The following is a 288,358-nucleotide window of genomic DNA, read 5'->3' as shown; positions in this document are numbered from 1 at the left end:
TATTTTATTATTCCTGGGCAATCTTTTACAATTTCTCATTCACAATGAAAAACCACATCGTCCGAAGCTTATCGCATTTATGAATGATCGTCCTATCTGAATAAAACAATTTTAAATTTCTTATCAAAGGACATTCCATTCGGAAAGGCAAACAAATTCTGAACAAGACCTTCTGCGCGCAACAGATTTCCTGCGATTCCGCGATCGGTATTATTGATTATTTGTTTCGTGAAAATCAGGTCGTGACGATCAATTAGTTCACGGTTCTACATTTCGAAATATTTCCACCAAAGGAAAACATCAATAGCGAGAACTCAAGTATAAATGCCTTACGCAACATTTTCATCATTTAGTTGTCATTTTTATTTTAATATGACAACAAATGAAATCGGATATTCGAGACAAAGTAATGACAATAACTAAAACGGAAACGCTAATAATCAAGTAATAGTGATTGGAACATATTAATTTGAATGGAAACAGTTATAATAATTAAATAATAACAACTAAACAGCAACAAGTTTATGGTCAAAAAATAAGCAAAGAAAGGCTTTGTATGTTTAGCGAAAATTTTCGAGATTTTGAAAAATGCTAGAATAAATTCTTTGTTGCACTATTCCGACGCAATTTTACAAGAAATCGACTGGGTGCAGTTCGAATACGCTGCGAGCAACAAATCAAAAGTTACAGCCAGAAAACCAGAACCTGTGTTTTTAACATTTTTTAGCTGTGTGTTCGCTGCGCTTTCTTACTCGTTATCAGTGTTTTACCAATTGATACGAAATGAATGAGATACTTCACGCCTTCACTGCCCACTGCACTGAGCAGGAACTACGGAGCACTCGTCCTGGAGGTCGAAATTCACCAGGTAGAGGACTTGGAGGTCGTAATTCGTCAGGTAAATCACCTGGGGCGCAGGAACTACGGTGCGCTTATCCTGGAGGTCGAAATTTACCAGATAGAGGACCTGGAAGTCGCAATTCATCAGGTAAATCACCTGGAGCGCAGAAACTATGAGGAACTACGGAGTTCTGGCCCTGAAGGTCAAATATCACCAGGTAGCGTACCTAGAGCGCAGAAACTACGGAGCGCTTGTCCTGGAAGTCGAGTTTCACCAAGTAGGGGACCTGGCGCACAGAAACCACGGAGCGCTTGTCCTGGAAGTCGAGTTTCACCACGTAGCGGATCTGGAACGCCGGATCCAGGAGGTAGAGAACCTGGTACTTGAAATCAGCTCAGTGCGATTCTCATACGTCTTCTCTACTGCGCGGTTGTTCCCGGACTGAGGAATTTGGCTAGCTGATTTTCGTCGTCGACGATTACTATAGATCGATGACGTCAGGTGAGAAAAAATTTTGGGTGACGTCACTCTCTGAACATCCGAACATCCGAACATCCAAAATTTGGTTTCGAACCTTAGTACTATGTATGATGTATGATGTATGATGATTATCAAAAAAAAACAAACAAATTTTATTGAATAACATTACTTGTATTCATTTAACCCGGATTGATTTGTGTAAATAATTGGATATTTTTTGGGCAGATCGTTCGAAAATAACTAATTTGCATTCTACTTGATCATACAATCGTTTGCATATTTTGCATTGAATAACCGTCGTTAATTCTAATCTTTGGTGTATTTTTCCAGCAACGATTGTAAAATAATATAATTCATGAATATAACACAATATCACACCCCTGCATAGGTGGTAATCCGCGTGACCGTTGATAAAACTACCAATTTGACCTCAAAATGAGTGTCACACCTACTACCGACAAGTTAGGGTCATTTTCAGACCTGTAAACAAGACGGTGGTGGTGCGAATACAGCATCAGTCAAGGCGACCATGAAGTAACCATAACCTACTAAAGGGAGCCACCTGGGTAAATATTTTGTGCAGTTCCAAGGGGACGAAGTGAACTAATCGTAAGTTTTGGTTGACAATTTATGCTTGTTTTCGAGTATGCGAGCTATAGAACTTTCAATACAGTACGTAATATTGGGGTTAGATAAATTATGGTCTTGATCATCAAACTTAATTGTAGTTGAATGAAAAAAATTTTCTTCCCACCCTTCTTATTAAATTCTTTACAATATAATCAATTTTATTCAATTGGATGTAATATATACTAGAAATGTATGTTTATAGGTAATAAATAAATGTGTGGTATAGAAAGAAAAAATTTGTTTTGTCCTGATTTCGTTTGGTAGCTCACAGTAAGATTTACGAATATTATGATTGCTTGGTGGCTTAAAAGTTAGGCGACCACTGTCCCAGTGTAAAATATAGCACTTAAGTTGTGCGCATGCGCCAACCTTGTTTGACCTCACTGTTCGGAAACAGAGCAGTATACCCACATTCCACAGGCTTTGGAAATATCCAACTTGCGGAGCAGGTATTGGAAAAAGTATATCTGAATCTATTACATTGCGTCACTTAAGTTACAGAAATTGATTCATTCGTCTATCATATAAATCCACACACGCAACTACACTCGCAGTGAGTGTACACGATAAATTACAAATGACTAGGATATAGATGCGTTCGTACCTGCGTAAGTATATCTTGGCCTGAGATTTAACTGCCGATAGCGTGTACCGATAATGAATAGCTAAGTCGATTGCATGTTGAAATACCATGGTTTTCACTCGTGATTCTCACGTTTGACCTGATCGACGTACAATATTGCAGGCGAAAGGGTTAAATTCGGAGATAAACTCGAAGAAACCTCGATGTTAGCAATTAGTATTCTATCATGCAACACATTTTGACGCAGGTGAATATACGTATTTGTGAAATTTTTTTTAAAACCGGGATTAAAGTATAAGGTGTCGATAAAAATATGTTGTATAAAATTTTTTTACAATCCTGTTGTTAATACTCCACTTAAACTTGATTGGTTGGTTGCAGCTTGGCTGTATTCACATTCACTTCTGCATGTATACAAGGTACGGGTTAGCATTAACAGGTACTTCCGCTGGTACCGGCGCTGATTCTTCCGGTTTCTGGCAAGCCATTGCTCCACATCGGTTCCTGCAGCATTTTCGAGCTCCTGGACAGTCGGCATCGGAGGAACAAGTGGGAGTGCAGACCCATCTTCCAGTTGGAGTCGATGGGCAAAATCCGGGTTTTTCTGTCACACGTAAATTTAAGTCACATTAACGCGGATGTCGATGGATGTGTAAAAAATATATCGTTCATATCATAATTTTTGTGGTCCTGAGAACACTTGTCGATGTATAAGCATTTAGAACTACATTAAATTTTGAAGTTATGTGAATGTAATCAGCATTATTCAAAGTTTCTCTTAGTGTAATTGCTCATGTAGTACATCTGTATGAGATAATTCTCACGAAGCAATTCATTTTATTTTGAACTCTCATAAATTTTTCTGTCAATAGACCAAATTTTAGTACTATTTGAGATTACATTCTGTCACTTTTTTATTGAGAAATTGCTTATTCTTATTGCAATAAAAAATTGCTTATTATTGCTTATGATAAAATAGAAAACGAGCTCTACGTGCACAGCTATCCCCAACGAGCTATAGCGACTGATGGTTCCAAAGCTAGTAATAAAAATAATACATTCAAGATATAATTCTTGAAAATATCTTAGAAAACTTTACTAAGATCAATTCGCTATCGCAAAGAGTCGAAATGTGCGTATATACAGAGCGACTCAGGACCGTATATAATAGTGATAGTGATCCAATGATATATTAGTGATATAGTGATATAGTGACATACTGATATACTAATATAATGATACACTGTTAGAAATTCGGTGTTAAATTTAATACTGAAAATATTCTATAGAAGTTCACGCTATTTTGGTGTTGATTTTAACACCACGTAGTGTCAAGAATCGAACGATTTACACCGATGATGTTTAATTTTACACTACTCGGTGTGTAATGAAATTTCACCATGAATTTTCTGACAATGTATAGTGATAGTGATAGTGACAGTGATGAAACAATGTACGACGATTATTATTGAACTTAATGATTGACGACATGACGACGTTGAACTTTGACCTGCACAGCAATGTTTTCAACCTACCAGCTGGACGGGCTCGCATCGTCACGGGCCTGGAGCAAACTGTGCCGCCGCAGGTGGTCGCGCAACATTTTCCTATCCCTTGGCAATGCGCGTCTACGTAGCAGCCTCTGCTACATATTTGTACCGGAAGTGCGGGCGGACACGAGCCTGGCTTCTCAGAATAATAATTATAGTTTTCTTGTGCAGTTGTGGTTGAGATCGTTATCGAAACAATCGCAGTGGCGAGGATGGTGGCCACTAAGTACTTCTTACCAGTAGCCATTTTTAGAACCGATAAGAGCCTCTGTGTTATTTGCCTCCCTGTAAAGTGAAAAGAAAAATTTATTATTCCTCTGATGGTCCGAATAAGATGTTGTTTACTAAGTTCATTTAGATCCTTAACGATGCAGAGCGGTAAAAAAGATTTTTTTCTGATTTGGCTTATGAAGAATTTTATAAACTACAACGTTGATGATGATAGCCAATCATCTTGAAGTCTAACTAATGATGTATTTGTAACGCTTCGTTAGAGTTATTATTTTACGATTTGAGGCTTAGTGAATGGAATATTATTGTAATTATTGTTGCGGAATGTGATAAGAATAAATTTCTTGTACATGCAATTGTAATTACTGACTGAAAGATTCGGGTCCAGAATAGCATACGTATGAACAGCATTATAATGATTGGACACATATGATCAGACTTTGAATTCACGTAACATGTCTACAAGGGTGAACTTGTTGAAAGATGTATGGATGACTATTTTCTATAATTTGCATACAAAATTCTTAAATTTTGAAAAAACCGAAAGAATCGGAAAATTGAAGATTGCAATTTTTTCTTTTTATTAGAAAACGTAAAGGTTCTATGAAAAGATATGATAATTTTTATCATTGTGTGATTGTCGAAGTGGCATGAGTTAATTTCTAGACGAAATTATCGAATACACGAATCGGGTATTTTATATAACAAGCAAAACTTGTCACCTGGAAGTCAAGACAAGTTTGAAAGTATGACGAGTAATCTTATTTGCATGATTTTCTTGTTTACAGGTATTATCGTATACGTACTTCCAAGTTTTCCACTAATATCTCGCAAACTGCAAGTCATTCTGCCTCTTGCTACGTTATAATTTGAATACCTTGCACTAATAAATATCATTTAAATTTCAATTATAATATTCACTAACATTCATATCAAACTTGGGAAATTTTCATTTTTTCCAATCAGCTTTAGTGAAATAGTAGGTACGAGTGACAAATACGACTTTTCATCAGTAACTTTTGCAAATCCTGTGTCAACCTTCCAAATTAATAATAATGATGATGGAGCTTTACGGTAAAATGTATAAAGCTGCAAACTTGACGCGCAAAATTACATCACAGTTTAATTTAAAATATATTGCATACAACTGAAATTTTCCAGATATCTTATGCATAGATTTATGCCGGTGAATCACTATTTTGAATACATTATGCTTGCAAGGACGGGACGAAACTTGCTCTCTGCTGCTTAGCAAATAATGGTCGTAAGATGTTAATCAACAAAAAAAAAATTAACAGCAGGTATTGTGTGAAAATACAGGAAATTGTTAACGTCATTTCTGTAATTTTTATTGCAAAAATATCTCTTTTATTTGTTTGAATATTGCGTTTGCATATTGTTCACTGCGTTCTGTTTCGCTTAATAAATCGTCTGACAAGTTATCCAAAATGTCCCCACGAAAATCCATCGAATGTAAAAGATATTTTTTTAATACAAATATGTACCAGGAAATTCGTTAACAATTCCCTGTATTTTTAATAAATGCCTTCCGTTCTTTTTGTTAATTAATATAAATATATATTAAATCGAATATTTCAAATACCAAATCGAATTGTGATATAATTTTGCGCGTAAGATTTCCTACTCACATATGTGGGGCATTCCGTGCGAACTCGACTAGGTTCGGATCCTGTTATTTTTATTATTTTTGAAATTTTTAGTAGACGTTAGTCGGACCTCAAAAACATCTGATTTAATTTCTTCTTGCCATTTATCTGAAAATTCCCAACGAGCAATGACTGACGAAACTCGTGAAAAAACACACAATTATGAAATCTGAATGAATAGCAGAAATACTCCATCTTATACCGATTATTTTGGCATAACACGCATGATGGCAATCGATATCCTGCCAAGTGTTCAGAAACCTAGAACATTTTTCTCTTCATTAGATCAGAGCAAGGAAAAGTGTGATTTATTTCACGCTTTGGTGAATTTATTATTTTTCTGATAATTTAAGACAGTTAGAAAAGTCGATAAGCTGTTCTTGAAAACTCGAAAGAAAATGTATCTTCGCCGACCAAAAAATATTGCAGCCTTAATTTGAATGCTTAACCATAGTAGGTCACACCTCAGTTTAATCGCTTAACGGTCACAAGGGGGTGAAATTCACCCCAAACGTGATATTTTGCTTCAAAAATGAGTTCTAAAAATCTAAATAAAATGTCTGGGTATCGTTTAAGGAACGCAGAAAAAGCTCTCTCAGTTTTTCCAACCACAATTGATTGCTTAAATATTGTAAAACATCGGCAAAGTTGAAAAAAAGTGCCAAAAATGTATGAAAAAGGTTCTTATTTCGCATGAAGAATGGCGCCACGACGCCCATTTACACGACCAAGGAACTCTACGAGGAGTTTGAAAAATGTTTGGGGTGAAATTCACCCCTAGTGACCTATTAGGGTTAATACAAAAAGAAGATATTTCCACGCGATGGTCGAATAAAAAAATTATTAGGTGTCTGTACAGCTGGAAGGTAATCGTCTGCCATCATGAGCTTTGTCCCGAAATGATCGTAATAAAATGCAGCGATTTTGGTATTTTTTCAGATTTTGAAATTTTGGCGTGTTCCACGACTTTTGACAGTTGATGCGCGTAGGGTATATTTCAGAAAACTGTTAAAAAAATTAACTGGGGCGTTTTTATGGGTCGACTACACCTACAAAAATTTTTATGGAAACCAAAATATAAGGTTACGGTTATGGTCGAGTTGTCATGGAATGCCCCGTATATATGTTGCTGGTTCGATTTTTCTCTTAATCGAATGAATTGTGTCATGATATAAAAAATGGATTTAAAAATAAAAGTAAAACAAAAATCATTTTCCATGATTTATTTCCGATCTTGATAAATGTAAATTATTGCTCAATATTTATTTACGCGAAATTGCCCCTAATTTCAATAATTTGAACCGTAAAAATTAAACGTTTAAAATCTTGACACTGTACAACTTATTTGATTAACGAAACAGGTATGAAATTAAAAAAATAAATTTGTAGACAGCCTTAATTTTTCACAAAGATAACAGGCATATATTATCTTTAGAAATTAGGAGTTTAATTTGGTTTAAAAATAATTTTCAAATAAATGGAAGAGTAAAGACGTATAACATAGATTAGGGAAAATTTTTGTTCTTTTATTTTACATTTAAATAAATAAATTTTCATTCTATATATCGAACAATAAACTTCTTACGTCGATAATTAAGTTTTGAAATTTTTGGTCATACCTATCAACCAAAAACTTCAAGACTCATTTATCAACGCAAAAAAGACAAAAGCAAATTTTGTAAGTAAGAAATGAAATCGGTTATTGTTCAATGCATAGAATCAAAATTTATTTATTTAAATGTAAGAACGAAAAAAAAAAAAAAAAATTTCTGTTGACCTGTGATTAATTATTAGTTTTGAATAAAACTGATTTAAATATGAAACTGAAATTTGTTTAATTGTTATTTGCAACAAATGTTTGAGAAGATAGGTGATTTTTTTTTTAAACACGAAATATCGTTCGTCACGTGCAAGAAATGAAAATCTGACATCTAGAACCGAGACAAAAAATTCGTGCTGACCTGTGTAACAGATGCGTTCGAAAATAGTTGCCTGCCCAATGATATGAAGAAAAAATAAATGTGGAATAATAAAATTATTACCTGTATATTCGATGCGTAAATTGCAGAGGTGCGTATTTCTAGTTGATTACGTGTGTTCACGATGAGTGAGGTAAAGCCTGTGACGAATGGCCTCGCGATGCAGAGTCCGAAACCTGTACTGGCATTAAGAGCCATACGACCTTCTGTATATATAGAGGCGTTCGAGTCTTTATTTATCGGTTGAATCCCTACTTTAACCGTCGTTAACAGCAGAGGATATTCGCTACAGCTATAGGAAACCGCAAGCCAAGTAATTATTAGTACGACGAATTGTGGCGAACCGCGCTCCATTACAGGAAGGACGTGGTTTTAGGAATCGAGCGAAGGCTTCCCGATAAACTTCGGCTCATATCTGGACCGACTTGTTTTTCTTTTTAAATTTTTTCTGCGGTTCTCACATTTCGATAATTTCTTGCAAATTTTATTCCACTATCAAGGATAAAATCTTCATAAACGGTATAATTTACAGATCGCGATAGTGAAGATTTTATTTTTTAAATCTCACGAAAACACTGAATGTTTTGCCTGAAAATTCCCTTTGTATCACGCAAAGAAAGAATTTGATAAATCAACCACACTGAAACTATTTTTCTGAAACATATTTCTATCGGTCAAACATATTTTATTTGACTCAAGAATCGTACATTTGGCTCGCTAATTTCAGCTTAATTAAATTGACGGTATAATTTTTCCGATAAATTTTCTAGAATGATAAGAAAGCGAAAATTTCAATCTTAGAAAATGAAATACAATAAAAATTAAACTAACTAAAATACAGTAAAAGTGAGAGGAACTGAAAAACAATAAATTTAAGTATACGGGAACAAACTAGAAGTACAGAGAAGTATAGTAAAAGTACAAAAATAATGTTTAAACTCGATAAAAGAAAATAAGAATAGCCACACAACTGAAAACTGAAATTAAATTACCATCGGGGACTACAATGAAAGAGAAATAACACAGCGCAGCGAATTTCGAAATATTACTATTATTATTATTATTATTATTATTATTATTATTATTGTGCAGCTGGGAGCACTGAGAAAAATTTCATTTGTTATAGTAACTAGAAAAATTCAGTAAAAGTGGTACCGTTAGAAAAAATTGTAACCATTTTGCGCTATTGTCGATCCTTTTTTGGTAATTGCAACGCAAAATCAGTTTGTGAGGTTCCCTGTACTTTTTTAGTTAAATAAGGCTTTAACGTCAATTTATTGTTGCACGAGCATTAAATTTTCGCAACAGTTACAAGAAAATATAGTAACAGTGATGGTAATGAGAAGGAATAGTAAGAGATACTAGACTTTCTGGTAACAGCTAGAAAACCAATTTTCATTTCGTACCTAGAACTATATTTTTCGATTGTGGTAAAAAATGAAAATAGTTAAGAGCTGAGCGGTGACCGGAACTAAAAATATCTCTCAGTGAGGGATTCCCATAAATGCAAACCTGTAACCGTGTAGGCTGTTCTTTAGGCTTGGGGAAAATTGAGAAATCGCAAAATACAAGAAACTTTAGGACTAAAATTAAGTATTGTTCGAAGCATAACTTGAAAATTACACGGAGAGAAATTTTAATTTGCAGTAACTACACAATCCTTGACTATTTTCAATTTATATCGTAACCGAATAATATAGTTTCGGGTACAAAATCAAAATTAGTTTTCCAGCTGTAACCAGAAAAGTAAGTATGTAAGTATGGCAAGTTTGATTGCACAAAATAGTTACTTTCACTTCAATTTATTGTAATTCTGGCCATATCCAAATAGTTTTCGTACCTATACGAATTTAAGGCAGAATTTTTTAGTGATTATAACAAACGAAAATTTCACCCTTGTACAAAATAAATCGAGAGAACCATCATTTTACTGAAAAACCCTGAATATTATTTTGTCTTAATGACTGTCGCTTTTAATGGGATTCTATAAAAAATTCTGTGAAATGAGGTTTTTTGGAATTTTGTATGGAATATTCGGTTTCACAGTGTTTCGGCAATTGTGTGTTCAGTAAAATTTCTTTACCAAGGTGATCAAGTAAGATATGAATCATAAATACTTTGCAGTCGACTATTCGCCACGAGAATTTCAAATACTTTAGTCGCACTTAATAAGTTGCACGACGAGTCACCTTGCCAAAACTATATTTATACTAATTTTTTCACTTACCGGTATCGTTTTTATTTTTATCGACGTATATACCGCGGTAAAGTTGAAACTTTGGTTCTTACAAGCCTTTAAAAATCCCAGCTTGCCCAAAAAATCAGGTCGAATCAAGGTTGCAATAATTATTGGTAGCAACTCTTAATCACGTTACCTTTCTCTTTTTCTCGTCAACCAAGAACGGACTACCTTTGAAGATTGCAAATCGATCAGCAGAAATATGTCATCATAATTGTCGTCAGCTGATGAATTTCGTTGGAACTTAATGACTCATGCGTAAACATAAATCGTACAGAGTCTAACTTCAGCTCCGTGTCAAGTATAAATCTGTCCAGGTGAAGTTAATAGTGCCTCAGTCAGAGGGCGTAATTGGATCTTGGCGTGAAAAATTTTTTTTATGCGTTCATAGGTGAAAGAACGAAAAATCATCGGATTTTACTTACATTTTTCAATTATTTCAGAATTGAATTGAATACCGCAAACTGTAAATAACAATATTACACCGTCACCCGTGTTAGGAAATATCTATAAAAATATGAGGCATTCCCCGTCAGTCAGCCGCTTTTTTCGGACCCTCGAGAATATCGCATGTAATTTGCCAGTTTTTAGAATCAATTGAAAGTAGTCTCTGTGATTTTTTTTAGGTCTATGAGTGATTTTGTTTAGCTGTTCAATTTTTTTATGTTTATTCAAATTATGAATAAAAAAAAATAAAAATAAACGATTACAAAATATAACATGTGTTTGCCTTTAATCAGTCGTAAATCCTGATAAGAAAAAAAAAATGTTGGCACGAACGAGTATGTAATTTGTTTTTGTCTTGAATCTCATATTAAATTCAAAACTTTAACGTTTAGCTTGCGAAACGGTCGGATAGTCAGAAAAGGTTGAGTGAGTGAAAGATTTGCGTCTTGGAATATGGTTCGAACAGTTTAAACCGCTTTAGCGTCCTTAAGAATGTACTAACTATACATTTGCAACCAAAAGTGAGTCTTGTCGGCAATATGAAACATGCCGATAATGATAATAATGTCCAAAAGTTATCAATAAACTGGTTAAAGAAAAAATTGATCAACAAAATTTTAGGAAATATTTTTTTTTTTGTCGTGTGAGACGAATTCGTTGATTTTTCGGATTACACATGAATTTTTAAAGAATTCTTTCATTATTTTGAAATTTCCATTTTCGAAAATTTGTAAAGGCTATATTTACGAAAGTATTCGTTCAATGCCCCGGAAAATTCTTACTTGTAATAGACAACGTTTTTACGAAAGTGTATTCAAAATTGGTGATTTTGGCTCCATTTTTCAAACTTTAAAATTTTTAAAAACGGCTAAACTGAATAATCAGAAAATTCTTTAAAAATGAACGTGTATTCGTAAAAATCAACGAATTCATTTCACATGAAAAAAAAAAAACATTACCTAATAACATGTTAAACAACGTTTTGTTTAATCAATTTATCGATAACTTTTGCTCATTATTACGGTTAAGATTTATTTTCTTATAGTCTTTAATGTGGTTGATTTCTTTACGATTTTTATCTTGTCTTAAAATATTCATTATTGTCGACGAGACTTACTTTTGGTTGAAAATGTATAATCAGTACATCCTTAATAGTCACAGAGTGCCATCGTAACGGGAAAAAGAAGAAAAAAACATGGTTGTGTTACGAGCGGTTATCAAATGTAGCTTTATACCCACCCAAGTTATTAATTCGAGTACTTTTGGATTTGATCTCGTCGCTACTCTAAAATCAGGGAATGGAGGAAGGGGAAAGAATTGATGTGAGAAAAATGTATGTTTGAATGTATAACAATTGATTGCAACAATAAGGAAAGTAAATACGTTAGTAATCATGCTGGGTGTTTGAATTGATATTACTTGGAGAATGATAAAAGTGTTGGTTTTTTCTGATTTGGAATTCAAAGTTGAAATAGAAGTTGACTGGTTAATTGACGTATAAATAAAAAAAATATTCAATTGTCAAACGTATAAAGAAAGATTTACAATGTAATTTATTTCAAAGAAGTAAACGTTTTTAATCTTTTAACTCGACACCTCTAAGAAGTTGTACACGCCAAAAGTCTCATTTTTATGAGATTGGCAAAATGTAAGAACTTTTTATGAACACATTTTTTAAAGCAAATCACTATTATTGTCAAATGTTAACATAACCAGCCATTTGTCAAGAAATCTCGACCTGTGAAATATTTAAGAATTGGATAAACCTTTTATTACATCGAAATTTTACAGTAGTTTGAACATTCGGAATAGCAATTTGCATCAGTGTGGAATTTACGTGTAAAGATGAGTTACCAAAGTGTAAATTAGAGAGTTGAATATTTACTGCCCGGTTCTGCAAGCCGGATTATCAAACCCAAATGAGTTTTGAATAATTCTAAACATAAAAATAATGATCCAGAAAGCTAAGAACAAGATATTGTAAAAAAAATGTATCGGGATGCTGAATCTGAAATTGGTATTTGGTTGTTTTCAGAAGTTTATAAAGCAACCGATCTTATACCTTGGTATCGTTAGGGTATAGGTACAAAATCGAAAACCTTGACATTCAAACCTGACATTTCGAAACTTAAAACTGGCACTGATTAATGTTTAAAAAGACACACGTCTCGCGCGACTTGAAAAACGCGAGAGTTTTATAAATTGTATATATTGTGTCATGGGTTTATAACTTTACGAGAAAGATATAAAGGTATAGCGCTTGTTCTATGCAGGCATTTGCATACATACATTATGTATGTGTTTGCGTCTGCTATAGGCAGCATTAAATATAAATATTATTCTCGATGCCGTAGAGATATTTACATGAATAAACACGAACTTGAAGTATTGGGGGAAAATTTTTCGCATCTTTGTATTTTCAGTTAACGTATATACGACAATAAATTTTACACATACATAATATATATAGTATATTATGTACTTAAAAATATAAATATAAATTAGCGCTGTATAATATAGAGCGCGAAGGCATATATCTATATAGAGACATTTTTTTCTCTTACATTAATAAGAAATAGCTATAATAATTATCGTGGCTCAAGTTTATGGCTAAAGAATCCGTAGATATAAATGCATCGTTGGTACTAGGGCACGAATATTATCATGATGTATACCTAAAGCGTACTAACTAGAACGAAGTGCTGGTGAATAATTACGATTTACAATAATTATATCGCGTACAACAATGTTCATGAGTTGTATAGCGCAAGGCATATTTTTTCATACGAAACTAAAATTGCGTAATTAGAATAAAATTTGACAGTGATTAGATTACCCGTCGATCGTTAATTCTGTTCAACAAATTTCAAATATAGGCGCATTGTTTTCGCCAAACGCTTTACATAATAGCAGTTGTTTGGAAGATGCATCTACAGGTATGAAATAAAATACACTATACAAAAATACTAAATAACTATGTAATCGGTATTACAACCGGGGTACTATTAGAATCGTGCTGAAGTATGCAGAGGCTTTGTGTTCGCCGAATGAAATTTCATGAAAGGAAACGAGCTTAAAAAAAAAATTTTACAATATTGATGTAAGAAAACGTCCGAAAAATTATTGCAATTAATTATACAAATTTCTAATCACTAACGTCCCATTCCAGGACGTCCTAAAACGGAACAATTTTCATATTTCGATCCCCAGCGGTTGCAGGAGTAGTAGAAATATGTCATTTAGTTCGTAAGTTAACTAATTATGCATGCTCTAAATACGCATAGGACTCGGTATAGGATGAGCCGTAGTAAGTTAACAAATCAATGAGTCTTTTCTCATTATTATTTACTAAAAAAATTTATGAAGACTACGTTAAACTATTTACAATATTTGGCAAATCCTTCTTTCCGCCTCTCTCTCTCTCTCTCTCTCTTTCTCTCTATACATACAAAATCTGTATATTTTTATGTAGGTATGCCAAGAGTCAAAAGATTTGATTTGGTGCTCACTAGCATTGTATTTATCTATTTGGACACGCGCCCAAGTATTTGGTAATTTACATGTTCTCAACTTTACTACGTATTCATTAGGGTGATTCAAAAAAAAAAAATTAATTTTTTTTTTCTTCCAAACAGGCTCAAAAGTTTCTTTTGGATGTAAAAAAATTATTGTGAAAATATGAGCCCTTAATATTAATATTAAGATAGTCCTCATCGCATTTTTGTAATTCCCATAAGAATAACATGGGAAAAATTATTTTTGCTTCTTCTGATTTTTATACCGTTCATACAACTGATTGACTCATAAATCGCTGTTATAATCTTTATAGAGAATTGAACGCTCTACAAAAAAGGTTTGATAACATTTTTTTATTAGTCCACGCGTTCAAAAGTTATTGAAGATCGAAGTTCAATTTTTTAAAAATTTGATCGAATTTAGTGAATTACACCGAAACTGTTGGTTTTGGTGACAAGTTAAGGATCAAATATTTCGTCAAACATAAATTGGAGTTCTAATAAATGTTGACCATTGATTTTTTTTTGTTCAATTCAATAGATATGATGCTTTTAAAGAATTTTTTTGCAGAATTAGAGCTAAAAATTTATATTAGGTTCAAAAATCATGTTGATTTCAATTTAAGTAGACATTAAAGACAGGTATTCTCAATTTTAATCTTATTTTTAATTATAAAATTAATTTTGTGAGTTTCCGTCTCAAAAATTTCAGTATTTCATCTTCAATATTTTTAAACAAATTTTCATAATTTCAGATACAAATGGCGAAATTCTTCTTTTGAATTTTCACAGTGGCTATCCCCCTTAATGTTCGACGAAATATTTGATCCTTAACTTGTCACCAAAACCAACAGTTTCGGTGTAATTCACTAAATTCGATCAAATTTTTAAAAAATTGAACTTCGATCTTCAATAACTTTTGAACGCGTGGACTAATAAAAAAATGTTATCAAACCTTTTTTGTAGAGCGTTCAATTCTCTAGAAAGATTATAACAGCAATTTATGAGTCAATCAGTTGTATGAACGGTATAAAAATCAGAAGAAGCAAAAATAATTTTTCCCATGTTATTCTTATGGGAATTACAAAAATGCGATGAGGACTATCTTAATATTAATATTAAGGGCTCATATTCTCACAATAATTTTTTTACATCCAAAAGAAACTTTTGAGCCTGTTTGGAAGAAAAAAAAAATTAATTTTTTTTTTTTGAATCACCCTAGTATTCATTGAATATTTTTATGAGAAAATCAGCCATCCGTACCGAAATTACACCATATTTACCGGACATGGCTATTCCTTTTATGTGGTCTCATTTTTCTTCGTGGTATATTATTTCAAAAGAGCGACAATTTACGAATAAAAATTTAGTTTCTATCGGGCTACGAATTTAATTCTTTTCGACGTATTTCGACCGAAAATTTAACACGAATTCTTTGGTAATTTTCGCTTCGATTTATGTCCAGTAAAAAATTTGCTTTCGCATTTCTGTAAATCATTTGAATGAGCTGCTGAATACCCAAATTTCACTAATGTCTGGTTATTTATGAATTATTATTTATCCTTGATTAAAGAAATTGAAATACTTGAAGAACGAGCCACTCCGCTAACGGAATAATTACGTCACTATGGCGAAATGTGTAACATGTAATACGAGTATAATATTAATCTAATATAAGTGTAATGTAATATAATATTCTATATTTATGTACTAATAGAATGCAAATCAGATATTTTTTTAATACTAGATCGGTGCAGAACGGTTTACGAGGTGCATTAAATCAATCGATTTCGTTGCAGCACCGTAATCCGAATTACCACATTGACGTGATCCCATTACATTTCGCGATGAAAAAGTTTTCTCGATCGAACCCGTAATCTTTGCAATATCTATCCGTTTCTTTCTTATAATAATTTTACTTTCATTTTATTAATAACTGTGATTATACTGAAACGGAAAACTGAATTACGATCTGAAATCGTTCATGAAGATTAAATATTTTTTTATATTTTTGTATGGCTACAGAAATACCACTTTCAAAGACTTATTACACGTTACAAAGACGTTGCATTTCGAGCGGAATTATATAATGTATTTTAAAAGGTATGTAACATGCGTGCAAAATTGATTTCTAGAATTAAATTCACAAGCAAAACCATAAGAGTTAAATTTCAACTCGAGATACGTGTTTGGTTTTTCTTGCAATTAAATTATTCTGAATCAAAACATAAATAGTTATGTACATACATATAGGTGTATAATCACTTTAGATGCTATGAAAATATATTTACACTTACACATTGCGAGATGCCTTCTTTGTCAAACTTTACATACTTCATTTCTCAACGAACACTAAAACACAAAAACATATTATTGCGAATTAGAAAACGTATGTCATTTAAAAAATACAAACTAAGCTTTTAGTTTTCCATTGCAAATGTGCAATCTTAATATGATTAAAAACGTGTTAATGCAATAATTACGATCAACTACGGTACTTATGAGTCAGTCTAAGCAAGAAGTTAGTGACTAACGTGTATTTAATTCACTGCAAAGGAATTTTGTTCGATTCTCATTCTAAGTATTGCATTAATTACCGCGAGTGACGTCGTGTTCGTTTATATTTGGGTACAATTCGTTACAGTACCAATTGGCAGCAGGAAAAAAAACCATCGTGTTTCGCCAACCCAAACGTAATCGAACGCGATATAAATATTTTCAAATATGTTATGAATGACAAAGTAACGTAATGTATTTTTTATGTGAAACAGTGTGATATTTTCGAATTTGAAGACCGTTTCGAGCCAGCTCTTCGGAAAGTTGCAAAATGCGAAGGCCCGGAAAATGAAAGATTTTCATTTCTCTATTTCAAAAAGTGAATAATTTAATATAAAATACAAATATTGGAGTGTATGTTTAAGTTTTTAGAGTGGGACGAATATGAGATGATAATTAAAATCGTAACATAAAAAAGGTAAATTAAAGAAATTACAAACGTCAATTGCTTTTATCGAAAAGAGAAGACATTTAGGACTGAATCCTGAAACTTTTAGAGTAGATAAATAATGGAATATTTATTAACGATGAATTTTATGAGTATATATAAAACATATTCTATGCCCCTGAAATATTTATAGCGATTTCATTGTAATATCATTTTCATTGCTCCGTGAAAAGTTTAGGATATACTTATAAATGTGCACCTTATAACATGAAACAATAAGATAAATTTACGTTTGTATTGGAACAAAATTATTCCGAAAATTCGAAATCTCTGAATATATATACAAAATTTATAAATGTCCAAATTCAATCAACCCACTCTGAACATTTTTGAATATAATAAATTATGTCCGCTTTTTAAAGCAAAACAAGAGCAATTTATTTTTCGGACCTTACCGAAATCACGTGATCTAAGAGTGCATCTTACGAAATTCATTGTTGACAGCGACTGATGGTTTGCACGGTATGGATAGAGATTTAGTTATTGCTGTCCACGTTTATTATTCATACTGTTTGCATTTATATGAAAGAAATGCTACAGTAATACGGAAAATATACGATAAGAGAAACATTTCGGATCCTATTTGGACATTTGACAGTTTTCCTCTAATCTCGGGAATGTGTAAACCAAGATTTGGAATAATCTCTTTCATATTCAAATGGAAAGTATTCCCAATTAACACTTTTCGTCATACTGATCAGAGTCGATACAGTTGATTCAGCGTAAATGGAGGATAATTATTTTCAATGCGAAATGTCAGTGTTCTATGGGGTTTAAGCTCTTCCGTTCAAGCGAGGGTAAATAGTTTCAGAATTAGAAATCAATGGTACCAGTTACGAAGAGTGGATAGCATAGTGGAACAATATTATTGTACGTACTTTGAATTCAGTGATTACCGCTCTAACGGTTTCCAGAATCAAGAGCAGCCAAAGATAAGGAGTTGTGTAATGAGAGAGGTTTGTCGATAAGGGTTCCGGCAGTACAAGAATTTCAGAGTGCGGTTACAGTAGCCTACAGTATTCATAATTTATGTACAGCTCAAAAGCAATTGGAGATCACAGCAAAAAACAAGGAATTACGAAGCACATAAAATTTCTGATAAAGCAGCCGATAATAAAATTGACTTCCGTGACGAAACAATGTCTCTAAACTACTATACGAAATAACATAAAAAACTGCGGTATTAAATCAGTTCTTGAGAGATTACATTTTTCTTATAACATTGTTTAAACGAACAGAAGTTATAGCGTTCCAGAAGATATTGTAATGTAGGCAATTTGATCTATTACTTGATTTTCAGCTTATCGATCAGGGATTCAATTTTATCGTGATATTATTATACCTTTTACTGGAGCATAGATTAATTTTTGAAAACCTATAAACTTCGCGTTACGCAATGATTTTGCCACTAATTTCAACGGGCTGAATATAAATTTGAACCTAAGTCATCCGCGTAGGGCAGATTTCATCTACAATTGAAGCGGGCAGAGAGTCAGATGTTTTTTTTTTTTCATGGAACCGACTCTAAAATGTTAAATTTCTGATATCCTTAGAAACTAGATAAGTTTATTCTAGGAATTAGCAGTTCGACGCGTTAAGTATACTTTTTTTCCGCTAATACGGACGTTGGGGCTTGATCAAATTCAACGAGCCTAAAACCAGCTGCATGTTCGATCATGCACTTGATGGCAGAGCAGGTTTCGCTATATTCTTATTTTTTTCTTCTTCTAATTTCATATCGCTATAGTGTATTTAAAAAAAAGTTACAACAGTTGATAACTCATCAAGTTTCGAAATATTTTATTTCAAATATTCGATAAATTTGGTTTGCGCGTGAAACCCTGAACAAAACGTCACTGAATCGAATAAATCCTTCCCCACTGCTTACTTTTGGTAGTAAAAAATACTTGAATTGTAAACGTAGAATAATTAAAAAATAAAAATAACTCTTGCAAACAATATCGAAACTCACGTCTTAACACGAGGAGGTATCGGAGGTGCAGGTAACTTTTTCACCTCGGACGGCAAAGTCGTCGTCGCAGGCACTTCGACGTTGACGTACTCCGGAAGGTCCGACGTGTCCGAGAGTCCTGTATCACCGGTCAAAGCTTCCGTGACTACATCCGACTCGACGTATTCTTCGTCACCTCCGACAATTGTTTTTTCGGAGTTACTACCTTGTTCAGGTTGCCCAAAAGTCGGTTGTTCTCGAGTGATCTGCCTCTGTTGTTGATTGCTAACGTACTCTGTAGGAATGCACATCCCTGGTGGAGGAGTTACCGTGTTGCCGAAAACAGGTTTTGCGTTCAAATTACCATTGGTAGATTCTCTCGTTGGAAGATCAAGGTAATCAGGCTGGTCGGTTGGCGAGATGGGAGTTTTTGGCTCTCTGGGTGTCCCGTCTGCTTTGAAGGCTGAAATAGACATAAATATTTGTAAGAAACATCCAACGCATTTATTGCATAATTATTTCTCCAGCCTCGAAATTCTACGTCAATTTGACGACAGTCATCTTTTTATACCTGTTGTTCGAAAAATTTAATGCCTTGTACTCTTCGCAAAGGTGCGTATTCCTTTCTTTATAAGCACGAAAAGTAGCAATAAAAATTCATCGCAAATTTATGATTGTAAAAATGTAGATTTAGAAATAACCAATAAAGAAAAAATATCACTCACACATGTATCACTGACGAACACTACGTCGGTAGCATCATGAATAGTCATGTCATTTCAATTACGCAGCAAGAATTTAACTTGCACGTGCGCACTTTACGTGGAAAAACTTTGCCTGAATAATTACTTAAGAGGTGTTTTTTTTCCTCTCTCTCTTCTCATGGTACCTGCACGCTAATGTACGCGTATAAAGTATTCAGGAATAAAATCTGTATCCATGGAATCCCATGTCACCGTACTCTATAGGCCACGACACGCAAGATTGCGAATAAAGAAATTACTTCTTATGGGTAGACCAGAATACACGACGGTAAAAGAATACAATGCGTAGTTACGTAGTTATGTCATAATTAATTGAAGGTTCTGCAGACGATCGCTATAAAATGGTAAAGCAAAACTTGAAGGATCGACTGTGTGTCACGTTGATTTCGTCCAATATTTATGTAACCGCTGGTTGGAAGGAGAAAGTGATAACAGTGTGACATAAAAGACAGAGACTAAAACAGCCTCGAACCAATCACGCTTCTACTGTTTCTAATCAACAGTTACACTTTTTCGCCTCTCAACCGCGATCCATGCTTCAGATCTAATTGTGATGACATAAATCTGATAAGGTAAAGTACACACAGTGAATTGGTAATCCGGATGGAGTGCAGGTCATGTAGAACGCTTCCGGCGATGGCTTCGCGGCAGTTTGTGGTGGTCTTCGGCCCAAGCTGTTTGTACCGATTGAATTGATTGATGTTGGGCCGCAACGAACCGGAGAATACCTTTGCGGGTATGGACGCGGTGCTGGAGGGACTTCGTAGTATATTGATTCTTCTTTGTCCGTGCTAGAACGCTACACAAATTTTTAATTGATTGATTAACGATGACTATTTGGCTTTCATTTAAATCACAAGCGACATAGATATGGGGAATTTAACACCAAAAGGAGCAAGAATTGAAAATGTAATTTAATCGATTTTTTTAACGAAAATTACGTACATGTAAAAAGAGAAGACCTGTATTTTTTATGCGGCTGAGGTATTTTTTTTTATCAGAATTACGAAATATTCAATTTCTTTGAAAAGTTAACGCGCCGTCTACTAACTCAATAAGTAATATCTTCGGTCCCATCTATAATGGAATATTCAACGAGGACGTATTTTAAGGCAGGAGGAGTCACTTTCATAAGGAAAAAATGTGGATTGCAGAAAATGTGAAAAATTCAAAATTTTATAAATATATTGTTATCAAGAACAGTGAAAAAACTTATTTTTTTCCACACCGTCCTTCAAAAAGTGCTTTTCGTACATGTGAAGCGTGCGTGAATTGGTCGTTTAGATGAACCCGCGTCTCATGTACGAAAGGCGAATTTTCAAAAGGACTAGGATAAGAAAAATCGTCTACATGTCGGATAGAAGGCGATTCTACGTGTGATTACCACTCTCGTTTCGGTCTAGCGGAAAGCATCACACTCATGATCGTGTTGTTTCCGCCCTTGATACATAATATCCTACCTTTGTCATTTTCAATTTTCAAGTTAATCATTATTATTTGTCTTTCACTGAACTCGGGTAAATGTGACCGAGTTGACGTATAAATTTTGAGTAGATATTATACAAGATTAGACGTGCGCGTGCGCAACGTAGCTAGACAGAGAAAAACACTATCAGCCGTAATTGCCAAGTTATCTCTTTCGGCTCGCTTGATCTATACGCCAAAGTATAGCAGGAACGAATTCCAGTACTGTTAGAGTTCAGTGTTTGAAAAGCAACGAAGAAGCCACTGACAGTGCGTAAAATCAAGATTAGGTACCAATTACGCTCAATGCTACACTGCGTAAGATCGAGTTGTTCAAAAGTACGCACGCGCCAAGGAAAGCTCTAGTGTATAAAATATAACATTTTAATTGCGCGCATGCGCCAACGTGTGTTTTCCGCACTATGTGGAAATGGGACGCTTTACGCACACGCCACAGGATTCGAAAATTGCACTTTCCAATCAGGTATTGGACATTTTTCTTTTTAAGTGATCCAATCGTATACGGGATTGCCGACACACGTGGGGTCTTTTTACTTACTTTTCGATCCTCGGGATCAGAATGAGTTCCACTATCACCGAGGCTCGTTCCACTGCATTCACTAACCATACTCATGCGTCCCGATGAAGATGAACCTGCGGAACAAGAGAAACGTTGTGAGGTTTGATAAAACTCTTGAATGCTCACATTGGTGTCATAAATTCTCCAGTAATTGTGAAACGCTTAGTACATAGATAATCTTAAGATGAAATTTTGTAATAATGTAATTGAATGTTACCGTGAAGCGACATTATTAGACATTATATTGCGTGATATGTAAGTGGTTTACTGAGACTGGTTAGCTAAGATAGCATTGTGTTCCTGATCAAGGAATTGTAGTCACATGAATTATAGTTGCACTTAAAGCGTCTTTGGTGGATAGTTTGGAGGATAAATATTATCTTACAGAATAAATAAAGCTACATACGGATATACACTATTATACAATCAGTTTTATTGGTCAAATACAATAAGTTTTTGCCAATCTGAGAGTGAACTTTACTTCAGTTGGCATATTGCTGTTTAGTTACTGTCAATTTTAATTTTTGAAAGGACATGCTGACGTATTTCTGATGTTGCTCGCACCGCAATGAATTTAGAATTTTGTTCTCTGGGAGAGTTTGCACTCGTCAATAAGATTAATAAATATTATATAAAGAAAATGTTCTTTTGAGCTAGAGATGCATCTAAGCTGTAAGGTCGTTAGCTGGCCGTGGGCCGATTGAGGTCAGGCGAATTAACCATTTGTTGCGCTGATATAGGTGTTAGTTTTATAATTTATAATTTGCAATTTGAAGATTACCCAATTACCATTACTTTTGGAGTATATATACAAAGCTTTTTTCATTCGTACGAAAGTTGTTCATTATTATTAAGCTCAGTTTGTGCATTGAATACTCATATGTAATTAAAAGATCGACTCAGATTGAAGAAACTTTGCGACATGCTGTCGGGAAATAAAGATATCTGAATCATTGGTCTAAAAAACAAGTCATCATGGAGTGAGTTTCGGAAAACATGTGATTGAACATGAGAAAATAGACTAAATGTAAAGAATCTGACATCACAAATCAGGTCTATTTTTCGAAAATATTGCATTGGTCATATTTAAAGATGTATTTGAAACCGGTATTATTTTCATCACATGAAGAACAATACCACAGTTTTCTCATAGTCAGACTGCTGCTTATGCGGGAGTGTGCTTTTTGGCATAGGTTTTACTTACTCGATACGCTGTGAAGACTTAAACTGCTGACTGGTCGGCGGGTATTAGTAGTTACGTTCTTATTTTGTATCGGTATTTCTTCTCCACTAGAGGTGTCCTTTGTATCTGTGAACGAATATACAAAAAAGTAGGAAAAGTTGATACATTTCCCAAATTAAGATGCAGAAAGTTCATTGCAAACTGACCTTTCTTCGAAATACCGAACAGCTTTCGTACTCTATCGAATGGTGTGGGCCTTTTCATTTTTTCCCTCAATAGTTTCTGCATAATTTCGTACTCGTCTCGCATCGCCATTAACTGCCTGTCTTTCTCTTTGAAATTCTGTTGTACGTCGTTACGTTTCTTCCAAGAATCTACCAGCTTTTCAACCTCCGAAATCGTGAACACGTTGTTTTTGAAGTCGTGTATAATTTCAAGGAGCTCATCTTGTGGTCCCGCATGTTCACGTGGTTTGGCAAAGTTTGATTTCCCTGATAAGCTTGGCGTCGGTGTTGATTCGTCCCGATTTTGTTCCGTAACTGTTTCACAGGTCCCTGAGTTACCGGATGCAAAGTTGGACCGAGAAAGTGTTGGTGTAGCCGGAGTTTTGAAGCCTGTAAATTACCCTTATCGTTAGACTCATAGAAAAAGAATATCCTTTCACATATGTCGATTGAGTATTGTCCAATCATGAAATAATAATTCAACTTACTGGCAGGGTGCATTTCCATATAACCATGAAATGGAAGATCGAGTCCATTTGTCGACGTGCTTGTCGGAGGAGGTATGATTTGCACTGGTGTCGGTGCCGGTGCTATAGCGTAGTCGCCCATATTTGAATCCGCTACAGTGCTTGAAGAAGGGCATGAAGATGAGTGAGTGACTATGGAAGTCAACGGTCTAGCTGTTGGGGGTACCATATACACGTCGTTCAAAGCTCTGGGTTGGCTGTATTCATCCTCGTTGTCTTGAATTGGGGTGTGGTTGCCTGACGGAGTGAAATTACAATTGGATTGTTGTTACCTACTTCAAGGGTTAGCTGAGGGTTCTGTTAGCAGCAGCGTGTATTACTTTTCACTGATGATTGGGATCAATTATCCAAAATGACCAAGAATCTTTAAACTTTTACGAGCTACTCATCTGACTATACTTCCCACTTCGATCCGATTTATTCAATCTTAAAATATTTCTTAAAGTTTGGATGAAATAAGAATACTTTTCAAATAAAACCAGAGTTACTTCAATTGTTTACCTGGCGTTGGTGTCGATGTTGACTCACTCATGACTTTCAGGTAAGTGTACATGTTAGTGAACTCGTTCATTTGCTGCGAGGTGGATGAAGCGGATGAAGAGATGGCATGATGTCCAAAACATGCAATGAAAAATGAGAAGTTCTTTCGTTAGTGCTGCAACGTCACGTTTATAGATATGCGCTCACTTTCACACTCATAATTATCATTGTCGTGTGGTTTTGTTCAACGAGAGAAAATGATTACTCTGAGTAACACCGAATGGCATGAACAAGAACGTCAGTAAGGAACAATTTTATGTTTTTAAAACCGAAGCAATTCAGTCCAAGTCAGAGACGGACGGCCAGGTTCCTGATGATCACTGGGGAAACCAGCACTCTAAATTTTGTCGTTAAGAATGTTTTTAGCTTCCTTCCAATGGCCATGAAATAAGGAACGTGCGACATAGAGTGACTGAATAGTAGGAAAAAGGTTAAATGTGCAGGCACACAGGAAGGGAGATGTTGTATTTACGTAGATGTTGGGTATAGAGTCAGCCTACCACGTAGCCACGAAGAGTTTGTGCTAGTTTCGTATGGCCAGCTTGTTCCGCAAGATCGGCTGGTGTCAACTCCGACACGTTTCTAAGGTCACATGCTAGGTCACCGCCCGGGCAATCTAGAAGTTGCCAAGCCAATTTCTCCAGACCAAAACGTGCTGCGAAATGAAGAAGCGTCGGGGTCTCTTCAGGACCTGAAAATTTCAATTTTTTATTATTAAATTTTCTAACGTCGTACAAACATGCATTTATTCATTTATGACGGCGGTGAAAGAATTGCAAATGAATTGCAGAGCGATTGGTGAACTAACAATTGAAAGAAAAAGGGAAAAGAAACTGCAATATTTATCAAAAAATCAGTAGCACTTTGTATTTGTACTTACAAGGGGAGTGTCAAACTTGGGAATCACAGATTTCCATCACTTTTATATATATTGTAGGGCAGGGTCCCCTCAATAAATATATAAAGCGGCAAGACACCATTCGTTTTTATTATTGAGAAATTTCAACTCAAAGTTCTATATGTAACTTAAGTAGAAGGAACCTTTTTACCGGTTGCAGCAATAGTTCCGTGGCGTAGCGGTAACGCTCTTGCTTACTGAGCGACTTTATTTTTGATAATATTGATTACTTTGTTATTATAATTATTACAAATCCTATTTTTATCATTTTTTGTATTTTTTCCTAACTTAAAAATAAAAAAATAATTTATAGAAATATTAATTATTAATTATTTATTTTTGTATTAAATAATTTATAAAAAAAAAAAAAAAAGTAACTCCAACGGAACTTGAACAGCCGTTCGGTCCCTCAGTAAGCAAGAGCGTTACCGCTACGCCACGGAACTATTGCTGCAACCGGTAAAAAGGTTCCTTCTACTTAAGTTACATGTAGAACTTTGAGTTGAAATTTCTCAATAACAAAAACGAATGGCGTTTTGCCGCTTTACATATTTATTGAGGGGACCCTGCCCTACAATATATATAAAAGTTATGGAAATCTGTGATTCCCAAGTTTGACACTCCCCTTGTTAGATGTGACAGATTTTCGTTAAAATAATGCTTTATTTTTTGAATATTTCACGAAAAAATGTATAACAACCGCTAATTTTTCGAAAGGAAGATGGTAAGCATACAACTTTATATATAAATTCGGAAAGTTATATTCATTAATGACTGTATACTAGATGAAAATCATACTTGAGAGTTAACCTCGGAAAAATCGTAACGAGTACTCGAAGTAAGTACTTCAGCAAGAAAATAGATTCTATAAACAATCCATGCCTGAACCATAAAGGAGTTATCTTACCGACTATGCATTCTAGGTAGATTTCGATCAGACATGTCCGAAAATGAAAAAAAGATTTGGTTTTGTATTACATGCGATGAATCCCGTGCAAAATAGAATGGGCCGAGACAAATCCATACTTTTTTATTACACTAATAGTAGTTAAGAAAATCCATTCCAATTATTTTTCACAATGTCATAAAATTTCGACAACTTCAATGTTTCAATTCGAAGAGAGCTTTATCCTTGGAAATATATTTCACATGCGAAAGAAAATATCAAAACAGTTTCCAACAAAGCTCATTATTTGTTTAAGTACTGTATAGCACTTTTCTTCAGAAACTTGAAACACCAAGTTCCCTAAGAATCAATACAAGTTTCTGGCAACATGAGAGTGAATTTTGCTTTGGTTAGAATTTTGCTATCTAGCTACCATCAATTTCAACTGATCTCAATTGCTGAAAGCACATGTTGCCATCTAATTTTCTGCAATGCGCTATTCTTGTTGTTCATCAGGAACAAAAGCCGGTATTTGATCAGGCAAAAGCAGAAGCCGCAAAAAATTGCGGTATTTGGTTACATGGGGGATATTGCTGTAGATTTAGAGGACAAAAATTACTATCAACAAACATTCCGCGAAAAGGAGGCAAGAATTTCAGATAGCGCGATAAATTTTTTTGCACATACACACTTGATTAGTTATCGGTGTTGGAAATGGAAAGATATTTGAAATAGGGTCAAGCCACTTCGTAGCTAGCTTTCATTGAGAATGGTAGAGGTGGATTTCACTGCTGTTTTCTGATCAACTAATTTCCCTGAAGTGAGTAAACTTACTCGTCTGATTTTTGTGAGCTGGCACAGTTCCAGCGGGACTTGACAGAAGATTAAAATGAGGTGGTAAGTTTCGCTGAAAAGCGTGCACCATCCAATTATCCAGCTGTTCGCGGTCTCCCGAATTAAAGCCCAGAGTCTGAAATTTAAGAAGATGAATAAAGTAACAAGGACGTAAATCATTAAGAGAATCAAGAATAGTTCGATACAGTCAAGGGGAAGTGACACTGCGCGCAATTTTTATTCTCAGTACAATCCGAAAAAACCGATTTTCAGATTAGCCAAAGTCGTTTTTCGAATAAACGGAAAAATTCGTGTTTTCGAAATTTTAAACATCGATGGGTTCAAAGACGTATTTTTGTTTTTCCAGCCCAATAATCACATAATTTCGAAATGCAGATACGAACAGTTGATACTGAAGGATGAAAAAACGTAGTTTCGCACATATTTCTAGGACAAACAAGATTGATGTTTCTTTCATAGGTTTTTTTTTAGGCTGCCTCCGTAATGTGGAAAAAAACAGAGAGGTGAATATAACTTTTGACATTTACATAATTTTCTTGGCGATTTGCTAGCGAACAACGTGTTATTGTTGGAGGATTTGCAGGTGCACACATACCTGGCACATGAATTCGAGAGGATTGTCATTGGCCCTTAAAATTTGATCCAACTCCCGCAGGCGACTTTCGCATTTGACTTGTCGGACGCCCAGAGCTTCACCGTTCTTGGAAATCCTAACGCCGACGAGCATGGAAACTTCGAGGCATCTGTCAGGTATAGAGAATTGGAGGGTATAGGGATTTCTTTTTTTCATATGCGACACGACTATGGCTTCTCCGCATCTGTCAACTACCACTGTAACCACGTCCTCTGGCTGGAGAGGGTCGTTCAGTAAGGCGATCACTCTGCTCTGGCCCTGTGCACAAATTTTAAACACTTGACTCAGGCGCCAACCAATTCATGATATCGTGAAGAATCAAATCGTAGTGCAGTTGTGCATAAATTTCGTCCCAACGCAATTCACAGTCCAATCGCAGAATTTTTTTCACTCGCTTTACAGTTAATTAATTTATCACTTTACCTGTATGCTAATCGAAGTAATCTTTATTTTTGATCGTCGAATGACGCATGAATAATTGAATTCTTTGATAATCGGGTAAACTAAATTTTCGGTGTCGCAAATGCGAACACAATATTTTTATCTTCTTTACATCGTGAAAGGGACCGGCAAAAGTGCATTAAATTTTATTAGATGTAACGTATGTCGTGTAAATAAGCATATTGGGAAGAGAACGACTTCTCAAATTTTCAAGTCGGTCAGTCGACTACCTCAAGTACTTATCTACGTTCAGAAAAAAATTGTAAAGTCGAAAAATCGATGCCGGCAACTAACCATTTTGACTTTCTTTGGTAGAATGGAGAAGGACGTTTGATCGGTCTTCGAAGTTTGATACGCCGAAGTTCCCAGAACTGTTACTGCCGCCCTCATAAGATCGCCTACAAAATCTTCATCTTTATCTTTGACGAAGAACTTTCTCCACTCGTTATAGGAGACCAGGGCGGCCTTATGATTTTCAGTAATGTGGGTGTCGTCAACCCCGAGCATCATAGCCAGGACCTTATCCGAAACCAAGTGCCTCGAGAGGCTAGCTGCTTGCGCAGGATTCGAGGTTGCGTACTCCAAAAGGCTCGGGCACAAGACGATTATCCGAAGACGAGCCGCGCTTATTTTCTCCTCTGCTTCTGGGGTCCTCGTTTCCTCGACGGTCACGTGCTGTACTCTGAAAAAATTACAAATATAAGTACGACAATAATTTACTATCGCATTTCAGTGAAAGAGGTGAGCTGATAGGAAAAATTATTAATCGGCATGATAAAAGATAGAAGTGAAACGACGGTGTTTTTTGTAACGGAAAATGAATAAGAGCGTTTGGTATTTTGGGAGGAAACTCGAATCAATCTTTCACAGCCGTTAAAAGTTGGAACTATACTGAAAAATATAATGAATCTGTGCTTGTGTCGATGTAATCATTTACGCCAATTTGTCAAGTACATGGTTTACTGGAAGTTATACTACCACCAAGAATGCAAGCCTTCATCACGTCCGAGATGTCTGTAGTGATCTACGTGTGTTCCGATCTTCTATGATTCAGCAACATGCCCGAATGTGTTTTAACGTGGTTTAATTTGTATTGCAACAATTAGGTTACCCAAATTTGTCGAACCATTATTACATGTTTGAAATTTTACAGCATTAATTTTTGCGCAATCGACTTGCATGATTTTGAAGTCAAAGATCCACTCTTTGAAATAATATAAACTATTTTATTTTTGTTATCCCACTCGGAGATCGTAGGCTTAATCATGTGCTTTTTTTTACGAATTTTCATGATTGAATCACTGTCTGCCTGATGTTTCATTTTGTTTTCGTGATTACTTTTTATTTTTGAAGTTTGCAACGGAGTCTCTCAATAGCTTCTTTTGTGGTTTACTCACAATTGCATTAAAAAGATGTTTATTTTATCATCATTTGATTTAGAATTAACAGACGGATTTGCTATTTGTAAGAGTTTAATTTTTTTTTTTTGTGATGTCGATTATCTATTATGGTTGAAAGACGATAGACAACGTAGAAAAAGTAAACAATTTACATATTGTTTCATTGTCCACAGGCATGGAGAATCAAAGAATTTTATGTTTTATTTTGTCTGTGATATTTCAGTAAAGAGGAGCAGGTGCATTAAAAAAATTTTTGATCTACTTTCTACTAACTTTTTATATATTTAAATCAGATGGATCGTCTTGTTTCGCGAAGAACTGTGTAATGAAAAACAAAAAATATTTGCTTCTTCTGTAACAGTTTCAAAGTGATAACATTATCCTACGTACTAATGTAAGGGCAATCTTATAACATTTTATAACTTTTAAATATCGATTCATTCTTCATCAACTCACTATCTACGCCTATACATGCGTCATTGAATTGTTTCAAGTTTATTATTTCGATGGTACAGCGAAGAACTGGTTGTTGTATGATTGGACTGTGTGCAAACAGTATGAATCAATTTTGCTGAATCGAAGGTTAACGCTAATGTTTTTCACGTGTAAACTTTTAGTAAAACAGGTTTTAATGAAAACGTCTATTACTTTTGCTTCTCTGACAAAAAATCTAATTTTTATTAACAATCGTTCTCAGTCGGTCCATCGATAGCAGCCTTGACCGACACAATTTTGAATGCTCAAGACGGATGTTCGTGGAATCATCTGTATGACGTATACCCGCATAAATCACAGTCCGAATAATATGAACAATAGGTATCATTTCAAGAAAAGTTGATTATTGAAGAGGAAAAATTTGCTGGGTCAATCTGCGATGTACGTTGTACAAGCACTGTAAGTATGCGAATAATGTCGGTAGTTAATTTTCTTCTTCGCAGTCTCCTCCGTCTTTCTTCGTGCGTGTCCGTTGCAACTTCATTCACTCGTTCATTCATATACTCCCATCTAAAAATATGCGAGTTCGAGCCGCTTCCTCAGCGTGCAGAAATTCTTTCTTGTTGACCGGCATGCACGCTAGGCGTTGGAATCGCTTGCCAAGTACAAGAGATAAAATAAACCTTGTTCCAAGCTCTCCTACATACAGCTATATCATACGCCTACTATACAAGCTCCTCGAACTTGAAACCCTTTGGTTTAAAATATGCTGCATATAATACTGTAAGTGTAGAGTAGGTACCCGTTCAATTCATATTCCAACACTCAAACGATGAAAGCTTTGATACCATTCCTACGCGATTTCACTTCTGAGTGCAGATTATTCGCGTAACATGTTTAGCTACTGAAAAAAATGCTTACATCTTTTTAGCACCGTGACTCAAAATGTGCAAGCGGTTTGTTTGTATCTTGAGTAAAAAGCAGCTAATGCAACGGGTGAGTTTACATACGGGGCATTCTACGTCAAATCGACCCGGGTCAGACCTTTGACCTCGCCGATTTGACTCGCGATTTTTTACATGATTGTTTTGACTCTCGAAAGCACTGATTTTTTTCGAATCTTTTAAAAGCTCCTCGTTACCTTTTCGATGCACACGATTCTTTATATAACAAGAGTATGTTATGCGTTTTTTCACGGAACACGAAATTGAGGTTAGGGTCGCGTAATGTTAGATTTGTTTGCAACAGCGCATGCGCGCAGTACAGAAAATACCACTTTTCACTCCTAGGACGTGGAAAGTGGTTTTTCAACACTTCGCACATGCGCATTGGCAAACTCACTCGACAGTCATAGAAACGGATACTTTGTGTACGGAAAACACGCATGGAAAATGCGTAAAACATTCTCGCGTTACATAAAGCGATATTACGCGTCTTTGTTATTCTACGTCTCGTTACAATTTTGCTTTTGACTTTGTTTCTCTGAAACAGAGGTATAACTTCGTCTATGGTATAAAGAGTAAACTTACTTGAAGGGTGGTCGCCCTTGCTGTTGGCTTATGTGCGCAAAGCATGATACAAGGTAGTTGACCCACAGCACTGCAACCTCGCTCTCCTTACTTGATACGAGAATGACGTCGTCTATCGCGGCCTCTCCAGTAACGAACGGCATCACTGCGGTTCCTGTGATGATGCGAAGAAAAGTCATATATAGAATGTTACAACACGTGTCACGATAATAGACATGTATATATATATATTTAAATATTTATGCGGCATTCCATGATATCTCGATCAAGATTCTAAGTCGTTTTCTCAGATTAGTTTTTAAATTTTTTTGTATGGAAGTACACGATGAAAACCACAATTGCAATTTTTTCAGAAATTGTCGACCCAACATGTCTGAACTATAATTCAAATACTTGAAAAAAAATCCTACTCTTAAAAATCTGAAAATTTTTTGAAAAATCTTATAAAATATAACAAATTTTTTTACACTTGTTAGAAGAAGATTTCGTAACTTCAAAAGATAAATGAGAACAAAATTATTATTGTTCGAGTATATTTTTGACATAAGAATGAACATAAGAGTTTTTTATACAATCGGCTGAAAAATGTCTATTTAGAGGATTATAGAGAATCAAATATATTATGATGATATTTATATTTATATTTTGTTTTAAATAATTTTTGTTTTTATCTTCATTTTTCTTATTCATCTTTTGAAGTTATAAAGTCTCCATCTTCTAATAGGTGTCAGAAATTTGGCTATCTTTTATAACATTTTTTGACATTTCTTCTGATTTTAGAATGTTGGGTTTTTTTTCAAGTCCTTAAATTATACTTCAGGTACGCTGGGTCGAAAAATTCTGAAAAAAATTGGAATTGCGTGTTTCGTCATGTACTTTCATACAAAAAATTATAAAGCTAATCTGATACATCGACGTAGATTTTTGTTCGAGATGTCATGGAATGCCCCATGGAATGTACGTGTATATGTATATTGCAGAAATTTAATGTTGATTTGAGTTTAAAGAAGACAGTGTAAAAGAAAGTACCGTTAACGGCAGCCGCCGGAATTAATTATCATATTGTCACAGTTTTCAAGTTGACAAATCAGCGAGTCTCAAGTTTTTCTTAACATAAACTGTTGTAACCTAAATGTAAAATAGTCATGCTTTAGGTCCGATGAACAAGTTAGACACGTTTATGTATGAGACGTGGTCTCTAAAATATGAAGAAGTATAAAAACCTATTATTCATTCACAGATATTATTCGTTGTAATATGAACTCCTGTCAGATTTTATTTGGGCTAGACGAGCGAGTAACCTCTTAAACACACCACAAATCATCGCAGCTTTTGATTTAATGAGTTTAATTCAATTATTATTATTCATTTATTTTTTTGTTACTTATGAAAATTGATTAACAACTGGGATCTGGAAAGGACATCGATGATTCTTGGGTTCTACACTGATAGATGTAATCGAATGAGACAATCAAACGATTCGCTCAACGTTCCTGATTTTCCCGGCTGGTCGACCACCCAGGATACCAAGTTGTATACTTATTTATACAAGGTTCGAATTATCTTGCGGAAGCATAAATTTGGAGCAATTGCAGCACATGTCTTACTGCACTTGAGTAAAATTGCGTGTGAGGTGGTATTTCCACTCAACTCATCTTCGATTTTTGTTTTCTCTTATTCAGAAACTGGCGAATTGAGAGTAGTTTTTCAAAAAAGCTGAAGTTTCCGAGATTCTGCTTTATCATACGTCGTATCTTAACATAAAGTTCTATCTTCGTACAGTGTTTACTTTGCACAAAAACATGCCGGCTAGGTAAATGAGATCACGAACAGTTTCTCCGCAAAAGCGTCAAGTTTTTGATCTTTCTGCGATTCTAAAATAAAATAGACGATCATACATCGATTTCGGTTTCTCAACAATAAGATGGAGCGTGTATACATTTATATATTATCTTACTTCAATACTTCAAGACTTTGAACTAGTTTAAAAATATTCAAGTGACTCTACGTAATTTCAAATGGTTTGATGTATCTCCATTTAGAAAGATCGATGTGTTCCGCCAGCAAACTTGGAAGCAAAAATTGATAGAAACTTTTTACGCGCAGAAGTTTATTTATAATACCAAACGTAAAAAACCGTTCTCCAATAGAAAAGAACGACGCGAAGGTGCGAAGGTGCGAGTGTCACGTATACAATATCTGTACACGCGTGTTACGTACCAAACCGCAATACATTTAAGACACAGAGGTATTTCCGGTTCCGAGTCCTCGCCTAGCCACGCAATATCGACAAACGACACGCCCGTGCATGCAGTAATATATACTACGAACCCCGTAGAATTATTCGGTTTATGTTTTGCCGGGGCAAAGCCATTAGCCTCAACTCCTGTAGGAATAGCCACGTCTGTTTACATTTTCTCGTTTTAGGTGCATCATGCACACGTGCCATGTGTATCTTATACGTGTAGACACGTGTACATTATATAGGATACGTGGATGTAAATACCTAGGTATACATTTTCAAACGCACGGAGGAAATGACACGACGTGTAATGACGAGGAGTCTAGACGCTAGACAACTGCAGTGGTGGAACAATTTTACCGAAAAACATTTGAAAAGAAAAGCTACTCTTTTTCGAATTTCAATGAAAAAATTCTACGATTACTTCAGCAGCACGTAAAAACGTGTTAAATTTTTTCAGGACGTTAACCCTTGGAGCCCGTATCTATTTTTTCGATCACGAGTCTGTGAGACCGTGTTCAATTTTTCACGGTCTACCATTTCTAAACTTATACTCGTCCGATTAACTTTGAAAAAATCGTTAGATAATTTTTAAACGTTGTAGAATCGATCCCTGAAAAAATACCTAAGACAAAATATTTTTTTTTCACACACAAAATTTTGTGAAAGTATTATAATTTTTAAAAAATTTTCGTAATATTGGCTAAAAGTTTAGCCAATATTTATATTGCCGAATAGGATATTTAGGACGAAATTTGTATCTGCTCCGAGGATTAATTAAAGGGAATTTTGAATTCTCTATAAATCATCTGATACAGGTGACACTGTCATTTTTAACAAAAGTCCGAGTAACTCGGTCGGCACATAATTATACACCGTGTAATTTAGGCATAATTAACGAACCAGTTTAATAACGCGGAATGCACATCATACGCAATTCTCTCGGGACTCGAAGGGAGTTCCGGTAATACATTTTTTTATTTTCGCTTCGCAGACCGTGCGTTTTGATGGTCACGTGTAGGCTGAACGCGCATGCGCGAATACAATCACATCACATGTATTGCGCAGTGAGTCCGAGTTTGTTCGCGCATGCGCGTTTATCCTACCCGTTTCTATGAAACCGCACGGTTTCATATTTATTTCGGAAAATATCTGGAACTGTATTCGCATAAATTCGCGATTACTCCAGCATTTTTCGCCTTAAATAATGAACGAAGCTGTGAATAATAATTTTTGAATCATTACGCACAGTGGTTGAAACCGCAGACGAGAACGTTTACTCATATTTCCGCGCTTCTAGAAACAGTTGCTTAAGAATTTAGATATCAGGGAATATCTTTTATTAGACAACTGTTGTAAGCGAAATTATAATATGCGTAAGCTTATATTCAGAATTTGGGATTTGGTATACAACTTTGCGCTTCTGTTTACTGTAAACTGGTTTTTATGATGAATTTTCAGTTATCATAAGATTATAATCATTTTTTATGATGAAATTTTTTTAGATTTTGCTACAGCCTTTGGGGGACAATTAGTTTCTAAAACTATCTATCGATGAAAAAAAAATGGTATATGATTGAAGGTTCATACTGTGTTTTAGATATTCACTAATCGGTTCATTGATTCATTGTTCAATTTATAGTGGTGAACAAATAATCGTTCTTTCACAAAAAATGCCTTCGTTATGTTAGCGCTCAAGCACATGGTTGGTTCAATTTTAATTTCTCGGGTCTCGAAATCTTCATATGAAAAATGTACGTTATTAGCAAGGGAAACATAACTGAAGTTAAGTTTGCAGCTTTGATTATGATAGAAAACGACACTTTTATTGACAGATTTAAAATTTATCTTCAAAATTCAACTACTTTTGACTGAAAAATTAGGTACCAAATTTTACCCTCCTATTATGCTGTAAAGCAAAAAAGCAAAAAATATTTATATAATTCTATTTTTATACAGTTAAAAGCTTTGGCGTTTCAAACTTTCTAGCAAAGAACCGGATTGTGTTGCCGATAAACTGTAATTGCTTAATTTCCATGCCTGACTATTATTAGTTATTGTTTAGCTGCAAATTCAGATGATAATTACGACATGACCCGTACCGCTCTCTTAATGATTGATTCGTTTTTCAAATGACTGCCTGAAGATATTGATGGTGTGAAACACGCTGTTTCGGTAAAATTCTTTCCAAAGTATAAAATACGGTTGTTGAATCCATGGATGAAGTTTTCTCGATCAATATATATGTAATTCTAAATCGAGTGTGTGGTCTCATCTATGTATTGAGACATTGGATCTGTCTTACAAAGGCTAGTTTTAGCCCTTTGTCGATAAAATTCAGTATACCTGAACAGGTATGTAAGAAGTACTAAGTGTATCCAACGAATTTCCTTGCGCGTGGAAAATTCTTGTAAATTGACGGCCAGGAATAACGATGTATACCTTTTATGTCGGGGTCCCTCTCTGAGCTTAAGTAAGCGTAAGTAAACTGTTCTACGGAACGAAGGTAAGTAAACTAGGCCGGTTTACAGTTGGTGGTGGGTGCACTTGCACGTTGTACGAGCAGAGCGAAGGCAGTAACAAGAATAGAACTTGACTACCGTAACGGAGCAAGGCATGCCCGCGCCAGCTACGAAACAGACTCGTGTTAGATCCATACACATTTCAATAAATTTCACCCCAGCTCCGGGTGATGGGGAGAGCGTTCTCACTCGATTTCTGGATTTTCCCTAAACCCTGGAGGTTCTTCGTTATCCGGTTTCAGCCAGCGATGTACTTTTGGTATCAGTTTTTGTTGAAAACGATAGAAAACTGTTTATCTTATGACGTTGGATCCCTTTGATCACACGGTCGGTAGTTGAGATTGGGGGATTCGTCTCTAAAATTGAAGTTCAATGCCCTCATTGGTGGAGCATCTTTTGAACGTGCTTGAAATTACAACGTAATAATGATGGAAGTTATCGAAATTCAAGTTTTGTTACAGTTGTTGAAAAGCCACGCAAATTAAGCTAACTTATGGGGTTATTTTAAAATAATATTATAAAACCACCTTAATGTACAGTGCGACCAACGATAAGGTCTCTGAGATCACGAAATGTCACTTAAAGTTGAGCAAGAGACGTAAAATCCTTCAAAGAAATTCATTGTTCTTTTAAATCATATCAAGTAATATTTGGATACTCAAAATTATGATATATAATGATTCTGGGTTGTGCGAAGTCTGTGAAGGTAGCACGAAATTGTACATACAGTCACTGTATATTTTAAAACAGTCTAAACATGAAAGAGATCAAAATTGTATGAAGTTTTATGAAATCACTTATGCTGATTATAGGTCTTGACAAGTTACTTCATGTCTTCCGAGATCAGTTCAAGTTATGCGAAATCACTCCAAGTTCTACGAGTCCAATTAAAGTTACACAAGTTCAATCTGAGATATTCTACAAGTCAGTGGAGTGACAATTGGTCGTCAGACGTCTCTTGAATACACAAAAAATGATCCGATGCTCTGCCAGGTCATTGCACGTAACTGCTTCAAGTTCTAAGTCAAGGTAACTTAACCCTTACGCTGCTTATCGCTGGAGACCGCGCATCAAAAATCATTACGCAATTCAAATAACTTGAAAAAAAATCTAGCATACTCTTTAACCATTATGTTTCTAGGAGAATTAGTCATCTTTAGCAAAATGAATTTGTCAATATGATTAAAAAAATAAATAAAAGAAAAGTGGATCGCTCTACTATAAAAATCACGACTCACTGAATTTTTAATATTTCGAGCTGAAAATTTACTGAATAACTTTCAAGATACAGATATGTGAGGAAAAAAATATGAAGATACTGTGCAATGAAAAAAAGGTATTTATCTGAGCAAGTGAAGTTGAATTCTTGAAAAGACAATGGCCGAATGATTTTTACAGCAGCTCATATTATATGGGTTGGATTAAATCAGATAACTTTGGATTTTTTTTCATACAGAATTCACGGTGAAGATGTCGCGGGGTCATTTTGACCCCGGTGTGCAGTTTAAGGATCGAAGTCGTGTTATGTGCGCGAAGTTATGTTTCAGTCTTTGGAAATATTTTAATCTCAAATTTGGATGCCCATCGTATTGGTAAAGTGGTTTCTCGATAAAAAAACAGAGCACTTAGCAATTTTTCACCATTTTTCCCGTAATATTTGAGTTCAGAAGAATGTTTTACAGGACGCTACTCACGCGTGGTAACCATGGACAAGTCTAAGAACGTTGGCCTGTTGCGTCTCTGCAGACGTGGAGTCAGATTTGCCATCTTATCTACACTTGGAGACGAGCGGAGACGCGAATAGCTAATCGCAAGACGATGATGGCGCTTTGTTTGTCGAAGCACTGTCTTGTAGGACGTATTCCGCGCGACTAACCAACCGGCGGTCTTAGCAAGGGGGGAAGTCCATTGTCTTGGTTGGCCAGTTTTCGAATTAGGCGATGGCCATATAATTATTAAGTACGTGTCTTGAAAGGAGAATCGCCATCGACGAAGAAACGCGCCATGTAAGCCGTGCGGTAACCTTTTTCGAACGGGTTGCGAACAGAACCTTGGCCTTTTGCTTCCTTCGATGATGTTGACGGGGCATTAAGGTATTAGATCCGAGGCAAATTCATAAATCAACATCAGACTGCGATAGAATGATAAGTCTAATGAAAAATGTATCAAGGAAATTGCAAATGAATTAGATCCAACACATATGTATATCTACTCCTGCTTCGTTAGACGTTAAAAAAATCAAAAAAACGTGCTTCAGAAAAGTATTTTAAAGAATATTCTTTGAACTTTCTATCATTACGGTTATAAGAGACGAGCAATTCCATAAATACTTGTACGCGTAAAGTACGAGATTTTGCCTGTGCTTTCGGTAAGTAAAGCAGTACTTTTACGCATACCATGAGTAAAGTGAACATACCAACTTTTCGAACGATTTCCAACTTTACGCATACGATATGTAAAGCACTACTGTACGTAGTGAAAAAACGAACAAAATCTCGTACTTTGCGCGTGTTTGTGCGAAAAACGACGTCCTCTACGCAAGCTCAAGATTTTACACACTAGTGTATAAAACGAGTGATGAAAACTGCTATTATCTTTCGAGACAAATTGTAATCTCTGCTGTTTTGGTACAAATCATTAAAATTTATTCTGTTTTTTCAACACAACATCGGATTGTGAGCAATTTATTTACAGTTAGTTTTGACCTTAGATTAAAACTGTGTATATATAATAAAACTGGGTGCAGTTATGGAATAAGAAGTTATTTCGATGTCTTTCACTTTAATCCACTGTACGTGTAAAACTTGAATACTGAACGGAAATTATACGAAATAATGTAGTAGGATATTAGGGAGTTTTTCAAAAGTTAGAAAACATTCATGTTAACGTTTATATAGTAGAAGGCAAGAGTGAGCGGGTGGTCCAAACTGTATCTTATTTTCATCAAGTGCCTGTAGTTAATTGTAAAACAGTCATTTCTTCTTCCGATGCCGCCTTTGCAGCTATACTCAGTTTCTTTCTCACCCATCAAAGTACCTACTCATGTGCGAGGTAGCGGTATGCTCAGAAAAGAGGCATGTGATTAAGCAGCACTTTACATCTGCTTGACATTCTCATCTGAGAACCTCGATGACTGTAGTGGTTAAAACGCGTGTTTCATACATTAGATTCTGTTGGGTTGATTTTCGCGCGTTGAGAATGTAAATCGTAGCGACCAATCACTTTCGTCAAAGAAAGTGCACGTCTCTGTTGAAACCTTGTATATGCTAATACAGTCGTTCAAAAATGATAAACGTTGAGGAACTGACGACGAAAAATTAATTAATGTTGTCGTTAATATCATAGAATTTCGAGACTAAAGTTCTAGTAAATATCTTTGTAAGAAAGTACATCGATCAAAGTTTCCTGCGTTCGAGCGAAAGATTTTTATTTTTTTTTCTAAAGATTTATGGAACTACTATCGACAGTTCTAGACCAGAGAATGATAAGCCGAGTCTTTTTATCAAAAAATAGTAATGTGTTCATTTGATGAGGCTGAAGTTAGTAACGTTGACATGAAAATGTATCCTTGGATCATAATATATATATATTAGAAATTTTGCAACTTCAGAGTGACTAATTTAGGAATCGAATTTTCAACTACAAGTGTGTACTAATTTATTACGGTTTACGAACAATAAGTCAGACAATATTTATTTAACCAGTGGAATAACGATTTTTCCTAAAAATGCATTGGGACATTAACGTGTCGAACTTCAACGGGATTCATTTCGATGCAGTTAACAGGTTGAATAGAATGACTTTCAGTAATCCTGGGTTAGTCTTCATTCATATCTCCGACTATTCACGGTAAGTTTACCAAATAAGTTGTTCGAAAAATAATAAAAATGTGATTGAATTAGGATTTTTTTCATTTATTAAAGGCTGCCTTGCTCACGTGGTTGAAGTTAGTAACGTTATCGTAACGAAATATTGCATGAAAATTCCCTATTTTCTTAATTCTACAGTGATTTTGAAGGAACTAAGATTTCGAAATACGCGTGTATTTTCTCTTATTACGGCTTACTGAATTTCAAACAATTCGAAAATCGCAAAATAACGCTTCTTCCTCAGCACGAATCGTTACGACAACGCGACTAACTTCAATACGATCCATGCTCAAGGTTCCGAGGTGGAGACGGAGACGGAGACGATTCGACTGGCGCCTGTCTTTCGGACTCTAAAATATATTAGCATATTTAGAATTTTTGCTGTCGGGTCGAGAGGACGTGAAGGAATACGTTCCGTTCATACGATATCCTAACTCGTCCGGTTATTTTCACTTTCTTTATGTACCAATGTTAATAAAAGTATGGCTGGCAGATAAGACGCGAGAGACCAGAGGATCGGAAGTTGCATACATCAGACGTACGGGTGTATTATAGAGATGTGCATGCCGCAGTCCGCATACATACAACGACAAATGAGACATTCCCATACAAACGGCTTATCCGACGGACAAGGGTCCGAGGGCCGAAATATTCAATGTAATATTCATGCGAGGCGTTACTGGGCAAGGCGGGGTGAGTCGAGGGTGAAAATTCATCGTTTTATCTCTTTTCATTCTCCTCCATTCTCTCGGCGACGTCGGAAAGTTGAGGCATCGACTCGCTACGCCGTCCGACGTCTGACGCCGACTAGTCGACGACCGTCGCGACGATATTAAGATTTGATCTTCTGTCCACAGCGTAATTTCTAGGAAACTTTTGCCCCGGCCTAGGGCCTGACTTCGAACCTAAATTATATTATTTTCTTACAGTTCGGTTATATCTGTGAATCGTAAGATAAATCTCGCTGTGCACAATGGCCGCATGTGTATACTGGACTGGTCGAAAAAAATCTAATATTTTTATTTTTCAAAGTTACGTGTTTGATAGTTGTCGGAAGAGGAAGGTAAGACGCTTGTTATAACTTGAGCCCCGAGTATTAATATTTAGTGGTTCCTGAACGCAATTTTCCGTTTCTTATTTAATTAACACGAGAAAATAATTTCAGTTATTTCTGAATATTGTAGCTTAGTAACTAGGCAATATATATAAATTTCTGATACATATATTTGTAGGGAATTTAATTCCTGCTGTAATTTATTGATAACTGAACTCTTTTAAATGTTATTCAAGGTTATACCTGAAATAATGGAAAAATTTCATTGTTTTCGAGATTAATAGCGAAAATACTGAACTCATCACAAAATATTGTGGGGTTTTTTTTTTCAAAGCATTTGAACCGATTTAAAATCATTTCATTCAATTAATTTTCAACTCGGGAAAATTTGTTTTGAAATTCTTGATGAGAAAAACCAACAATATTTTGTGATAAGTCTAGTATTTTCGCTGTTAATCTCGAAAAGAAGTAAATTTTTATATGATTTCAACTTTAACATTGAATAATTTTTTAAACAGTTCAGTTATCAAAAAATTATATCCAACCGTTTTTGTAGAGCATTAAATTGCCTACAAAAATATGTATTACATTTACTATGTAAATTGCTTCGTTACTGAGCTACAAAGTTCAGAAATAACTAAAATTATTTTCTCGTGTAAATTAAATGTAAAACGAAAATTTACGGTCAGGAACCACTAAATATTAATATCAAGGGCTGCAATTATAACAATTAGCGTCTTATTTCCTCTTTCTACAACTATGAAACATGTTACTTTGAAAAAAAAATAATCGATCCTTTTCGAGATTTTCCATTAACGAATTACGCGTGTGTTCTTTCTCTACCATACTTCATCAGCATTGCAATTTACAAACGATGCCAAATAAACATTACATATTCCGTAATATCAACGAATTCTTTGATATGGTTTCCTACAATTGAAATAATTACTATAATACACATCTCGACAATTCTTACGACGCATTTTTTCGAAACAAGTAATTTTAACTTATTTCAAAAAAGCAAGCAAAATATTTTTACGTAGTTTATTCCATACCTAAGACCGTCTAACAGGTCTACTACTCCAAAATAACCCAGGGTCTGATTGAGACAAAACCAAAATCAATAGATTCTCTGAAAAAGAAGGCTCTATTATTTACGAGTCCCTGAGTGCGTGAAAACCATCGCCAATTATTCAATTCATTTTCAACGAATGTCTCAACTAATTTTAATTTTTCTTTTCTAATCAAGACTTCAGAATTTAATGCTCGTTTTAAACTCCTTGTACCTGCTATGTGCAAAAAATCAATTACACTTCATATACAAGAAATTATTATTCAGCCTTTAATAAGACGCTTATATTATACGAACAACTTTGAAGAACAGTCTTGAAGATTCTTTGTGCTTCTGTAAGTACGCATTGTGAACTATAATTTTACTTTCATCGACTAGAACGTCCCGAGGGAAGAAGGTTATTGGTGGCGAAAATTTTTATTACAACTAATTCACCCGTTAATTCTTTGAAAAATCTAGTTCTGCTAATGTATGTAGTTCAACGACAGGCGCAAGGCGGATAATTATGAAACATTGTAGAAATAACAACAAAAAAAAAAAAGAAACAAATAAAGATATACTCCACATAAATATACACAGATACAGTTATTATCCTGTCCTGTCTATGCAATGTATGAAAGCAGCATTTGAACGATATGAATCAGACTTTTTCTTTCTGGTTACAGCGAGCAGTTAACTCAATGTGATTTACGTCAATAAACTGCCTCGCGCAAAGAATTTGTTTCAGAATGCCATTTTCTCTGGATGGGTCTTCCAGGCATAACCGATATGGCTATGATTTACAAAAGTAATGGTGTACTACTAGTGCCTACAATTCGATAATATTTATGACATGGTGCAACTGGTCTTGCTGAAGTTTATGCGGTTGAGGAATAAGGAAAAATTAATCGCGGAAAAAATTGTCTGCCTGTCAGATGTCCTTGACAATGTGTTGCCTCGAAGGATTCATTAAGGAAAATTTCAGAAGCAGATTCTACAAGCAATTGGATATTCAAAGGAAAGTTAACCAAATAATCTGAATCTCATTTAATCTTTACGAAGCGCAGTGGCGATAAAAATTGAAACATGATCTAGCTCGTTAAGAGCGAACGTCTGTACATTGAGCCTGACCTACGCACTCACACACTGAATATGTTTGTACGCTATCTACGAGAGGCCCGGTTAGTCAGATTTGATTACTTTCGTTCCTCTCTGACGAGACAGAAAATTGACGTTCGTCAGTTTATCCCGTTCTGTCCGGAGATAGACAGACAGATAAATTTATTATGCCCTAGCTACGCTTTAGGGCAGAATGAGATGATAAATGTGATTTTACACACCTTATAGCAAACGATAACTTAATGATAACGCAGAACAAAGATGCACTAATCGTAGCTTTAAGAAAAGAACTTGAATACGATAGTACGATAGACGCGGGCAACTACACGATGTGGGATCTAACATGACATGATGTAACAGAATAAAGCAGATTTGAGGAATCACAAGAAGTCAGTATAGATACTTAAAGTATAAGAGTAGTTAATAAGAGTTAAGAATGTCCAAAAACAATCGATTTTCGATTGAAGATTATTCTTTCCGATTAATCGAGTATAATCGATTATTATTCAAACTCGGTTTTCGTTTCTTACACTCTTATGACCGACGCATCGCAATATAAATTTATGTAATTGAAGAATCATACAGAGCGATTCTGGAACACATGGAACATTAGAAGGACATGCGAATTGTTCATATTTTCAGGAAGGAGATAACGCAACTTTTGAAATCAATAGTGCAAATTCCGAAGTCAAGTTTTGCTGGACGGTGAATGTGAAAGCGAAACAAACATCTTGATACGTAGTGGCAAGATTGTGTTTCGCCCGTGAGAGAATTTCGCACCTAGCGGCGTGGATTAGAATCCGTACAATAAAGGATATTATATACACGCGGTATCACAAACTTCAAGTATCGTAGAATTGTTATAATAAATTAAGACTCAATCATCAGAATCTTAACGAAATGAGGTACAAATAGTTAAAGACTTCCCGAAAAAAATATTATCGCAACTAATTGCAAGCAATAAATACATTGAATAAATGACACAATATTTGAATTGAATACCCAAAGCAGGTTTGATGCTTGGAAAATATATATATGACAATTTCCTTACCAAGATAAGCAGCGTACTTTCTGGCCTCCCTGACTTCTTTTCTAATGCCCATTATGCGAGTGTAATTCAGCTACAGCCCACGTCTCGGAGATAACTTTGCGAAAAGTTCAATTTAAGCCCGGTACTTCTAATTGATAATTACAGCAATATTGGAGTGGTGACGTTTGTCTTCAACCAGCAGCGAGCGCAGTGCGTTGTATTCCAATATCGGTGCAAGGGAAAAATTTAGGAAACCAAAAAATCCACAGGAAAAATAAAAACTGAACAAATATTTCAAAATTTGAACACTGCGGCTACCGAAAGTGCGGCTGCACTCACCGAGATCGGCGAAAACTGCGGTGTAAACAGTCGGTGGAAAAAAACATATCACCGTGGTAGCATAATCGCAGCGTCGCACTTAATCTCGATGAAAATATACGAATTTCCGTGTTCCTTCTCTCGACGCAAATCAACATCTATCCATCCACCCACAGCCAGGCGAACCAGACTTGTTGCTACTGTAAACTAAATGGAAGCGAGAACTCAGCGAGTTGTTGAGGCGGCGGCCGGCGCATGCGCAGATCAAATCACAAGTGCACGTGGTTGACTCACTGCGCGTCGTCGCCGTATTTCAAGGGGCTTTCTGTCCGACCACAATCTTCGATGAGTAGACCCCCCAATTGTTATCAATGGCGGGTCAAGTACTGTAATAAAATCCTACACGGGTCTTCCTGCGCATCCTCACTCGTTAGCATGAAGTATGTAGAACTACGATAATACCGAACGTCGAAAACTACCGATTCCGTTACGATGCCATTACTTTTTTTTAGAAAAACCCAGTTTGCCTGACTCACGGGAAAAAATCAACCGGCGTCAAGTGAACTGACGACTGTTGTTTTCGGCTGAATCACTCGATCACATTTATAAATTCGTTGGAACCTCATTTTCGGTCGAAGGTGATACAGTACTGAGGTCCCTGATTCTTCAAAAACCATTTCGACGTACACTGGATTAGTAAGGAGTTATTTTTCTGTTTCAATACGCGTAGGGTAATGTTCGTTAATGGGTTCCCAGTGGCTCACTATTTTTTTGGATTCAAAACTAAAATGAGTTTTCTTTCTACGGAAATTTGATCAGTCTATGGTCACGTATCCAGGTATCGTTTGTTTCCCCTGTCACTTGCACCGCTAGTCATTGGCATATAAAATTTGCTTAGAAAGGAAACTCATTCGAGTTGAGTTCCCCCCCCAAAAAAAAAAAAAAAATAGTGAGCCACTGGGAACCCATTAATGAAGCTTACTGCACATAATTCTTTAGACGCATCTTGATCGTCAACGTTGTTTTTATTTCAGTGGATAAAGTTGCCTCCTGTTTCCTCAAGTCAAAGTTAAAAATTCTTTAGATAAGTATTGAACTCCTCGCGTATTCAGATACGTTATTCGACCAGCTGTGGACGGGGCCCCTTTCCTCAGCATCGCGATGAATCAGCTTGACCTCTAGCACCGCGTCCGGAGTCGTAAGATTGGAAAGACTGTTACAACTTTATTAGTAAGTCGAGTACGAGTATAACTATTGTTGTTATGAAGACTCTTTGTGGCTATTTGGGAAAATTCGAATGGAATTAAATTCAGGCTTTGACGTTGTCGAGCTTTGGATTAATTATCTCGTGCGGAGAATTTATTTCTATAATCCTTAAAGACGTATGCTAATCACCGACGATGATCTTGTATCGAAAGGGCGTAAGATGACGGTTCAACTAACAAATCATCACACCTTCAAACACTATTTTTTATCCGACCGCTAATTGTAAGTCTGGATAATCTGACGGCCTCTTCTTATCGTTCGCAATACTGTTGACAGCCAAATTTTGGCATCCACGATGATCCATGATCAGTTGTGAAGTCAAATTCTCGATCAATTTTTTTGTGTGAGACTCATTGCTACACTGATTTCTCTGATAATGTGCTGCTTCCTCTGCCTTCTTCACCACTCACGGTTAGCTGTGTATTGTAAGTAATATTTGAAAAATGAGACAACACGGTTTGGCCAACGACTGGCAAAAATCTCGCTATGAGAGTTCTCAAAATTCTTTCGTGAAAACTGAAGATGTTTACGATTACCAAAAGAACGCGAGTCGGGTCATAATTCAACCACCTCGCAGCCTCGACACTAAAATTTAAACTAAATACAATAAAATAAAACAAATGTTGCAGCTCATGGCTTCTGGTAGCTCTTACGGTCAAGCCAAAAGTAAATCCAAAAAAAAAAAAGAAAAAAAAAATGTCCCAAGAAACCAGAATATGAATTTCAGAATTCTGTGACTTCGCTAAAAATACCTTAACAGTAAGTTAGACCATCCAAGGTTCAGGGAGCTTTGTGTAACGGTGGCATCAAAGTGCCACGTTACAATGTATTCAAGGTAGATGTGATCATACCATACCTGTATTCGTGGTGTTTATTATTATATATTACTGAGTTAAAATTCTGATAGTTTTTTCGGGATCGGCTGGATTGAGATAATTGTATAGTAGGTGAAGTATGGCGCTGAAAATATCTCGCCGTAATCCTGAACGCACATTATACTCGAGACGCCTGCGTCGACGACAGAATACCCGCTTTGTGTTTAGTTAGGACATGTCCTTTGGGATGGTTTATCATTTATTCTCTCGCCCTGTAGCTCTCGCGTGATTGTACATACACCTCAAAGATTTCGACGAAATCCAAACTGCTGCTTTATCTTGCATTTGTACCATTTTAAAAATTATACTTTTGCTTGTTATGCTTGCACGCAATATCTAAATTAAGCCCGACGCTTATTGTGCATGGAAAATTTTACACCGTTTTCAAAACGTTAAGACGAAACCGACTCTTCTGTATTATGTAATCTGAAACATCGAATTGAGGACAGATTAGAAACAACTTCAAATTCAAGTCCGAGGCTTGCCAATGAAATGCGTAATTCATCATCCGTCATTAACATGTCATCGGATGTGACCAAAAGAAGATAGAGCGATGAGAAGCAACAAGGATAATGGTTGTCTGCATTTTTTGATATGGGGAACTTTGACCGTCTCATTAATGGGGCTTGTGTGTTACCCGTTGTATCGATTCTCCCTGTATAAACTCAAAGGACAGCTGGATTTTCCATATGTCTGTTGACAATTTGAGGTAAAATAATTTGCCATTGAGATGGCGATACGCGATGCTTGTTATTTTAAAAAAAAATTTTCATCAACAGATTCAGATAATATATCTTTTCCGAATGAAACTAGTGTTTAGCAATACCTTTATGAAGGTCTTACTGAAAATCATTATTGGATTATATAGCACTGAAAGAAATTACTGACATTCTGAGTTTGGAAAACATGAATTGCTCTGATTTCGGACTTCCTGAGCCAGTTAATAAAATGACGTATTAAAATCCGGATGAAGAAGAGTTGATAATTACAAATCATAGATATCACTATTACGAGAAATTGATAAAAGAATGTAACGATAACCCAATACACAGTTTTGAATATGTCATGAATAATAATAATAAACGCATGAAAAAAATTACTATGTAAAATTTTGATAAATTATTTTATAAGCAATCAAACAGTTATATCTATGACGTGGATATCATGAATATTATTACCGGCTGAGAATTTTTTTGATCTACCTGAGGTTAATTCTTTTCTTTACACGAACGGGAAGCTTCAAGTTCCTTGAAACCCGTATCCTGCAGTTATTACGGTAGCTTAAAACTGTAGACAGATTTTTTTTTTTTTTTGAGTAACGAAAATTTTTTCGACCCCCAAATAAGGATCACCCCAACATCTATGTATAGTTATGTATATTTATGTAAGTTGTATATTGAATATTGAAACATAAACCTAATAAATAAACATACTCGTGTTATAATATATGTATAAGGTATATACACACATAACATCATAATAATAATCGTATATCCTCATTGACGCACTGCCTGCGCACTTGCGTCTACGGAAATTATTTTGTATCCTGGACAGCAGAGATATAATTCAGACCAGCATTGCATTACCACTTCCGTTATGAGTGACGACAATTGACATTTTAAGTAGACGGGTGAACAAAGAAGATTAGCTTTTTACAACAGGCACAACCGGATGATAGCGTTTATTGTTCTCAAAGCACAGCTCAGTTCGTTAGATGTTCAAATAGGGGAGACCGAGGCAATTGATTATTTTTTAAGTTGGAATTGGCACTATTTTGTAAAAAAAAAAAATAAATGGTGTGATTGATTTTGTTCCGGAATTTCAATTGAATCGCTTTGGCTGTTTTTTCAGAATTTAAAATATTATACGTAACCGAAAGTTCCAGAAGTTTCAATAATTTTGTGACAAGTCTCCACCAAGTACTGAACGTATCTATCAACAAAATTTCGTCCAAATCGGTCTAGCCGTTCCTCTGTAACTTGGGAAATCCTAAAAATGGTTAATACAGAGTTCAAAAATGTTCTATTTTGTATCCGGAAACAGAACAAACTTGTATTACGTACGGTGTGTCTCTAATTTAATTAACGCATGTACGAAAACAACGTTGTTCCTTTCAAAATTAAAAACCAACATTATAGCTTGACTTGAGCTTTTTCGTAGCCTGGAAGATTAATATGCAATGACAGCCTGCCAGAGAATATTCCTATACGTCATCTTTTACCCATTTATTTTTTATTCAGTTATGCGATGTTACATATTACGATACGCACGTATTTCTGTATCTGTAACAGCGTCATAGGAAATTTCTGAAAACCTGTGGTCAAGTGTTGCGTATAAACATGACGAGTGATTCAGAATCTGAATGAATCTCGGTCGTTTCACAGACTGACTACGCACGGAAACTTGAATAGCTCTGTTAAATTTTTGATCACGAAAGAAGGGCGATTTAGTTCTTCTTTTCGAAAGGTAAGAGGATCGAGGGTCGCATTTTTGACACCAAAGTTGACTATCGCTGAAGCAATCGGCTCGGGCGGAAGGCGAAAGCCTCTTCATAGACGTGTTCGACCCGGAAAAGATGGCCCAATGTGACCCCAGGGAAGAGCTAAGGCGCCGAGATTATGCCTCGAGATAGAACACGTGTTCGTTCGGTCTTTCTTGGAAAGCTCCTATCTCATGCGCTCGGTATTATCGCCAATATAGTCGTGTCTGATTCATCTACAAGCTCAACAAACCTAAGAACGGTATAATTCATAACGACGGTACATTAAATGGGAACTAACACTGCCAGCAATAAATCGTGTGTAAAATTGAAGCGTGATAAAGTATCAACGTCTCAAGATTTAAAAAAAAACAAATTCTATACATTTATGATGGACTGGTTATACACTTATCGCAAGTGAGCGCTCCCGATGTATTACCGATCTTCACATTACCACTAAATCATCGTAGATACTTACTTTTAGAAATAATTTGTGTAAATCTCATGTCATTTCGAATTTTGGGTTTCTTCTCTTAATGATAAATACTGACTCAACCCTCCCTTACCCCGTATGGAATATCTTATATAATAGCTTGTAGGGTCGAGATGGGTACGGTGGGACAGGAAGCGATTATGAATAATGTATTAAAAATTTTTAATTTATGAAAACTAGCACATATGATTTCTAAGATTCAAGGGTAAAAACTTGTGCCCGAAAGAATTAGAGATATTCAATAAATGATGGCAATCTCGACTATAAAAGTGACAGTTGTTGTGTTATAATAAATTTTCCTTTTCTTTTAATACCTCTCTTTTTGTTCACTTCGGTTCATACTTTTTCTTCATTTCGGTTCATACTTATACACTCGCCTCTGGCCCTGTTGCCACACACAGAGGGTTCTATTGTATGGAAAAATGTACAGTTGATCATAGCGAGAATATTTTTTGACTGCATCAGGGTAGCGTTTCGTCCACTCTTAAAATCAAAGAGGCTTTGTGCGCGTTTTTAGGGTAAATGAAGAATTTTTGCCGTATGGTCTAGCTTCTGGAGGCGAGATCGAGTTATGGAATTACAGATCGCTAGGCTTGAACTCATTGTGTCATCGTTTCGCCTTACTATAGGCAACCCAAGCGTCATTACGCGTTGCCGGTGATACTTGAAACGTATTCTCTTTATTTTTTCTAACGTTGTTGTTGTTGTTCTTTTGAGTGTGTTAAATTTGTCAAAGAAAAAAATCACATTCGGACCATACTCCTAAGTTTGCGATACTTGCTTTTCGTTTCCAAAAGTGCTAAGAACTGACAGGCATCGCTATACGGGAACTTTTCCATGAAACTAGTCACTCTACGCCAGTAGATAGGCAACCGTAGTTTCATTTGCGGTATATACTCTCATTTCTGAAAATATCAGCTGACGCGGATTCCGTCACTCATGTAGGAATATTTTCTCACAAACGTTAGTAAAGGCCTAAAATGTAGCTTCGATTGCCTCTCTTTGACGCTGAACGACAAGTTTCACAGACTACTTTTGGTAAATGAGTTTTAAGTTCTGGGTTTCATTCTTGCTGCAGAAATAATTTACTATATGATAGATGAGGATTGGATTAGATGTCGTTACGGATCTTGTCAACTGGTTAAATTAATAATATAGATACAAGATGTTGTAGATTTCTCCTTTACAACAACGAATTATGTCCTAGGTTCATCTATTTATCCGTATTAACGATATACGAGTCTCTTGACCCCCTCTAATTGATAGCAATCAATCAGTTTGTATCAACTGTCGAGTTGTAGCCAATGAGTATCGAACCATGTACGATCCATTCATCCGGTGTACGTGTGTATTCCGTTTCGCTTATAAAACATGCCGTTCTTATCGACGGTAATTTATTCTTCTTTTGTCCAACGTCAATTTGCTTGAATTGATTATGCATAGGGTGTATTGTTGCTAACTATCCACCATGCCAAAATTTTTTATATGATTGATAATATCACTGGAGATTGATAAGAACACGATTAATATATGCGTGAAAGTGGTAAATGATTTAAAAAAAAGAATCTGTTTTACTGCGAATAATTAAACCACCTTTAACTAGGGCGTTGATTTTGTAGACATTTTTTCATTCGATAGCACACTTTTAATCATCTCGAATATTTAGTAACCAAGGGTTTAATACCGTTTAATGTGTGATTGACAACATGTCTCTAAACTGGTTTGTCACTATGCACTGTCAATGTTTCTGTAATGTCATTTGGTAATGAAATCTCTGACTTGTTCGCAATACGTTTGAAAACGGATCTGTGAACCATTTTGCGTAACATTTACAAAATGTGATTTCAACGTTAATCCACGACTTTGTTTAGGTTGCCGTTACATGTTAAATTATGGTCTCTTCGAAGAAGCTCGAAACATGTCCAACCTGTTTATTATGCGTTTTTAATATTACCTATGGCACCGATTAAAAAATTCATAGATCATTTATCATGTTCGTCGTACTTCTTGATTAGTGGAATAGTTTGGATCGCTAGAGCATTATTGCAAAGCCCCAAGTCAACGATTGACTCGATGTCATACATGCATGGGGTTTCAAGTAGTCAATGACATTTCTGAATTGCTGCTGTAGGTATAAGCAGGGCCTAGCTCAAGATTCCTCTGAAGGGCCTTATCCTGGAAACTGACCTCAATACGTAAGCCGTATTTGTATACTCACTCTAAGCAATAAATCTTCCAAAGTGTTGGACCCTGAGGAGTGACCTGAATATTTCACGCATATTCAAACACCGCACGGTGTCCTCCTATAGCGCTGCGTATACAGGCAAGGCGTATAAAATACAGAACAATCGACTTGCGAGATAATGTCTTTTTGTAAATAGATGCGAAGGGCATGCGCTGAAAAAATAAAACAATTAAATAGCTAGTCGTCACCGCTTTCATAAAATTCATTCTGTAACGTTTTATCTGGCATATTTTTATGAGGAATTAGAAACATTTCAGCTGTTATATAAATTTTCAACGTTACAAAAATGTTTTAATTTCAATACTTTCAAAGCAAGGGAATTAAAACATCTTTGTTATAATTTATAATAATTCTACCATATTATACGTATAATTTTTCTACAAGACGATCTGAATGTTCCGATTGTTTGCTATATTATCAAATATTCTAATTTTAACTTTATAGATGTAATAGAAACATTCTCGGCACGAAATTTTTGTGACATTCCAATGTTTCGAAGTGGACGATGACCAATCACAGTTGTTGTAAAATTATTACTCAAATGTAACCCAACCAATGCAATGATTACATGTGCGACAAGCATTAGCGTCTGATTGTTTTCCTCCGGCCTAGTTACAATTTTTCCTTACGTACCTATAAGATACAACTATTCCTAAACATATACAGTATTTATTTTCAAATCATGAAAATTCATAGGAATTCTACTACGTCCTGAATTCGATCCTGTATCGCTTACTGTTAGTAGCCTCATTTTATGTCGCAGTAAACAAGCGCTTCTTAAAATTAGCCGAGTAGATAGCATACAAGATTTCCAATCAGAGGCCATAGGATTCGAAGTTTAAGCCTCAACATCAAAAAAATCAATCTGATTTTTGCGGTCTAGAACTTGGAGTACCTTGTCGAAAGTCGTGATGAAAATTTCGAAATCAGATTCTCGCTGTCGAATATTTATAAGCATTGTTTTTTTTCCCACCTGAGAAATATCATAGAAATTTTATAAAGGAATATCACACCATCGTTTAATCAAAATGTTACAAAAACATTACGAATATTACTTTTTTAAGTTGACATTATCACGTTTTTGTAACATCACAATAACCGAACTAGAATTGGCACGAAATACAATTAATCTAATCAAACTGCATAGATCTACGTACTATTTAATATTGTCAAAAAAATATTGCATCGAATGAAAACGGAAAAATAGTGTTACGTTTTTTTTTTCATTTTGTTCTTTATTTTCCTTCTTCGTCAGGAGGTAAAATTCCAAAGAGTATTATTTTATTCCACACGTATACGAAGCGTGAAGCGCAAACGTCTCGGAAGATTCTGGCCAGTTTAAGCTGTGCGAGTCACGTTCATAATCACTTGTTACAGAGATGAAAACAATGTGGAGTGATTATGCAAACGGCTTAAAGGAGTTAAGACTCTTTCAATAAGGAAATAACTTGTCTACGTGTACTCAAATTCTGAACTGTACTGTAGGAATTTGCATAATTTTGCATTCTATTATGTAATCCACGTATGACGGAGCTTCTTTCTTATTACAAATTACTGCTAACCCCGATCTCTGAAAATTGGGAATATTTTATCATTCAAAGCATTGTCACTATTTTTCGTTAAGTTCTCGTGTTTTCCTTCTGAGCAGTTTTATTTGTACAGCGTTGTATTAAAATTAGAATTGACTAGTTCGATAGTCTTTTTTTCGTCCAGTTCGTGTTTTTAGATCGGAATATTATTATTATTCACTACATTTCAAGAGTGTTAAACATTTTTTATGCTTGACAATGTTTATTTTAGTTCTTTCCCATGCTTCAACAATTTATGTTTTTCTTACTGTTTGAATGAAGCTATTGTTATTTATTACATTCTCTTCTGTGATATAACACGACCAATAAAAATCGTTATACAGTTATAGACTGTTATGAATGATTTGGAATACAGTTATTTCAGATATTAAGGAGCCTGACTAACCTGGCATTGTGAATATCACTTTCGTGACGTCATAAGCGTTTACAACCCTTCTGGACGTCAACGCTGATCTACGGCCGCTGATTTCATTGGCCAGTTTCGTTAGATCCAACCATTGAAATCACTTACAAGTAGAGACAGATTTCTTGTCGATTATGAACGGGCTCTTGTCACCTGAAAATTTCCTCGTCGAATCGTTCAATATTTACGGAAAGATAACTGCTGGAATAGGTTTTCCCGGATTACATGTATGCTGTTTTACATCTCTATCTCCCCGTGGGAAGTGAAAGAATTTCTGAAATCGTAGAAGCGGTAAATATTTAACAATTCAACACGTCGGTACTTCCGATCGGGCATGTTTGATGTGACGTGATTTTATTCATTTCATCATTATTCGTAATAAGTATTGTCAGCGACCTACGTTGGTAATGACAGAGATACAAACGTACACTTTTATTCAAGCTACGATTTAAAAAAATTTCTAGTCAGATTCGTACCCCCGTTCTCGCAAGATTTGACAAGGAAATTTCCTCGCTTCTGGCGTCACGAAATACGTACATGACACACCGGGTCAGCGGGGCCTTAAGTAAGATCCCTAAAAGTGACAAGTTGTGTCCTAACATTCGCTTGAGTCAATTTAATCTCTGAGGTTCACGGCGCGGTTGAGTTTGTGTTATTATATTATTTTCGCAATTGTTTATTGCATATCAAGAAAGAAAGTAATTAGCAAGAAATGGAGTAATTAGTTGTCAGAAATCCCGTATAGAAACTGATTAAGGAATGCCTTTGCTTAAAGTTTAAGATGTTCCTCGTGCAAACATGTTGCTGTTTGAAACTTTATAACGCAGTCGATTTTTAAATGCACCGGGCCACAATATTAAAGTACAAGATTAAAAATTCGTATAATAGTAATATTGGATAGTAATGAAGTTTGATACAAATTGTAGGTTCACAAATTCGTTGGTTATAGTTCAAAGTTCGGAGCTGCTACACTGAGAGAAGTTTTTAGCTCCGGTTACCGCTCAGTCCTTAACTATTTCCATTTTTTATCACAGTCGAAAAATATAATTCTAGATACAGAATGAAAATTAGTTTTGTTGCTGTTACCAGAAACTTTAGTATCCGTTACTATTCTTTCACATTATCATCACTGTTACTATATTTTCTTGTAACTGTTGCGAAAATTTAATGCTTGTGCAACAATAAATTGACGTTGAAGCCTTGTTTAACTAAAAAAGTAGAGTAAACTTCACAAACTGATTTTGCGTTGCAATTACCAAAAAAGGATCGACGATAGCGCAAAATGGTTACGTGTACCCCGTTTTTCGTAATTCCAACAATATTCAAACAGTTTTTTTAACGGTACCTGTTTTACTGAATTTTTCAAGTTACTATAACAAATGAAATTTTTCTCAGTGTACTTAAATATTGAGGTTAACTCAGAGGCCTTGTGGCCAGACCGACTGTTCGTAAGAATTAAAGTGTCTTCTGAAGGGAAAACGGTTCAAATTTTGGCCATAAATTGATGGAAAGGACACTTTCTTCTTTTTGGAAATCAGCGTGGGCAGCAAATCGTCAACGTCCCTGTTCATGTGGCTTGCATATGAGTCGCAGACCGAGCAAGACTCTTGAAAACTACGGGTACCTAGAATTACGGGTTTTATTTCCACGAGGCTATTCGTTCTTCTCGGCCATTGTCCTGAACGGCTGGAAACTTTCCAATACCACCAATAAATTGAACCCCAGAATCCACTAGCTTTTGTTATACCTATGGTATATTATGCCGGATGCCCTATTATTTACATTTGTATTTGAGTTCTGAACACTTACAGTTTTTTGTCATATACGCTGTCATACATCTCAAGTAACAGAAGTTAAAGTAGTTTTTTGAAAGAGGATTCTAATTCATTTTTGAAAACGTTCGTAAAACTACACAATGATAGAGGTAATCAATGCGCGAACTAGACAGATCCACAACATTTGTGATTTGAAGTTATTGGTGAAATGTAACCACAACTAAACTAACGGTTTAATGTGTAAAGCCCAAAATTTATTTTAGAATGATGTTGTAAAACAGGTACATGTATCCCAGCCTCTTCTATCGGCAGATAATCACTGTGAGCAACTAACAAAATGCAGACAGTGTACGAAAATAAACGACTCTTGCATAAAAATAGTACGGTAGAGGTCTGTGAAAACAAAAATAGTCTCTCACAAGCGGACGATGGGAGGGTTAGATGTGCGTAAGTTGTTCATTGAATTGAGAGAAGCTTCAACGCTGTTCGGTTGTATCTATGCCTGAATTTTCAATAGGGATTTCAAATTCGGTCTATAGCTGCAGGATTTTCCACTCCTCGACGAGGACTTTCATATTGACTTCCATAACCCCAATTGGGCCAAGCAATCGCGATCTAACGCATCGGAAGATGCCGCAGGGATAATGATTCGTTGGATTGACACGTATTCTAAGGTTAGATTCGACGGTCGTGGGTTATGTTATGTTTATTGAGACTGAGTTTGTTTCGCCTTCGGTCCGCTATGGCGGTGTATGTTTCTCTGTGTTGCCAACATAACTGTCTAGTGTAAAAAACTAGCTGTCTCAGATTCATTGTCCCCAAGTGTACTTAACCTCAAAAATTTTAACAGCTGTCGATATTGAGTGCAACCGCCAGCGACAACGCACACGGAACATTTACCTCTAACGGACAGATCATGAACAATATTAGACACTGTTATGTGCACATTTTGTTCTATCCCAGATAAAAAGTCAAAAGCTTAGGCAATATAGACTACAAGAACTGAATTTCTAGGGATTTGTATAATATGGATTTCTCTTTTATGGCTAGAGAGAGGAGAGCGACCTTTGGCCGCCTGGTGGTTGTTTATGCTACCTCCACTTACGTGCACAAATATTTAGAGACAAACAATGGATATCTATCACTGGCTTTAATCTGACCGTATATATTGTGGATTTCTGTAGATATCGATTAGAGATGCATCATGGATATGGATCTTTTATGGAACTGTGGATGAACTTCTAATAGACGGAGTGTTCCGTGCGAGGACTGTTAAAATTTTTGAGGTTACGTTCGTCACGGTTGGTCACCCTGGCAAACGATAGCTCTCGGACTGTAACGCATGCGTATTTAAGTATAGCAGACGACGGAACATCCTGTCGTTAGCCAAGCATACTCTACCTAAATGGTAGCAAAAAGTTGTGTGCTTATTTTGAATGCAGTTAACCTAGTATTCAAAGGGATAGCTAGATACTACCAATTTCTGCAATAAAGGGTGCTTTGACCCGCTTATAGCTAATGCCGGTTTTGTGTTGAACCTAAGATTACCATAAATGCTCAAATCGAAAATCCAGATTTTCTCACCCGACTGTCTATGAAGCTTTCTCACAATCACTCCTCATACGAGTAATTAAGAATCAATTGATCCAAACCATATTAAAATGAATAATCTGGAATAGTCGATTATTTTAGAATGTCGTATAAAGAATAAACTTGAATTATTCCTGCTGAAGTTTCGACTTGACGTGGTTAAATATTATATAAGATAAACGACAGTAGTTACGATCGACTGTATAACATCAAATTTGTTCCGTAACCCTGAAACTGTTTTTCTGCCTGCAATAGCGATAAAAAGAAGAAAAAGATGTAGTACCATTGATTTGTTAGTTTATCTTATCGATGCCGCCAGATTTGTAATGACTTGCAATCCGTCTACTCCTTTGTATGCTGCGTGCGTTGCAAGAATTTGCTGGCGCAATTAAAAATGAAACACATGGAGCACGTGCAGCATTTGATTACGTTTGCCGTGCTGAGACTGAACAGTTTGTTTGAGTTAATTGTTTATGAGGACTGCGGAAGTAGCTAACGCCTTCCTTCGCTTTCAGCACAGCGGCGCTTTATTCCGCTGCATTGCACCGCTGCCTCTACCCCTTTACTTCCGAAATAACTTTGTCATCCTTTTACTCAAGCTATATTGGGAGGATATAAACGGAGACCACTGCGAATTCTTTCAAATTTCAAATTGGAATGATAATGATTGAAATGTTGTTTATCTAGTAAGTGTGGTGCAATCTATATCACAACTTTATTTACTCTAATACATATTGCAGCAGCGACAACCAGATTCCCCGTATTTAATCGAACTGCAATTTTTTACTCACCAAGAACGCAGAGCAAGTGTCTCGATTAGTTGGCTTGATTTTCTTTGGGGAAATTCAATAACTCATGCAGATTGCAGAGGAAAATAATTCAAAATTACCTCATAATTACCCCAAAATTTATACGTATATTTTTAAAAAGAGGATGGGCGTGAGACTCTCTCAAGAACTCTTCTACTATAGTATAAAGGGACGAATGCCTACGTGGGGTGGTTTATTGGTTTCGAGGATCGGTCCTCTGAAGATGAAGTTTCCCCAAAAATTGTTACTGCCATTGAATTCTTCATTTTATTCATAAAAATCAGTACGCAAAACGTGCTTCGCCCACACGTCGGTTTACCCTGTCAGGCGCACGTTTATTGGTACCACGTAGTCTAGTGCCTCATATTCATCTCGAAAAGGGGTATGTGGGATCCGCAGGCTTCTGCAGGGACAGCAAAAAGAGTTTTACGCGGCGTAGAAAAACAGTAGACAAGCGATACATCCGGCTGCTGTACGTTTACCGGCCGGAAGCGAAGTCTGTCGCTGTGGCCTGTAGCTACACACATGTCCGTACGCACATGTGCGTACGTATAGGTATACACGTACCCGTATTTATTTACATAAATTAAAGCAGGCCTAGGTCTATCTGTATTATACATTGCCTTAGGTACGCGTAAGTATTGCGTCGCGGGTATGTGGGATTCATAGATCATGCAACTTCTCGTCCTTATACGACATACGTAAACGGCGCGATCTCTACCTCGGATTCCGTTTATCAAAAATCACCGTTGATCCTGATTGTGTAAGGCATCAAAGATCTAATATTCGAAGTGAGAGCTATTGAACTTACAGGGAGAGTCAGACTTATAGACCACGGATTCTGCTGAAATTTCTACGAGTATTTTTTCCCCCAAAAATCTAGAGCTTCTGATGTGTAGTTTCTAGTTTCATCCATTAGGCCATTTTTCAGCAAAGAGAATTCTACCGAGAAGGGAAGTCAGAAATCATACAGATCACGCACATGCATCGGGACCGTAACTACAAGAATTGCCGTACAAAACAAATGTATAAGTATACTTCAAGAGAATCAGGGCAGAAACATTGAGGAATCCATGAGGAAGGGTAGAGAAGAAAAGGGGGAGCAGAAATTGAAGCAAGTGCGTAACGAAGCTTGATTGTGTTCAATCTATTGTGTCCGGCGTTAGGATTTACGGGGAGACCGGAAGAGTTATTTTCGACTGCCTCCATACGCCTTTTCTCGATATCCATGTACCAATAACGTACCTATATGCACCGAAATCATAACATGCTTCGATTCCGCGAAAATTGAGTGAGCCGGAAATGGATACGGCGTCAAATATGTGGATATCGTTTATTAAGCGGACGCACACAATGGAGAAAGTTTCCCTTCGAGTATGCTGCATCGACAGTGAAACACTTTTAGGGTTCGATTAAACAGTAATAGGGCATCTCACGTAGTGTTCCATGAAGTACGCTGCACGTACGGCTATTAAAATGTTCCGAAACCACGTCGGCTTTAAGAAGTTTGTATGATTGTCGGGCACGCGTAGATTTCGAGATGCGTGCCGGAAGTTGGTATAGCGGAACTGGCGCTTTTCCTGTCAGTGAACATCAGATGCGTACGCATTTATTACACGGTACTTTGTATATGCGTACTGCTGCGGAAGAAATGCACGCACTTTGACCTTGGTTGTTGCACTTTAACGAACAATAAGTTTTGAGAAAATCGACAGAGGCTGAACGTTTTGCTGTGCAAATGATAGCACACTTTTTACATTGTTATAAATACTAGAATTGCATGATTTCCGATGAATGTGAAGTTTGTAGCATGAGCCGTCAAGGCGATCGCTGATCAGGATATCGCCAATCCGCACGTGCGATATACGCTACTTTTTCTAATACCTGCGAAGGAAAGTTTGTTTTTAGAAGTGACAAAAGTGCCACTGAAAGCGCGCAAAATTCAAGTTTGTTAACTTAAGCTTCATGACAGAGTGGGTAAAATTAAGTTGTTCCAAAGTGCGCATGCTCCAAAGATAGCTCCAGTGTATACAATCGAGCATTTCCGTTGTGCGCATGCGCAAACGGTGTCTGACAGCACTGTTCGGAATTGTAGCACTTTTCGCACGCTCCACAGACTTCGAAAATCAAATTTTCTAAGTAGGTGTTGGAGAAAATGCGTATTTCGAAATTTAATTTAATAGAAGTCTTGATAAATTATTGAACGCAGCACTTGCTTCAGCAGCTCACGTTGTCAACTTCACGCTCATCAGAAATCGCTAATTTTCTGCACTCGTAAAGCAATATACTATTTTCATCTATACTTTCTGATCTATCTAAAACGAATGAAAGGAATAGTAAAAAAATTTGAGTAATGCTATTATTTACTTTCATAATGAAAAATGTATTATTTTTAATTTATTATTTTTACAACTCTGTTTCTGATTGTTCTTACCGTTGACACTTCTCAGATATTTATGAATAAATACATACGAAAGCATTTGAACTAAAATTAGAAAGTAGAAAATAAATTGACGCTACTTTTTGGTAACAAATAAATGAAATACGATACAAACAAAGCAATTGCCCTTTTTCCAACCTTAGTACTTTTTGATGTAGAATTTGATAACCTCTCAAATGCCGGTGAAAAGAATATATTATTCCATTTAAAAACATCAAGTTAACCTGCACCTGACCTTGGGAATCAACTTACAAAAAATCAGACACTCTCATCTTCTTTTCCCTGTCGAATCCTAAATATTTTATGTTATTGTATGTTCTTCGTTACATATTCTGGTGACATTCATTTTCCCAATCAATTATACACTGATTTTGAAGTTAAGGTTTCTTTGTCCTCCTCTCCCTACATGAATTTTCATCTTTAATGTCAACCTCTATAATCTCATTGATCTCATGCGCTTCCTTTCGGCATTTTTTGCATGAGGAAAAACGAATTTGACATATGATTTACAATCACCTTACGAGTCAAGAATCCGAGGGTCTGGCTGTTGCGTTGACCAAATTAGGTACTTCTTTAAGGCAACACGTGGTAGGAAACGTGTAGAATATTTCTGGTTGGCATTTTAGTGACCACCTTTGTGGGCCTCCAGATGTCAACAGTGGTAAATACACGACGGCTGATTACAGGATTTGCCTGCTTTTAATCAACTCCATAATCCCACAACGTTACTCAATTCAGAACAGTATCTCATCATTCTCAAACAAATAAACCTTAAATATATTCAAAGAATTATCAACAGTCACCACAATACAGCTTCAGAATATGTCAAAAATATTCTCCAAAATTTACATTATACAATTATCAACATTGGTCAAAAGTGTTGCAGCCTGCGATGATTGTTTGAGAACGAAAGGCTTGAGACCGGTCCTACAAAAACTTGAAAAAATGTTTCAAACATATTTTGCAACTTACATTGAAAAAACCTCATGTTACGTTATTTCCTTAAACATCCAAAGCGGGTATCAGATAGTCAGTAAGAATATGACTTTGTTATTTCATAGTACCTTAAATCTGTGCCTCTAAATTTTCCAGATTTTTTAAATCAGGTTCAATAATTTTCCTCAACTTTTTCCAGCGATTCTGAAACTCTCGGCCTGGTTCCCTGATTCCGCGGCTGGATCCGAGTGCTGTTGCACCAAAAATGGTATAACTCAGTCAGTACCTACTCGTTGGAGTTGGGATGAGTATTGCACGTTATAAACAAGTATAAGGTATTCGTACATGAAAGACGAGAAAACGAGCTGCGAGCAGCTGTTGGGAGGGGATTTCCGGTGTCGCCGGAAGTCGTCAGTCCTCCCGCGCCCTGCCACCACCAGCAGTCCATCTCTCTCTCTCTTCTCTCTCTCTCTCTCTGTTCTCTCTCTCTCTCTCTCTCTCTCACTTTCCTTGGCCCCCCAAGACCCGCCGGTACCGTACGCGCATGCACCGTAGAAGATGCATCTTCGGCTATATTGTAGATGCGAAAGATACCGCCCCGTTACCACGGAAGTCTAATTAGTATTCCAGGAACGAACCCTTGAGGCTTTTCTATCATCGGTCCCGCTTCAGCTATATACGTATAAACGCGGTGTACGCTACTGCAGCGCTGTAATTTGATACGATAAACTTTTTTCATGAATGTATAATGCAACTGTTTATTGCCTTGGGTACCTACGTTTGAAAACCGTTGGATTGCTGGGGTCGAGCTTTTCGATTCTTCGAGCAACTGATCCGAGACGCTTTGAAATTATTAACTATTCTTGGAGCATCGTATAACAACCGAACTCGGTACATTACATCGAAGAGAGGAAAACATACCTATACGCAGTGATTATCTAACGACGGAATGGTCCGTCGTCTGCTACAATTCAATGCGCATGCGCTTAAATTCTAGAGAAGTTGTTCCTCGGCGTGACCAACCGTCATAAAATCAGGTGATAGGTCGCCATGATGTACATAACTTGAAAAATTTTCATAACTATCGGTGTCGAACACAACTGCCAGTGACAACTGTCAAAATTTTTAAGGTACGTTCGTGACGGTTGGTCACCCTGGCCAACAATTGCTCTCTGACAGTAGCGCATGCGCATTAAACTGTAGCAGACGACGGATCATACCGTCGTCAGATAATGTCTGTATGTCTAAACGTACACTTGCTTCAATTCAACATTCAGAAAAATAATTTATATTTATAATAAGTTTGAAACAATAATAAGGGAGGTACAGAAAATACGAATTAATTAGATAGTCACAGGGTTTCGTCAGCCAAAAACGGTATTGTATCTAGTGAAATTATAAGTTTATCAACTCGGATCAATTTGTTGTATTCAAGTGAATTCTATTTCATCCAAAAAAGTATTGCTTACAGTTGGATGAAACAAGTTATGAATAGGAAAATGAGGTAACTTGTTACTAATAATTCTCTTCCGGTGTAAAAGACAATCGAAAATATCTACATGCAATCATATTTTATAACGTGATCACTTTTTACGAAATCTAATTAATCTAGATTTTATATACCTAACCAATTATCGATTCGTTAACTGAATTTATTCGACTGGCTACTTCATATTTTCGATGTGCTGCTGCAGCGTTTCGATCATTAATTTTTTATTTCAACGATTTACCACTGCGCTGTGGTTCAAAATATTTTGAAGTCAAAAACCAATTCGAATTTCGGATAAGTCAGACGTTAACTCGAGTAGTAATTCGATATTCTATGATCGAATATTCTTTATCAAAAACAAAAAGAGATAGAGGAAAAAGTCTGGTACAATATCCGTAGATTTTTAAAGGAAAAAAACGATGCTGATATGGATCAACTTCTGAATTGTGCCATTGTTGAGATTTTGCAAGTGCCACCCAGCTGTTCGTTCTCTATCCAGAATTAGACGTTACTCGTATGACAAAATCTCAAAAATGGCATCATCTTTGTCCCTCACAACCCTACAAGTCTTTGTAGAAGACTTTTTCTAGTCATATAATTACATCCTTTTTCCATAGAAACCGACCACCCTGTACATCACTTATGCCTTTCTACCGACATGCGACAGTAATTGTTGGCGATTCAAAAGAAATAAAATAAAATCATGCATCAAGAGGATCCGACGCTCGCGTTTAATTACTTTATTGAAACTTCATTAGACTCTATAATATTGTGATGGTGGTCCATTCAACGCGCGATCTCCGCAAGGCAGACTACACATAGAGTGCAGTGTGCGGCTATCTCTCAGACCAGTCTCATTGTCAATCAACAAACTCTTCACCGGTCGATTGCAGAGCATACGGGCACAGTGTGCCAAAATATTGTTCATTGGCTGGAAACCGTGAAAACGGATCTGATCAGCGGCCTGTCACTTTATTGCTGCTTGTTTTATATTTTAGTTGCATTGCTATGATCGTTCATCAAAACTACGCAATGATTCCCCGAAGGGGATCTTATCTTTGTTAAGAGATTTATAATTAACAGTAAGAGTAGATACGTATGTACGAAAATTATGGCAGCGAACAGATGTTGATGTTGATCACGGATAAAAGAGAGGTCAAACTAGTTTCGAAGCTAAACGAAAGACTGGAAAATAAAATATAAGCAAAGAAAAATGAATCGATTCTATCATTGTAATCCAATCGAATAAATGTCTAACGTAACATACTGTTACTTTAAACACTTGGTAACAAAAAACTTCAGCTTCAAGGTTTTATACTTTCGCAAATTTGCCATAGACATAGATTAATGAGTATTATCTTTGAATTAGATCTGGAAAACAGCGGTGAAAATGTCAATGTGCAAATTTCTTGAACGTTTCAATTATAGATAACCCTACAAGTTTTATGGCTTCTGATTTTAAAGATCCACCAAAGTTTAAACTACAGGGTGAGGTACGTGAGAACGTATAGAAAAGTGCGACCGAGCTTTTTTCATGCTTGTGTGATTTGTTTATGATCAAGCTGATCAAAATATGAATTTTATTACAGAAGTTGATGGCACTCCGTAAGGAAATTTGTTTAAAATATGTGTTCCCACGCAGAAGTAAGTAATTCACCGAACAACTGTCTATGATGATCAGCACGATAATACGATTTCCAAATCCACGCATTGAACTGTCTTCGAGTGCATTATTGTGGACACTTTAGGAAAAAATATCAAATGTGATGGCTCAGATAGAAAGCGTCCCACCATGTCTTACCTCTTTGGGCGCCAACTTTTATAGCATCTTATGTAATTTCAAAGGTTATGCAGGTAGCATAAGTAGAATAACGCTACAAGACTGGGCGGCGGTGTAGAAAAACTAATTGAAGCAAGACATTCAAACTTTGAAATAATTAAAAAATCGACTCACCCTTGCCGCAAGCGCTCCTGTGACGTCGTCGGCGTGAAACTTTGGCTTCCTGGGGTGGTTGGGGTTCGGTAGTCTCATCATCAACAGTCGGAACTGGAGGCGCCATGGTGTCGGGTTGTCTGAGGGGTTCGATGACCTTCTTCATCGACTGATTCGATCCGTTGGTCTTGTTCAAGAAAGTGCCAATCGAGTGTCGCCTCCGACCAGCAGCAGCTGATCCAGGAACGGGAAGAGTGGCCGACACGTTGTAGTACCTGGCGTCCTCGGCTCCAAGAAAGACCTCCTCGCCAGGATCGGCCGTCGATTGGCCGATGACGACATCCTCGCCAGCGAGTCCGCAGTAAACCATGTCGTTGGACAGAAGTTCGCTCGCTGACTTCAGGATCTTCTTCCTCCCGGGTCGGCGTCTGTCGTTCTCAGAGTGCGAGTGGGACCTATGGGGCAGGTAGGGTGACGGTGGGGCTACGTCAGAGGGCCTGGGGTCGCCGTTGAGGAACTGCTGGGTCTTCTCCGGGTCAGCATTGGCGCTAACGGACCGGAAGAAGTTCTTGAAGCTGCGTCGTTGGGGCGTCGTGCCGCCTGGCTGAAGCGACTGGCCTCCGGTCTGGGCCAGGATCTGATCATCTGGTAGCGTCGATGAGCTCCTCGCCCTGTCGATTATTTGGATCGCGTTGCTGGCGATATTGGTCGAGGTTGTTGAGGTAGGCGCGACGCTCGCCGACGTCGTCGATCTCATCTTGTCCCCCTTTCGGCGGAAGAACGATGCCAGGCTTCTCGGCTGCGACGAGGAAGTCGTGGGGACCCCGCCGGATGAAGAACCGGGTCCCGCCACCGAAAAGTACGTTGGGTTATCTGTGAACATACGTCGGGCTGGGTGATCGAGTTCTTTGCGATCAGATTTCTGCGCAGCTGCGAACCTCGCGGTTGGCGCCACTATCGAGTCTTGCGCATTGCTCAGTACGATCGAAGGATCGACTTCGGAAGCACTCCGATCACTTGATCGACCGCAACTGAATACCGTTTATGAAAAAAAATGGATGAAAATGAAAATCGTCCGTTTCAGATTGGGCTTTTTCGTACTCGTTGAACACAGTGTGGTCTGACGATGCAGCGTATTATCCACACACGTGTACGCTACGTATCGCGCACGGAAGAATTCGACAACTGTCGTATCAGCTGTCAAAACATGGTCGCGATAAGAGAACGATCGCGTCTTAGTTGATATTCCAAGAATACCGGGGGGGTCTAATCGCACTTTCGTTGGTATGTTAGTCGAGAAAAACACGCTGATCTGAATCCACTTCGACTTAGTCCGTAATCTGACCACGTGTACTTCACGTATGTGTATCTACGTGTGAGAACCGTCGCCAAGAGGCGTCTGATTGAGACTAGACAAAACCTGAACCGTCGCAAGTCTCTATACCTGACTCTCTTTCTCTCTCACCCCCACTCTCTCTGTTCCTGTCTCTCTCTCTCTCTCTCTCTCTCTCTCTCTCGATATCTCACTCCGCCGACTTGCGTCAGTCAAGTTAGGCTTCGTTGGCTTAGGCTCTGTCAAGTTGGGTTGGGCTCGGGCTATGCTACCGGGTGGCGGGGCACCGGACGTGATAATAGACTCCTCCCACCCCCATGGGAGTTGAGGACTGGGAATCAAGAGTCCGTCCTACGTTCAGGACCGGAAGTACACTGCCGCCATCTGTATCTCTTTACCCTTTCTGACCCCTTCTTTGGGCCTCTTTTGTTATTGGTGGAAAGAGGTGAAGGGCAGGTTAGCTGGGGTTGGTGGTCGCGGTAGAAATGAAAATCTTGTATACAGAGATGCTTTATACATCTTTTATAAACGGTGAAGATCCCTAACGGTATATTGTCAAACAACGGAAAGTAAAAACCATCATGTCTTGCATAAATAATTTAGTCCAGACGGGCATTTGCCGCCGCTAGAATCAGTTGTGAATTTAAAAGACACTTTCACAGTATCTCACGCAGTGACGTGATTTTCGAGCAATGGGTTTTTTATTCCTATAGTATTTAACAACGCTTCGATAGAAACTTGTAACGGACCTACAGTTTATTAAAAACACTAATGCTGGGGATGAATTAGATTATTTTTATCAAAACAGAATATGCCAAGTGACGCACTTCGAATAATCATGACAATCAGCTGTTGTGGAAAGTTAACCGAAGAAAATCCTGCTGTTTTACGAGAAGAATTTTATGCAAGTCATCTTTTACATTTTTCACCAATTTGTAGGCTCATTTTTCGAGCTACATAATGTAATTGAAAATTGTTGTTCACATCTTATCATAGATAAATGTCATTCTTGAGTTTCTTAAAAGAATAGGTGAGTCAAAGCACATTGTTAGAACGTGTAATAGTTTTTTCAATTCTACCAGATATATACGCTGGTATAAATTTCTCAGTCTAACGGTACGATGTATACTTCCGATAAGCTTTAAAACCAGATAGGTATCTTATATGCAACAAAAATCTCGTCCGCACGCGACAGTTTTTCACAACAAGGTACCGTCTTTACTTTGTCGTTCGTAGACAGGTCTTAATTAATTTAATTTTTCATGATTTGTATAAGAATGAATGATTCTTACAAAATCTCATCTCTCACGGTGAACAGCATATGACCGAAAAGATTAACGTTTGAGGAATCAGATCAAACTCGAAAAAAGTCGAATCTGTTGTTCTTTAATTGGTCGAAATGTATCGCTTAGGGTGTTTGAGATGAAAATAATTTACGATTCTCCGCCATGGCACCCCCTAAAAAGTTTGTTTGGGGTAAAAGAAAAATTCTGTCAAAATATGAGCGTTCTACGGTATGTGGAACGTCGCGCTCATTTGATTTTTCTTTTTTTTCACATTTTTTTAAATTTCTGAAAAACACGTAGCACTTCAATTATTATTTCTTTCCTGACATTTATATTCAACCCAAAGATCACAATTCGTGACACAACAATATATCATCCGGGAATCTTATTTTTCTAAATTAAAAGTTCATATTAAATTATAACTATTTTATGAGAGTGAATATTAATTTTTATTATTAAATGAAAACGTCGTTCGATCCACTTCTCAAACATCAGCTAGAGACTTAACATTACAAGTTTGGGTCTTCTTTGTGACGTAAGTTGATATTATGATTGAAGTAAGCAATAAAAAAAAATTTAATCACGATACTTCATAAATTTTTAAATAATTTATCAAAGTAAAAAATCAACTGGGCGCAATCTTTCACACAACGTAGAACGCCCATGTTTTGACAGAACCTTTCTTTTAACCTGAAGAAACTGTTTAGAGAGTGCCATTGTGGAAAATCACAAAGTATTTTTTTCTAAAACACCCTCGTATCGCTATTTTCTTCGTTGGAAAAATGGCTAATTCTCTGAAACAATTGACACGAACCTACGCAAATAAATGTGAAATAATGTGCCAGCTACAGAAACATTGCTACATAAAATGATTCCAGATTTAGTACAATACTTCCATTCGAACCTATAAATAATATTCGTTAAAAAGCAGTCGACTCAATCTAATTGTAAATTGTACAATAATTTATCATATTTTACCGTAATATTAGAATATTTATCATGGATATTTTATGTGCGGGCGCAACAATTTGTTATCAACCCTGAAGCCATTTGCACGATTATATTTCAAATGATATTTCTATTGCTTGTACCGTAGCGTGATCGAAATTCGATCGATGGTTTGGTTTAGTCGTCTACCTGCTATTAAAAGAACTTTTTTCGTTTGAATGCAGTACGGGAAGAAAGAAGGCGAAAGAAGACGAGACGGATCTATCCCTTGAGCGGCAAATCGTAAGCATTGATGGATAAACGAGGGATAGCTTGCCCTAATTCCCAATATTAAGAAGATTAAACGCGAGACTCGGAATTCACACATTTCGTAAAATGATGCTTGAGTATAGTTGGTGATATCGAGCCCTGTGAAAATTTTCGTATTTTGAGAGTTTGGTTCCTGTGAGATGTCGAGCCACGGTAAATCAGGAGTTTGGTGAGCCAGAAAGCGACACCTTTGATTTGCATTGTTACGCGATAAATGGCATATTGCAAAAAAAAAAAAAAAATTGCAATACCAAATTCATATATTGTTAAGCTGCGATGATTTCTTAAAAAATGGAAGATTAAGAAATACTAAAATTGTTAATAAAAGCTCAGATTTTGATATGTCATTTTCAGAAAGCTTCTAAATTGAGTTAAATCTAGTAGATTCGTTCGATTTCACTCTTACGCGATGGCTCATTTTATTCAGAAACCTACTTTCTACATATTCACTAAAATAGGTTCGATTTTTTCTTAGTACAAGCCAATTGATTATAATCAATATTGGCGCTAGGACGTGAGATAAAATACTTAACCGTACCTACAGATCTAAAAAAAAGTGTTAAAGTGAAATTGTAGCAGGTATTACAACTCCTGAATAAAATGAGCCATCTTAGAGTAAAATCGAACGAATCTGTTGGATTTTTCATAATTTTAAAGCGATTTAAATTGCGAAATTAGTATCTGAGCTTTGATTTATAACTCCGATATTTCATTGTATTATTGTAGTTTCAAAGCAAACATCGTAGCTTACAAATATATCGTTCCAACGAATACTCAATGTTTGGCTATATTACATTACAGTTAATAACAAGTTGGTCTTAGCCTAAAACGTTATCTCGTTTTTGCGCAAGGCACGATATCTTTTTCGATGACGAAATAATCTTACCAAATTAGCCTTTATTATTCTAAAATTTATTAGCGAATCTAAATACGCCCATTTGCTACAGCGGGTTGAAAAAATAATGTCGTATTTTCTCATTTCTGTTGAAAGTGACAACTGCGAGTGTGGCAGGCAATGAAATGTCAGTTTCAGGCACTCCCTTCGATGTATGTAATATACCAGGCGGAAGCCTTATGCATTTGCCTTTCTGTAAACTTTTTTTAATAACTTTTGATACGTTGTACATGAACCCCTCAAAAAAATTTAGTCTATAGTCCCAAGTCGATACTAATACCAAGTCCAGAGAATAATAAATTTTGGAGTCTGGGCCTGCTGCGTAAAAAAATAGATTGTTGTAATTTCAGTTAAATTATAATTGCATTTTTCAAAGCATACTATTGTTGCGTATCAGCACATAATTTTGACAGTAACATAGCGGGAAAATGTCTTGAAACTTGAAAATCAACTGCGCATGCGCCAAATAATTCGATCTCATTGGTCGGCGAAATCTTCCCGCAGCGATATTTTTGTCTGCGATGCAGGCGGGCCAACTAACACAAAATTTGTAAGTTTGAATTTTCAAAGAGTATAAGCATTAAATTCCAACCGTTCTTTGAAGAATCAACTCTCCGACCCAACAACAAATGCTTTTCAAACTTTTCCGAGTCACTAGCTCGATTACTTGAGATTCTAACCTCGAAAATTCGTATCAACTACATCGCCGCCAGAAACAGTTTGACAGCTGAAACTCGGGATGGCCAGCCTGCATGAACAGCCGATAAAACTCGCGCATGCGCGGTTGATTTTCAAGTTTCAAGAGATTGTCCCGGTATATCCGCATATAATTTCCAAACACTTCTGAATTCTATCAAGTAATGACGTCACGTGAATCGACATACATTAAAATTTTTTATCTGACAATTCAGCCATATTCCAGTGTACAAGAGTTTGAAGCAAAGCAGTACACATCTGGCAAGACGATGTTTTCACTCAAAACCTTCCAACTAAACAATAAATAACTTTGTCGACAATGAATCAATACACAAAAATTTCTTACTTGATTTCCAACGCGGAGTTTTCCCACTTTACAACATTCGGTGAACAGATGTGAGGGTCGCGTATTGTTTAACTTTACAAATGTACCCGATCCTTTTCCTACTTTTCGGAAGGAACAGCATCTTCGACCTTTCCGCTACTTCGAATAAACAGTATCGCTAACCAACCCAGTCAACTAAAATCACCTCCGTCACACCTCTTCGCCCTTCCACTTTTCCAAAAAACCTTGAAATTCTTTCTTTTATCAACTAACGACAGCCAGTACACACCGATCTTTCAAACAATCAACAACGATCCAACTAACCGACAAGTGTCAACGATCTAATCGTCAACTATTTAATAATCTTATACCAAATCAAAAAATCTGTTTGAAACTTTACGCAAATTTCGATCAATAGACGATCCAACAAGCATCTCATACTCTGACGAAGTGAAACTGTAACCAATTAGCAATAATAACTCAAATTGTTTATGCATAAAGTATCAGGATGGTTGGTTCTAATCGTCCCAAACGAATATCGCAAGAACGAAAAAATATATATGGAAAAGACTTATAAAAAATTTGAAGGGCTTGAATGGGAAAAGTTGATCCTGATATGGGTCAACTTGTGGAACGTGCTATTATTCAGATCTTACAAGTGACATCCGATTTTAGAACAGAGAACACGTATTTTGGATATGACGTCATCTGATTGCTGCGACAATTCTGCGACAATGACTGCCCGGCCAGGAAACCAGGCGATGAGAAATATACGTATGTCAGTGATTATATGTCGGTTTGCGAATGTAAAGTTCATAACATTCGTGTGATATACGTAGGAACGATGACAATGTGACCTCGATTCCGAACGTGACGATTTTCTTCATATCATTGTTCTATTAACTGAACGATCACCAATAATGTTGAAATGTTGTGTGTTGTGTTATATATTGTGAGAAGAAGAAGAGAGTGAAACGAGGAAAGAGAGAGATGAGCGATCGGAGAATTAGGAGTCCGCTATTGTTGTAGTCCAGTCATTCTGTCCGAAAAAAGACATACAAATGCAAATGAACCGAGAAGGCTAATTTTTACATATTCTGTAGCGAGGGCTTAGAAAAGCTTAACCTTAAATTGTAGACCAAGTCGTTCTATCTTGGAAAACAAGTTTTATCGAATATCTCGTGAACCGTGCATCCTACGACAAAAGCGGTGGACATCTTCCATATTCAATTTTCACCACTTTCTCTTGTTGAATATATTGAAATTGATATTGTAGAATAATTACTTGATTTTAATTTGACGGGAGATTAACTTCACTAGGTTACTTATAGACACATGGTGTACGTAAATCAAAGAAAACTGGTAAATGTAATTTTTTTTAAACAATTAATAAATTTTTTCGTTTTTAATTTAAATTTTTCGATACGACAGTGTTAAGTAACTTTTCGGAACAAAAATAAGAATAATAAAATTAATGCTGATTCTACAATTTTTAACTGGATCATTAAAATATTAAGAAATAAGATTGTGCTTACCAACAGCCATTGCCACTCAGATGACAGAAAATCGGTCATTCTGAAAAAAAGTAACAAAATTAAATCTCATACCTATTGTCACCAATTTAATAATAAAAATTTCCGCAAATCTAAATTAGAGTATATTTATCTGCTACATGCTAAATTCATTTTTAACAAAAGATGCTTAGAAAATTAATGTAATTATCTAGACTCTAGAGAATATGGCTGATTGACACACGTTCAACATGGTTTATAGAATTATGGTAAACAGAGCTGGTACACAAAATTTTTGACACGTAGGGAATATAAACACGTGGCATTCAGTCGCATAGATTATGTCAGACAGGAAATAAAGCATATGATCTCTTATTACGTAGGATTCATGATACACAAGCATATATCCAGGATTAGAAAAAGTTAGGCTTGCGGTGTGCTGTGGCTAAAGGATATTCAAGTCTCATACGAAATGTCAAGAGACGAACAATTGAAAGACAAAAAAATATGCATCATTCTTTGGTAAAGTTTAGAATACCGGTATTTCTTCGTTTTCTCCCAAAAAAATGTTGATTTGCCTGCATGACTATTGCCATTTGTATTTTACAAATACCCGTTTATACAGATTTCTCGGATATACGTTCTTTTTTAAAGCGCTACAACTTTTGCACAAATGTACGAATTTTGTTGATTTTTTTTCTTCAAAATATGCGTATTTTCATAGAATTCTAGAAGATTCAAAGTTTAGGTGGATCGATCCAAAATTATCGAAGTTCAGATCACATTATTGTACAATAATGCGAAGAAATATAAGGACAATTTACGGTAATAGCATCTCGTTTTTTTCTCAAATAATCTTTTGAAGGCTCGCTTGAAACAATTATGAATTTTTTTATATCCCGAACTATCTTCACTTTCAATTGGCTTATGTCTAATAAATCTGAAAAATTATTGATATTTCTTGATTAAAAAGTAAGCTCCTGTTGGGCAATTTGCGTTTCGAATACCATTGAGAAAATTTTTTACGCGCTAGGATTCTTTAGCGTAATGCAACTCGCTAAAAAATAGCCACGAATTAAAAGAGACAAACTAAAACTTTCTATCAGGCCGTACCGCTGACTTACGTAGATGAGGTGGGTACCTAATTTGACTGCAATATTGAATGCGTAGTGATTTTCAATCGAATCTGTGCCTAACGAACTGGGAGAAGATTCTGATCAAACATATTATAAAATATAGTTGCCTGAGGGGACAATCGAGATTTATAGTTAAGATCGCTTGTAAAATCATAGCATGTTTAACTAAAAACTTATCGGCGTGATTGATGATATTTGTATATAGATTTGACACAACAATGCAGAAATTCCACCGTAAGATGTAGTAATTTAAACCAGAGAGAAACTTTAGTCGGAGCAATATCTGCACGATAAGTGCCATAAAAAACGATTTTCTATCAGCTATGCGTAATTTTATTTATTCTGTGATATGCAAGACGCATTTTTGTTCCTATCAATTTACTATTGACCGCAAATCGATGAAAAACACATTCTTGGTTTATGAAAAATCGCTGTGCTCGCAGGGATTTGAATGGCAGACGTTTTCTTTAATAACGACATCGCCAACCTAACTGTTTAAAAATTTACGGCTCCTTTATCTAATCTGTTGAACGATATAATCTTTACCATAAAATATTATTGTCGATACGAGCTATTGCAGCGTGACTTGAACGTTACTAGGATAACTGCAAATGATCACAATTTAAATGAGAAATGAAATGAAAATATTTCAGCAGTCACGTAAAATTAACCGACACCAAAAACGATTAGTAACAAAGTATATCGTGTCATTGATTAATGTGAGATAGTCAATATTAACATATTTGTGAATGGTGACTGTGGAGGAGTTGCTCCAACCGCAAACCTTACAGATCATCATTAAAGCGGTGTGTTTTCAACGGTACCGAATAGTCGAGTTGAAGATCTATAAATAGACAACATTTAGCTTATTTGTAAAATTCTTTGCACAATCATTACTGTACCCTTGACCGCTGCATGTTGATTAACAGAGTTTGGTTAAATTAACGTTGATTTATAATTCACCAACCAAAAATTACAATGAAGTTCGTCATGCAATTGGTTGACTGAACAATAAATTTCGAACCCTACGAATTTTCAACTATTCGCAAAAATATTTCTCTCAAAATTAGTAAACCAACACGGGCATGTGCGATGGTAAAAGTTTCTATCAAGAGAAAAGGAAATTCGACGCTGTATCGAGTTGCGCAGTGAAACAAGATGGAACAACATTGTATCCCCAATGCAGACACGTGTTGGACACGGCTCCGAAAGGTGCCTAATAATAAGACAAAAATTGTACATGTCTTGCTTAATAATAAGTGGTATATTATTGCCGATCGAGCCGCACGTACAGGCGTTGTATACGAATAAACACGTAGCCACGATGAAGTCTACACGTACTATATATCTTCGCGCTGTATGTGCACCATGCATAAGTGCCAGCGGATGGCGATCAGCGACAACTCGGAAGTCCTGATATGGCCTTCTTCCGCAGTGCGTCTCGCATTCGTGATTCTGACTTATTTTTACGTCTTGTCGTTTGTTGTGTATAGCCGTGACTACAGGGTGTCCATTTTTATGTGTGCTTGACACAGAAAGGACAAATTTTTTAAGTATGTGCAGGAATATCTAAAAATTTAAGGCTCGGGGAGCAAATCGGAAGGGTACACGTGGAGGAAAAATTCTACCACAGGTGTTATTGAGAAAATTAACGTTGATTATCTAATACCTGGTAGTTTATATCCGCGTGAATCGTACATTTTTTTAACGCATTTTCAATAGCTTCTCGTTGATCATCATCGGCCAAGATTTCCAGTAAAATAAGCCTTAGAATTTCTGAGGAGTTAGATGAACGACGAGTGAAAAACGGCTACATAATTTCATTGTACAATCTCTAAATTATAAGGTGAAACGTGAAGCGCGATCGATTGACAATTCATAATTATTACTTATCGTCTCAATGCACGCTAGCATGCAACTTTCAGATTTCATTATGAATTTACATAGTGATCGATTGAACAATTTCTACGGCCAAGGTTTCGAATTTGAACAGAAACTTGTAAGGCGAAATTTAATGCGGTCCAATTCTGGTGTACTGGAAATTATAGAAACGTGAAAACCGATCGAATGGCGCATACAATTCAGTTATAACGGGGGTTGTATGAAAATAATTATTCGATATTGAGTTGTTGAGAATTTGAGGAATTCCTCCTTCAAAGTTAATCAGGTGTGTTTCTCGATTGACATTTAGGTACGTACTGTAACAAATGAAATTTTTCTCAGTATGTAACAAAGTATATCCTAAAACCTGTTCAGACGTTGTTGCTATCCACAGAAGAAAAAAAAAGGAATCTAAGTTGGTTCGGTAGTTCTGGAGTTACAAGCGAGGATACGGACAGGCGGAAAGAAAGACGTTGAGTTTTATTTATGCAGAGAAGAGATGTGGCACCGTAGGTACGTTAATGTATCTGCACACAGAATTATCGCTTCGGTCAAGCAAGGTTCTCACGTTTTCCAATGCCGCGAAGAGAGTTATTCGCGACGCGTGTTCAACCGTGTGTAACCATGTCCTTCTCTTGCCCGTGATAAAAACCTACATCAAAGAGCACTGACGTTGATAATCTCGAATCGCAATTGAACTTTCCGTTCGTCTTCTGCGGGGTTCTGCGATCTCTGATCTTATCGTGGCACGCTTAGCTCTCCTGCTGGGCGGGGACACAATTTATAGATCATTGCTGAGCTAAACATTTCATTCACCACTAGAAATAGTTCCGCGACTTTGAATCGGACTCGCACCGAACAGAACGTCGGCCTCTGCTCACTGAAAGTCGCTCTGCCAATCCCAGTATCCAACTTTACGTGTAGTATACGTGTAGACAAGTCTTGCTTCCATAAGTGTGGGAAAAAATCATGCACCGTTGATATGTACGTTAGGGTAGTCGATGAAAGGGTTGTCTTTGAATTTTCATTTTTCCAGAGCATTAAACGCTTTCAAGTTAGTTTTAAAAAAATCCTTGTAATTTTTAGCTTTCTTTCAACTCTAACAATAAGATAGTAGGCTTTCTGATCGAAGTATCTTATGGAAATAAAATGGGACAAGCTTCTGTTGCTCTTTGAAATTTTATAAGTCGTTAACGAATATACCCACAATAATGGAAAATACAAATTGTTGCAGAGAATTGTGACTGAGTCACAGTACCAATCAAGACTTTGTAAATTTTTTTAGCATTGCATCGATCAATACTAGTAGAAAGTAATTTTTCGATTTTCATTTATCATGTAATGAGGTTTTACAATAATGTAATTACATGAATTTATCTTAAATTTTATAGCCTACAAGTAATGTGCGATATATTTTATTACACGATTGTTCATTTTGTAGCTATACTTGACAGAATGATAATTTTTTATGAAAATAAACTTTAAATGTTAATTAATACATGAACGCTTTCATTTACGAATTTTATGCATCAGAGCTTTTTTGTAGAGCTTTCAATTCTCTACAAAAATATGTATTTTTCATTATTTTCGGTATACTCGTTAACGACTTATAAAATTTCAAAGAGAAAAAAAGTTTTTCTCACGTTGTTCTCATAAAATACTTCGATCAAAAAGCGGATTATCCAAGAGTTGATATAGAGAGCTCGAATCTTCAGGGAATTCTTTTTTATCAATTTGAAAACGTTTAAGCCCCTCGGAGCATAAAAATTCAAAAACAACCCTATTAAGGACCACCCCAATGTATACATAATACATCACTTTCCAAAGTTTTATTGCCTTTTGATTCATTTTGAAATTTGCAATCCCCTTCAAGAATAATGAACATGTATACAGAAACAGATTCAACATAAAAAAAAGGAAAAAATGTACCCACTAAAAGCAAGAGTTTTGAACAGCTTCAGAATTTTAAATCAGAACTGCACAAGGACTCAACTGCTTAAAAAATTCTAATGTTTTATTGTAACTTTTTCTGTGAACAAATTCTAAAATTGATTCACAGACTGATACGAGTTATTCATTCGGTAGTTCATACTTATTTCTTGACTCGATGATTCAGTCATTCCGTCATTATTTCTTAATATAATTAATTTCCGAAACACACTAAGAAAACGGTAACGCGAATATAAAGGTTGAGATATTTCGAGACCAATTTTATTTCATAGAACAACAAGAACGGACAAAATTCACATAGAAAAGAAAAAATGCCTATTTTCTATTGCAAAATGACCAAATTTTCATAGGAATTTCAATTGATCGTTTATTCGGGTATTTGTCCCTTTAGAAGTAGATTAAACTTTTGTCAAAAATGCAACGAACAACGCATAATAGATTTCATTTTTTCCGAGTACGTGATATTTACAGTGAAAATAACCGCTTGTGTCAGACCATGTAAAAATAGCGGCTCTTCGTTGTTCCATAAAATTTATGCTAGGAACAAGACGGGCTGACTAACAGATGTGAAGAATTGTACCGTATTCAAAAACAGCCGCAAAATACAGCTATAAGTAACGTTTAATAGATATTTTGTTTAATTCATGTTTGTACAGCTGCAGCAAGTCCAGAATGCCTCAGGGTCGGATTATTACCGTGCTCCGCGTGTTTATACCTGTACACCAGGCTAATAGCATTTTATAATTGCAGCACGAGTTTGCGAAAGGGTATTGAAAAGACTTTTCCCGAAGGTATCGGCACGTGCCTCAGAATACGTTAGCACGGTTATTTAGCTCTTGGGGCAGAACACTCGACTTCGAATAAAAATTGTTGTTCAAAGTTACTTTCGACTTGTTTAGAACTTTCCATCCCTCATATTTTCTTGTATTCCTAATTGCTCTAAAAGAACTCGGTATCGTAAAATCGTCATGAAGGTGTCCTGTTCGAATCCGTTGTATTAAATTTTATTTTACATTATGCTATTCCATTTGCACTTTTTAATCATTTCGGATTTGTCGACCGAAGTGAGCATTCTTGTGGATTTTTCATTTCACTGAAAAATATTGTTAGCGTGAATTATCGGTGCAAGTTTTTGGGATAGATGAAATATTATTGAAAGTTCTCGAGTATATGCCACGATAATTGAATGCAAGAATACGTGACATTATTTATTGTAATATAGGGATGATAACAGATGACTCTAATAACGTTTCGATGGTATACTGTAATATTCTCGAACAATGTATACAAATCGAAATTCTCAAATCAAAAACCTTTCTACTTCTGAATGAATTTTAGCATGCTGAACGTAGAATTTTGTAGAATACGATAAATTTTCGGTACAACTTGCAAGATTTCAAATCATCAAAATCCGTTGATCCACTCTCGAAATATCGTCGTTTCTTGAAATTTCAAGATCTACCAAGTACTCAATTTTTAATTTTCAGGGTGATTATAATAATATCTTTTATTCTTTTTTTTTTCGTCGAAAAAAAGGAGGGAAAATTAAAAAGAAGGCTTCGGTATTTAGAGATAAGAGAGAATTTATTTATCATGATTGCCTTTCCTGTCGTTACTGGTTAAACAAAATTATCCGCTTTGATCTGATCCTGCAATGATGTTTGAATTGCTTACAAAGCTTATTCGAATGTTGTATTTAATCGAAATATGAGGCTAGTCGTCTTTAAAAAACTTTAGTCAATGGCTGTGTATGGCATTTGAAAGATTCAAAAAGAAACGGAAACGATTAAAAGCTGGTCAGATATTATTAAATCATGTTGCAAAAACTATGTACCTAAGTATGTTACGATTTGGTTTTAAAAACCAAATTTTCTTCAAACAATTCAACGTTCACCCATATAAATGAGTATCGCTAGTTTAATAATTTGAAAACAATGGTTTCAGTATAAAATATCAATGAAAAGTAACTTTTCGTCGTTTACGATTGATGATAACGTTTATTGCGGTTGAGATAGATAGCTGGAATATCAGAAGAACTGTGTGAATATCAATTCACCTTGATTTCGGTACGATAAATAAAGACCGTCCCGCTACACATATCGGGACGGATTGTTTATAATTTTTACACTTTCCTCGCACCTGCCGCATATTTCCGGTCAAATACGTGCCCTTACAAACGCGTGCCAAGGAACACGTGTAAATCTTCTCGTTAATATTTATAGTTCATACTTGTTCCGCAGTTGGTTGCCCCTACGATTCCACGTACCTAATTCGTCTTACTCCGAAATCTCGAATTTGAAAAGTTCGGAAAGTGCCGAATTCAAATGACCGAGCTTCTGACCTGATTACTTTTAACCCTAATAGGACACTTGGGGTGAATTGCATCCGAAAAATTTTTCAAGACTTTTTTTTAGACATTTTTGGCACTCTCCTTAACTTTGCCGATGTCTTACTATATTTAAATAATCAAGTTTGGTTAGGAAAACTGAGAGAGCTTTTTCTGCGATCCTTAAACAATACCTAGATATTTCTTTCGGATATTTAGAAACTCATTTTTAAAGCAAAACATCACGTTTGAGATAAATTTCACGCAGTGTAACCGTTATGCGATTCTTCTAAGGTGTGACCTACTAATGTCAATGTGGCCATTTTGTTTTGTCAAAGAGTATCTATGTGAAGAAAAAATTCTAATTTTTTTTCAAATTTTAAATCTCACTCTTTCGAAAGATAAGAATTTTTAAAAAATTTTACCCGTTGAAACCTTGAGTGCATTCAACTCATGAAAAACATAGCATTCAATTTTTTCAATGGATATTCTACGATGGAGTAGAATTGATCAAATTGATAATGATTGGGTAAAACGTTTGATGATTTTGCATAGAATGCCCCATGTATGAGGTGTCGATCAAGATCAGAAATTGAAATTTCAGATTGCACTGGAATTTTTTTTACGACAATACTGACTACAAAATACAACCCCATTTGTGTTTTTATTTAACCAATCGTCCCAATCTGAGACACGATTCAATTTACTGTTTCCGGGGCACTCATTTTTTTAAATATAAAAAGATTCACAAAAATCTAGCGAAACGTAACACAATTTTTTGGCACTCGTCGAAAATAGAATTTTCATTACGGAAAAAGATGCGTTGTTTCGGAAGGTAATGGAAATAAAAAAAAAAAACAAATTATGATTGCGACAAATTCGTCATACGAAAAAGAGGAAAAGATTTTTAGTAATATGGGTAAAAAGAAACCACATTTACCTAGGGATTTACAAAATAACGAATACATTGCGAAATCAAAATTTTATCCCTTATAAATATTTATAATCATTATTTGAAATTAAATTCGACCGTCCAGAAGAACTCCAAAATTTGGTTGTATTTTTATTTTTTTTAATGTGCTCTGGACGTTTGCAGATTTCAGAAAAGTAGTTTTTCGGAACAAATTAATTAAATCATATCTGAAGACTAGATGAGATTTGTTATGTAAAAAAAAAAAAAAAAACAGAAATTAACGGGGCTGTGTTTTACGAATAGTATTTTCAAACGAAAGATTTCGGGGCAAATCTAAGATCTCAACTTCCGAACTTGATCGAAAACTCGTGGAATGCCCCATATATGATTTGCAGATAAGTTAGATGCAGTGTGTACCTCACGAGCAGTTGAAGCGGTTACAATCCAATTCAGCTAATAATAGTAGATTTTTATTGAAATAGAACGCGTCTGCTGATTTCAGGCCAGCATCTGTTTTTGTTTGATATTTGAGTTCACGAAAAAACATTTTCACGCAGATGTCGATTCTCGGCAGAAAATGTCGTTCACTCGAGCATCTACTAGCCATATTAAACAAATCTTTTTTTATCACGAATAAACGACAGATGAAATACCTAAGGAAAAATACATCGAATTTATTCACTCACGGTGAATTGTTTAGTGGGAACAGGTTAAAATGGCGTAAATGTTTTCTTATGTCAATGAGAGATTACTTTCAACTCTGATTCGTGAAAAATAACGTTTCGGGCAAAATCTTAATGTGTTCAGTGCGCAGAATCAGTTGTCGAATGAATATATAATGCAGAATATTGGACACATCTGTCCAGATGTGTTCGTCGATGTAGCAATAATCAGGCAGCTCAAAATGGCGGCCGGTAATTATTATGACGCAAATCATTGGCGCTATTATACATCGCAGAAATCATTAATATTTCCGTGTGCAGGCATTTCAGAGATCTTACATCCTTGGTGTAATTTTTAACAATACTAAATGAATAATAAAATTCTTTGATACGGTCAAGGAAATTCTTGGTAGTCCAGTTCCATGGATTTATATATTAATTTTGCATTTTTATGCGGTAAATACCCGCAATGTGTCGATTAAGACTTCACATGAAATTTGGGGGGATCAGAAAATTATCACTTTTTCGTAGTTTCGCTGAAAATTAATAAATTAGAATTATCTAGAGGGCGAGTTGTTGATTATCGATGAGTCGTGAAAACAACCAATCTAACGATATTGTTTCAAAATCTATTTCTTAATTTCGTTTGGCCCTGACTTGCATAAGAAAGATTTATGTCAATTAAATAAAAGTGACATACGTGAATTTTGTAGAAAAAACGAGATAAAGGGACACGTACAACAAAAGAGGTAGATATTCTTGAACAAGAAATTGAACGTTTTCGTATAGAATCACGGCCTAATACTAACAAAAAATGTTTGTATTAATGCGTTATAAAAATAGGTCAATTTTGAGAAAATAGAATGTGTATCGGACACTATAAATACGTATGTGAAAAATTCTTATAATAAAAATTTAACAAAAGTGCGAAAAGAAATGTTCACCAAAATTATCATACAGAAGTTTCATTCGTACAAAATATATACATGAAAACTGTGATGAATATACGTGAAAATTTTATCATCCAGGGGCTATTTTAAATTTCAGCATACCTGACTTAATGTGCATCGAACTTAAAGTTACAGGAAAAAGGAGTACATATTATAAGAAAAAATGAAACTTTCGTATCTAGGTTTGCAACAACGGAAATTTTCAGCTGCAGCTGACAAATCTATGCACCGAATTAATTACGATTTATTTAACCACCCGCAACGCTAGTTTCGTCGTTCCTTTCGAAATCCTGGAAAGTCTGGGTAAATCACACGTGCATAAATGGGGTGAAGGGGAAGGGGCAGGGGAGGGGAAAAACGGGAGGGGTAATAGAGAGCAGCGCACGTCTGGTTTGGTTCGCCTGTCAGTTTTAGTCTATTAATATACTTGGTGGGCTGGAACACCTAATGGAACGAATATTCGTTGTACCCACCCACAGGTTCTTCAAAGCGGTCGGAAAAATGTATTATTTCACTTGTTACAAGCCTTAAAGCACACTGTATTCCACACGCTGTACGAAAGAATACTTCGTCCAATATTGAACGTACTATCGGGGTTGGGATATATTCGAATGTTAATGAATTTAGAGCAACTTTCAGCGCCAATCGAATTCTTCTTAAAATACACGGTCGTCCAAACTGCTTCTAGTACCGAATCGGAAATATAATTTGACACATCGTTTGACAGAATATCAAGCTTTTCTCGTACGCGAGAATACAGAGGTTTTTTCAACGAGGGACAACACCTTTTGCAAATCTTGTCTATAATCGTAAACACCAGAAGCAGTGTCGACGACTGACGAATTGAAATGGTGGTAGATTGAGTAGCACCAATTTTTCCTCCATCGTTTATCATCGGTTATACAATTTGAGCAGCAGGTAATTACCCTGCCGTCATAACAGAAGTTAACAGTACAATGAAGCTCACCAAACAATCTCCGTTCAGGTATATGTTCCAGATTGTCAAACCTGAAGTTGTCAAGATGAGAGGAACATCGCTAGAGAACACCGAGCACCAGTCAATGGGAACGATCGGACACAGTTTCTCTCTCACTCTCTCTTATTTTCAACCTCGTGATATTCTTCCGAAGTACGAAGGGAATTGTTACCGCAAACGGAGACGAAATCGTGTTGAGAAAAAAGGTTCGATACCCAGAGTTCGATTTGCAGAGTAAAGGAGACGAAAAAAAAATCAAAAAAAACAAAAAAAACAAACAAACAAACAAACAAATAAATAAATAAATAAATAAGCAAACACGCACGCGCACTGGCGGTTGTCGCGAATCGACGATCCTTTGGTTAACGCTGGTCTTCGTACACGCGAATGGTACCCAGAATGTGAGGAGTCCTCGCGTTCGGTTCGCGACCGCGCAACGCGACGTACTGACAGAGCTTTTGCTTCGCCATGCGACGCGGCCACGTGACCGCGTTCAAGTCTGGTTAGGGCGCTCCTCGGAACACCCGCGCATCTGGCATCTGAAAGAAACCGTTCCCTTCTTCGGTTTGCCTTGCCTTGCCTGCGTTTCTTTGCCGCGCGCCTCTCCGGCTGCGATTTAACATACGTGCAGCTGTAAACGCACGGATTTTGCTCCAGCTGCGGATGGATATACGCGGTGACGAGGCCACTTCGTAATTCCCTCTCGAAAACTTCTTCGTTATCGTTAGACTTGTCTGACTAAGGTTTTGTGGTCTTGACTTCTCGAAACGCGAATTCTTGGGATGTCTGGACTCGCTCGAGAGGAAAAAAAGTTACGAGGAATCGAGAAATTGTAGTCTTGATTGTGTGTGACTTTGATCTAAGGATTGTTTTTATGACGATACTTCAGGTATCTAGTATTTATTTAATTAAAAGATGGTGTGATTAGTATTTTTAATTACATCAGGAAGAAAGCTAAGATATGTAGTCGGATGATCTACTTTTTAATAAAAAGACGAATTTAAAGTTTAATAAGAAGGTACACACAGTATAACTTGGATAGTTTTGATAGGAAAATGTCTAAGTAATTAAAATTTTAATTTAAACAAGGTTGAATAAATAATAAACGTTCATGGTTATTAATAAGCGTAATTTTAATTTGCATTTAACTAACAATTTTATGATTTTTTAAAGGCTTTAGACATTTCTCGAAAATTCGAGATTTCTCGAGTGCCGAGAGAGAAATAAGTCAAGGAATCAGAAGCCCTGCGTCTGACAAGCGTTAATTAATGCAACCAGATTGACAGCTAACCATTGACCGTATTTTCTCGCGTGTGGATGGTATGACAGCTGTATGTTATCGATTACGTTTCATTAATTTGTATGATATAAGTAATTTGAAACCCCAAAAACTATAATTTGCATCCATTAAAATTAAAAACTTTGATTATGTACTAACAAAATGGCGCCGACAATCAGACTCCGACGTCATGGGGTCATTTTCTAATAAAGAACGTGCTTTTTGCAATCCATGAAATCTTGAGTGTGTTTCCTGCTCAAATTTCCCCAAGTTTCAGACTCCAGCATCAAGTAGACAGTATTTCGCGATCGATCATGAAAGAACTTAAAAAGAATGATTTCGAAATATGAATCCCTCAGATGTGTCATTGGAACTACCAATTTCGTTCTGTAATACATGCGTACGCGCAAAAGTAATTTTTGAATATTCGAATCAAGAGGTAAAACTGCGCATCAAAAATAATTCTTTTAGTACTAATATTGGAAGTGCAAATGACGCTAGATTATTTTTGGCTTAACGATGAAGATGAATGATTGTTCTTTACTATAATTTTGATAAGGGTGTTGAAAATTTAGCGCAGTATGCACATGGCTGCTGTTAAAAAAACTTATGCATTCTTTGCGTGGAACGAACATATAATAATAAATATGAGATCCCGTTAAGAAATCCACAAAATTTTACCTGCGCGGTAGAATATACATATTGTATACACTTCTGAAAGTGCTTAATTATTTTATCAGATAGAAATACGAATATACACACGGAAAAATTATTTTCGATTAGCTTGAATCGCAATAGATATGTTTTCAAACACGTGCTTAAAGAATTCAATTTTCAAATCCCGTGGAACGTATGTAAGGTGTCTCATTTCCGATCAATCTAGTTGAGCAACGTTTGCGCATGCGCGCAGCTGAAGTGCTCAATTTTACACACGAGGGCTTTCTTTAGCGCGCGTTCGAATAAATCAATTTCACGCACTGTCATTAATTGTAAGCTTAAGTTACCTAAGCTCAATTTTATGCGGTATCAATGGCTCGTTTGTTGCTTCTCAAATCCAATTTCCCTTCACAAGTATCGCAAGAAATAAAGTATGTCACACATGCAGATGGGCGATAACTGATTCGTGTGATTATAGCGCTCGCCTTGCTTCATGCTGCAAACTTCACACTCGTCGGAAGCCCGCCACTTTGCGCCCTTGTAACACAATATACTGCCATTCGAATATAAACCTATGAAATAATCTACTTGGCGTAAGCAAGGAAATCTTATTTATTTCCATGGAAATTTTTGCGGACACCACGAATTTTTGTTTCGAACAAGCGGATTCTCTGATAGGTTTGAATCCGACAGAACTTGACAGAAATTGTCAGCGGAAGCTGAAGCTTTAAGAGTCTGTAGTTAGCGGCGGAACGCGCTAAATCTCTTTCAAATAGAATAATGTTACAGTTACAGTTCATTGCTCATGATTGTAATAGGGTCTTGAATACTGATGAGATTTTACAAAGTTTTCAATTTTCGTACTTCATTAGTCTTTTCTAATGAACAATAATACATGTATCCACTAACTTCCACGTCATGATTGTGAGCATGAATCTCGTACTCGAGTGTTTTGCGAGAAATCAGTTATACGATCAGATACCATTACTTCCGTAAGAAAGTAACTAAGAACTAACAGAATGGTGCAGAAAATTGAGCCAGCAGCGAGTCGATTCCACTGCAACGAGAGATTTCAAACCATTTTATGTACGTTCATAAGTTAAACCACGTCTTAGAATCAACAGTCATCACGAAGTCGTTTGGCCCTTGTTTTTATCCGAAATCAGTTGTGCCCCCCTGTTCTTGCCGGGTAATTAAAAAGATTGACATTTTTTTTATTGATTCCTTGAATTTGGCATTAATCAGTACTATGACGTGAATATATTTTTTTTCAATTTCTAAACAATTTAATCATGATAAGCTTATTATTATCGGGATGAAAACATAAGGTATTTCTGGAAAAAATAAAATTTGAAAAAGATAGATCCATGCGCACAATCAACAGCTCAAAAAGTCTAATCGAATAAATTAAGCTATAACTTATAATCAAATAATATCAACGGATGAAACAATTCGTCGGAAGAATGCTTACCGTATTGGATACGTAAATCGCAGTGAACCTGGCGGATTTGTTTTTCCTGGTTAAGCCAACAATAAGCGAGACTCCCTCTACCATCAAATATAACACTGTAATTAGAATTATAGCAAACGAAAACATACAATCATCAGGAGGAATAAAAATACAGCAAGCCAAAAGATAGAACGGTCATGAATTCCGAGCACGCGATATGAAGTGCCGCAATCTCTAATGACATTGATATTTTTTCTCCGTGCTTATTTTCCTTCTATCGCATCGAAACAACATACTTTAGTCACTTCTGAATGTCGAAAATATTCACTGGAACGAGTAGTTTGAAAATCGGCTCGACAGTTTTTCAGTTGCTTTTGCACATGCGCACAAACAAACCATTTCATATGATATAGTTAATACGATCCCGGTATTCATACGAAGCAAGTGGTCCCGTGTTACGTCGGTGAAACTTAAGTTGCATACTTTCAGGCGTAATCTTATTTTTAATTGTATCTGTTATTAGTCAGCTCCAACTCGATACATCGAGATAAAATAAAGGCCCCGTTGGAGTCTTTCTACTACAAAATAATTCTTTGTGAAGAGAAATATTGGGTAGGTAAGTCATAAGAACACAGTAATTTATTACCGACATTTCGGCCCTCGGTATGGACACTTTTCAGGGACTTTTATTCTATTGGAACAGAAGGCAAGAAATATTTTTCTGTCAAGTTCAAGTGCACGAGCTTGTGTCAGAAATCGGTATCACGTATGAGGTAACTAACCACGTATGTACAAGTCAGGTCACGTAGATCAAGGTATCTTAGCGTTGATTAAAAATTATGTCAGTTATTGCAGATTACACGCGGACCTTCCTCAAAGCGCATTTAATTACTGTGACAAAGAAAGAAATCATTGAAATTATTTCAAGTTATTACACGTGTTAGATAGCCGTGTCATAAATAATTAACCTATATTTACAACCAGGTCGCACGTAGACCGGGAACAGCCAGCGTCGAAGTCAGTCATCAAGTTACAAACAAGCACGTAGCTACCGTGCAAAAAAATGAAAAACGTAGTTTATCACGTACTCCCGAACAATACCGCTCAGGCGAAACTAAGATTGGGTGAACAATTATAAGTAATCGTAATTCAAAATACACGAGAGCTCAATCGAGGGACACTCACCTTAAATTTATTAAAACGAATTTATGTTAAAAACTCATTAAAGCAAGAGGGCATCGTGGTTGTCGGAGAGCCCGGCATATTATGCGCCTTTTGGTCATCGCCTCTCCCACTTCTCCATGCGAAGGAATATCTAACTTTTTTTTAAAAACAATCAAGAGTTAACGTGGATATTTCTAAAGGTTGCAAGGTAAAGGAGGCGAAAGAGGTAAAAAGAAGACCCCAAAATATGTAGTTGACGAAGGTTAACCACTTACTAGTTTCAACTATCCGTTAACTTAGACCGCCTCCACTTTGCGACTGTTAAAAGTACCCGCGTTAACTCTTGATTGTTTTTAAAAAGGAGTTAGATATTCCTACGCATGGAGAAGTGGGAGAGGCGATGATCAAAAGGCGATACCGATTTCTGACATAAGCTCGTACACTTGAACTTGATAGAAAAATATTTCTTACTTTTTGTTCCAATGGAATAAAAGTCCCCGAGGAGGGTCCAAACCAAGGGCCAAAATGTCGGTAATAAATTACTGTGTTTTTATGACCTATTTATCCAAGATCTGTCTTTACAATCACTTCATCATTGAAACAATTGGTTGATTACGACGAACATAAAAATAACAAGCGAAAATCCACAGTATCTAAATTGTTAATTGGTAAGCGAAAATTTGATTCGTTATTCCGTTCGTAAGTAGAATGAAAACCTGCGATTATAGTAATTTACTCATGTATAACATCGCCTTATATAATAATAAAGTTTTACATGCATCGATGAAATATTTGTTTTCAATTGCTGAATATTGTGTTCCGTAAAAATAGCCATTGCATTCCCGAAAGAAACAGAAAAATACCGAATATTTTGTCAGACTCATTTCATAGAATATACTAAATGATTATTCCTACTAAAAAGTAAGCTAATTTCTACTAGATACATACATTGTCTCGAGGCAATTTGTTGTCAGCGACGCAGACTCTTTCATCAAATACTCACCCAAATGCAAATACTAATTATTAACATTTTTAACTGAGTCAGAATTTACGATCGTCATTTAAGTTTTTACTACTCACCAAATTTCAGAGAACTGAGATCAATACGAAATACAAAGCAGCTGTTTCGACAAACGGGCATCTGTCAGGCAGCCGCAATAGGCAACGTGTTTTCCTCGTATAAGGTTTGACATTTGGGAAACACGTGTTTTCTCCTCTCACTCCTCTTGCTCTTTCCATTCCATTCGCCCCTTTCTTGCTCCTTTGCGTTGCCGTTGTCCCTCATCGAGTTGGATTAAAAGCTGCGCCGAAAGCAAGAAATGGTAATAAAAAACGCAGCGAAATATGTATGAATACCTCCTGCTATTCCCCGAATAGCAAAGGTCATCAAAGCCACGCTGTAAAGGACAATACGAAGTTGCCTGTCGACAGAAACCATGAAAATTCTTTCCCTTATATTTTCAATCAATGGTATTCCATTCGGCAAAGGGCTGACGATTGATTTAATGCACTAAAAAAAATGAGGGAAATAAAAAATTCTACATACTCAGTATGTATCGTTTCAATTAAGATATCAAAATATTTCTGGAAAATGGATTCGTACACAAAAATGTTACCTACAAAAGTTACCTAAAAAGTTACAAATTGAACAAACTAATATATGGGGCTCTCCACGCCAACTTTGCAAACGGTTGACCGTGACATTTTTTCATTTCATCAACGACTTTTCCTATATTGGTACGACCCTTGAAATCCTTCCAGAAATTGGAGAAAAAATCAATCACTTGTCTTTACCCTTTGAATTTTTAAACGCATCTCAAACGTACCCGAGTTGATTTTTTTGGAAACAAGGTAAACATATTCCGTTTTCGAAATAACATATTTTCACGCAAGATTCAGAGTGGAAGGACATTTATTTCTATTTTTGAACCATTTTTGAAAAAATTCGTCAGATGAAATTCATTAAAAGATCGAATTTTGTTTTAGAACAATTGTACTGTGCAGTAAAAAGATTCGTTCATTTAATGAACATTTCCCTTAAACTAAAAATACAATTCTCATGATCCCAAATATTTCCTTCTAAATTCGCTGCTGTAATTGGAAATGTTCTGACTTTCGTTTACAAGCACTAATACGACGATCAATCAATTTTTGCTATAATAACTTTGTGAGAATATCGAGGCATGCATGGGTAGGAGAATATTTGCTGACCGTGGCTCATCGACTTAACACGATCATAGACAGTGGTCGGGTTCTGGTTATAGAAGGAGGCTGCATCGTGGTACGTAGTTTTTTGAGCCAATTTTTCAATTTCTTAAAGTTGATTTGTACTCCAACAATTTAATAAATTAGATTAAAAATTTCTACATGATTTTTCACAGTTCACGGAATTTTTCACCACCCGCATTTGCTCTTGCGTAATCCAGACAATCATATTTCAAGAATATTCAAACAGACGGGTAATTAGGGAAATGTATCGGGGTACGTGACGCAATTCGGGAAAACTCGCAGAGATTGCTGAAAACGCTTTGTTATCAGTTGAGTTTTGAATACAGAGAAGTAGAGGAAAAATATACTGTGAAAAATGTTCATAAGTTTACTACACGTTTACTGCACAAAAGTGTGGGCAAAAAAAAAAATTTGGTGTTTCGAAGTGAAATACTAAGCATTCTCATTAAATTAGCAATTAAATTTTCTAATTTTACTCAACCTGGTTGGAGAAATGCAAAAGCGTGTTCTGAGTTGAATAAATTGTGTGGTAAATTTATTATGTTTATAAATTTCCTATAGCTACTACGGAATCTACGTGATAAAAGTACAAATAAATTCGATTACAGTCTGTTAAAATTAAAAATCTATTGTGACAAAATGAATTAACGTGCATCTCCGTTGATTTCACTCTGCGAGTTCGAATTTCCCAATCCCGAGTTCTAGAATCAAATTTTATACAAAAGCCCAGGAAATTACCATTCAGATTTTGGAATTAGCAATCAAAGTTTCAATATCGGACAATTACACCGTTAATTTACCGATTATTTAAGAAATAACTAAAATTGGATAGCGAAAAGCTCGTAAATTTATTCAAAATTGTATCACGACTTCGAATTCTGAAACTACAATCTTGTCGATAAATTTTCAGTTTCGGTATTATGTGTCGTGCCTTTGTGGACCGTCCATCGTATTGTCAACCAAATAAAGTCATGGTTCCCATAAGGTAGTTTGACGTAGTAAGTAGGGTGTACAAATAGTAATTCGAACGTTAACCTATCTAAAAAGCATTTTCATCGACTGTAGCTAACTGATAAGTTGTCAAAATGGCGTCAGCGCTCACGAAGAGTCATCAATATCAATTATCCACCCGTTTTTCATCGATTTTTTTTTCATTTCACCGTTTTAGTATACATTAACCATAAACTTATTCAACCCGTTTAGTAAATTAAACAAAGTGCTATTTGAAATTTTTGTATTGAACTTGCAAATTATAAATCGAATAATGATATTAAAGTTCATAATATTTATCGCGGTAGTGTTTTTTTATTTTAGTAAATGTGTATGATAAATTTAAAATACAGAAGCCGGCTAAGACATGCGAGGATATATTTGGCGATTTGATTCGAAATTGCATCGCGAAAGTTTCAGCTCCTGCAGTTATTTTAATTCGATGATAGAATTTGGTTTTGATTTCCCTGCATTTTCATTAGTTGTTCTGTTAATCGCGTTAATATCAAAGAGAAGCAAAATTATTAATCTAGCGTCATTATTGCGGTTCCCAAAACTTGATTCACTGCCAAACAGGAAAGTAACCAAACCATAGCGATAATGAAAAAAAAAATGTTACGTAACAAGAATTACAGCAGAATCTGTGGTGCTTTACAATCTGTCAAATCATCAGCCAAAATGCAAAATGTTCATGCAAAAAATTTTAGACCTGTTTTTCGGAATCTTGCAAGTTTCAGATTGTAAAACGCAATATTCACCAAACCTGTTATAAACGAAAATACAGATTCTTCTTCGTATTGCAATTGCGAACTTCCAATTTCCGCAAAGCTGATGATGTAACAACTCGTGTATCAGTGATAACCTTGAATTTCTAGCTACTAGGAATAGATAATTCGAAACCGGTTCCAAGAGAATGTGAAAAAGATTAACGAGCATCTGCCCAAAACGATGCTTGAAAAACTTGACAGTTTATTTTTACACCAGGCATGCCGACAATAGCGAAAAATTTTATGTAACCAGGAATGATTACGGGAAGTTCGGAGACCTTCTGTCGATTACCTCGGATCTTTGAACCCGACGATTTGGACAATGCTACAATTTCTTACAAGAGGATTTACATCGAAAAAATTGATCGCGGATAAAAATGATGTCAGGCCAAAAAATTTTTAGTTTTTTTATCAAATACAGTCACTAAAAATTTTGTAACATTTCTATCACCCTTCGGAACTTGATTTTTCGTTGGAAAACACACAAGATGTATATTTTTTTTTCAACACACATAGTTTGGCACATAAATTGCTGACAATGATATGAGTTGAATAAATTTGGCTTGGTTTAATTTCGTGACGAAGTTGTACTGACTTAACCTTATATTGATCGCAGCTGTCATAGTATTGCAACTCGTCCTCAGAGTAATAAATCAGCAAGCCTCTTCACCGAAAAGTACTTTAGAGAATAATCAACGAAATTAGCAGAATAAAAAAATTGAAGTAAAAATCTATTGTCCCGTCTGACTCGAGATGACCGATGCTAAACTGAAGAGAAAAAATGTGAATAAAAATTTGTTAAGCTTGTTTGTTTTTTCATTTTTGGTTTGACTGAAACTAAGGTTATTGAATAATTCATCTGAATAAAATTGATGATTTTAATAATGAATTGATTGATCAGCCATCTTCATTTGTCAACTAATTCCTGCTTTATGTTTCCGGCAGATGACGATGATGAAATATATCACGTCGAAAAGAGAATAAATGTCAAAACCGCCTCACGAAGTGGACATATAATAAATAAAATATGGACAACAGCAAGAAGCAGAGCCGAAAAAGTCCGGAGGAAACAGCGAGTTTTTTGAAAGCGTTATGTTTCGGGTAAGAAAATTGTGGTAAAAATGGATTTGAAAAAGTACATGATTATCGTTAACCAACTTTGTAGGGAATATTTTTTTTTTTAATTTCAATAGTACTCGTACGGGTATAGTCCTTAATTGAATATAGGTAATAATCACATAAATGTAGAATATAAATTATCCTATCAAGTAATAGTATTATTACTATTTACACATGTAATTTTATCTTTTTGATAGCCCATCAGTAATTTCTTGACGGGTATCAAAATCAATTGACACATTGTTGTTTACGAGCAAATTACCAGCCTCCATTAAACGATTTGTAGAATCTCACTTTAAAATGTTATTATCATACTTTCGATTTCTAGTTCTCAGTGCAATATGATTATTAGTACGTTTAATGAAATATTTGAGTTCTCTATTGTTTATGTTGCTATTAACAGGTTTGTAAATAATTACAGCATCTCGATGTTCAGAAAAGTCATCAATTGACGGAAAATCATCATATCGTCTCATATCATGACGTCTGTTATTTATTGGTTCTGTTTTTGCTCCCACTCGCTATCAGTTTCCAACTGAGCGGCCTTTCGCGGTGCGTTCTCGAGTCAGAGAGTGGGGTACAAAAATGCCAAAGACCACAAAGTCGACGAAACGAAATCCCGAAGTCAAACTAGCGACAGTCAAAAACGTAGAAGGACGATAAATGCGAACAGATGACTTGTAGAAAAACAAACATTGCGAACGCAAAAATGTGTAGATAAATTTGTAACGTTTTTTTTTTGTTGAGAACATTGAATTGCGGAAATACCAAACAGTCAAAAAGTCGACTTTTCAAAGATCAGATTCGTACCTTTCTCCAAAATCGACGAATCCGAATTCATCGATAACGACTGGCCAAATACTTGAAAGGTCGGAATCCCGAAACCCGCTAAAGACAGAATGGCCAAAATGCCGAAAGGTTGGACATCTTAATTTATAATTTCGGAACTTTAATTTTTCTGTTTCTCCACATTTTGCGCTTTGATCATTCAAAATGCCGACTGTTCTGAAAATACTTTTTCAGTTAAGAGAGCGGTCGGTTGAATGAACTCGCGCGAAAACAGTTATTCTACTGGGTGATTTATCGAAAAACCCAGCTTCGGTACGCTGATCATTCGTTGTTTTAAAATTCGTATCTCGAAAGTTTCGGGTTTTCGACCAATCGACTTTTTCGATCTATCGGGATTTTGACCCCCACTCGAGTCGGACCGCTCTCATGGACCCCCCTCCCGTTCTCTTCCGTGCTACTCGCTCACCTCGCGCTTTTCCCTCTGCGCATGCGCGCTGCTCGCTTACTCCGCGCCTACTACAAATGCATGGCGCACAGACTTCCCGCGCTAACCGTGTACCATAGCGCGCGAAGGTTGTTCATATTGGATGCAATAGCACATATAGGCAACAGAAAATCGTATTGGCATTTTGAAAATAAAACCTGAGTCATTTGTCAAGTATACTTTTACAAGTATGTGATTTTTGTACGTGTGATTAATCTGAAGAGTCAAGTTATGCTTAAACAAAAAGAGATAATGAAACATTTTTTCAAATTTAAATCCATTCTATTGGATTTACGACATTTTTCAATTTCATTAAAATCAAGCTGGAGATCAAGCTAATATTGTTGTCAATTTACAGAGTAATTTTCAAGCCAACAGTTTGAAAACTTAAAAAATTGAGTCTTACATATCTAGGCAAATTATTGATAAAAGTGGAAAATAATATTGGTCCAAGAAAAGTTCCTTGTGGAATGCCAGTTAAAATTTCAAATTAATCAAATTCTCTCAGCGCACGAGTAGATAAATGTCATTTATATCCAATATGCAATTATTGAGTATGGAAAATAATTATTCGTATCAATTCCTGTCCCAAGACTGGTTTTCATTTATTTAGCCCCTCAATAGCTACAATCCCTAGTAATAGCATAATCAACACACAAATTATAATATACCCGACTATGCCCCAATTACTGAGAGAACGATCAGCCATTGCTCAGGTTCAGGCTGAGAGGGATCAGGTGGGAGTAGTGAAGTTGGATACTCAGTGCACTTCATTATTATGCACCCAGTGCAAAAACCCACACCTTGTAATGATTCAAAAATCGCACTCACATTTGGTGTGATTTAATTTGTTCATGTAATCATTTCTATTATAAGATTAAAAAAAAGAGTGTCCGAACATCTGCCATGACGACTATCGTTGGATGCTTCCAAAATAAATGCAACCATCAAATCACTATGTAACAACTGTAGTCGATATTTCGTAAAATACCGAACCGCAGTACCTGCTGGGGCAACAACCAACTAGTTCTATTTAGAATGTCCATGACTTCGTTCGACAGAGAACACAGGGCCAGCAATTTTTCATAAGTTCGATAGATGCTCAGGAACACATCCCCAAGTTTGCCAGAAAACCCCCAAGTGCATCGTTTGCGACACTGTAATTTGTTTTCCCAGCAAGATTATGGACAACGGAAGGCATAAAAATATTCTCACTGGCAAACTTAATTCATGGATAGTTGAACTGAAAATAGGTTTTCCATTTAAATTGTTATTTATTAGTTATTGAAATCGCTGAATGAAATAGTGCAAAAACGAGATGATGACTTTAGGAATATCACAGCTTTTCGGAAATCGTTACAAATACAGTAAAGTTGAAGTTCGAGACTCCTGGCTCGGATGAAGTACGTACCTGACTCCTCACGACAAAATGTATCGAATTTTAGTTGGACGTTGCCGATCTTCTTAAAAGGAGCGAAGCGTGATTTGCAGATCACAGATTTGTACGATCCCTTAAAATCCGACGAGTCCAAGGGACTCGGTGACCGTCTCGAACGGTAGGTACAGTCAATGACTTTTATTCCTGGGTTTTACACTTCTTCAAAGCTTACTTGAATTTAGAGAGTGGAAGAAGGAGTTGGCGAAAGCGAAGGAAATTCCTAGGCTTGGAGAAGGCAGTAAGAAGAAGAAGCCGAAGAGACAGCCAAGTCTGGCCTGGGCTCTGACTCGAACCTTGTGGGCTCCTTACATGGTGCAAGGACTGCGTCTTTTCGTGCTGCTGATGATGCTACAGCCTCTGCAGCCCGTGTTCCAGGGCTGGGTGATCAGCTACTTCAATCCCTTCGAAAAAACCATGACGCAGAGCGACATTATTCTCTACGCAACCATCCTGATCCTTCTCATCCTTGGCGACATTTTCATTCTTCACCACGTCCGATTGCGAAGCTGAGAAATCGGAATGCGCGCCAGGATCGCGTGCTGTTCCATGATATACCGAAAGGTAAGTGGTTCCCTTATTCGAAACCCTGTGAAATCCTATCAACGGCCACACGACGATAAGCATAGTGAATCGGCCGATGTTATGAACTTAACATCTCGCCATTAGAATCGTCAACAATTATTGCCCGATGATGATTGGCCGTAGCCGATCGAAACGTTACAACTTGTAAACCATCAGTAAAAAGAAAACAATATTTTACCATGACCAATTTTTCGACGAATCAATTTTAATATATAGCCACAATGGTCGTTAACTTAAAAAGCCTATATATATAAATATATATATATATGTTTAGACCGAACTTATCCTTTACTTTCCCGTGTCCGCACGCGCTTTCTACACCGTCTGATACCCGGAATCTCTACCGTTATCAGCAAGCCGCGGCAAGTTTAGGCGCGATCGCAAGGGTACGCGATTGGGTGAATCATCGCTAAGTATTCGTATCGTTTTAAGTATCTCCCTTTCCCCATCCTCTCAGTTGAGTCCCTGTTCCTTTCCGCTCCAATTACAAACAGTACGTTCTCGCCAGTCGATCGAACCTCCGTAGGTTCACGCCTTCGGGCCTCTGAATTTCGCGGCAGCTCTCCACATGCGAGACAAAACCATTGATCGTACACTTACACCTCATGCACTCTTGACACGACTTTATTGTTATATAAAAAGGGGTTTTTATGCCTCAGCGGCTTTTCCCCTGCAAGCCAATAAATTGCCACAATTGTCTTGGCTCAATCGAGTGTTTTGATTACTTTATTTCGTTCCATATCTCATTCTCCAATCCTCATTTTTTTTACTATAGAATCACGGAAGCCTTCCATGTTGGAAAGTTTTCCGACTCTACAATATACGATGTATGTATCATCTCGTATGTATAATCTCGTATGTATAAAGTTTTTCTTGCAGTACCCGGCTGTGAGGTCTGTCACTAACATAGCCACCTACAAGTATCCAAATTTCCTTTTGTACTAGCTATAGATCTCACAGTCACCCTTCTCGATAGATTCAAAACAATAATAGTGGGTTCGGGGTCGATTTGACGATTGATAATATGGCCACCAGATATCAAACTGTACTTCAGGGTTTATTGGACAGGCTTTACTTTCATTCAATCAGTAATTATTCAACGCTTGTGTCAACTGGGGTAACTTTCTAACGGTTATCCGTTCAAAACGGGTCTCGTGGCGAGCAGAACCGGAGTAGGACCCAGGATGAGGTCACAGGTATCATCTCACCCAAGATCATCGGTCAGTACCTGTACTATTTTAACCGGGGGCTGCAAGCCGTTGCCAGTTTCCCGACACGGAAACCACCCCGGGATAGCTTAGCTTACCCCGGTAAGGCCAGCCCACGCGGCTACACCAAGTTTGTGTGATTTGTTATTTATTTTCAAGCGTTCGTGATCCGCGGATTATAATAACCATGTTGGTTTCTCAACGCGCCAACCACCCCGAGTCCAAACCCCAATCATGAGGCCCCGGGAAGGCCAGCGCGAGAATCCCCAACCGACTCTACCCAGTTCTGTTCTCGCATCTAATTACTCGATCACAACTATATTTGAAACACGATCCAACGTCATTTAACAATGAAATCGATGATTATGAGCCTCGATTCGTCGAGTTGATAGCCCCATGTTCACACAATTCACTGTATCACTCTCGCACACATAACGAGCTACTTTTAACAAGACTCACGTGTTGTTGCTCCCGAGTTTCGACTAATACTGATCTGGTTTTGGATTCTTCTCCATATTTTCGTCTCGCTCGCTCTCGCGGGGATTTTCTGAACTTTGGACTGTATTGTCTTGTTGACCACTCGCTGTAGTGTGCGTGAGATTAGCGTACTTGGATTCATTCACACACACATCGTGGTATTATAATACATTCTGTCCCTTTACTAATCTCTAGCTGATCTATAGCGGTCGTTCACCCCCTCGCCTTATCATACCATTCTGTTATTACATATGGTTTCAAGTAACGCTCATCCAAAGTGTAGTGCTATTGAGTACACTTCTTAATTTTTTACACATTCTCAGGTTGCGATCGCGTCAAACATCGGATTATAACTTAATAATCACATGGGGCGATAATGGTCTGTGGCAACGGCCGATTACGAAATTATAGGTCATAAAAGACTGATTTCAGCTGTTGTTTTCTGTCTATATATTGGTCTGCGTCGCCAACAAACTATCCTCTCGACATTCAAAATATATTGTATAAATACGACCTCTATAGGTCAAGTGGTTCAAAAGTTACATGATCATTAACAGGCGCACCAAAGAATTAAATATATTAAAGAAATGTGTCCAAATTTTAATCAAATTGGTTAAGCCGTTCTTAAAATAAAAATTATTTTCTGATTTAACATTTTTTTTTTTGATCTCATTAAAAACCGAAATAAATAAAGGCCTGAAACTTGCAGGATCAACGTATTCAATTAGTACCAACATAGCCTCAAAAGATGATCCAGATATCTGTCTGCGGCCGATTTACTATACTCACCGTTTTATGGTCTTTCTCAAATCTTACAAGTAATTTAGGATTTTTTGAAATCCTATGAAATATTGTGAAATCTTATGAAATATTTGAAATTATATCAGACGTTTTGCGATCCTGCAATCACCAAACCCGGTATACGCAGAAACGAGAAAGTGGTTAATCACTCTCCCGAATGGGAGTCAAAATCCCAAGAGACCAAAAATCAATTAGTCGAAAACCAAAAATTTTCGAGACACGAATTTTAAGCGTACCGATGTTGGGATTTTCGATAAATCACCCATTAAAATAACTGTTTTCCCAAAAGCTTATTTAACCGATCACTTTCTCATCCGAAAAAGTATATCCGCAACAGTCGGTATTCTGAATGACCAACACACAGAATGTGGAGATACGGAAAACTGAAAGTTCCGAAATGAAAAATTGAGAGCGGCTAATTGAATAGCCGCAACACCGAAAAAATTAGCTGTCGACAATTAAATTTGAGAAAGAGCGAAATTACGATCCGCAAAATGCCAAAAGGCCGTAATACGGTCATCATAGTTATGTACACATGTGCTAGATAACACTAGACACCGGCCATCGGATGCATGTGGCGTTGTAGAGAATATATGTAATTCTGATGTCATCCAATCTTTCGGAATTTTGGCCATTCTGTCTTCAGCGGGTTTCGAAATTTCAACCTTTTGTTTCGTTGGTACAGTTGTAATTAATAAATTTGGATTCGTAGATTTTCGACTAAGGCAAGAGTCTGACATTTGAAAAGTCGACTTCTTGACTCTTCGGTATTTTCGCAATTCCATATCTTGCCCTTCGTAATCTTGGCTATTCTCAAAGCAAATGGTGGGTCAAATTTATTATTACATTTTTGCGTTCTCAACTTTTATTTTTCTACAAGTCGTCTATTGGTATTTACGGTATTTTTACGTTTTCAACTGTCGGTAATTTGACTTTCGGGATTTCGTCCCGGCGACTTTTTGGTCTTTCACATTTTTGTACCCTTCCTCATTCCCCCGCAACTGAAAATGACTAGCAGTATAAAGGACTCAGCTAGAAAAACTTTGTTTACAAATTTCAGCTTCTACGGCTCAATCTGGCCTCGGTTGATAGTAAGACTGCAGGCCGAGTGGAAAAATTAATCAGCCACGACGTAGCGAAGTTCGATTACGTTCTGAGGCACCTCCACTATCTTTGGATTATGCCGTTGCAAGTGAGTGGGAGATGATTTTTAAAGCATGACCTATGAATAACCTGAGAAAACTGTGCGGGTGCGTAAATTGTCGCAGTTCATGCTAATGGGATACGCGATGTGGCGGTTTGTGGGTGTGATTGCGTTGGTGGGAATAGCGGTGATGACGATACAGACGCTACCGACCCAAGTCTACGTCGGCCGCTTCACAGCGAAATTCCGATCCAAAATCAAGGCGAAGACGGAAGAACGGGTGAAGCCGATGAGCGAGCTGATTTCTGGGATAGAGGTGATTACATTGTTCACGCGGAAAAACGAGCGTTTTAAAGTGTGACTTCATTATCGTAGGTTGTAAAAATGTGCGCCTGGGAAAAACCGTTCGAACAAAAAGTGTCAAAGATTCGTTCACTGGAGATGAAACTGCTGTCCATTTCCTCTTACGTTTCGGGTATGCTTATAAGCGTTACGGGGTTCTCGAGGAAAGTCTCTCTGTTTTCGACTCTGATAACCTATATCTTAATGGAACACAAGCCTTCTGCCGAAATCACCTTTGCACTCACTACATTATTTGACATTCTGGGGCTAATGTGTACTGTAAGTATTCGCAAGGCAATCATCGGAGCTTTTAAAGCAAGGGTGTCTTTAAGGAGGATCACGGTAAGTTCCAGACAGCTTATGTCCGTGTTTATCACTGGTTTGCAAATTCTTCTTCCCATTATTTTCAGGAATTTTTACTACTAGACGAAGTCAACCTTCAAAAAGATATTCAATATCCACCTACGAGTCGAAACCTTAATGCCCTGAGTGAAAACGGACCAAGAGAGAAAATGGTAATAGCTGTCATCATCTGATGTGGGTTTGTAAAAAAAAATGTGTTTGATACGAATCGATGATTCAGCTGCTGTCGGATAACGGAAGTTTGGTGGAGGAAATGGCTTCAGCTCCAAACAGCGGAATTCAAAGTATCGGAAACTCGTCGAATAAATGCAGTGTTGAGTTTGAAATAATTCGGGTTTCCGCTAACTGGGTTCACGAACAGCTACAACCTACCTTGTCCGAACTTTCGACGAAGGTCAAGAGTAAGACACTTACAATGCTTGTGGGGCCCGTCGGCTCTGGGAAATCGTCGTTACTTCACCTCCTCTTAGGCGAATTGTCACTCGGTGCTGGAAAAATGTCGTTTTTCACCACCGAAAACAACACCAAGACTGAAATTAACCGTACCGATATCCGCATATCATACGCTAGCCAAGACCCTTGGATCTTCGCCGCATCAATACGCGACAATATAACATTAGGCCAACCCTACGACAAAGATCGATATCAAGAGGTAAATGGCTAGAAGTTACCATTTGATTGGTCATTTGTTATAAAAAAGTTTACGAACATTCTCAAGTATCACATTTCTGTTCTCATACACTGATTCTAAAGTGAAATAACACGTCTTCGTGTATCACATATATTATTCGTAGATAACCCGAGTCTGCGCGCTAGTCGAAGACTTCGAGCAACTGCCTCAGGGCGATTTGACTTACGCAGGAGAGAAAGGAGCAACTCTTTCCGGAGGCCAGAAGGCTCGGGTTAACCTGGCAAGAGCTCTCTACAGAGACGCCGATCTATACTTACTCGACGATCCTCTCAGCGCTGTGGATTCAAAAGTGGGAAATCACTTGTTTAAGGAGTGCATCCAGGGTTTCTTGAGGGATAAAACCCGTATCCTCGTCACCCATCAGCTGCAATTTCTTCGAGAAGCTGACAGTGTCATTGTTATCCATCTAGTGAGTGGTACTTTACTTCACTTAGAATCTTGAGTAACACGGTCAGAAGATTGGACCTGATAAAAGTTTGAAGCAACATCGTCTGATTGACTCATCAATTTCAGGGTAGTGTCAAGTACCAGGGTACTTATGAAGAACTGCCTCACTCTGGACTAAACCTATTGGATACTGTGAAGTTAGAGGAATTTGATGCGCCCAAAGAAGATGAAGAGATTCTCGAAAAGACCGCAGAAGACAGGGTAAATTCAGAAAATTCGTATACAGAATAACTTTAGGCACATCATGGTCACGGCAGGGAATGCAAGTGCATTTTGTAATTTTTTCTTCAAGCAAACGATTTCCGTGTTGAATGTGTCTGTACTGGAGATTCCGTGAAAAATTCTCACTGTCATCTATTACTTTGTTTGCCACCCAAGTCACAATCTCTTGTTCTCACTCGAGCGAAATTGTTGCTCGGCTGTTAGCAGCGATTGAAGCATACGGTTTATAAAAAAAACAATATATATATATATATATATATATGTATATTGCGGTATCCCATATTATTGAAAAAATTTTCAACGTATACCCAATAAATATATGTATTAAAAAACTAGACACATTCGTCTATGCACCACGTAGGAAAAAAAAATTAACGAATAATGGACCCCTGCATTTTTATTCGAATTTCGTGGGAAAATTGGATGATTTGCAAACAATAACAGAAGGGGGGCCTGCAATAAAAAATTCCACATGCGGTGTCTTAGAAGACTGGCTTTTCATACAATTTACGACTTGGCCTATGCAAATTGAACGTACAATGCCACCTCGTTATATCGCGGTCTTTGGGGCTGGGCATTCCGACTGGACTATAGGCCCAGCGACTGCTCACTCAGGCCCAGTCGCGTATCATCGGTAATCCGCATGGTAGTCAAATGAATAAGACAGCTTTATGCAGCCAAGCGGCTGGTGAGGGAATAAGCCTCGAGCAGAAAGTTATCAATCGCGATGTAGCGAGGCGCGATATAACAAAGTTGCAGTGTAAAGTTTTGAAAAATGTAGTCTTGAGAATAACGCGATCAAAGTTTCACTGATGAATGATTCATACACAAGCACAGCATTTATTAACTCACCAATTTCGACACTTAATACCTTAAATACATTCATGAGACCCTTATAAGGCAATATTAGCGGCAGGTTTCAAATAATGAAGCTTAAGCTCTGTAAACGTACGCTCGAAATTATTTCTCAGAAAATGCTTCATCTCCGTCGATTTTACGTCTATCTTTACTCTTTATGCAATTTAGAGAGAGCAATCTTGAAACAGACATCTGTCAGAAAAAAAATCCGAATTCTTACTGCGGTGTGGCGCCTTAATCAAATGCTATTTTGAATAATAGCGATATTTTCTTTTGAGGACAAAATTCCGCAAATCCTTATAATAGGGACAACGGTACTTTCAGGAACTAGCTGCAGTTGTGAATGACGAGGACGAATCAAGCGAACTTCCAGAAGGCACCCAGACTTTGTCATTAGATGTACAACAGGAGGAGGTACCAACTGGAAAAATGTCAATCCATGTGTGCAAGAACTGCGTTTCTTGATGCAATTCAGAGAGAGCAATTTTCAAACAGATATCTGTCAGAAAAAAAATCCGAATTCTTACTGCGGCGTGGCGCCTTGATCAAATGCTATTTTGAATAATAACGATATTTTCTTTTGAGGACAAAATTCCGCAAATCCTTATGTCATGACGTAACTTTCAGGAACTAGCTGCAGTTGTGAATGACGAGGACGAACCAAGCGAACTTCCAGAAGGCACCCAGACTTTGTCATTAGATGTACAACAGGAGGAGGTACCAACTGGAAAAATGTCAATCCATGTGTGCAAGAACTGCATTTCTTGATGCAATTCAGAGAGAGCAATCTTGAAACAGATATCTTTCAGAAAAAAACCCGAATTCTTACTGCGGCGTGGCGCCTTGATCAAATGCTATTTTGAATAATAACGATATTTTCTTTTGAGGACAAAATTCCGCAAATCCTTATGTGATGACGTAACTTTCAGGAACTAGCTGCAGTTGTGAATGACAAGGACGAACCAAGCGAACTTCCAGAAGGCACCCAGACTTTGTCATTAGATGTACAACAGGATGAGGTACCAACTGGAAAAATGTCAATCCATGTGTGCAAGAACTGCGTTTCTTGATACAATTCAGAGAGAGCAATCTTGAAACAGATATCTGTCAGAAAAAAAATCCGAATTCTTACTGCGGCGTGGCGCCTTGATCAAATGCTATTTTGAATAATGACGATATTTTCTTTTGAGGACAAAATTCCGCAAATCCTTATGTGATGACGTAACTTTCAGGAACTAGCTGCAGTTGTGAATGACGAGGACGAACCAAGCGAACTTCCAGAAGGCACCCAGACTTTGTCATTAGATGTAAAACAGGGGAAGGTACCCACTGGAAAAAAGTCAAACCATAAGTACAAGAGCTACATTTCGGCATGTGGTGACATATGTACACTGATTATAGTCACTGCAGCTTTCGTTATCACGCAAGCATTAGATAATGCAAGCGATTACTGGATAGCATATTGGACGAACCATATTTCTCAGAGAACCAACTTCACACTATACAACGAATTTTCTACCACTTCTACGACCCAATGGAATTCAATCAGCGATAACCAAGAGCAGAAATACTGGACCGACGATTTTGATTGGTGGGACGATGAAGGAATGGTTGATAATAGAGTGGCATTTAACGTTTACTGTGTACTTATTGTGACCCATGCTCTCATTCTCACTATTCGTAACGTCCTTCACTTTCGAATATGCATGAACGCCAGTCGGAACTTACACAATTCGATGGTCGCTAATCTGTTGCAAGCCACCATGAGATTTTTCCAAACTAACCCATCCGGTACGCTGAATGATCATGCATTTTGTGATTTTAGTTTCCAACTCCAGCCACTGTACCGAAACTTGAGTGATATTTACGTTTCCTCGTTACCATACAGGGAGGATTTTAAGCCAATTCTCAAAGGACATTGGAACTATGGACAAGAAGCTGCCCAAAGCGATTCTTGGCGCACTTCACATCTTCATCGTAATATTGGGCATAATCGTAATGATAGGTATCGTTAACCCACCGACAATCATACCACTGGTTGTAATAGGTGGACTTTTCTATATGATAAGACTTTACTACCTTAGAACGGCTCGGAACATTAAGCGGCTCGAAAGTCTCGGTAAGTTATGAGTCAATGTTATCATCTCATCAAGCGGTGTGATTTGCACTTGTTGCCAGCACGAGACCGTAAACAAATCCAGTATGTGTTTAGCCAAAACTCCAGTCCTTTCACACGTCAGTTCCACCCTAAACGGGCTGACAACGATACGAAGTCGTGGAAAATCAGTTGGAGAAATGTTACTGGATCAATTCAATCGTCACCAAGATAACCAAACTAGTGCTTCGTACTTGATCATTGCAGCGAATATTGCGTTTAGGTTTATCCTTGAACTGATTTTGTGTGGTCTGACGACTTTCGTCTGCTTCTCGTTTATTGTGATGGGCAAGGGTTGGTTTCTCCTTATTACAGAGAATAAAATATTACGTCTGGAGGTTATTGAAGAGATTTTCGATTGTGACCTCTGAAAATTGTAGATCATGTTCAGGATGGCGATGTTGGACTGGCCATTTCGCAGTGCCTCACCTTAGCCGAACTGATTCAGTTTGGAATAAAACAGAGTGCCATGGTCACCTCACAATTGCCAGCAGTTAAGAGGATCCTCCAGTACACAAATCTGCCAAAAGAGCGAACTTACAAAACTGACAAACCACTTTTGGATTCTTGGCCTTCTGATGGCAGTTTAGTCTTCAGAGATGTCTCCATGAGATGTGTCCGCAACAAGTCGCCAGTTCTAAAGGTAATCTTTTGACTAAAAATAAAAATATATCTCCTAAAAAGATTCAAACTCTTTTTGTTTGGTTCGGAGAACCAAGGAAGATTTCGTTCTGATAAGTTCACAGTTTACTCCACGATACGTTCCCTCAATAGGATTGTACATGTGGTTCCTCATACGCAGTATTGAAGGTACATGAAAAGGTCTCTCGTACCCATTTTTTCATCCTTTTATTGAATCTTAGCACCTGAATGTGAAGATAAAACCGGGCTGGAAAGTTGGAATTGTCGGAAAAACCGGTGCTGGGAAATCCTCGCTCATATCGGCGCTGTTTCGTTTGACTGGAGACGGACTGGAGGGTGAAATAATACTGGATGAAATAGACACGAAGTCGATAGGGTTGCACGAGCTGCGTTCTCGCATCTCGATCATTCCTCAGAAGCCAATTTTGTTCTCTGCAAGTCTCCGCTACAACTTGGACCCATTTGGTCAATACTCGGACGCCGAGCTGTGGGACAGTCTCCGAGAAGTCGAACTTGGGGATGCAGTACGATCCCTCGACCTCCGCGTAACTGGAGGCGGAGCAAACTTCAGCGTCGGACAGCGCCAATTGATATGCTTGGCCAGAGCCATACTGAAGAATAATCGATTGCTTGTTCTTCATGAAGCTACCGCAAATATGGACCATGGGTCAGTACAAATAGTATCAGGCTCATTTCCAGCGTCGTTGTGAATGAGTCGACAGCGTGACTTTGCCTCTGGTCTCATTTCATGACTTGTCAACGACTTTGTGTATAACGCTGAGATGAATGAGTGGTTTCTGTCATTGCAGCTCTGATGGTTTGATTCAAAACATTATCAAGCGGAGATTCGCGGATCACACGGTGCTCACCGTGACTCGTCAACCGCATAACGTAATGGACAGCGATCGAGTTATGGTCATGAGGGGGGGTCGCATTGTGGTTTGTAACTTTTATGGTCGAGTTTTTCAATCTTGTTGAGTGTGAATCCACCTTGATGAATATTAACCTACTGACTATCCATCGTGTACAGGAGTTCGATCATCCTTATTTACTGTTGCAAAATCCGAACGGTCATTTCTCGAGATTGCTTCAACAGACGGGAAAGGAGATGACGGAAAAACTTACTGGAATTGCTGAGAGTGCCTATCGGACGAGCCCCGAATTCAGAGAGGATTCTGCAGACATCATTGTTTGTAACAGTGAAACCGTAATCACAAAACTTTAGCTGCAGTTACTCTAGGATTTTCTGATGAAACGTATTGTATACTGTACTGTATTTTTTGTCAGCATATTATTGTTATTATTTTGTACCAACGGTCTCTAATTACGATCTACAAATTTCACGAACGTGCAAATTTTTACCATAACGGTAGTCGGTCACTTGTTTTCTCTAGATTCAATCATGTGCTACAATAATTGTCAGATCTTTTCCGGAAAGTTACGCATTTGTAAAGTCTGATGATATTGTAACGTGTCAATTATGTAGCAAACCATTGATCTTAGAAGAGAGAGAGAGAGAGAGAGAGAGAGAGAGAGAGACAGTTATGGTGAAAAGATGTCAGCAATTATTTCACGTGTATAGTATCACTATTTGAACCTCGAAGTTCCAAATTAATCAACGCAGTATACATATTGGGCATTCCACGTCAAGTCAACGGGTGCCAGATTTGACTCCGTGGGATCTTGTGACCTGCTGGTGTTTTTCAACGTCACAACTGATATCTCCAATTTTTTGACCTTTTTCCGTCATTTCGTAAAGGTGTGGTGACTCGAAATGCCCGTGACATCAAGATGGAAATTTTTAAAATCGATGATATTTTTTTGGAAAAAACCAGAGACTCGAAGACACATCTTTTCGTCATGATTTAAAAGCGGGGTGAAACGCTAAATATTTTTTTCGAATTTTTTTCTTTCTAAGCCAAAAATGTTTTCTTGGAATTTATTTTCAACAATGGTTTCATGTCGTAAAAAATATTATAAAAACAAACTTGATCACGGTAAGATTCTATTCTCATCTTAATTTGAAAAGAAATCGAAGCAAACGAATTTTTTTCGAAACAACCATCATTTTATTCGTTTTACTCTTGAATGAAAAAAAAATATCAAATTTCACCATGACCAATTTATTTTTTTTTTTTTTTTAAAGATGTGTCTTTGAGTCCCTGACTTTACAAAAAAGTTTCATTGTTTCGGCAAAATAGCGATGATTATACATATGGTCCGGGTTCACGATGTGTATACTTCCGGTAATGTTGAAGATATAAATTTGAAAAAACTGGTAAATTCGAAAAATTAACGACGGAGCTAGGAATCGAACCTGGTATCTAGCGATGCTTTACCGGAGCCTTACTCCATTAGACCACCTACCCGCCCTGACTCTGATGTCGTTAATTCCTCTCATCACCAGTAAGTTCAAATTTGTTTTCTTGTGCTGTGATAGTATGTGTGAATATATCAAGTGTTCTTCCTCTTCGAGCACAACTTGTAAGAATGTCTGTAAGTGTGTTTACATTTTGGAGTCTTACGCTTCTGATGCGAAGCTCGTAAGACAGTCAATGACCGTCTAATATTGAAATGCGGATATGCATCATCAATATTAGTATTAATCACGAGGCAATTTTCATTGTTGAAACGTATAATTTTGAAAAACTGGTAAATTCGAAAAATTAACGACGGAGCCAGGAATCGAACCTGGTATCTAGCGATGCTTTACCGGAGCCTTACTCCACTAGACCACCTAGCCGCCCTGACTCTGATGTCGTTAATTCCTCTCATCACCAGTAAGTTCAAATTTGTTTTCTTGTGCTGTTGTATGTGTGAATATAAAGTGTTCTTCCTCTTCGAGCACAACTGTAAGAATGTCTGTAAGTGTGTTTACATTTTGGAATCTTACACTTCTGATGCGAAGCCCGTAAGACAATCAATGACCGTCCAATAATTGAAATGCGGATATGCATTATCAATATTAACATTAATCACGAGGCCTTTTCATTGTTGAAGATATAAATTTGAAAAAACTGGTAAATTCGAAAAATTACTGATAATGCATATCCACATTTCAATTATTGGACGGTCATTGACTGTCTTACGGGCTTCGCATCAGAAGCGTAAGATTCCAAAATGTAAACACACTTACAGACATTCTTACAGTTGTGCTCGAAAAGGAAGAACACTTTATATTCATACTTCCGGTAAGTCATATTGTATTTTTATTAATTTTTTTCTTTTTTTGATTCTGCGGTAAAGATTGGCCTTAAGTTTTACATTTCATAGTTCAAGAGTCAGTGAACACTTTCGTACTATATTTTAAACTAGCTTGTAGCCTCTACGGAAGACCCCTCTAAAGGTACCAAGAAGGGTATAGCATGGTCTGGCAAACCTCCAGTGGTGGTTGCACCACCCTAACGTGGCTAAGGGATGTTAAAGTACGACTAAAAATACGTTACAGTAACGAGTCTGTCGCTTTGGCATATTGAATGAATCGTTTTTTGTTCAAACAAAAAAATATCCTGATGAGTTTGTGGGTTGAAAGTTGTTATCAGTTGTGGATAAGGTTGCAAAATAAAGTGCGTCATTTACTTTATAACAACGAGACTCAGATGCAAACATGTCTTCCATCATACCCTCACGGAAAAAAACCCAAAATTGGGTGTAAATTCGTACCCCTAACTTTTTTCTTATGGGAAATTAGCATTATCTATGAGTTCGGGGTACGAATTTACACCCAAGTGGGGATTTTTTTCCGTGAGGGTATTGCCAGTATGATCACGCGCTGCTTATGTCGATCTTTTTCATAATCTGTTTGGATGTTTCTACTGCGATATCGATCTTGCTTTTTAAACATAGTATGTTCGCAATGCAATGAAAAATATACTTGCATCCTAGCCTCGTTATCTTAACGTAAATAATGGACTTTATTTTGCAATTTTATACCAATCTGTTATCATCTTTCAACTCACAAATTCATCTAGCGACTTTTTTGTTAGCACAAAACACTATTCAATTCAGTATTTCAGAGCATTAGACTCGTTACTATAACATATTTTTTTCTTAGTAATTTTACATCCTTTAGGGGCCCAAGGGTAGTGAAACCACGTCCGGAAGGTTACCAAACTTGCTATTTCCTTCTTTGTAGATTCAGAAAGGTCTTCCGTAGAATTTATTCGCTGGTTTGAAAAATAATTGGCAAAATGTTCGGTGGCTCTTTGACTACAAGGTAACTTTGGTATTTAGCCGCTTTTTTGACACTTCAGATATTTTTCATGGGGATTATATATACCCGTAAAGCTAATAGTACTTATAATTGGCTGCAACAGTTATCACAGGCACAGTAAATGTGGTCCATTGGAAATAATCGCTTTTTTCACCATCCATTGTTCCGTAGCATATTTGAATTAAGTGCTGGCTGAATATTATTTTCGACGGATTAATGACGTCACTGTGGCCACGATTTCAACAGAGGGCGAATGGCGAGCACAATGGACGTGACAATATACATACATTGAGTTCCGTGGGTGCGCGTTTCGGGTATACCATGTCTCAGTGATTTATATAAATTCAATTTTTTTTTTCATAGAAGCACGTGTTATCTCTGTTACACTGTTAAAAATGTTTATTGGTTTACCAAAATTGTAATGGAAGTTTAATCCTCTTACGAAAGAGTAGATTCACTTTTCTTTTTTCAAGTATTCTTCGAAAAATAATTTTTTGAACTTACTGTAACATTACCGTAAATTTACCAAGTATCAGTAGCGTAATTTCAATAAATCTGGGTGTTGGCGACGCATACCAATACACAAACAGAAAACAACAGCTGAAACTAGTCCTTTATGACCTATAATTTCGTAATCGGCCGTTGCCACAGACCATTATCGCCCCATGTGATTATTAAGTTATAATCCGATGTTTAACGCGATCTCAACCTGAGAATGTGTAAAAAATTAAGAAGTGTACTCAATAGCACTACACTTTGGATGAGCGTTACTTGAAACCATATGTAATAACAGAATGGTATGATAAGGCGAGGGGGTGAACGACCGCTATAGATCAGCTAGAGATTAGTAAAGGGACAGAATGTATTATAATACCACGATGTGTGTGTGAATGAATCCAAGTACGCTGATCTCACGCACACTACAGCGAGTGGTCAACAAGACAATACAGTCCAAAGTTCAGAAAATCCCCGCGAGAGCGAGCGAGACGAAAATATGGAGAAGAATCCAAAACCAGATCAGTATTAGTCGAAACTCGGGAGCAACAACACGTGAGTCTTGTTAAAAGTAGCTCGTTATGTGTGCGAGAGTGATACAGTGAATTGTGTGAACATGGGGCGATCAACTCGACGAATCGAGGCTCATAATCATCGATTTCATTGTTAAATGACGTTGGATCGTATTTCTAATGAACTTGTGATCGAGTAATTAGATGCGAGAACAGAACTGGGTAGAGTCGGTTGGAGATTCTCGTGCTGGCTTTCCCGGGGCCTCATGATTGGGGTTTGGACTCGGGGTGGTTGGCGCGTTGGGAAACCAACATGGTTATTATAATCCGCGGATCACGGACACTTGAAAATAAATAACAAATCACACAAAATTGGTGTAGCCGCGTGGGCTGGCCTTACCGGGGTAAGCTAAGCTATCCCGGGGTGGTTTCCGTGGCGGGAAACTGGCAACGGCTTGCAGCCCCCGGTTAAAATAGTACAGGTACTATTATTTCATATCTGGTGGCCATATTATCAATCGTTAAATCGACCCCGAACCCACTATTATTGTTTTGAATCTATCGAGAAGGGTGACCGCGAGACCTATAGCTAGTGCACAAGGAAACTTGGGTAGTGTAGTAACCGGCTGTGAGGTCTGTCACTAACACTGGGTATTGTTTTCACAATTATGGGCTGCGATTTTAACGAATTAAGAAAAATATAGATGTAGAAAGGGTGTATAGTTGATGGTAATAATTTTTAGTCAGCATAAACAGCATTTTAACAACTTATCACCAGGTAAAATCGATGATAACGTATTTTGGATCGATTAGAAAACCTACGAAATTATTTTTTCCTAACCAAGGCTCGAACCCCGTGAGCTTGCGACGTTCGGATTACTAATCGTTTACCCTGCCTACTACTGCCACTTGATTATATTGGATGGTGTTGTGAGGGATATTCAAATTACGAAATCGGACTTCTGTTCACGCATGAGGTGTTGTTCGCTCGGCGTAAGCTGAGAAGTGACGTGTCTTGGATCGATGATCGATATTCGATAATTGTTGCTTGAAATTGAAAATCCATAACGTGCGGTAAATCGATCCGACTGTGACCTCACACCATCATCCACTACAGTCTGTTACAATTCGGTACAATGCCATCAAACCAAATGTTATTTAGTTGTACCGATTAACTGAAAAAGCCGTCTTATTCTTCAGTTTGTGTAGTTGTACCTGGTACGGTACAAAATTTGGAAAATCCGTATTTTGCAATATTCTCAGTAAATCAATTAAAGGCAATTCGATTCAGCGCAACGCAATCCAAGTCAATACAACTATTTTTCAATCAATTCAATTCATTACCGTCACCATCAGCTTCATATCATTTTCGGTAGCCTGAAAAGAACAAAAAATATCTATGTTCTCAATATTCACCCTTCACAATCATGTTTAGATATTTCGTAAAAGTACGTGTGTCAATAGTGTCTCTTTATATTAAAACTTGAAAATATGATTAATTTTTCATATTTGTAGTTTACGCGGAAACATTGAATTCCAACCGGTTTTACCCAACTAATCAAATCATTTAAGAATATTTATTCACTGACTAAACAAATTATCTACCAACCATTGAAGGAGAGGTTAAAATCAAAATTCAAGATTATTTATTTATGTAATTTTATTCACAGTTTCTCGTGGTTACATTTATACATGATGCCGTTTTGGCTTTTGTTGATAAACCATGTGTGATCATATCCAGGTGATTGTGTTGGGTTTGTCTTGCGAGGCTGCTTCGTTGTTTGTTGTTTTGGTGGCTGGTGATTTTGGTTCGGTGTTTCGCGATTCGAGATTCGACATTTAAAAACAGATATTAACTGGCATCTGATTCCGTGATTATAAAAGCTCAAATAAATCCGAACGTCCTGTAAAAAAACCTAAAAATTTGTATGGTTTTGTTTGAAAAAGTTTCGTAAAGCCTTGTCTACCTTTTCTTTTTTCTCGAAGAACGCCGAGAATAAGGTTGTTGATAGCAGACTTCCTATCGATGTGTTGCGTGCGTGAAGGGGGTTTACTCCCGAGCGGTAGGAATAAATTGGTTCGGCTCCGCTTTTACGTACCAGGACAACCGTAAGTAAGGATGAGGGTCGAATAACCTTGGGCTTTTTGAAATATCAATTATATATTACTTGCGAAGTCGTTGAGATGATGCAATGGTGGTAGGAACGAAGTGTGCTGTACAAAAGCTATGTAAGAAGTCTAGATGCGAACGTTGTTGAGAGTTAGAATAGGCGTATCTCTAGAGACAAAACGTATGGGTGCAAGAAAGGTGTGAGAATGCAGAAGAAAGGGAATGGAATTAGCTGAGTAAGGGCGATACTGAGTAGCATGAGGCTAGATAGAGATAAGAGGACAGGACAGAGACTGTGATTTTAATATAAGAAATTATGGAGAGTTAGCGAGTGGTTGTATGCCGCTATATTGCAGGTTGAATGACAAATGTAGTGTTACACAGGGTAAAATCACCCGTTTCTCCCCCTTTTCTAATGTCCTTAGGTACAGGAGAGGGATGGAAGGGAATAGCTGCGTATCTTAAAACTGACACCATCCAGTAAAAGTGCTCAAAAAACTGACACATGGGACTGAAAAAATAAAAGGATCGACTATACATTCAAATGATGTACTCATTATTTTAAGCATGTAATCAAATCCCAGTTACGATTTGCGTTGAAAATCCAAAATTAACAATTTTAGTACAACCTCCAGTTTACATAAAGGGTGCAAAATCTTTGAATCTTGTAATGCCATTTGTCTTGTCTTGTAACTGATCAGAATTACGAACCTTTTTTCGTGTCACAGCTTCGGCGTTGGCGATTAAAATATGTACAGTTTCAATCGTTCTCCTCAGTACTGTTTCCCAGTAAACATGAGCCGGTTAAAATGTGGTTGAAGAAACGTTAAGGTCGTATAATTATGGTATAGGTAGAAAATATTACCGTGTTCGATATACGGTAATTTTTCAGTAAAATATTAATCGTTGTCTCTCCACAAATATTATACGATTTTCATTACACGTACATTTAAACAACGGTTTCTAGACTAATAATCAACGTTTTGTTTACTAGTTCAATTGCTAATTTAAATTCGTTAAAAACCGGTATATTTGTATATATTAAAATACAAATTTTCTACGTTTCATCGTCAACGTTTTGTTGTGGTAAGCGAGATTCGTAGTATAAACGTGTGGTAAAACCGTTTATATTTCTAGTCTTATGAACAGTTAATATACATGTTTTATTCCTTCACCGGTAACACAAGTTTAACGTTTCATTCACTGCGTTTCTACAACATTTAAACAACGGTTTCTAGACTAATAATCAACGTTTTGTTTACTAGCTCAATTGTCAATTTAAATTCGTTAAAAATCGGTATATTTGTAGGTATTAAAATACAAAATTTCTGCGTTCCATCATCAACGTTTTATTGTGGTAAGCGAGATCCGTAGTATAAACGTGTGGTAAAATCCATTATATTTCTAGTCTCATGAACAGCTAATATACATATTTTATTCCTTCACCAGTAACACAAGTTTAACGTTTCGTATAGTTACCATACCTTGCCAATATGTTCTCATTAATTGTTTAATAATTAAGTCAATACACTTTTGATCTACTGATCACATGTAATACGTGAAAATTACGTCGTACATAGACTTGTCATATCGATACACAGAATTATATACCTACTCGGGCCGAAACGTAAACAAGATTTGTTTCGTACCTTTCTGACCTTCATATCCAAGAATACTACCCTTTTCAACATAGTGAGGGCAGGAATCAACTTTTACATCATTTACTTACATATTGCGATGTTTGAATTCGGAACTATAATCATTATATTCAAGTTTTTCTCATGTTAGCAGTGACTAAAATTCAACGTTTTGTTATCCTCCTCAGCACGTTTTTCTGATTACCTTAAATTTTGTAAACAACTGGTCATTCGATTTCCAATCTTTTTTTTCATTCGATAAACTAGTAAGTATCATCAAAAATATGAAAAAATTCAGGTGACATAACACTAGAAGTGATAATTTTATTCTACGTAATATTGTAAAGTAGAACAATATGTTACCTCCATTTTTTCAAATTCTTTTCCTTGTGTTATTGTTAATTCCCCAACATAGGAAAAAAAGTTGAAAAATCGATGAACAGATTTTTTTACAAAGGTCACCAAGAAATTACGTAGTTGAGCATATAAGTGCATCCCTTCGCGGCGTCTTTATTAATTGTAAAACATACGTTTTCCTATACCATAATGTATATATTGGAATAACCCATGCTAGGAAAGCGAGTGGCCGTAGATGAAGCTCGTGTACCATGGATGTTACATATACGTATAATGAGCGCATGTGTCAAACGACAAGCGGTCGCGAAGAATCGAGAATGTCCTAGCGTGAAATACTCGCGCCTTTTCTTCTGCCTCTGATTGGCTCGCTAGGTCAGCGTGTTGTAACTCGTACGGTTCCTGCACGCTGAGAGCCGATGACGACGCGCCAGAATGCCCCCCCACCACCGTTCGCGAAGGCTCTCAGCTCACGCGATCAGTGAATCAGTCTAATTTGACCAACTTCCGAGGTCAGTGCACGTCCGTGTTTATGTGAGCCTTCGATATAACTGATCTATGCAATGTAGGTATTTTTAAAAGACTGTGTATATATTACATCCCAGTCAAGTTTCACGGATTAGCAGTGATATCAGGAAAGTTAATACTCCAACTGCGGTCCAATATTGGTTAAAACTTGCGTACTGCGTACCTAGAAGACGCCCTCTATAGCATCTGTGTTCTGTGTTGAAATAATGTGCCAATACTTTTTATTATTTTACTTTGTCAGGATTGTGATTTTTTACCTAGTCCCGAGATGAAAGTTAACAATTTTCCTCGTTAGGGTATAATCATTGTATGATTATTTTGTTTCATGTTTTATTTGTTATCAAACCTCTTGTATCGGATATAAGTTTTTGTTTGTTCATGTTTACTTAATTTTACCATTTGCTATACTTCTATACTCTTGTGAGTACATCTGTACAATTGAGGTATGCGTATATGTAAAAGACTGTATGTTTATTTATACATCCCAGTCAACATTCACACAGTTACATCGTTGGCATAATAAAATGTCCGCATCAACGATACAGACAAACTGGTATATATGTATAAAAAACTACTGTTATGTTTCAGATACATTGTTAAAGCGGATATTTCGATACGTGTGCAATGTAACTATTGTCATTGTTGCCTTGGATGAAAGTACCTTATAATAAATATATATCATGTTTCGCAAAGGTGTGTGCTTTATCTCATTTAGTTGTCCTGTATTTCTCATAAGAATACATAGGTGTGGATGTAAAATAATTAATATCATTTAATTGGTGCAAGTTACCATTACTGAAATAGCTAAGAATGTGAGCGTTGCTGTATCATCTAACCCCTGAGATAAGTCCATATTGACCATACAAGAAGCTTTTAACAGCTTGTGCATTAATATAGTACATGAAAAATTATACCGAAAACATATTCTCAAGTTGGTTGTTACACGTTTATCGGAACCGCGTGATATTCGATTAAGTGTATTCAATTAAACGTATAATAATTGTTTACGGATATCGTTTTTACGTTAAATCAACACACATTAAGTACGTGTATTATTATAAAAAAAATTTTCCAATGAACACGCTTATTAAACGTGTTTGAACCACGAAAAATGGTGGCTATAACAGGTATATATTAAACGTCTACGTTAACATTTAAATTGCGTTCTTTCATACTTGTTTCATTACGTTTCCGAAAACCGTAATTTCGACGTTTACTTCAACCGTGGAATATCCGGATCATAATCACTAACAGAAAACGTTGATGAGCGCAGTCGAAAAAACCTATATCAGGGCGGACATTTTTCACGAGAAAAAACGTATGTGCTGAACGATTATTCAACTATATACAACGTTATTTTTCGACGAATTTCTTACGATTTATTTACCAGCAATGTTTATTGGGTTATTGTATGAATGAACCTGTAATATTATTCATAAAAACAAAGTCTTTGAAATATCATGATTCGTGTATAATAGTTATCAAAGGATAATGCGAAATTACTTTTGCTGGAAGCTGATTCCTGCTTGAGGTCGGTTTGCGTTTCAATGTGGAAACGAATCCTCAAAGTCTAAGCTAGGGAGCTGGGTGCCATTTTGGTAAATGATTTGTTCGTCTCTCATATCGATAGGGATGAAAGTTCAGATCAATAAAAATCGATTTGGTCCAGTTAATTAAGGTCCTACGTCCCTGCGTTTTTGAGTTACAGCGCTTCAAAAATGTAAAAAAAAGGGTACTAAATCATGTGTTCGTGTCTGCCTCTTGGACTGATGCTCAGAATCGTCCTCAAAACGTTGAAAATCCAGAGGCAGACATGCCCTGCATTATCACGGGACGTAGTTGTAAAAATGTAAAAAAAAAGCTCTACTAAATCATTTGTTCGTCGTTCAAGTCGCGTCCATTCGATTCAATAGGACTACCCGAATACAAAAAAAAAGTTGGCAGACATTTTGGTCACTGATTTTGAGGTGTACCATTTTCTGAAGTTCACGCAGAATCAAGGGAAAGTGGGTATTACGGCTATTTATTGTTGGTATTAATAGTTTTAGCATTATTGTTTTGTTCAGTCTTTTTTATTGGATCCAATAAAAAAAAGAAAAAAAAACAGTTTATTACAACGTCAGAAGACGCAAATAAATTTAAGGATGTATGTCATTGATCGTCCCAGCCAAAAACTTGTATACGATCAGACTTTTCGTACTTTGTTACTTGATAAAAATCTGAAAAAATTCAACCATATTCGGCATGCTATGAACAACAATCATCAATAATAATATTGCCCAAAAGTTATTAACAAATTGTTGCAACAAATAATTATTTAACAATTTATTATATATGCATAGGTATATACCTACACATATATCTATGTATAGGTATGCGCCAACTCTCTACGGAGTTATAACGTTCTCACTTTCTTCTCTCTAAGAAAGAAAAACAAACTATACAGTTCATTTTATACCTGCGGGACGGCAGGTAACAGATTTAGAACCCGAATTTTTGAAATATGTTTTTAAAATTGTTCCTATCGATTGCTTGTATGTAACATTAATTATTTTTATTAACGTTTCGTAGGCGCAGAATTTTTTACTTGTGGCTTGGCGTGAGCGGAGAGTTAAAAAAACAAATTTATATTGAAATGGTCTGCCTTTGGAAAATCAGGGATCTGGATGTCTGCCTCTGGATTTTCAACGTTTTGAGGACGATTCTGAGCATCAGTCCAAGAGGCAGACACGAACAAATGATTCATCACACCTTTTTTTTTTACACTTATGACGCGCTGTCAATTGACAACGCAGGCCTGTCATGGTGGCAGACGCGGTACTTAACGTTTCTTATGGTACAAAATTTGATACTGATAATGTCCGCCAGACGAACAAATCATTTAGAAATTTTGGCACCCAGCTCCCCAGATAGAAGGAGGCTGTATCGTGGTTCGTATTTTTTTGAACCAATTATTTAATTTCTTAAAGTTTATTTGTACTCCAACAATGTAATGAATTAGAATAAATGTTTCTATACGATTGTTCACAGTTCACGAGAGTTTGTCTACCCGCATTTGCTCTTGCGTAATCCAGACATTCATACTTTCCGAATATTTAGACGTACTGGTAAGTAGGGAAATATATCGACGAACATGACGCGATTGGAAAAAAATTCTCAAAAATTACCGGAATCGCCTGGGTATCGGTTGATTTCCGGATACAGAGAAGTGAAAGAAAAATATATTGTTGAAAACGTGCGTAAATTTACGACACATTTACTACACAAAAGTCTGGCCGAGAAAAATAATTTGGTGTTCTAAAGTGAATTGCTAAGCATTTAATTCTGTTTCACTAAGCTAGAGAACCGCAAACGTGTATTTTGAATTGACCAAATTGTGTAGTAAATGTTGTATATTCGTAAATTTACTATACATATTGCTAAATCTAAGTGATAAATGTACAAAGAAATTCGATTACAGTCCTCACATTAGAAATCCATTGTGGCAAACGGAATAAATATGCATCCCTATTAATTTCGCTTTGCGATTTCGAATATTCCATAACTACGTTCGGAAATTTCGCGTCTGTGCTTTAAATAACGTAGTCTGATTTCGAATTTCTTAAATCTGAATTTTAAAATCACCTCGAGGAATTTTAGTTTCACTTGATGCTACGACCAGAAACTGTTGTGCTTTCCAATCGGTCAAATCATCAGCCAGAATGGAAAATGACCGTAATGTTGATTGCACAGTAATTTTCATATTTACGCAAGTAATTTTAATCGCGTGAATTCAATATGTAGAAGCGGAAATATGACACTTTCGGACCGGTTTTCCGAATTTTTTGGGTTGCAGATTGTGAAACGCGATTTTCATCAAACCTATTATAAACGAAAATGAGATTCTTCTGCGTATTTGAGTTGAGAACTTCTAATTCCTGTATCACCTGATGATGTAATCTCGGATGTAATAACTCGTGTATCAGTGACGACCTTGTGTTTCTAATCGCTGTGAATGGACGATTAACAACCAGTTGCATGAGAACGTCAAAATGGCAGACGAGCATCTGCTTAAAGCGATGCTCGAAGAACTTGAGACTTTACTTTTACATCAGGCTTGTCGAGAATTGCGAAAAATTTAATGTGACCAGGAATGATTACTGGGAGTTCGGAGGCTCTCTGTTGATTACTTGAGATCTTTGAAACTGACGATTCGGACAATGTTCCATTGTATTATGAGAGGCCTGACCTCGAAAAAATTGACCGCTGATAAAAATAATGTCGGGAAAAAATTTTTTAGTTTTCTGCCTGGTACATTCACGGAATAATTTATGATATTTGCATCACCCTTTGGAACTTTATTTTTCGTCAGAAAACCCAGAAGACGTATGTTTCTTCCAACACACATAGGAAGATACATAAATTACTGACAATGATATTCGTTGATTGAATTTGGCTTCGTTTAATTTCGTAACTAAGTCATACTGACAACAGAAATGCAACGTGACGTCAGAGCAATAAAGTAACAAACCTTATCACCGAAAAATACTTCAGAGAATAATCAACGAAATTAGCAGAATAAATGCTTGAAACAAAAATCACTTGTACCGTCTGACTCGAGATAACTGATGAACGATAACCTCGACTTATTTATATTCAGATGCCAGCCGTTTTTGATGGTAAGTTTTCTAATCAGTATGTGAGGGTAATACGATGACTTACTTACAGTACAAGTGTGAGCGTAACACGTTCTCAAGCCTCTTTTCTCAAAATCTTATTTCTATTCTCTTTGAAGGCTGTTCAAGACGCAATCACAACTTTACGTTAAATATTCGAAGAGCTTGCGAATCTAAGATTTACGTATAGTTTTCTTCTAAACAGAAACGAAGTCTCGAAGTTTGTATATATTCTTTTACCTATTTTGTGGATAATTCTGAATGTTAATCTCTCAACGATTGAAACTGAAAAGAAAAAATGTGAATAAAATTCGATAAGCTTGTTCGTTTAATCATTTGTGCTTTGACTGGAACTAAGCTTGTTGAATAATTCAAGGGAAGAAAATTAATGATTATAATAATGAATTGACTGATTCGATATTTCCATTCTTCAACGAATTCCTGCTTTATGTTTCCGGCATATGACGATGATGAAATATATTACGTCTAAAAGAGAATAAATGTCAAAACTGCCTCGTGAAGCGGACGTGCAATAAATGAAACATGGAGAACAAGATGAAACACAGCCTGAAGAGTCCAGAGGAAACAGCGAGTTTCTTGAACGCGTTATATTTCGGGTGAGAAAATTATGATAACAATGGGTTTAAAAAAGTACATGATTGCCGTTGATGAATTTTGTGCGGAATTTTTTTTCTTAAATTTCAACTACTCGTACCGGTACAGCCCTTAATCACATATATTCCTTAGTACTGATCCAGTCTTTGAGCAACGACTGATACTTATATGAATATAGATAACCATCACATAAATATAGAGTATAAATTATCCAATCAAGTGATTGCATTACTATTATTTACACATCGGAATTAATCCTTTTGAAAGCCTGTCAGAAAATTCTTCATCAATATCAAAATCAATTGTTGACGCATAATTGTTTATTAGTCAATTACCAACCGTCATTGAACAATTTGTAGGATCTCACTCCACAAAGTTAGGATTTCTGCTTCTTAGTGCAATATGAATATTAGTACGTTCAATCAGATTTTGGAGTTCTATGTTGCTTATATTGCAATTAACCCATTATTGCATAAATTATGAAGGAGATGGAATAAAAATTTCACATTTACTCGAATAGTTTGACAGTTTGCACTTACCATAGATAACAAAAGAAAAAAAAAATACATTCAATATAACAAAAAATGTACAAGTAGTATTCAAAGTTGGTTTTTCGAAAACAGTCTTTTAACATACTGAAAAAAAAATTAGAAACTTTAGCAGCCAAAAAGCCAATCATGGCTTTATATGAGGTAAGTAGTTAACAGTTTTGTAAACAATTACAGCATCCCGATGTTCAAAATAAATATTAATCGACGGAAGATCATATTCCTCAGATGCGTTTGAATAATCATGATATCTCTTATTCATTGGTTCCGTGTCCGTAAACAACAATTTACTTTATTTTCTCATTATCGTGAAATGGAATCTAAATTTATGATGTATACGTTATTACTGATTTCACTGGCAAAATGTGAAGAGTCGGAATAGTAGCAGAATTTTTCAAGTTCCGAGAATTTCTATTTAGAAATGATTATCTTTTAGTGGCTTTTAAAATAATATCATTGATATGTTTAACAAATTTCAATTAAGAATCGAAAATAATACCTAAGTCTTTTATTAAGTATACGATCACAAATATGCATATGATTTTGGTACCTACAATTAAACTGAAGAATTGAGTTATGTTGATACAAAAATAGAAAACGAGACATTTTTTCATCATTTTACAATTTCATCAACATCAAGTTGAAGATAAAATAAGTTCATATTGTTATCAATCTCCAGAGCAATTTTCAAGTCATAAGCCTATGTAATTCAGCCTCATTCACATACCTAGGTAAGTCATTTATAAGAGTGGAAAATAATATTGGGCCAAGAAAAGTTTTTTGGGGAATGCCAGTTGAATTTTGAAATTAATCAGATTGTAAATTCTGAACCTTTACTCAAGTCTTCTTTCTTATTATAATCGGAGATCTATTTCACTGGTCCGATTGATTCGGAAATCGCTTCATCTTCTCACTCAGAATTCAATGATCAAATTTATGAAAGGCCATGCTTTGTTGTGCCATTGAAAGAATATCTCATCTGCTGTTATCGCCAACCACTTCACCTTTCAGGCTATCAAATATCCTAGCGATTGCATTTGTCATGGAAACTGATTATTAATTAACAACATCTGATCTACTTTAATTTTTGAAAACATGTGCGATGACGGTACCATTCCATGTTCCTCGAGCATTGCCTTCAACTAATAACTCGTTATACAAAATGAGCTACACCTGAGCAAGGTTCTCCGGAGTTTTCCTTATCGCTTGTGCGAATGCGGGTGTTTGATTTGATCGACTTGGGGTAGTTTATACATTTTAATAAGTACTTCTCCAATTCATTCCATGCGCAATAATCGCATACTCGATATCAATGACATTTGTGTACTCGGGAGCTGAGAGAATTCCCTTCAAATCTCCCAAAAAAAATCTCAAGGTATTGAAAGCAATAGCTTTGATATGAATTTCTCATTTCAAAGTGTTTTAAGATTAAGAAAATTCGATCTCATTCTACCTTGACTTATTTCGTTTAGTCAACTATTTTCCACAACTTCAACAGGTCACAATTTTTTCATAACGTTTTGCTGTCCAATATTCAATTTTCTAATATTACATGAACATTAATTGAAATCAACAAAGAGCAGTATTCAACTGAGCATTGGGAAGAAAATCAATTCTACGATGAAATTGGAAAAATCTGTTGGCTAAACACAACAAGCCAAGGTGGAGTGGAATCGATTGATTCTAATGAGCTTTTCTGGATTTCAAAAGACTCTGAAATGAAAATTCGCTAGAGAATAAATGTTATTGGAAACTAACGTACGATTATCACGAATGAGAAATGACTAATATTATCACTTCCCGTTACAAAACAGGTAGGAGTAGCGAAGCGCGTTATTCGGCGCCGTACTCTTCATTATTATGCACCCGGCGCAAAATCCACGTCTTATAATAATACGAAAATTGCACTCACCTTTGGTCTAACATGATTTGCCCAAGTTATTACTGATATTATAAAATCGTAACAAAATGTGTCCGAACATCTGCCATTTCTTCTACCGTTGGATTCTTCAGAAACGATTATGACCAGCAAATCGCTGTGTTATGTCCTCCAGGCCTCGGATTCTTTTTCCAAACAGCTACCTTACATCCTACATGCTCCTCTTATCATAACCTCGCTGCCTCGCCTCACACGTCGAATCAGCAGAATGCTCCCTTTACTGTTAAACAGCAACTAACCAGCCACTTGACTCCTTCCTCCATTCAACCCCTCAACAATATCGATTCCTTCAACCTCCTCTCATTTCTTGCATGGGATATAGTGGAGAGTAAGTGCATAATCGACATGTACGGACTTTAAAATAGACTAATCACCATCTTGGCTAGGCGTAGATAGATTATGTTCCGGTAGTCGCGCATCGGAATGTTCACCATCTATCGCGTAACAACTGTAGTCGATATTTCGTAAAATACCGAACCGCAGTACCTGCAGGAGCAACAATGATAGCTTCCACCTTGCCTTGGGAAGTTGGTCTGCGATCAGGGCCTGAGTTTCCATGTATTAGTTTTTGCGTCATTTGGGTCCCGCATGGCCACTGACTAACCAGGACGTCCTTAGTACTCGTCCCGCGATCCAGTTGCGATTCGGCATTCTGTTTTTCGGTTCCGTAGATACCGAGTTCTTCCTTGGCTGCCGTCCTATTTTTCATCCGAAAACACGCTCGGTGGGCGCCGAACCTGTAATATCTTACACCGTACCGAGTTCGGGGGTTCGAGATGTTTTCGAGTTCTATACATTGAATGTTTTCGAGCGATTAACAAATATTAATAATAATAATGCTTCATCTTATTTTAGAGCTTCTCTTAGCGAGAGGTATAAAAATATTCTTACTGGCAAACGCAATTCATGGATAGTTGAGCTGAAAATAGGTTTTCGATTCAAATTGTTGTTCATTAGATATTGAAATCGATGAATAAAATAGTGCAAAAACGAGATGATGACTTTGGGCATAATAACAGCTTTTCGGAAATCGTTATAAATACAGTAAACCTGAAGTTCGAGACTCCTGATTCGGACGAAATACGTACCTGACTCCTCACGACAAAATGTATCGAATTTTAGTTGGACGTTGCCGATCTTCTTAAAAGGAGCGAAGCGTGATTTGCAGATCACAGATTTGTACGATCCCTTAAAATCCGACGAGTCCAAGGGACCTCGGTGACCGTCTCGAACGGTAGGTACAGTCAATGACTTTTATTCCTGGGTTTTACACTTCTTCAAAGCTTACTTGAATTTAGAGAGTGGAAGAAGGAGTTGGCGAAAGCGAAGGAAATTCCTAGGCTTGGAGAAGGCAGTAAGAAGAAGAAGCCGAAGAGACAGCCAAGTCTGGCTTGGGCTCTGTTTCGAGTCTTGTGGGTTCCTTACATGGTGCAAGGACTGTGTCTCTTCGTGCTGTCAGTGGTGCTACAGCCTCTGCAGCCCGTGGTCCAGGGCTGGGTGATCAGCTACTTCAATCCAGGCGAAAACCCCATGACCCGAAGCCAGGTTGTTCTCTACGCAACCATCCTGATCCTTCTCATTCTGAGCAACGTTTTCATTGCTCAGCACGCCATATTGCGAAATCAGGAAATCGGAATGCGCGTCAGGGTCGCGTGCTGTTCCATGATATACCGAAAGGTAAGTGGTTCTCTTATTCGAAACCCTGTGAAATCTTATCAAAGGCCACAGAACGATAAGCGTAATGACTCGGTCACAAAAGTATATCTGGATCATGTTTTGATGGTATGTTGGTACTGGTGGGATGCGTCGATCCTGCAAGTTTCAAATCTTTGTCTAACTTGGTGTTCAAATAAATCGATAAAAATGTAAGATCATATGATAATTTTTTTCTCAAAAGCAGCAAACGATTTGAATGAAATTCAGATACGTTATAAGCGTATACAAAGATCATACTGGGAAACAATCACAGCTCATGAACTTCATAATAATCATTAGAAACAGGCGATTTTTTTACGAAATTCTTTTCTCCTTACTGATGACGTTCTAGAACAATTTTTAAACCAACTGTTCAAAGAACAAATTGATCAAAAGGTATGCCATACTGAGAAAAAAACCGATTTTATAATATAAGAATCAATCTATTATATTTCAATGTTTGTACTTTTGAGACAATAGCAAAGAAGTTTATTTGATAAATTAAAGTACAAACAACTTTAGATATTGAAAATAATAATATAAAATCAATTTTTTTTTTTATCAAAATATTAATATATTCAAACGTTCAGCATAAACTATATTTAAATATTGACAATTCTACTTAAAATATCCTTTTGCATTTTGAAAGAGCAATATAAATAATAGTTATCAATATATTGATTCAATCGTAATCAATTTCTCGGTACTCTTACGGAAAAAAACCCTAATTTTACCCCCAAAATAACCCTCCACCTCTAAAGGGTAAATTCGTACCCCTTAATTCAGGGTTAACCTCGAAGTTGAAGGTTTAATCCCAAGTCGAGGGTTTACTCCCAAGTTGAGGGTTTACTCCCAAATTGAGGGTTTACCTCCAAGTTGAGGGTGAACCTCCCAATCGAGGATTCACTTTGAAAGAATTCTCGACTCAAGAGCTGATTGTGTCATTTTATTGGGATTATAGATGTAACGGTATTACAAAAGTGCATTGCACACCATTAGTAAATACAATAAAAACTGACTAATCAAGAAGTTGTCTGGTTATTTCTCATTTGATATCTTCACGCAATCATATACATATATTACATATGCATTTGGATATTCATTTGTATCATTGAATGCCACGAAAATTATATATGAACATTATTAAATTCTTGTATATCTATACGGATTCGCGTTCAATACAGAAGGAGGGTATAATGTATCCGCTCGCAGAAATATAATATGGTAAAATCGTATGGTCGAAAACCCAAAATTTTCGATCTGCGAATTTTAAAACAACGAACGAACAGCGTACCGAATTTGGGATTTACGATAAATCACCTATTGGAATAACTATTTTCCCAAAAGCTCATTCAACCAACCGCTTTATTATCCGAAAAAGTATATCCGGAACATTCGGCATTCTGAATGTCGACGCACAGAATGTGGAGATACAGAAGAATGAAAGTTCCCAAATGAAAAATTGAGAGCGGCTAATCGAACAGCCACACAACCGCAAAAATTAGCTGTCTACAATCGAAGTTGAGAAAGAGCGAAATTACGATCCCCAAAATGCAGAAAGGCCAGAAAGACGAAAGGCCGTGATACAGTTGTCATAGTTATGTAGACTTGTGCTACATAGCACTAGACACCGGCCATCGGATGCGTGTGGCGTTGCAGAGAATGTATGTAATTCTGACGTCATCCAACATTAGGGAATTTTGGCATTTAACGGGTCTTTAACGGGTTTCAATATTTCCACATTTCGTGTCTTTGGTCAGTGGTAACTGCTAAATTTGAATTCGTAGATTTTCTATTAAGACAAGAGTCTGACATTTGAAAATTCGATTTTTTGACTCTTTGGTACTTTGGCAATTCAATATTTTGACCTTCGTAACCTTGGCTATTCTCAAAACAAATGTCGGGTCAAATTTATTATCACATTTTTGCGTCTTGAATTTTCATTTTTCTCAAAGTCTTCTTTTGGTGTTTGTGTTTTTTTTTTTTTTTTTCAACTGCCGGTAATTCAAGTTACGGGATTTCGTCTCGTCGACTTTTTTGCCTTTCGTATTTTTGTACCCCTCCTTACTCGCTCGTAACTAACAATGACTGGCAGCCTGGAAGACTCAGCTACAAAGACGTCGTTCTCAAATTTCAGCTTCTGCGCCTCGATCTGGCCTCGGTTGACAAAATAGCTGCAGGCCGAGTGGCCAACTTGATTAGCAACGACGTGGCGAGGTTCGACTACGTTATGAGTTACCTCCACTACATTTGGATCATGCCGTTGCAAGTGAGTGGGCGACGTTTTTTAAAGCATGACCTTTGAGTAGTCTGATGAAACTGTGCGGGTGCGTGAATTGTCACAGTTTTTGGTGATAGGATACGTGTTGTGGCAATTCGTCGGTGTGATTGCCTTGGTGGGAATAGCGGTGATGATTATCCAGGCGATGCCGATCCAGTTCTACGTCGGCCGCCTTACGGCGAAATTGAGATCCAAAATCGCGGTGAAGACGGACGAACGAGTGCAGCTGATGGGCGAGCTGATTTCTGGAATAGAGGTTGAGAGGTTTTTAGAGGCGATCACATGATTTACGCAAGAAAACGAGCGATTTAACGTGTGGCTTCACTATCGCAGGTTGTAAAAATGTACGCGTGGGAAAAACCGTTTGAACAGGAAGTGTCAAAAATTCGTTCACTGGAGGTGAAATTGATCTCCATCTCATCTTACCTTTCGGTTATACTCATGAGCATTACGACGTCGTCGAGGAAAGTTTCTCTGTTCGCGACTCTGATGACGTTTATCTTAATGAGAAACCAGCTCACTGCCGAAATCACCTTCGCACTCGCTACATTATTCGAAATTCTGGGGGTGCTGTGTGCTATAAAGGTTCGCAAGGCAATCATCGGAGCTTCCGAAACAAAGGTGTCTTTAAGGAGGATCACTGTAAGTTCAGGACAATTTGTTTCCGTACTAATGACCGGTTGGCAAATTCTTGTTCACGTTATTTTCAGGAATTCTTACTACTGGACGAAGTCAACCATGGAAAAGATATTCAATCTGTGCCTGCCGATAAAAGCCGTGATGCATTGGGTGAAACCGGACCAGGAGAGCAAATGGTAATTGCTGTCGTCATGTCACGTAGGTTTGTAAATGAAAATGTCTTTGATACGAATCGTTGATTCAGCTGCTGTTGGATGAAGGAAGTTCGGTGGAGAAAATCGCTTCAGCTCCGAACAGTGAAATTCAGAGTATCGGAAACACCTCGAGTGAATGCAATGTTGAGTTTGAAATAATTCGGGTTTCCGCTAACTGGGTTCACGAACAGCTACCACCCACCTTGTTCGATCTCTCGACGAAGGTCAAGAGTCGGACACTTTCAATGCTTGTGGGGCCCGTCGGCTCCGGGAAGTCGTCCTTACTTCACCTGCTTTTGGGCGAGTTATCAGTGGGTGCTGGAAAAATGTCATTTTTCACCACCAAAAACAACACCAAAACTGAAATCAACCATTCCGACATTAGCATATCATACGCTAGCCAAGACCCTTGGATCTTCGCCGCATCAATACGCGACAACATAATATTTGGCCAACCTTACGAGAGAGATCGATATCAAGAGGTAAATAGATATAAGTTACCACTTGATTGGTCATTTGTTACAAATAAGTGTACGAACATTCTCGAGTACCAAATTTCTCTTCTCTCACGCCAACTCTAAGGTGAAATAACACGTTTTCATGTATCCTATCTTACCCATGTATTATTCGTAGGTAACTAGAGTCTGCGCGCTAGACGAAGACTTCGAGCAGCTGCCTCAGGGTGATTTGACTTACGCAGGGGAAAAAGGAGCGACTCTGTCCGGAGGCCAGAAGGCTCGGGTTAACCTGGCAAGAGCTCTCTACAGAGACGCCGATCTATACTTACTCGACGATCCTCTCAGCGCTGTGGATTCAAAAGTGGGAAATCACTTGTTTAAGGAGTGCATCCAGGGTTTCTTGAGGGACAAAACTCGAATCCTCGTCACCCATCAGCTGCAATTTCTTCCAGAAGCTGATAGTGTCATCGTTATCAATCGAGTGAGTGGTACTTTACTTCACTTAGAATCTTGAGTAACAGTTCTGAAGATTGAACCTGATGAAAGGATTCAAGCAACATCGTCTGATTGACTCATCAATTTCAGGGTAGTGTCAAGTACCAGGGTACTTATGAAGAACTGCTTCACTCTGGACTAAACCTATTGGATACTGTGAAGTTAGAGGAATTTGATGCGCCCACAGAAGATGAGGAGATTCTCGAAAAGACCGCAGAAGACAGGGTAAAATCAGAAAATTCGTATACAGAATAGCTTTAGGCATGACAACACGATAACGGCAGGAAATGTGGGATTTTTTTCACGCAAACGATTTACATGATGATTACGTCAATATTGAAGAGCATGTGGAAAAATCCTCGTCGTAATCTATTACTGTGTTTCCCCTGCGAGCGAAATTGGTGCTCGGCTGTTAAAAAACGGTGTATACACCTTTAATAAAGGACTACATTATACATACTAGAGGGGCTTTGTCCCCCTGCACGCTTCGCACGCCAACGGCGGCGCGATTTGAAAAAATTGCCTATTTCTTCTAGATTTTTATCTAAACTTTCACCCATGCCGACAATAGGGTGGATTTTTCCGTTCCAAATACACGTGTTTAGAACACATTTTCAGTAAGTATTTTATTGTAAGAGTAAGAATGCCCAAAAAATGTATTACTGCGAGGGTTGAGAGGTCATTACTGCAACTATCTGAGACAAAATTGATTTCATCATAGTAATGCAATCGCGACGAATTGCACACCCTCGAAATCTGCCTTTTTCGTCATTTCCAAGGTATGTAATTCATCGCGATTGCTTGGTATTTTGCACGGTATTTCAGAGGATGGAAGAATCCATCCTGTTATCGGCACGGGTTAGAGTTCAGATGATTAATTACAAATTCTTACTGAACTGAGGCGCTATATCGACTACTATTTTAATTGATCACGATATTTTATTTGGAGAATAAGTTTTGTATGTCTTTTAAGTGATGACAGTACTTTCAGGATCCAGCTACAGTTGTGAATGGCAACGACGAATCAAGCGAACTCCCAGAGAGCACAGAGACTTCGTCATTAGATGTAAAACAGGAGGAGGTAGCAACTGGAGAAATGTCAAACCATGTGTACAAGAGCTACATTACAGCGGGTGGTAACATGTGTACACTGATTACAGCCGCTGCAGCTTTCGTTATCACGCAAGTATCAACTAATGCAAGTGAGTACTGGATAACATATTGGACGAACCAAAATGCTCACAGAGCCACGTTCACACTGTCAAACGGCTCTTTTTCCGATTCTGCTATCAGCCGCAATTCTACCAGGTATAACCATCAGCAGCTAGACTCGACAATCGAATCTTAATGGCTGGACGAACATGGACTGCTTCGTAATAACATGGCAATTTACGTTTACTGCATACTCATAGCAACCTATATTCTAAGTATGATCTTTCGTAACGTGTTTTACTTTCGAATATGCATGAACGCCAGTCGGAACTTACACAACTCGATGTTCGCTAATCTGTTGCAAGCCACCATGAGATTCTTCCAAACTAACCCATCCGGTACGATAAATGATCATATATTTTGTGACTTCAGTTTCCAAATCCAGCCTTTGTACAGAAACTTGAGTGATTAGTTACTTTCCCTTGTCACAATGCAGGGAGGATTTTAAACCGATTTTCAAAGGATGTCGGAACCATGGACGAGCAGCTGCCAGTAACGATGCTTGACGCTCTTCAGATCTTTACCCTAATATTAGGCATATTCGCAATGGTGAGCATCGCGAATCCACTGACGATCATACCACTGGTTATCGTAGGTGGACTGTTCTATGTAATAAGAATTTACTACCTTAGAACGGCTCAGAATATTAAGCGACTTGAAGGACTCGGTAAGTTATGAGTCAGTTTTATTCTCTCATCGAGCGTTATAATTTGCACTTATTGTCAGCACCAGACCGTGAATTAACTCAGTATGTCTTTATTCGACAGTCTCCAAGATAGGCACACTAGTGCCTGTTACTGGATCATTGCAACAGAAACTGCGTTTGGATTCACCCTTGACCTGATTTTGTGTGGTCTGACGACTTTCGTTTGCTTCTTGTTTATTCTGATGGGCAAGGGTTAGTTTCTATTGATTGTTACTGATCGTCACGGATCGCCAAACCCGCGAACAAGGTTATTGAAGAGATTTCCGATTATGACTTCTGAAACTTGTAGGTAATGTTCTCGGAGGCAATGTTGGGCTGGCCATTTCGCAGTGCCTCGCCTTGGGCGGAATGGTTCAGTTCGGGATGCAACAGAGCGCCACGGTCATCTCATTATTCACAGCAGTGGAGAGGATCCTCCAGTACACGAATCTGCCAAACGAGGGACCTTTCAAAACTGACAAACCACCTCCGGACACTTGGCCTTCTGAAGGCAGTTTAGTCTTCAGAGATGTCTCCATGAGATATGTCCGCAACAAGCCGCTAGTGCTGAAGGTAATCTTTTGACTAACAATAAAAATATTTCTCCTAAAAAGGTATAAACTCTATCTTTTCGGTCCGGAGAACCAAGGAAACATTTTGTCCTGATACTCCACACTTTACTCCATAATACGTTTCTTCAATGGGATCGTACACGTGATTTCTCATGCGCAGTGTCGAAGGTACATGAAAAGGTCTTTTATCCCAATTTTTTCATTCTTATACTGAATATTAGAACCTGAATGTGAAGATAAATCCTGGCTGGAAAGTTGGAATTGTCGGAAGAACCGGTGCTGGAAAATCTTCGCTTATATCAGCGCTGTTTCGTTTGACCGGAGATGAACTGGAGGGTGAAATAATACTGGATGAAGTAAACACGAAGTCGATAGGACTGCACGAGCTGCGTCCTCGAATCTCGATCATTCCTCAGGAGCCAATTTTGTTCTCCGGAAGTCTCCGCTACAACTTGGACCCATTTGGTCAATACTCGGACGCCGAGCTGTGGGACAGTCTCCGAGAACTCGAACTTGGCGATGCAGTACGATCCCTCGACTTCCCTGTAACTGGCGGCGGAGCAAACTTCAGTGTTGGACAGCGCCAACTCATATGCTTGGCTAGAGCCATACTGAAGAACAATCGATTGCTGGTTCTTGACGAAGCTACCGCAAACATCGACCATGGGTCAGTATAAATAGTATCAGGCTCATTTCCAGCGTCGTTGTGTATTATCCGACAGCGTGACCTTGCTCTGGTCTCATTTCATGACTTGTCAACGACTTTGTGGATAACGATGAGATCAATGAGCGGCTTCTATCATTGCAGCTCCGATGCTTTGATCCAAAACACCATCAAACGGAGGTTTGCCGATTACACGGTGCTCACCGTGGCTCATCGACTGAACACCGTAATGGACAGCGATCGAGTTATGGTCATGAGAGAGGGTCGCATTGTGGTTTGTAGCTTCATGTCCGAGTTGTTCAATCTTGTCGAGTGTAAATCGACCTTGATGAATAATTACCTACTGCCTATCTATTATGTACAGGAGTTCGGTCATCCTCATTTACTGTTGCGAAATCCGAACGGTCATTTCTCGAGATTGCTTCAACAGACGGGAAAGGAGATGACGGAAAAACTTACAGGAATTGCCGAGAGTGCCTATTGGACAAGCCCCAAATCCAGAGAGGATTTTACAGACATCGTCATTCGTAACAGTGAAAACGTTATAACGAAACTATAGTTACAGTAACCATAGGCTTTCCTGATAAAACGTATCATGTATTGTACTGTATACTGTATTTTTTTGTCAGCATATTATTGTTACCATTTCACACCAACGATCTGTAATTACGAATTTCACGAACGTACAAATTTTTACCATAACGGTAATCGGTCACTTTTTTTCTCTAGATATCATAATGTGCCACAATAATTGTAAGATATTTCCTCGGGATTCATGCATTTGTAGAATCTGGTGATATCGTACCGCGTCAACTATGAGGTGAACAGCTGTTGTCATAAAAAGAGAGAGCGACAGTGATAGTGAAAAAATGTCAGGAATTATTTGGTATATACAGCGTCGCTATTCGAACCTCGAGTTTCTAAATTAATAAAGGGAGTACACATTTACAGACTTTTTTCCGATCAATTATCAATATGAGTGAAAAACGAGTGTACAGGCGGGAATATGCACAATTCAATGTGCCCTCTAAGTACGTATCACTTCGTATGATGTTTCAATATCACTACACGAAAAGCGAGATCCAGCTCGATGACGTGTACGTGCAGAAAGGTCCGGCTCTGGTATTTTTGCTTGATTCCACGGCAAAGTTGGCACTAATTTCTTCATTTTAATGATCTAAGCGTAAGTAAATATTTCCGTACTGTCTTTTGATCTAGCCTGCAACTTCTACGGAAGACACCTTCAATAGTACTGAGAAGGGTATAGCATAGTCTGGCAATCCTCCGGCGATGGTTGCTCCACCCTGACGAGTCTGTCGCTTTGATATATCGAATTAAATTATGTTGAGTACAGACTAAATAATTTCCCGATTGATTTTCGGATGAGAATTGGTACCAGACTTGCACAAGGTTGCAGAATGAACCGTCTCATTGACTTTATAATAACGGTGCTCAGATTCGAACATGTTTTTCATCATATTGCCAGAGTACGTACGCGCTGCTCTCGTCTATCTTTTTATAATCTGTCTGTATGTTTCTACTGCGATATTGATCTGGCTTTACAAAGACAAAATACTGCCAATGAAACGAAAATTATATTTGGATTGGAGCCTCGTTATTATAACCGTTGACTGAAGAATATAAAGACAGTTGACCCAATGGGCTTTGGTGTGACGACCGAAAATCGTCGTGCGCTTGCGCTCCCTGAGATGTTCCAGCGGTAGAGTTGAGATCTGATTGCAGAACATCAGAGAGTTACCGATTTCGATATGATGCTGGCTACATTCACCTTCGGAGTAACACAATCTTCGCAATGGTAGGCCCAAGCCAGTACAAAGCCTGTGTGTACGTACCGACTTGTCGGCGATGAAAGAAATTAATAATAAATATTTCTTCCAAAATTCGTAGCAAAACAGTGATTTAATAATAGTACAGGTACCCGAGAGAAGAATGTATACATAGATAATGAATAATAATAGATCAGATGTAATAATGATGCGGAGACCAAAAAGTCTATACGTATGTGTGGTCCATGTACGATATTAATATATATTACATGATCCATTTACGATTAATACGTGATGCATACTATAAATTTTATAAGTTTTCCAGGAGACAAACTAGATTATCTACAATAATACGTCGATAATATAAAAATAGGAGAATTATTCATTTCGGAATGGGATTCTATTCGACACGCGCTCGGTGTATTACATTACATTAATATTCATAATTATTCCAACAACTTTTCATTTGCTCTCTCGACCTTGAATTTTCGTAGGCATAGAATCGAAACGCTGTTTTAGCTAGTCGCAAGTAAAGTATCTACGTTGGGTAGAGAAGCAGAATTGTTTTTCGAAAGGTGTTCGGAAGGGAAAAAATTCAGAGTAACTGTAATACATCAAGGATGCGCTAATTTTGATCAAGATGAAATGGATGCTCCGTATATGAGATAATATTTAACGCAATGTTCTGATTTGAAGACCTAAAAAGGTGATTGATGGCGATTTTTTTTTTTTGATAGGTATAGTTACAACCTAGTTTCTTAAAACTTCGAGTGTATATTAATACACAATTGAAAGGTACGGAAGAAAATTTTTATGATTCAACTGTCGCAGAACGACATCGGTATTGGCTGGCCCGTTAACTGGAGAATATTCTTTAGTCAACGGCTGACCGTCGAAGGGCCCAACAGCTTGAGTCTGGAATCGGCAGGAAAGATGGAGAGCGTATTTCTTGTATACAATGTAAGAACTAAAATCATTAAACATCATATCAAATCATACACCATACATCATACATCATCATCCGTCATACGTCACATCATACATAGCATTGAAGTTCGAAATGCAAGTTTGCATGTTCGGATATTCGGAAGTTCAGAAAGTGACAACGCCCAAAATTTTTTTTGTGTTGACGTCATCCATCTATATAGACGAAAATCAGCCAGCCGAATTCCTCAGTCCGGAAACAACCGTGCAGTAGAGCGGACGTATGAAAATCGCGTTCCGCAAATTTCAAATACCGGGTTCTCTACCTCCTGGATCCGGCGCTCCGGGTCCGCTACGTGGTGAAACTCGAATTCCAAGACAAGCGCTTCGTAATTTCTATGCTCCAGGTTCGCTACCTGGTAAAACTCGAGTTCCAGGACAAGTGCTCCGTCGTCTGTGCGCTCAAGGTCCACTACCAGGTGAAACTTAACTTCCAGGACAAGGGCTTCGTGGTTTCTGTGGAGCAGGTACGCTACCTGGTGAAACTCGAGTTCCAAGACAAGCGCTTCGTAATTTCTATGCTCCAGGTCCGCGACCTGGTGAAACTTGACTTCCAAGACGAGTGCTCCGTAATTTCTGCGCTCAACGGCGACTACCTGCAGGAACTCGACTTCCAGGACAAGCGCTCCGTAGTTCCTGCGCTGCAGGTCCGCGCTGCCTGGTGAAACTCGAGTTCTAGGACAAGCGCTCCGTAGTTCTGACTGTCCAGGTCCTTGACCTGACGACTTTTGACCTTACGGATTATTTTCAGGTTTACAAGTTTGATTATTGGAAACGTCATGTTTTTTACTATCAAACCAGTATTCATGCTTCATATAACATGTTGAATCGAACCCAAAAACCGAACGACCAGGATCAACAAATTGTAATTGATGAGTGGTACATGACAATACCGTCGTTCCATTATAGCTAAAATTGCTGTGCGTAGTGTTTCAAATCTGTCAGCACTTAGCTGATTGTTCTGTGGTATTTTTTCACGAAATTTATTGTCATAAAATCGCAATACGTTATACCTACGTGCATGTGTAAACGTAATTTGTAGCATTATGTAGAAAAAATTTTACGGGCAGATTCGGTTTGCGTCACATGCACAAAGACAGTGTTGATTCTGTATACAATGAAGCAAATACCAGAACTTTTTGGGGAGTGATCGTGCCCCAGTCACCCCTAAAACTATGTCATCTGGTAAAACACTGACAACGAGGAAGCGAGCGTACGAGCACAAAAACCAGTTACACTAGGCATCCGACCCCGAGCAAGCTTTGGCGACAAAACTTACGCACTCCATTTTTCTTCCCAATTCGAGATTCCAGTAGCGAGGCGCTTCAATGGCCAGCTCATCACTTCGCCATTTTATGACAATTGATGACATGAAAATTTTTTTGGTAGTTTCCAAATGTGAGTTGAAATACACTCGAAATTTTAGATAGCTTCGTTTGTTATCTCTCATTAGAAAATAAATAGACAACAATGAACGTTTCGCTTAAAAATGATCGTATTTGATTGATTTGAAGGAAAATATGTGTACTTTTCTCGATCTTTCATATGGCAGCATTTAAAGAACCCGGTTTCCACTTTGAACCGACACGAAAGATATTTTTTGTCCATTATCTGATTTTATTATTCACCTTTTTTCGGTGTTACTTGAATATTTAGTTATACAATTATTGATTGCTTTCAGTTTTCAACCATTTGTATACCATAATAATATAAATGCAATAATTATGATCAACTATTTTCATGTAAACCAATAACAAAAAGCTATGTGACTATTTGTGCACGGTGAGTATAAAATTTTTTTAATATTTAATGGTAATTGTGATTCTGTTAATCTAAACGTTTTTAAACTTGTAATGTTTATAACAAATTATTCCAATCCATTTTTGGCGCAAGCCCAAATTTTCTCATAATCTTCTTGGTAAAATGTGTTTATGAAAAAATTATATTAATCCTTACACAATATTTTTGATGTGTTCTAATACTGGAAATATTTGTTAGTATTTGAGGTATAACCCGAGGTGATAAGCGGTGGTCGTCGGACGTAGTTGAAGGTGATCAGAGGTGGTTAGAGATGGTTGCGGGTGATCAAGGTGGACGAGGATTTGTGCTAGGTGAGTGGAACATTCTTATGATATTTGATGGCAATGGTGATTGTATTTGATATTTAATTTTGCAAACTTGTCATGCTTACAATAAATTATTTCAATTCATTTTTCGCGCGAACACAATTTCAGTATATATAAATGCGCTAATGAAATTTATAATATAATTGATTAGTTGATTAATTACATTAATCCTAACACAATATTTTTGATGTGTTCTTATACTGAAAATATTTATTACTATTCCAGGTATAACCCGGGGTGGTTATCGGTGGTTGTTGGAGGTGGTCGGAGGTGGACGAGGAGGAGGACGATGAAGACGAAAAGAACAAGGTGGAGGAGGAGGACGAAGATTTGTGCTCGGTAAGTAAAAGATTTTTATAATATTTGATGGCAATTGTAAGTATATTTCATCTAAAATATTTCAAACTTGTCATGTTTACAATAAATTATGTTAATTCGATGTTCGCGAAGCACATATTCAGTAGCTATGAATGCGCTAATAAAATTTTAATAATTTTTTTATAATTTTCCCATAATCTTTTGAGCAAAATGTGTCAGTAAAATAATTATATTGATCCTTACACAATATTTTTGATTTGTTTTTATACTGAAAATATTTATCACTATTCCAGGTTTAACCCGAGGTGGTTATCGGTGGTTGTTGGAGGTGGTCGGAGGTGGACGAGGAGGAGGACGAGGAAGACGAGGAGAACAAGGTGAACAAAGAGGACAAGGATCAGTGCTCGGTGAGTAAAACATTTTTATCATATATGATGGCAATTGTAAGTATATTTCATCTGAAATATTTCAAACTTGTCATGTTTACTATAAATTATTTCAATTCATTTTTCGCGCGAGCACAAGTTCAGTGAATATGAATGCGCTAGTAAAATTTATTATATAATTGATTAGTTAATTAATTACATCAATCCTTACACAATATTGTTGATGTGTTCTTATACGGAAAATATTTATTACTATTCCAGGTATAACACGAGGTGGTTAGCGGTTGTCGTTGGAGGTGGTTTGAGGTGGTTACGGGATGGTTGCGGGTGATCGAGGATTCCAAGGTAGGCATCTTAGATTTACGAGCAAAGTCTGATTAGTACTTTGTCAATCTTGTGAGACCTATGAGATAAGTTCCTAACCAGACAAAAATATATTGAAAATTTACAGTATTTGACAACAGTGATACCTTATCACATGGACAATGGCCCACCTCATAATCAAGCTTTACAAGTCCTCATTAAGAGTAAGTTTTACAAGTTCTTGGTAACAGTACCAACAATTACTTAATAACTTCATTCGAAATTAATAATATGTTTTTGTTTTCAGTATTAAAGGCTATTAATGAGGATAGTCCAACGGTGCCCACATTATTAACGGACTACATATTGAAAGGTGGGTTGATTTCTTTCACCTTGTCTTGAATCCGTGCGAGATAAACACTTGTAAATTTCACGGTCCAGTTATTATCATGAGGTTGAAGTTCGTAATGTTATTCAGGCGATGAATTTTTAGAAAAACTTGGAATACAACTTCAGGATTGTCTGAAAATAAGTAAACCGTAATAAACCAAATAGTAATCATATAAAGTTATCAGTAATAAGCAATTGCGGGTAAAATATTAGCTTACTTTTGTAAATATTTATGAATATAGCCTCTATGAATGTTCATTGTTGGTGTATAAGGTCTGGCAACGTACCTACTTTTTGTAAGAGATGTTGAAGATTTTTAACATAATTATGTTTCAGTTCTGTGCCCCACCTACTGATCCACTGGAACATATCCTCCGACGTGACATCGCTCTGCTACGTATAAAGAAGAAAAGATTTATTAAGATGCAAATTGCTCCTCTCTTCTCGCCATTGTGCTTTCAGCCATTGTTGTGCTGTGTGTTTAAAATTTAGGACAGTATATAATATAGAATAACAGGTACAGCTACGAATATAGCACTACAATAAATCTTATAGAAATGAGCTCTCATTGAGATTTCTCTGTATTTATAACTCGACGCGAGAAGGCAAAAATCAATGTAATGCCATCTGTAAGGTAATTTGACTCGCGCTTGCACAACGAGAACTCGTTGGGCATTTTGCGGTGAAGTTTGAAAAATTGTTGTACAAGAAATTAAATAACTATAAAAATGGATAAAAAATATTATCTCTAATTGTGAATGTAGCTAATACAGCTTTAACCGTATATTGATTATGTTAATGATCTATTGTTACAAGATCGGAATTAGATAAGCTCTCTAAATACTCTTTTCTAGACTATTAATTTATATCACGTATATGTATACTATGATTACCCTTGCCACGTTTTATGTTGCGCTTGTGTAATTTGTATATTATTAACCTTACGTTTTACTCTATTTGCGACAAGTTGCGAGTGTTTCTAATTTCTTGGCAATTATTTATGTACATGTATGTGTATATATGTATATGTATACTTATGCATGTGTATATACATATGTACACACATTTAAAACTAGATTTTTACAATAAACACAGAGGTTTTAGTATATTCACATACGGATTTCTGTGTATAGGTATACTTGAACTAAAATATCCTTATCTCTAACACGGAGTATTTCGTAATTCGCATTTGTTCTTGTAACCCAATGTCCTGCATACGATGGCAAAAATCAAGATCCAACTTAATTGAGTCTCAAAGCCCTGTTGACATAAAAGCAGCTATTTGATAGAAATTATAGTTTATAGTTTACACAGCCCATTGCATGATATTTCATTATAAATACGTATGTTTCAATGTATTTAGGAATAATTTATCAAATGTACAGAGGTCATGTGCAAATAATAAATGAATTCGACCGCAGTTTGACGTATTCATTAGAGCTTTAACAACAAATTTAAGCTTTGTTACTTCTTTTATTTCAATATGGATAATCAAAAACATTTCCGACTATTCGTACTGTGGAAGCATGGGGATTAAACCAAATGTAGCAAAAGATTAGAAACAGTGATGTAGAGTACGGGTATTTTTCTAATAATGCAAACACGTGCCGCTAGCTTAGTTTTGACATATCTAGAATACCACGCCTTGCGAATTAGCTTTCCAGACAGAGATGAATGATGAATTTTAAGGACTGCATTATCGTTGTTGAATACTCTATGCCTCGTGGAAAACGAAAATCTGTAACGATAAAATTGATGCACCGGATCATCGTCGACTTTAACTTTTGAAATGTCCTACCATTTCCGAACACCTCCAACCATCCTATTTACCTATATTACTAGATTAGCTATGATATGAAAAGAGAAGAATTATTCATTTCGAAATGGGATTCTATTCGACGCGCGCACGACGTATTTCATAACATTGATATTCCGATGTATTCCATAACATAAATATTCATAAATATTCCAACAACTTTTCATTTGCTTTCTCGATCTTGGATTTTCGTAGGCATAGAATCGAAACGCTGTTTTAGCTAGTCGCAAGTGAAGTATCTACGTTGGGTAGAGAAGCCGAATAGTTTTTCGAAAAGTGTTTGAATGGAAAAAAATTCAGAGTAACTGTAATACATCACGGATGCGCCAATTTTGATTAAGATGAAATGGATTCTCCGTACATGAGACAGTATTTAACGCAGCGTAGTGATTTAAAGACCTAAGAAGGTGACAGGAAGAGAAGGAACGAGGCTTCTTAACACTTCGAGTGTATTTTAACACACATTTGAAAGGTACGAGCAAAATTTTTCATCATCCAACTGTCGCAGAACGGCAGCGTTATCAGCTGAGCCGTTAACTGAAGGATATATCTTCAGTCAACGGCTGACCATCGAAGGGCCTGGCCGCTTGAGTATGGAATCGGCAAGAGAGATAAAGTGCGTATTTCTTGTATGAAATGTGAAAACTAAAATCATTATACATCGTATCATATTATCATACATCGTACATCATACATCATACATCATACATCATCATACATAGTATTAAAGGTCGAAACCAAAGTTCGGATGTCGGATGTTCAGAAAGTGACGTCACCAATTCAGAATCAGCTAGCCGAATTCCTCAGTCTGGAAACAACCGCGCAGTAGAGCGGACGGATGAGAGTCGCGCTCCGCAAATTTCGAGCACCGTGTTCTCAACCTCTCGGATCCCGCGCTTCGGGTCCGCTACGTATTTCGAGTACCGGGTTCTCAACCTCCCGGATCTACAATAAATTATTTCAATTCGTTTTTCGCGCAAGCCGAAATTCAGTAGCTGTCAGTCCGCTAATAAAATTTCTCGACTTCCAGGATGAGCGCTCCGTGGTTCCTGGTTCACGTTTACAATAAATTATTTCAATTCGTTTTTCGCGCAACCCCAAATTCAGTAGCTGTCACTGCGCTAATAAAATTTCTCGACTTCCAGGATAAGCGCTCCGTGGTTCCTGGTTCACGTTTACAATAAATTATTTCAATTCGTTTTCCGCGCAAGCCGAAATTCAGTAGCTGTCAGTCCGCTAATAAAATTTCTCGACTTCCAGGATAAGCGCTCCGTGGTTCCTGGTTCACGTTTACAATAAATTATTTCAATTCGTTTTTCGCGCAAACCGCAACCCCAAATTCGGTAGCTGTCAGTCCGCTAATAAAATTTCTCGACTTCCAGGATAAGCGCTCCGTGGTTCCTGGTTCACGTTTACAATAAATTATTTCAATTCGTTTTTCGCGCAAACCGCAACCCCAAATTCGGTAGCTGTCAGTCCGCTAATAAAATTTCTCGACTTCCAGGATAAGCGCTCCGTGGTTCCTGGTTCACGTTTACAATAAATTATTTCAATTCGTTTTTCGCGCAACCCCAAATTCAGTAGCTGTCACTGCGGTAATAAAATTTCTCGACTTCCGGGATAAGCGCTCCGTGGTTCCTGGTTCACGTTTACAATAAATTATTTCAATTCGTTTTCCGCGCAAGCCGAAATTCAGTAGCTGTCAGTCCGCTGATAAAACTTCTCCACTTCCAGGATAAGCGCTCCGTGGTTCCTGGTTCACGTTTACAATAAATTATTTCAATTCGTTTTTCGACAACCCCAAATTCGGTAGCTGTCAGTCCGCTAATAAAATTTCTCGACTTCCAGGATAAGCGCTCTGTGGTTCCTGGTTCACGTTTACAATAAATTATTTCAATTCGTTTTTCGCGCAACCCCAAATTCGGTAGCTGTCAGTCCGCTAATAAAATTTCTCGACTTCCAGGATAAGCGCTCCGTGGTTCCTGGTTCACGTTTACAATAAATTATTTCAATTCATTTTTCGCGCAAACCGCAAACCCAAATTCGGTAGCTGTCAGTCCGCTAATAAAATTTCTCGACTTCCAGGATAAGCGCTCCGTGGTTCCTGGTTCACGTTTACAATAAATCATTTCAATTCGTTTTTCGCGCAACCCCAAATTTGGTAGCTGTCAGTCCGCTAATAAAATCTCTCGACTTCCAGGATAAGCGCTCCGTGGTTCCTGGTTCACGTTTACAATGAATTATTTCAATTCGTTTTTCGCGCAACCCCAAATTCGGTAGCTGTCAGTCCGCTAATAAAATTTCTCGACTTCCAGGATAAGCGCTCCGTGGTTCCTGGTTCACGTTTACAATGAATTATTTCAATTCGTTTTTCGCGCAACCCCAAATTCGGTAGCTGTCAGTCCGCTAATAAAATTTCTCGACTTCCAGGATAAGCGCTCCGTGGTTCCTGGTTCACGTTTACAATGAATTATTTCAATTCGTTTTTCGCGCAACCCCAAATTCGGTAGCTGTCAGTCCGCTAATAAAATTTCTCGACTTCCAGGATAAGCGCTCCGTGGTTCCTGGTTCACGTTTACAATAAATTATTTCAATTCGTTTTTCGCGCAAGCCCGTATTCGGTAGCTGTCAGTACGCTAATAAAATTTCTATAACTTTACAATCTTCTCATAATCTTTCTGGTAGATAATATCGATAAAAAAATTATATCAAACCTTACACATTATTTTTGATTTGTTCTCATGCTGAAAATATTTATTAGTATTCGAGGTATAACTCGAGGTGGTTGGCGGTCGTCGGAGGTGGACGAGGAGGAGGACGAGGAGGACGAGGATTTGTGCTGGGTGAGTAAAACACTTTTATAATATTTGATGGCAATTGTAATTATATTTCATCTGAAATATTACAAACTTGTCACGTTTACAATAAATTATTTCAATTCATTTCTCGTGCAAGCACATATTCAGTAGCTATGAATAATCTTATACAATTTATTATATTATTAATCAATTAATTAATATTCTCATAATATTTGATGGCAATTGTAATTATATTTCATCTGAAATATTACAAACTTGTCACGTTTACAATAAATTATTTCAATTCATTTCTCGTGCAAGCACATATTTAGTAGCTATGAATAATCTTATACAATTTATTATATTATTAATCAATTAATTAATATTCTTATAATATTTGATGGCAATTGTAATTATATTTCATCTGAAATATTACAAACTTGTCACGTTTACAATAAATTATTTCAATTCATTTTTCGTGCAAGCACATATTCAGTAGCTATGAATAATCTTATACAATTTATTACATTAATCATTAATTGATTAATTACATTAATCCTTACACAATATTTTTGATATGTTCCTATACTAAAAATATTCATTACTATTCCAGGTATTACCCCAGGTGGTCGGAGCTGGACGAGGAGGAGGACCAGGTGGACGAGGAGGAGGACGAGGTGGACGAGGAGCAGGCGGGGTGGGTCGTGGGAGAGGACCTCTCCTCTCCTCAGAGGAGAGGCGGGGGAGGGGCAGGGAAGGGGGAGAGGTGGGCGGGGAGGGGGAAGGGAAGGGAAGGGAGGGGGGAGAGGTGGGCGGGGAGGGGAAGGGAAGGGAGGGGGAGGGGGAGGGGGAGGGGGGAGGGGGAGGGGGGCGGGGGGCGGGGGAGGGGGGAGGGGGAGGGGGAGGGGGAGGGAGGGAGGGAGGGAGGGAGGGCGGGAGGGCGGGCGGGGCGGGAGGGAGGGCGGGAGGGAGGGCGGGAGGGAGGGCGGGCGGGCGGGAGGGAGAGAGTGGAGGACGGATGTCGATGCATGATGTTAAAAGAGCAGTACCGCCCCCCTACACGCCCGCCCGCCCTCCCTCCCGCCCTCCCTCCCGCCCGCCCGCCCTCCCGCCCTCCCTTCCTCCCTCCCCCTCCCCCCTCCCCCTCCCCCTCCCCCTCCCCTCCCCCTCCCCCGCCCCCTCCCCCTCCCCCTCCCTTCCCTTCCCCCTCCCCGCCCACCTCTCCCCCCTCCCTTCCCTTCCCTTCCCCCTCCCCGCCCACCTCTCCCCCTTCCCTGCCCCTCCCCCGCCCCTCCTCTGAGGAGAGGAGAGGTCCTCTCCCACGACCCACCCCGCCTGCTCCTCGTCCACCTCGTCCTCCTCCTCGTCCACCTGGTCCTCCTCCTCGTCCAGCTCCGACCACCTGGGGTAATACCTGGAATAGTAATGAATATTTTTAGTATAGGAACATATCAAAAATATTGTGTAAGGATTAATGTAATTAATCAATTAATGATTAATGTAATAAATTGTATAAGATTATTCATAGCTACTGAATATGTGCTTGCACGAAAAATGAATTGAAATAATTTATTGTAAACGTGACAAGTTTGTAATATTTCAGATGAAATATAATTACAATTGCCATCAAATATTATAAGAATATTAATTAATTGATTAATAATATAATAAATTGTATAAGATTATTCATAGCTACTGAATATGTGCTTGCACGAGAAATGAATTGAAATAATTTATTGTAAACGTGACAAGTTTGTAATATTTCAGATGAAATATAATTACAATTGCCATCAAATATTATAAAAGTGTTTTACTCACCCAGCACAAATCCTCGTCCTCCTCGTCCTCCTCCTCGTCCACCTCCGACGACCGCCAACCACCTCGAGTTATACCTCGAATACTAATAAATATTTTCAGCATGAGAACAAATCAAAAATAATGTGTAAGGTTTGATATAATTTTTTTATCGATATTATCTACCAGAAAGATTATGAGAAGATTGTAAAGTTATAGAAATTTTATTAGCGGACTGACAGCTACCAAATTTGGGGTTGCGCGAAAAACGAATTGAAATAATTTATTGTAAACGTGAACCAGGAACCACGGAGCGCTTATCCTGGAAGTCGAGAAATTTTATTAGCGGACTGACAGCTACCGAATTTGGGGTTGCGCGAAAAACGAATCGAAATAATTCATTGTAAACGTGAACCAGGAACCACGGAGCGCTTATCCTGGAAGTCGAGAAATTTTATTAGCGGACTGACAGCTACCGAATTTGGGGTTGCGCGAAAAACGAATTGAAATAATTCATTGTAAACGTGAACCAGGAACCACGGAGCGCTTATCCTGGAAGTCGAGAAATTTTATTAGCGGACTGACAGCTACCGAATTTGGGGTTGCGCGAAAAACGAATTGAAATAATTTATTGTAAACGTGAACCAGGAACCACGGAGCGCTTATCCTGGAAGTCGAGAGATTTTATTAGCGGACTGACAGCTACCAAATTTGGGGTTGCGCGAAAAACGAATTGAAATGATTTATTGTAAACGTGAACCAGGAACCACGGAGCGCTTATCCTGGAAGTGGAGAAGTTTTATCAGCGGACTGACAGCTACTGAATTTCGGCTTGCGCGGAAAACGAATTGAAATAATTTATTGTAAACGTGAACCAGGAACCACGGAGCGCTTATCCCGGAAGTCGAGAAATTTTATTACCGCAGTGACAGCTACTGAATTTGGGGTTGCGCGAAAAACGAATTGAAATAATTTATTGTAAACGTGAACCAGGAACCACGGAGCGCTTATCCTGGAAGTCGAGAAATTTTATTAGCGGACTGACAGCTACCGAATTTGGGGTTGCGCGAAAAACGAATTGAAATGATTTATTGTAAACGTGAACCAGGAACCACGGAGCGCTTATCCTGGAAGTGGAGAAGTTTTATCAGCGGACTGACAGCTACTGAATTTCGGCTTGCGCGGAAAACGAATTGAAATAATTTATTGTAAACGTGAACCAGGAACCACGGAGCGCTTATCCCGGAAGTCGAGAAATTTTATTACCGCAGTGACAGCTACCGAATTTGGGGTTGCGCGAAAAACGAATTGAAATGATTTATTGTAAACGTGAACCAGGAACCACGGAGCGCTTATCCTGGAAGTGGAGAAGTTTTATCAGCGGACTGACAGCTACTGAATTTCGGCTTGCGCGGAAAACGAATTGAAATAATTTATTGTAAACGTGAACCAGGAACCACGGAGCGCTTATCCTGGAAGTCGAGAAATTTTATTAGCGGACTGACAGCTACCGAATTTGGGGTTGCGCGAAAAACGAATTGAAATAATTCATTGTAAACGTGAACCAGGAACCACGGAGCGCTTATCCTGGAAGTCGAGAAATTTTATTAGCGGACTGACAGCTACCAAATTTGGGGTTGCGCGAAAAACGAATTGAAATAATTTATTGTAAACGTGAACCAGGAACCACGGAGCGCTTATCCTGGAAGTCGAGAAATTTTATTAGCGGACTGACAGCTACCAAATTTGGGGTTGCGCGAAAAACGAATTGAAATAATTTATTGTAAACGTGAACCAGGAACCACGGAGCGCTTATCCTGGAAGTCGAGAAATTTTATTAGCGGACTGACAGCTACCGAATTTGGGGTTGCGCGAAAAACGAATCGAAATAATTCATTGTAAACGTGAACCAGGAACCACGGAGCGCTTATCCTGGAAGTCGAGAAATTTTATTAGCGGACTGACAGCTACCGAATTTGGGGTTGCGCGAAAAACGAATTGAAATAATTCATTGTAAACGTGAACCAGGAACCACGGAGCGCTTATCCTGGAAGTCGAGAAATTTTATTAGCGGACTGACAGCTACCGAATTTGGGGTTGCGCGAAAAACGAATTGAAATAATTTATTGTAAACGTGAACCAGGAACCACGGAGCGCTTATCCTGGAAGTCGAGAGATTTTATTAGCGGACTGACAGCTACCAAATTTGGGGTTGCGCGAAAAACGAATTGAAATGATTTATTGTAAACGTGAACCAGGAACCACGGAGCGCTTATCCTGGAAGTGGAGAAGTTTTATCAGCGGACTGACAGCTACTGAATTTCGGCTTGCGCGGAAAACGAATTGAAATAATTTATTGTAAACGTGAACCAGGAACCACGGAGCGCTTATCCCGGAAGTCGAGAAATTTTATTACCGCAGTGACAGCTACTGAATTTGGGGTTGCGCGAAAAACGAATTGAAATAATTTATTGTAAACGTGAACCAGGAACCACGGAGCGCTTATCCTGGAAGTCGAGAAATTTTATTAGCGGACTGACAGCTACCGAATTTGGGGTTGCGCGAAAAACGAATTGAAATAATTCATTGTAAACGTGAACCAGGAACCACGGAGCGCTTATCCTGGAAGTCGAGAAATTTTATTAGCGGACTGACAGCTACCAAATTTGGGGTTGCGCGAAAAACGAATTGAAATAATTTATTGTAAACGTGAACCAGGAACCACGGAGCGCTTATCCTGGAAGTCGAGAAATTTTATTAGCGGACTGACAGCTACCGAATTTGGGGTTGCGCGAAAAACGAATTGAAATAATTTATTGTAAACGTGAACCAGGAACCACGGAGCGCTTATCCTGGAAGTCGAGAAATTTTATTAGCGGACTGACAGCTACCAAATTTGGGGTTGCGCGAAAAACGAATTGAAATAATTTATTGTAAACGTGAACCAGGAACCACGGAGCGCTTATCCTGGAAGTCGAGAAATTTTATTAGCGGACTGACAGCTACCGAATTTGGGGTTGCGCGAAAAACGAATCGAAATAATTCATTGTAAACGTGAACCAGGAACCACGGAGCGCTTATCCTGGAAGTCGAGAAATTTTATTAGCGGACTGACAGCTACCGAATTTGGGGTTGCGCGAAAAACGAATTGAAATAATTCATTGTAAACGTGAACCAGGAACCACGGAGCGCTTATCCTGGAAGTCGAGAAATTTTATTAGCGGACTGACAGCTACCGAATTTGGGGTTGCGCGAAAAACGAATTGAAATAATTTATTGTAAACGTGAACCAGGAACCACGGAGCGCTTATCCTGGAAGTCGAGAGATTTTATTAGCGGACTGACAGCTACCAAATTTGGGGTTGCGCGAAAAACGAATTGAAATGATTTATTGTAAACGTGAACCAGGAACCACGGAGCGCTTATCCTGGAAGTCGAGAAATTTTATTAGCGGACTGACAGCTACCGAATTTGGGTTTGCGGTTTGCGCGAAAAATGAATTGAAATAATTTATTGTAAACGTGAACCAGGAACCACGGAGCGCTTATCCTGGAAGTCGAGAAATTTTATTAGCGGACTGACAGCTACCGAATTTGGGGTTGCGCGAAAAACGAATTGAAATAATTTATTGTAAACGTGAACCAGGAACCACAGAGCGCTTATCCTGGAAGTCGAGAAATTTTATTAGCGGACTGACAGCTACCGAATTTGGGGTTGTCGAAAAACGAATTGAAATAATTTATTGTAAACGTGAACCAGGAACCACGGAGCGCTTATCCTGGAAGTGGAGAAGTTTTATCAGCGGACTGACAGCTACTGAATTTCGGCTTGCGCGGAAAACGAATTGAAATAATTTATTGTAAACGTGAACCAGGAACCACGGAGCGCTTATCCCGGAAGTCGAGAAATTTTATTACCGCAGTGACAGCTACTGAATTTGGGGTTGCGCGAAAAACGAATTGAAATAATTTATTGTAAACGTGAACCAGGAACCACGGAGCGCTTATCCTGGAAGTCGAGAAATTTTATTAGCGGACTGACAGCTACCGAATTTGGGGTTGCGGTTTGCGCGAAAAACGAATTGAAATAATTTATTGTAAACGTGAACCAGGAACCACGGAGCGCTTATCCTGGAAGTCGAGAAATTTTATTAGCGGACTGACAGCTACCGAATTTGGGGTTGCGGTTTGCGCGAAAAACGAATTGAAATAATTTATTGTAAACGTGAACCAGGAACCACGGAGCGCTTATCCTGGAAGTCGAGAAATTTTATTAGCGGACTGACAGCTACTGAATTTCGGCTTGCGCGGAAAACGAATTGAAATAATTTATTGTAAACGTGAACCAGGAACCACGGAGCGCTTATCCTGGAAGTCGAGAAATTTTATTAGCGCAGTGACAGCTACTGAATTTGGGGTTGCGCGAAAAACGAATTGAAATAATTTATTGTAAACGTGAACCAGGAACCACGGAGCGCTCATCCTGGAAGTCGAGAAATTTTATTAGCGGACTGACAGCTACTGAATTTCGGCTTGCGCGAAAAACGAATTGAAATAATTTATTGTAGATCCGGGAGGTTGAGAACCCGGTACTCGAAATACGTAGCGGACCCGAAGCGCGGGATCCGAGAGGTTGAGAACACGGTGCTCGAAATTTGCGGAGCGCGACTCTCATCCGTCCGCTCTACTGCGCGGTTGTTTCCAGACTGAGGAATTCGGCTAGCTGATTCTGAATTGGTGACGTCACTTTCTGAACATCCGACATCCGAACTTTGGTTTCGACCTTTAATACTATGTATGATGATGTATGATGTATGATGTATGATGTACGATGTATGATAATATGATACGATGTATAATGATTTTAGTTTTCACATTTCATACAAGAAATACGCACTTTATCTCTCTTGCCGATTCCATACTCAAGCGGCCAGGCCCTTCGATGGTCAGCCGTTGACTGAAGATATATCCTTCAGTTAACGGCTCAGCTGATAACGCTGCCGTTCTGCGACAGTTGGATGATGAAAAATTTTGCTCGTACCTTTCAAATGTGTGTTAAAATACACTCGAAGTGTTAAGAAGCCTCGTTCCTTCTCTTCCTGTCACCTTCTTAGGTCTTTAAATCACTACGCTGCGTTAAATACTGTCTCATGTACGGAGAATCCATTTCATCTTAATCAAAATTGGCGCATCCGTGATGTATTACAGTTACTCTGAATTTTTTTCCATTCAAACACTTTTCGAAAAACTATTCGGCTTCTCTACCCAACGTAGATACTTCACTTGCGACTAGCTAAAACAGCGTTTCGATTCTATGCCTACGAAAATCCAAGATCGAGAAAGCAAATGAAAAGTTGTTGGAATATTTATGAATATTTATGTTATGGAATACATCGGAATATCAATGTTATGAAATACGTCGTGCGCGCGTCGAATAGAATCCCATTTCGAAATGAATAATTCTTCTCTTTTCATATCATAGCTAATCTAGTAATATAGGTAAATAGGATGGTTGGAGGTGTTCGGAAATGGTAGGACATTTCAAAAGTTAAAGTCGACGATGATCCGGTGCATCAATTTTATCGTTACAGATTTTCGTTTTCCACGAGGCATAGAGTATTCAACAACGATAATGCAGTCCTTAAAATTCATCATTCATCTCTGTCTGGAAAGCTAATTCGCAAGGCGTGGTATTCTAGATATGTCAAAACTAAGCTAGCGGCACGTGTTTGCATTATTAGAAAAATACCCGTACTCTACATCACTGTTTCTAATCTTTTGCTACATTTGGTTTAATCCCCATGCTTCCACAGTACGAATAGTCGGAAATGTTTTTGATTATCCATATTGAAATAAAAGAAGTAACAAAGCTTAAATTTGTTGTTAAAGCTCTAATGAATACGTCAAACTGCGGTCGAATTCATTTATTATTTGCACATGACCTCTGTACATTTGATAAATTATTCCTAAATACATTGAAACATACGTATTTATAATGAAATATCATGCAATGGGCTGTGTAAACTATAAACTATAATTTCTATCAAATAGCTGCTTTTATGTCAACAGGGCTTTGAGACTCAATTAAGTTGGATCTTGATTTTTGCCATCGTATGCAGGACATTGGGTTACAAGAACAAATGCGAATTACGAAATACTCCGTGTTAGAGATAAGGATATTTTAGTTCAAGTATACCTATACACAGAAATCCGTATGTGAATATACTAAAACCTCTGTGTTTATTGTAAAAATCTAGTTTTAAATGTGTGTACATATGTATATACACATGCATAAGTATACATATACATATATACACATACATGTACATAAATAATTGCCAAGAAATTAGAAACACTCGCAACTTGTCGCAAATAGAGTAAAACGTAAGGTTAATAATATACAAATTACACAAGCGCAACATAAAACGTGGCAAGGGTAATCATAGTATACATATACGTGATATAAATTAATAGTCTAGAAAAGAGTATTTAGAGAGCTTATCTAATTCCGATCTTGTAACAATAGATCATTAACATAATCAATATACGGTTAAAGCTGTATTAGCTACATTCACAATTAGAGATAATATTTTTTATCCATTTTTATAGTTATTTAATTTCTTGTACAACAATTTTTCAAACTTCACCGCAAAATGCCCAACGAGTTCTCGTTGTGCAAGCGCGAGTCAAATTACCTTACAGATGGCATTACATTGATTTTTGCCTTCTCGCGTCGAGTTATAAATACAGAGAAATCTCAATGAGAGCTCATTTCTATAAGATTTATTGTAGTGCTATATTCGTAGCTGTACCTGTTATTCTATATTATATACTGTCCTAAATTTTAAACACACAGCACAACAATGGCTGAAAGCACAATGGCGAGAAGAGAGGAGCAATTTGCATCTTAATAAATCTTTTCTTCTTTATACGTAGCAGAGCGATGTCACGTCGGAGGATATGTTCCAGTGGATCAGTAGGTGGGGCACAGAACTGAAACATAATTATGTTAAAAATCTTCAACATCTCTTACAAAAAGTAGGTACGTTGCCAGACCTTATACACCAACAATGAACATTCATAGAGGCTATATTCATAAATATTTACAAAAGTAAGCTAATATTTTACCCGCAATTGCTTATTACTGATAACTTTATATGATTACTATTTGGTTTATTACGGTTTACTTATTTTCAGACAATCCTGAAGTTGTATTCCAAGTTTTTCTAAAAATTCATCGCCTGAATAACATTACGAACTTCAACCTCATGATAATAACTGGACCGTGAAATTTACAAGTGTTTATCTCGCACGGATTCAAGACAAGGTGAAAGAAATCAACCCACCTTTCAATATGTAGTCCGTTAATAATGTGGGCACCGTTGGACTATCCTCATTAATAGCCTTTAATACTGAAAACAAAAACATATTATTAATTTCGAATGAAGTTATTAAGTAATTGTTGGTACTGTTACCAAGAACTTGTAAAACTTACTCTTAATGAGGACTTGTAAAGCTTGATTATGAGGTGGGCCATTGTCCATGTGATAAGGTATCACTGTTGTCAAATACTGTAAATTTTCAATATATTTTTGTCTGGTTAGGAACTTATCTCATAGGTCTCACAAGATTGACAAAGTACTAATCAGACTTTGCTCGTAAATCTAAGATGCCTACCTTGGAATCCTCGATCACCCGCAACCATCCCGTAACCACCTCAAACCACCTCCAACGACAACCGCTAACCACCTCGTGTTATACCTGGAATAGTAATAAATATTTTCCGTATAAGAACACATCAACAATATTGTGTAAGGATTGATGTAATTAATTAACTAATCAATTATATAATAAATTTTACTAGCGCATTCATATTCACTGAACTTGTGCTCGCGCGAAAAATGAATTGAAATAATTTATAGTAAACATGACAAGTTTGAAATATTTCAGATGAAATATACTTACAATTGCCATCATATATGATAAAAATGTTTTACTCACCGAGCACTGATCCTTGTCCTCTTTGTTCACCTTGTTCTCCTCGTCTTCCTCGTCCTCCTCCTCGTCCACCTCCGACCACCTCCAACAACCACCGATAACCACCTCGGGTTAAACCTGGAATAGTGATAAATATTTTCAGTATAAAAACAAATCAAAAATATTGTGTAAGGATCAATATAATTATTTTACTGACACATTTTGCTCAAAAGATTATGGGAAAATTATAAAAAAATTATTAAAATTTTATTAGCGCATTCATAGCTACTGAATATGTGCTTCGCGAACATCGAATTAACATAATTTATTGTAAACATGACAAGTTTGAAATATTTTAGATGAAATATACTTACAATTGCCATCAAATATTATAAAAATCTTTTACTTACCGAGCACAAATCTTCGTCCTCCTCCTCCACCTTGTTCTTTTCGTCTTCATCGTCCTCCTCCTCGTCCACCTCCGACCACCTCCAACAACCACCGATAACCACCCCGGGTTATACCTGGAATAGTAATAAATATTTTCAGTATAAGAACACATCAAAAATATTGTGTTAGGATTAATGTAATTAATCAACTAATCAATTATATTATAAATTTCATTAGCGCATTTATATATACTGAAATTGTGTTCGCGCGAAAAATGAATTGAAATAATTTATTGTAAGCATGACAAGTTTGCAAAATTAAATATCAAATACAATCACCATTGCCATCAAATATCATAAGAATGTTCCACTCACCTAGCACAAATCCTCGTCCACCTTGATCACCCGCAACCATCTCTAACCACCTCTGATCACCTTCAACTACGTCCGACGACCACCGCTTATCACCTCGGGTTATACCTCAAATACTAACAAATATTTCCAGTATTAGAACACATCAAAAATATTGTGTAAGGATTAATATAATTTTTTCATAAACACATTTTACCAAGAAGATTATGAGAAAATTTGGGCTTGCGCCAAAAATGGATTGGAATAATTTGTTATAAACATTACAAGTTTAAAAACGTTTAGATTAACAGAATCACAATTACCATTAAATATTAAAAAAATTTTATACTCACCGTGCACAAATAGTCACATAGCTTTTTGTTATTGGTTTACATGAAAATAGTTGATCATAATTATTGCATTTATATTATTATGGTATACAAATGGTTGAAAACTGAAAGCAATCAATAATTGTATAACTAAATATTCAAGTAACACCGAAAAAAGGTGAATAATAAAATCAGATAATGGAAAAAAATATCTTTCATGTCGGTTCAAAGTGGAAACCGGGTTTTTTAAATGCTACCATATGAAAGATCGAGAAAAGTACGCATATTTTCCTTCAAATCAATCAAATACGATCATTCTTAAGCGAAACGTTCATTGTTATCTATTTATTTTCTAATGAGAGATAACTAACGAAGCTATCTAAAATTTTGAGTGTATTTCAACTCACATTTGGAAACTACCAAAAAAATTTTCATGTCATCAATTGTCATAAAATGGCGAAGTGATGAGCTGGCCATTGAAGCGCCTCGCTACTGGAATCTCGAATTGGGAAGAAAAATGGAGTGCGTAAGTTTTGTCGCCAAAGCTTGCTCGGGGTCGGATGCCTAGTGTAACTGGTTTTTGTGCTCGTACGCTCGCTTCCTCGTTGTCAGTGTTTTACCAGATGACATAGTTTTAGGGGTGACTGGGGCACGATCACTCCCCAAAAAGTTCTGGTATTTGCTTCATTGTATACAGAATCAACACTGTCTTTGTGCATGTGACGCAAACCGAATCTGCCCGTAAAATTTTTTCTACATAATGCTACAAATTACGTTTACACATGCACGTAGGTATAACGTATTGCGATTTTATGACAATAAATTTCGTGAAAAAATACCACAGAACAATCAGCTAAGTGCTGACAGATTTGAAACACTACGCACAGCAATTTTAGCTATAATGGAACGACGGTATTGTCATGTACCACTCATCAATTACAATTTGTTGATCCTGGTCGTTCGGTTTTTGGGTTCGATTCAACATGTTATATGAAGCATGAATACTGGTTTGATAGTAAAAAACATGACGTTTCCAATAATCAAACTTGTAAACCTGAAAATAATCCGTAAGGTCAAAAGTCGTCAGGTCAAGGACCTGGACAGTCAGAACTACGGAGCGCTTGTCCTAGAACTCGAGTTTCACCAGGCAGCGCGGACCTGCAGCGCAGGAACTACGGAGCGCTTGTCCTGGAAGTCGAGTTCCTGCAGGTAGTCGCCGTTGAGCGCAGAAATTACGGAGCACTCGTCTTGGAAGTCAAGTTTCACCAGGTCGCGGACCTGGAGCATAGAAATTACGAAGCGCTTGTCTTGGAACTCGAGTTTCACCAGGTAGCGTACCTGCTCCACAGAAACCACGAAGCCCTTGTCCTGGAAGTTAAGTTTCACCTGGTAGTGGACCTTGAGCGCACAGACGACGGAGCACTTGTCCTGGAACTCGAGTTTCACCACGTAGCGGACCCGGAGCGCAGGATGCAGGAGGTTGAGAACCCGGTACTCGAAATATGCGGAGCGCGACTCTCATCCGTCCGCTCTACTGCGCGGTTGTTTCCAGACTGAGGAATTCGGCCAGCTGATTTTCGTCGTCGACAATAACTATAGATCGATGACGTCAAGAGAAACACATTTTGGGTGACGTCACTTTCTGAAAATCCGAACATCCGTCATCCAAATTTTGGTATCGAACTTTAATACTATGTATCACATGATGCATGATGCATGATGCATGATGCATGATATATGATGTATAATGTATAATGTATGATGATATGATATAATGTATAATTACAAGATCAAACAAACTCACCTGTAAGTGACGTGTGATCGGAATTATATGGAGAGCCTTGTTCGAGGATGATTACATTTGTAGAGTTACCGACAGGTGAACATTAACAACGTTTTTAGAGCTAGAAAACAACAGATAGCTGCATCTCTATGATCCCCACTGGGCAGCAGCGTTCCCGACTTGTTATATTTTTCAGAGCTTTGTGTTTAGAGGAAATAAAAGGAAAAATAGTCACAGGTTGTTCTAAGATGATTACGGGGAATTAATTATTATTTAATAATAGGGTGTAATTGGGATGGGAATGTAATCATCTTCGAACGAGGCTCACCATATAAATCCGATCGAACGTCACTTACAGGTAAGTTCATGTGATCTTGTAATTATATCACGAGTCTCGTTCTCGAGATTATATTTGTAGATGTTCAGAAAATGTGATATTTTCTTCTTTTGTTCACACTGTATTTTTTTTTTTTTTTTTTAGGTAAGGTTCTGAGACCAACTAAGTAGGAACATGTTGAGGATTATCTGTACGAGACTCGATCAAAGAGAGCACAAAACTGTCGCTGGCTGCCTAGATCGGTTGATTGTTAAACCAGGCAAAAACCTTTCAGCCCTGAGTCCAACCCGCCGTCCTTCGGATGATGCCTACATCTACGCCGTTTCTGAAATCTGCAAATAACGATGCGTGCCTGGCTCTGTAGCCCGAGAATACTGCTGTATTTACACCCGCTTTCTGTATGAAGGCTCTTATCCACCGACTAATTGTCTGGGCGCCTACTGGTTTATAAGGTCTCTTCATCTCGAGTTTTTTACAGTCTCCTTTCAATCTTTCCGTAAAGTTGACGTTGTCTAACAACACCATAGCTGTGCATAAGACAGGTCGATTGTTAAAGAACGGCAAGACCAGGCTTGGTTTAAATCGACCCGGCCGAGAAGTCTTAATCAGATCCGGAATTTCCATTGCATTACCTGCCGAGGACACTGAAATGTTATCGATATCAATCAGCTCAAAAGTCTGAAGCCTGTGGGCTGTAATCAGAGCCAATAGCGTTGCTGTTTTTTCGGCCATTTGTTGACTTGTGAGCGAGCACTCGGGTTGCAAGGATTCAATCAAGTCGAGGACCGGTTCTGTGTCCCAAGTACTCTCGTATTTGGTCTTTGAAGGTTGATTTCTATAGATACCACGGAAGAAACGGCTAATGATCGGGTTATCCGAGATGCTATGTGACAAAATGAGTGATATGCGGATCTGGCAGTGTTCAGCGAACCACATCGTGCTCCCTCTTGAAACTTCCTGGATAAGAACCGGAGCACCTGTTTGACTGTGGCTCCGAATTTATCGTAGTGGTGCTATCTGCAAAATTCCCACCAGCTTCTTAGGCAACTATTATATTGTTTTAAGGTTGATTCCAATAAAGAATCTACTAGAACGTCGATCGCCTCTTCTGGAGCGTCCTTGTTTGCGAAGGCTCTTCTGATAATACTCCGACTACCAGGGTAAGATTCTTCGCCATCGGATGACCCAGGGTTCTGCAAGATGACAATAATAAATCAGGGTTAGGTTTGAATTCTATTAACTTCTTAGTCAAAAGTGACACGAACAACGGGTACCACGCCTGTGTAGGCCAGTGTGGCACTGCAAGAGTGCCCGTAGCGCGGTCCAGGATTATCTTTCTTAAAACTCTGGCAACCAGCGCAAACGGGGGAAAAGCATAGAAATTCATACCACCCCACGAGATCAAGAAGGCATCAACCGCCGTGACTTCGGGGCTTTGATAACGCGTACAAAACCTAACACACTCCTTCTTTATTCTCGAGGCAAATAGTTCTGTGTCATGTGGACCAAACACTTATATGATTTTTCGGAATACGAAATCCTCCAACTCCCATTACGTATCAATATTATCTATTCTAGATACTGCATCCGCCTCGATGTTTTGCTTCGAGGGTATCTAGGATGCAAAGGCCCAGAGCTGTCTGACTTTGCACCACTGCCAAAACTCCCGTGTTGATTTATTTAGACTCAGCACCTGGGTACCCCCCAGTCTGTTAATATAGTAGATGGCCGTCGTATTGTCCATACGCAACAAAATCTCGCAGCTGCGCAGATTGGCAGCGAAACTTTTCAACGCAAGGAAGGCTGTTAACAGTTCGAGATGGTTTATATGCCAAGTACGCTCCTCCGCGCTCCAAAACCCGTGTGTACTCGCGTCCCCACACTGAGTACCCCATCCCGTAAGTTAAGCATCTAAGCTGATTCCTAATTTATACAGGGACGTGCGGATGGGATTCCAATTTCTTTCTACATTGATCTTCCATCAGGTAAGATCTTCTTCCAGCCAAGACTTCACAGTCATCTTTGCGTCGTAATTGCCGTTCTTCAAAATCAGAGCAGTTAGTTTCTCTGTCTCCAGCCTTTTACAGTATAACCAGCCGTAGGCGACTGCCGGACAGGAAGCCACTAACACTCCTACCAGATGCGCGAATTCCCGGATTTTACATTCCAAACCTACGGGGAACTCGCTGATCGTCTGTGAGGTCGCTGATCTTTTATGATCAGTCAATTCTAACGCGTATTCTTGTGAGTCCAAAATAAAGCTCAAGAATTTAAATATTCTACTCGGTTCAGTGCAACAATTTTTATTGTTTATTACGAACCCCAGGTCATTCAGCAGCCTAACCGACGCCTGTATATTAGTCGTGCATGACTCTCGCGAAAGGCCAAAACATAACAGATCGTCCAAGTAAATTGTTGGCAGAAAACCTTTTGCGCGTAGTACATTCATCACTGCTTTCATCACCTTGGTGAAGACCAGTGGTGCTGTGCAAAGACCGAAAGGTAGACACGTAAACTCATATATCTGGCCCTCGAAACTGAATCTCAAGAATTTTCGGCTCTGGCGATCCACTGGTAGCAAGAAATAGGCATCTTTTATATCTAGCGTTGCCATGAAAGCGCCTGGCGACAATAAAGCTATGGCCAATCTTATGTCCTCCATTTTAAAATGTCCTGGAGGTAGAAACTGATTTAGCCGCTTAAGGTTGAATATAAATCTACTGGATCCCTCTGATTTTGGTAGAATGAAGTACGTTGATAGAAACTGGCCTTCACACGGTGTACATGGCTCAATTGCACCCTTTTGTAACAATTTGCTTACCTCTGTTCTTAATTGATCAGAATTTTCCTTCGATCTCGGAGCTTCAGATGGTACCCGCGATTGTGACGGGGTGAATGAAAATTTCAACTTAGAACCATTTATGTAGCCAAGAACAACCGGGTCCCGGGTTATGAGTTTCCAAATCTCCGAAAACTACCTTAGTCGGCCAGCTTGAACACTTACCTCTACTTCCTCTGATACGTCGACCGATATCCCGACCGGCTGTGCTGAATGATCGCGATTCTGTGTATAGCGATTCTGATTCGGATTCTGTTGACCCCTGAACTTCTGAGGTTGCGGATGCTTTGCGTATGGCTTTTGTTGGTTTGTTGTTGTTGGCCCGTCTGCTTGAACCTCACAGACAGGCCCCTCCAGTTTCCCTGATTCGTCTTCTGGTTGAGTTTCTTCTGCTTTACGGCGGGTTTAACGACATCCTCACTCGTCTTTTCGATCGCTTTGGCACTCCTAATATTTTCTGTGAACGCTGTACCGTATAACCACTCGTCCGGTATAGCTGCCTCCGGAGTTGATTTGAAGGATTTATTCAACAGTAGCGTGATCAAAGCTTTTCGAGTTACTGAATGTTGGTTAAAGACATCAGTCATTAACTATCCGGCATCGCACAAATATTCAATGAGCGCAAGACGGTCTACACCGTCCTCAGGGTTTCCTATCAGCATTGAGATTGCCGGACCTAGGGCCGCGAGCACTGAACCCACAGTATGGTCGGTATGGTCGAAGTGAGTATCACGTTTAGCAGCGATCTCTGACAGCAAAGCCGTTACCTCGTGGTTCATTTTTGGCGCTTCCATACCACAAGGGCCGATGCGAGAGTATTTCTCTACCAGATCTTTCCTCAGGTCGGGTGAAAGTCCCTTCGTCACCCAAATCTTCCAACGTGTAACCAAATCGGGGTGGAAATCCGCAATATCGTCCATAGCAGCTGATGGATCGTCACCAAGCATCCCTAGTATCTATTCGTCAAGCGCCGGGGAGTTTATGTCTGGTGTTTGTGAATTACCTGCCAGGGACTCGGCGACACTGTGGTCATTCAGTGAGGCACTATGGCCTGTGTTGCTGACACTATGTTCATTAGTTGCGACACTATGGTCGAAGAGCGATCGCTTGTTGCGTTCGTCCCCATCCAGTGGAACGCTCCTGACACTGGAAAGAAGTGAAGTAGCCTTTGAGCCGCTCGACAGATAGCTGTTAACGCGCTTTCGCAACATGGCGTCCCATGCCTCCTTTTCGGTCCGACGCTTCAGTTTCTTCTGAAGCTTACGCCACTTATGAGACATGTCTTCTTGGTCGTCATTCGAGTGCCTCCTCTTCCTCGTCTTCCCCATTATCTTTAGTTGGAGTTTTTCACCACTCCGCGATATTACTCAATAACGAAAATGCAGGATCTAGCCCGATACGTCTGAATGATTCAGCACAACGAAACAATATGACGAATCGGGAACGCTGAAATTTGGCAGTGGCGCGAAGCGAGGCACTTATGGATCTATGCTTCGTACATTGCGTCAAAAAAAAGCACAGAAGCCGATAGAGGTTCTCGAGTTCGAAACTTCAGCTGAAGCTTTCGATCGAATCGTTAGTCATTGGGGTACGTTCCAAATTGATCTATTCGCATCGCGGAATAATGCGAAGTGTTAAAGTTTTTGTTGTTATCATCGCGATCCAGATACCTGGATTGGAAAGATTTGAATGTTTATGCCTTTGTACCTTTTTCGATGATTTTATGAGTAATTAGAAAAATTATATCGGATCAAGCACAGAGTATAGTGGTGGTACCAGACTGGTATACACAGTCTTGGTATTCTCTATTCACTTCCCTTTTAATGAAACCATCTATGGTTTTTGAACCATCTTCATACCTACTTCTTTCACTTTTAGACTGATGCCTCACCCTCTTGCCAACAAGTTATCACTGATTATCTGAAAATTATCACGGAAGAGTTCAACCGGAAAAATATTTCGGAAGAGTCCATAAACCTTTTGATTGCTTCCCTGTCTACTCCAACTTTACTGTGAAGCAGTACAGTAAACCGAATTCGCATCACGAAGATCTGCAAATCAGTGTCGAAGCACAATTTCACTTCGCGACGACCTTTGTAATAGAATTCAAGAGTATTCTATATCTGCCGCATTGCAGTATATATACATTTTTGTACCACCTGTACGTAGTTTCGTAGAATGCAAAGGATATTTCTTTTCAAGAAGAATAACCACCAAACTAGCACTGCACGACCGTATCTCGCGTAAAAAATTGATTAGATCTTTGGCTGAATCGGGCTGATTTCATGTTACGTTCAACAGTATTTCGTAAGTTCCTAATTCATTTACCAAGCATGAGGTCTTTCATAAACGACGTAACGCACTTAAGAGAGCGGGGGGTAGCGAAGCGTTACGATTTCTTGGGGAAGAGGGTCAGAGCCGTTGCGACGTAACGCTGCTCACTGCCTCTTTATCTTTTCCCAGAATTAATGATTTTTCAACTCAAATTTGGCACGGATTCGGTTATATTTTACCTGTATTATTTACTTAAATATACCCCGAATTCTACTGAAGCGGAAGCGGAAATCTATAATAATAGTTGTTAAGCCAATGTTACGTTGCCTTCTGGGAGAAGGAGGCGGGATATGCAACGCGTTATGCAATATTACAGAGGAGGAGGGTAGTGTCTAAAGCTGCTCAAAAATATCAATACGCAGTTTATGGTCGGCCCCGATACAACTTGTAAGCATTCAACAGGAAGCTGTAGTATCTTCATACATTTTAGCTGCAAATCATTCTTCAGTATTTTGTTTCGGTTTCGAATTTCACGTGAAATTGGACAACATCATGCGCAGTCCTCAAGATCATGTGGTACGCCTACCTTTACCGACCGAGCAAACCCACCCTTTTTCTTCCTATATAAATTTGGCCTCCAAACTTTCTAATTTTATTAATGACCCTTTTACACCTTCTTCAAAGGCATTTATTTCAGATTTATCGTCGCTGCAACGCTCAAATACGGTCCCTCTACAAAACGTAATACCTAAGGAATGAGATGAGCAGGGTATATATCCCTCAAGTGTGAATGTGACAATGAAATCGATTCTGCGCTTCACGCCGAGTCCACACGTCGTTCTGAGTCGGCGTGATACCGAAGACTGGACCATTACCATGAGGAACCAACTACAGAGTACCGTTCAAACAGATTGAGACCAAGATAAGAAGAGCAGCCGGGCAAGGTTATTCCGTTAACGAGTGAAAGTTGAAGTTGGCCGCTCGCTCTGAGGTCGCTAGTGTCCGGCAAAAGTCCAGCTTATACGTTCATAAATACGAACTGCGCAGCTGCTCACGTTTTAACAAAGTCCGCGAAGAGCGCGCGCGCCGCCAATCCAGGGCGTCGCGAAGCCTTGGAGGCTTTTTCTAGGCCACAGTCGCTCATTCACAATTACGGATTTGCTCGACAGGCAACAGGTGCAAACCTACTGACGTTACTCAGCTACCCCAGTAACTTTTACTAGGCAGTGTTAAAGTTCTTTTTTGACCATCAACAACAGTAACAACACAAACAATGAGTGTCGATGACATATTGAGTTACAAACCCAACCCGGACGAGGATCTCTACGCTCTTTTGGGATGCGATGAGTCTGCGACGGTGAGTTTTCGTTATTATCCGTTGAATTTACCCATTAAATTTCTAATTAAATATCCAATCATACTAGAACATTTTCTTAGCCAATAACTTCGAGTACGTGCGCTCTGTGAGGCCGAACGCTTTTCAACGCTATATTGACGTATAGCGTGAGCCGGAGGTCTGATCGACATCGTGATTATCGTTTTTTGCGGTTTAAATTGCGCAAAGTGTTCTTGTTCACAGCCGTAAGTTTACCACACGGATTTCACACGAATTGGAATGCTGCGTATCTATTCGATTTTAAACGCAAATGTTTTTACCGCACACTTGGCTGAATCATTAAATGACACATTGGCTTTTGCTGAATGATTTTACAATACGGTTTTTATTTATTGCCGAATGCCCGGTCTTGATATCGCAAATTGTGATGATATATTTGTTGCTAGACATGAGCAGTTTCCTTTTTCTTAACTCTAACATTCACTTCATTGGTATAGATACGTTCAAATGTGATGATTAATATTTTTCTCACGAAGTTTCAACATCGTTATTTTAATTCTATCGGAACCATTTGAACACACTGTGAACACAGATTTCTTTCTGTTTATTGTGATTTTATGATTTGTGGCGTCTCATCTCGTTTAAGCTGTCAAATATCAGCATGGCAACAACAATAAACTGCGGCACTTGAAGTAGCATTAAGTTTTTCTGTATATCTCGATTGTCTCCACATTGAATAAATCTAAACAATTAGCTTCTTTTTTATTCAGTCATCAGCTCACGACTTTCATTTTTTCATTTTCAAGAAATACTCGACTTGTGCGAATTTTGTTAATCGCTAACAAGCTTCATCCTGTTGTGATTATTGATGCTAACCAATATTCATTTGCAACTCAGTAATTTGCGCTAAAAATATGGTCTATTGATCAAGACAATAATTGGCAAGATGATCATGTTTTTTCTTTTCATTAGTCACGATTAAGAATCATGGTCTTAATTTTAAAGCCATCTGGCTACGTCGTCATTTTTTTGCGTTTGGGCATCCTAGCTCGAAACTGCGACTACGCAAGATTTATCGAACGGTCGTTTTGTCGTGCTGGTGCATATTGAACCAACCATTTTGCCTCAAAGATTCGTCGTTATAGTATTTTATAATCGTTGCAACAATCCACAAGTTCGTTGTCGACTAGTTCTCGATTATTATGAACGTGGGAATAACTAATTGTCGCTTGACGTTATAATTAATCCGAAGCTTATAACCTGGACACAAGCTTTCAATGCGGCTCGAATTCGATAAGCTTTTGAAGTTATAAAGCAATGAAATAATGTAAAAATATTAGTGAGGGCCTCGTTAACTGGATGGCAAAATTCTAGTCTGTGGCTCGTGTTAATTAATCTGTTCAACTGATGGAAGCTATTGAATATTTTAAAGAGTGATATAGTCGCTGTGTTTAATTCGATCAATATGAACGGCGTGACATATTCTGAATTTTGAAAATCCATAAAATCGAGAAGAAGTGATATTTTACACCATCAACTTCAGGTTCTTCAGCTTGGGCGATAAAAAACTGTAGTTGTCTTTCAACCCCAGCAACTTTTGTAACGCAGTCCTACTACGTTTCTATAAAGAGGTGTTTCTTGTAGGTTGAACAAATCACCGCCGAATACAAGGCACTTGCTCTTCAATATCATCCTGACAAAAACGAGGGGAACAAGGAGGCCGAAATAAAATTTCAGCAACTCAAGGTGACTGATCACTTCGTGTTATGTAAAAGATTTGATTATTAAGACTGAAAGTACACTTCCCGTTGGCGTTGAGACGTGACGCACGTAATGCGTGTGGCATGAAAAAGAGATCACGGTGAATTTCAAGAAAACTGGTAATCTTTGCCTGTATGAACGTTGACAAATAGGGAAAATCCAGATTGAGTCACACTGTTATCATGTTGCAAACATTCAATGGCTTGAACAGTATATTTAAAAACCAGCAGTTCAAGCAACATTTTTGGCTTCCTGAAATTCTTTTATTAACTACAGTAAATAACAAATTGCACAAAGTTGTTTAATTTTCTCGACTTTCATCGATTAGGAATGATCAATGAACTGATGTGAATTTTATAAATCGAAATACGTTGTCAATCTTATTAGTTTTATAAAATGGTACAAAAAATATATTTTTCTAGCCAGAGTTAGAGCGTGATTTAATCTATATTTTCTCCATTTTTCAACTGTGATTTGTTTACGAATGAATTGAATTCCCCGTTATCTGCAAAATGAAATGTAACAGAAAGTTAAGGACATACTTTTGATGATAATACGCTGCTTTTTCGAGATTCGTTCGAAAACGTAGCTCATATGTCTCATACGTAAATTGTAGATGTGCATTAACAATATAGTACTATTCTTGTCAATCTAATGAAACATTGTACTCAAATTGGGTCTTTGCATTCGAAAAAATAACATCATTTTTCAAATGTATCTAACGCAAACACAAAATAATTAGATAACATTTTATGGGGGACACTATATTATTTTAGTTTTAAACCTACTATTCTTTCTTCCATTTTCGTTTAATCGAATAAAGAAAAAATATTTTTCTGCTTGATACGTACACAAAATTATTGCATGCGAAGACCCAATTCAGCAGTACAACATATCTTCATTTATACTGTAACTGAATGTTTCATAAAAATGTTCCAAAATTTTTTAAGTCTTAGTATTCGAACTAGCCAGGCATGCTATTGAATTCATTTATGACTAATTTTGAAGATATCGAGAGAAGTCATTACGCGCACCGCGTTTGATATTATACTCCCGTAAAATACTGCGCCTAATTTTGAAGACGCATCTAAGGCATAAAACATGGAAATAATTCTGAAGAATACCCGTACGATCGTGGATTTACTTCCTGTTCCCACCCGAATGGAAATAATTTCTATACATCAAGCGTTTATAAAACGTACCGGAGTTCATTCTTGACTATAATTCACATACGTCGTAAATAAGAGAAGTTGAATTTTTAGAATGCCAAGGAAACTCTCTGCGATCCGGAGAAAAGGCTCAACTACGACAAATGGCGACACAGTGGAATTTCCATCAGCTACAAACAGTGGCTGGGTATGAAGGAACACGTTCATCAAGTAAGTGTTTTACTCTATAGGAAATAAGACCGTCCAACGATTTTTTTCTTCCTTCTCCCTTTTTGTTCAATTCGTAATTGGAACGCTTAAAGGTTCCTGAAAGCTTTTCTGTTTGAACTCTTAAAAGCTTCTTATATTTTCATTTGAAAAACGAAATGAAGCAAGTGACATCGTTGTTTTTCTGAATCAGTCGATGCACTGGACTACTCCCAAAACCAAAGACCGAATGTTACCTGACGCAGCCGGTGGCTCACCTGGTCATGTCAGGGGTCAACCAGCCAATGCTCATCGTCGAGCCTCGGAGGGTGGCGCAAACATTCATTACGGTGCACGCCGTGACGTCAATTGGGATTCCCAGCCACCAAGTGAGGTGGTAAACAAGTTTCGCAACTACGAAATTTAAGAGACATTATTACATTCAAACACCGTCGACTCGAATTCTTGCAAAAATCAACTTGAACAGATTAATTTTCCTCAGAACCACTTTGTCTAGTTTGTAGGTAAATCAGAAATGAAACAAGATACTGAAAAAGATACCCTATGGATTAGGAATATTCTTGCCAGATTGTTCACGTGGATATGTGTCTATGTATACATAGTATAAAAATACCCTTCATCACTGTTACAACATTACACCGATCTAGAATCTATCTACAAGCTGCGCGCTATATACGTCAGCCATGTTGGATCTCTTCTTCATCCTTCCGAGGCTTTTACTAAACCTCATTGCTTATCGAACGATGATGGGTAATTTATGTGCCAATATTTTATTAGCCTAGAGCGAAGTAAGCCAGGGGCATTTCACGTCAAGTGAGCTACCTCCAGATCCCGATATCCTCGATTTTTCTTCCGTTTCAGGACATGTAAAAGTTCCCTAATTTAAAAGAAAAAAAATTTCGGGTCCCAGTTCCGAGGTTCTCGAGAGTCAAAATTCCATAGTTTACGAAATACGAGAATTTTCTATAGATATTAGCCCGGAATTCAAACATTGTATCGACAAGAGCAAAGTGATTGATGGAATCGACTTGAATCGAAGTTGCCGAAAAAAATTATTTCAATTTTTCCGAAAATATTTTGGTTGCCAAAAATTAATACGAAAGCAAAATACCGAAATTTTGTCAATTACATTATTCTGAACCGTCCAAAAAAAAATTTCTTCAACTTTAACGTATTTCTTTACACTCAACGCTTTTAACACTTAACACTCCAAGTGCAAAAATTCGATTGCCATTTGCCATGAAACAATGTTGCATTTTTTTTTTTTTTTTGTAGTAGTCTTTTAAACTGTGTCATGCTTTCAAATTTTCAAAAATTATTTTTTCAGTTTTCACACATTGTCTTGCCAGTGATAACATCTTTCCAGAGATAAAAAATATGATTTCTATTTGATATAAAATAATCTGCCTTTTTGTTTGTTTTCTTGATAGTAAGTGGAAATAGAGTTTCCTGACCTTAGTGAAGGTGTTATTCGGGATGAAATAGCGTGTAGAATCCTTTTAGACTAGATACAGGGCGCCCTAAGTTATCGGTGTGCGTTTTTAAATATGTCTTATTGTTAAACTGGATTATAAGCGTACTTACCCAAGGATTTAGCAAAGGGTATCGCAAACAGGTCAAATAGAACTGGGCTGTGCAAGTTTAGGACATATTCTGTGTCCCGGTAAGCGGCTTTTTTACGTGTATATCTACCCGTTCGTCCTGTTGAATCCACGGACCCGATGTATCTTAAGTTCAAGATTCCGCTCAGCTTCCTCGGAGTTACGAAACAAATCCGCCGGTGTAGCAATATTTGCTCCAGAATCTTTGTCGTTTCTAAATGCTTTTAGCTTAATCTTTACGATTTTTGTCATTTTTGCGTCGTTAAAAAGGACTTGATTCACCTATTTTTAACTTGCCCAACGTATTGCGAAGAAAAGTCCTTGCATATGCATATGCATACGTACTTATAAAACTCCTTGCTATTTGCTCGCACTTCCTTATTTTCGGATTCTATTTCAGTTGATTTACAGGGGATTTGTTCTTTTATCTGAGACTGTACATCCGTCATTTTACTCTTGATTCAAGAGAACATACAATTTGAAAAAAAACACAGTTGATAGAAAAAGAAATTCTATGAATTTGCTTTTTCACCTTAGGTTGGGTTCATCTTCAGGGGATTATTTCCACAGGTCAACAGCTAATTTAACTAAATGACAATAAGTGATTTACCCCTGAAGACGTGTGGTTGCGTTTTGAGAAAAACATTTTTTATTTTTTTTTTTCTCAACATGTATACGTCCCCTTAAGCTGCTGGAATGTAATTTGCCATTTAAATTATTCATATATACTTTATACCTCTACGGTTTACGTTCAGCAGAACAAAAACTTCTTTCAAATTATTTCATGGCAAATGAAAATCGAATTTGTCCATCTCGATGAAGACGCCGTTGAGCGTCAAACAATGTATAGAATCCGGAAAAAATATTTCAATATTTTTAAGTACGACGCAGTTGACGAAATTTTGATTTTCATCTTTCAAATTGATGTGCGTGCAACAAAATTCGTTACAATGGTCTTAATACAAATCCATCGAACACTTTATTTTTGATGATAAAATATTTCGATTCCGAGACGATATCGATAGAAAATTTTGGGGTTTCATAAACCGCCAAATTTTGACTCTGGAGATCCTCGAAACAGGGATGTGAAAATCTTTTTAAAAAAATCAGGGAACGTACTCTCAGATGATAAAAAAAAAATCCAAAAAGGTTATTAACTAAATGGAAGTTATCGGGGTCTGGAAGTGGACCAGTTCACGTGGAATCCCCTAACACTGACTGGGTGACTGACATCGCTGCGAATGACCCATCGACGATAACATGTAATGTGTAATATCAATTTAAAAAGTGTGTCAACTTTAGTACCTACCAATAAATTCAATTCGAAAATGTTTAACGGTGTATCGAGCAGAAAAATCTGGCATTACCAGGTTTAACTGTGAATTTAAATTTTGACAAGTTGTATCTATTCGACCCGAAAATTATACGTCAACAAAATATTAACGGTCAGCGACCTGCATACGGATTAAAAGTGCGCTACTATAAACTCATTTAGCCAAAAAAATTTGCCTTTTCAATTAAAATCAACACCTCTAAGTTGTAGCTAAAACTTCGAGGCTTAAATCACGCGAAGTCGAAAACCGTCGCCACAATCCCTCGTAATAAACGTGAATCCGACCGACCTGAAACTTCTAAAAAGACTGTAAGCCGTTGCTGTATGATTTGCAAGTTTTCGTGAAATCGATACTTTGTAAACCGAGTATCTGGATTTGCGTAAATGTAACTTTTCGAGGCTTACACCTCAAAAACAGTCTTTCGATACGTGTGCAAAAAGGGAGTTGTGTCGAGTAAAACTGGCCCAAAGAAAACTATTTTCATAATTCCACTTCGATTGAATTTCCCAACATATCATATTCGTGAATAAAAAAATTATTATTGTAACTCAATTTACTTCTTCGTAAAATGTAACTCAAATTTTCTAATTTTTATGTAAATCATGAGCCGTGACTTCTTTAGGTGATCGTCACTAACAGCGTGAAATTTGAATATCGGTATCTACGGTACTATTCTTCAACGCTCTTGAATCGCACACGATTTCAATATCATTAGGATAATCCTTTGCGTCGCGTTAAACAATGCGAACTATTCTGTCCTGAAATAACCCTCATATATATTGAAATATTGTGTAAACTGTACGAAATATTTTGAGAGACGTAGATTAGATAGAGAATAAAATATGTACGTTGTATAGTCATCAAATAACTGTCGATCAATGTTGCCCCACCTCCGATATGAACCCTTCAGGAACGAGATATATATATATATATATATATATATATATATATATATATATATATAACAGAAACAAAACAATAACAAAAAGTACCATATCCCCGGGAGATTTGGGTCGTGTCGATTTAACGCGCGAATCATATAAATATCGAGAGAATTAGGAATGTAACAATAATTACATAATTATTTATTCAATTAGGGGAATAATTTGTGTTCACATTCTTCCGTGCGAAAAAATTCCACATTATCCATTTATCTGAGCATCTGCGATTTGTAATCGACAAGGACCAATTCCCACGTCCCGACAATCTTTATATATTAAATATTATATAGTGCGTATATATATATATGTACTGTATATAAAAAAAGTATTATATATCAACATATCCGTAAATATTATATATTGTATAGAAGGTAGCGTATATTTTGTGAAAGAAATGGTCACAAGTTATACATTTATCTAATGACATATTTATTATATGATTTATAATTTATTACGGACGATGATTTCCGTTGGTGCAGCTCTACATTCCGTTTATTCCATAAACGTGTGAGTGTGTTTATTTTATTTGTAAATTGTTAAGTTATATTTTACGCATTTACGTACAAATGAGATCACCGTGTACATTTTATAATATTATTGTATACTAACATATAAAATTGCTGTGTAAAAGAACGTGTAAAGATGTATATTATAAATATTTATGGTTTCCATCTGTGATCTCACTCGTTGGTGATATTTTAATTCAATGGTAACGATATATTATACAATTGAAAATAATACGGTCAACATTCTATATACCTATAGTACTTGTAGCCCCGACGTGCGCTAAAAAACTCTAATTATAACCGCAAGGATGCAAAGTTGTAGGCGCTTTTTTTACTACATTTACTTCAAGTATTGCATGCATAATGCATTCCACCCTAATGCACCCATTCTGTGACCCTGACGATTTCGGAACTTTTTATAGAATGATAGTTTTCACTACCAAAACTAGGAAAAGATATTTTAGAGATTTTTCTGTATGCATGTATTTGTGAAAATTTGAACCATCTCAAGAACGTCGATTTTAAGACCAAAACTGAGCCTGTAATGTCAAAATGATCAGTTGTAGAATCTTTATTTGTGTATTATACTAATTTAATTTTAAAAAATTGTATGGGAAATGGGCGTAAAAAAAATTATAACCGATTTCGTCGAAACTATTCAATTTATAAATTTGAATCCAGAAAAAAACCGATTGGTCATCACAATTCCGTTTGGGAATAGTATCATAATTGTTACTTCGTGAAGTTCATTCAAATTTTTTCAAAAATTATATTAATTTCGTTCTTTCAGATAGGGGGGTTAATCTTACAAAACGATAGGATTAAAAAACTTTTATACTTATTTCTTATTAGTTTTCTAAGTGAGAACCTACAGATGCAAAACAAAGAAAATACAAAATGGTCAGAGCCGTAGGCTGGGTAAACTGGAATGGAATGCCCTTTGTATTTTTCGAATGAAATGAAATGTCTATCATATGATAAACTAGCTACTCCAATACATTTGACAGACTCAGGCGCTCACATCGTCGGTACCGCAGGCACAAATTGTGAAACATTTTAGTTTGTAATAATATCTATAAGTATGAAAAAAAAGAGAAAAGTGAATTTGAAATATTAGAAACGAAAGAAATACAGAAATTTATGTGACTACCTTGTGAGTGACGTTGACTAAAACGCTACATACGAGTGTGTTACTAATTGTCGTTACTTGATAAAATATTATGTACTATCATTTAATAAATGTGTTAATAAAATACAGTGACGTTAAGTGAATTATGTATACTATTTACACTTCTCTATGCCGCAAGTAAATTTAATCGTGGAAGTCAGGTGCGGTGTGTGCATTTTCATATCTTCACTACAAACCGTGTACGGAGGGAAAGAAATTCATCAACCAACAAAATAGATTTTTTTGGAGTCCGTTCAGTTCAATCTGGTATCCATTATTTGTATCAAATACAATGACGTCAACTCAACAATGTCGATTTAGTTAGTCGGTCAAAATGATTTAGTCAGGCGAATACCTTGATTGAATAAAAGTCTTTCTTGTCGAAATCGAGTGAAGTATTGATTAGAGTGAAACTTTTGATGTGTTTCCGGAATTGAGTCAACTGAATGTCATTTCATTGGAAGTTTATGTATCGTTCTTCCAAGTACCATGTTCGATGATAGCAACAATTAGATACTTCAAACAAAATAAGTACATGAATCTAGCCAACAAAAAATTTTACAGAATATATTCATCGTAAATTTCAGTATATTAGAACTATAAACGGCCAATAGGCGGCGAACTTTTTCGCTACGGAAGTAGCTTCAGAGACAATTATAAAACCAGGTAGTTGGTTGGGAAGTCAGGTACAAATAACGTAACATAAATTTATCAACAGATCTACTACAACCGGAGAAAGCATAATACCAAGTTTTGAGTCATCGAAGTTGATATTGACTACAGATAAACAAAAACTATTGATACGTGTTCAATTTATACTTCTATACATATATACAACAATCAGTTTTATAGTTTTAAATATCTGGTGAATCCCGAAAAATTTTGAGCCAACCGAATGACAAATGATATCATTAGAAGAATTATGTTTTTGAATAACTTTAATATTCAATCTCAATGCAAAAGATTTTTGTAATAACAAATTCCATTACCTGTTTCAACCATTGAATTCTTGACTCGATAAAACATTTAATAAAACAGGCTTAATTTATTTTGATATAAAAATTTCGTATATTTGAAACAAAGCGATTACGATGCGTTGAATCAAATTCTTAGGCATTTCCATCACACATTTATTTGACACAAAATTCACATTATTGCTAGGAACTCGCGTCGTGTTATTTTGAATAAATTGATAGTCAGCATGATCATTCAAAGGCTTGATTAGGTTCACAAATATTTCGTCCGTCAATAGTATTTTGTCGAATTAAGTAAGTATTGTGTTCGCTGCATTTGACTGTAGCATCAAACCAATATCACTTGACTCAAATAATCATTCCCTTCCGTGTGGATATTAGCTTATTACATTCCACTCTTAATGTTACAAGACTTAAAACGGTGATCTTGAATTCCACGATCTACTACATCCCCTCCTATAGGTCCATCGTAATAGTATATTGTGTGATAAGGGACGGAAGTTGCGATCGCCAACTTTTGGCCCGAGTCACACACGATAGTTTTTATAAAAAGTGAATGAAACGTGGTGGGGCCTTGCACGGTCGTGTTGCGGGACGCGAGTGGCCCATTTCTTCTCCCTAGGGACGAAAGTGATCTCCCAAGGAGCAAAAATTATGCAATTGTGAACTGCGTATGCGCGAACCCATCTTTACAACACTGAGATGAAATTGGCTACTTCCGTCCCGCTAAACTGCTAAGCAAAGCCCCACTTTTCATGCACCTGAGATAAAAAAAAGTGATTTTACTCGTTACTTCCGTTTGGAATCAATAACTGACATGCAATTATTTGCAACGCCAATTCTTTTAGCTACCAGAATCTTGCCCGACGTTCGACTACAGATAGAGGAGACCGGTCTAAACGAGGCACTTTTCAAATTTTCGTTGTCAGAATTGCTCTTGTCCAATGATAATAATTAGCTACAATCTTATCTCGAAGAGTAAATCTTCCACTACCAATGCCCATTGTTAGATCTTCTCAACTTTTGGTAGGTTAACCATACCATATTTATGTAATAATCAACTATTATGCCCCAATGTGCCCTGTATTCGGCGTTAGTTGGCGCGTTTATAACAAATCGATACCTACGGACAGAAACAGCTTATCTCATCAGTTAATCGTAAGTTAGAAACAGCTTATCTCATCATTTACGTTAGAAACGGCTTAAGTGGCAAATTTACACATTTTGAGATAAATAACTCAATATATTCCTTGCACTTTCCGCAACAGTTTTTGAAATTTTCAACTTCCGGAAATAAACGTTGATTGAATCAAAGCTAAGAAACCAACTAGTGTACCTGAGAATCGCAAGTTCGTCCTGTGATCAAAAATAGGCTGATAGCATAATTAGTTCAGAATTTGACGGTAGCTGATTAATTACTCAAATGTCATAACCACTGCTAAACACGGCTTGGATCAAAAGATACAACCAGTGCGCCAATTTACCTTTGCGCGAATTAGCCCCAGTCTCCCATATCCATAATATTGATCCTCATACTAGTTCATGTCTGTGCGTAAGCAATGACATGACGCAACCAGAATTCGCGCGGAGTTCCACCCTGCTAGAAACCCTGAATGCATGATCAAGGGTTAATGGTAACAGACTTCAACCGCAGATATAGAGATGTTATCAATTTGATATTGCAGTATGTATATCCAATGTGTCCAATTAATGTTCCTGCAGATCTTTTTGTCACTTGCAAGAGTCTACGAAAGTCTAATCACGCATCGGATCGTAAGATCAGTTTTTGCAGAATGGAATATGCGCGGGACGCTGGATACCAACATGACTATCCTGACCTTCACCATCTCCAACTTATTAATCGCCATTTCTCGAATAGTACAAAAAATGATAAGAGTCATATCATTTAGAATATCATCTAAGTGTAACATCCCAAGAAAATCGAATTCTGAAAAATCACGTCTCATTGTAAGGAAGAAAAATCGTTTGCATTATCATTTTATAAATCTTGTCGTGTAAAACGTGTCCTAATTGATAATGAGTGAATTATTTCTAAGCATATGTTACTGATCGGATGAAAAGAGGTAAATTTAAGAATAGTCGTGTGGAGCACATCGTGCGAAAAATGTAGCTTCAACTGCACTTCAAAATTGTTTGCATTTGTTCTGACAACGACGTTTCTCCGTTGGCATGTGTTTTATGGACCATGAATTAATATGAGCCTATCGCTCGAGAATTCCATCGGAAGAAGCATTTTCCGATAAATTCGAAATATCTAATTTTAGTCTGTTCCGGTATTGCTTCAGTGGCACAAATTATATGGAACTGCTCACGTATTGTGTCGGTACTTGTGTGCCCAGACTTCGGAAACACGTGACTAGGGTTGACTGCCAGCTGGTCGTGATACTCGAAATAAACTCAATTATTAACTGACGCAGCTCTTGCAGAGACAAGCCAGATTATTTCAGCTACAAACTTGGGACCGCAAAGTCCTGCCACTCAAAGCCACCCAAATTACGTCCACGGATAACTTAACATGGAGGTAGGCACTTTGATATACAGGGTGGCCCTTTTAATCGCCCCAGGCTAATATTTCGAAAGCTTGAAGAGATACAAGGAAAAGATTGATACAAAACCTTGAGGGTGTCGAGGGGAAAAGATAATGCTGACACAAGTTGATTTGTGATTGCGCCACTTTTTAACAGACTTTTTGAGTACTTCGTGATTTTAAACAGGGAACACGTATTTTGACTATGACGCGATGACGGGCTGATGACCGCTTTGCTGGACAAATTAAAAACGTAAAAAAAAAAATATTAATTGTTAAAAATTTTCAAAATTTTCGGGAAGTAGTGTACTTGGCCATTTTTTTCTGAGGCAAGGCATTAATCCCCAAAGTTTCATTCTTGGATATGTCTTCAAAATCCAGTATTACCCGATCATAATTGAAATATGTGTTCGCTACCTAAAATCACGAAGCACTCGAAAATCACAGAAGTGGCGCAATCCACAAACCAACGCACATCAGCATCATCTTCTCCGTTCGCAGCCTCTCAAGTTTTCTATCAAACTTTTTCTCGTACCACTTCTAGTTACCAGGATATTCGCCTGGAGCAATTGAAAAAGACCACCCTGTATGCAAAAAAGAGCGGGGAACCTCGCAAACACAATATTGTTACGAAGGGTGATTTCTTTATTTAGAAACCTCCGGCGCGTAACACTTGTTAACCATAAGGGTAACGATTTACCGAGTCGACGACAATCATGAACCTCTCTCTCTAACAAATGGCTGACGGTGTCAGATTCAAATGTGATCGTTAATAACAATAAGCAATTTGGAAATTATTGAAAATGACAGTCTGTAACACACTCTATGGGTCACGATATGCTATGATGAAACACCTTTTCGCGGCTACGCCACAGCGTCGTTGAACTTATCCGTTACCCGAAATAACAATCTAGTCCTTTTTCCTTGTTTTTGGGCTTGAGTAACGTTTGACTCATGTTTGCACAAAATTTACTACGTTACAGCCCGTCGTCAAAAATGGAGTTGGCAATCTCTTTTTTCTTCAAAGCCCCGCAACGGTTTGCATCCAATGTATAATTTGCATGGAACATGGTACGTAAATTTCCCAATGTGATTCTACCAAAGATTTTATAATTAATAAAATACGTCAGTGGATAATTTTTCGTGGTCACTATTATAAGATCGTCCATTGCTTATACACGCTATGCGGCACTCTATATCTACAACTATAAAATATGCTGCTGTATTAACCCTATTTTGTCACTCTGGGTGACTTTCACCCCGAACATTTTTCAAACTCCTCGCAGTGTCTCAGTCGTGGTAATTTTGATTGGGTAAACTGAGAGAGCTTTTTCACAGTAGACTGTTATTCTTGCTTTGTAAACGTAGATTTTATCTAGTCCCACTTCGAAACTGGCTCAATGACGTCAAACACTGTGTATTTTTCAAATCTTGTACCGAAAACAACCAGCTTTTGAAAATTGACCGAAGACTGCGTAAACAAAGATTGAAATATGCAATTGCGTTAAATAAGAACTACCCAGTTCTTCACTTACGACAGTGCCAGCTATACCGGGAGTCAATTTTTATCTCACAGTTTCCTCTTATTCTACTCCATGCGCCAAAGAAAGCTTTAATATGAAGAATATAGCATTTAAATTCAGCGTATGCACCAACATTATTTTACCGCACTGTTCGGAAATAAACCACTTTACGCACACTCAGAGTTTTCAAAATCAAAATTTTTAAACACTTTTTACAGAAAAAACATTCAACATATTTCGTAAATGATTTGTTTGCTTCAGTATAGGACACCATCTTCTTTCACGTAGAAGCGCTCGAGGAGGAAAACTCAATGTGTTCATGTGGAGGCCAAAGTAAAGCCATTTCAGCAATAAAAACTTTTCCCCAATTCATTGTGAAATTACCCCTGTATTTCAGCCCTGATGCCTGGGCTACAGTTTGTTCCGCTGAGATAGCATTCCAGAGTAGCATGCAACACTTACATTACCTGTCATCGCGGATTTCATTCAATTCGGTATTTGTAGAGTGCTAAGCGCGCTGTGACTAGCGTTATCTGATTGTATACATGAGATTCACCGCGTACTGAGTAGGTACTGAGGAAAGAATGGACTCAATTGTCGATCCCACCCTATCGAAAATGAATAACAGGGACATGAATTGAAGTTAAAATGGAGCGCAGCAACACTGCTGGAACTATAAAGTAAACGGCATGTATCACAAAATATGCTACTGAATAAGAGTAGTGGAAAACGCTTACCGTCCTTTTTTCAAGTTATTCAAATATTGCTACAACAGAATAGTTTTCTTCGAGTTCAAATAAAACATAGAAATTATATATTTGACAATCCCGTCCTTCGATCTTATCAGGCATATTCCTATTCGCTTGGCTAAGAGCTTTGGTTCAAAAGATTTCATCTATAATTCTCTTATAGCTTCAAAACAGGTGCAGAAAATATGCGAGCTTCAAAGCTAACGTACTTTCTACGTATTAGTTACCAGGTAACAACAAAAGCTTCCTCATGGAAAATGAATTAGACAAAACTCGAAAGGGTTCGGAAGTTTCTCCATAGGTTGGGCTTCAGTTTTTGAACGGCAGGAAGCGGACAATCCTGCAGACAAAAGTCGGGAATAATTGTAACCTGAAACATTTAGAAATCAAGTGAAAAAATACAACTCACTGTCGATATGAAGCTATACTAGCTATTGTGTATTTGAGATACATTCAAAAACCAAAATAATTATGCAACAGATGTGTTGAATGGAAGCCAAGATTGGAACTTCGTTCCATGGACCGTCTAAAGAATCATTTCGTTGAATATTGACATGGGTTTGCTATCGCTTCGGTGAGGTAGTTGGGACGGGCCAGATTAGTACTAAATATAGGTTTATCTCGATCCAATTATTCAGACAACAATAGATCAGCAGTGCTGTACGTAGAGTCCCGGAGCTTCAGGTTCAATTTAATCCTATGGAATTGAATTCTGGCCAGAGACAGTTGAAAACGTTAATTCAATAACCGCTGAATCGGAGCCAATGGAGAATCGATACACGGTCAATGGAGCATTGAATGCATATAAAACGTTTGCACTTTTGATGAAATATGCTGTAAGGATTTCTAGAAGTATAACGAAAAAAACGACACTTGCCGGCAGATAGGCAACGGAAGTTACATCTGGGATATTTACTTGGTGTAGATGTTAGTTGGGTTATCTTTCTGCCGGCGAAGCCTTCGTTCGTATCGTTAAAACCCATTGCAAAACATTATTACCTGAATCAAGCTGGGTGATGAAGTAACCAAAGAGTGGTAGAACTTTGGAGATTTCCTCCACGTTTGTTGGTAACACAATTTTTTCGCAGTGCTCTATCGAGATAGAAAAGCAAACATATTTCCATTGTTTCATGTTATTGTAATCAATGCTACCACTCTTGCTAGTCAGCTTCCTTTTCAACATTTGTTTTTGTTGCTGTGGTAATAGAAAGGCGTGTAAGTTCTCGGATAAGAAAGACGAAGGGAAAACTTCTAACTAGGAATAGGTACTCTCTCCTCAAACCAGTGCAATTCTTAATTCCCAGAACGTTTTGGACTTTCCAGAAAAACGTGTTACCTTTCGAAAAAAATTATTGCAAAATTAAATGGGAAAAACTACGAAAGAGAGTTGTTTTGGAACTAGAATCAGTTAGACAACGAGAAGTGTTACAGTTGCGAATAGATTTTTTTCAATGCTACTATTATTACGTCAACGCTACGAACTGCAGACTTGTCGTAAGACTTTCGTCTTTGAATTTTATCGGTGTTGTCATTCCTCTATCCGGTGTGTAATTTTTACAAAATTAATTCTTCACGTTCTTTTTCATTTAATTGGCAAGCATATGTTGGGAATTCATTTCGCTTTGTCATAAACGAATTCTTTATATTCATGAGAGTGCTTAGAAGAATTAAGGTCAAGTCTGGAGCTAGAATAACGAAAAATTGACAAACATCTGAGAAAACTTAAATTTAGACACGTACAGAATATATTACGAGATCAAATTGTGTCCCTATATAGTGGAAATAAAAATTTATCGTGCACTCTTAAGAGGATTTCGAACCTGCGTTGAATACGGTAAATCATAATTTACAATTTTTTCGTTTTTTAACTGATTTAAATGATAGGGCTTCCCTCGTGGGGGAAAAAAAAACCCAAATGGACTGCCGAATTCACGGCGAAATTAACCCCCAACTTTGAGGGATATATTAGTACTTTTTAATTGATAGTTTACCCTAAATTTCCGGATCAATCTTCAAATTCAGGGTTGATCCTTACGGAAAAGCCCCCAAATTAACCCCTGAATTTACACTAAATTTAAAGCGGTACATTTGTATTCCCGAACGGACGGTTTGCCTCAAAATTCAGGGCCAACCCCCAAGTAGAAGTTTACCTGCAAATTGAGGATTTATTCTTCGAGCTTTCTGCTTCCTGTATGATTTGAGTGCAGACAATACACACGTGATTTTTAGTCATTGAGAATATATACTTCGCCATACATTACCATTTTTGTGTACGCGAATGTATATTTATACACCGTAGGTTGTCAATAATGAATTAAGGCGAATAACTGTTATTTGTTTGTTTATTAGAGGATGTAAAGGTAAAGTAAATTTTAAAGTAAAATAATGACGCACAGTAAAGATTGTCGCATCTATTGTCTGCTTCTTTCCTAACCATTACGCCGGGTAAATTAGTTGAAGAAGATATACAGCGAGAGATAAAATATAAGATTGACATATCTTCTGAAACAAAATAAATTTCGGGGTAGGTATCACCTTAAACCATTGACGTTTGACCCACGATGTTTTAAGCTAATACGTAATTTACCATTTTAATTTAAGGGTTTACCCTAAACGAGAGTCAGGCATGATCCTCAGAGTCGAGAATAACCGGCAATTTCGATGGTACACCCTCTAATTTCGTATAGCATACGTCACAAAAAAAATTCGGTGAAAAACCAGAGTACAATTTTTGTTCGCAACGCGATACATCGCGAAAAATCCATGATATGAGAGTAGTCAAGTCCTCTGTTTTCGTATTGAGATACAAGAGTTTCCCAAACTCGAACAAAATTTTCGGAGGTCACTGTGATGTTTTTTATGCGTGATTCCCCGAGAAAGTGGGCAATTTGATACACAGTAGTCGTATCGATGCTCCTCCAGTCGCGACTTGGGATGCTGCAGCGATTAGAGCAGTCGGTGCAGGTGCAGGCGTTAGTGATCAAGTACATCGAACATCGCTCCTTCCAACATCTCATCGAGTCGAGTTGATCGTGATTTTAAGAGAAATTAGAAACATAGTTTTAATAGAAACAATGTGTCTACAACGTCAGCCGATCATTTTCCGGCCACTGTTAACACAGAAAACAAAAAAATGTTTTGCAGGACATTTCATTTTCTCATTGCGCTGTTTTACAGTTAATTTCCTTTAATTTCATTCCTTTATAATAATATAGTACACCCAGCGAACAGGTTAATGTTGCTATTCCCAGAAGATTTAGTATTGTTAGTTGACTATACTTTTACCACATTTTCTTGTAATTAGAACTATATTTCAACATTACTGTGACGATACTTGTTGTACAATAAATTCCTAGTAACTATAAAAAATGAGATTTCTCTCAGTGCGTGTTAATTACAAAAAGACTTTTGCAAATCCAACGCTATGATTTATAATGTATTAGTCGAGAATTTGTGTGAAGTTTACTATAAAATCTGTTGAGGAATGAATAATTTTATAACCACATAAGATTCCAACTGTTTGTCAATAAGTATCTCTCCTTGTACTGTTTCCCGAAAATGGATATGCTATAGATATTCACCGACGTATAACTCGATGAGTGTCAAATCTTGAGACGAGATCCTCATAAACCCACAGAATTCCTCGGAGATTAGAGCGCTGCAGCGCTGCCGGGGACAAGACGTCTTGCGATTATCGCCAAGCGACGTTCCCGCCAGAGAAGTGTAAATATCATGATTTCTCAAGGGTGGTCCTTCGACTTTTGGCTTCCAATTACCCAAGGAAATAGGAAGGGCTAAGTTTCTACTCTAGATGTTTATTAGATAACGGTCTAGTGCACCAGTGCCGAAGGGTTTCTCTCACGATCAGCTTGTCGAGTAACCCGAACATTGCCCGTTGGGCTGGGCTGAGCTCGAAAATAAGCTCCTTCCAAAATCGATCAGACCTGTTCTCGAACCCGAGTATATGGCTAACTGGCGCGAAGGGCGGTCCAGGGGATCGGAACGGGCAACGCGGAGGGTTCATTGAAGATCCCCGCTGCCCTCGCTTTTCTATTTTACACGTACGTAATGCGTATACTTTTTGCTTTTATCCTCGATAATAACACAGCCTCATGAAAAAAAGTGTCTTGTCCAGCGGACTGGACCACCATACCAATATGTGTTGGACATGCTGAATCCGAATCCAGTGTCGGAATTGCTCCAGCACTACCAGAACAAGACACTTTGTGTGGCTGTGTAATGCATGTACCTACTTATGTACATATACGTGATACATCTATACTTTGAGTATCCCGCAGACCGACGATTTGTGAATTATTTCCATTTGCGAATTTTTTGTTTAAACCTTTTCAAGCAATTGAAAATATACGGAAATTGAAGCAGACTACTAGAAAACTCATCATGCGAGCACATTTCACTAGAAAATTAACCAAATTGCCTCAGTAACGCATTTCACAATAAAATCGTTTAAATTCTGTTAGTAACGTTGTTGAATGTAAACAGCATCTGGAAACGGTGAATGCCAGTAGGCAAGATATTCTAAACTCAGATTCATATTGATTATAGGTCAAGAATCCTTAAACGATATTTTCGTTACCTAATATTTTAGAAAATATAAATATACGAAACATATTATTTCCCATGTCTACAATATATACATATATACGATAAAACCATATTAACTGTCTACCGAATCTTAATATTCCGTCTATACATACCGGTTTTTCGGTATTGCGAGATTTAGCGAACCTTCAATATTTCCATATTAATTAACCAATATTACGATATTATGGTATATACCGGGATCGCGATATTTCAGTATCGCTATTGACAAATGATTCCCACATCGATACATTTCTAGGACGAAGATACCGAAAAAAATCTGGTATATCAACAGGCGCACACCCCTACTTATTACCCTCATTGTTTCAATCGCTTGTCTATATAGTTTTGTGTAATAAAATAAATGAGTTGACGGCAACGATCATACGTTTTCTATAACACGAACTCAATAAATCAGCTAAAAATTTTCGTAACACATAATCTTCTTCTACAGTGAAAAGCACGATTTTCCACTATTCATTACTCTAAATAACCTTACACATTTGAATACATCGCAAACTGCTGTTGTAATAGTACTACGCATGCGTCACTAGAGAGAGAAGGAAGATCGGTTGTTACGAGCGCCCAATTTTCTTCATTCTGTCCTTATACCTGTATGGGAAGTATCCCTTTTACTTCCTGGCATGCATTAAGCCGACCCTCAATCGGCCCGAGAAAGAGAAGTCTGGTGCGGGCAGGTTAGTTGTGTTATTCTGACTTGACTGTTTCATAGCATCATGGAGCCTCCAGAACGTAAGTTGAATATACTGTAGGTACATAACATGCAGATATAGACACTGAACAGCTAATTTTGTCCCTAGTCGATTTCGGTTGCGTTCCGAAATGAACTCCCAGTGCTGTCAACTATCTTTTATCTCTTTTGCGCTGCCGAGTTCGTGAGTAGCTCGTGAGCCGACTACCTCTGCCTTTGTCCTAGGGAGTTTTTAACGCTATCAGCTAGTTTCGGAACGCACCCTTCGTTGACAATGGAGTCAGCCCGTAGCGCCACCGCCGGCTGGCCGTAACCCATTTGAAATTTGTATCGTTGAATTCTGTTATACTTACGAAGATTGAGCCTGTTTCGCGGCCGGCTGTCGGTGATACGTGGACTGATCCCATTGCCAACGTAATCGAATAGGTAGAAAATTAGATGTTTCAAAATTCGTGTTCACATGTAAACAGCAAAATACATAAGGTTTCCTCAAGGGAGCTCGAGACCTGCCTTGAAAGAAGGAGGCCAATTACACCCGTATTCATAGTCCTTCCTTGAGGAACAAGGATTCCTTGTTCCTCATTTCACGTTTCATAGACTTTCCTCGACAGAACAAGGAGCCATATTGGCCTCCTTCTTTCAAGGTAGGTCTCGAGCTTCCTTGAGGAAACCTTCGGCACTGCGATTGGCTGGTTCGTTTCATGTAGCCAACGCTTACGCTTGTGCTTGGCGTCTATGCACTTATGACCCGTATGACGCGAATCACAACCAGTCTACAGGTTAACTTCTTTGAGGTTATACGCTCTCATCAACCGACGCAACTTGACAATGAGAGCTAAGCAGTTCGAGTTAGATTTAAATATAGCCGAGTTGGGCTTCGATCAGCAGTTTTACCACCATAAGCAATCATATATCCCTAAATATGTCTTCCTTCTGGAAGGGAGAGCCAAGTTGTGACCATGAAACGAGGACGCCTCTGAGATTCAAGGAAGCCTTCATCAAGGCGTCCTTTATCCTTGAGATAACGAGGGACTATGAATACGGGTGTAACTGTACTTTGGGACAAGCCGAGGTGTGATACAAATATATAAACTTATTTTGTCGTACATCGACGCGCATTGTCATTTTCTTGGGTTTCGTATTCACGAGCGTTTTGATCGTATATATACCCGTTTTTGTTTGATTTTACTTACCTAGAGTTAAATATACACATGCCTTAGTTCTAATTTGTGGTTCTAATCGAGACCGACTTAAATTTCCATTTGATATACTATTAAAGCTGTTACGTATACTTTTAAATCTGTTCCCACGATATTTGTCAAAATTCGTAAATCCGTAAATTAACCATTTAAAATGCCATTTCGACCGGTAGTGACGTAATTCAATCGCCAGGTCTAGATTTCCCACAGTCCAATTGTAATTGTAGTCGGTGAATCTAGAATATTTTTAGTGAGAAACGAAATCAATCTAGTGGAGCATCTGGCAATACTGCGTCAACGGCACATGCCACTTGTCGCAACCATGTCGACTCTCTTATCACAACATATTACTCGAGTGTTGAAAGTTATTATGCGAGATAGTCGCTATGTATAAGACAAATGCGTTAGGACCACTGATATATAGGTGTACTAACCAAACTACACTATTTTTTTCTCACCGCCTAGTACAGAGTACTGTACGAAACATAGATCAGCGAGCATTCCAGTATATTGAGTTCAATGGTTCAATTTCCAGGTAATATAGTTTAATGTATACGCTGCACAGCAGTTTGTGATCCTTATTATAATCTCCCTGGTTTCAACTGTCACCGATTGCCCAAACGGAATTGATAGGCCGTATATCCTTGCTGTATACGCATGAGGCAAGTTGAATCTGGCCGCACGAGGATGCATATAATATGTGGACGGTAATACGAGGCTCGGCAAACTGCCTCGGGAGTAGGCGGCGTGAATATGATCCAGCGCGAATTTTAGAACCCTAGCCACACACATTGAATATCAGTGAGCAAAATTTCAGAACAATAAAGTTAATTTACTAGTCTAAAGATGAGGAAGAGTAGTTGTGATATTGACACAAGCAATTAAGTACGTATGTCATTAGCTGAACTATGTTGCAGATATGAATTGGACCCAGAAAGAGTGTTTACAAGTAATAAACGAGTATCGTAAAAGAAAAGTTCTTTGGAACCCGCGCGATCCGCTTTATTATAACAAAATAACAAAGGAAGATGCTTGGACAGAAATTGCTGTAAAATGTGGCAGGAGTACTGAAGAATTGAAAAAAAAAATAGAGAGTCTCAAAAGCACATACAGGCGTGAAAAGACGCGAGCAAGAAAACGCTATAAAACAGGAAAAGGTAACGAGACGTTTCTCGAAGTTACATTTGCTTGAAAGTATTCAATTTTACAGGGCGAAGTGAGATTCATCAACCGCAATGGTTTGCTTACACGAGTCTACAATTTCTGGACAGTAAAAATATACCCTACAAGACTCTAAATGTAAGTGTTTCTATTGAAAAAGATCCTGATTTAATTTCAAATATTGTTAGGCTAAAGATGTATAGAATGAATGTTTGTCCAAGCATATTCGTTTCGCCACAATACCATACCAGCTTTACAAAAGAATCTTATCAATTCATCTCTTATTTCTCGAGTACTATGTTTTCTTCTGAAAGGTACATTTCCCAAAGGTATAATAAATTTCAAGGCCTCCTGGCTGTTTCACCATGTCCTATCGGCGAACATGAAATTGTAATCAGCATCCACTGCAGTCATTAAGACAGTATTGAACTGGGATTTTCAATTGAGAAAATAGTTTCCACTGAGTATTGTTGTTCGTCGATAGTTTGAGAAATTTTTAGTATTATCAAAAGTGGCAAGAATTTCCATTCCAGCTTCTGGATTGGACGGCATCTGAAAATGTTGATAAATGAAAACTAAGTGCTTGTGTGAGAATAAATATTCAAGGAGGTGACAATTTTGAGAAACTATGAACAAAGATTGGGAAATTATATAAAGCAACTCCGACAGAATGCATAAATAATAGGTGTACAATTAGTTATTTGTTTTTTTCTTGATGTGGTTTCTAGAATGTGCAAAACATGTTTGATGAAATACCAACAGAGCATTTTAACAGCGAAAGTCTTGATGACAGTAACAACATAGGAAACCAGTTCAAAAACGAACAGATCGAATCAGAAAACTTGCAGGCATCGGATGCCGAAGAAGCATTAAACGCTGAGAAAACAGAGTTCAGTACTCTGAGAACCCGAGTACTGAAAAGAAATAACATTGATCAAGACCAAAGAAATGCAGAGGCGTTTGATTACCTACGACAAGTACCTGCAAGATCTGACCAGTTGAAAGATGAATGTAGTCTCTTTGGTGATTATATTGCGGCAAAACTACGCAAATTCGATGATCGATCACGTGCTATTGCAGAACACAGAATTAGTAACACCTTATTCGAATTGGAGATGAATGTAAGTTAGCATATTGAAACTTGAATAAATTATTCTTATATATCTTTATAACTTACACTTATTCATGTAAACCGTACAATCCAACCTCTTAATAAGAACGCCAGAGCCCCTGAGGTGTAGAGTTTTTCACGAATTCGAATACCTCCACCATATGTGTGCTCCTGACTCACAGGCTCTCACAGGCTGAGCGCATTTATTGAGAGGTTCGCATGCTAGTAATTTGGGTTTTGACGTTGAGTCAGTGCGGGAGATGTGCGCGAGCGAGAAACTGGGGAAGCGTTCGTAATGCGGGTGATCTTATTGAGATGTCGGACTGTGACTATGCTCCTGTCATTCACAGCAATTTTCCCCAATATACAGTTGAAATGCAGCAGTAAGTACAAAAAATCAACGCAATGACTATGAAATACAATATTAATATTCTTAGTTCTGACATTCATCGTTCTGCATCATCCAGTCTGGTAATTTAAGATAGCAGCTCAGTTTTGTTCAATCATTAAGACTACATCGCTTCTGCTTCTACCACTAAATCTCACTGTATCAATTAGAACAGTCAATGCTTTTTTAAAGCTATCTATATGTAGAACGATTCTACATAACCAGTATTTGTTGTATATTTTTATTTACCTTGGTGTAATCTTGAAACTGTTTCAAGTACAAGTTATTTCAATACTTTAAAAAGATATTGTCAAGTAAAGGAATTGTTAGTTCCAAAAAAACGTAAAGTTATTGCCAATCGTTCATCAGTCGGGACTATTTGTCAAATGATATTTTATATGATACTAAAATCTTGTGCCAACGTCCTTAGTGAAGTTTGTAAATCCAACTGCATCTTCTGATTGCGGCAAGTAATTTAGCAACACGGTGTTAGTTGCATTTTTTTTTTGCCGATTTCTTTTTAATATATAACTACGTTGTCCACCAGCACCGTCGACTTCTCATTTTTCCTCTGTTCGTAATTAACTTGCACAAACTACGCTAACAATAAGGTTGTCATATGACATTTCCATTCTGCTCATTCCGCATAACTAGGAACTTATGGATGGACGGAGCAGTGTTGGCAACCCTGAAAATGGTGCCTATCATACGAGGGACGTAATTTCATCGTATTTCAGTAAAGATTATCGTATTGTGGTTTATATTAAAATATTATATTGACGATGCACAGCATATTTCAATTTTTATTATCACGACCGTATATTGCACCGATTATGCGATGTATTTTTCATTTTACGATCTTTTCTCGCGTCAATCACCCGCATGGCGCCAAAATTAGCATACTCCAACATCTTTTTAAAATCAAAGTAGATCCAGTTTCAATAAATCAGTTGTTTATTACCCTGAATATTAAAATAAATAAATATATGAGAAATTCTATGTCAAGTCGACCAATGATTTTCCCTTATCATTTTTGATTCGCTTTACGATTTTTCAGACGATTCTACAGTCGCAAAAAAGCACTCCAGAATTATTTATCGATTTTTCCCTCCATCCGTTAATTTTCTATGATTATTCAAACCCATCTCAAAATTGGCATTTTTTAAAAACATGAAAAAATTCTGAAAAATCTTATTTTTCGATCCGATCATTCTGATACCCGTTCCACGACGGAACGATTTTTTTCTTATATTTTGTTTAGCACTTTAAACATTTTGAACAATCGAAACACCATATTCTAATATTTCCAAAATTGTAAAAAGATCATTAAAACTTCTGTTTTCAATTCTGAATTTTTTAACGCAAGGCCGCAGTTTTAAGTAAAATTTGCTCTTTTATTCTCTTCGTGTATCTAAGAATTATTGTAAATGCTATAGGATGATTGAGAGATGGCCAAAGTTTCAAAATCATTTTTTTTTTCAACTCTGCTTCCTCGACCAACTCTACCGTAAAATCAAACATAGTGTATTACTCCGAATGAATTGGTCACAATGTGTTATTGATGAGCTATGAACTTACACATTAAACATTCAATGGGGTATACTTTCGAAAACGAAAATGAATATGAAAATATGCAATTTTGCTTCTTCACTGGAGAAAATGTTGTCACAAACTTACGTAGAAATCTATGAGATTTGCTCCGATGAAATCGAATGACAATTTTACCGCTCTTATAAAACAATTTTCCCGGGTCACGCGATTGTTACGTAATGCAACTGTAATGTAACGTTAATCGTTTACTTTTGCCCCGCCCCCCTCCGCCAATTCGCGTTACGTAATTCGTTTACAAACCTCTACGAATGACAAAAAGACGACTTTGTAAAGACCTCTGAAAGTTGACTCACGACATGTGTTACCGGGGATGTTTTAAGATGAAATTTTTTGTAATAATAAACCTACGTTCATCAGACTTCCAGCTTATAAATCATACGAGTGAGTGACAATTTTTGTAGTAAGAGATGGTAATTTTCTTTGATTATTGTGAACAGAAAAAGTTTCCGGATGAAAGGCAGTGAAGCGGTGTCCATGGTGTACACACCTATGAGTGATTTACACCCCTAAATTTGCATAATTTAGAATCTTGGGTCAAATAATGTTTAGTGTCTCTAACGTGCATAAAATCATTGTATAATCCTTAAAATGTGATTCCACTTGACTCCGACGGCACCATGTCAACGTGGTGCAACCATGTGTCAGCTATTCAGACTACTTTATTAACATTTTATTCTAACTTCAGTTACAACAGTAGCTCATCACAACTATTTCGTCCACAATAATCATCCAACGTACAATTTCCACCCAATAAATGCTTAAAATGTTTCTTAAATATCTAGAACTTAAGGCGCGAAAATCACTCGTACGTGCGTAAATATTTACCCTTTAATAGCCTTAATGGGATTTACGGGAATTGTTAGTGGAAAATTAAAAAATGAAATAGATACAGTGTGCATTCATGCCCATGTGCACTTAACTCAGCACGGAGAACTTATCATACATACATACATACATATCAGATACAAATAGATTAAAGTACAGATTGTGTAAATAAAATGAGATCAAACGGTACAAATATACAAATTACATACGAACGATAGTGATTGCAATAAATAAGGAGACGGTAGGGGTAAAAAAATTATCTAATGTGTATATATTATTGGAATATGGACGAACAACGATCTTCTCTATGCTTTCAATTATGCGTCAGAATACAATTGAGTACACAAAGTGAATTTTGATTGACGAAATGGGAACCGGATAATTTGAAAAACCCCCAGTTTCCTAACTTGATATAATAGGATTACTCAAATCGATTTATTCACTCAAATTCTTATGAACATGTTGATTTTACGCTTGCATTTATGGTACATTCCTGAATTACGCTTAAATTCAGGGTAAAATAATAAAGATATAGTCCGAGATGCATGACTATGTCTGTTAGCAAGGCACATTCTACTGAGCATCGACCTGCATCGTAAAAGTTAAGCTTGAAATTCCATCAATATTTGTAGATACCTATATCGATTGCTCACGAGAGATGTGGCGCGTGATAATCGGCATCAAAGGATTTCACCCTTCCAATCCAATACCCTAACGGACCTGTAGGCGAAGAAAATGGTGGAGGTAGATAAAATTGTCGTTTGTTCTGCTTTGTAGTTTACGATGCGAACTACACATGCGCAATGACACACTTTACGTATATATCGGTACACGTATGTACAGTAAAATGCAACAATGCCTTTATCTTCCGACCAACTTGCCTTCGGTCCGAAACACAATGCGAGTTCAATTCCATAGAAATTATGTGAGTATGACTGACGATGCAGCTGACGTGAAAAAATGGACCGCATTGTCACATAATTCGCATAGAATCGAAGTCGCATTTTGTTTCGGACTGAAAACAGGTTAGCCGGAAAGTTGAGGCATTAATGCATTTTACTATAATATTCGTTAATATCTGTCCTTTCCGATTATCTTGTTTTCGGTCCGAAACAAAATGCGAGTTCGATTTTGTACGAATTATGTGACCATGACTAGTGATGCAGCCGACGTGAGAGATTCGGAGTCATTGTCACATAATTCGTATAAAATTGACCTCTCATTTCGTTTTGAGGCCTTCTGTATAACCCTTTTTAGATTATTAGGACTTCCAGGAACACAGAACACACGAAAGAAAGCGTGGGACCATCAGCAGAGAAATGACCAAGAAAATCTGTCGTTGTTTCGCTGTAACTTTTGATCCGTTGCTCGCAGCGTATTGGGACTGCGTCCAATAGATTTCGTTCGCAAAATTAAGTCGGAATGGTCCATTAAATAATTGATTTCAGCACTCTTCAGAATGGCAATAATATTCACCGAAAATCCAAAGGGATTAGCCTTACTTTTTTGGGTAAAAAATCTGTTTTTGTGGAATCTAATTGTATGATCCTATACAGACTAATCGGAGGCTTGGGATTGCAGAGATGACATTAGAATGATCTTAGGACCAACAGCAGAGAATTTACGATGATAATCTTCTGTTTTTTAGCTGCAACTCTCGATCCATCGCTCGCAGCGTATTAGGACTGTGCCGAATCGATTTACACCAATCAATTTATTGTATCATTCTGGAAATCATCTCAAAGTATCCTAAAAATATTCATAGAGATCAGCTTCACTTTTTTTTACAATTTTCGAAGCTAAAGTTATCATATCAGAATCGATTTGTCCGCGTCTTTTCAGACTAAATGGACCCTGCGGAATGTAAAATAGACATCCAGATCAACGATCAGCCGTGTCGGTAAAGCAACTCAAAATTAAATCATTACCGACACAAATAGGCATTTCCGAGAATAATTAGACTTTAGTAGAACCGCAGAATAAGTTGAAATTGTAGTGCTTTCAAAATGTTTCCCAGATTAAATGATCTGCCCACATGCTCGAGAAGTGGAAAAAACTTAGATGCAAAACGAACTAAATATCGCGTGTCAATCCTATCTACAGCCAGTAGTTCTTATTTACCGAGGGAACTTATCATTGGTGTGAACCCAGACGTGTTATTCACTTTTATTCACGACCAGCCAACGCGCAACGGTTAGTTTGCACGTCGCTTTACCGACGTCTGATTTCCGTGCAAGGCTCCTACCTTATCCACCGATGGTTAAACGATACAATACTTCATAACCGATAGTCGGTAACTCCAGTTGTAGAAATCAGTTGTCAACAGCCGTAGCTACACCGCATCATCCCGTTTGAATCGTGCCTTTAATCGAGCCATGAAAAAAGTTTTAAGTTCAAAGTTATTGTGTTAAAAATATCGAATGATATAATTTGAATGTGAATAAACTTCACTTTTAATGTTTTCTGCAAATATTTTACTCTCACTGGTTACGCAACCCGGAAAAAACGTTCTAGATCTCTTGGATCAGGGAATTGGAAAAGAAATTTAACATATAATCGACAAGTCATTAGTTCCCAGAAATAGGAACGTGAAGTTTAAGCCTGTGACCTGGCAGCTTCGTTTGAAAAGGAACCACCCACCTAGGTTTACACCATGACAAAAAGCGGTATTTCATTGAATCCCGAAATCACATCATCATGCCCAGCCGAGCAGCTTGCACGAGAATGACAGAAGCAAGCCCTACAGCCATTGGCGAGAAGGACGGTGTCGTAAAATCTAAATAAAACCGGTACATAGGTGCCTGTTTAGATAAACTGCCTGTTCTGCCCTTGAAAATTTAACCTCACAACTATGCACATAGCGTAATTGGAGTGTGAGAAGGTCTTTAGAATAAACAGTGAACCGTTTTGTATGACAATATGACCACGAGACCTGCTCGAATCTCTACAATGGTATCCAGTTACACATGTAATTGTATATACACCTATATATAGAATCCATATACACTCGCTGATTAGATGATGATAAACGCGGTTGGTGACGGCATGCTGATAACGTTGTAAATATTAAATAACGTATTTGCCGACCGCATTAAGGAAGTTCAAAGTAAACACTCAACGGTGTCTCGACTTTAAGGTGCTACTGTGCAAGATCTGAAGTACCACTGATAATTTTTTTAAATGCGCAAAGTTTAAGCTCCAGGAAACAAATCACATATTCATCACAACTGATTATTTTTCTCCTGTACCTGATTTTCATCAATTGGATACGAAAGAATTCACATCGAAGCAGGACAGAACGTTTGCAAGAATTTGTCGATAAATTTACGATAAAAATTCAATTCGCAATTAGCTTGCGGACTTCTGTTCCGTCGGTAAGTAAGGTAGGAAACCGGCGGGAAAATTTGAAACAAAAAACAGGCGGAAAAATTCAAAACACAATTGATAGTGCGGCGGGTTTGAATCGACAAACTGCAAACAAGCCGATAATTAAAAAAAGAATTTCAATTCCCTCGTGGGACACTCTCTCGTAGAAGAAGGGGTATCAGGGAAGATCCTCGCTGCGGCTGTTCGGCTATTACCTGCAGGCAGGCGGGTCTCAGGTCGGGTATCTTCCCGAAGTCGAGGTTCTCGACGGCGCGTTAGGAAGCGCGTGTGCGTGAGGCGACTCAGCTGTTGATTTATCGGTGTATTGTGCGAAGGTGAACACACAGCGTGGCTCCGCCAAACGAGAGTTGGAGGAAGGTGACGTTCAGTTTCGTTCCGGGGGGCGCAGAGTCCATCCGAGATCCAGAACCGCGCTGAACTGGTTCGAGGAGCGAGGTGTGAGGCAGGAGACGTGCGCAGTCGCGTGCCAAAAGAGATCAGTGGGAGGGAAGCGATCTTTGCGATCAGCTGGAGCACCTCGCAAAAATGTTCTTTCTGCAACGTTCTGTTTTGTGAGTATAACATTATTCGATATTAACACGATTCAAAAATTTTATTCAAATTGCGAAATCCGCCGGTCTCTCATCCTCCGTTTTAGAGTCGTTCTATAACTCGCCGCGCATCGTTGCGCTTCTTTCAACTCTCCGTCACACGTTGTATTCGCGTTTACGCGAAAAACGCTGCATCGAACATACCGAAAATACCTTCCCGGCGAGTCCCTCTTCCCGATCGATACAAGGCAGCCCCCCCGGTTCGCTCTCGGCTCGTTCATCCGTTCGCTTCTTCGCAGGTGTTTTTAGAGCCGGACCCGAGTTATTTGCGGTCTAGATTTGTTTCTCGTACGTAATGAAAAAACCAACGCGATTTTCTCAGCCTGAGGGAAAATTTCTGACGCACTGTCACTTCTCCTGTCAAATTGTAACTTCTCTCTTTTTCGCGTTTGACGTTCACCCTTTTTCAACGGTCCTCCTCCGCCTGAACTGTGAACGTTGCTCGATTCTTCGACGTGGATCGATTCATCGTTTTCTTAGTATTTATGTATGTACTCTGTATAGTCAACGAACGGGTTGAAAGGAATTCGTTTTACCGACTGATTTCATCGATCTTTTATACACTAACGCGAAGTGGTTTGCACCTCACATTTTTCAAGACATCCGATACGTTGATCGACCGAAAAATCGATCGTTTGGCATATATTTTCAGGTCGACATTCCGTCGGTTTTAATCTCGAAATGCCAATTCTACAAATAGCCACGAATCCAGGGTCGAAAAACGTACGAGGATAACTTTGTTCGCTATTCATTTCAATGCAGTTGAGGTATTTGCCGATTTCGAGTCTAGCGAAATGTCATCCGATGCTTTCGACGAGAATAGCTCGACTCGTTTACAATTGGAATAATTTATCGCCGTCAACGAATTACTCGTTTTAAGCATCCGAAGAGGAACAACTTTTCGACAGATCTTTATACCTTGAGTTGAATAACACTCGCGTATTGGCGAATCGCGTTTGGTATTAAAGCGAAATTAACAATCACTGTTATATGTGCGATATATTTCTACCTCTGTATTACTGACGATTGAGAAATCGGTTAATCCGTCAAGCGTTTCCTCTGAAACTGTAATTGGTGAACGAATACCGATCGGCAAATGAACAAACGTATCAATCCGCATATTTCACCGTTCGTCTACAAAAAGAGACATAATTACCAAGGTTGAAAAACAGCAGGTACCTACACCGGTGTATAATTATCATCGTCGTTATTGTCACACTTCTGAATTCTCCAAGTTCCGCGATGCAATTGGAGCAGTTGGCACAGACGGCGGCCAACTGCAGGTTTCGGATTGTGAAATACCGAGGCATCGCGAATAGTTTATTGAGATAAAACCTTTTCAAACTTGTGAACGTCCTATGGGTCATCACAGCGATCGCAGGGATTATGATATATGTGTTCGAAAGGGACTAAGTACGTCGAAGGTCTAATAAACAGAACGAGTTGAAAATTAGCGACATTTTAAAAAGCGTGTATGACGAATTGGTTAAATTAATCAACGTACATGGACACTCACCGAAGAAGCAACAGACCGCTGTATGATTTCCATTACGTCACTGTTTACCTCAGTTTTTCAGTTTTTATTATATTCAAGCATTGAACGCTGCTTGAAGATGAATGGGACCCATAGTTTAACAGGGAAAGAGAAAAGACCGTTCGAAACATCTCCAGCGACATGAATGGTGACAATCAGTGAAACAACAGCTCAACATTTTTACGGAAATTAATACAAGCAAATTCGAATAACACAAGCTTAGATATCAACGATTTCAGAAGAAGTATTGTAATTAGATTGTAAAAAATGAACGGCTTATTTTTGTCATTGATCAGGTCCCCATAAATTGTTTCAACTGTCTTTGTACCACATTTACACAAATCTATTTGTATCCACTATGGAGGTAACTATTCATAGTGAAAATTTCAAGCAAACTCCGCCGATATCTGTAGTGAACAAAATTAGTCTAAAAAACAAGTTTTTTACAATTCGAATTCAGTACTGGGGATGTTCTTCTGTTTAAGTAATGTTAATCGGAAAATGGGTAGCTACATTTCAGAATAACTCAAGTAGAAAACCCAAGATCAACCTGTTATTATAATAATCGTTTATTTCCTGGATTCTGTTCCCTAAATTTCCTTTGGGGCATAAAATTCACCGTCAATTCTGCCGTATATATTTCGCGGACGGAAATATTCAGCTCTGTCCTCCTGGTGAAGTATTCATGTCAGTAAATTCGGACCCATAACTTACCTACTTTTCTCCCAGCCTCCTCATCAAATAGAAAATACTTCCACGAACAGTTTTTGTACTATACGACCCTGCCCACAGACTATGTGGGTTACAGTTACGAATTAGCCGCTGGAAATCGATAAAACATGACCCAGTGGTCTGGTAATACCACTTTAAGAGCCCTCGGTCCGTGATTGTTCAGCAAAAAGGATACGAAAATAAACTGAAAAATCGTTGTTGAATTATAGTCCTAGTTGTAAAAACAAGACAAGAAAAAAAAAAGAAAAACCACTATAAATTCGAAAACCCCGTCATTATAATGCATTAAAGAAAGTGATCCTTGAATGGTTTTGTAAAAATTAATGTTGTCCTTCCAAACCTTCTAGTCAACCTGCAAATGAAATTCGCCCTGAATTTTTAAAAGAAATCTGTGAATCCTTTTGTTCTTTTTGTCATTATGTAGATTGAAATTTTGTTTTCAATTCACACCGAATTATAGAAACCATGATAAATTGCACGGGGTGGGATGCTAAACATCTTCAAATTAGTTTATACCGCAGTTGTTCAAAGCCGACAAAAAACTATAAACTCGCGATTGTTCGTTATATTTACAATCGACTAAAATCTGCCTGTCTTTTATCCGATAAACGCGTCGCCTAAATCCATAAAAACTGTGTTTTTAGTGTGCTATTAAATTTCCTCAAAATATCTCACGATATGTTTAGACTCGTGAAAACTTTCCGAAACTCTATTATCGTTGTTTTCTTCCTGTCAATTTGTCTCCATTGTCTAGAAGCGAGCAGTAAAAATGCAATCAATACTCAATTCGTAATTTATTATAATCTGATTGCAGATATAATGTGCCGATTCTTTTTATTAATCGCTCCCCGCGTTTTGCAAATATTTTGTCGGCTTATCAAACAGAGATAATACTTGTTCGTTTAATACGTGTGTGATGCATCGTGATAACGTACAACAAATTTTTGTACATAAGGCGAAAACTGATGATATGTCCGCTGGCATTGATCCGCGAGTATGGTGCGAATTAACGATACCCTTGTATTCACTCGTACTACACACGTGTAGCACACCTATTACGTCAGATACGTTCGTGCTGAATGAGGAAATTGTTCTATACTCAAGGACAAAGCTCGATAATCGCAAGGGATCCGCGCATGGATAGAATATACGATCGTTCCACGCAATATAAACTCTGATACCTGTCCAATTGAACCTGTGCGACGTATTTAAAAGGTTACACACTGAGAGAAATTTTTAGTTCCGGTTACCGCTCAGTCCTTAACTATTTTCATTTTTTACCACAATCGAAAAATATAGTTCTAGGTACTAAATGAAAATTAGTTTTCTAGCTGTTAACGGAAAGTCTAGTATCCGTTACTATTCTTTCACATTACGATCAGTGTTGCTATATTTTCTTGTAACTGTTGCAAAAATCTAACGCTCGTGCAACAATAAATTGACGTTGAAGCCTTGTTTAACTAAAAAAGTAGAGTAAACCGAAGAAACTGATTTTAAAAGGATCGGCAATAGCGCAAAATACTACGTTACTGAATTTTTCTAGTTACTGTAAGAAATGAAATTTTTGTCAGTGCAAGTTAATAATTTATTGTCAGAACAATTTTATCGAGAAACCGAATAGAACCGAAGTCCAATAACTTTGACCGAAGCTGCTCAAATTAAATGTTATAAAACCCAACCTTTCCAATATTGAAAAAGACAATTGAACCTTGGGAATTTTGACTAACACAAAATCAATTAAAAAATCAAAATCACTGTGGAATGATTGCATTATCGTACAAGTCAACTATGGTGAAGTCTTTGTTCCAGTTCCGGAATTTGGAAAAAAAATTACGCAGACTAACACAACTTAATCAGGTTGTATTTTATTTCTTTTTTTTACGGATTTTGCTCGCAATCGAATTTTTGCACATTTTTACATTATAAAATTAGCGTGGATGACGTCATATTCAGGTAATTTTCATTTTTCTGTAATTGATTGAATTTTTGTTACTTGACAGAACAAAGCAGAAACGTGACCTGTTTATTTTTTGTTTCTATGGTTAATTGTACACATATAAAATTTGTTCGTGCGAAAACGCGATCGGGTGAACACGCGCATTCAGGCAAGACTCAAAAATCTAGCGGCAGCTGACAAAGGTCAGAAAAAAATCCACGCTATTCACCCAAAACCGGTTAATTGAGTTTCATGTCCTTGTGGGCGTTGGCCCGTGCGAAACGCGTCGCTAATAGACGCCAAATTGTAGACGCCGACAATTTAGCGAGTCACTCGAATCCAGAGCTGGAGGAAAGAAACATTTTTCAAAGAGAAACCTAACAGCAGTAATGCTGATGATTGAAATCCTTGAAACAGATTTTTCTCGATTCCTGAAAATCTTTCGGATATTTCCCTATTCTGTTATTTGTTTTAACGCACTTTGTCAAGCGATTTTTAAAGAAGAACGAAAAACACTTATCGCGATTAGATCAGTTTCGCTAGCTGACGTGGAGTATACAACATTTTTGAGATATCAAATTATTCGCGCTGACGGGTAAAGTGATCCTTCAACTTTCTTCACTTGTGACATATAACAGGCATGCTACTATGCGATAATTCTGTTTTGACTGTACCGTCTCAAATCTCGTCTGACATGCCGGCTAGACAAGCTGAGTACCTAAATATACCCAGCAAAATGCTAGCACAGTTGCTTTTGCCTTATCGGAAATAATGAACATGCGATACCGCATCGCTGTAATTGCTTACCGAACAGTAATCGAGACTTTTCTGTACATCGAGGTGAAAACACACGTTCAAGGTTAATCGGTTGGATCTGAGATAAATGATCAGGCTACGAAACTCACGGGATAGGGTGATAATTTAAAGTGAAAACAGCTGACGACGATTCAACGTCTTCGTAGTTTTTTTCAATCATCTTTTATAGCTTGCATCATTTATTATTTAAAATGGACGGAGGAAGTTCTCAGAGTATAGAGTGAATTTCGAAATTGAGAACTAGATATCCGTAGACCTCGTCGTTGTCCGTTGATTCGACCAATGGTCGGTCTTATTTTCAAAAAGTAAATCACGAAACGACCGTGATGATGAAAATTGTATGAATGTACAACGTCAAGAATTTGGTACTGGACCTTTAACGATTTTGGCAGCGTTATTATTTAGGTTCTCTTTGAAGAAATAAAACACCAGAACGGTATAATGTATTCCGTCAGAATATGACAGGTGTAAATAATCTTAAAGTGATCGTTGCTTGTTTAAAAACAAAATAAAATCAAACTTTTATGGATGCTAGAACGGATTGGAAATCGTTAATAAAGTCGCACGGATCTGCGAATCTTGCGGTAAACCGGAATGCCATTGAAAACAGAAATTTGCCATGAAAATTAAGTGAAATCAATTACGATGTACTAGAATCTCTTGAGCTTTTCAAATCACCGAACAATCTCACAGCGAGAAGAATGCTTACAATTTACGTAGTTTCATGACTGTCACTTCGTAGTCAACAAATTCCGATCTAGTTTTTCCCTCAAGGTAAATAGGAGAGGAGAAATTCATCGGATTAAAACGAGAAAGAAACTTTTACTCTCCTTCGACTTCTGTCATCATCGCCAGAAAATTTCGAAAAAAATGTGTATCCTTGGAAACAACGGTTTAAATATTGTTGTAATTCGAAAAAAATATAGCGTAAATAATTACATGTAAATCGTAACTATTTAACTTGATTATACAGTCGTTGATGCTAAATTTTTTCATCGTTGCAAGGTAGCATTTGTAAAATAAAAAAAATTCAAATCGTCAAAAAGCTTTTGCAGCTGAGCTTTAGCTCCGTCAGCTTGGCTGGGAGCCATGCAGAAACAATAATAGTTTCTCTCTTGCCCTCGAGCCCTGCATTGGCGAAGCTCAACTCTGTTGCACAAATTTTATCGCGACTATAAACCAGAAAATTGCGTCAACGTTGTAACGACCCAAGTCGGTGTTACACCTGATGGATATGCTTAGCCGTGAATCACGGGAGAAATCTCTGTCCCCTGTTAGGTGTCAAGGTGTTAACGGTAATCTGTCGATGATCTTCGTTGCGACGATCGATGATCGATACGATCGTCAGCCTCGCCTCCCTTTTATCAGCGTTAACGAAGCTACTTCAAATTGAACTGCGAACGAATCTATTCGAAATTTTGTATAATTTTTTACAAAATTCAGTCCAAAGTTTTTGTAAATTTGTAACTACAGGCAGATTCGTTTTTACATTCGCTTATTTCTTATTCTTTATTTCATGTTTTACGTTTGCGGTATAATGACGGTAATGCGTAACCAGCATGATGAGTCAACAATGACTGACAAAAGAAAAAAATACGTTATATTTATATACAAAATCATTACGTAATAACTGTCCTGGGACATTATCTTTATTATTTTTCTTTGTTTTATGCAATGTCTGCGTAATTTTGTGGTTCTTTATACTTGTTTCAAGTTTACCAACGGCAAATATCACCGAATACTAACCGTTATTATCGATGGTAGGGTTTTGTTAACTCTGACAATATTATGCTATAACAATAACACGCAGTAGCAAAAATAGGTCAATAAACGAAACGACCGAGAATTATAAATACGTACACCTATAACTGCACGTTAGGATAAAGATGGCAAAATTCCAACAAGGCCGCTAACTTCGCGCGAGTTAAATATCTCACTCATATTATATTGTTTAATTACCAACACTGTACGTACAATGTGATACACATATACATATACATATAATATATTTTTATCTAACGTACCATCGTCGTGGAGAGTGGTTAGATTACGTCCTCGTTTCTGATTATCCATTGGACGTTGATACGTCGTGCACTACATATGTGATAACCACAGTCCTTAGAAGAAGGAAAAAACGAGAGATACGAATCGATGGAAAAAGCACTCACTTTCGTTTTCCAGGCTCGCGATTATCGCCGTGTATTATTATAATAGATATTAATCATACGTCTGTTTAATTAATGATTCCATTGAAAATTGATAGCTTATCACAAATATTTCACCTTCCATCGGCAAAGTATGAGAAATTTGTCAAGACAACGAATGAAACTAGGCATTAATTGAAAAAAATACTTTTTCACCCGTTTGAATGATGGAAGTAAATTTTATTTTTCCAACCGGATGGTCGGTCGACGGGAGTGTAGGTCGTTTGTATCTACTCGTCGACCTTATACCTCTTTGCCCGAGCATTTATAAATAGAATATTTCGACCACTGATCGTGATCTTGCATTTTGTTCCAGATTTTTTTATTTCGCGCTTTACGAAGTTACCCTGTGTATTCGATTTTGCTACCTACCAGGTTTTAAATTTTAAAATAGAATTCCAAGGAGCGTAGATGGATTTGATGCAATCGTATTGGAATAGAAGAAAAATAAAGTATGGAATAAAGAAAGTGAAAAATATACAATTTTTTCAACAATTAGATACTACAATCAAGTATATTTTTTCGCCACTTCTTTGTAGTAGGCAATGAAAAACAAATCAATGCTTCTTCGATCTTTAACTTGATATCGATCACGTATTTTGGCAGCAGAATTTAATACGGAATTGAGATAACATGAATTTGCTTTTCAATAAACTGAAATGCAATTTCATACGGGATAATCCGTTGCAACAAGCCAATCACCTGTCTAAATATATTCACATTGAGAAAAATTTCATTTCTTACAATAACTAGAAAAATTGAGTAAAATAGATATCGTTAAAAAAACTATTTGAATATTGTTAGAATTACGAAAAACGAGGTACGCGTAACCATTTTGCGCTATTGTCGATCCTTTTTTGGTAATTGCAACGCAAAATCAGTTTGTGAGGTTTACTCTACTTGTTTTAGTTAAACAAGGCTTTAACGTCAATTTATTGTTGCACAAGCATTAAATTTTCGCAACAGTTACAAGAAAATATAGTAACAGTGATCGTAGTGAGAAAGAATAGTAACGGATACCAGACTTTCCGGTAACTGCTGAAAAACTAATTTGCATTTTCTACCTAGAACTATATTTTTCGATTGTGGTAAAAAATGAAAATAGTCAAAGACTGAGCGATAACCGGAACTAAAAAATTTTTCTCAGTGCACGGTTAAAATTAGATAGTCGCAAAGATATACATTCCTTTACTAAAGAAATTGCAAAAAATGGGATATGATCTCTAAAGATTGTTAACCAAACATTTTCATACGTGAGTCATTATTTTATTCTTCCTCTTTTTACACGTGTAAATTTATTTGAAAACCATTTATACGTTAAATATAACTTGAAAAGCGTTTTTTTTTTTTTTAACCTCAAGGCATAGTAACATGTTGTTCAAACGTACCTCACTGACACCTGTTACATTTGTTGAGGCTTCTCATTCAGAGTACCGCGTAATTTTTCGTTGCTCGATTCAAGTAAGATACGCAGCGGATTTTTTCTGTTGTGAAAAAATTCGAATGTCGACTAGCTAAGTCAAACTTCCATCATCACCGTTGACACATGCTTGATAGCGAGCCAAGAGTTGAGACACGTGTTAGTTTCCTTGTATATGTACATTTTGCAGAAATACGTAGATATGGTAGAAAAAAATTTTTTTCCAGATTTTCGTTAAAATATTTCCACCGTTTATCCTGGAATTAACCGCAATAACTTCACTCTCGTTTATAATAGCAATTCGCTTAATTGCCGGAAGCTATTCGTTTGTTATTCATTATGTTTTGTCATCATTACGCTACGCGTATCACGTGATGTGTGTATGATATATGACGATGTTTGAGAGTTTCGCGTTAAATTGTATACGTAACCAAATATTAAACACAAATTGCTGTTTTGTCGTGTTAACTTGCTGTTTTTGTCGCAGGTTTTAATTCGATCACCACACGTCGATGATTCGGGATTTTGATAGTTTGGCTTGGTGACAAAATTTTTCTTTAAATATAATTCAACGTGCATCAAACAATTTTTTATCGTTTGTTACGTGTATTGTAGGTAAATGCTTGAGCGAATTCTTAGATTTGTGAGTTTCATTTTATCCCCAAGTACAAAAAAACAAGAAAGAACGATCACACGACGTTGTTGAACAATTAATATATCAATCTTCCTGTCATTCGGACAATCGTCGTTCAAAGCGATATTTAAAAAGTGATGTATTTATTTTGTATCAGCTATTCTCCATTCGTTTCTTCTCGTCGATTTTTCAACGAATCTACCGAGTTCAGTGAACTCGTACCAGGTTTTGATTCACATCTGAAACGCTCGCCAAAAAACGCTCCACGTGACATCAAAGGCGTCGAAAAAATGTTTTCAAATCACTTCGTTTCATATTTGTCTTCTAAACTTTTTCACTGTTGCAGGTACTGGAAAATACCCTAAAGAATTAACGAATGAGCTTTCATATTGCGTCAATATTATTAACGGAATATTGCGATCCCCCGGATATACTCAGGTCTGCAATTTGATAATCGACATCATTTATTTAGTACCAGGCTTGTGGCAGAGACTGTTTTTATTGTCTTAATTAATTAGTCGAGGTGAAATAACCTTTCGATTTTTTCCACGCTAGTCAATTCAAATGGAACGATCAATATTTTACTTATACTTACTTACTATGTCAAGCGTCTGTATATTGTTCTAAGTATATACACGAAGCAACGTGTATTTACATATGTACTTGCCGCACTTGTCAGATATCCGTAACAATGATTTGAAGAGGTTTAAAAAAATCAATACAACATGTCCTCAACTAGGAATACCGATTAATCTATGAATACTGTATCAACTTCAAAGAATTTTATTTTCTTTCAACGGCAAATTGCGGTATAATAATAAGTAGACTAGCAGCACCTAACGAACGCTGCATGATTGCCAGTCCGCAGTCTGTAATCTATAGAGTACCACGAGGATTGAAAGAATTTCTTACACACGCAAGAAAAATTAGCGTGAAATTGGCAATTTGCGTCGGCAGGAAGGAAACATTCTGCATGCATATTTGCAGTGTGTACAACGTAAGCAATACGGCTAAGAATATAACAATAAAAAATAAAAAAAAGTACGATCCCGGCACGTGGATTCTCGATTAATAAATTTATAATCTTAGCTGTTATTTTTTATGTGCACAATTGTTTTCCACAAATTTTTTGATCACACTTATTAACGACAAGACTTAACATCAAATTTTATTTTTTCTTTTCTTCCCATCATTAGCAGCAGGCGATTTTTAACGAACGATTTTTTATGACCCCGCAGCATTTCTCGGTGTAAACATAGAAAACACATTTCATCCGACAAATTCGGAGGAGAAAAAACGTTGAAAGGTTAACCCTTAACAGTCATCGGGGGTTGAATCAACCCCAGCCGGTTTTTGGACCTGCGATACCTTCCAGAATTTTTTTTTTTTTTTTTCTCTTCAATTGATTATTCAAATTTCCGCATGATTTTTTGTAAAAAAAAGTCATCTTTCCGAATTTTTTTTACGACATTTGTTTTTATACTAAAAATGACACGACTTGAAAATAATCGGCATGGCCTTACTCACAATGGTTGAAATGAATTGCAATATTTTTTTAAAAATTTTTTTTCTTTCAATTTTTCAATTATTTATCACTTCAAAGTGAGCGGGGTTGATTTCACCCCCAATGACTATTACGTCACGATCTGGAGGTGTGACTGACGGGGGTTAAATTTAGTAAGGGATGACGCGACGTAGATGCGAATTATGAAATTTCATCGAACATGACGTAAATTTGATCGCAATTATCCTCCCCCTGTGAAAAATTGCCACGCACTTGTTTACGACGACGAGTTGATTATAGAGGATAATTTTCGTTATTCATTCTTTCAGACCCTCCTATGGCAGGGGTGGAATGGGCGCTTGGGCGCGCGCACTTCCACCTTCGCACCCTGCCGTCAAGGACATTCAGCACAGAGAGATTCACGAGGTCTCGGGAGACGTAGTACCAATCAACATGGTGAAGGGTATAGGTCATCTCCGAGATCCCAGATTGAACAAGGTACACACATTGAGGTTTCGCCGTCAAGGTTCGAGTCTAAAAGGCAACGCCGATCGTTCGAAAAGACTTTGAAAACTTTCTTTTTCTCGAATTTCATTTTCCGGAAACACAAGGTTCCTTTGAAATTCTTTGCGATTCAATGAAATCCCACGAGTCGAACGCGATTCGTCAAACTTGTGCAATTCGTTTTCGAAAAAGGAACTTCCATCTTTCCTAGGGTTATTTTCCGAACCGTTAATCAACAACTCGTTTACAAGTGCTTGCACGGTGTGACTTAATCGTTTCTGCGAACGCTATTTCAGGGGTTGGCCTTCACGTTGAAGGAAAGAATCGCCCTTGGTATCCACGGTCTCCAGCCTCCAAGATTCAAAACTCAAGAAGAACAGCTTGCCCTGTGTAAGGCGTCGGTGATGAAGTACACCGAGGATTTGAACCGGTATCTTTACTTGGTCGAGCTCCAGGTAATTCAAAGTTTCGGTTCACGGTGTACGTATATGTATATCGATCATTCGTCAGATTAATTTTGCGAAATTCACCGTCGTCAAAACCAGGAGAGAAACGAAAGGCTCTTCTTTCGTCTTCTCAGCGAAAACATCGAGCAGATGATGCCCATAGTCTACACACCAACCGTGGGACTTGCCTGTCAGAAATTCGGTGTAATTTACCGAAGACCCCGAGGTCTCTTCATCACTTGCCACGACAAGGGTCACATATACGAGATTCTCAACAACTGGTTAGTAACGCACTTTTATTCGTCCACGACGTTGCTTTTTCACCCCTTTCATCAAACGTTTAAACACCGGATTCAAGAATCTGATCGATTATTCGGAGAGAAGTTGAGGAGGATTATGTAAGAAGAGAGATTGTCCCCAGCCAATATTTGTCAATTCTTTTACCTTGTTTCGTGAATAATTTTTATCACTAACGCGCATGAAAAGTGGGACTTTGCGTAGCAGTTTAACGGGAGGAAAATGATCAATTTCATCTCAGTGTTTTAAAGATAGGTTCGCTCGTGCGAACTCTACGATTTATTTACTTTCGGCCCATGGGAGTTCGTTTTCGTCCCTAGGGAGAAAAAATTGCCCATTGGCGTCCCACAAAACTGCCACGCAAACCACTCGACCACTTTTCATTCACCGAGAGAAATTTTTATTTCCGGTTACCGCTCAGTCCTTAATTATTCTCATTTTTTACCACAATCGAAAAATATAGTTTTAGGTACAAACTGAAAATTAGATTTGTAACTGTTACCAGAAAGTCTAGTACTGTTACTATATTTTCTTACAACTTGCGAAAATTAAATGCTTGTGCAACAATAAATTGACGTTAAAGCCTTAATTAACTAAAAAAGTAGAGTAAACCTCACAAACTGATTTTGCGTTGCAATTACCAAAAAATGATCGACAATAGCGCAAAATGACTACGCGTACCTCGTTTTTCGTAATTCCAACAATATTCAAAGAGTTTTTTTAACGATACCTGTTTTACTCAATTTTTCTAGTTACTATAACAAATGAAATTTTTGTCAGTGTCCGTTTGTTATAAAAACTGTCGTGGGTGACTTGTGCGAAAAGTTGCGATACACTTTTTCATTCCACCTTTTCCTTCAGGCCGGAGCAAGCCGTTCGGGCGATATGCGTGACTGACGGTGAGCGAATTCTGGGATTGGGTGATTTGGGTGCTTGCGGGATGGGAATTCCCGTAGGAAAATTGGCTCTGTACACGGCGTTGGCCGGCATAAAGCCACACCAATGCTTACCGATCACAATCGACGTCGGGACAAACAACGAACAGCTTAGAAATGATCCGCACTATATCGGTCTCAACAAGCCCAGATCACAAGGCGCCGAGTACGACGAACTGATCGATGAATTCATGGCTGCATGCGTCAAGAAATACGGACAAAATGTCCTCATCCAGGTCAGTAATAACTCTCACGGTTAAGGTATAGTTTGGCATAAAATTTTTATCAACTTCCAAGGCACGGGTGGAATTCGATCGTTCGAACACTGAACAGAAACCGAATCAACTCGTTTTACGACCTAGATACGGTATTGTTCCGTGATTTTAATGACACATTGGCGGGACTGTCTGAACAACAAAAAAAAGTTGGGAAAATAGAAATAATCGCGTCGAAAATCTCCATATATTTTATCAAACAACATCGCTACTGTGTAACGGAAATGAATCTGAACGAATTATAATAACACCATTTTAAGTTATCAACAATTGGAGAGGAGGTTTTATTCGGAACGTTCGAAATGATTGAACTGTGGTGTTTTTATTTCATTCTAATGACGATAGAAATGTTGTTTCATTCGTTTTCACGATCATTGGCATAAATGACATTGCTGGAGATCTTTACAATTTTCTTTCTTTTTTCAACTTTTTATTCAGACAGCCCAGACGATTTATTCCGAAATAAACATTGAGAATTCTAAATCCTCACAAATTGGTTCGTTAACTTGCATTTTTGGACATAAAAATAGAATTGAACGGTCAAATAGTGCAAAATTCGGTAGTTTTATAGTAAGAGAATATTTCAAACTTCGTCTCTCAGTAATTTAATTCGCCTTGCGCGAGCTTTGAATTCGAAAACGAATTAGTATCTGTATCGTCGACAATCAGGATTTGACCAAAAATGCTGCAAAATTGCCGAACCTATAGGTAATTTAGTAGCAATCATGTGTATTATTATTTCTCAATGAATATCTCCGACGTTTGACAATGCTGTTTAATTTCAGTTTGAAGATTTTGGAAACCACAATGCCTTCCGTTTTCTGGACAAGTACAGGGATAAGTACTGTACATTCAACGATGACATTCAGGGAACCGCCGCAGTCGCGGTTGCTGGTATTCTCGCATCGAAAAGAATCACCAAACGGAAAATTCGTGATAATAAATTCGTTTTCTTGGGTGCTGGCGAGGTGGGTTTCCGGGTTAATTTTTCCTCCTTATAAACCGTTGTCTTCGTACAACGCGTTTGCGAACAATAAATACCGAAACCATATGGAATATATTAGACCAATGAACGTGTTTCTTTTAAAAATTCTAGACAAATTATTTTCAACCAAACCTAGTGTTCCTCGGTAGAGAATATATTACTTTAAAAAGACATTAAAGATCTTTACAATTTTTTAGTGACTTGGTTTTAAAATTTTCACATTTACTTCAAAGAATTAGTTTCGAGATGTTCTTGATTCTGTTCAAAATTTTTACCACTTGTATTATGTACCAAAGCTGTGAAACGTTCTGAAAGAACAATCTCTGATTCGTGATTTGTGATGAATTACACCAGGCAGCCATCGGAATCGCAGATCTCTGCGTTAAGGCGATGGAAGCTGACGGATGTACCCAAGAAGAAGCGAGAGCGAACATCTGGATGATGGACATCGACGGTCTCCTGGTGAAGAATCGGCCCGTGGGAAACCTGGACGGTCACAAAGCCTGGTACGCTAAGGATCACGCGGTCATGAAGTCCTTGCTGGAGGTTGTCAAGGAGATCAAGCCGACGGTGCTTATCGGTAAGGATTTTCGGGCCCTTTGACAGACAGGAAAACCTCTTTAAAGTCAAAATCGTTTCGCTCTCTTCACAGGCGCGTCGGCAGCTGCCGGAGCTTTTACGCCGGAAGTGCTTCAAGAAATGGCCAAGAACAACGAAAGACCCCTCATATTTGCGCTGAGCAATCCGACGAGCAAAGCCGAGTGCACCGCTCAACAAGCTTACGAAAACACGGAGGTGGGTTGTATTCCGATGCGGGAAAAAGTCTCTGTATAAAAGTCCATTGCAGAATTCTCGAATCAAGTATCTTGAACAAAGTTCTGAGAAATCCGTTATTCAACTCGAATCGACGAAGCTTGGAGATTATTTGTAGTTTTTGAATTGAAGAATGTAAAGCGGTGCTACAAACTTGCACGATTGTCACTACAAATGTGTAATTTTCTGTAATCAACTTGATCCGTTTATCCAACAATTTCCGAGTTTACTGGGACGAAAAATTATAAACTCTTGTGATTAAGTAACTCGGGTGGAGCTTGGAAGTTAAAATGGCCAAATATCGAATTCTCGAAGAGTCACGGTATCGAATATTTTAATGTGTCCAAAGTTGAAAAAAGAATCGTAATGTAGAAGGGTGACAAAGTAGAAATTCAAAATATGCAATTGTTATTTTCTGTAGTTTTTCTTGTTTCTTCATTTATTCCGAAGACTTTATAATTTGGCCAAAATATTATAGAACAAAAAAATAGGACACAATTGTAACCCTTCTATTGTATGAACATTCTACTTTTTCATCCATACCGAAAAACTTGGGTACTGATTCTGCAGAATTAAGTGATTCTCAGATTGCATTGCGATTGATTTCGAAAGGATCCTGATTCACGCAGCTCTCCAAACTTGTTGACGTTAGAAAAGAATTTCAAAATTTCACGTCAAGTTTTAAGGAAAAATAAGATCTCCTGATCTCCTACTAAAATAGTCCATGAATCGTTAGCTTGTGATAAGCGTTTGTCGAACGTGCAAATTCGTTGCTGGGGAGTGAAAATGTATGAGAATTAAATCGTATCACGGCACATGCTATTTTCGTACCGCATACGAACGAGGTGATAATTTCTCGTTTTGCACCTTTCGACACAGTCGAACCTTCGCAATTGTAATACACTATTAGGATAGTTTGATTTGTTCGGGGAACAGAATTTTCATAAGCTGACTGACAGATGGTACGATTGATGAGAAGTGTCTATTTGTAGTTACTACATAGTCATAAATATAAAATTCTCCGTATAACGTGAAAACGAGTATAGTAAATATTATCAAAAATCGTGACTGTTGCAGTGATTCGGTAATGGTACGACAAAAATTAAAGAATATAAAGGCCTGATTTGACTAAAAAAAAAAAAAACAAACGGACCATCGCTGACTGCAATTACACCAACCGGTTATTTATGTCACATTTTTTAATAGTTTTAACTCTACTTGTTAGATTATAAGCTTCAAGTATTCTACGATGCTATTCGCATTCGAAGAAGAGCAGTGAAATTGTTCAACTACCTCTTTTTCAGGGTCGTTGTGTATTCTCGTCAGGATCGCCGTTCGGGGAAGTGAACTACAACGGAAAAATCTACAAGCCGGGACAAGGGAACAACGCTTATATATTCCCAGGTGTAGCTTTGGGCGTGATAGCTACGGGTTGTCACCACATAACCGAGGAGCTGTTCCTCATTTCCGCCCAGGTGGTAGCAGACCACGTTAAAGACGAGGATTTGGAACTGGGAAGTCTGTATCCGCCGTTGAGCTGCATCAAGGAGTGTTCGATCATAATTGCGATAAAGATTGCCGAATACGCTTACAAAAAGGGTCAGTAATCGGTTGATCGACGATTCGTCGTTTTTGAGGAGATTTATTGGTCATAAATTGACACTTTTTCTTAATCTGATTACGAGGCGGTCATAATTGTCACATCCGTAAGGTACTAACAATAAGACATCTCTTTTAAAATGCCAAAAATAGGAACTACTAGAGTTATGAACAAAAGTTCAGATATCGATGCTTCATTTCAAATTGCTTCACAATTGTCGAAATTTCAATAGATTCGTTCTATAATTCTATTTCACACCCCGATGGCTCATTTCATTCGTAAGATTACTTTTCCACAAAGTCATTGAAACAGATTTTCTTTTCACTCATCACTTCTTCGTTCAATATTGCCATTTGCTGATCAGCGATCACGATCAATATCGGTGCAATATTGTAAAATTGAATATTTAACGACGATAGAGCAAAGTGTTTCAGTGAATTTAAAGAAAAATATTCTTCCGACATAAAACAATTCATCGTATCGTGAAACCGAACGAATCTAACAGGTTTTTTTATAACCATTTTAAAGCGATTGAAATAAAGCATCGATATCTAAGCTACTTTTATAATTCCAGTATTGCCAATTTTTGTATTTTTAAACAGATCTTCGTAGCTTACGAATAAAAAAATTTGATAAATACACAACGCACGACTATCTCGCAATGAAATGAATAAAATTTATCTATTTCCGGCCAACCAACCTACTTAATTATCAGTGAGAAGCGTGAGCTTCGTTACCATTTGAGATTCATTATTCATTACAGGTGGCCTAGCCAGCGAATATCCGGAGCCGAAAGACATGCGAAATTTTATCGTTAGCAAAATGTACGATGCCTCATACGACAGTCCTCTAGCAAATATGTACGACTGGCCCGGTGATTCGGCCAAACCTCGAGTACTTCCGGAACAGTAAGTTATTCATCCAATTTTTTCATAGACACAAATCTTTTTTTTCTTTTTATCGTTACGGCGTACGTTGCACGTTTACAGTTCAACAACACATAGAACATTGCGTATCGTAGGTTTTACCTATATTTTTTACAGCGTAGTCTAAGAAGTATGATTCAAATTTGATGCTTTAGAATCTATTATCCAAAAATACTCCTCACTTTCATTACCAGATCTTGATCACATTCTTTATCTTTTCTGCCCGTATTTTCAATTTTCGTCATTGTTTCACACGCTCTGATACATATCGCTGCTAAAAAAATGCTTGTCAGTTGTCATTTTAATTTTACGTGTAAGACTGCACGATTAATGGTTCCTCGAAAAGTCCTGTAGTGAAGAATTTTTAAGCAGTTTGCGTAATATTTTTAAATTCTTATTTTTTTTTTCTCTATCCGCACTTTCTCTCTTTCCAATACCTTGTTCGATGGACCATGAGAAAAAGGAATTCGGCACAAAATAACAGCGGTATCTCTGCTTTCTGTTTACAAATACTTTGAGTCTCCTTTGCTTCTTCTTGTACTCTTTTAAATTTGCCACTATTCTCATTATGCTTCTGTTTCACAGACAGTACAGTAACACACTAAAGATGCTTAAAGAATACTATGATCTATAGTAACGATAAATCCGCCAGAAAAACAAAAAAGAAAACTTGCCCAAACAAAAAAAAAAAAAAAAAAATGCAATTGAGAAAAAAACATTTAAAAATAAATAAAGTTAAAAAAAAATAAAAAAGAAAAAAAACTCTGCTATAGCCTGACTAATCTTTTTTCAGAAAAAATACAAAAATCCATCATGATTTGAAACATCTGTAACAAAATCCGTCTGCTGGACTATAGTTTAAATGACGATTATCAATATTAGCCGATTATTCGTTATACAAAGGTTGGGTTCTCATCGTATTCGATTACCCGATTATTGGCGTGCGAATAAGCGTTCCTGCATGAATCATGAATGAGATTCTATACAAACGGACCACATCCGAATGAACCGTCTACCTGCACGTTCAAAGCAAGTTTACCTCGAGGAAATTTTACCACAGTTAGTCCTAGTCATAATTTTGACAAAACTAGAATTGATGAAAAGATGATAAATGGATTTTTCGTGCTAACTTGGAACGTGATGCAATAACTAGCAACAAAAAACAGAAAAAAAAAAGAAAAATTCCATCAAATAACGCCAAATTCATGTGATCTTCACTTATTAATTCTAATTCACATATATTTTCATCAATCGCATCATAATTTTACGAGTATTAACGTCCATCAATAACGACTGAAGATTTTATTTTATTTCTACGTATCTTCATTTCTTACCCACTTTGACACTCGAAATCGATGACCAATCAAATCCTTTTCTCGCCCCCTTAATTTTCTCCCAACTTCATCCCAGCTCTAATCTTAATACATAACTTTTTTCATCCCATCCATGTATTGCTGAAAAAAGAATTAACAGTATACTAAAAAACCTCCTCGAGAGGTCGCAAAACTTTTTTATCATTTGATTAATATAGACAGAGAAGCGATCGATGCATGCTCCGCTTAATTAGCCTGGCTATCATCTATAGGTTGCAAAAATTTTCTTTTGTAAGTATTATTACAACGTCCTTTAGTTCAAATTTTCAAAATGTATAGATATGTTTATGTATTGTATATCTGTGTATGCATAATTAATAATTGACAACTTAACGGACGTGTACGTATTATTTCATATACGTATAGGTATGTACGCGACAGCATTATTTATAAAACATTTTAGTCAGCTTCAAACGAATTACCTATAATCCTTAACCCTGTGGCATTGCACGGAGAAAAAGGATAGACAAATAAGTTATATAATTATTTATTTATTTATCGCGTGACCATTTTTTCTTGCATATGGTATAATACAATACTTTCAACGAACAAAATTACACCTTAACAAACATTCGTACATCCTATCGTCGTTTTTCTATGAAAATACTGCCACACTTACGTAGTCAAGCAATTTAAACGACATCATGAGTATAAACTTGTAGAATGATTCGCTGCAATTTTATCTGCACACGAGTATTCACTTCTAAATTCAAAATTTCCTTCCTTCCTGACAGCCAGTTGATTATATCAAGCAATATCTGATTAGCCATTTGAAAGAAAACTTGAAATTTTTTCAACGCAAAAGAATCAGTCAAACTGTAACACATTTCTCAATAACAAAATATAGTAAACGCTGTAAGCATTTTATAAGTAATCAAGGCTATATACATACACAATACTGTTGTGTTCAATATTCGACAGATGTTAACAATTTAAAAAAATATTTTTGCATCGTTTCTGATAGCGATAAACAAACCTTCGTCACGTTTTACTTTCGTTGCGAATCACTTGGCCTATATATCGAGTTAGAGAAATCATCGCAGTGTCTATTTTTCATAGTCATAATGCAAATTAAAGTTTTTTCGTAGTTTAGACCAACCCCGTAATAACTAACACCATGTTGTGTTCTTGTTTTTTCCCTCAACAGATTGTAAGGTGTTGGCGATTCCAAAGACCGGATGTCGTCACGTATAAACTGTGTGACTAATTTAATAAACTAAAGAGCGAAATTAATATTTTCGAAAAAAATAACTATACCCATATAGATTGTTGGTACAACGGTAGATAGAATAACAATAGCTAACGAATACATAGATTATACGTACTCAAAAACACACACATATACATATATATATATGTATATATCAATATGTATGTATATATCAATATGTATGTATATATTCTTGTCAAGTGTCGGGTTCGTATGAATGATTGACACGTCGATATAAGCTATCATTATTTATTGTTGATTTAGAAAAAGAAGTAACCCTTTCGCTGGTTACAATATTACTTAAAAATGCATTGCGAAAATAATTATGAAACAAAGAATTAGAAAGAAAAAAAAACAACCACGAGCCTGGAGCCCAGTTGTATTAAAGTTGCAATCTTCGATATTTTCATGCCTCGTTGATTTCGATGCCACGTGTTAAAATATTGAGTAATATAAATTTTGTTAAGTAAATAATTTAATAAATAAATGAGGAAGGAAAAAGTATCTTCGTCACCGAAAGTATAATTTTTGCATAAGGATCTGAACCGACAATTTCAAAATACCTTTATATAATATTTGTATAATTATTATATATATACATATATGTATATATAATATGTACAGTTGCTCTGGAGCAACTATACAGGCAGATGTGATAACATTTGTAACAGGAAAGCAAGAACGTAAACAAAATAAAGAAAGGATTGATTTTTTTTTTTTGTTTCAAATCGAAAAAAGTAAAAACAAACGTAAACCCCAGTATTATGTTGATTGGATGAGGAATAATTAGTTTAATTATCTTTAGTTGTTTTTTTTTTTTTTTTCCAACGTGTAAAACAACAGTATTCATATACGCTATAATAATTGTAACATTATTATACGAATGACTTGTGTAAGTTAAAGTAATGCAGATATATTTTTGTCTACAATTGTTGGTTGAAAATTTATTGAAAAGCAATTTTATTGTGCTTCATTGTGTATCATTGTGCGATGTAAATCGCGATTGAAATAACAGTATTTTCTCTAAAACATACGTATATTGTAACAACGCAATATCGTGTTAACGTACTGTATTACACTGTAAGTATGTAACAACAACGCATGGCGAATCGTTGAATATTAATTTTAATTGTCGGCCGTATACTTGAAAAGCGAAGAAAAAGAAAACACCAATAATTGTGAAATAAAATGCACAGAGGTTCCTCATGTCGTCTTATTACAAAAGAAAAATAAATCAATTGAAATTGAAGTTATTTTACGAAAGTTGATAATAGTAATAATAATAATAATAATAATAATATACCTTGAAGATACTGCCGTAAACGTATTATATTTATACACAAATTTAATCGACACATTCATGTAATAAATATAATACATGTAATAATGTGTGTATCGTCATAAAAAAAAAAAAAAAAAAAAAACCACTGCTATCTATCGAATCATCCGCAAGCGAGTAAACGTATATACTCAACATATATGCGTATACTGCGTTACTATCCTTATTTTTATTGAAAAAAATAAGTTATAAATTATTTAATTCCGTTTGTATATTATACACGAACATCTTATGTGATGCATGATGAGATAAAGAGAAAGAGAGATAAAAAGAGGGAATGGATCGTAAATTATTTTGAACGGCACCCGTAGGGTTTATGTATGTGTATTAAAGACATACGTATAATAAATTTAAGCATAACGGTGCAAATGCCAGCCAAAGACCGTATACCAAAACTATTTACGAATAACACAAGTGCACGTGAAAAAATAAATTCAATGTCTAGAAAAATTATTACTCAATGATCATTCTCACTGGTAATATGTTCCGGCTGAAAATTATCATTTGACTTGTCAAACGTTCAATTGATGTGTTTTCAAAATTCGTGTGAAGAGTAATAACCGAAAGTAACGTTACGTCGTTTGGAATAAAAAAATAAAAAGAAAACAAATCCCAACTTTTATCCCAGAGTTTCATTTGGTCCGCATCGACGTAAGTATATAAAATATTTATAGATTTATAATATTTATTGTTAATCTGTAATTGTAAAATCTAATCAGTACGAAACATGACTTTTAATATTATACCGCATAGATATTTGCCTTTCAAGCAATATTTATGCTCTGGCATTATATATGGGGCATTCCACGCCAATTCGACCTGGGTTTAACCCTTGACCTCTTAGATTTGGCGCGCGATTTTTTCTATGATTGTTCTCACTTTGAAAGGTGCTCGGTTTTTTTTTTCGTTTCTTACGACTCAACGTGAATTTTCTACAATTTTTAGAAACGATTTTATCGACCAAACAAAAGTAAGAATTTGAAAAAATTCTGAGAAATCCTGTGTCAGATATCAAAATTTTCCTTCTTACTATTTTCAAGCTTGTTCCGAAAAAAAAACGTTAGAAAAATTAGAAGCGGAAATCATTTTACTATGGATGGTTACTGAAAGATTTTTGTATGTCACATTGGATATTTGAAAGTTTGTTCAGATTTTTCGCAAGATTTTTTTCTTTATTTTGTCAATAAAAAAAATTTCAAATGGTAAAATGGTTCCGAAAATTCTGAAAAAAATTTCAAAAATCCCATGTGACATATAAAAATGTTTCAGCAGCCATCCATAGTAAAATGACTTTCGCTTCTAATTTTTTCTACGTCTTTTTTCGGAAAAAGCTTGAAAACAGTAAGAAGGGAAAATCGGCCCATTCCGGGTCCAAGCTTGAAAATTTTTATATTTGACGCAAGATTTTTCCAAATTTTTTCAAATTTTTAATTCTGGTCGGTCGAGAAGAACATTTCTAAAAATTGTAGTACCTTTCAAAGTGAGAACAATAATAGAAAAAATCGCGCGCCAAATCTGAAAGGTCAAGGGTAAAACCCAGGTCGAATTGGCGTGGAATGTCCCATATGTATTTAAACTAATTATATTTAAAAATTATCGTACATTTTCTTTTTTTCATTGTTTTTTTCTACTCGTCGATCGAGTATTTTCTCCATATCAACATTCGCTCTACCCCCTCAGGTTTATGGCGCGTTTTCTTAGCCCCTGGCCTTTTTTTATCAACGCATTAATAAGCTCTCGTTTAAGATAAGTCTTGTTTAAAAATCCTTCAATTTATTTCCTGTCATTATTTTCCAATCCACTCGTACACTCGATGTATCTCGAGCTCCTCATTAACGTTATCATCAATTTATAATGTCAATTATCATCCGAATGCTTGGAAAAAAATTTTCTGTCATCTTTACTCGTGCTTTTTATCAGCGAAAATGTATCTTGTGATTTGAGCATTCGCGAATAGAATGCAACGCTTCAAAGACTTGTAAATAAATATCTAACGATGATAATCGCGGTTTCGACAAGGTGTCAGGCTAATTGCGAAGGAGAAAGGCGATCTCGTTCTAATGTAGAGGCTATTGTAAGGCTTGGCTTGTTAAAGCTTGAACGGCAATGCAGGCCGAGGCCGTATTTTCGTTATACGTAAGTAACGTGCAATAACGATTCTAGATCTCCTCCACTTCCTACGAACTCCCCGCTGGATCCAGAATCGTACCGATTCCATCCATTCGCGTCTCTATTAAACGATCAGCCAACAAACGAAAGCCGACGGCGATACAAACAATCTCCCAGTCCATGTTCGCAATTCGGTGAAGCTCGTCGCGTACTGCCGCAAATTCCTAAATTCATCCTCGTCGCAAGATCGAGTTATTCGATCAACCTGCGAAAAGTGGAAATCGTAGATCAGCGGTCGATGCGCGAATCAAAAGTCTGCGGTAATTGGTACAATTGTAATTGTAAGAATTGCGATAAATTTTCTGAGTATAATATCCGATTGACTATCGAAAGTTGTTAAACTAATTACTACACGCGTGCTAAGATCGAAAGCGAAACGAATGGATAAGCTGAAATATTTTCTCGAATAATTAGCAATTGCGACAAGAGTAGCACTCGCTTGACGGTTGTTGTTGCAAGAGATTGTTGGAAAAATATCTTCTTCCCATTTCTCGTGACATCGTTCAACGTGATGGGCGGTATCCACTCAAAGGACTCAAAGGACTCTAAGAATCTCTACAATAATTGTGGAACTTGTCGGCATTCGGAGATAACCACGTGAGTAAAAGTTGTGTAGTAAAACAATAATTATCAATAGCTATGACGGACGTTCAATTTGTTATAAGGTGCCCGAAATTTCCAATTATCAGCCTCTATACTCTACATATTTGCGATCAGTAAGAACAACGATAAAACTTTGTACTCTTAGTTTCTCGATTACCGAGACTGTAAATTTAAAAAATAAAAATGATAAAAACTAATGACTTGTACAATTTCGGATACCAGATAATACCTTGAATATTTCCAACGTAACGAGTCCGTTTTTTTCCGCGAGGTAAATTATTTTACCGGAGTTAATAAAGATGGTGTAACATTCTTTTTTTTTTCTTATTTTTTCTAACAACTTCGGGTCCACCTACGAAGACTAATAAAATTAAGGCAGATTTTAACATGAACTATTAGCTAACAATTGCAAAGAAATTTGCAGGGGGAATGAAATATCACGTATATAATAACAAATGTTTACACATGACGCGTCGCGTATCAACATTTTTATTTATTTTTTTCCCCTTTCGACACATTCGGGTCAGCGCTCACTGATTTCCTGTACGCGATACTCGGGAGAAAGCGATGTACGTAATTATAGATCCACGAATTATAGATCCGCGTCAGGAAGGAGTGATTTTTCAAGTTCATAATTGACTTTAATTAATTACTTCGCATACCAAATACTAGATAATTAAATAACAAGCTGACATGCGATGTAATCGTCGAACGTTTCAATCCACGACGATACTTTCGGATAATTCAGAATCTCATGCATTGTTGTGGTCGAGTGGTTGTGATGTGAAAAAAAAAAAAAAAAAAAAAACCAACAGAGGATTGTTTTCGCTCGTTGTGAAATAACGTTCAATTTACAGTCTGTATATTTACATTCAGTTTTCTTTGGCCTTCGTATAGAATAATAACGTGCGATAAGCTGAGGTCATGACAAATAATATTATTTTCTCTATGTTTATAACTGAGATTTCTTATACTTTCTTTCAAACATCTATGTAACGCGCATATTTTATATTTGAATTATGTACAAAGAAATAACCGCAAGACATTGTTTTTCACAGCTCAAGATTATGGTAATCTTCCTGTCTCGCTAATGAACTAATTCATATCTTCATAGAGATAATTTTTATGCGGCAATAACTACACTCAACGGTTACAATTGGTTATATTTTTACTCACTGTTATTGCCGATCCTTCGATGCTTGTACGATCGATATATTGATATTATTGTGTAAATTATAACTTTTCAGATTAGTCCCATTACGCTGTTAAGTAACAGGAGTACACAGATGATAATTCATCATCTCTCCGATCATTCATTTTCGGGTGTAATTGACAAGTCAATGATTCCATATAAAAAAAAAAAAAAAAAAAAAAAGAAACTTGCCGTATTTTTGTAAAAATTTTGAAATTATAATATACATACTATACAAAATTCGAAAAATCGTTTTCCTACATTCTGTCAACAGAACAATGTATTACGTATTATTTCCCAAGGCAAATATCTGTCTTCCAAGTGTATTCTGCATACTTAACGGATATTTCTAAATCGGCTTTGTATGAAAACTTGAAAGGTGAAAAAAAAAACATCCAGCATAGTTCTTACGTTATCCATACATTGATATATGCCATCTGTAAATCGGTTATACCCTTGAAATAATCAGGTTTTATTATTGTTCATGTAATACACGTTACTATAACATATATATATATATAGGATATTACATTCGTCGATAATATACCGCAAGTGACGCAACAAGAATGATCGTTGATTTCCCCAAAGTCGGAATTTACCTGTTATCAAATAATGCAAATTGACGAAAATTCACGCCTGCAGAATCTCGCGCTCCACGGGAATTATCACCGCGTAAAAACAATTAACTCGCATGGCTGTTGTACGGGAAAAAAATTAAAGGCGTAGATTTTATGCGAGAAATTTGAGGAAATATGGTGCAAATTTGCGTGTGAAAATTTAGAAGCGATTTTCGACCAATCGAAGCCGTTAGCTGCACCATTTCCTTCCGTCGTCGTTTCGTTACACATTCGGTGGAAATCATTAGTCAGCATTTTTTCAACAACTTACGAAATCTCACGGCTCTTTACATCCATTCGCGTGAACGCGAACCCGTCTCCCGTTTTTCAACCGGTATTTTTTGCACGCGCAATTTCCTGTCCTAATTCTGTATACGTACAACGCAACGAGTAAAAATATACTTTCCGTTCAGCCGACCTCGTTTTACAGTGAAACCGTACCATACTTCAAATTAACAAAGAATTTGGTTGTACTTGTCAAATATTCTCTGTGCTATAATCTATTACTCGTACTTCGCACAGTGAAACCATTCATTGTTTCACTTAACGACAATCGACAAACTAACAACGTATACTTTTCTTCGATCGTTGATTTTTTTATTCTGTGAATTTTTTTTTTGTGTTTCCGTATCGCAAAAATAATCCCATAATTGAACTGCTGGTAAAAAAATGTCGGCTGTTTCGACGAATCTCTTTTTCTAAAAAATCATAACGACAGTTTTTACTTTCTTTCAGGCCCATTTACAGCAAGAAGCTATTAATGCTTATAGTATCTATACGCGGTATTGCAAATCACACGCGTAACATGTGAGATCGGTTCGCGTTCTCCTGTTGCCCGATTACGATTGGTTTGACAATCGTGCGATTTTTTCAGCCACGTGAAAGTGGCATCGATGAAACGCGTGATTTGATTTAAAGCGATTCGTCGCCGCGGAGATTTGCGATTAATTAAAATTAGTCTTGTAGTTTTATGCTATAAAACTTGCTCTTTTTTCGCTATCAACCAACAAGATTTTGTGGCACGTGGCTGATTTTATGTTAAATTTCTCCTCGCAGTATCTCAAATTATAAAATAAATTTATGCTTGAATACACCGAAATCTTGCAATTAGCATAGTAAAACATTTAGCATTACGTTGCCACTAAATTGGTTGTTAGACAAAATAAAAAAAAAAATAAAAATTAATAAAAATAAGGCATATATAACGCAGCACTATAAAATGAAAATCGTAACAATGCATAGATGAGACTTTGTAATAGGAAAAAAAAAGCTTGAACTTTGATATCTGTAAGACCGAAAAACGAGTGCAAAAACTTCTATGATGCAATAATTTGGCTAAGATTCGCTTGGCGTATGCGTGTGGTGTCGTAACCTGCGGAGATTAGAAATGATTGCTCAAAAAATATTACATACGTCTCTATAATATAATATACATGTAACTTACGATATAAATATCACTCGTTCGTATACTTTAATACCATGTGCGTATCGAAAAATCGGGTCGTCCTAGCTTTGGTTGTTTCGAATTTATCAACTACAAATTAAACACGTGTCTAAATTGGTAGGAATGATACCTGGCTAATCTAGTTCATTGAAAACTAAAAGAATTCCAGTCAAACCAACATCCAACATCCAACATCCTCCTTTGCATATCGTAGCTTAATTATACAACCTAATCAGAAGTCATTTCCAAAATACTGATTAATGAGTATGAAAATTAATGAATAACAGACCACGCTGAAGGAATTTTTCTAAAATTCAAGCAGCCGCTACAGGAGGATCGATAGCTCGAATCTAAAACACCGATTGGCCTTGGTTTTTCGCAATGTTTGGAATGAAAATTCTCTTCTCATAAAGTAGATTTGTTCGACCCTTTTCTCCAGGATTACACAAAACGATAACTAGATCTTCGAAGGACCACCAACCACGAAAATACGTAAGAATTTTATCGTTACTCGGTTTTAACTTTTGTATTCCTTGTTCTTTTCTTCTCGCAAAGTTACGTCGAAATAGCAGCTAAACGAAGCGATTGTAGGATTTTTTTGATATTAGCCAAAACTTTTCGGAAAAAATTCAAACGGGTTGGACATAGTTTTTTTTTTGTTTTTGATTGTGTAAAAACTGTGTCTTTTCAGAATCTAATTTAGGGCCCTTTTTCCACTAATCGGAGCCGCAGAAATTCGAAAAAAAAAACTAACATTTCTTCGGATCATTTTATTTCGCATGATTAATTATATCATTATAGTTTACGAGACAATTGATTTCAGCTTCTTTAGAAAATCAAAAATTCTTTCACAATAAAGTGCATCATTCCCGCAGTGTTTTCTTTCGTGCGAAAAGCTCTTACAATTAGCTTCAGAATCCTTAATTTAGAGTTTAGTCCGACCGATTGGGTTCCGGGGAGATCAAATATCAGCAGTAAAATGATAGAGAATCAAAGGTTCGGGTGAAAAATATTTGTTTCAACGTCTATCTTCGATTCATCGACTATTCGTGGACTATCACAGTGACAGATTTCAAGAACTTTCACTTATTGTTAAATCATCGTCGCTAATTTCGGTTGTTTACAAATTATACTTACGCTGAAATCAATATAATGACTTGACTGTACCAAGCGATCGTTGCGATTGTTTATCAACTTCGTAATCACGCTCTAGCATTAATGTTTATGCCCATTAAATAAAAAATAATGCGTCAATTTGAAATCCGACTACATAGATCGTTAAAATGATTTTCGTCTTGCGGTAAAAAGTGTCCACTCATCGAACCGATTAAATCAGACGTGTAAAGGTATTCAGCCGGGGCTTTACCTTCGTTAAAACATTGTTTATAGTACAAGAAAAAAAAAGAGAGAGAGAGAGAGAAACTTTAAAACTGAAAGTCATCAGTTCCTGCTGACCCGATAACGAAACCATATCAGGAATCATAACGCAAATGCAAATCGTAGCCCAAGCGAGTCTTTTCGAGTCGTGATCAGCTGTGAGCCGAGCAATGACGCAATCAACTACGAACACAACTGCGGAAAGTGATGGTATACATGATACATACATGTGTGTAATGTACTATGAGTCCATGCGTAAGAGTATTTTAAGTAGACATGCGCATAACACGGGAAATCTCAGTCGCGGTAGAAATATCAGCTGCAGGGTCAAGAAGCTTGCGGTTGCCGAATAAAGTGGATCTGTTAATTAATCACTGTAAATCCGAAGGGGACGCGATCGTTGGATTTAGGGAAGACATACATGCATAGACAGGCGGTGAATAAGACAGGCGTAACAGCTGATTGGGACAATTGAATCAACTGCTTCGTACGCGTAATATGTCAAGAAAAGTTTTGTCGCGGATAAATAATTCGTGTAAAATATTCTCGCGTCGTTTAAACTATAATATATGCGAGTCTAAGGTAATGGAAGAATCGACTTGCGATAGAAGTGAACGCGGACAAGATAGGTGAGGCAATTTTTACAATTACTTACGTCCGGCTCTAATGATTGACCAAAATATTAGATATTCTCGCGGCGTCATCCGAACAACCTTATAACTCGATGATAAGAATTTACAATACTGTGATAATTGATTTCATCCACTCACATCGTATCCCTGCAGCCGAGAAAATTTAAATTATTTGCGAGTCTTGGAGGGTTTTCAGATTCAATTAGTTTTACGAGAAATTAAACGGCAAAAACGTTCGTCGGATTTTAAACACGTAAAAATAAACACTCCTGTACTTAATCCTTAACTAATTCACTTTCTTTTGGGCTAGAGGATTTTTAGAAACGTGTAATATCTGTTATGTTTATGTATACGTATGTATTGCCAATAGACAGTTTCGCGCGTCACGTTTTTGCAAAGATAAGATATTACGCAGGCATGAAGTTAAAAAAATTGATTCCCGATCAAGAGGCCTAATAAATAATTGAAATTGTTCGAATCATTCTTCAGCGTACAATTTCCTGATTATAATTTTATATCTCAGTAACAATATATTCTCTAAAAGGAAAAGAAAATAAATTCAGGGTCAATGTACAAAAGTAGCAACAGAATTCAAATATGAATCTAATCGCCACGGATCTTTGAGAACATTTTTTCGAATTACTTTTTTCTCTAATCAGCTGTTTACACGAGTCTCGCATTTTCTCGCTCAACAGATTGATGATAGAATGTATTCAAAAAAAAAAACAGTACAAATACTCAAAAGTTTAAACGAACGTACGTCGAAAAAGAAACCTAACGAATTTTTTCAAACATTAAATTTCACCCTCCGACTTATACGTCCGTATAAAAATTCTACGCCGAACGATAAATTCGTCATGGAATCGTAGTTCGACCATTGCAAGTAACAAACCTATTTTACCGCGGTGGAAAAATACAGTACGGTCTGAAGTTTGCCGGGTTCATTACAGTCACCAGTGACTAACAGCTGATCAACACCAAGTGCTCTGCGCGTTGATAAAGTATCAAAGTGGGGGGGACGGAGGAGTACATTCGATAGCAACAATATATTGTTTTGCCGGATGTTGGCGCTATATTTAAAAATCTCGTCCGCGAGCCAAATGGTAGACAGCTTCCCCTGTTGACAATGTAACTGATAAGGAAAAAAAAAAAAAAAAAAAGTAAGAAAACGGAAAAAAATCAAGAAATCGCGGTGAAAAACATATTTTTACAACCAACAACGTAGGGAGGGATACGATATCGTTGTCGGCTCGGCGCCGACGCCGCGACGCCGAGGAAAAGCTCCGGACGGTTTGCGCCTGCGCCTTGGAGGGGCGATCAGGGTGACGTGATATGCCTACGTCTTCTACAAAGCCCGTCCGTCAGTTGCAGGTTTCGAGCCAACAGCGTAGCTGACAGTTCCTGTCGAGCAACCAGATTCCACGATTCTACGATGTCGAATCTTGAACGTGATCAACTTGGGCAACGGGGCCCAGGAGACGACGTCTGCGCCGGGTTGACCCGCGGCCTGGACCACGTTAAGAACCCCCAGCTGAACAAGGTTTGGAATAATTTCACCCTAACTTGCTCCTCGATCGAACAACGCCTTGACACTTCGCAGCGACGAAGAACCGTCGTCTATATTTACACATGATCGCGGATACGTTTTGTTGCACCTATGCATGCCTGTGTATAATGCACCCGCGCTTAGGGGCCGACACTTCGCATGATCTATGGTAACATAGTTGGCAATTTATAGCTTCCTAGATTCAGAGGTCGGAAGAAAATGATTTACGATTTTCCACCATGGCATACCCTGAAAATTTTGCTTAGGACGAAAGAAAGGTTCTGGCAAAAGACTGGCGTTCTACGTTATGCGGGAGATCGCGATCGGTTGATATTTCACTTTTATACATTTTTTTTTCAGAATTTATAAAGTAATCGTGAATGAAAATTTTCCTCCTTGCTTTTGTCAATCATAATATCAATTTACTTCACGAAGAAGACTCAAACTTGTATAATATCAAGCCTCCAGTTGATGTTTGATAAAGTGGCCTGACGGCTTTTTCATTATTAATTCAACCTCATAAAATAGTTATAATTTAATATAAACTTTTAATTTTGGATAATAAGATTCCCGGTTTGTATATCCTTGTTTTATAGATCGAGATCTTTGGGTTGAATGTAAATGTCAGGAACGAAATAATAACTGAAGTGCTATAACGCGTTTCGTTACAAATTCAAAATAGCGTTTAAAAAAAGTGAAAAATCAAACGAGCGCGATCTTTCACGTAACGTAGAACTTTTTAGAGTGTGTCACGGTGTATAATGGCGAATTATTTTTTTCGGAAACACCCTGATACATATTATAGTCAAATATTGTGACGTGTAGCGTCACGTATACAGTACGAGGGGTTTTACCTGATCTGACAATTAATGGTATTTTCCACGCGTCTTGTGTCCAGTTTCATGCCAAACCACAAAAAAGCCACGCTGACCAGTTTGCTTGAAGACAGTGTGTGTCATCGGCCTATTGATTTCCCCGACAATTTTAATTCTTATGCTATGAAAAGTGGCATGATTAAAGTATGTCTGATTAAAGCTCGAATGAGTAGAAAAAATACGTTACTCGAAGCGGCTGCAGTAGGTATAATGAACAAAAATGACTTGAGAAAATGTGCCACGCGTTTTTCCTGACGTTTTCTTAACGTGTTCCCGCTTACCAATCCCATAACACTTTTCATCGTCGGCTGTTTCCCAGATTTCCCCGGAATTTCAACATTTTTCATAAATCATAGCTGTCGGTGATTAGAGAATTGGAAAATTCATTTGGAAAAATGGAGATGCAAACAGCGAGAGAGAGAAATGGTTGAAGAGAAAAACCGAGAAAATAAAAGGGAACATCGGACAGGCTCATGCTGTACACTTCCTACACGAACATTCAGAATCGCAAAGCCGAATTGGCAATATAAAATTTCACCAAGTCTCGAAAGTGTTTCGAAATGAAGTCATCAAATTTCTATGTCCATGCTGGTATAAGATGTAAGAGGTAACAGCTGACCGCACGGATAGAACGTGTGTGGATATATTCAAACGTACGTGTACGACGCGTAATGGTAACAGTGGCTAATAACCGGTGTCATTATTTAACTTCAAGGAACTCGGGTGTAAAAGAAATGTCAAACGACACTCGCGTGTATTTCTGTGCACGTAGGTATCTTACGTTGGTATATGTATACATAGCTACGTAATTATGCAATGTTATTCTCTATACGCTGACTGAGCAGAAAATTTGTGATGTAGCAGAAAATCCGCATGTCGTACGTACTTCAGTGCGGATAAATTTATTACTACGTTAGCAATAATAATCGTTACCAATTGATGGGACATATTGATGAAATAGTAAGATAAATGAATCGCCGACCAAGCTTATCACAGAACTCTCTGTGTTGCACTTAAAATTCTTATTATTCTTCAACGTTGACGCATTATATTTCGGATTCGTTAGAAATTTCAAATAAATATTAATATTTCGTACGAAAACTTCGTCTGCATTATTGTTATGATTGTAAAGTATTCTTTGTTTTCAAAACTCGTGTAAATTAGGTAACTTTTCCCTGGCTCATTTTTCAATCTTCTTGAATGCGCCGGAAGAAATATACGTTTTTTTTTCATTGGAAAAACATAATTCAAGGTTGTATAGCATTGAAATATTGTCCTGATTTCTCGTAGAAAACTCGAATGATTAAACCTAAAGGAAAAAAATAGAATCTCAAGGAATATCACTTGTGCCAATAATATTAATCACGAAACAACATCCCTACTATGTATCAAAAAATGAATCTAAGGAAATTCGAATAACCCAAGCTAAGATATAAACAATTTGAAAAAAAGGTTTTTCAAATACAACGTACAAAATGATAAAAACTCGGTCATTCTTTGATGAAAATCTGTCGTACCCAACATACACAAATATATTTTTATCTACTGCGTAGATAACTTGTTTTTGTCAAACTATGTCTGTAGATCTCTATATTGAAAAAAATCAGCCCAAAAACTTTAATATAATTGAATAAAAATACCATAGTTTATTCTGGATCTTCCCATGGATAAAACCTTTTCTCAAATACATAGTTTATGACTTACCGTCAATTTGTGCCGTTCGAATTTGCTCAAATTCATTTTGATACGCAATAACGATGCTGTTTCATTCGCCTTTTCCGTCATTGGCAGCAAATAAAATAACCGAAGATTTTTTAAACAATGAAAGTTAAATTTTCTACCGAGCTTTTCACAGTAGCCGTGAAAAATAGTGCAAATTGTTCAATTCTTAAGACTCCGTCTACGCACAATTAATCCGTTCACTTTCAAATGAAAAGATTGACTCAAAACGCCTTTATTTGAGTAAAGAAACACTTATTGGACGATTTTGAGATGTTTCGGACATGTTTCAGAAATTGAGTTTTGTTTTTTTTTTTTTTTTCTCCATAATTTGCGTTTTCCTCGCAACGCGAGAATAATTCTACAAAATAAATAGCGACAGTCGATTTGTCAGAAAATTGTACCACCGCTTCGTATACTCGACAATTATTTAACATGCGGTGTACGCTATAACAAAAAAAAAAAACCAATAACGCTGCACGCGCTCTGCGAATGGTTGACAAAAAGGTAAGGCGTCGGGTCGTGTAAGGGTGGCCGTTGGCCTTACGCAACGAAGATGTGCAGGAAAAGGGGTTATTATCGATCGAACATGCGGGCCTCGGTTTATAATCAGAAGCGAAAACTCACCCCGGCAACGGTCTCCAGGGCTGCAGGTTGTTAGTATGACAAGTTTGACGAGCCCTCTGCACCCTGGCCGAGCGACCTCCTCGTCGTCAGATATCATGGCCGACGTGACGGAAAGAACCTGGTGGACGCTGGTACCTCGGCAAGAGGAGCACGTCCCGCGAATCCCGGAAACCCTCCTGGCCATCGACGGAAGGGTATCCTAGTCGTAGATCCCGTTTTCCTTGCTAGCACCGCTAGATTCCGTCCCACCGAAATCGAACCGAAGTTACTTTACACTTGGATTTCACGTTGTAGTTGAAAATTTTTTACACTGTATTTTCACTGTAATTGTACTAACAGCATACCAAAGTACCATCGAAAAATCACTGAAATAAAAACTTTCTACTCCACGACTGGAATATCATTGAAATCGAAAGATTTCTCACTCCACTGATATTACACTGAATTCTAAATTCACGCTTGTAACTGAAATCACACTTGAAATCTACTAAAATTAATTAGTGCGGGAATATTTTAGGTATTGCAAATAAAAAAAAGAAAAAAAAAAAACTTTCGAGTCTAGTTTCGGTAAAACTGCATTGAAAAAATTTCACAACCACACCGAAGAATTAAGTGGACTTTTAGTCATTACCTGGTATATTAATCTAATATCACTGATTTTAGTAAAAAGTAGTAGAAACTTGTAGAATGCTTAACTAGTTTCACTTTTACCCTATCCGGGAAACATAGATCTGGGTAATGATACGTATTGAAAATGGGTTTTGTAACTGAATTGTTTGATAACTATACAATTTAAATCCTGCTCTTGTTATTGTAGGCGTAGCTAATTTTTGTTGCATCTTCTCCAGCCACCTTTAATTCACGTAACTGATTATTGTACGTTATAGGATAATCTCAATCACGGGAATCTCTCATTCACTTTCGAATTGAATAGATACACGAATGGAAAGCATTATTCGACGCAAGTGATATGAATACAAACGGTAATACTCCGTACAGTTCTGTGTAGTCGAATATTGAATTCGTTTACTCGAAACTCGGTATTACGTTCTCCTTGTTTATACCCGGCTCGGTGTCAAATTTATCTCACGTTATCCGAAACCGACCGTCCAGCCGACTACCCGATATTATATCCATCTCTGAAGCTGCTTCCGTAACGAGAAAGTTTGCCGCCTAGTGGCAGTTTATAGTACTAGTATACTGATGTTCACGATGAATATATTCTCTAATCGTTTCAAAGCGTGCGGTGTTTCTTCTACCTCGTAATAGTGTTTTGCCATACTAGTGCGCGAAGGTGGCTATATCCGCACAAGCGTTAAGGCGCAGCACGAGCCCGGAGATGAGTTGAAGGCCGAGTGTGGCGCATTCACGCGATAGGCATTGCCAACTTTCGCGCGTGTATCGAACTCCATTGTTTGCTACACCTGTAATGGAAAGTCCGACATACACGATTATATTTACACGAAACCACGGCACGATGTCTGTTCAGTGACGATGTCGAGCACGGCAAAGAGTGACAAACTATTCCGTCGGTGGCGCTAGTGCAGCTGTTTGCGAAATGCGCAACTGTGGATAAAAGCGCGACCGTCTTTTTCGCACACCGCTAGCGATGCGCGAAAGTTTTTCCCGCACATGTGTATAAAAGACTACTTTCGGTGCTTGTGAATGATGCGTAAAAATGGACTTTCCATGCAGGTGTTGCAAAAACAAATTAGTGCAACTGGTTCAACCAGTTAATCCAAATAACTTCCGGTCACATCAACAAAGTATGGCATTCGATCGATATAAATATCTTGTTTTCTAGATTCGTGGACTTGTTTTATTTGAAGTACCTAATTGTTTCTATCAACGAACACGCGACTTGGAGGTACAATACATAAACTTCAAATGTAATGGTATTTAGTTGACTAAATTTCGGAAACACATCAAGTGGTTCACTCGAAACGATACGTCACTCGATCGCGACAAGAAAGGCTGTTATTGAATCAAGCAATTCGCCAGACTGAATCATTTTTACAAACTAACTAAATTGAAATTGAGATAACCAGATCTGTGCCTTGATAATTCAATGAGTAAAAATGACATATTTTCCTTTCTTCCTGTAATTAAGGCATTTGGTCGAATTGTCTCATCTTTCACTGCTTAAAATATGTAATCTCCGAATTCGGTAAGCCGCAGAATGAGTTGTACCTACATTGATAATAAATATTGAGGTACTTAAATTTGCATAAACTTGAATAGGTCAATGAATTTTCAAAACCTTTGATAGATAATAGTATGACTTGTAACAGCGTCTCTATCTTTGATCTGATCGAAATCATACGTCTACTTCGTGCCACCGATATAAGAAAAAAAAAAAAAAAATATTGAAACGACGTCTGCATTTCAAAGTGGAAGATCATGACGATGATAGTAATAATACAGCATATGTTGCCAATTGATGAAATCTCTGTGTTACGATCATATATCAAACGCGTGGTATCAGTGCATAACGAGTTATTAACAGACGCGATAACCGCAACAGATCGTATCTGAAACAATATTGACTCTAATCTAATGCACCCGTCGCATCGTATGAATGATTGATACTAGATTTGATCTAGAATCGATATCGGGTTAAAACGCTAATTTTCCATCATGAACTTTGACAAACAGGAAAAATATAGATTCAATAGTTCAATATTCTACTTTTGGAAGAATTCAAACTTTCTATAATACAAAGAAAAAAAACCTCTATTACAGGCTTTCTGTAACTAGTTTTATTTCAATGATATTTTCGTAAGAGCCATGCAAATTAATCCGCTGTTGTAAATTTTTAAACAGATACGTACGTAATGTGATTTTAACTTCCAGGGTTTTCAATAACTTTTCAGAAACTAACTTTCCATCGCATCGACAGAGGATATTTCTGATAAACGTTCAAATGAGCGTAATTTTTGTGGATATTTCTAAGTTTACCAACTGAAAGTGGAGTAATTTCGAACAATGATTTTCACTGAATATACCTATCATTTTCTTCATTCCGAATAATTGAATTAGTCGAATTTCCTGTTCTAATTTGTTCGTGTTCTTTGATTAATCAGTGACATACATACGCGATCACCGGTTCAAATTCGGTAAATCCTAAGAAAAGAAATACTGGAAAGCTTTGGCACTGCGTATCTCTTAATTCTGGTAAAAATAACTTCAATGTTAATACCTCGGGTATTTTCCAGCGTGAAATCCACGACTGTTTAAACAATTCCGATGGGTGTTCAGCCACCGATATTATCACGCAGGTGTAATTAGCCACATTCATGTATTCCTACATCCGCACGCCAAAAGAACCAACAACGTTCAAGGATCGATTGGACTCTTGATTTTTGAACCGCGCATACGTGCACTTTATTATGTATATGTATACCTTAATATTTGTCTAATTTGTTTGAAACTTTAATTACCTTTCGTTTGGCTTCTGCATTATCATTTCCGTGCTTGTCAAGATACCGTAACATCAAGAATGAAACGTTTTTTTTTTTTTTTCTTAATCCACTACCTACTTTTACCGAATGAAAACTCGGCATCGTTTTGATAAATTTTGCGAATACATTTTTTAATAATTATACACGGTACGACGTTTCATTTTAACATATGTGTTACGACAGAAAACGCCAAATTGCTAGGTAAAAGTATTAAATTAAATAAAACCGAGTTTGAAGTTCAAAGCAAATGCCGAAGCAAGACCGGTAATATCGCGGGTTGTTTTTTTTTTTTTTTAAGCGATTAACGTCGGTACAATAATAAGGATAATGATATACGTTCATAAATACGCCTAGGATAATATTAGTTACATACTCCGCTTTGCTATGGCGGAAGGTGGGTGCTGTCGGATTTACGTTTGGCACTTATATCATAACGTGATTCAGCACAGGTATAAATAACGAAGTGCTGCTGAGGCACCTCAACTAATTAATACAGTTCTCACATATACATAATTATTATTGTCTGGTATTGTTGTTTCGAGCGTTAAATAACACCGTTGACAGAATATTTCCAGACCGCAATTGAAGCTTTTACATGCAAAACGTCGATCCCGCGAACTGTGCAGGTGCGTGTAATATCAAATTGCACAAAAAATAAATATGAGGAATAATGGACAAGAACTTGGTCAAGGATATTAGTAGCACGTATAATCGGAATTGACTGCAATTTTTAAATATCATTTTTTTCAATACTTTAACCAGGGGCAATTTCCTACTTCTCGCTTACGATGATCTGCACTTGGAATATTTCTTACTAGCTGCCGATTTACATCAAAAGAATAAACTTCACACTTTTCGAACGCTCTTATTGTTAAACGTATCGACACGACAACGCGCTAACAATAGAGCGTATATTCTACGATCGGTATCAGAGTTTAAAAAAATCGACGAGTCGAATCCAATTCCGGTCGATTTATCAAGTGTTAATTATATTTGCTCGACAGATATTTGATGTAAATCAATTGGGCAAAAATCCGTCAACAATTACGAGATTCAAATTGCTCTTAAGATGTTTGAAGCGATGAATAGGAGAACGTGCCGCGTTCAAAGTGGGAATCTATTACGGATGAGGTCGTGAACTTATACATAGTCAGAATATACGGTTGCGATTTACCTTAATGAGAATACGAGCTCGGGTTTTTTGATTTTTATTTCTTTTAATTTTTACTCATTTATCGAATTCACGCGTTGACCTATGTGACCCCATATTAGCAGCCGTCATCTTTTTTTCTCACAAGCCAAAGAAGCAACAAAAAAATGAGTCAGATTCAGAAAATGTTGACGAAAATGACGTTGCACTGCACTGAGAAGAAAAAGAAAAAAAAAACGATAAATCGTTAAGATAACTTTCCTTTCTTATGACCTTATTTTTTCCATTATGCATCCGGCCACGTTAAACTCGTTTGTTTGCGAATTATGATATCACCTGCATGTCATTGAGCGTGAGACAAATGCTAATTGTCCAAGCGTTCAGTATGCGCCAATATAATCGAGGATTGTGGGGCCTTGCTCTAGATCGATGTCTCGTACATCGGTATAGATCAATGTAGATCATGGCGTATCAACGAACTCCAGTCTCGCCTGCATGATGCATGGTATTATTATATTTGATTGTAAAAGTTACATAAATTTTTTGCACTTAAATAACACGTGTATAGGAATTATTTCCGAGGTGATCGAAGCCCAGCTGCACTCTTCGGTAAGCAAGTAAACAGCAAAGATCCAAACATTTTTTCGCTATAACTATTGCATCTCTGCAATTAATCACTAATGTTTAGATATTCTTCCATTTAATTGAAGTTGAACTGTACAAGTATCAGAGGAACGAAATATTGTTGAAAATCGGTTATATATTTTCGGTGTACAAATCTAATTCTACAGTTGACTAGGGAATAGTTTTTCAAATACGAAACCAAGTCGTAATTGATAAATAGCTTCCGGCGAATCGCGATGTCTGCAGCAGAGCTTATTTAAGCGGTACGATAAATCTGCGAACACGTATGTTACATGTTACTACGTCAGAGCGTGAAAGCCAGCTCTATACCCTTTCACTCTCAGCTCCGGAGGTCTCGATGTTGTCTCGCTTGACATAGAAATATGATACATGAACCTCAGTTACGTCCGCGTGGAATTGACTTGCGTCATGCTTCGTGATCGGTGGCTTTGCCAAGGTCATTCATTATCTTCCCTAGTTGAAAAATCCGATTCTTAATCTCGGACAAAGCATTGTTTCATCAGACACTGGTTACACAATAGTCGATAAAAGAGTAGGCAAGTAATAATGACTATATGCAGGTATATATACGTAAGGATTTAAAAAAATCAATAATATTTGTTTAAGACAATAGTATAGAGTTTTTTTATCTCTTAAAAGTTGTTTACCTCCCGAATGCTAGATGATACGATATTTTTTCACAACACTCCAGAGTTCAATTACGCAACGAATTACCCATAATAGAAAACTCGAATAGATATGGGAACTCGGTTAAGAAATTAAAGTCTAAATACTTCTCAATTAATATTCAACTGTTGCACTATCTATATCGTCACACGATAGGTACTTGGTAATTGAAAAATGCCGCAAGACACGATGTCTGTAAAGGTATCCCCCTGCATCATGTTTGCCCTGTCTACAATGCATATTGACCTCTTAAGAACCTTCGATCCTTCGTATAACTTGTTACAACAATATTTTAAGACGTGACTATTGCACCACAAGGGTCGACGACCTTTTCTAATAGAAGACGCAATAGAAATTAAACGACCGAAGGTTCTCGCGCGAACGTTTGATGATACAAGATGTGCTAGGTTTGACTGACAGTGAGTCACATTTTTAGCAATTAAAATTATTTTTTTTTGTTTTTTTTTCCGGAAACTCATAGCGTTGAATGTCAGGGACATGAAACCGCAGCCACGCGGTCGAGAATTAATAATTCAAAATCGGTTGAACGCGGCTACGCAAAGCATTACATACCTATGTAGGTATAAGTACTGCTTGCACTAAGCTATTCACATACTGATTCGGAATTTCATTTGGTTTCTGTACGTCACCGGTACAATAGTTCAGACACAATGGAATCACATACGTGTCCGTTCTCCGATCAAAGTTCATTAGGTATTTTATATGACTTTATCAAATTACTCAGGCCCCGTGTTAAATAGAAAATTTTAACACCATTTTCAGGGAATGGCTTTCACCATCGAGGAGAGGCAAACTCTTGGCATTCACGGATTGCTACCTGCCGCCGTAAAGACTCAGGACGAGCAGCTGGAACTGTGCCGTTTGAATTTGGACCGATACACCGATGATTTGTCGAAGTACATCTACCTCACTGGATTGCTGGTAAATATTCTAGGAACGTCGTAATCATTGTACCGATTGAAATCCTTCCAATCGCGTAGTACTAGATTTAAGTGATAAAAAATAATGGTAAACACTACTAAGACTTTACGCAACAGGCCAAAAAACAACGTTCTTTGACAAAATCTGTAGCCCGGTTGAGTTGAAGACTTTTCTCAACGTCGATGCATGATTTGAGTGACGACGGTCTCTATTTTTTTTTACATTCCTTAGGACCGTAACGAAAGACTTTTCTTCCGCCTCCTGGGGGAAAATGTCGAGAAGATGATGCCCCTCGTCTACACTCCAACGGTCGGTCTGGCCTGCCAGAAATTTGGATTGATTTATCGCAGACCCCGAGGATTGTTCATCAGCATCCACGACAAGGGTCACGTTTACGACGTTATCAAGAACTGGCCCGAGCACGATGTTCGAGCGATCGTTGTAACCGATGGCGAACGTATCCTCGGCCTTGGTGATCTTGGGGCCAACGGCATGGGAATCCCGATTGGAAAATTATCCCTTTACACTGCTCTGGCTGGCATAAAACCTCATCAATGTCTGCCCATCACCCTGGATGTCGGTACTAACACTCAGGTGCGCTGTTTTAGGTTTATTCTCAATCTTCGGCACTGGAACAAAGTTATACAAATGGATTATATGATCGTATATATTTGTTTAACAAATTTCTAATGCATATATCCATTCAATTTGCAGTCACTCCTGGATGACCCCTTGTACATTGGTCACAGGCACAGGCGTGTCACAGGTCAAGAATACGACGAATTCATCGAAGAGTTTATGCAGGCGGTGGTGAAACGCTACGGTCAAAATACTCTGATACAATTCGAAGATTTTGGCAACTCGAACGCGTTCAAACTGTTGAACAAGTACCGGGACAGCTACTGTACCTTCAACGATGATATTCAGGGCACAGCATCTGTGGCAGTTGCTGGTCTTCTTGCTTCCTTGAGAGTAACAGGGACCAAACTTTCCGAGAACACAATTGTCTTTCAAGGCGCTGGAGAGGCAAGGAATTGCATTATTTTGTATCGAATTTCTCTACAGATTCAAACCTGCTCATAGTTGGAATTGAATATTGAAAACATTTTCGTTCATTGGCTCACAATCAGAAGAAATGGATCCATTCATCGTTTAATCACTATTTTCATACACGGATGTACTGGATGTAACTGCGAATTTAGGAATAATGTTTTTCCGATATAATTCTAGTATGAACAACAGGTCATTAGCATTTTCAAGGTAGAATATTTGCATTACATAATTCAAACTACTCTGAGGAACGTGATGATCAAGTTCAACTATTACATCAACTAAAATTCCACGAATCAAATTGTTTCCAAGACATTTATTCGTAAATACAAGGTGCTGAGAAATATTGTTCTTAAAGATGACGATTTAAAAGAATCACTGCAGCCTTGTGCTGGCAGCTAAAATTCAAAACGCCCTATTCGACGAAAATTATACTTTGGAATCGAAATAAGGATCTTATAGTGCTTATACAAATACTTCTAGAAGTATCTTTGATAAAAGTCAAAGCCTGCATTGTACCCGGGACTATAGACTTGAAAAAAAAATTCATCGCTCAAAATCGAACGTCATAAAAAATAGAGTTGAGCAGTTAAAGTTTATTGTTACGAATGGTACATCATTGTGTTTGGACTCGTTTCCAGCTTCCAGAATGATGGGAAATCGTTGAATTTTTGAGTAACTTACACGTATGCCTCATTGAAAAATTTTTCCCATGCTTCTCTCACAGGCCGCTCTTGGTATCGCTGGACTTTGCGTCATGGCAATGCAAAAAGAAGGCGTTAGCGTTGAAGACGCAAAAGACAAGATCTGGATGGTCGACTCGAAGGGTTTAATTGTGCAAAATCGTCCTGAGGGTGGTCTCACGGAGCACAAGCTGCACTATGCTAGAAGGCACGCTCCGATCAGGAACCTCGTCGATGTGGTAAAGACTGCGAAACCTACAGTTCTCATTGGTGCTGCAGCCATCGGAGGTGCATTCACAACTGAAATACTGGAGGAGATGGGAAAAAACCATGACAAACCCGTCATCTTCGCTCTCAGCAACCCCACGAGTAAAGCTGAGTGCACTGCGGAACAAGCTTACATCGCTACCAAGGTAAATGACTAGATATCTTGAATATTGCTGCAGTTAAGCTGACTCCAAAGCCCTCAAAGATGGCTGATTGTCGATACCAGATACCTGAAACAAAAAAGTCATTGAACTGTGTATTGTTAGGCAATGTCGTACCTAAGTGTGAATATGATTTGGTATAAAAACATTTGACATGTAGTACGGTATAATACCTTTTTTTTTTCTAACAGGGCAAATGCATCTTTGCCAGCGGGTCACCCTTCCCTCCAGTGACTTACGAGAGTAAGACTTTCCACCCTGGCCAAGGCAACAACAGCTACATTTTCCCAGGAATAGCTCTTGGAGTTGTGTGCGCCGGGATGCGCGTCATTCCTGAGGAAACATTCCTGATCGCTGCCGACGCCCTCGCTGCAATTGTAACAGATGCAGATCTTGCCAGCGGTGGGTTGTACCCACCCCTGAATGATATTCGAGAGTGTTCGCTCAAGGTAGCAGTGAAAGTAATGGAATACGCCTACAAGTCCAGTAAGTATTCATATTGATCGACTCTGGACAAGGATGAGCAATGCTCCTTTGTTTGTTTACAATAAGAATGATCATAATTAATTGAGCGGCAATATTGTGGTAAAAAAACAAGAAAATAAATACATAAATTTCGATTTGAAAATATTCAGCTTACGAAAACGGAGAGCTCTTCTATTTACACACTTTGATACTTTGGTTTTACAGAACTTGCGACGGTTCATCCTGAGCCAAAATCTTACGAGGACTTCATCAAAGCACAGCTGTACGATACGAAATACAAACCGTCAATACCCCCGACATATCCTTGGCCAGCACAGTAGTGGGCAAAAAATAATGTGCCTAATAAATATCGCGCAACGAAAAAAATACTGATTTTAATGGAACAACAATTTTTAATGATCACGCCCATTTTTATAGGTGTATATAATGTTCACGTGTATACTGTTAAAATGTAATTAAGGCGATTGTAACTGGTATATTTTATTTATAATGGAAATTAAATTAGTTTTCTGTAAGATGAAATTATGGATAAATCAGAGAACGTTAATTATAATACCTTATAATAATAAGCTCCCGATGTTATGTGGAGAAAAGAATTCATCGACTCTTGTAAATTAGACTGTGTTTTTAATCAATATATTTTCTTTCTCAACTTTCTTATGTTACACAACCGCTTTTCTTTTGTAGTTGTACAGATAAAATAAAATAAAGTAACGATTACTGTTTAAAAACTAGTTTTATAATTCATTTATGGCCATCATCATTTTTAAAACGACGAATATCGGGGATGACCGTGAAGAAAATTAAAGAAAAACAAAGATACGTTCATTTTCTATCCAACCACGATTAATAAATGAAATTGGAAGTGAGCCTCGTCGGTTAAAACTATAAACTTTATTAAAGTATCTTTGATTCTATGAATCAGATAGAAATTATAATTTAGAGTGAAAATATATTTCAGTAAACTTAAATTCCAACGTAGCAAAACGAAGCTAACGGTATTTTTTTCTTATTATTATTATGTTCAAATTGCATGATTTAAATCGGACACAATTTTATATGATGTTATATTATTTACATTTACACAAGAAATTAGAGTATATAAACAAAGACAATGTGTGCACCATGTACATACAAGTTTGTTTTATGTTTGTTTTCACTTTTTTTTTTTACAATATCGTCTACGCATTATTGGAACTAAAACGCAGAATTCATTCAGTCGTTTATTGATCAAAGAAAAAAAAAAAGACAAATAATGAATAATATGCAAGTCAATCTTAGACAATTTAATAAGCAAATTCCTGCTAACTTCTTCAACTTCCATGCAATTTACTTCGTGAGAATCAGGTTATCGATGAAGAGATAGAAGAAAAAAAAAAAAAAATACAAAAAGCGAAAAGAGAACCTGTTTCGCAAAATTTTTTCAAGTGATTATAAATGTTTACATATTCTCAATGTATTAATCGAAAGTCCATTCATTTGTTTGGTGCTTCTCAACTTAAATGGAGCTTGAATGATTGAAAAATTGATTGAACGCACCAGACAAAAAAATTTGTCAGCAGAAGTTTGTGAAATGACAAAGAATCATTTACATGTGTATGTAATCGTGATAGCGAACTCAGTTCTTTTCATAAATTAAAAAAAGAAACTTAATGATGGGGGAAAAAAATGATCGCTTAGCTATCATTTCACTAATTTTTTGTTACTCTATTTGCCTTAAGCACGTATATAATATATACCTATATGCATGTGTGTGTATATATATATATATATATTATATATATTATATATATATATATATCCATATATATTCATGTAATATATATGTACACATAACCTTACCACAATGTAAATTGTATTTTCGTTTTGTTAAACGAAACGGCAGGTACTATCACAACCTGCCATCTCTGTCGGTCGTTACGCTACAACCGCTACAACGTCTCCTGGTAAAAATCCCTAATCGGTAGAATTTCAAGGAAACAGAAATTTCATTCAATTTGATACAACTTTTATTCCGTTCTTTTAAGCTAATTTCATTTGGTTCTCCCCTTCTTTTCACTTGTACATTATATTCGGATCCTCGCATCACGATCATTTTATACGTAGCCCTACTCTCAGAATCTTACAGATTTTATGATTACCTTAATCGTCGTGATGAATCGCTATCGTCATTAATTCAACAATAAAGTATCGCCAATTCATTATGTTTGCTTGAAACGTTTGCTGGCTTTAATAGAACACCACATTACCGTTATTATTATTATCATTGATAAAATTAAAAATATTTAAAATTTACAGAAGATGATTCACGAGTTGTTTTAAAATAACATTTACATTAATTTCGGGACACTGTTACTTTCGACTAAACGTAAACACCAGATCTTACGTGCCAGCACCAAGACCCTTATCATCGCTGTTCTATTTCCTATTTTTCGTTTTTTTTTTTCTTCTTTTTTTTCATGTTTCCCCAAGTGATCGTAAAGTAAACATTATCAACGAAAACAACAGCGACGAAGAAAGGACGAAGAGAAGAGAAATAATTTTCTACACAATGCTCTGATTATCAATAACATTTCGACATTCATCACACTTCCCGGTAAAGTTATAACGGATGTTCCATCGTTAAAAAAATCACAATGAAAATAAATTTGGATCCATACCCGAAAAAATTTCTCAAGCTATTAATCAGTAATATATTATCTTCGGGATTGTAGATCATCATTGGCGGGAAAAAGTGTCCATTTAGCTTCGGTGATTGGTCCCATCACTACCTTCATCGCGACAACGAGTGAGATCGCTCGTGCGTTGGAACGGAGTTATCACCGGTAGCTCTGACGTCCGGGAGCCGTTGAGATGCAGGTAACGCGTCGAAAAATGGATGACTCAGAGCATCCTTCAGTGTTATACGCTGCGTAGGTTCGTACTCGAGCATTTTTTCGATCAAATTGAACAGCAGTACGTGATCTTTGTCTTCCGAGAGTAAATAACGCTGTAACGATATAAAACGATGTGAAACCTGGCTAATTATCTTATATACTAGCAACAAAATGATATATCTCAAGCCGTGTAACATAAAGAAGCGGCTGTAAAGAAAAGGTAACGAATGGGGAGAATTTGTATTCGCAACTCACGTGCAAGGGTTTGCAGTTATCCCTGACATATCTGCCTCCTGAACTCTTTTCATCCCAGTCCAATTTACCGTGATAAAAATATTTAGTTTTAGTTTTACGGGCCATACGATGTGGAATTGTTCCGAGTATCCTCTCCATCATTGCGAGGTGTTCCCTATTGTCATGCGTTTGGAACAAGGTGATGCCGAGGTATAACTCGAACAATATACAGCCGATTGACCAGACGTCACAAGGCTGTGCCCATCCTAATTCTGTGGAAAAAAAAATGAACGAAATAGTAGTAACATGTCCTGCAGTTAATTTGAATATTCATTTTTTTCAAATAAGCTCGGTTCACATTTTCATGACATTTCATGTATAAAATCAATCTTGAACGATGCAAAATATGGTTGAAGAACTTACCCAAAATCACTTCGGGAGCTCTGTAATGCCTTGTGCTAACGATTGTGCTATGATGTTCGTGGTCAAAAGTGGCGCTTCCAAAATCGATTAGTCTAATATCTGTCCTTTTGACCCGCCTCACATCTATCCTCTTGAATAAAAAAAACTTTTATTGAAATGTATATATGTTAGGTGAACATATGTTGTTACATAGAAATGAAATTCATATTGACGTGCAACTTTAGTTATTTTATTACATTACGAATGTAGAAAGGGTAATGTATGTCAATAAAATATTAACCAATTAATTTGTACATAAATTTTCAATAGTAGCAGAAACTTATATTTCAATTTTTAATATTTTATGATCTGAAAATATAACATTTCTGTACATGAAATTAGAGTTCAATATCTCTCATTTATTCTAATTGTAGCAAAATCAAACACATATGAAAAAAGGTGGCTTGGTAAAGTCGCAAAGTTTTAAACGTGGCTGTTGAAAATAACGGACGTTACACTTTGCAAAACTAATGAAAAAGTAATGAGGAAAGTACGATTACAAAATCTTTAGTGACTCGATTAGCTGCAGAACAAAGATATGGTATTTGAAAGCTTTCAAATATGTATCTTACCTTTTTGTTGTTGTAAGCTATGTCGTAATCAGAATCAACAAAGAGTATATTTTCTGGCTTGAGGTCAGTGTGAGTGAGTTTTGTGTCGTGAAGAAATTTCACAGCATAGCACAACTGGTATCCCATGTGTCTAACATGATCCAAAGGATAAGGTTGATAGTTGTTGTCTCTCTGAAAACCGATAGTTCCAAATTGAGATGGTACAATGTTTTGAAATTTTTTTTCCAAAAGAAATTGTATATAGTCTGTACACAACTTACCAAGAAATCGAACACACTCAAACCGAGCATTTCGAAGGCGATGCACATGTGACCATGGTAATCGAACCAATCCAGCATTTTCACACATAAGCTGTAAAGAGAAGAGAGTTTTAAAAAAATCGAATACAACGAGGGAAGATTAGACTCTAGGTTAAATTTGTAGATTTCCGTCTAATCTACATTTCCACGCATACGTCAGAAAATTGGCACAGCCGTGTATATTACATAAGGTCAACTGTTAAAACAGTTTTGCATCTAAGAAAACGAAATTTTGAAACACAAAAGATTGAATATATAATATAATTTACAATAAAATATTTTAAATAGTATTTCACTCAAGTATAAAGTAAGAATAACCATTTAGTTTTCACACGAGTAAAAGTAGATCGGACAGTATTTTCCGAGAATTCAACTCAACTGAATCACCGTTCTAAACAAGAATAATGCGTAGTCGAAACAGGAAGTATGAGTGATGTGTATACGCAGTTTATAAATCGAAAGATTTGCGTTGGCAAGTTTTACCGTTTAGCAAGTGAAGTAAAGAATTCGAAAATCCAACAATTGGATATACTATTATAGAAATTGTCCGTTGTTTCGAATGCGGAGAAATAGAATAAAGCATCGGGCAAGCATGTAAGGATAATAAATTACTGACTGTTGACACTCTGGATCCTTGAGAGCAATTTTCTCCAAAGCATTTATCTCGAGTTTAGCAGCTTCCCTGTACTTCTCGACGTTTTTAATTATCTTCAAGGCCATCACGTGATCCCTGTACACAAAGATAATTGAAACGCGAATTAAAATTAGACAACCATTAATATACTCAATATCTACGCTGTAATATTAATTAAGAATTGATAATACATCGCTCGGTTTCTGCCTCAGGCAGCCCCTTCAATTAAGATTATCAGATGCCTCAGCGTTGTTTAATTAAACACTGTGAAATCCAATCCCTCCGAAATACATTCCGGATGTATAAAGTTAATTATCCAAGAGGTATTGGTGGTTTTGAAAGTTATAATCGAAACTCTTTTGCCGGTACGTACTTTGTTTAAGTGTCTCTACTGGTCAAAGCTGAAATTTTCGTTGAGTATTTTTAGAATATCTAATGGTCGTCTTTCAACCACGAACCAGCGATCCCGGGTCTATCTATTTTCGGCACCTGTTTGCGTATGAATGTTCATATTTTCAATGCAATAATTTTCCAACAAACGAGAAAAACGAGAAAAATACGTTCGGTTTATAGAAAATGAAACCGAAACTTTCAGCGACTAGAATTATCCCAGAATTTAATCACACAACGCTTTGACATCTTGACAAATACAGATACTGGTCACAAATTTAGAAATTAACGATAAATACGCGCATTACTGTAGAAGATCAGATGAATTTAGTTTCTTGTACAATTTATCAGGTCCTAAAACTTCAATGTTCCATAACAATTATGTTTACATCGATATATATGAAAAAAAAAAAAAAAAAAAAGGATAAAAATGTTCACGCGGTGTACTTTTGCACATTCGGATATCAAATAATATTACAATCAATATCAACTTACATCTGCATATCTTTAACCTTGACAACTTTTCCAAAGGTACCCTCGCCCAGGGTGGCCAGTACTTTATCTGTAAATTAAAAGGGCGGGTAAGTATTGAGCAAAAACGGACCGATCACTTTTGGAATATGTCGAGACGGTTTCTAAGTATCCAAAAATAGGCATGTTCTCGCTCACCACAAGATTAGCCATTCCTACTCAAAAAAAACTATTTAGTACCGTAAAATGCAACGTAGATAATGACAAAAAAAAAAAACATAAAAAAAGGTCAGCGTTGACCCGAAAAAATAAAGATATGGTCCAAAGGAATAAAGATGAACAACGCAGTAAGTGAATAACTAATTAACAGATAGTAGAAGACAACAAAAAGAAGCTAGGAATATAGCAGAAAAAGAAAAATAAAAATTATTTACCAAATTCAATAGTGAATAAGAATGAAGTACAAGAATTAGAAGCGAACAGTTTCGTATGCTATTAGACTTGTACTAGGATAGCGACACTTCCAAAAGCGATGGGCCAGGTACAGCGATTATGTTTCCGGGTAGACCTAAAAACTCCTTTCATTCCGATATCGTATGACTTTGATACGAGATTCGTATCCTTTGATTAAAAATATCATTTCCTTTCTCTACTTTCTCCAATATCAGAGTTGAACAATCTACAAATTAAAATATACTCGAAACAAACAAACGAAAAATTCATTAACCACAAAATAAATTTTTCCATTCGTTTCCAACGAACAAATAAACACATCGTAACTTAATGAGAGATATTTTTTATTAATGCAATTAATAGTTATTTTTATTCGGAATGAATAAAATTTCTTTATCGTGATTGAAAACAATAAAATGATCAACAGGTTTTACGTATTCAAATAAATCGTTACTGTTTTACAAAAAAGATTGTTATAAAATTTGTTTCCTCGTCATTTTTAAGAAAGATTGTCAATACACGAGATATTGGAGCATATCCATATTTCATACACGTATATATTGTTGAAAGGAAATTCAATTTTTCTGTTACAGATGTAACGCAGCACCATACACATATATACAGTGATCAGTGTTCAGTACTCAGTTGACTCAACGATCCGTTCTCAGGAGAGAGAGAGAGAGAGAGAGAGAGAGAGAGAGAGAGACAAAGAGAGAGAGAGAGAGAGCGAAATTCGAATAGAAAAAAAGAAAATAAATTCATCAAAAATTTATAGCGATTATAAAGAATCTCGACCGAAACGTATTATAAAATTTCGGTGTTTGCAAACTTTCAGCCTGTACATAAACGTATGGCGCTACGAAAAATGTTAGTATATAACATCCTCTTTTTTTTTTTATTTTCAGCGATATTGTACAACTGCATCTGTAAAAGGAACGTTAAAATATGACACGTATATGACAATAAGAGCGAAATCGAAGACGCGGGTGCCGATGAAACGTAGCATATGTATGGGAATGAAAAAAAAAAAAAAAATTTATCCAAGAAAGATTATAGTTTACGTGTGAACAGAGAATTCGACAAGAAAAGAAAATAAATAAATAAATCAAAGAAATGCGAAACTCTATAAGGAAAGAAAAAAAAAAAAAATAAATAAATAAATAAAAAATGCCTTTTGAACTATTGTAAACAGAATGAAAGATAATTAAAAACGTGCCCGTGTCGCGAAAAACACGTTCACGCCTATAAAATTGAGGTACTTTACGGCTTGACAGTATAATAGCTAATTTTCATATCTCGCAGCGATTATTTCTCGTAATTTCTATTCTTTTTTAATGTATACATACATATTGTCAAGTTTCGTTTTTATTTTTACATTATTTCGCACTATTTTCAGATCGTAATATCTCAATCAGCATCATCTACATAGGCAATTAGCAATACTGTTGCTACCGTACCGGACCCCCGTACTCTCATTATCAAGATAATATACATATATATACATATATATATACATGTATATATATATTTGTTCATTTTTGGTTTTTGCCTTAAAATCTACTACAATGAGTGTATTCACGTATTCACGAACATCTATTTGCCAGGATGTCGCCGGATCGGTAAACAAGATGGCCATCTTCGTCATCCTCGACGGAGGGCGGTCGAGGGCTCTATAGACGGGGACGTAGAAGTAGCGTGGTAGCGCACAACACAACGACGACGACGAGGACGAAGAAGAGCGAGGACGAAGAAGCGGAGGTAGAAGAAGGTTTTTTCCCCACCGCGGAAATGTCGTTTTATTCCAAGAAAAACGGTTCCGGTCCAGGTCAAACGGATCCCCAAATTATCCACATTCGTCGATTCCATTTTTTCAAATAATTCATCCACGTCCCATGTTCCATAACCGCATCGACACATCCGTGCGCGACCACCAATGTAAACCAACACAACACGACACAACGAATGCAATCGTATCCCCGTTAGAGGAACGTGACCACAAAACGCAACGTGTCACACGAGTGTCATCGTCAACGGTTCACGTTTTTTTTTTTTTTTTTTTTTAACCAGTGACGTGTCACAAACATGCGACAAGTGCATAACGTTCACGTTGTTGCATATAGAGTACGTGTGTGGTGGCACAATGAAAAGGTACGCAGCCGAACGGACGGAAAGATGAACGGATGGACGTGCGTGCAGGTTTTACAGGGGATGGCCGAAGACGATGGGTATTTTTACGTGTTCCAGCCGTCATCATCGTCATCATCATCATCATCATCATCATCATCATCATCATCATCATCATCATCATCATCATCATCATCATCATCATCATCATCACCGTCGTCAATTATCCATATCATCGTCATCATCAATTATCCGTATCGTCATCGTCATCATCATCATCATCGTTACCACCATAATCCAGTTGATTGACCATTCGTCATCATCATCATCATCATCGTCGTCATCATCATCATCATCATTATCATCATCATCATCATCATCATCATCATCATCATCGTCATCATCATCATCATCATCGCGTCAAAGGGCAGCCGACCATTCCAATACAACGGAGATGTAACCCAACAATCAGACAAAGAAGGGGAGAGGGCAAAATGGTTTGCCAAGTCAGAAACTTGTTCGGGTACGTATATTTTGTTACCATAATTACCATCGGCACAAAATTTTATTTTTTAGTTTTTACAATAGGCAAACAATTGGAAGAAAAAAATTGTACTCTGTTTTTCTGTTTTTTTTTTTTGTAAATGCAATTCATATATGTATATGTAAGCAATTCTATATATTATTATGTATGTATATGTGTACATACATACACGTATATATACATATTGTAATGTGTGTGTGTGTATATATATATATATGTAAATATATACCGTTATAATAACAAGTAGTAATCAATAATCGTAATAATCATATATGTATATATGTATGTATGTGAATCAATCATCTCGTGTTGTAATGTGAAAATATGAAATATCATTATGTCGTGGGAGGGGGAGGGGGGAATGAATTGATGAAGGAACAAACGTATGTCATGAAACAATAATGATAATAACAACCAATTGTTACGCAACGCCGAATGTAATCTGTACATAATAAAGTATTATATATAGATATATATATATATATATATATATATGCATATGTATACCATCGCGTTAGTACATATTCTATACTCCGTATAAACATGTCCTTGACTTTGACGCATATATACACATACACACACACATATATATACATACAAAAATTTTTATAACGTACCATAAAACATACGCTATACAGAGATTTGGGACAGAATGCTAAAGTATGGTCGATCAATTTCATCACGCGCGTACAAATTCCGATTATCCGCGATCCGGAAACTTCGGGGCAATTTTTCTTCTAACATTCGTTTTAGACTGGTCACGATTGTATGACAACGTGAATAAAAAAAAAAATATATACATATACATATATCTAAAAACAAAGAGGACTGTTCAATCTTCCGTTTACACTCGCGTCAATCACAAGCAGTAATCGATGATTTACATACGTGAATTGTAGTGTCGGTATAATCTTTTCAATAAATTGACTGAAATTCGGATTATTCTTTATCCGGTGATATTCCGAACGTATATACATATATATATTGTAACTGCTCTTGATCCATCTGGACTCATTTTTATGTGGAAAAAAAAAAAAAGTTTATTCTTCTTAAAGTTTAAGCATAATTATCGTCAATACGCAGCGCAAGACACAAGTCAAATGAAAACTTGCACTCTAAATGAAGAATCGAATGAAGCGTTAGGAAACAAATCGGGTAAACCCAAATGAAATCCATCCCCAACGCTTGTAAACCGGTTGAAAATTTATCTATACGTTATATACAAGGAATTAACGAATGGAGACAGAAGTACAATGCATCTAGAAAGTGAGATGAAAAAAGGCAGTGGAGTTTAAAAAAAAAAAAAAAAATATCTTTTTTTCTCTGTTCCACTAGAAACTAACATGTGAAATTTTGAATTGTTGCTGAGCTAAAACCAAAAATATTTCACGGTGAATTTAATGGTACAAATTAATGTGTACCTGTGTATAACGTATTCGATATTTAAAGAAGGATTTAACGATGGATTTATTATGTTTGCTTTGGGAACTGACACGACCAAATGGCGAGCGCGTTTTAAAACATAAACTTATGAAAAAATTTTGTGATTGGTGATATATGCACTGGAGCGAATCATGCATATCACGTGAATAATTTTAATTTTATTTATTCTTGAAGGAAAGATACCAATTTTGTCGAAATAAAACGCTGAACGATAAGAATAACTCGGATTTTTGTGACGATGAATTCTTGAAAACGATGTTGCGAGTTATCTGTAAAAACAAATAACGGCCACCGTGCGTATAGAATCGTCAGCACGTATAAAAGAATCGTTATAAAATTATTCCAAGTTTCATTCAAAGTCTATAAATATCCTGCTGTAATAGACGAAAACTTGTGTCCAACACTGCGAAATTGTCTATTCCATACATTAAACATGTATTAATATGTACACAAAAGGAAAATGCAAATACGAGCGCATTTTAAGTATATTATTATTATTATTATTGTTGTTGTTGTTGTTGTTATTATAGAAAGGCTACGATATCGTTATATATACGGTATAAATTAATAACTCTCACAGCAAACGCAGGCAGGCGTGGTAGGCGGAATGTTCGTTACAGGTGGTTAGTTTGATTTAGAAGAAAAAAGTTTTTTTCTGCAGTTTCGTGGTTTTTTTTTTTCTTTTCCTTGTTTTTCGAATTTCCAAACTAATCCATAAATATCGACGTATTCGTGTGCAAAAACTGTAAAGATTGTGAAAAAAAAAAAAAAAGGTTACGAATAATTTGTTTTCAATTAATAGTTTTAGTTTCCGTTTGTTTTACAAAAACAACGAGAGGGCGAGAGGCTGGTCGGCGAACTCGCGTGCATAAATAATAATACAATGAAAAAGAAAAAGAAAAAGAAAAAAAAAAAAAAAGGAAAAGAATAATCAAACAAAATTTAAAATTAAAACCCAAACAAATCGTCCGCGCGGCAGACGACAACTTACAGTCGTCGCGAGTAAATCGGCGCCCGTAAACGCGGCCCCCCGATGATATTTCGAAGCGATTAAATCGGCGGTGCTAATCTGTTTCTGCTGATGTTGCTGCTGTTGCTGTCGTGGCGATAGCAATTTCGTTTGTTCTTTATTATCATTATTGTGAACAAAAGAAGCGGCGTCTTCCACCGCGGCGGCGTTATTGTTAACAGGAACATCGTCAAGAGCGGCATACTTCATGATCAAGCTTTGAATTTCCTTGCGTTTGGCCTCGCGTTCGGAAACTGCCTGATCGGCAGCCGCCGTTGCAGCCTCGTCGATAAAAGCGGTCGGCGTACGGTCGGGATCGACGTTCTCAAAAATCTCCCTACGCTCGATGGATCTCGGATCGATTTCCACGGGTCTGAGCTGCGGCCGATGAGCGGCGGTCGTAGCGGTCGCCTTGCACGAGTCGCTGCGACCCGTCCGATGAGGTCGAGCCTTGCGTGACGAGGGACGCGAATCGGCGTGACCGCTTTTGTGCCTGCCGTAACGCCTGAAGGACTCGGAGGAGAGAAGAGACGAGCGTCGATCGGTTGCCGACCGGTGAAAGCCCGGCGTCTTTTCGCGATTTACGGATAGGGGGGTGGACGCTACGTAAGGATATGCTTTCTCAGCCAGAAGTACGCTGCGAGCTACGCAGCTCGGTGTTACAGGGGTCGGCGAGGACGGTTCGAGCGTTTTGTCGTCCCGTCGGTAACTGCCGTCGCGACGGTAGTAACTGTGGTCGCGATCCAATCGATGGGAGTAGCTGTCGTCCCGCTTTCTCGAACCGTAACGCTCAAGTACAGACGAGTACTTGTCCTCAAGGCGGGTACGCGTGCTGCCCAAAACCGACGACGAAGAGGACGATTTGCGGTCGGCGTTGCTCGACGATAAGGTGTTCGAGGGACCTCGGACGCGGGTTGTCAAACGCTGGAGTAAACTTGAGCAGGAATCGCTGAGCAGCTGAGTGACGCTAGTCGTCGACGAACGTGAGTAACGATTGCGTCGCGTTGATCCCTGACGACCTGGGCCACCGGCGGTCGTCGAGGACGTGGATGACATAGCGAAGTTGAGGCGAGTATCCGGTTATTTATTTATTTATTTATTTATTTATTTAACAAGAGTCTCTCCGTCTCTTCTTTAATATTTTCCTTCCGGCCACTTTACCAGCGTTTCGCTTATCGGTCCTTTCCTTGGTCGGAACACTTGTGTGTCTCAAGGTTACTTCAGGGTCACTTCAAAGAGTTATCGTCACCGACAGCAACTTTTCAACTCGACACTTCAACTTCACCCCGCACGTGTGACTCTCGATTTTTATTCAATGTTGCTGCTGCTGATGATGCTGCTGCCGCTGCTACTGATGACGATGATGTCGACGATGACGATACTTTCGAGGTTACGAGCACCGAATGAATAAGAATGGGAACACGAAGAAGAAGAAGAAGAAGAAGAAGAGAAAGAAGAATAAGGCTATCTGGCCCCGAGCCACGATAACGAGGCGATGCTGCTTCGGCGGCGATAGTTTAGGTAGGTGTTTCTCAATTTTACCGATTCAGAAGTGTGCACGTTGTACGAATGAAATAACAGTGCATGCTGCACGCACCCTCATTATCGAAATACGGTGGTGATGATCCACCGCGCAAGACCTCGGTCATCGTTGTGTAACGACGTTGTCATTCTTCATCTTATTCTTCTTCGTCTTCGTCTCCTTCTTCTTCCTTCTTTCCTCTTACTCGACGAAGAGAGCAAGAAAATATAAAAGAAATGACCGCGATGCGAGGTGAACGCGATTCAGTTTAAAAGACACCACAAATTTAGAAAATAATAGAAAAAAGAAAAAAAAACGAAAAAAAAAAAAAACAAGAAACCAATAAAATGCGAAAAATATAACCGTCCAACTTATATCGAGGAACGAAACGAGAGAGACAGAGAGAAAGACAGAGAGAGAGAAAAACAGAACGAGAATCTAGAGGCGCGCGCGCGCGATAAGGATGAGAATTGCCGGGGGTAAAAAAACGACCGGAGTAGGCGAGTGAGTGGATGATGAGGAGGTTTCGCGTGTTGTCGTCCCGCGAGAGAGATGCACTGAAGATACAACCTAGTCGACGTGTCTCGACCCGAACCGCCCCGCCAAATACTCTGTGGTACTAAAAATACCGGCCAGCCAGGAGGAGAATTGCTTCCAACCAAACAACGCGTCGTCCTCTAGGCAGCACTGTAGTCGACGAGGAAGGCCGCCACCTCCACCTCCACCACTGCCATCGTCACCGTCACCGTCGCCGTCGCCGACGGTCGTGGTACTGGGATTACGTAAATTATACTTGCCGACTTATTTTAAAACCTTTTTCCCCACCTTCGTTTCTTTTATTTCACTCGAATTTTATTTATTCGCCAGAATCGTATGGCAGAAAGAAATCGGTTTCAAACTTTAACAACTTTTTTTTTGCAATCGATCGCGTGGTTTTCTTTTTTTTTTTCTTCTTTTTTTTTCACCAAGGTTTAAATCGATGACTTTTTTTTATTACAAATTCGCCGTTATGACTGAATTAACGCAGATAAGACGTAACGTCGTTCGGGTTTATTTTTTCTCTATATCAAATGACGGAAAAAGAGAATTCTGACTCCTCTCTGAGAACATCAAATTTTTTTTCACATTTTCACCTATTTCAGAAATATCAGTTTCACCGCAACACTGATCATTCGTTAAATTCTATCCTTTAAAGTAGATATAACAAATATCAACTAGCGGGGTTATTTTTACAAACTCTTCGCGTATACCAAGAGACTGACGCATTGCTATCAGCTTCACGCATTGCAGAAGTAAGTATTGCCCTGATTCATTGCTTGAGTTGGAAAAATATCATGACGTCGAATTTTCGGTTCAATTATTCTAGTCACATTGTTGTACGATGTTTCACATAATTATTTGTACAGCTATTTTGTGTGTAAATACGAAAATTATACGAACCGAAATTCGAAGGCTGAAATATTTTTCGTAGTCCTTCAGTGTCTGGTTCGAAACTTGACGTGACATAATCGCCTATTTTTTACATCGATGATAAACTGATTAAATATGTAGAAAACAGTCTATTTTCATTTTTGCAACTTGGTGAATGACAGCGCAGAACTACGGAAAAAAAAAATAAACGTTTGGATGCAGTTCAAAAAATCGAAAAGTTTCAGCCGATTTTGAAATAAAAATTTATAATCGATCGTAAGAATCGCTGCGACAGTTTATAACATTTTGACACGAAGCTAGAATAGCAATCAATGAAAAAGGTTGGCAAACGAATCTCCATTCATTCCGATTACATGTATAAATAATCGCGATAAACTAATACCGCGTTAAAAAATTTGTAATCAACTATCAAGCAGCTGTTAACAAATTCTATATAGAAGCGTGAACATGTTAGGCATGTACGCAATAAGATTAATTAAATTCACGTACGAAATTTAACGGACCGTCGTTATTGATATTCTTTGCATCGTTATATAACCGATGAAACCCTGCTGCACATATTACTTGGATTTAACTAACAACACACACTAGACAAAGACTGACGTGCGTAACTACTGACGAAAAATCCAATCATTATCACTGTAACTGCGACTTCGGATACGTATATTGATGCATGTGATGCGGTATAAGCCGCCGGGTTCAAAGTTCGTGAAAATTGATAAGAATAACCAATGTGACTCGAAAAATATGGTTGGAATTGTACACAATAATACAATTATTTCCGAGAAATTTTAACTCAACTTCAATCGTTCCACCAACCAACCCTGCGAGCTTAAATTCGTATTGTTTGACGTGTAAACTTTTCGTCTATTCGTCTCTTAATTACACCTATACTTCGCAAATACTGCATTTGCATTGATATAAAAAATCCAAAAAATTTGTGTCCGTGAAAATTGAAAACTTTACGTTACGTGGCGAGAAATTGGCGGAGGATGTTTCCATTAAAAAAAAAAACATTCCGGCGATAACTGAGAAACAGAAAGCATGAAGGAAGGTGGCCGGAATCCAGTTTTTCAAGTAACGAGAAGCGCGAGTATAATAATAAATTCACGTCTCCTACATGCGACATAAATCATTTTCGCATAACGATTCGCGCGCAATTGGCGCTAGTTGACGATTTTGTTGATTGAAATTGATTTATTTATAGGCACGAAAAGCATACGACGTACGGCATTACCACCACCACAAGCAGCAACAGCAGCAAGGTCATGGATAGTTTCCGCGGTCTGTATGCGATTAAGTATATGAGTACAGAGAAACTTTCTCTCTCTCTCTTTCACTCCAAAAGCGAATAAACCTCTTAAATCCATCTTTTCTATCTATCTATCTACCTATCTATATATATATATATAAATCTATACGTCTATCTGTTTACCTGTTTATCTGACACTGTCTATCTATCCGTCTGGCTATCGTATCTCTAATTTCTTAAAATGGTATCATACACGAAAGAAAAAAAGAAATTCAATCCCCCTTAAATTGATACGTATAATAAAATAATACTGTGTATCAACTCACATAACGGAATTTTAGATAATCTGTGCGAAAAAATAGATCTGCAGATATATTAACGACGGTTTTTAGAACCCTCGAGATATGCGCGGTTGTTCCCAAAGCGACGGCAAACATTTCACAGACTGAAATAATCGTGCGAAGTTGCTGGATAGATGAAAATAAGGATGTTCCTATCCTTTGAATATCACTGGTTCACTTTCATTCTTATTCAATCGTATCGAATGATATTTAACAGTCGTACATAACGCGAATAAAGTTCGGATTAATATTTGCAGAGGCATGGACTCGCCGTGCCTCCGCAGCAGAGGCATCGCCTGCAACTGAATAATCTACAATTTCTCGTTTAAGAAATATATTATTATCATTATCTTTAACGTTATCGTATACAGTTTACGCTTTCGTTACACCTCGTCGTTATCGTATTATATATTTAGAGCGGCGGATTATATGTGGAAAAAAAAAAACCTGTTGCATTTAGACGTACGGCGATAATTATGTGGACCACATTTGGTTTTTTTTATTCTTTCAGTAAATAATCACGTTGATTACGGTATTTGACCATTTTTTTCCCCCACGATACCGATCAGGGAAAATGTTTTTTGAGCTTCCGTCCCTGGAAATAATCTCATCTTTCTAGACGTTGACGTTTTTATCGGATTTTAATAATTGCTATACAGCGGGACAATCTCTTGAAAACTTGAAAATCAACCGCGCATGCGCCAAATAATTCAATCTCATTGGCCGGCGAAATTTTCCCGCAGTGATATTTTTTATCTGCGATGCAGGAGGGCCAACGTACGCAAAATGTGTACGTTTGAATTTTGAAAGAGCATAAGCATTAAATTCCGACCGTTCTTCGAAGAATCAACTCTCTCCACCCAACAATAAATGCTTCCCAAACCTTTCGCCAGTCACTACCTCAATTATTTGAGAATCTAACCTCAAAAATTCGTATCAACCGCATCGCCGCCAGAAACAGTTTGACAGCTGAAACATGGGATGGCCAGCCTGCGCGAACAGCCGATAAAACTCGCGCATGCGCGGTTGATTTTCAAGTTTTCAAGAGATTGTCCCGGTATATATTATATATTCAGTGTTAAAGTTCTCAATCACGTATATAACTACGACTTTATTTACGATAATTAACCTAATGTCTCAGAAATTTCATATTGCATAAAAACACAAAGAAAAACGATATTCTATCAGACTGGATATTTTCACAAAACGTGAGTCCACTGGATTTGAAAATATAAAATACACTCTGTTTATATCGAACCGTACGGTGCAGTTGAGTTTGGGTATTTTGTTGTTATTGTTGTTATAAAAATGAAGACCTTTTAGGTCTGGCATAAGAACGCAGATCACTCGAGATCCAATTAAGGTATCGCAATGAAATTTATGAGGTATTTGCGACCTCCGTAATTTTTACTTGGACTATAATTGGAAGGAGAGAAGAATAGGCGGAAATCAGTAAAAAGTTTGCACAACAGCGAAATTTATAAGCCAAGTTAGTAAAAGCTTGACGAATATGGCATGAAAATTTTAAAGCTGCAGACACGACGTAGTTAAATTTCTACTTCTCCTATTTTACAAATTTAAAGAAAAATTCACTATTAATTAAACTATATAAGTGTATCAAAAATTTGATTATATATGTAGATCACACGAATTAAATCGAATAATATACATATCGCGGATGCATAAACAAAATTTCGTTCATTGCGATCGATATTTCCGTAAAAAGAAGAGAAAAGAAATCCAAAAAAAAAAAAAAAAAAAAAGAAAGAAAGCAACAAAAATTTGCTTATTTATTTTTATTACTTTTGCGGATGCGTACGATATGTTCGTTTTTAAAATATTACTTGTAAATTACACTCGCGGATATTTATATCAGATGAAAGACAGATTAGTAAAGTATCAATATAAGCGGTCGGTCGAAGTTGATAAGCAACTCTACGTAACGCATGCAAAATTCTATGTAGCGGCAAAAACTTTGCTCAAATTTCGCGAAATATTTCTTTCATCTCAGAGAATCATTTTCGATAGTACAAATACAACTGGAATTTTGAGATTCAAAACATCCTGCGTTCAAAGTCTTTAAAACAAGTGAATTTTTTTAACGATAATCACGTCAGATGCTTTCAACTCATAGGTTATTGTTATTTTGTTATTCTTATTATTATTAGACCTTCTCCAAATTATTTCCAACTATCCAAGCAAGTTACGAAACCGTGGAAAATATGCGTCCGCAAAATCAGTTTGATTCCCACAGCTCATACACACATATATACATATATATATATATATATATATATATATATATATATATATATATATATATGTTGTACTTGTTTATATAATTCAATGTAAGATGGATTACGAGAAAATAAATTCCGACTTGTGTTTCAATAAGATACAGAGCTTGATATTAAGTTACTTGATAATAAAAACCTCGATCGACTTGAAAATCGTATTCGATCAAATTTGTACGTCATCGGTTTGATATTTAAATAAAATGTCACCCTGTACAACATAAAATTTGGCAACACTTCGAGACTATTAACTGACGCGTATTCTTAAAGTACGAGTAACATCCGGAGTTTCGATTGAAACTTTGTTCCGTAAATTATATAAAAGAGAGAAGTCTTGTTTTTTAATCCCATTTCCCAGACCCGAATTCCATTCGTTTATTTATTTACACGATGATGTTGAATAGAGTCGGTGTTGACGATAGCCTAGCCTAACCTAACCTAACTCAACCTAATCTAAATTTTCCATCGACTTTACGTGTCCGAAGCATACGAATAATTTCGAAACCGTTGGAAGATTAACTGTCAGCCTTCGCACTGTTCGCTCTGATTTTTCTTTATCTTTTTTTCGTTTTTTATTTTCTTAGGAACGATCCCATTGGAATTCACCCTTCTATAAATATACACCGGAGTGTTAAATCGGAATCTAGCTAAGGCGAAGAAGCACATCGAAAGCTTTAATGCGTAGTAACGCAACTCGCAATCAGACGTTTCAATTCCTTGGATTTTAGACCTTTTAACGTGTAACCAACAACGATACGATGACAAAATTCAACAAGTTGAAACTTTTAAATGTATCGGAAAGGAAAAGAAAAAAAAAAAAAAAAAAACAATTTCAGCATTACGTGCAGAAAATATTGCAAACAAAATTGCATGTTTAAACGGTAAAATAAAAAGCAGAAAAACTTCTCATTTGTGATATAAACGTTTTTTTTTTTCTTTTTTTTTTTTATTTTCTCATTTTTAGATAAATACGACAATTTCGTTTTGGTTGGTTTAAAAAACAATATCGAAACAGCACATCGTTTAACAAATCGATAAATTCTAATAGCAATTATTTTGTCTATTTCTCCGGTTATTGAAGAACATAAAGTTAATAAAAAAAAAAAAACACTCAAATTTCTACCGAACAGGAAAAAAAAAATAAAAATAAAAACTGTGTAAAAGCTGAATAAAAAATACACGATGTTCGCGTGATAAGAGTAGCTGAAAAAAAAAAGAAAAAACCGACGACGTTGTTCACGACATTGTTAACAACTGTCAAACTCGTGGGTGCGGTTGTTCCGAGTATTGAATTCGGAACTCGCGATAAAGGTAAAATAAACAAATAGCTTGTGTGTAAAAATAAGAAAAAAAAAATAAAAACAAAAACAAAATTGCCTGCGTGAACAAAAACCACTGTATCCATTTTAAAATTAGTACACCTCTGTAACGATTATCTCAAACCAACACTTTGTGCAACTGTTATTACACAAGACATAACATACGCGTGTAGGTACGGATGGAGAACGCAAAATTAAACGGACAAAAAAAGGAGAAAAAAAAAAGAAAAAAAAAGATCAAGATTTTACGAACGAACCTAATTCACAAAATGCATAAAGGCGTGTTGTATTAGTCAGAGCGAGCGCTACCTCGGACGTAGAATTTTCGGATTCGGGTGTAACGTCGATTCGGTTCGTTTCGATATCAATGTTGTCCGATGTCCGTACATCGTGCTCGTTGCCGATAATCGGTGGCTGCTGACAAGTTTGCGGCAACCTCCAACCTGCCACCCAGCTAGTGTCAGCAGCAGCAGCAGCAACAGCTGACGGTGACTGTGACGGCCACCACGAAGATTGTTGTTGACGATTCGGCATCGTCGACGAGGCACCGATATTCGAGGGCGGTGTTCCCTGGCCCATCAGAGCCCATCTCGCGTCCAAATTGGCCATGTTTTCGACAAAGATTTAATCCCTTTCCCGTCCCACAACTCCTTCAAATTCTTCCCTCAACAATACAGTCGAACCCTTCACAAATATTTCCTCCCGACTTCTCGCAGCGAATTAAAAAATTAACCGTCATCGATCGATTCGTGTTTTTCAACTTTTTCTTTTTTTTTTTTTTTAAATCAACACATTCCGTATCACCACCGTCGTTTATTATCGCGCGATACGATCATCGAAACAAGCAGAAAATTAATCGAGTTCGTCCGTTAACCGCGATTTTGTTCGCGGTAAGCTTTACACTTCTTTATATATTTATATTTGTTTTCTCGTTTATTTACTTTCTTTTTTACAATTTTTTTTATTTTCATTATTTTTCGTTAAATCAATCAATCAATCAATCAATTAATTGATTTATTTATTCCATTTTCCCTCGTTTCTTTCCATCCGTCTTTCCTTCTTTCTTTCTTCGTTCGAATTTATCTCCGCACGCGCCCGGCCGACGTTACAATGATATCGCTGACTCGAGTAACGATAATTATTAACTCCCGTCGAAGCAGCGTTGTTTGTTAGTCAAAAGTTAAGGTTCGCCGTCTCGTTGCAGGGCTGCTGGTGTGGTCAACCTCCGGCGAGCCGGCTGGCCGGTAAGATCTTGGTCGACGTTGCTCCGGCCATCTGGCACAAGCTCGCACTGAACGCTGCAAAACGCGGCTGACGAGTTTCATCGAAAATAGCCACCGTTCAGAAATAGATACGAAGAAAGAACGAACCATCGCCAACCAACAAGTCGGGACCACAAGCAGCATCGGCAACAACGCCGATGTTGGTGGAAATTGCACCTCCGGAAAATAACTTCTTTTTTTTTATTTTTCTAATTTTAGAAAAACAAAAATACAAATTTCACACCATCCCGATCGTTGATTCGCCACGACGAAGAAGAAATCTGTACGATTGACTTTTAAATCTAGGCGCCACTTTCAACGAACGCTACGGAATTTCTTTTTTCCCCCGTACTTAAAATTAGTTCGAGTAGGAGGTAGAAGAAGAAGAAGAAGAAGGAGAAAGGAGAGAAAGACGTTTCCCATTAATCTGGAATTTCCGCTCGCAGTTGAAGCTTTACTCGATACGCCCAAGTATACCGGACCAATTTTCAATGCGAAGGGAAATCGATCGATGCTTTTCACACTTCGACAGTTATACAAAACAGAAACGCACGCAAGATGATAACTAATGTAAAACATACCATTCTTTATCTTGCTTCGTGTTGTTTGCAGTTTTAATAATACAAATATTTTCCAACTTGTGAGAATGTTTTTTTTTTTTATTATTTGTTCTTTCCTTTTCAGTCGAAGTTTTATTCCCGGAAACGGAGATCGTTGATCGCTTTTACAAGTGGGGAAAATAAAAATTCAACTTTGTTGTACATAATTGTATTTCCGAAAAATAATATCGTTTCCGACGATGTAGAAAAATCATTTACCACAAGAATAACGAAAAATGAAACTTTGTCGAAAACCACCAGATTCTAAAGATCGTCAGCAGTTTACAAGAGTTACATGTTGTAATAAACAAACGAATATATTTGTAAATCATTCACTTCGTTGGCATAAAAAAAAAAAAATTCACTCGACTGCGTGTAGAAGTAGATTTTTGTTACGTTATCTTATTCGATAAACGAAAATTCGACGATTTAAAAAAAATTCTACTAGATTCACCGAAATTACTATTTCAAAAGCAAATTTGACCGTCCAAAAATTTTCCACATACTATTAATACCACGTCAGTTAATCTCCTGTTTCGTCCAGGAGATTAAATATGAATTTTACTGAAAATATGGATTCGTTCCCCTTTACACGAAAATAATCGTTGATATTGCAGTTGCGATTATAGTCAATTAATTGTGAAAACGATTTTCATAGGATTTTTCTTATTCTTGTTGTCACTTGCTTAGATTAAAATAATTTTTTTTTTTTTTTAAACGGTTACAACATGGCTAAATTTTCGTTTTCCCCCTTCCTCCAATTAGTCAAAGGTAAAATACTAACAACAACAACAATAACAATAATACTCGTGGATAAAAGGTGGAAAAAAAAAAAAAAAAAAAAATGTTCACCGTCATTGTAACGACCTCATCCACCACGCATCCTGCAGCCTTTGAATTGTATCTTCTTTATCATTCCTTTCGTAAACTGACCAGCAAGTGTGCAAGTATCAAGAGCAGTAAGCGCGCATATACGTATACATACACACCATTACATAATTACATATAAAAAAAAAAAATAGCCTGATCGAAGTTTCCTTCGTTTTGATCGTGACGCGACCGTTACTGGTGTACGAAAGATAAGAGGGGTAAAAAAAAAAAAAAAAAAAAATTCGCGAAATCTTCGATACATCGACACGACGATAATATAATTGACCCGTCTCGCGAATCAAGATGGATGGAAGGAAAAAAAAAAGAAAAAAAAAAACAAATGAACCACAACGACGAGGGGGGAGGGGGTGAAAAAAAAAAAACAGAGAGCATCGATGACGGGGGTTGTGTGGGGGCGTGGGGTGTGGGGGCGATGGGGCGGAGGAGTATAAAGAGACACGGATTTGAGACTGACCTGACTTCTGGACGAGGGTGACCTGTGGCGATGTCGAGATGGTTCGTGGCTCGGCGATGCGGATCCGTGATGACGATGGGCACGCGTCCGACGGCTCGATCCACCCGGTGCATGATGGGCTCGCTCTCTGTGCTGCGTGTGCTGAGTATGCTGGGTATGCGGGGGATGCTGGGTGTTGTGCTGACGTCCGCTCGACGGCGAACGACGGTGACTCCGTTTGTAACGACGCCCGACGCTCGTTCCCCTCTCGTGCTGAGCCCGAGACCTCAGCACTCTCTCGTCACTGAAACGAGAGAAAATTATACATTTTTATTTTCTTTTCTTTTTTTCCCGGTACATCACGCGCCGATCGATCCATGTTGATTGAGAACGATAAATAATAAATTGATTTTCGATGAGATAGATTATTTTTCAAACTCGGTAAATCGGATTTTTGGTTCTCAATCCCCTGAACGACGCAGTACAATATCAATTTGTGTGATTAATGGTATCAATTATTTTCATCGCCTTATTTACCGAGTATCTAATTGGTATAACAAGTGAAAGACAAATGAATATGTAGATTCAATAAAACTAGAAATTGTCACAAAAAAAAAAAAAAAAAACTTTTACGGTATTATAATACCACGTAACGAAATTACGAAACTTTAGTTTCAAATGCACCGTTTCACAAAAGTACGAAATAATCGATTAATCGGTTAATTATTACCCGACTCAATCGAGCCGTGTTTAATTATTTGTTTTTTCGGACCCGATTAATCGATGCATCGATTATTTTTAGCTTATTGGTCGTCGCTGATGTTGATTAGGTAATTGAAAACTCCAATCGACGATAATAATAATTATATGAGTATCGACAATCAATTTTCAAAATGACACTGAGACCTTCGCTGTATATTTGCGGGTAAAAAGTGTTGAAAATGTGGCCGAATATACCTAACCGCTTTATACTGTAGGTGCCATTCTTCAATCATTACTATTGGAATTGTTTTCAATCAAGCTTGACGGTCGATCGAAACTTCATGTTCGATTTTTTTTTTCTGTCCCTCTCTTTTACTCATAACCGAAACTGTGACTTTGAAACAATTTACAATTCTTCGTCCCAGGATAGATTTTACATTGACCTCGATGTTAAAAGTCAAATTACATTCTCAAACACGAATTCAAATGTACCTGTAAATTATTTTGCACCTTGGGTGACAGGGAAGAGAAATGAAAAATATTGTAGGATTATTTTTCAAAGTTTCGTGCAAAGAAACTTTACTCTGTGAATTTCAGGTATATTACAGTAGAAAATAAAAAAGGAAAAAAAAAAAACCATAATTTTGCAGCATTTGGAATAAGCGTATTATTAAAGCGCAAAAATATTGTAATTGTGATTAAATTAGAAATTCAAGATTTAATTCTAGTTTGCCAAAACGAGTGTAAAAATTTATTATACGTTTATAAACTGTCTAAAAATTTGAATGGATATGTCAACGAATGCTACAGCCATCGTTAATTTTAACGAATAAAAATCAAAAATACATTCGATCAGCTGTTGATCTTAGAGAAAATAAAAAAAAAAAACAATATATGAAATAGTACCAAATATATATTCGTACAGATTCTAGTAGCCGTAGTCACGTTCCTCAACTTAAATAGCGCGTGATTATGTTTATAAGGGAGGATACAATGCCGAAAACAAATAACGCAGAAAATACAAAGTTACCCAGCCAAGTGGATAATAAACAAAAAGACCGGCGATATACCGATCGAGCGTGCAGCGTAGAAAGTTGTTGTAAAATTATAATAAACCACGTCGTGTCTGTACAATGACGAATTTTCGGTAAGAAAACTCGCTAAAATAGCTCGGACATTTATATAAACCGCACCTATCTAAAATAAACTTGCACTATGTATAATTATACGTGCACGTGCCACGTAATCTTCGCTTCGAATACGTTCATTTTCATTTATAACTTCACTCGTGTCATGTGTAACGATATAACTGCACACGTCGGAACTCAAGATAATATATGTAGTTCCTCAATTTATCAATGCTTAGTTAGTGATAAATTACAACTGTAAATTACAATTAGAATCGAAATACGATAGAGATTACAAAAATTGTCGTTTTTCTTCTTTTTTTTTTTTTCCCAACAATTGTGATTTTTTAATTGGAAAGAATTTCGATGCTAATTAGAATTAAATGCCATACTGATTGAATACAAATTACAGATTATTATTATCGTTTTTTTTTCAAGTGCACATCAGAATATCTAATTAGTGAATAAAATTGCGTCGTGTAATTTCTACACTTTGCTAATCTAGGAATAGTTCCAAAAAATTTTCAACCACAAGTATTTTCATTCTACTTTTACTTGTTGCTGAATAACAAAAAAAAAAAAAATCAAAGAGAAAATAAAACTTTCATAAAATCTATCGAAACTGTCCAACATTATTCACGTTCTATTTTTTCTTTCAATTTCTCGCCAATCTACGAAGTTGGCGGAGAAGGTGGGATATTTTATTGCGTTCACTAAACGAATAACAAATAATACTTTCGGAAGAAAAAAAAAAGAAAATGGCAAAATGTTATTACAATTTATAAAGATACAAGAGTTTCTAAAATTTGTTATACTTCTGCTTAGTTTCTTGATACCGATTTGACGAATGTTTATCAATAGCCAAGGTAGGAAATTGCGTTTCAAATTTCATCATTTTTTCTTTCCAAAAGTCAGCCTCAGGCCCGGACCTTCAATATCGGACTACATCCATACGGTGTAAAAGAGAGCTCGTAATTTGTATTATCGCGTTCGTAACGCCGACCGTGAAGCGAATCGTTTGACGCGGTTAAATAACGTCTAAAATTAACCATCCTTCCAAGGATTGAACGACCAACTCCATTCAAGTATACAGAATGGATATTAAACGGACGTATAATTCCAGCAGCCGTATAACTTGCAAGAGGTCTCCGCAGGGCCAACCTTGATGTGACTAATACCACGTGCCGAAGATCCATGGAACGTTATTTATAAAAAGTTATCTCAGCAACTTCGAAGCAGCGGAGCTGACCTTACAATTAGTCGTCAACGGGTTTAACCAAACTTTCAATTAGGGTCAAAGGACCTGTGAATCTGAGTATGTAAATTGAGTTAAACTCGACCGACGAGTTGATTGAGACCAACGCAAAACAACCACCGTGTTACATACCCAACGGAATCTCTCCAAGGTCGAAACGAAGAGGATCAACCTTTGATTCGGTTTATCAGTGACAGCGCAATACGTCAAAACGCTGAATAAACGATTAACCGATCGTAATTAATGTTTGTAATGATCTGGCACTGAAGATGGGAAAATAAATCCGGTGCCAAAAAGCTGCCGGATGAAATCGAAAGATACTTCAAGTGTTCAACGTTAAAAGGATGCTTTGTAGTCAGTATTTACCGACTGAGTAAAATGTCCCTTATTTTCGCTATTATCAGGCATAACATCGATGCGTAGACTTTGATAATAAATAGTCGGAACAAGTAACATTCAATTATACTAGACTTAGACTATAGTATAACCTTAAGCGACATCCGTGAAAAGTCAATGTCGAAAATCAAATCAAACCGAACATTGCAAGGTACGACAAATTATTCCCAACAGTCTAGAAATGTGAATCTGTAGTATACTGTCGGACGGTTTCCTTCTTTACCATCCGACTCAGCTCATGATTCCAACATGAGTCAACCTGTTACCAATTCGCAACGTGTATGAAGTGATTATGAGTCACTCGCTTCCCAACTTTCCCCGTTCTCCTGATTCAAACGGTATTCCGAAATGGCCCCCAAGTTATTTTTGATAGTTGTAATTCCACTCGCCGTGCATGTGTGTTTATAATACGTAATACAGCATTTGGCGCGTAATAGTAATCCCTCGGTAAATTCGAAAGACGGAAATTGGTGAAGTTAGATTTTGTCCAGGTTCATCTTTTCCAGAGATGTGCGGTGAAAATTGCGTTAAGACTATGCTCATCGATAAGAACACAAGAATATGTGTACCCAGGTGAAATATCTAGCAAAAACGGAAAAAAAACGAGGCACCAGCCTCTCGCGTACTATATATCCAAAGAAACGAAACGGCGTGAAAGTTGAAAAAGAAGAACGTGTGAACAGTGTTGCGATGTTAACTATTAGTGAGCTACGCAGTTTATACCTTCTAAATAACTGTAAACCCAAGGGACTGTGATATACTGGTTGTCTACTGCGATCGAGAATTTAAATTCCAGGACTAATCCAACGGCATGTTATGTACAATTGAAATTTCACTGTTTTCAATCAAAAATATATTATGTCAACTTTTCAGGATAGATAAAAATTTGTCAGGACTCGATTGACAATTTAAAAAAATTTTTTTTTTTTAATTTTTTGTTCCAGAATAATTCCAGGATTTGAGGATATTTAAGAAGCGGTAGATACCCTGAATATAGTAAGTGGCGAATTTGATCACGCACTACTCAGTCGATAACTAGTCGATAAACGACTCTGTTCAAACATTATTACCGACAGGGAAGATTATTGAATTCCTAGATAAGATGACTCATATAAGCGTATGATTAACGGACAAAATAGTCAAAGTAGACTTTGATGAAAAAGACGTTGATCAAAGCGCTCGGTTTTTCCTTTTTACACAATCGTAGAATTATTATTTTTATATATATGCGGGGAAAACTTCAAAGCTAACTGCAAGCTTGAACACATAAGTCACTTGATCTCGAATCAGAGAGAATAATGTGTAAAATTATATTCTAGAAACAAGGAAAACCATTTCGTTCCTCTTCTGTCCCTGATCCTATCGTCTTCATCATCGGGGTGGTGAAAAATTTGCTCAAACAAAATTCCCTGTCTTGTCCAATGAAAAATTCACAACTCCCTAATATTTTTTCACAAAGCTTAGCTAATGTTGAACGGCTCCTATGACAAAAAGTTCCAGAAATTGTAGACGTTCAATATATAAATTTGGATTCGGAAATACGCATTATCGCTTCGTTTCATGTAAACGAACCACACCATTTCCCTAAATTATTTTGATTGAATTTTAATTAACGAAGCATAATTGAGGTTTGATAACAAATTATAAAAAAAAAAAAAATACCTAAATGTTTCCCGATCCCGTTGTTTATCACATTTCCCTGACTTTTTCTGATAGAAAAAAAAAATTCCCAAACTATTCCCGTTTTTCCCGGTCTGTCACCACCCTGTTCATGGTTTTTGGATAAAGGCCAAAGGCCTTGGGAAACTCGTGTGAGAATTCAGAATAGACAAAGTGAGCGTCGATTATACCGGTTAGGTATATAGGTCAGGTGGTGAGGATTTACAGAAGTGGGCAAACATACACATTGGACCTATATATAAATTTCATCTCGGAAGTGAAACGAGCACGTTTTTGCATTTACATTACACGTATACTCGGGAGTGTTTCGGACCTGCATTGCTTGCCCGAGTAATTAGAATCTGGTTTTAGGCAGAGACCGGTCACGTTTAATAATAACATTCGCTTCAATGCGGAATAATAATAAGAGGGTACCTGGCGTTGCAATGCTGCAGATGTTGTGCAGCTGCGATTTCACGCACTGTTAATTACCGAGCGTATAACATAATAAAAACCCGTGTGAAGAATTATTGTGAAATCTGTGCTGCACGCAGCCTGGAATCTCCCATACTTCTGTACATTGCATAATTTCGTACGTTTATACACGTACGTTCACGTTGCAGTAAAATACTGGCACTGCTGCACAAGACTGTGTGTGACACAACTGTCTCAGCGATCAGCTGTTACCCTTAAATAGGACCAAAGTGTCAAAATCAGCTCATGTCGAAATACCCCGTTTGTTGTGTAATGTAAATGTTATGCTGAAAATGTTCATTTATATACGTATAAACATCTCGTTGTTAGACTTTTTTCAAACATCGACAAAATTGAAGTTCAAATCGTACGATTGATCAATTTTATTCGAATTAGTTCTGAAGGAGCGTCGGTCCTTTTTCAAACTGACTTCGACTCGCTGATAGATAATCACGCAAAGATGAATAATTAACCCTTTGCCGCACAGTCTCTCATATATTTGAGACACCTTTTTTGAATCGGTTATTCAAGATTTAAATTCAAGTTTTGAGATATCGCTGGCATTTTTTTTTTTTTTTTTTTTTGTTTTACACAATTGGCCTTCTAAGATGTCAATGTTGTCGTTTTAAGAGAGATTACGATGATTCCGCGAATATAGTGAGCGCTATAAATAATCAAAGTATTGAAAATGCCTGCTTTTGCAGATTAAATGTAATTCTGGAAAGGTCATGGGGACTAGAATAGCGGAACTCTCTGTAATCGTGGGTTTTTGGGGTCGCTGAAAACGAATCGACGGTCAGAATTTCAAAATTCAATATCGCGGACTTAAAATATAAAAATTGATCCTATCCGCCATTTTAAATATTGAAAATTTCTCAGATCTGAGTTCATTTTTGAAATCAACGACCTCGAGAAACCTTCTATACCCAGATTCCTTGAATTTGATTGCAAAGAAAAATGTATGCTTCGGATACAGAAGGGTCAATAAATGTAACCGCTATATGCTTCGAAAAATCTTCTTTCGTAAAGAGTTATAAAGTGTGACGAATTTGAGATAACGTCAAGTATTGTACTTATACAAGTTAACGATTACACGACTCGAATTCGATATTTCCAATTCCCCGAACGTTTCTCACGTGAACCAAAAAATGTTGAAGCCATGTTCGAATACCTTACCTTGGCATCCATGAGGCGAGAGCAACGTAGAGTACCGGCATCTTCGCACCGCGTAGGTATAGTATAGTTATAGGTATCACAGAGTCTCTCTTCAAGTTGTTACGAGTAGTAAAAGGTCATGAATACAGTTTAAAATAGACGACTGCAGGAGAATGCCTAAGCCCGGTTCTCTTCACTCGCGTGTTATTTAAACCAAATCACTGTGCCTAAGCCTCCTTGCTATAGGATCCTCAAAGAAGATCAAATATTTTCAAACTACGCGAGGAACTCGCTGAGTTGTTTTTTATTCTACTCCTCAAATGAAATTACGATAACTGTCGGGAATAAAAAAAAATATATATATATATATATTAACGATAAAAAACATATCTTCTTTTTCTGCGACCTTTACACTTGGATGTCAGGAAGCTTATAACCTCTACATGTTTAAAATTAGACACATTTGTTCCGGTTATTTTTATCGTTTTTGTAAAATACCTTGTGGAACATATCGGCCTTGGATAAATAGTGTGTAAATTGAAGCTTTGAGCGCAAGCATTCAAGTCGTTTTTAGATCAACTAAATACTAATCTTCTCGACTTACTTCGATAATCATTGGCAAAGTTGTTAAGATTCGAGGAATCTTTGGCAAAAGTATACGATTAAACAAAGTAACAAAAGTGCTCGCGATGCAAACGTTAATACGGCAGAACGGATGTTCTCGAAAGCCAAGCCTGCAGCTAGTCGAACCAGTTTCAAGTTCTGGTTCTTCTATTCCAGTGCAACAACTGGTTCATCAACAGAGTGTTACAAGTAACGGTAGAAACAAAAATAAATAAATAAAAGGATATTCATAAAATTCAATGACAACGCGATCAAGAGTACAAAGGTATAATAGAATTTCGAAAATATTCTCAATCTATTATTCGCCAAATAAAGAATCCAACACAATTCCTTTCAACACCCGGAAGTGACACGAGTTAAACGAAGCTTTCGTACCCGTCGTTACAACTCCATCATCATCATCGTCATCGTCGTCGTCGTCGTCATCTGTACGATGCACGAAGGTCTCGAAAACAAGAGATTGAATGATTACGAATACAAGCCTTATACTGCCCAATAAAGCGTAAACAGCCGTCATAATATGCCCGATGCCGATATACGTGCTAATTCTTTTTCGATCACAAAAACTTACGTCTAAAAAAATTACGTACATTCGCACGATGAGTTTTCTATTATTAAATTCCTGTGCGTCGGAACCCTAAAAATGGCGGGTTATCAAGGTAGTGGTACAAAGTTGGCAAGGTCGATTTACGACTCGCGATCAAACTAATCGCAGGCGATTAGTTTAACCCTTTGAGTCGTAGCGGTAAGTATTCTTACCACCAATTTATTTTTGATAAAATAATAGTAGGTTTTCAATACTGAATAGTAATTATTGCGATATCATTTAAATTATTATTGTTAAGAAAGAAATTGATTGAAAAAAATCGGGACAATTGAAGAAGCATGCACGTATTTCACATAAATTATAAGTTTTTGGGATCGCTGATTTGGAATTTGAAATTAGGATTTTAAAAACTCAAAATGGCGGATCCAATTTGACCGACGAAAAATTCAAATTCGATCGAATCCGGAGAAAAAACTCTGTCCAAGAATTGTTGGGATCGCTGATTACGAGTCTGAAATCAGATTTTGAAAACTCCATAAGGCGAATTCAATCAACGAGCCTAAAGACTCCTTTTTTTTTTTTTGAACTTGTTAGATCAAATTCGAAATTTCCGTCCACCATATTGGATCCGCCATCTTGAATTTTGGAATCCTAATTTCAGATTCGTAATCAGCGACCCCAAAAACCATAGAATACTAACTTGTTATAAAAGTTGACTCGGTGCAATAATGTGTGACTCAAAGGGTTAATAAGTATTTCATGATTGCACGTTGTTTAACCGACAAGAAAAAAAAAAAAAAAAAAAAAAACATTCAAAGGACGATTTATGGATGGCCAGAATTTGTACGAGCAACGTCAGAACAGACAGGAAGTGATAAATGATTATCAACAATTAATAACGAAGTAGAACAAATATAAAAATAATAAAAATAAATCTAGATGGAATAGACGGTAAGTTTTGCAGTGCTAATGAACAAATTTTACGTATTACAAGTGAAACTCGTACGGATTATCGTAATTTACTGCACACGAAACGACTCTTCGATTTATGTACATTACAAACGAGAGAAAATTGATGGAGTAACGAATGTAGGTCTGTAGGTCTTTTCTCAAGTGCAGCCGAGTGTCGAGTGGCTGTTGGTTCGGTATACGGATAACGAGTTATTTATTACCGTATAGCCTGAGTGAGAGTAAGTATGCTTTTCAATGTGCGCCGTAAGCCTGCCAAAGAATCGAATCTTCACTGCAATAAAGCAGTTAAATAATCGTAAGAAAGAAATTACGAGGAAAGATGAAAGCTTTTTATCGTTGCATGTGACACGAAAGTGACGAGGAGAAGAAGAGTTTTTTTTTTTGTTTTTTAGTGCTGAAATCAAGCGGGAAATATTTATGAAAACTTTCAAGAAAAGATTGAATTTCGTAAGGAAAAACCATGTAGTTTGTATAATTGACTCCTCGATAATTTCACAACTGTGATAAAAGTAAGAGACACGGGTGAATAACTTGGCCAAAAAACGGTCGATATCTGTATTTATTAATTCGCATCGTACGTGTGTAAAGTTGAATCGTGGATAAATAAAAAAAAATAAAGATTTCATCATTATTGAGAACCGTTGTTATCGCGTTGATAAAAATTAGTACGAGATGAATACGAATATGATTCGAAGCGACGTTGTTGTTGAAAAGTCTGCGTCAAAGAAACAATAGTTGAAACGTTGTTGTATTAAAAAATAAAGCAGGAGTTTTAATTTCGAGAACATAAATATGCGTCCTCTGCAAAAGACAATTTCATATTGACGATTCGCTTCACAAACGTCATACAATTGTGAGTTTATTGATGAAAATTTATTGTCATATCGCGGCAATTCCGATCGCAACGGGGCGAAAACAAGACAATTGACCGATATTATCCGCGAGAGTGCATAAATTGCATTGAACGAAGTCAACCGTGTTTATTTGTATCGCATATGCGGCGTTATCTACACTTTATTAGACATACGATGCGTGTACAATCACAGATTTCGTCCGATTCGCACTTCAGATTACAAAAAAAATCATCACATCAAAGTATAACGTAAAATAAATAGATTTCAATAGATCAAGAGAATCGGTAGGTATATTGTGGGCGTAAATAAGTCAAGGCGATACTGTTACATTATTTCAGAACGATAGAAACGAGGTTGAGATCAGTGTGACTATAATTATTGTAACAATGGATTTAAATAAAAACTTTGAAATTGTCTGAAATTCACGGTAACTAATGTACGTACAGAATAAAAAAAAAAAAAATAAATAAATACTTTCTCACATTTTGCCAACTCGACTATGTACTGCTTAAAATCAATGGAAATTAGCAAAATATTTCATGTTTTTAACGAATCGCGACAGATAAGCCAAAATTGCGAGCCACTGCTATATCGGTGTGTGTGTATATATATACGATATGTAAGGCAATCTCGAATATAATACACAATGAGAGAAATGTAACGAGATATTATATAGAATTGTGTATTATAGCCGCTGGGTATTTGCGCGTAATAAATTCTGACCAAATATGGGCGATCATGGCGTTACGATGGCGAAATCGACCTTGCGAACTTAATTGCTTCGGCTCTTGTATATCGCTAGGATTTTCGGACTAATCCGATACATGGTATCAAGGAAAAGGAAGTAGGCAGTAAGCGGACGCAAAACGCTTCGCGAATCGTTACAATGATACAGCTGTATTTAGATACTGTAATCGTTCAAAGAGACTCGATTCAAAGTGTGAAAATAAACAATTTATAGACACAAACGATATAAATGTAGATACATGTTAGGGTGGTGTTTTGAAAACTTTTTTTTCTGCTCTTACGTAACCTTCGAAAAGTTAGTTTTTGGCGTAAAACTAAGCCTCGTGAAACTCGAAATTGGTAGAAAAATTCTAAAAGGTGATTCGTTCGCTTAGAATTTTTCAAACGCGCTAACCGAAATATTTCGAAAACTACACGAGTCAGGAAACTGTTCTTGGTTTCATTTTGTATATAATCAAATGTTCTTTAAAAAATGACGAGACATTGTTTGTATCCGCTTACAACACGGTTGAGATAAAAATTTACAAGGTAATAAGCATCTTCATTCGTTTGTTCATCGCAGTCAATTCTAAACTTTCCTATCGAATACAACATGAAGATTTAGGTGTACAGTAGTCTGGACCTTTTTTATAGAAAATTTGATTGTCTACAAAAAGGAACCAAAAACAGCTTCTCAACTTGTATAGTTTTCGAGATATTTCGTTTAGAGCGTTTGAAAAATTCAAACCGGATGTGTCGCGTTTTAGAATTTTGCTACCGTGTTCCGGTTTTACGAATCTTCGTTTGAGGCTAAAAAAACTAAATTTTCGATGGATACGTAAGAGGAGAAAAATACAAAAAAAAAAAAAGAAAGAAGTAAACCACCATTATATATTTACAAAGGTAAATTTTTGATATGAATAAAAAAAAGTTTTTACATACAAAATCGTTCTGCGACATTGAAACGTAATGAAGAAACGCTTTTCACGCGGTTAATAAAAAATTCAAAACCTTTGAAGTTCCCGCGGTGTAAAAGCGCGCCCGATGCGCGGCTTGAAATTAATGAGACTCAATTAAAATTCACCTGCACGAAGGAGGTGTTTATATGAATAATCTAATATTCCGTGCGGGTATATTTAAGGCACGTTAATGACGCGATTCGCAAAACCGGCGCCTTTTTAGCCGATGGGGTTTTTCACTTTCTTTTTTCTTTTTTTCTTTTTACCAACCGCTGTAAGGAAGGTAAGAAAACAATGGACGTCGCTCACTTCCGCTTCTATAATGTCGCGTTAATAATTTAGTAACTGCAACAGTAGCCGTTTATTCATATCATCGAAGAGAAACATTCCTGCAACAACTAATACTTGAATCAAATAAGATTTAGACGGATCCAGTTTATTTATTTAAATCCATACTTATGGTTTCATTTTAACTCGAGTAGTTTTTGCGATCATCAAAGAATTATAATAAGTTCACGCAGCGAGTAATTCGAAATTTTTCAATCGATTAACTTCAACATTTTTGTTATTATTTTTGCCAACATTGTAGATTTTTTTCTTTTTCTTTTTTGTGTGTTTATCATTCATTTACACGTCAAACAACAAAATCTTGAATTAATTCTTGTCAATTTTTTGAGAATGAATTACGATTATTATACGTCAGTTGCCATTATACACGAGTATCAATAACACTGTTTAAAACTGACTCGTATTTAATATGTATCGAAAAAGAAACGAAAGGAAAAGAATGGATATTTCTTTCAGAAACACTCAATTCAAAATCAAATTTTAGATTGTAATAAATCGTTCAACCGTCAATTTTACGCATAAATATTGAATAAACATTGTTAATTATAAAATCTATCACACCGATGTAAAAATAACGTAAAGATATGTATAATAACATACGCGCGAATATGTATCCTAAAACTAGTCAAAATCTATGCCGATTTAAGGTACGATTAAAAAGTTAATTAAAAGTTATACAAATTTTGAAGCAAATAAAAAAAAAACAAAAAAAAAAAAAGAATCAAACGAATGAAAAAAAATTTTGAAACATCAATAGCTTAGTTTTTAAATTCCTACCGCAAAAAAAAAAGAAAGAAAAAAAAAACACACACACAAAACATTTTGGCCACGATTTGAAAAGATTTTTTTTTATCCCTGGCATACAGTATAAATATATGAAAAATTGCACACTTTCGCACCGCAGTGACACACTCGATTTTCAGATAATTATCGTCCAAACAAATATCACTCCGTCACATTTTTCTTTCTTTCAACGTACAGCATGATTTAAACGTACGAAAGCGAAGTAAAAATTTTTATCGAGTCTTCGTTATTCCTCAAAGAACGTTCTAAGCCGCGTTATCTTGAAAAAAAAAAATCATTTATCATCGAAGGATCGGCAAGTTGGATCTCGTCGGTTTAAATCTCACTCTACGGCCACTTGACGAACGTCTAAAGCACAGACTGACTTTCCCGAAGGCTTTATGAAACGGTCAGCATCGTCGCTCTCTGGTTGGTTGTGCCCACCGTGGCACAGCAACACCACCGACATAAGTACGCACGTATGAATTTACGTATGTGTCAACGAACACACATGCTCGCGTTATGCGGACAAACAAAAGTGGAGAGGAGTGGAAGGCGAGCCTTGGACTCGGCATTGGCCGGACGAACCGGAGCGGTTCTCTTGCCGCGTTGGTCTCTTCGTATTTTCCTTCTACTGCAACGATCCTCGTTATACATCGTTTAATTTGACACGTTTAACAATGAGATTGTTAACACGCGTACGATATTATATTACAAAACTCCGCGATGCGCGGGAGAAATATTTACACGGTTGATATTCTCGCGATCAATAACGCTACAATTCCGTGCTAACGGAGCGATTTGTTCTATTCGTCGATAACATTGTTACGAGAAAATTTATCACCGCGTCGATGATGGAAGACCGATCGTTTCGTTCGATCAAAGAATTATGTATACATCGCAATTTCGTTTGGTAATTAATATATTAACAAACCGCAATAAACACTGCAGGCTAATTGACGCATTGATAAGAAGTACGGTAAATAAATAAATAAATATGAGCAATCATTACGAAAGAGGATCAAAACCTTAAAAGGTCGTAGTCACTCACGGTTACCTTATGCAGATATAATATCTGTATGTATAAATACTGTTAATGTTGAAACGACGATCGCTGCAAGCTCTGAGAATAATTCTTCGATATAGCGTACATGTTTTCAATTAATTATTATACTGTCATGTGAAGCGGACGGGTGTGTGGATGCATACGTATTGCCAACTTGAAGGCACACACGTCTGTATATATATGTATAATACATGCATGGGATGGTTGTATCTTTTGACACAAAATGTCGTTTGAAACGTACTTTGTAAAGTAATATTTGAATGATTTTTTAATAAATTAATAGCCGATTTGAATTAAATTATTCGGGAAACAATGCAAATAATTTGCGAAACGATTAAAAGTGAGATTTCATTAGTTTCAACACCTTTACCGTGACAATATCGAATCACCGATGCGTAACAATAACTGCGTTGGATTTATACTGATAGTTTCAACTATGCATTCCGTAAGGAGTGCATTAACGTACCGTTTGGACGTGAAATGAGGGCACATTTTGTCGCAATACCATTTCACCATTTCGATCAGACGAAACGACACCGCACAAAAAAAACACCCAACTTCACTCTCTTTTTCTATGCACAATGTGTTTAATCGTATAAGCTTTATAACTGCAGAGCGATGATAAAGAAAAAGAACGCGACAGACGGTTGATCGGCAACTGAAGTAATTCAACGTTCGACTAGTCAGTAAGTAGCCATGATTATACGTAATTGTACCGAGAACGTGACTACGTATCAAGAACGTCGGCGACTGTTGTTTCACGATAAGAAAACGTTGACGCATCATAATTATTTCCCGTAATCTGTCCACTTCTTATCTCGAAAATAAGTCTGCCCTATTTCTAAACACGTAACGGGTAGCGTGTAGACATAAGAACTTTATCAAGTTTCGACACACCTGTAAATACAATTTTTAGTAAACACTCGCTGCAGTTATGAAAATTCAATCTTCGCTGCAGACTGGCCCTGAAAATATGCCGGAGATGTTGTGTTGAATCGTTTCGAGGCAATATGCGTTTAAAATGAATCGAGTGTCTGCATGCTTCGCTGAATTGCTAGCACGGAAGACGAAAGAAAAATAAGGAACAAAGAGAAGTAGCGAAATGAGTATAAAATTCAAAAAAAAAAAAAGAAATAAAAAAATCCCCCCCAACGATAAAATAAAAATTCATGCGTATGTAAAGAAAACTGCCGGAATATTTGATGCGAAATCGAATGACGATAATGATTTGACGATTCTGATGAATTATTATACGTACGTCTTGTGTATAAAAATTCTGAGAAACTGTTCTGGATTGATTGGATTATCGGGAAAAAATAGACGAGACTGAAGTTGGTACCGTTAATGTATCGATAAGTTGAAACAGAAATTACTATTTTCACCTTTAGAATACCCGAAGTTTTGTTCTTGAATAAACTGAGTTTTGTTGATGCTGTATCAACGGTTTACTAAATTTCAAGTAATCCTAAAGCTGCAAAATAAGAAGTTTTACCAATGATGCATTGTTACAATAAACTTACAAACTTCAGCCTGATAAAAAAAAAAAAAAAAATTCTCGAAGATTTTGGGGCAATCCAAATGCACTCCTTATTGGTCGGATGTAAAACTAGTCCGCATCTCTTGGATCTACCGTTTAGGACCAGTAAATATCTTATTGGCCATGTAGACACCTGACTGAAATCTATTTCTTGTTAATCCCAAATACGAATTAAATTACAGTCCGATATTATTACGATATGAAAACAAAAAAAGAATATGAAATGAAACAAAAAGAACCAAGAAGAATCATTAAATAGTAATAAAGAGCTTTGCACGTCACGTCATATTACCTGTAACGCAACCTACGCTGTGTTACAAATGAATATATATTCGGTCGGTAATATGGAATTCAAACCGAGACGTGTAAATGAAGTTCAACTTAACACACGAAAAGATGTTGCGGTATAAAATTTTTGTTATCGCTCGATAACTGAAATAGTCATAAGCTTTGGTGACAATAAGTGAAAAGAGAACAGGACTGATCCCAGATAATTTTTATGGTATGAATTGACTTTGATCCGTAAGACATCTGCTCAATCCGGAGAAAAAAAAAGAGTGGAAAAATTGTAAATTTGAACTACGCAAGACTAGTTACGCAAAATGTCTGGCAGTTCAAGCGATTGTTGTACTTTTAATTGCCATTTTTTAATCAGACGCACATTTTATGCCAGACTATAAGAACCCGAACAGATCCTAGGTCAGCGCTACTGATAACTATGTTTAAAATATTATTACAGAGTTGCCGAAAGTGATAACGTTGAAATACGAAATGTTAACCAATAGCTGAACTTTCTATGCTTATTCAATGTTTAACCTTTCTTATAAATAAATCACGCGTGTGCTCACAACTTGACGAAAATCATTAGCCCTTTGCTCCTTGTGCTAGATCCAACATGAAGGTAATGAAAGTTGTAAACTTTCGTGATGATGCTTAACTGTACATTTGGTTAGGTACAAACTATAAATTCAATCTGATGTACAGCTCATATACATGATTTATTGCTGGATGAAACAAAAAATAAACCTTCCAGTCGGATTTACACCATCTAATTATAGAGACTGTTGCGTTGTTTTTTGTTTAAGTTTTTTTTGTCAATAATCAAAACAACAGATAAACAATCAAACGCTACTTTTTTATGTGTTCAAATTTAGTCAAATTGGCGTCACAAGAAAAAAAAATGTAATATCCTCTGTTCTCTATATCCGGATCATCCATCAAGGTAGATAAAATTGACAGTAATAGTCAGATACTCTGTTATGCGAAAAAAAAACATAAGAGAACTAAAAAATAACAGCACAAATGTAAAGAAGAGGAATCTCAAAAATTCGTCGAGTTTAACCTTTAGAGAGCCGGTCTTTTTCCCTTGAAATTCGACATGTTTCAGAGGTTTTTATGATTTATGTATATAAATAGTCAACACGTCTGGTAGAGTTTCAGAGTTACGTGCAGGGCTTGGTTCACGATTCCTTAAAAATCGATTTATACTATTAAACGAGCGACAAACACTACATCTGTTCGGTTTGGACGCAACGCTACGTTACACAGACCAACGTAATGTTAGAAATATATTCGGAGCTGAAACCTTTAGTGACCAAAATGGTGACATAAAAATCATCACAAAAGCACTGCTTTTTATAGAAGAATAATGTATAAATTTGAAAACACGTATTTCCATAGTCTGACTGACATGCATGATACTAAAGATTCTCATGCTAGATGGTACGGATTGACCTTAACTTCACCACTTTGTGAAATTAGAATCAATTTCTTCGCCGAATACCTGTGAAAAGTGCAACAATTGTATAGTGGATACTTCAAGACGCAGTTAGCGTTTCTTTGCGTAAAACATCTTGGACAAAAATGAGCTCTCTTCAAAATCTAAGGTGTTTCCTATTAACCCTCCCTGAAATTCATGTGCGAAAATTCATTGCCAAATCTACTAACCTGTAAGTCCCCTTGCTGTGAGGGCTGTCGTAATTGTCAATTCGTCTGCGCTTGTGCTCGTACTGAGGAGAGACCGCTGAGCGCGAGCAAGTCCTCGAGTTGCTACGAGAACGGTGGCGCCTCCTGTTGCGTGGCATCTGGATAGTACAAAAGTAACGATTAGTAAATTTCTTCGTTTCTATCTAAAATTCTTCTTAGATGAGAAATTACATTTGCTTCTAAAATAATTAGTTCAAATTAAATTTCTAAGTATGAATAATTTGTCGCTCGAAAATTGAGAGCAGTGATGTGTTAAGTATGTGCAAAAAACTGTGCAAAGTTTCAGCGATTAGTGTTTAATTTACACCAGTTTGTAAATTGCAGTCAAATCTTGGATCAAGGCCTGTCGTATCGCTCTTAGACATGCGAAACCCACAATTATACAAATAATACGAGTGAAAACTGTTAGGACAATTCTAATGTTATTTCATACAATTTGCGTTTGATGAAAAAAGTTTTCTGTATTACAACATCAGTAATCTCACAGGTATAAGAGCTATCAGATTACTTCGAAAATATCATATCTGTACACGTAAGAGTCGAAAGACACGTTAAGCCGATTTCAATTGTTCGGTGAGCTCAGACCAATCAATAAGCAAAGGAAGAAAGATTGACCAACGGTTTTTCAATCAATTCAGATTCACGACGCAAAGTTGACCGAGACTTGATGGCTGCGAACTTGAATACGTATTGACAAGGTAAATATTGTATAATTTGGAAGAAACAATTCCAAGACTAATGAAATAAATAACGTGCCTAGAGATAAAACTGAGTATATGGGTCAAACTTTGCGAAGACCTAGTTTATACTTTAACGACCGTATAAAATTCCGACCAAGCGACGAAATTTTATTCAATCCGGGTGGCGAAACAGAACAATTTGAAAGATGCAACCAAGCAATTCATCGAGACAAGTAAATTAACACGACTGGTTCTGTTAGGCTGATGTTTCGGTCAACTAAAAAGTAAACAACAAAGAAATGAAAATAACACGTCACACACTTGATTAAACATTGAACTATACCGGGCAGTGATAAACTGCATGCACGGATCCGTGTAAAATCGATGTTAATGAAAAACCCCAACCTTGAAGGAGACACAATCCATGTCCGACATTCGATTCAACGAAGAGAGTTGGCTATATGTGCGATAGTTTGAAATATTTGAAAATAAAAACGACGGCTGTAGATAAACGTGACGTGCTAGCGAGGCTTATGCTGTGTACCCTGTGTACCATACGCTGTGTGCGAGAACTTTCAACACGGCCATCTTGGAGGCTAAAAGTCTCTTCAACGCGACGAGAGACGCAAGCGCAAGTTTAACGTGTCAGTTTAGGTGATATTCTGGGATATTAACAAGCAGACGGATAATAACCAGCGTTTACTTACGGCTAGTATATAAAACTCGCTCAAATGGTTCCAAATATAATCAAAAATACTGGAGAACCAGGACCGTGAAGACGTGCGACGTACAAGACTGTTGTATGACAACGACGAGGACATCGGATCGATCAGATGGCGTCCGATTGGCTGAGCTCGCAAGGCCGAGCCTCGAAGCAGTCGGAGCGTCGCGCAACGCGCAGCTGCGTCACAAGCGCGGGCTGTTCAAATCAGTTCAATTTTCCAAGGCACAAAACGTGCCTGCTACAAAAGTTTAGCGAAAGAGATTTTTCACCCTCGAGACGTACGTATGTGAAAAAAAAACGTTCGACAGCTATTTGTCACTGAAGAAGAAATAAAAGAACGTCCGAAGGTAACGATTTCACATCGACTGCAATTCGCTGACAATTCGTTACGAACTTCAGGGCACGGCCTACGTGCAACCGAGTGCATCGACTCGTAGCTGATCTTAACGTATTGATTCGCAATATAATTAGTAGAGTAAATTTAGAAATTTTATTCGATTACGGCTGGGATCGTAATCCATCAGCGGAGTTATAATAACGACTATTCAATATTGAATCTTCCCATTTGTCCGTACGTACACAGACGCATTGAATATTTTCCAAGAAGAAATTGGCACAAAATTGAAAACTTATTCCGATACTTCGTTTCCGGTAACTAATAAATTTGAGGGTGCATCTACGGTCGAATCTCAGACCACAAATTCAGTCAGAAAAAAACTATTATGAATTTATAATCTGTTGCTTAATGTTCCGTCTCATACTATTCAATATACCTATGGCTATTTAATTAGCGAAAGAATTCATCGCGTGCAGGTCGAGGTTGTTAAAATAGGAATAAAATAATCGAGGGGTGAAAAATCTAGCGACAACCGGCGCCCTTTAGCTTGTGAGCTAACAATTAAGCACGAAACGAAGTAACTCGTGACAAGCAACTATAAGTAACTTTGTCGACTCAAGTAGTAGTGGAAGAAGCGTAAGGCTCGCGTTCAACGAACCCCGCCTATAAGTGCGTGCACACCTGGGCAAGACACACAGCATTCCGTACTTGTACGCATTTTTATTTCGTTTCATAAGCAGTTCGCAGCTGAATTATGTAATGTGCGACTTAGAGGCGATATTATAGCTAGCGATACCCTCGATACCCAGGATTGCCGTAGATACTAGGAACGATTTTGTTCAATTTATCCCCCCCCCAGGGTATCACACGTGCCGGTTGCCTGGCGGAAAGCCATACAAACACATTGCACAGATGCCCTAGAGGCACAGATCGGCATCACGACGGGAATCACACGATGCGTAGGGTGCGTATGTAGCGTGTGCACGGGGCGTTGGACACACACGTTACGCACGCACGCACGCACGCGCGCACATGCATACATACATACATACATACATACATAAACGAAAGTGGGTAGCAGGGTAGCGTGCGGACGAGACGCGATATCTGAAGATATTCTGGATAACAATACCTGGTTGGAAGCTTTCCAGTAACTCATTACGTGGCCAAGACCCCTGAATAGCGTTTGCCACACTTTGTAAAACATCACAGTCCTCGCCGACAGCGTAAATTTATCATTTAAAATACGTATTGACACACAGCACTGGCAATGGTCGTGTCGTCTTCTCCTGCCTGAACCTCTAAAGGCACATGGAACATGTGCCGGGCGCTTCCCGCGCGATAACCAAACGAACTCTCTCGCCTCTCGCTCTCCTTTGCCTACAGCGATGCTACTCGCTAGCTGTTGGCGCTACTTCTTTACTCGGGTTTGCGTATTAAACGGCCTACGCAGCCTTGCGTAGTACTACGCGAGTACTACGCGATTGTGCTTCCGTGTTTTGTTGTACGGTGGCGCCACCCGACCGATCTCGGTATTAACGCGATCGGCCGACCCTTTTCCATAGAAATAATAACGGATCTAGAGTGGACAAGGTACGGGGGTTAGCACGAGTGGAAGGGTCGTGCAAATGGAAAGAGACAGAAAATCGAGGTACACCCATCCATCATTTTTTGCACACGCATTTGCGCATGCGTCAAATTTCAGACGAACGCTGGATGGATGAGGGAATAAAGTAATATTCGTTAACCGGGATTTTCAGAGCTTTATTTCCCTTAGAAAATCTCAAAAACTTGTGTCTGTATCGTATATACATATAACATATGTTAAGTTCCGATCACATGCAGAGACTATATTTAGACTTTCCGGCAGTCTAGAGGTTACTGGATTCCTAGTGGCTCATCATTTATTCGGAATCCAAACTGAAACAAGCTTTCTTTTTATGGAAATTTCATGTATCCGTGACTACGTTTACACGACGGCTATTATTCCAGTATTTCCTATGGCAAACGCAGTAATACCGGATTTAAATATATGTGTAAACCCGCTATATCCGGTGTAAATCCGTTATATCCGATGTAATGCGCCATTTACACGCATTTTTAAATCCGTTAATACTATGTCGGCCATAGTAAGCCCGCAATAACAGCGCCGTGTAAACGAACTCGACGTATCGTCTGTTTCGGTGTTTGATTCTCCTGTGACTGGCGTCGCTAGTCATTGGCACATATTTGCTTTCGAAAGGTAACCCGTTCCAGTTTTGATTCCAGCACATATCTCGATGTTTCGCACTTTTTTTTTGTCGGCAAACCGGCAGCCGGCTATACTATTTACTTGGTCACCTTATCTGTTATTATTTCTACGCCTTTATTGTAGTAACCCGAAATTCAACAAGCCACACTCATCTACAACGTACTAATATTTCACTAACTGGACTCATTCTAAATTTGCAAAAAAACTTTTTTCGATGTTTACTTACGATCACGCTACTAACTTAAATCTTGTAATTTTACAGAGCTGAGAAACGTACGCATCTTTTTTTTGTCATCTTTCCGTACCCGTCCGTTTATAAATTATTCCGAAAACTGCACGTAATGAGGGTAATTTCCATTGCCGCTGTGAAGAAGTCATGTCACATTGCCTTAAGCCGTTCCCAAGTATTCCATGACTTGCCTACAAACCTTAAATGTGCTAGTCTTCTCATTATAGCAAATGGATCGCTCTCCATAAGAGTAGCGAAAATACTTCCAGAGTAATTTGCTGACTAGATTTCTCTAAAAGTCAAAATCGCACGGTACATTGAACATTTCACAAAATATACGGTTGAAGCTTTCGTAAAATTCGATTCTTCTCTTCTGAATTACTTATAGATTTTTTTTTAGGATGCAACGTAGATTTTTTGCAGCTTCTTATTATAGCTTTATAAAATATAATTCCGTTGAGAAAATTTACCCACGAAGAGGAAAAACATTTTTCATTCTTTTCAAGCATTAGTTTTTCTTTCTGAGCAAAGGAAAACACAGATAAGTTTGTCCCAAAATTTTTGCGATCTTTTCAAAACTTCCCAAGAAACTGTATCAGTTAACGTTGAATTCGTACGACTTTTTTTTTTTCATTTTGATTCATCTGAACTCTAAAGCTATATGTTTGCAAGTGCTTGGCAATGTTCAAGAACAAAAACTTATAATCCAAAAAGTTGATAGTTTGAGGGTTACTTTGTTAGAACAGATATGTTACATAATTTTATAAAGTACGAAATTGAAATTCACAACGTTACCATAACGAAACATCTTCGGAAATGCTCGCTACTCAGCAACTTGATGATAGTTGTGATAAATGCGATAAGCCGTGAATATATTCATTTTAGAGCGGCAACTTTTATCAACCAATTTTGAAGAAACGATGCGCCGCCTTTTTATCTATTTTTCATTACGCTAGCGTTCCGATCTTAATCCACGTGTATGTCTATCATGGAGAAATTTTGAAGTATAAAATCATATAGTCATTAAGTACGTAACACGTTACAGCTATTACGAGACATTGACTGCATTATTTAGTTACAGGATGTGATCAGATCGTCCAACTTCCGCAAGAACTTTCATCGATGGTTCAGTCGTCCAGATAATTACCAAATGAAAATAATAATTATAATCAAAGGGTGAATTTCAATTAACATGTAAAATACGACGAGCTTTTGGTTCATCCAATGCTGTGCAGATACAAGATCTTATGTACCTTGGGAAAAATATTTCTGTGAAAAACTCTGCGACATTTCTCTGCAATTCTCATACTTATGAAACACGTGGGGAGTTTTGCAGAGAAATTTGGGGGAGTTTTTCAGAAAAATATTTAAGTCTGCAACAAGTTTTTCTTGTGAGAGAGATGCGACATCTAGCGGATGATTTGGGTCCAAAATTGTAATTAGTTTTCATAGAAAATTGTAGATTTTCATAAGTTTCCGCAGAAATTTTTACTTTTCTATGAAGGTCAACTCGGTTCTACGAGTAGACAAAAATTCGTAATGTTTTGGTCCATAATTTAAATTATCTTTGATAAAAAATCGTAAGTGTTCGTAATTTTTCGTTGTTCCGAGTAGTTTTCTACGAAATTTTACGAAAAACCAATCAAATCTGCTTTCATTTAACAATTTTTATAATTTGTCGTACAAGTTTGTACTTTGCTACGAAAAACACTATGATTTTTTACGATTATCTACAATCTTTTACGCTTTTCTACGATTTGCTACTATTTTCTACGATTTTCTACAACTTGCAATTCTTCGTAGTTTGACGTAGAAATTATTTTCACCAGGGTAATCATGACAATACAAAAAATGTATGTTATATGCCATCAAATACGAGTCTATTTTTTAAATCATACAACCGTATCAGCATTTGTGAAAATCGTGCAAGGCTGATAATGAAGTCGTGTTTATCTGATTGTGAATTAGGGTGAAAGCTTGTGTGACAGGAAATCTCGTATGCGTTGCGAAGAAAATGATGAAAATGGAGTTAAAATGCCATGAGAAATGGTATAAATTGGGTGAGTTCATTGAATGATGAAGAACCGACTTGCAGCCCGCTATACTGTAATTGAGATGATGAAAAAGGAATGTAGGCACAACGTGTTTTTTAGAGGAAAATGATATCAAGTAGGTGTGTACATTGTTATTGGTAGTGATTAAAACATTTCGACAAAGCAGAATATATGTAGCAATGGTACCTCAGTCTCTGAGGCCAACTTGATTAATTTTGGCTGCTGTCGAGAGAATCGCTTAGCCGCTGATGCGAAAGATATTAATGATTGCCAACCAACGGCTATCCATGACTCCCTGTGAAACCACTGCAACAAATGAGAAATTCTTTTTTCAATACTGAGAGGTTCTCCTTCTTTCTCATCGGCCCTTATGACGTTACTTCAAAACTGAACGCCATATTGGTGTTGAAGATGAATTTCTTTCAAAACTAATTACAAGACGAATCAAAGTAGCCCACCAAACTTGCTAAACTAGACTGAAAGTGTGTCGTAAAAAGTATTAATCAACTTATATTATCTTATCAAATCGTTAAAAAAATTCCGAGGCATGATGCTCGCCGAACGCCATGTACATAGAGATATGATTTCAACATCTCGAAAGTTGAATTAGATATTTTTAGTTTTAGTTCTTTGATTTAATGCTTCTAGCGATAACGAATCGGTGTACAAGGCATTCCGTTGCAAGCTTGGCGCTTCGGGTTGATAATGAATTCTGAGCATCGATCCGACGAATTTCCTTTATTACAGCATATTCAATATGATTGAACTCTATCGTAAAAGGGTCTCACAAGATGATAAGTGAAGATAATCGCTAATTTCAGGTTTCAGCTAAATTTCACTCAATGGCTATCGACTAGAGCGACGTCAGTGAAATATTCGAGCTTCAACCTGATCAGTGGAGCTATTATTGACTCGGTAGACTCACAGCGTCATCGTTTTCCTTGGGTGGATGCTTAATTTTAGTAGATTGAGAACATTATTGATATGCATGTATATAACTTCTAGAATAACTAAAATAAAACTGTAATTATAAACTACTTTAGTAGGTTTGGAAAAATTATTCATAAGTTAAGTTTTATTTACTTTTCACGCATTTTGTTATCTATACTCGACGTTATTTAGTAAATATAAATCGTGTGAGTCAATAGTAAATGAATGGAATAATAGAGAATTTGGTATTGCAGTTATGAAATTGTGGTTTTCTCACGTCTCTGTAACATTGAAGAGCTAAACATCGATTTTAGTATCATCCATGCCAATTTTTTAATTTTTATTAGAAATCTATGCATAAAATTCAAATTGTCGTTAGAGATTACTGTGCAACGTGTGTAATGAGTATAGTATCGTTGTAAACATTCATGCAAAACTTCATCAAGTAATATAGTTTTTGAATGCTCCTGCGCACCATGGTTACAAAACGTTCAATTTAAAAAAAAAAAACAAATTTCGCTCAAGTTTTCACTTATCCACTGGTTTTTACAGTTTTTATGTATAACTTAAAACTTGATCTTCTTCGTAGTAAAACATGAAAAAAATTGGGAGTTTTCATACAGGCAATCCAAAGATATTACAATGTTTACCGACGACGAGCCAATTCTAATGTTGAAGCTGGCATTTACGACACTTTACAAAACCCTGAAACTTTTTAGAGTCGCAGAGTATAGCAACCAATTCTTCGATCGTTTCTTTTACTTTCAATTTTTCAAATGGATGTCGTTAAAATATAATATATACCGATAAAATACCGAAATTGATGTTACGTTTAATAATTGTTTCCATGATTCTAAAATGGTAACAACCTAACACCAGGAACAACAGAGTCGTTTTCAGCTTAGAAGTGAGAAACGGACTGCTGATTTACAGCAAGAACGCAAATACAGCTGTGCAGTTCAAGGTTTCTATTCCAACGCCATACGGAATGAATATGATGTGAGCTTTGAGTAAAATACCCATGTTCGCCTTGTATCACACATTATGCGAACAATTTCGTTCCAGTGTGTACACACAATGCTTTGCAAAAAAAAAAAATGAATTCAAAAACACGTATCTATAATATGACGTTAATGTAATTATTCTTAAGATAAATATTTGACGCTTTTTATTGATTTTACAGATACCTTAATTAACTGGTGTGTAGAGTAAAAAAAAAAAATGAGTCGAACAAATCTTTCGAAGCTGAAAATTTTTTTAATCCTCAGTTTTAACTCAATGGTTTTTGTATTCATCTGGAAATGGTTAACCGCGATATAATCTGCTCTCGCTATCGTTTTTCAGTAAACTCTGTGCGCATTTCCGGCACGTATTTCTTGTAGCAGTAAACCGCGATTCCGGATACAACCACGACCAAATACCCGACCAAGATTATTTTGAAACTTGCCGGAAGTCCACTTCGCTGCTCAACAATTAATGAGGAAAGTCGAGGCTTGGATAGCAAGAAAAAAGTAACGTCTTATTGCACACATCGTAAAACTGACAATTCGACCGTTTAATTGGAATTCTCAAGTGATTAGTAGATTAATTTAGACACCCCAAATCCATCGAAGCAAAAACTTGTCGAAGTATAATTTGGTTGCTGGAAAAGCCTTAGTGTATAGGTTCTTCTTTTGAGTTTTCGCTACAACAAGATCGGAACAGTTTTAATTTCTTTACCAATTGAAGATCTGTAATAATCAAATTGGAGCATAGTGTTACGTGTACAATTGAAAAAAGTGTTTGGAAAATGTATAATTTAAAACTTCTAAAATTCTATGTAAATAAGTCTTAACCGATTGAATCCGCGTGAAAATTCCAATCTCACAATTAATCAATGGTGGAGAAATTTTTTCTGCGCCAAATCAACATTCCTCGGTCTCCCAAAAGCGCATAATGTATAAGCGAGATACTTAACACCAGCACAATAAAAGATCGCATTGAATCCCAGATCTCGAATAAAATCCCGTGCAAACTTTCTCACCGTAGTTTTTCCACTCTATTCAAATTCGTATCAAAAAGAAATTTCCGCATGCACCCCGGTGAAAATGATTTCGAAAAGTTTTTAGGGAAATTGCGAAATTTCATAAAATTTTGTAGAAGAAATTATTTTCGTACAAAATTGTAAATACGCATAGCTTGTCATAAAAACTTGTAGATTTTCATGAAAATTTCTATTTTTTTCAGTAATAAATCTACAAGCTACTACAATTCCTAAACGAAATCTATGAATATTCACAAATTTGTACGAAATAATACGAAATTGTCCAATTTCGATAAAAATTCGAATAAGTAGCATAAATAATCACCAGGGCCCAGCTCGATACCAAACAAGAAAATCTATGAATTCCATACTCGGAATAAAATTCCAGTTTTCCCGATCTTTTCAGGCTCGCACGAAAAAGCTGATCGAGGATAAAAGTTTCCCGCGCAGTATTTGCGGGCTTGGACGGCTTGATAAAAACTATTATCGGCGGTAAAAGTTTATATTCGAATCGTGTTTGCGCAGGTACCTCGATCACGTGGAGCTGGTGCAAACAAAAGCCAAACGACCCGGCAAGCTATCGACGGGTTTTGGGGACCTGTTCGGATCACGTGTTACCAGCGTCACGTGACGCAGACTGGAATCGGAGTTGCGCAACAGCGAGCGAGTGGCGCATAAGGTCAAACGCGAAGGAAACACGAACGACGATATCCATAAGCGTACGACGCGATACGGAATATCAGGTCCGCACCGCGTAAGCATTTCAATTGGTCTATCCGAATAACGAGTAGATATAATAGGGGGAGAAATTATCGAGCGTATGTGCGCACGGAGTGTGTGAAGTATAAGATGTACGCATGACTGGTAAATTATAAACACTGGAGTAAGAACCCAAACCTGGGGGCATGCAAATAAAGATAGAACGTGACGCATGCTAATTGGATTACATAATATACCTTAGCGAGAGGATGAATAGTCGGTAAGCAATTACGTCGGGAGTAGAAGAGAGGGGCTCTTCGAGCTGTGGAGGTACAAGTTGTATAACAGCGGAGGATGATCGCCGCCCGATTCATCCCTCGGGGTGGATTGATATGATCTACGGCAACGAGCGGTGAAACGACAAGCGAGACTCGATCATTTTGTAGATTTCAAGGAATTTGTACGTATGGACGCGCGATACAAGTATGGAAATACTCGACACTTTCTCCAGTCGCGGAAAGCTCCGTCAGCTTTTTTTCTACTTTGACGATATTCCTCAACGACAGTAGCGGCAGCATTTGGGATACCACGGGGTCGGCCAGGAACTGTCTGTGAACTGTCACGACTGGCACGATCGCGAAGGGATCACCAGAAAATCTCTCTCTTGGCCCCGCCGCGCTTCCTACAAGCTTGGATCGTAAATGCGCCGAGGACGCCGATGCAAGGCGCAGGCGCCTAAATCAGACGTTCGTTACAACACCTCGCTTCCGCGATCCAACATTGTCTATGGTGTCATACTTGACCCCGCCGATTCATCGCCACGAGCTCGTGCTTTACCCGCGCTTTCGACTACAGTTCAGGCATTTTTTGTCGAGTATATAGGTACCGAGGTGAACCAAAGTATAGCTCAAACTAGACACAATACTGTTCTGGTACACATTGGCTGCTATAAAATACTGTCTTGACTCGCCTAGAAATGCATTCACCCGTAATATGCGTAAAGTTTGTATGTCGGAATTACGTTCGTACGCAAAGACGTTTTTTTTTTTTTTTTTTTTAGTACAGCGAGCCGAGCTGCACTGAAAGCAAAACACTTACTGAAACTTGCCTTTTTTATACAAAGGAATATTCAATACCGCATCAATGACTGTACGATTGTGTATAATGTAAAAGTTACGGTCGATTATATACGGTTGGAAGTCAGGAGTGTGACGATATCTTTAAATTAGAAGATGAGACTGAGGTTCCAAAAGTCTTATTTATGCCGCACGATGAATTACTTTCGATATTCTACGGATATGAATGAGAATCAGAATAAGCAAGGTCACTCCTTCAAGTCGTAGTGATGAAGAATTTTAGTAAATATAATAGTAATATATACAACGATACGTAGTGGTAATTGATCGAAAGTCATGAAAATTATCTGCAAGTTTTGAATCATCGTCATTTTGTCAGAATACTTATGGGCAGTCCATACCGCTTCGACCTGGGTCTGACCCTTGACCTCTCGGATCGGGGGCCACGATTTTTTATATGATTGTTCTCACTTTGAAAGGCACTTGGTTTTTTTTTTAGAATTTTCGGACTGGATTTGAATTGTCTACAATTTTTTTAAACGATTTTATTCATCAACACGATTTAAAAACTTGAAAAAATTCTAAAAAAAACGTGTCTCACCTTATAGTCGAAGTGTGGAAATTTTTCCTTCTTACTATTGACAAGCCTTTTCCGAAAAAGAAAACGTTAATAAAATTATAAACGGGAGTCATTCTGCTACGGATAGTTGCTAAAACATTTTCATACGTCACACCGGATTTTTGAAATTTTTTTTACATTTTTGCAAGAGATCTTTCATCTTCTTTGCATTGCTAATAAAAAAAAAGAAAATTGAAAATACTGAAATGGCTTCGAAAAATTTGAATTTCATAAATATCAGGATACAAAATTGATTCTATCGCAGACACATCGTACACATACCTTTATATAAATCATTAAAGTCTAAAAGTGGTAAATGTCAACATTACAAGTATGCATTTACATAACTGGAACTTACGATAAGTAACAGTATGAGGTTGAAGTTTACAACGTTACCGTACGACGTATGCTTGGAAATTTTTTTATTCCGCAACTCACAGGTTTGCCTGAAATTTACTCCTTCGAATTGATTCTAAAATTGTGAAGTGACGATTTTTCTCATAATCTCCAGTCAAGTTCACGTTTCTAACTTCGACCGCAGAGATAATAGTCGGAAATAAATATGAGGCTAAAGTTAGCAACGTTGACCTAACGAAACGTGATGTGAAAAAAAATCGTCATCATCAGACAATT

At 37.2% G+C, this 288,358-nt stretch overlaps 8 protein-coding genes, 4 long non-coding RNA genes and 1 pseudogene across 41 annotated transcripts; 9 read left to right on the top strand and 4 right to left on the bottom strand.

The window, feature by feature from the left end:
• Positions 1-8,024: 8,024 nt before the first annotated feature.
• Positions 8,025-83,309, bottom strand: stumps (DBB domain-containing protein stumps). Of its 5 annotated transcripts, none has more exons than XM_046637313.2 (17): positions 83,093-83,309; positions 72,332-72,371; positions 65,026-65,877; positions 31,478-31,631; positions 28,408-28,795; positions 27,634-27,930; positions 27,018-27,153; positions 24,900-25,090; positions 24,361-24,433; positions 23,821-24,096; positions 23,315-23,722; positions 23,130-23,234; positions 21,905-21,999; positions 20,467-20,680; positions 19,139-19,580; positions 16,460-16,514; positions 8,025-8,253 (listed from the first exon to the last, which is right to left on the bottom strand). In XM_046637313.2, the coding sequence occupies exons 2-16, from the start codon at positions 72,339-72,341 to the stop codon at positions 16,505-16,507; spliced, it is 3,651 nt and encodes a 1,216-aa protein (XP_046493269.1). In that variant the 5' UTR covers positions 72,342-72,371; positions 83,093-83,309; the 3' UTR covers positions 8,025-8,253; positions 16,460-16,504. The 5 variants fall into 5 exon arrangements, 2 of the variants coding, with proteins under 2 accessions (XP_046493269.1, XP_046493268.1); XR_011176963.1 differs by lacking the exon at positions 8,025-8,253 and adding an exon at positions 12,396-14,222 and having other exon boundaries at positions 15,380-16,514; XM_046637312.2 differs by lacking the exon at positions 8,025-8,253 and having other exon boundaries at positions 12,396-16,514.
• Positions 83,310-89,902: 6,593 nt separating this feature from the next.
• Positions 89,903-103,370, top strand: LOC124218210 (ATP-binding cassette sub-family C member 4-like; annotated as a pseudogene).
• Positions 103,370-106,624, top strand: LOC124218205 (ATP-binding cassette sub-family C member 4-like). The gene is made up of 9 exons (XM_069135431.1): positions 103,370-103,435; positions 103,532-103,621; positions 103,835-104,393; positions 104,491-104,721; positions 104,815-105,051; positions 105,138-105,400; positions 105,621-106,066; positions 106,209-106,338; positions 106,430-106,624. The coding sequence occupies exons 1-9, from the start codon at positions 103,370-103,372 to the stop codon at positions 106,622-106,624; spliced, it is 2,217 nt and encodes a 738-aa protein (XP_068991532.1).
• Positions 106,625-120,150: 13,526 nt separating this feature from the next.
• LOC124218177 (ATP-binding cassette sub-family C member 4-like) lies at positions 120,151-132,884 on the top strand. Its single transcript, XM_069135430.1, has 18 exons — positions 120,151-120,520; positions 124,128-124,239; positions 124,304-124,682; positions 126,838-126,969; positions 127,046-127,237; positions 127,315-127,623; positions 127,692-127,796; positions 127,865-128,296; positions 128,448-128,753; positions 128,858-128,992; positions 129,750-130,097; positions 130,128-130,317; positions 130,416-130,646; positions 130,729-130,800; positions 130,975-131,237; positions 131,458-131,903; positions 132,045-132,174; positions 132,265-132,884. Exons 3-18 carry the CDS (start codon positions 124,431-124,433, stop codon positions 132,457-132,459), a joined length of 3,738 nt encoding a protein of 1,245 aa, XP_068991531.1. The 5' UTR covers positions 120,151-120,520; positions 124,128-124,239; positions 124,304-124,430; the 3' UTR covers positions 132,460-132,884.
• Positions 132,885-135,039: 2,155 nt separating this feature from the next.
• Positions 135,040-139,608, top strand: LOC124214410 (uncharacterized). 3 transcript variants are annotated; one of them, XR_011177566.1, is made up of 8 exons: positions 135,040-135,422; positions 136,670-136,782; positions 137,023-137,136; positions 137,409-137,522; positions 137,763-137,846; positions 137,953-138,028; positions 138,112-138,177; positions 138,531-139,608. It is a non-coding gene; the product is annotated as an uncharacterized lncRNA (long non-coding RNA). The 3 variants fall into 3 exon arrangements; XR_011177565.1 differs by having other exon boundaries at positions 135,040-136,453; XR_006882120.2 differs by lacking the exon at positions 135,040-135,422 and having other exon boundaries at positions 136,462-136,782.
• A 10,911-nt stretch (positions 139,609-150,519) lies between these two features.
• On the bottom strand, positions 150,520-227,807 carry LOC124214403 (uncharacterized). 4 transcript variants are annotated; one of them, XR_011177216.1, is made up of 10 exons: positions 227,199-227,807; positions 226,568-227,051; positions 154,702-156,960; positions 153,343-153,455; positions 152,989-153,102; positions 152,603-152,716; positions 152,279-152,362; positions 152,097-152,172; positions 151,948-152,013; positions 150,520-151,594 (listed from the first exon to the last, which is right to left on the bottom strand). It is a non-coding gene; the product is annotated as an uncharacterized lncRNA (long non-coding RNA). The 4 variants fall into 4 exon arrangements; XR_011177215.1 differs by lacking the exons at positions 226,568-227,051; positions 227,199-227,807 and adding an exon at positions 199,326-199,705; XR_006882119.2 differs by lacking the exons at positions 154,702-156,960; positions 226,568-227,051; positions 227,199-227,807 and adding an exon at positions 199,326-199,705.
• On the top strand, positions 161,766-171,007 carry jdp (DnaJ domain-containing protein). 2 transcript variants are annotated; one of them, XM_046616662.2, is made up of 4 exons: positions 161,936-162,237; positions 163,861-163,962; positions 165,240-165,356; positions 165,547-171,007. In XM_046616662.2, the coding sequence occupies exons 1-4, from the start codon at positions 162,154-162,156 to the stop codon at positions 165,757-165,759; spliced, it is 516 nt and encodes a 171-aa protein (XP_046472618.1). In that variant the 5' UTR covers positions 161,936-162,153; the 3' UTR covers positions 165,760-171,007. The 2 variants fall into 2 exon arrangements, with proteins under 2 accessions (XP_046472623.1, XP_046472618.1); XM_046616667.2 differs by lacking the exon at positions 163,861-163,962 and having other exon boundaries at positions 161,766-162,237.
• Positions 181,966-186,847, top strand: LOC124214354 (uncharacterized). Of its 6 annotated transcripts, none has more exons than XM_046616637.2 (7): positions 181,966-182,052; positions 183,746-184,011; positions 184,128-184,367; positions 184,421-184,509; positions 185,100-185,492; positions 185,735-185,865; positions 186,525-186,845. In XM_046616637.2, exons 3-7 carry the CDS (start codon positions 184,130-184,132, stop codon positions 186,589-186,591), a joined length of 918 nt encoding a protein of 305 aa, XP_046472593.1. In that variant the 5' UTR covers positions 181,966-182,052; positions 183,746-184,011; positions 184,128-184,129; the 3' UTR covers positions 186,592-186,845. The 6 variants fall into 6 exon arrangements, with proteins under 6 accessions (XP_046472593.1, XP_046472596.1, XP_046472589.1 ...); XM_046616633.2 differs by lacking the exon at positions 181,966-182,052 and adding an exon at positions 182,776-183,083; XM_046616631.2 differs by lacking the exon at positions 181,966-182,052 and adding an exon at positions 183,148-183,745 and having other exon boundaries at positions 183,844-184,011.
• Positions 184,188-186,501, bottom strand: LOC138191000 (uncharacterized). 2 transcript variants are annotated; one of them, XR_011177199.1, is made up of 2 exons: positions 185,549-186,501; positions 184,188-185,442 (listed from the first exon to the last, which is right to left on the bottom strand). It is a non-coding gene; the product is annotated as an uncharacterized lncRNA (long non-coding RNA). The 2 variants fall into 2 exon arrangements; XR_011177200.1 differs by having other exon boundaries at positions 184,188-184,923.
• On the top strand, positions 192,081-213,915 carry LOC124214343 (NADP-dependent malic enzyme). Of its 3 annotated transcripts, XR_011177214.1 has the most exons (12): positions 192,081-192,244; positions 203,393-203,561; positions 203,864-204,022; positions 204,113-204,294; positions 205,172-205,481; positions 206,306-206,488; positions 206,860-207,085; positions 207,158-207,300; positions 208,623-208,917; positions 209,682-209,826; positions 210,638-210,873; positions 212,365-213,915. XR_011177214.1 is itself a non-coding variant. In XM_046616608.2 (11 exons), exons 1-11 carry the CDS (start codon positions 192,219-192,221, stop codon positions 210,675-210,677), a joined length of 1,878 nt encoding a protein of 625 aa, XP_046472564.1. In that variant the 5' UTR covers positions 192,081-192,218; the 3' UTR covers positions 210,678-213,915. The 3 variants fall into 3 exon arrangements, 2 of the variants coding, with proteins under 2 accessions (XP_046472564.1, XP_046472569.1); XM_046616608.2 differs by having other exon boundaries at positions 210,638-213,915; XM_046616613.2 differs by lacking the exon at positions 210,638-210,873 and having other exon boundaries at positions 192,082-192,244.
• Positions 216,059-236,734, top strand: Men (Malic enzyme). 4 transcript variants are annotated; one of them, XM_046616603.2, is made up of 8 exons: positions 216,059-216,532; positions 223,172-223,340; positions 233,273-233,431; positions 233,663-234,025; positions 234,146-234,457; positions 235,209-235,577; positions 235,784-236,078; positions 236,283-236,734. In XM_046616603.2, the coding sequence occupies exons 1-8, from the start codon at positions 216,447-216,449 to the stop codon at positions 236,396-236,398; spliced, it is 1,869 nt and encodes a 622-aa protein (XP_046472559.1). In that variant the 5' UTR covers positions 216,059-216,446; the 3' UTR covers positions 236,399-236,734. The 4 variants fall into 4 exon arrangements, with proteins under 4 accessions (XP_046472559.1, XP_046472555.1, XP_046472551.1 ...); XM_046616599.1 differs by having other exon boundaries at positions 223,166-223,340; XM_046616595.2 differs by lacking the exon at positions 216,059-216,532 and adding an exon at positions 221,505-221,797.
• A 1,726-nt stretch (positions 236,735-238,460) lies between these two features.
• Positions 238,461-286,429, bottom strand: Doa (Darkener of apricot). 9 transcript variants are annotated; one of them, XM_046616550.2, is made up of 12 exons: positions 286,288-286,429; positions 282,565-282,684; positions 276,065-276,201; positions 258,955-259,237; positions 244,061-244,139; positions 242,041-242,107; positions 241,138-241,251; positions 240,483-240,573; positions 240,223-240,393; positions 239,612-239,741; positions 239,210-239,460; positions 238,461-239,067 (listed from the first exon to the last, which is right to left on the bottom strand). In XM_046616550.2, exons 1-12 carry the CDS (start codon positions 286,402-286,404, stop codon positions 238,852-238,854), a joined length of 1,776 nt encoding a protein of 591 aa, XP_046472506.1. In that variant the 5' UTR covers positions 286,405-286,429; the 3' UTR covers positions 238,461-238,851. The 9 variants fall into 9 exon arrangements, with proteins under 9 accessions (XP_046472506.1, XP_046472517.1, XP_046472524.1 ...); XM_046616561.2 differs by lacking the exon at positions 282,565-282,684 and having other exon boundaries at positions 286,288-286,425; XM_046616568.2 differs by lacking the exons at positions 282,565-282,684; positions 286,288-286,429 and adding an exon at positions 278,977-279,082.
• On the top strand, positions 249,648-251,911 carry LOC124214417 (uncharacterized). The gene is made up of 2 exons (XR_006882121.2): positions 249,648-249,880; positions 251,750-251,911. It is a non-coding gene; the product is annotated as an uncharacterized lncRNA (long non-coding RNA).
• Positions 286,430-288,358: the final 1,929 nt, after the last annotated feature.

The sequence above is a fragment of the Neodiprion pinetum genome, chromosome 1 (assembly GCF_021155775.2).
Source record: "Neodiprion pinetum isolate iyNeoPine1 chromosome 1, iyNeoPine1.2, whole genome shotgun sequence".
Classification (NCBI taxonomy): Eukaryota; Metazoa; Arthropoda; class Insecta; order Hymenoptera; family Diprionidae; genus Neodiprion; species Neodiprion pinetum.
The sequence above is the reverse complement of the archived record's forward strand: the minus strand, read 5'-3'. Positions and strand labels throughout refer to the sequence as shown.

Coding starts and splice junctions, on each gene's coding strand:
- stumps (XM_046637313.2), bottom strand. Junction 27,154..27,633: donor CTCTCGAATTCATGTGCCAG/GTATGTGTGCAC, acceptor CTTAAATTTCAG/ACTCTGGGCTTTAATTCGGG. Junction 25,091..27,017: donor AGCTCACAAAAATCAGACGA/GTAAGTTTACTC, acceptor TGAAATTTTCAG/GTCCTGAAGAGACCCCGACG.
- LOC124218205 (XM_069135431.1), top strand. CDS start 103,370: ATGCAATTCAGAGAGAGCAATCTTGAAACAGATATCTTTCAGAAAAAA. Junction 104,394..104,490: donor TTTCCAAACTAACCCATCCG/GTACGCTGAATG, acceptor GTTACCATACAG/GGAGGATTTTAAGCCAATTC. Junction 105,052..105,137: donor GTTTATTGTGATGGGCAAGG/GTTGGTTTCTCC, acceptor TGAAAATTGTAG/ATCATGTTCAGGATGGCGAT.
- LOC124218177 (XM_069135430.1), top strand. CDS start 124,431: ATGGTGCAAGGACTGTGTCTCTTCGTGCTGTCAGTGGTGCTACAGCCT. Junction 127,624..127,691: donor TGTCTTTAAGGAGGATCACT/GTAAGTTCAGGA, acceptor CGTTATTTTCAG/GAATTCTTACTACTGGACGA. Junction 131,904..132,044: donor ACCGCAAACATCGACCATGG/GTCAGTATAAAT, acceptor CTATCATTGCAG/CTCCGATGCTTTGATCCAAA.
- jdp (XM_046616662.2), top strand. CDS start 162,154: ATGAGTGTCGATGACATATTGAGTTACAAACCCAACCCGGACGAGGAT. Junction 162,238..163,860: donor GATGCGATGAGTCTGCGACG/GTGAGTTTTCGT, acceptor TGTTTCTTGTAG/GTTGAACAAATCACCGCCGA. Junction 163,963..165,239: donor TAAAATTTCAGCAACTCAAG/GTGACTGATCAC, acceptor TTGAATTTTTAG/AATGCCAAGGAAACTCTCTG.
- LOC124214354 (XM_046616621.2), top strand. Junction 185,493..185,734: donor TATTCGAATTGGAGATGAAT/GTAAGTTAGCAT, acceptor ACGTTGAGTCAG/TGCGGGAGATGTGCGCGAGC. Junction 185,866..186,524: donor TATACAGTTGAAATGCAGCA/GTAAGTACAAAA, acceptor CCGCATAACTAG/GAACTTATGGATGGACGGAG.
- LOC124214343 (XM_046616608.2), top strand. CDS start 192,219: ATGTTCTTTCTGCAACGTTCTGTTTT. Junction 204,023..204,112: donor TTTACTTGGTCGAGCTCCAG/GTAATTCAAAGT, acceptor CGTCAAAACCAG/GAGAGAAACGAAAGGCTCTT. Junction 209,827..210,637: donor CCTCGAGTACTTCCGGAACA/GTAAGTTATTCA, acceptor ATCTTTTTTCAG/AAAAAATACAAAAATCCATC.
- Men (XM_046616592.2), top strand. CDS start 221,667: ATGTCAAGAAAAGTTTTGTCGCGGATAAATAATTCGTGTAAAATATTC. Junction 221,798..223,165: donor AGTGAACGCGGACAAGATAG/GTGAGGCAATTT, acceptor CCCGTCCGTCAG/TTGCAGGTTTCGAGCCAACA. Junction 234,026..234,145: donor ATGTCGGTACTAACACTCAG/GTGCGCTGTTTT, acceptor TTCAATTTGCAG/TCACTCCTGGATGACCCCTT.
- Doa (XM_046616541.2), bottom strand. CDS start 248,645: ATGTCATCCACGTCCTCGACGACCGCCGGTGGCCCAGGTCGTCAGGGA. Junction 244,140..247,571: donor CCGATTTACTCGCGACGACT/GTAAGTTGTCGT, acceptor CCCCGTCTATAG/AGCCCTCGACCGCCCTCCGT. Junction 242,108..244,060: donor CGACATCCTGGCAAATAGAT/GTTCGTGAATAC, acceptor TTTAATTTACAG/ATAAAGTACTGGCCACCCTG.